At 41.1% G+C, this 246,898-nt stretch overlaps 3 protein-coding genes, 1 long non-coding RNA gene and 2 pseudogenes across 14 annotated transcripts; 5 read left to right on the top strand and 1 right to left on the bottom strand.

Moving 5' to 3' along the window:
• Positions 1 to 31,676: 31,676 nt before the first annotated feature.
• On the top strand, positions 31,677 to 32,033 carry LOC103123264 (beta-2-microglobulin-like). Its single transcript, XM_007533910.1, has one exon. The coding sequence runs from the start codon at positions 31,677 to 31,679 to the stop codon at positions 32,031 to 32,033; it is 357 nt and encodes a 118-aa protein (XP_007533972.1).
• A 26,798-nt stretch (positions 32,034 to 58,831) lies between these two features.
• On the top strand, positions 58,832 to 116,298 carry KDM3A (lysine demethylase 3A). 5 transcript variants are annotated; one of them, XM_060187374.1, is made up of 27 exons: positions 58,832 to 58,912; positions 59,195 to 59,409; positions 59,934 to 60,151; positions 66,009 to 66,164; positions 67,822 to 67,932; positions 71,239 to 71,341; positions 72,558 to 72,682; positions 72,934 to 73,006; positions 73,103 to 73,191; positions 80,004 to 80,167; positions 83,710 to 84,224; positions 84,672 to 84,876; positions 87,097 to 87,311; positions 90,068 to 90,220; positions 90,362 to 90,457; positions 91,317 to 91,444; positions 92,321 to 92,516; positions 96,574 to 96,746; positions 97,096 to 97,332; positions 103,152 to 103,323; positions 106,334 to 106,421; positions 107,047 to 107,177; positions 110,967 to 111,086; positions 111,167 to 111,303; positions 112,933 to 113,109; positions 113,189 to 113,323; positions 115,029 to 116,298. In XM_060187374.1, the coding sequence occupies exons 3-27, from the start codon at positions 59,972 to 59,974 to the stop codon at positions 115,107 to 115,109; spliced, it is 3,960 nt and encodes a 1,319-aa protein (XP_060043357.1). In that variant the 5' UTR covers positions 58,832 to 58,912; positions 59,195 to 59,409; positions 59,934 to 59,971; the 3' UTR covers positions 115,110 to 116,298. The 5 variants fall into 5 exon arrangements, with proteins under 5 accessions (XP_060043357.1, XP_060043356.1, XP_060043359.1 ...); XM_060187373.1 differs by having other exon boundaries at positions 58,833 to 58,912; positions 111,164 to 111,303; XM_060187376.1 differs by lacking the exon at positions 58,832 to 58,912 and having other exon boundaries at positions 83,710 to 83,867; positions 111,164 to 111,303.
• A 1,939-nt stretch (positions 116,299 to 118,237) lies between these two features.
• LOC103123250 (charged multivesicular body protein 3) lies at positions 118,238 to 192,708 on the bottom strand. Of its 7 annotated transcripts, none has more exons than XM_060187382.1 (7): positions 192,229 to 192,708; positions 188,189 to 188,328; positions 133,506 to 133,566; positions 131,371 to 131,550; positions 125,173 to 125,294; positions 121,712 to 121,826; positions 118,238 to 118,785 (listed from the first exon to the last, which is right to left on the bottom strand). In XM_060187382.1, exons 1-7 carry the CDS (start codon positions 192,452 to 192,454, stop codon positions 118,643 to 118,645), a joined length of 987 nt encoding a protein of 328 aa, XP_060043365.1. In that variant the 5' UTR covers positions 192,455 to 192,708; the 3' UTR covers positions 118,238 to 118,642. The 7 variants fall into 7 exon arrangements, with proteins under 7 accessions (XP_060043365.1, XP_060043362.1, XP_007533963.1 ...); XM_060187379.1 differs by lacking the exons at positions 188,189 to 188,328; positions 192,229 to 192,708 and adding exons at positions 137,779 to 137,987; positions 141,863 to 142,000; XM_007533901.3 differs by lacking the exons at positions 188,189 to 188,328; positions 192,229 to 192,708 and adding an exon at positions 141,863 to 142,016.
• On the top strand, positions 142,015 to 144,752 carry LOC132537498 (uncharacterized). The gene is made up of 3 exons (XR_009548954.1): positions 142,015 to 142,243; positions 142,788 to 142,919; positions 144,531 to 144,752. It is a non-coding gene; the product is annotated as an uncharacterized LOC132537498 (long non-coding RNA).
• A 29,960-nt stretch (positions 192,709 to 222,668) lies between the features above and the next one.
• Positions 222,669 to 223,063, top strand: LOC107523116 (cytochrome c oxidase subunit 6C-like; annotated as a pseudogene).
• Positions 223,064 to 229,583: 6,520 nt separating this feature from the next.
• LOC103123248 (large ribosomal subunit protein P2-like) lies at positions 229,584 to 229,990 on the top strand (annotated as a pseudogene).
• Positions 229,991 to 246,898: the final 16,908 nt, after the last annotated feature.

The raw sequence follows: 246,898 nt of genomic DNA, 5'->3' as shown, positions 1-246,898 counted from the left end.
TATGTGGAGGGGGGAGTGCCGGGAAGGGTGAAAAAATAAAAGTAATTTACTTTGAGCAATGTTTGACATAGACTTAATGGTCTGTTTTGTTATTACTATGGTTATTGCTATTACTGTTATTACTACTTAGCAGTGGACTTAAAAGGAAGCCAAAGAGCAAGAGAGGGAAGGAGACCTGAAGAGCAAGGCAGTCTGGACTTGAAAATAAATATCTGTAGAGGAAAATGGTAGCTGTAGAACAAGGGGTAGTTCTTCATTAGACATGTGCTATTTTTTTTCCCTTGGAAAGCATACATCTGTCTCCCAAAATGAGTACCGCATTGTGTGCCTTCGTGATGGCATTAGTAGCAATGGCTAGACACAAAAATTACCAAGTGAGTGACAGATATCAACCTTAAAAAGAAAAGACTTCAGCATCAACAAATTCAGGAGCATTGAAATCATCCCAGACATCTTCTCAGAACACAGTCGAATTAAGCTAACACTTAACAACAAACAAAAATTAGTAAAAGTCCCAAAGTATGGAAACTCAACGGTATGATACTTAACAACTACTAGGTCAAAAAGGAAGTCAAAGAAGAATTTAAAATGTTCTAGAACCCAATAAAAACAAAGACGTGAACTATCAAAATATTTGGGACACAGCTAAAGCAGTACTAAAAAGGTAATTCATTGCCATACCAGCACACATTAGGAAATAAGAGAAAGAAAAGAGTTAATCAAGCCTGAAGGCTATTTAGAGGATATAAGTACAGTGTGAATGTTGCTCCAAAAATTTAAAGCAGACAGAAATTAAAAGAGCTGTAACTATTGCTAAAAGATAAAAGTGGTCTGAGTTTCTCTTTGGATTTTTATAAAGTTTACAACTTTGCGTGTTAGTTGGATGACTGAACAAAGTGGAAGACTTTCATTTCAATTTGTTTTATGTGAAAATGCATTTGTGAAGCTATTTGATCAAGGCAATTTTATGGTTATAATCTTCATCTCTAGTAAGTAGAGTGATTTTATCTTTTATTTTATTATGTTTACCCTAATAAACATGAAATACTTTGTCTTAAATATGTTAGAAGCATATGTTGGCTGTGTGGTTTAGAAATTTACGTGTATCAAAATGCATAAATAAACCATTGTCCTAGAGTCTGCTTTTGAAGTATCTTTTGACTTTTTTTCACTTTAATGCTTTAATCCATCTTTGCAACAGACTCCCACCTATTTTATAAGACAAAGGTCGTTCAAAACAAACTCCAATGATTGCAATGTGCAGGGGGAGAACCTTTGTCAGTTGCCAGGACCCTGAGAATCAGGGTTCAGAGAAATTCGCTTCAGTTATGCACCCATGATCTGAAGAGATCTGGAGGGACACACACAAGGTGCCCCAAGCTGGGGCAGTGACCAGTGTGAGCCACTGTCCCCAGCTTCTCCCAGAATATTTATTGATAAATTTATGCATTACAACACAAAAGAACAAGAAAGATCAAAGATTTTTTCATCTTTATTTATTATTTGACACAGAGAGAAATTGAGAAGGAAGGGGGAAATAGAGAGGGGAAAGGAGCAGAGACACCTGCAGACCTGCTTCACCAATTGTGAAGCTTTCCTCTTGCAGGTGGGAAGTAGGGGCTTGAATCCAGGTCCTTGCACACTGTAATATATGCACTTAATCAGGTGCTCCACCACCTGGTCCCCAAAGATGATTTTAAGTAGAACATACATCAGGAGTAAATTGCAAGGCACAAATAATAGGATGTTAAATATCAGTATCAAAAAATCAGAACATATTTCCATGGTGGTAGAAACATCAGAAATGTAGGTTAGGTGTTTATAAACCACCATTGTCTGAATGTCATTACATCAAGCACATTCCTCTGATACCATAATATAGTAATTATATTCCAGTTATCCTGCACATAATGCCCAAACTCTTAGGGCAGAAGCCAGACATCAGAGAGCTATGGGTAACTGCAATGCATGCATTACTGCTATACTGTCTGTGGGTTAGTCAAGTCTCTGACATACCCAGAGTAGATGCCCTAGAGTAAGGTTATGTAATTTCTTCTAGCGTTTGCCCTTCTTCCGTAGCCAGTCAACAGCGTCAGGTTGAGCCTGATGTAAAGTTTCAAGACCTCCTTTGAATCTGGAGAGGTGGCAGTCGTTGACTATGTGGGTCATAGTCTGTCTGTAGCCGCAGGGGCAGTTCGGGTCGTCTCTGGCTCCCCAGCGATGGAACATAGCGGCGCACAGGCCATGGCCTGTTCGATAGCGATTGAGGAGGACCCAATCATAACGTTCTAGGTCAAAGCCGGGTTGACGCTTACAGGGGTCTGTGGTGAGGTGTTTGTTCTTTACCTCAGCTGACTGCCAACTCTGTTTCCAAGAGTCTGCAACAGAGAAGTTCGGTGTAGGCGTAGGGGACCAGATTGGATGACGAGACGTCAAGCGTTGGACAGGGTGGGCGAAGATATCCGAGTATATTGGCAGGTCCGGTCGAGCATAGACGTGGGAAATGAACTTAGATGATGCCACATCCCGACGAATATCTGGTGGGGCGATGTTGCTAAGAACTGGCAGCCATGGAACCGGGGTGGAACGGATGGCTCCAGAAATTATCCTCATGGAGGAATATAACTTGGAATCGACCAAGTGGACATGGGGGCTACGGAACCATACTGGGGCACAGTATTCTGCAGTGGAATAGCATAATGCCAGAGATGATGATCGTAGTGTGGAAGCGCTCACGCCCCATGAGGAGCTGGCCAGTCTTGCAATGATGTTATTCATTGCAAGGTTATGTAATGAGGGAGATAGCCTGAAAAACAGGCCTACCAGTATTTTTAGTCAAAAGGAATGTATCTGACAGACAAATATATACTAGCAAGCATAGAGGCAAAGGTGAAAATCAGAAGGATGTTTAATATCAAGTATCAGGAAGTCTGGGATCAGAACACTTCTTCAACACCTCCTTTGTGTGTATGTATATTTTTTGTGTAAAGTTACTTTGCAGCTACCTTCTTCATTTTACCAAAAGCAAGCAGGGTAGAGGTAGATAACATAACGGTTATTGCAAAGAGACCCTCATGCCTGAGGCTCCAAAGTCCTAGATTTAATCCTCCACACCACCATAAACCTGAGCAGAGCAGTGCTCTAGTAAATAAATAATAAATAAATAAATAAAATTTTAATAAAAGCAAACAACTTCTTTTTCTCATAAGACCACTCAATGGGGAGTTGGGCGGTAGCGCAGCAGATTAAGCACAGGTTAAGGACCAGCATAAGGATCCCAGTTTGAGCCCCTGGCTCCCCACTTGTAGGGGAGTCACTTCACAGGCGGTGAAGCAGGTCTGCAGGTGTCTATCTTTCTCTCCCCCTCTGTCTTCCCCTCCTCTCTTTCTCTCTGTCCTATCCAACAACAATGATGACATCAACAACAACAATAATAACTACAACAACAATAAAAAAACAACAAGGGCAACAAAGAGGAATTAATTAATTAATTGATTGATTGATTTATAAAAGACCACTCAATGTTGGGGGGGAGGCATGCAGTGTGTGTACATTAACAGGTTCAAAGACCCAGGTTCAAGCCTCAAGTTCCCACCAATAGGAGAAGTTTCACAAGCAGAAGAACAATGTCACAGGTATCTGTCTTTCTCTCTCCCTATATCCCTCTTCTCTCTCAATTTCTGTTTGTCTCTATCAAAACTTTAAAAAGTAAAAAATAATAATGACTGCTAGGAGCTTGCAACCGTGAGTAGGTTCATTGCACAGGCACGAAGTCACAGTGATAACCCTGGTGACAATTATTAAACAAAAAAAAAATTGACTCCCTGCATAAAACCAACATACTGGGGGACCAGGTGGTGGCAAATGGATTAAGCATACATAGAATGAAGTGCAAGGATACTAGATTGAGCCCCTGGCTCCCCACCTGCAGGGAGGTCACTTCATGAGTGGTGAAACAGGTCTGCAGGTGTCTGCTGGGATATTGGGCAGATGTGGTTGAACATTGGCAGGGCCCACAAACCACTGTATTTCCATGCAAGTATTATTTACAGATCCCCACCATGTTATCCCCTCAGGGTATTGCTAATTCAGTTAAAACCATTGCAACAGTTGCTAAGGATGTTTCCACCTTCCCAGCATGCCTTTTGCCTCTCTCCACTCCCTTTCCTAGTCAATCCCATCCCGACTTGCTACTTCCAGAATTCTCCTATAAAAGTCACTCCTGTTTCCGCTTTTGCTCTCTTCCTCTCTCTCTCTCTCTCTCTTCTCTCTCTTTCTTTTCCATGTTCTTACCTGGACAAGGCCTGGAGAAAGGCTGGTGTGCATAAGCAAGAGGCGGCCATTTTGCCAGCTCCACGTGGCCTAAACCCACTGTGCTCACACCCAACTCTGGGGCTCCCGCATCAATAAAGAATTGTATTACCAGGCCACCACAAGTTCCTGGTCTCTTCTCTCTCCCGTGATGCACCCTGACAGGTGTCTATCTTTCTCTCCCCCCTCTATCTTTCCCTCCTCTCTTAATTTCTGTATACTCTATACAATGAGAAACACACACACACAGATATATAGTGTGACTCTCTTTCTCATTCTTCCCCATCCTGCCACCTGCCCTACATTTTCTCTCTCTCTAGCCTATCAAATATTATATATATATATATATATATATATATATATATATATATATATATATATATCCACCAGGAGCAGTGGATTTGTAGTGCAGGCACAGAGCCCCAGAGGTAACCCTGGAGGGGGAAAAAAAAAGCATACTGAACATATGTCACTAAAGTACAGGGACTAACCCAGGTCACAACTAGCATGTGCCAAGGCTGGGACAAAGAAGTGTAGAATTTGATCTCCTTGGAATTTCTTGTTAGATGCTGAGATATTGTGATTTATAAGAAATACATGGGCAGTGGTGCACCAGCTTAAGTGCACATATTACCATGCACGAGAACTCGAGTTTAAGCCCTGCTCCCTACTGCAGGGGAAAGCAGTGGTGAAGTAGGTCTTCAGGTGCCTCTCTTTCTCACTCTTCCTCTATCCTGCCACTTGTCCTACATTTTCTCCCTATCCTATCAAATATAATAAAAAGAAAGGAAGTAAGGAAGGTAGGAGGGAAGGAAGGAAGGAAGGAAGGAGAAGAAAAAATGACTGCCAAGAGTGGTGTATTTGCAGTGTTGGCACCAAGCCCCAGTGATAACCCTTATGAGAGAGAGAGAGAAAGAAAGGGAGGTAGGCAAGTAGAAAGGAAGAAAGAAAGAGAAAGGGAGAAGAAAATGTCTATGGACCAGCAGAATAGCTGATTTAGATAGTTTCACCATGTAAGAGACACAGGTTCAAGCCTAGCTTCTGCTGCATTGAAGTATGTTTTGGTGCTGTGTTTCTCTCCCTCTCTCTCCCTTAAAAAAAAAAAAGGAGGAAGAGGAGGAGGAGAAGAAAAGAAGAAATAGTAGAAGAAGAATGGTAAATTAAAAAAGAAATATGCAATTGGTCATACATAATTCATTATTCAAGCAACTAACATGGGTTCACACAGTAGAGTGTAAGTTTTACCAAGTACAATGGTCTATCACTGGGCCTACTGCATGGGAGCACCATGGATGGCACCAGGGAAGCCCATAGGCAGTGTTCCAGTGTTGTGATGTTTCTCCTACCCTTCTCTCCATCTCTAACCCAAAATAAAGAGAGAGAGAGAGAGAAAGAGCAGCAAATTGGAGCCATTCCCGGGGTTCTTGACTGACTGCTACATGGCAGAATCATTCAAGAACCAGTCATGTTTCAGGGAGATGAACATTTATTGGGAGAAAAGTAAGGACAGAACAGGAGAACAAAGTACAAGCCATGTAGGCATATAGACACCACCCGGACCTGGCCTCACTCCCCACACCCCTAAGAAATAGAGACTTGAAGGACCTGGGGTTCCCAGTCTTCCCAGCTTTATAGTCCCTTCACAGGAAGGGCAGGGCCCTCAGGGGATGTGCTTCAGCCTTTGTCTTCAGATACATCTGCATCCATCCACATTTTATGGTATTTGCAGCCAGGTATGGAGGAAGTGCTACAGACACACTGGTGCTTCTGGCCCCGCCTCTGTTCCCTTCTCCAGGCTTCTTGTGGGGTGTAGGGGAAGAGGTTCTGCTTTGCCTAAACTGCCCTCCAACAATTAGGTAAAAAGACACTCTTGCCGTGGGAGAGGCGACATCACAGATGCTGTCAGACAAAGTCCAAGCAAACCAGGACTGAACTGAAACTATCCATCCTTTTTGTATTATGGTGGAGGTGATGGCATGTCTATTGCCAGACAAAATCCGAACAGACTGGAACCTACTGAATAGCAGAAAGTTCAAGACTAAACTGAAGCTATTTGTTTTTAATTACATTGATAATTTGAGGACTTATTGGCTATATTGCAAATACACAAATATTACCTGGGGACAATAGAAAAAGATCTCCAGGGGAAGTACATAGTGACAACAATTATGGCAGTGAGTGTGACAAGACTAAAAATGGCCTAGGAGCAGACTCTGCTGTACCCACTGAAAAGCTTTCAGAAAAAGAGCTATTTGTCACCACTACAGCTTCTCAGTTGACTGGACTCAGACCGAAAGCCAGAATTGAAGGGGGCATATAGTATGACAGACTGTGGACTTCACCTAATTATAAAGAGGCCTTATTGCTTACCCTCCACAAACCCCCTGCTTCAGTTACAGGCATCTATGTTGAATATAAAGGTTGTTTAGTTAGGGCAGGGGTAGACAGCATAATCGTTATGCAAACAGACTCTCATGCCTGAGGCTCCAAAGTCCCAGGTTCAATCCCCTATACCACCATAAGCCAGAGCTGAGCAGTGCTCTGGTTAAAAAAATAATAATAATAATTTTAAAAAAGAAGTTGTTTAGTTAAATAGCTAATGTAAGGGTTAATGGGTAGAAATTAGTAAATGTTCATGTAGGCAAAAGTTATGCCCAGATATTTTATCCCAATTCCCGCAGAGAGGAGGCTAGAGCCACATGCAAAAACAAAGAGCCTGATTCAACTTCCAGAGGTGGAGCTACGAGCAGCAGATCGCTTTCTCTCCTCACCTCTTCTCTCCCGGATCAACTAGGAATACCAAAGGAGACCACCCAGGACCGAAACAAGACAGGACTAGAATGACTACAAGAACCCAGTAAATCACCGGTGAATACAAACACATGTGGCTGGTGACAGAGAGGAGAGAGGGGCCTAAGGAGAGATTAAGTGACTGCTAACAGTTCAGCAGTTTATGAGTTGAGACACCACCTCCAGTCTGCTCCACCAACAAGGGGACAGCTTAAGGGAGGAGACGACTCCCCAGAGACTCACCAAGTGCAACTCTGAGTCTCCATTGCTACTACCCTCAGAATCTGGAGCAGCAACAGGAAGGGACATCAGGGGACAGAGATCTAACCAGGAAACTCAGAAGACCTATACCTCAGTGGCATAGCTGAGGGGCTGTGAAAGTCTCTTTGCATAGTCACTGGATTATCTCTGCCACACCCTGCTTAATCTCTTGGTCAGGAGTCAGTGATTAAGCTAAGAAGCCTATTGATAGTTTAAAAGCCCTCAGGATCCCATAACCTACAGGGAAGGAAAAAAAAAAAAAAAAAGAAAGGGGCTTTTAAACCACTGAGCTCCAACTCAGGGATTGAAATATCTGTTAACTTCCACCACTGTGAACCCTTTAATTAACTTACTTTGACACAAGTCAATCCAGGCAATAGTGATCAATTTGAAAAGTACTGATAAAGGGAACTCATAACATAATATATAAAATGGTTAAAACAACAAAAAAATATATTGTAGAATCGAACCAGGACAAGAGTCCAACTAAAAGTCCTCCAGAGAGTGAAGCACAAAATAACGAGTTCAACATCCAAACATTAGCTAAGGAAATAATAACAGGAGTGAGTAAAGAATTTGAAAAAATTGTAATCAGAAATGCAGGAACAACAAACGAGAATATGGAAGAAAATATTAATTATCTCATGGTTATTAGAGAGCTGAAAGCTGAAATCACTGAGCTAAGAATGCAACTAGCTGAACAAGCTAAAACAGTATCAGAGCAGGGCAACAAAATAGATGAACTCCAGAAAACAGTAGAGGGCAGAGATAATAGAATCTATGAGGCTGAAGACAGAATTAGCAAGATTGAGGATGAATTAGAGACAACTAAAAAAGAAGTAAGAGATCTCAAAAAGAGATTAAGAGATGCTGAAAACAACAACAGAGTCCTATGGGATGACTTCAAAAGAAGCAATATGCGCATTATTGGCATACCAGAGGAAGAAAGAGAAGGAGAGGAAGAAAGCATTTTCCAGGCCATAGTAGCTGAAAACTTCTCTAGTCTAGACAACATCAAAGACATAAAAATTCAAGAAGCCCAGAGGGTCCCAAACAGAATTAACCCAGACCTAAAGACACCAAGCCATATCATACTTAGAATGGAAAGAAATAAGGATAAAGAAAGGATCCTCAAGGCTGCAAGAGAAAAACAAAGAGTCACCTACAAAGGAAAACCCATAAGATTAGCAGCAGACTTCTCCATACAAACACTACAGGCCAGAAGAGAATGGCAAGATATCTATCAAGTGCTCAATGAGAAAGGCTTTCAGCCAAGAATACTATATCCTGCTAGACTGTCATTCAGACTAGATGGAGGCATCAAAACCTTCTCAGACAAGCAACAGTTGAAGGAAGCAACCATCACCAAGCCTGCCCTGAAAGAAGTTCTGAAAGGTCTCCTATAAACAACCAGACCACCACAAATAGGACATATATCAAAACACTCTAAAACTCTACAGGAATGGCGTTAAAATATCTTCAATCTTTGATATCAATAAATGTCAATGGCCTGAATTCACCTATTAAAAGACACAGAGTAGGATTAAGCGCAGGTGGCACAAAGCACAAAGATCGGCATAAGGATCCCGGTTGGAGCCCCTGGCTCCCCACCAGCAGGGGAGTTGCTTCACAGGTGGTGAAGCAGGTCTGCAGGTGTCTATCTTTCTCTCCCCCCTCTCTGTCTTCCCCTCCTCTCTCCATTTCTCTCTGTCCTATCCAACAACAATGACAGCAATAACAACAACAATGATAAACAACAAGGGCAACAAAAGGGAAAAATAAAATAAATAAATGTAAAAAAAATTTTTTTTTAATTTTTTTTTAAAAAAGACACGGAGTAGGAAGATGGATCAGAAAGCACAACCCAACAATATGCTGTCTACAGGAAACCCACCTGACTCAACAAGACAAACACAGACTTAAAGTGAAAGGATAGAAAACTATCATATAAGCCAATGGCCCACAAAAAAGAGCAGGAGCAGCTATTGTCATATCTAACATGATATACTTTAAAATAGATAAGATTTAAAAAGATAGGAATGGACACTACTTAATGCTCAGAGGATCAGTCAATCAAGAGGACTTAACTATTTTTAACATCTATGCACCCAATGAGAAGCCATCTAAATATATGAAACTTCTACTGAAAGAGCTACAGCAATATATTAACAGTAACACAATCATAGTAGGGGACTTCAACACCCCACTCTCTCAACTTTACAGATCATCCAGGCAGAAAATCAATAGACACATAAGGGAGCTAAATGAGGAGATAGATAAACTAGAACTATTGGACATTTTCAGAATCATTCATCCCAAGAAACTGGAATACACATTTTAATCAAATCCACATGGATCATTCTCAAGGATAGACCATATGTTAGGCCACAAAGACAGCATCAGCCAATTCAAGAGCATTGAAATCATCCCAAGCATCTTCTCAGATCACAGTGGAATTAAACTAACACTTAACAATCAACAAAAGATTAGTAACAGTCCCAAAATGTGGAATCTCAACAGTACACTTCTTAACAACCTCTGGGTCAAAGAGGAAATCAAGGAAGAAATCAAAATGTTTCGAGAGTTCAATGAAAATGAAGACACAAGCTATCAAAATATTTGGGACACAGCTAAAGAAGTCCTAAGAGGGAAGTTCATAGCTATACAAGCACACATTAGGAAACAAGAAAAAGCACAAATAAACAGCCTGATTGCACATCTTAAAGACCTAGAAGAAGAACAACAAAGGAACCCTAAAGCAACGAGAAGGACAGAAATCACTAAAGTTAGGGCAGAAATCAATAACATTGAGAATAGGAAAACCATACAAAAGATCAACGAAAGTAAATGTTGGTTCTTTGAAAGAGTAAACAAAATCGACAAACCTTTAGCCAGACTCACAAAACAAAAAAGGGAGAAGACCCAAATAAATCGGATAGTAAATGAAAGAGGAGATATCACAACAGACATTGCAGAAATTCAACATATCATGCGAGGCTTCTATGAACAACTATATGCCACCAAGTTAGAGAACCTGAAGAAATGAATGATTTCCTAGATACCTACCAACTTCCAAAACTAAGTAAAGAGGAAGTGGATAACATGAACAGGCCCATCACAGCTAATGAAATTGAAACAGTTATCAAAAATCTTCCCAAAAATAAAAGTCCTGGACCAGATGGTTTTACAAATGAATTCTACAAAACTTTCAAAGAAGAACTAATACCTCTACTTGTAAAAGTCTTCCAGAAGATTGAAGACACTGGAATACTCCCTGCCAGCTTCTATGAAGCCAACATCACCCTGATACCAAAAGCAGACAGGGACACAACCAAAAAAGAAAACTACAGACCAATATCTCTGATGAACATAGATGCGAAAATATTGAACAAAATTCTAGACAACCGGATACAGCAGTATATCAAAAAGATTGTCCATCATGACCAAGTGGGGTTTATCCCAGGCATGCAAGGTTGGTTTAATATACGTAAATCAATCAATGTGATCCACCACATCAACAAAAGCAAGACCAAAAACCGCATGGTCATATCAATAGATGCAGAGAAAGCCTTTGACAAAATACAACATCCCTTTATGATCAAAACACTACAAAAAATAGGAATAGATGGAAAATTCCTGAAGATAGTGGAGTCTATATATAGCAAACCTACAGCCAACATCATACTCAATGGTGAAAAACTGGAAGCATTTCCCCTCAGATCAGGTACTAGACAGGGCTGCCCACTATCACCATCACTATTCAACATAGTGTTGGAAGTTCTTGCCATAGCAATCAGGCAGGAGCAAGGAATTCAAGGGATACAGATTGGAAGAGAAGAAGTCAAACTCTCTTTATTTGCAGATGACATGAAAGTATACATGGAAAAACCTAAGGAATCCAGCAAGAAGCTTTTGGAAATCATCAGGCAATACAGTAATGTGTCAGGCTACAAAATTAACATTCAAAAGCCAGTGGCATTCCTCTATGCAAACACTAAGTTAGAAGAAATTGAAATCCAGAAATCAGTTCTATTTTCTATAGCAACAAAAACAATAAAATATCTAGGAGTAAACCTAACCAAAGAAGTGAAAGACTTGTATACTGAAAATTATGAGTCACTACTCAAAGAAATTGAAAAAGACACAAAGAACTGGAAAGATATTCCATGTTCATGGGTAGGAAGAATTAACATCATCAAAATGAATATATTACCCAGAGCCATCTACAAATTTAATGCTATCCCCATCAAGATCCCAAGCACATTTTTTAGGAGAATAGAAAAAATGCTACAAATGTTTATCTGGAACCAGAAAAGACCTAAAATTGCCAAAACAATCTTGAGAAAAAAGAACAGAACCGGAGGCATCACACTCCCAGATCTCAAACTGTATTATAGGCCCATTGTCATCAAAACTGCTTGGTACTGGAACATGAACAGACACACTGACCAGTGGAATAGAATTGAGAGCCCAGAAATGAGGCCCCACACCTATGGACATCTAATCTTTGACAAAGGGGCCCAGACTATTACATGGGGAAAGCAGAGTCTCTTCAACAAATGGTGTTGGAAACAATGGGTTGAAACATGCAGAAGAATGAAACTGAATCACTGTATTTCACCGAATACAAAAGTAAATTCCAAGTGGATCAAGGACTTGGATGTTAGACCACAAACTATCAAATACTTAGAGGAAAATATTGGCAGAACTCTTTTCCGCATAAATTTTAAAGACATTTTCAATGAAACGAATCCAATTACAAGGAAGACTAAGGCAAGTATAAACCTATGGGACTACATCAAATTAAAAAACTTCTTCACAGCAAAAGAAACCACTACCCAAACCAAGAGACCCTCACAGAATGGGAGAAGATCTACCCAAACCAAGAGACCCCTCACAGAATGGGAGAAGATCTTCACATGCCATACATCAGATAAGAGTTTAATAACCAATATATATAAAGAGCTTGCCAGACTCAACAAGACAACAAATAACCCCATCCAAAAATGGGGCGAGGACTTGGGCAGAATATTCACCACAGAAGAGATCCAAAAGGCCGAGAAACACATGAAAAAATGGTCCAAGTCTCTGATTGTCAGAGAAATGCAAATCAAGACAACAATGAGATATCCCTTCACTCCTGTGAGAATGTCATACATCAGAAAAGGTAACAGCAACAAATGCTGGAGAGGGTGTGGGGTCAAAGGAACCCTCCTGCACTGCTGGTAGGAATGTCAATTGGTCCAACCTCTGTGGAGAACAGTCTGGAGAACTCTCAGAAGGCTAGAAATGGACCTACCCTATGACCCTGCAATTCCCCTCCTGGGGATATATCCTAAGGAACCCAACACATCCATCCAAAAAGATCTGTGTACACATATGTTCTTGGCAGCACAATTTGTAATAGCCAAAACCTGGAAGCAACCCAGGTGTCCAACAACAGATGAGTGGCTGAGCAAGTTGTGGTCTATATACATAATGGAATACTACTCAGCTGTAAAAAATGGTGACTTCACCGTTTTTAGCCGATCTTGGATGGACCTTGAAAAAAATCATGTTGAGTGAAATAAGTCAGAAACAGAAGGATGAATATGGGATGATCTCACTCTCAAAAAACAAGATTAGAAAAGAAAACACAAGTCGAACTTGAAATGGAATTGGAGTATTACACCAAAGTAAAAGACTCTGGGGTGGGTGGGTGGGTGGGGAGAATACAGGTCCATGAAAGATGATGAATGACATAGTGGGGGTTGTATTGTTAAATGGGAAACTGGGGAATGTTATGCATGTACAAACTATTGTATTTACTGTTGAATGTAAAACATTAATTCCCCAATAAAGAAATAAATTATTAAAAAAAAAGAAATGGACAATAAGATGTGGTATTGGGGGTCAGTCAGTAGCTACGCACAAGGAAAAAAAATAAATAATAAATGAGCAGGAATAGATACCATAATGGTTATGCAAAGAGACTCTCATGCCTGAGACTCCAAAGTCCCAGGTTCAATCCCCTACACCACCATAAAGCCATAGATGGGCAGTGCTCTGGTAAAAAAAAAAAAAATGCAATAATACAAAATTCTCCTAAGGGCTAATCTTCAAAATAAGGACTATGAGGAGCAGTCCAATTCTTGGTCTTCTCCACTTACCTATTTCATCCTCTGTAAGTAAACCTTTCTAAAATTGATACTGGCTTACACTTCATATATATATGGTACCAAGGGGCCTTGTACATATGTGATTTTACCACTCCCAGATTGACTTTTTTTTTGCCTCCAGGGTTATTGCTGGGGCTCAGTGCCTGCACCATGAATCCACTGCTCCTGGAGGCAATTTTTCCTCCTTTTGTTGCCCTTGTTGTTGTAGCCTTATTGTGGTTATTATTGTTATTGTAGATGTCATTCATTGTTGGATAGGACAGAGAGAAATGGAGAGAGAAGGGGAAGACAGAGAGGAGGAGAGAAAGATAGACACCTGCAGACATGCTTCACCACCTGTGAAGCGACTCCCCTGCAAGTGGGGAGCTGGAACCGGGATCCTTAAGCCTATCCTTGCGCTTTACGCTATGTGTGCTTAAAACGCTGCACTACTGCCCGACCCCCAAGGTTGACTTTTTCTATCTTCTTATTTCAAATAAAGAAGCAGAATGTTGTTTTCAACGGGTTATGTTGTTTTCGCCGGGCTGGCTTCACAGGCGGGTAACAGACGACCAGGGACTCATGGTTGAGCTGTAGGCAGTATCTCTTTATTCATGCAGGATGCAGCACAATTTAAGCCGAGCTAAGCTAAACTAAAGGTACTGTAAAACTCACAATGCTTTCATTATATATACTTGCCAAGTAGGGTGGAAACAGGACGTGACATAGAGAGGGTGGAGACAAAAGTGACTGGTGACAATCAGAGTGTGACAAGGAGAGGATCAGGGTGTGACAAGGAGAGGGGGTGGAGCAAAAACATATCATGAAACAGTGGGGATTGAACCAATGCCCTGGAGGGAGGGTGGTGCTTGTTAACAGCGGTTATGTAAATAGAATGAAGTGGTTATGTAAATAGAATAGTGTTAAGCAGGGGGGATTTAAACCAAATTAAACAGAAGGGGTCTCATGCGTACCAACAGCAGAAGAAAGAAGAAGACACTAACTACAATACCTGAACTTCCCCGGTTGCAATGGTTCTTCCATGTGGCACCAGATTGGAACCTGAGTCACTCAAATGGCAAGAGGCAGGCTCTGGCAGATGACCATCACCTGACCCCACCCTCCAATTTTCAAACTATACATAAAAATATAAGTCTCCTCACCTTTTACAGATAAAAGATAGTGTTTGAAGGGTCAGCAAATGGCTCACCTGGGGAGGGGAGTGCCTGCTTTGTCCTACACATGATTCAGGTTCAAGCCCTACCCTCACTTCATAGCCTCACTGGGAGAACTTCCAGTGCCATGTCATATATCCCTTTCTCCCTCTGTCTCTTTCTTTCTTTCTTTCTTTCTTTCTTTTATTTATTTATTTATTGCCTCCAGGGTTATTGCTGGGATTCAGTGCCTGCACTACGAATCCACTGCTCCTGGAAGCCATTTTTCCCATTTTGTTGTCCTTGTTGTTACCCTAGTTGTTGTCATTATTATTGTTGTTGTTGTCATTGATGCTCTTCTTGTTGGATAGGACAGAGAGAAATCGAGAGGGGACAGAGACACATAGAGAGAGATAGACACTTGCAGACCTGCTTTACTGCTAGTGAAGCGACCTCCCTACAGGTGGAAAGCCGGGGTCTCCAACCAGATTCCTTCCGGGGGTCCAATCACTTCTTGCCATGAGCGCTTACCCCCTGCTATTATTATTATTATTATTATTATTATCTTTATTTATTGGATAGTGATAGCCATAAATCAAGAAGAAGGGGATGGTAAAGTGGGAGAGATAGAAAGACACCTACAGCCCCGCTTCACCACTTATAAAGTTTTCCCCTTGCAGGTGGGGACAGGGGCTTGAACCCTGGTCCTTGTGCATTGTAACATGTGCACTCAACCAGGTATACCACCACTTGGCCCCCTTTTGTCTCTTTCTAGCTAAAAAAAAAGTTAGCCCAGCAGTCCTAACTCTACTTAAGTTCTTTGGAAGTGACTAAATTCACTTTTAGAAACACCTTTCTAAGTAACTTTAGAATCACCTTCAGGTCAACATCAGAATCTCTACAACTATAGAAGGGCAAATTGACCTGTCAACACCCATGTCCAGTGGGGAAGCAATTACAGAAGCCAGACCTTCCACCTTCTGCACTCCACAATGACCCTGGGTCCATACTCCCAAAGGGGTAAAGAATAGGGAAATTGGCAAGGAAGGGGATTGGATATGGAGCTCTGGTGGTGAGAATTGTGTGGAATTACACCCCTCTTATCCTATGGTCTTGTCAATATTTCAATTTTATAAATAACATATATATTTATTATATATATATATATATATATATATATGAAGGAAAAATTGTCACATATCTATTCATGATGATCCAGTGAAAGTCAACAACTAATGAATACAATTAAAATGGCATGATAGGCTTGGTCTTTTCCTTACATCCTACCAATATCTCTCCCCAGTGCCAGAGGTCCTCTGCCTTTATTCTTTCTCCCTTTCTCCCTTTCTTCCTTTCTTTCTTTCTTAACCAGAGCACTGCTCAGCTTTTGCTTATGGTGGTACTGGGGATCGAAGCTGGAATTTCAAAGCCTCAGACATGAATGTCTTCTGCATAAGCATTATGCACTGCCTCCCACCCTGCCTTTCTTCTTTTCACTATTTCTTCTCCCCACCCCCTCACCAACCATACTGGAGTATTCTTGCATCTGGCTCCCTAAGTCTAGAAATAGACCTGAACAGAAATATATATATATATCCCATCCTCTTGGAATTCTAGGCAGATCCATGACCAGTGAGTCTCATTCCTAGCTAGAAATTTCTAATTAATTCCCTATTTTCACCTCCCACCCTCAAGATAGGGAACTTTCATCACAAAGTGAACTGTATTTTTTTTTAATCCTCTGTTTATGGACAGAACTAGCCCTAGAGCTTTGGTGCTCAGACAAATCAACTGTAAGAAACTTTTCATGGGGAGGAGGATGTCCAGGTTTAACCAAGACACTTTCAAAACAAAGCATTTTCTCACCCGTGTGGTCTCAGACTCTTCTAAAGACCTCAGTAACTGAGTTTAGTTGTTCTAGCAAAGTAAGGGGGGAGGACAGGAGGGAGTGTTCTTAATTCTACATCATAATCTGAGGTTTTTATCATAATAAATAAGTAGAAAAAAATTGATGTTGTTAAGACTTCACGTTTGTTTTCCTCTGTGTATCAATAAATTCATGTTTCATTCAAGTGTTGTTGGATAGACATTTTTCTTTTTCAGAATTAAAAAACTAACTCAAAGCAAAACCTGACTGAGTTTGGAGTGTGACACCAAAGTACACCAAAGGGTGAGGGTAGATGTTCAGCTTCGTAGGGGGTGGGGAGGGGGGGAAAGATACACAGTTTGATGGTGGGAATGGTGTTAATAAAAATGAAAACAAAAAAAAAAACTAAGTCAGAAGAAAGTTTATATTTTAAAGGTTATAGTTTTGTGGGTTAGCATTACTAGACAAAAAAAAAAAAAAAGAAAGAAAAACACTGCTGCAATATTGAGTTGGTTGCTAATATTTTTACAGGAAATTCCTGTAAAAGAAACAAGTTTTCTCGTTATTTCAACAAAATGTTACCACAGACCTCATCTAGTCAAGAAAGATGGTCAGAGAAGACTTTCAGATGCTTCATCAACAGGGAATTTCCTTCTGCTGAGAGAAGCAGTTACTGAAATTTTCCTCCATGTGGTCATGGATTTGATAGCATCAGTGGTCATGTCAAAACACTAAGGGCTTTCTTTTCTCCAGGTGTATTTATTATTTTCAAACTTGTGTAAGTTAAATATCTATTGGTCTTTTCCAGATATCTCTAGCTAGGAAGGGATAAAGTAGACCTCTTTGAGAATGAATTTTCTTTTTTTTTTAATAATTTTTTTAATTCTTTATTTTATTTATTTATTCCCTTTTGTTGCCCTTGTTGTTGTTTTTTAATTGTTGTAGTTATTATTGTTGTTGTTATTGATGTCAGTGTTGTTGGATAGGACAAAGAGAAATGGAGAGAGGAGGGGAAGACAGAGAGGGGGAGAGAAAAACAGACACCTGCAGACCTGCTTCACCGCCTGTGAAGCGACCCCCCTGCAGGTGGGGAGCGGGGGGCTCCAACGGAGATCCTTGTGCAGTCCTCGCACTTTGTGCTAAGTGCGCTTAACCCGCTGCGCTACCACCTGACTCCTGAGAATGAATTTTCTTATGTGTCCTTTTCCAGGTATAAATGCTATTTAGTCACTGAATTAAGAACTCAAAGTACCTTCCTCTTTTTGTATAAGTACCGTGTGCTAACCGATTGCACCACTGGAGCTCCTCTTCCTCTTTTTGTATGCCTAAAAAAGAATAAATGAAGGTAAGAAAGCAGTACATTTTTTCACTAGATATCCCCCCCCAAAAAAAAAAAAACAGCTTAAGTAAATTTCCAAGTGAATTGTGAGCAAAATTCTTTTTTGTTTTTTCTTTTTTCTAGGTTAGAAACCTAAGATAAGGCACTAGGGCCCCATATCAAATTATACAGGGTTTCCACATGATATTTTGGAATCAGTTTTATTTTATTTTATTTTATTTTATTTTATTTTATTTTATTTATGTCAGCACTAGAACTTCACTACTACCTGTCAACTTTTTCAAGTAAAGAGAAGGAGAAGGCACCACAGCACTGAAGCTTCCTTCCCCGACTACCATATGGACCTGGGTCACCCATATGGCAAAGCAGGCACTCTTCCTAGTGAGATATCTCACTGGCCCTGGAATCAATTTTTTATCACAGAGATGGTTGGAAGCTGGTGATGGTTTTGCTTAGGAACTTGATAAAACACTCAAGCTTTCAACTTGGATCAACAATGGTAAAGAATGTTCCATCCTCCAAAGGGAAGATGGACAATATATGCTATGCTACACCTGAGGAAGATGGTCCTGAGATTGGGGTAGCTTGGAATGTTCCTACTCATAACCACAGAATGTGAGCTCAGATCTAGAGGGATGCAGAGGTCACATAGGCTCCTAAGCTGAATATGGGCCCCAGGTCAGATCAAATCAAATCAATGGGGTTTACAGTCAATAATATTTATACACCTTTCCCATATTAGGGAGCTACTTTCTTCCCTGATCCAGTTTTCTGTCCCTTTTCCCACCATGACATCATCTCCCCAGACAATAATTAGGATCCAACTGCATATCAGATTCCAGGCTCAGGGGAAAAAAAAAAAAAAAGCACTAGTATAGCCACAGGCCCTTTGGAATATAACTAAAATATGCCTACTAGCTATCTACAAAATGGAGAACCCTCCCCCCAACTCTTCATCTGCACTATTCCAGCCTTTAGGTCCATGATTGTTCAACAATTTATTTGGCTTTGTACGTTAACTCTCTTTTCAGCCACCAGGTTCCAAATACTAGCAGGTTCCAAATACTGTGGACAGATGACCCCACCAATGTGTCCTGGAGGTCCACTTCCCCAGAGTCCCACCCTTCTAGGGAAAGAGAGAGGCAGTCTGGGAGTATGGATCGACCAGTCAACGCCCATGTTCAGCGGGGAAGTAATTACAGAAGCCAGACCTTCCACCTTCTGCATCCCACAATGACCTTGGGTCCATACTCCCAGAGGGTTAAAGAATGGGAAAGCTATCAGGGCAGGGGATGGGATATGGATATCTGGTGGTGGGAATTGTGTGGAGTTGTACCCCTCTTATTTTATGGTTTTGTCAATGTTTCCTTTTTATAAATATAAATAAATAAATACACTCAAGCTTGCTTTCTCAGAAGATGATTCTAGCAGCTAGAGAGGGGAACACTGTTCTTTCAGGGGCTTTGTGGGTAATGAGAAGAAAGTGAGAGAGGGAGAGAGCATTTTGGAAGGCAGTTGCTTATACTGTCTCATTCCATGGCCACAGTTCTTTTTTTTTTTATTATTTTGGAGGCATATTTATAAGATAAATGGATTATACTGTGATTTCTTTTCTTTTTTTAATATTTATTTATTTATTTATTTCCTTTTGTTGCCCTTGTTGTGATTTGTTTTCTTTTTTAAAGATTATTTTAAATATTTATTTACTTCCTTTTGTTGCCCTTGTTGTTTTATTGTTGTAGTTATTATTGTTGTCGTCGTTGTTGAATAGGACAGAGAGAAATGGAAAGAGGAGGGGCAGACAGAGAGGGGGAGAAAGACACCTGCCGACATGCTTCACCGCCTGTGAAGCGACTCCCCTGCAGGTGGGGAGCCAGGGGTTTGAACCGAGATCCTTCCTCTGGTCCTTGCGCTTTGCGCCACCTGTGCTTAACCCGCTGTGCTACAGCCCGACTCCCGATTTGTTTTCTTTTTAATATTTTTATTTATTCCCTTTTGTTGCCCACATTGTTTTATTGCTGTATTTATTATTAATGTCGTCGTTGTTGGATAGGACAGAGAGAAATGGAGAGGAGAGGAAGACAGAGGGCAAGAGAAAGATAGAGACCTGCAGACCTGCTTCACAACTTGTGAAGCTACTCCCCTGTAGATGGGGAGCCAGGGCTGGAACCGGGATCCTTACTCTGGTCCTTGCGCTTTGCACCATGTGCGCTTAACCGGCTGCGCTACCGCCTGACTCCTGGCCACAGTTCTTGTAGCCAGATCTGCCGTCTATCACCAGTGGAGACACATAATGAATGCAGTGACTCTGATCCTGGCCCTCACCCTTATCAAAGCCCCCTGTCACCTCCCTAAGCCAAGTGGGCAAACTTCTCAGGAGAGACCTCCCCAACTCCTGCGCACCTCCTGCTTTAGATTAACCTCTTCAGGGCCAGGTAGTGGTGCACCTGACTGAGTGCACAAGTTAAAATGCGGAAGGATCTAGGTTCGAGGTCCCAGTCAACCACCTGCAGGGGGGAAGCTTTGCGTGAAGCAGTGCTGCAAGTGTCTCTCTATCTTTATCTCCCCCTTCCCTCTTGATTTCTGGCTGTCTTTATCCAATAAATAAAGATAGTAAAAAAAAAAATTAAAAAGGAAAAAAGATTAAGCTCTTCATGGTTTTTGAGGTTCCATCTCTTCCTGCCTCCCAGAAGAAATTGGTTCATGCACTCTCGCCTAATACTGATGATTCATTTTCCTGGCAGTGGAAGAGAACTGTCACTCATGACTCAGGAACCAACACTGCCACTGTCTGGAAGGTGTAGGAAGGTGTGCTTTCCACATTCTAGCTCCTCCTCCTCCAGGAGTAGTCTCAACTCCTGGCAACTGTGAATCCCACCAGTTAAGGGCCATACTGGCAGCCAACAAAGGGACACTTTTCAGTCCTTTCCTTGCCAGACTACTCTAGCTTCTGATACTGGTATCTACTATTTATACTTTTTCTACATTGAGTGGCAAGATGGTCTCCATGTTCAGTTTCTTTTCTTCCCTTTGGGTTAACTCTGTTTTCCCAAGGCCCTGGCTCTCCCTTGGAAGCTGCGGTTCCTGAAGAAGCCAGTCATGTACTTCTGCAGCTGGCAGACTCCCCACTCTTACCCCACCCCCACTTATCTCACCTGGGAATGTTCCAGCTGGATCCCCAAGTCCTCTCAAATTAGGTGCTTTTTGTTAGAGAAACATTCATTAGTAATAACTAATTACAAATATTAAAATTATTCCCTCCTCTAGCAGTTGAAGTTGTTGGACTCTCTCACTCTCAGGTAATGGTTAAAAATAAAGATTGCTAAAAGCTGAAGAAAGGCTAGTATTTTTATATAATTTTTGTTTGTTTATTTATTTTGATAGAGACAAAGAAAGAGCGAAGAGGGGGGAGGCTGGGGACATAGCATAATGGTTATACAAACGACTTTCATACCTGAGGTTCTGAAGTGCCAAGTTCAATCCTCAGCCATAGACCAAAGTGTTCTCTCTCTCTCTCTCTCGCTATATATATATATATATATATATATATATATCTGTCTCTCTCCCTCTCCCTCTCTCCCTACCTATCTTCCCCTTTGTAGCTCCCATTAGAATAAATAACATTTTTTTCTTTTTTTAATTTTTTATTGGGGGATTAATGTTTTACAATAACATTTTTTTAAAACAGAGAAAGAGAGACAGAGAGACACCTTCAACACTGCTTTACCACTCATTATGCTTTTCCCCTGCATGTGGGGACCAGGGGCTTGAATCCATGTCCTTGCACATTGTAATAGGTATACTCATACAGGTGTGCTACCACTTGGCCCTGACTTTTTTTTTAACAGGACAAAAAGAAATTGAGAAGGGAGGAAGAGCAAAAAAGAGACACCTGAAGACCTGCTTCACAACTCATGATGATTTCCCCCTGCAGGTAGGGCACAGGGGCTCAAACCTGGATTCTTGTGCATGGCAAGGTGTTCAGTATACCACCCTCCACCCCAGCTATTTCTTTATGATAAAAAGATGGAGAGAAGTGGAAAGAAAGTTCCTGGGAAAGTTGAGGGTGGAGGTAGAGGGAGTGGTTGCCTAGATAATCAGTAAGATCAGGGAGGAATGAGTAGAAAAACTTGCATGACTGGTTAAACATTGTTTATCACAGAGAGAAAGGTTACTTTTGTCAATTTTCACAACAGAAAAAAAAAATGATATTGTGAGAAGACGAGTTTTATTATTGTATTTATTTGTTTACTTTTACAGAGCTATGGTCTCATACATGCATGATTCCACTGTTCAAGGGCACGTCTTCATTCTGATAGAGAGATGGAGAGAGGGACAGACACCATCCACTAGAGCTTCCTCTCCATGCTATAGTACCTTCTCTGTAGTGTCAGGATTCAAACCTGGGCTGCATGCACCACAAGGCATGCACTACCTGGTGAGCTATCTTTCCAGCCTGGGAGAAGAATTTTGAATGGAACTGTCAGGTTGTGCATCCAACATTACTGCAAGTTGTCTCTCACCCTTCTGCTGCGGGAAAGTGCAGGACACGGGGGTCCTGGAGAGCATGGACACTTAGTTTTCCCTGGGTTTGCACACATGGAACTTGGATGCACACCAGCACATTTTTGTTTTCACTGGGTTTGCATATGTGGAACCGAAATGCACTTGGTGAAGGGTTCTTTTTCACTGCATGAAGGGAGAGGAGTTTGTCTCATCCAACCAATGAAAAGTGACTTAAGAAGGGTATAAAGAGAAGGGGGCCTTGCAGGGTCTTGATCTTTTGCCATTTTGGACTAAGTCCAAGGACCCTTGGAAATCTGTCCCCCAAGCTTTTATTCTAACCTTACTTTTGCACGTAACTCATCTTAGACAGTAATAAAGGACAAATTTAGAAACAACATATCTGTCATGCAGTTTCTCTTGAAATTCTTTTCTAGTGAAGCCATGTTAAACCCCAGAAGGGAAATCTTCCTCTTTGTCCTTCTTTACTCCCTTTCTTTTCTCCTTTTTCCTTTCTTCCCATCTCTCTCCTTTCTACGCCCTCTTCTCCCTTTCATTTTAAATTTTATTTCCCATTATCATTGTACTTGCTTGTTGCACCTCCTGGTAACTGTGTATCAAATATTAATTCCGTCTCTCTGAGCCCTATCCTGACTAGGCCTCAGCCTTGGCAGCAGTCTCCGACCAGTCAGCTTGCTCTCTCTTTCTCTCTCTCATTGCTCTTACCATTTAACCAAGTTCCACTTCTTCAGCCCTTGATCTGTAAATCTTTGACCTTCTTTAGCAAGGATATTGTTAGGTCAGTTTAATAAGAAATCCCCTGTCCTGGATGGGAGTAGATGGCATAATGGTTATGCATAGAGACTCATGCCTGAGGCTCCAAAGCCCCAAATTGAATCTCATTCCACCACCATCATCACCACAAGTCAGAGTTGCACAGTGCTCTAAAAGGAAAAAAAAAAAAAATCCCCTGTCCTTAGAAGTTGTTTCCTGAAGTTAAGAAAGAAGAACAGAAAGGGAAACTAAAAGCAGGATTTGACTAAATCTGGAGTAGGGCACTAAAGTAAAAACCCTGGGGTGAGGCTTCCCGGGGTGACGGTGAGGTGGGGGTGGGTGGGTGGGATGGGACACAGTCTTTTGGTGGTGGGAATGGTGTTTATGTACACTCCTATTAAAGTGTAGTCATATAAATCACTACTTAATTAATATAAGAAGGGAAAGAATTATTGTATGTCTCAAACTTTTTAAAGCACAGACTGAGTCTTTTTAATACATAGGCTGAGTCTTTGATATGTTGACTCTCTCAAAAGCCTAAACCAGGGAGAACAGAAGCAACCAGTAGCACAGCTATATACAAGATGTTGGGTACTATACAGCAAATCCTAACAAAGGGACTTTTCAAAGTTAACCCAATTACCAAATAATGTGATGATAACAATAACTATCTATTGTTTTCTTGAACCCTAAGATAGCAGGAACCTCACATTTCCACTCTACAGCCTATATTTTCCCCAGTCCTGGAACCTTAGGGTGGGGAGCAGTTTCCTGCATGCTTCTCTCAATTCACACCAAATAATATTGCATCCACCGATCCCAACCTAATCAGTGCAATGAGTGCAATGAGGTGTCAGCATGCTTCACTTCAGACTGTGTCCAGAGACTCCAGGTGTGGAACAACAACCCTTCAGCTTCATCACTCGGGTGAGACCTTTCCTTTCATAGTATTCTCTAATTCCATTCCAGGCAGTTCACTTCCTAACAAAGTCCCAAAACCTAGATATAGACCAGGTCCCATGAAAGAGAACATATGTTCACATGTATCCATAAACTAGGGCAAAATATATACCTGAAAGCAAAAGTACACAATAGTCTGCAGTGAATCCCCCACAGCACTTCATCTGCACTATTCCAGCCTTTAGTGAAGAGGTAAATAAGAACAGCCTTTGACCCGAAACCAACTGTTCCTCGTTCTGCATAAATATTTCCACCTGTACCCACCCTGTGGTAACTATAAAAAGGTGGGATGAAAAATGATCAGGGTCGCAGACTCTCCCCTTGCGTGGAAGGGTGTCAGCGGCTCAAGCTTAACCTTGCTAATAAAGGCTGTTTCTATTGCATGTGGTTCTGGTCTTCTTTGCATGAGATCGGGACTCGAACCTCTGGGCATAACATTTAGGTCCATAATTGTTCAACCATTTGTTTGGCTTTGTATGTTAACTCTCTTTTCAGCCACCAGGTTCCGGATGCCAGCATGATGCCAACCAGACTTCCCTGGACAAAAGACCCCACCAGTGTGTCTTGGAGCTCTGCTTCCCCAGAGACCCACCCTACTAGGGAAAGAGAGAGGCAGGCTGGGAGTATGGATCAACCAGTCAACGCCCATGTTCAGCAGGGAAGCAATTACAGAAGCCAGACCTTCCACCTTCTGCAACCCACAACGACCCTGGGTCTATACTCCCAGAGGGATAGAGAATGGGAAAGCTATCAGGGGAGGGGATGGGATATGGATATCTGGTGGGGGGAATTGTGTGGAGTTGTACCCCTCCTATCCTATGGTTTTGTTAATGTCTCATTTTTTAAATAAATAATTTTTTTTAAAAAAATTTTGTTTCCTTTAAATGATTCTCCACCCCCTCAACAGCTCCCCCTGCTCAGAGGCTGTTGTAAATCCTCACTCCTTGCTGGACTTCAGATCAGCACGTCCTTACTCCAACACTGCCAGACAAGTCTTTTTTTACTGTCTTAACAAGTGTCAAAGGGGGCTAGGGGGTGGTGCGTTGGGTAAAGCACACATAGTACCAAACGCAAGGATCCCAACTCCCCACCTGCAGAGGGTTCACCACAGAAGCAGTGAAGCAGGTCTGCAGGTGTCTCTCTTCCTCTCTATTTCCCCTCCTCTCTCAATTTCTCTCTGTCCTATCCAAAAAAACAAAAATTGAAAAATGGCCACAGTAGCAGTGGACTCATACTGCAGGCAAAGAGCCCCAGCAATAACGCTGGAGGCAAAAAAAAAAAAAAAAAAGTCAGAATGATTATTTATTGAACATTGACCTCCATATACTGTTAAAGGTCTGTGAGGCCAGGGCCCCAGTCCCATCTTCAAGAGCCAAAGATAGTGTAGGAGTGTGTAAGGGATAAGTCTAGATAAAGTTCACAGATCAAATGACTTTATCCCTACAATCCCAAAGAGTAATATGCAAGTTTCTTAAAAGAGAAAAGATGAAGTTTAATAGCATAGATATAGAAAATGTGTATGGCCATAAATTCTAAAATAAATGAGGCATATGGAGATTTGATCCCATGTTAAGGACTTGGGACATAATGGGGGTAAGTGTCACATAATAAGGAGGAAATGATTTCAAAAACCATACCTTTAAAACAAACAACACCAGGGGCTGGGTGGTGGTGCACATGTTACATTGCACAAGGACCCGGATTCTAGTACCCACTCCCCACCTGCAGGCGGAAAGCTTTGCAAGTGGTGAAACAAGGCTGCAGGTATCTCTCTGTCTCTTTCCCTATCTACCTCCCTCTCCCCTCTCTACTTCTGACAGTCTCTATCCAATAAGTAAATAAAGATAATACAAAAAAATTAATAATAATAATAAATTAAATAAGCAACACCCAAAACCCTTACCTTGAGATATTTACCCTACTTTGAGATAGGTTTCATCAATAAAAAAAATATTATTTCTGGAGATATCTGTAAATCTAGGTGATCTACCTAGATTTTTTTTATTAATGATTTAATAATAGGTGACAAGATTGTGGGATAAGAGGGGTACAATTCCACACAATTCCCATCACCAGAGTTCTAGATATACAGATTTTTGCTTGGTTGGTTGGTTGGTTGGATGCATTGGCAGGGGGAGAGAGGGTATTTAGTGATATCATTTCTAAAATTCAGGGTTCTTTTTTATTTTATTTATTTATTTATTTATTTATTATTGGATAGAAACAGGCAGAAATTGAGAACTGAGGGGGAAACAGAGAGAGAAAGAGACAGAGAGACACCTACAGCCCTGCTTCACCACTCATGAAGCTTTCCCCCTGCAGATGGGGACCAGGGCCTGAACCTGGGTCCTTGTGTACATTAATGTGTGTGCTTAACCAGGTGTGCCACTGCCTGGCCCCTAAAATTCAGGATTCTTGAAGAGTCTTGAGCACAACTCTTCTACAGCAAAATTATTTTTAGTTTCTGCTTAAAACAAAATTAAATAGTACATATTCCTATGGTCTGAATGCTGTATCACCTCCAGATTTCACATGCTGAAATCATACTCCTAAAAGCTGATACTGTTAATGGTGTGATTAGAAGGCAGAGCCTTTGAAAGGCATAAGTATGGAGTCTTCTTTTTTTTTTCTTTTTTAAAAAAGATATTTTATTTAATCATTTTTAATTTTTTTTAATTTTTTTTATAATTTATTTCTTTATTGGGGAATTAATGTTTTACATTCAACAGTAAATACAATAGTCTGTACATGCATAACATTCCCCAGATTCCCATTTAACAATACAACCCCCACTATGTCCTTCATCATCTTTCATGGACCTGTATTCTCCCCACCCACCCACCCACCCCCGAGTCTTTTACTTTGGTGCAATACGCCAATTCCATTTCAGGTGCGACTTGTGTTTTCTTTTCTAATCTTGTTTTTCAACTTCGGCCTGAGAGTGAGATCATCCCATATTCATCCTTCTGTTTCTGACTTATTTCACTCAACATGATTTTTTCAAGGTTCATCCAAGATCGGCTGAAAACGGTGAAGTCACCATTTTTTTACAGCTGAGTAGTATTCCATTGTGTATATATACCACAACTTGCTCAACCACTCATCTATTGTTGGACACCTGGGCTGCTTCCAGGTTTTGACTATTACAAATTGTGCTGCCAAGAACATATGTGTACACAGATCTTTTTGGATGGATGTGTTGGGTTCCTTAGGATATATCCCCAGGAGAGGAATTGCAGGGTCATAGGGTAGGTCCATTTCTAGCCTTCTGAGAGATCTCCAGACTGTTCTCCACAGAGGTTGGACCAATTGACATTCCCACCAGCAGTGAAGCAGGGTTCCTTTGACCCCACACCCTCTCCAGCATTTGCTGCTGTTACCTTTTCTGATGTATGACATTCTCACAGGAGTGAAGTGATATCTCATTGTTGTCTTGATTTGCACTTCTCTGACAATCAGTGACTTGGAGCATTTTTTCATGTGTTTCTCAGCCTTTTGGATCTCTTCTGTGGTGAATATTCTGCCCAAGTCCTCCCCCCATTTTTGGATGGGGTTATTTGTTGTCTTGTTGTTGAGTCTGGCAAGCTCTTTATATATGTTGGTTATTAAACTCTTATCTGATGTATGGCATGTAAAGATCTTCTCCCATTCTGTGAGGGGTCTCTTGGTTTGGGTAGTGGTTTCTTTTGCTGTGAAGAAGCTTTTTAATTTGATGTAGTCCCATAGGTTTATACTTGCCTTAGTCTTCTTTGTAATTGGATTCGTTTCGTTGAAAATGTCTTTAAAATTTATGCAGAAAAGAGTTCTGCCAATATTTTCCTCTAAGTATTTGATAGTTTGTGGTCTAACATGCAAGTCCTTAATCCACTTGGAATTTACTTTTGTATTCGGTGGAATACAGTGATTCAGTTTCATTCTTCTGCATGTTTCAACCCATTGTTTCCAACACCATTTGTTGAAGAGACTCTGCTTTCCCCATGTAATAGTCTGGGCCCCTTTGTCAAAGATTAGATGTCCATAGGTGTGGGACCTCATTTCTGGGCTCTCAATTCTATTCCACTGGTCAGTGTGTCTGTTCATGTTCCAGTACCAAGCAGTTTTGATGACAATGGCCCTATAATACAGTTTGAGATCTGGCAGTGTGATGCCTCCGGTTCTGTTCTTTTTTCTCAAGATTGTTTTGGCAATTTTAGGTCTTTTCTGGTTCCAGATAAACATTTGTAGCATTTGTTCTGTTCTCCTAAAAAATGTGCTTGGGATCTTGATGGGGATAGCATTAAATTTGTAGATGGCTCTGGGTAATATATTCATTTTGATGATGTTAATTCTTCCAACCCATGAACATGGAATATCTTTCCACTTCTTTGTGTCTTTTTCAATTTCTTTGAGTAGTGACTCATAATTTTCAGTATACAAGTCTTTCACTTCTTTGGTTAGGTTTACTCCTAGATATTTTATTGTTTTTGTTGCTATAGTAAAAGGAATTGATTTCTGGATTTCAATTTCTTCTAACTTAGTGTTTGCATAGAGGAATGCCACTGACTTTTGAATGTTAATTTTATAGCCTGACATCTTACTGTATTGCCTGATGATTTCCAAAAGCTTCTTGCTGGATTAGTATGGAGTCTTCTTGAGTGGAAATAGGATTCTTTTTTTTTTGGAAATAGAATTCTTATAAAACAGACTCTACAGAGATATCTACCATGTAAGGGCACAGCAGGGGCAGAAGCTTTGTGCTAGAAAAAAGGCCTTCGCCACAATGCAGCCATAGTGGCCCCTGATCTTAAAATTTCTAGCCTCCAGAAAGAACTATGAAAAGTAAATCTCACTGGTGCATAAACCATTCAGTCTTTGATATTCTACTATGGTTACTCTAACTGATGAGGACACCCACCGGATACCTTTCCAGTTTCTTGCAAATTGATCCAAAGTTTCAACAACCATTCTGTGAGTGAATAATAGTAACAAAACACCAAGAAGCAATTACAGAAGCCAGACCTTCTACCTTCTGCAACCCTCAACGACCCTGGGTCCCTGCTCCCAGAGGGATAGAGAATGGGAAAGCTACCATGGGAGGGGGTGGGTTATGGGGATTGGGTGGTGGGAATTGTGTGGAGTTGTACCCCTCCTACCTTATGCTTTTGTTCACTAATCCTTTCTTAAATAAAAAATTAAAAAAAAAAAAAAAAAAAAAAACACCAAGAAGCGCAACTCGGGCTCTCATTCTCCCTCTCTATGTGAGTGGATCGCCATCTAGTGGTGATTTACATATACACCCTGTGATTCCAGACACTGCCTTTATTCAGGAGCACAGTCAAGCATCCTTTATAACAAGTATTACAAACCAGCAGCATGCAGACATTCACACATTTTATTCATGTGAATTTTAAGCACTACTTTCCCTGTCGGAGAAAAAAATTTTGTGCTTTCACTCAACTTGGAACATCTTTTCAGAAAACACTTTTACTTAACACCTTCCAAAATGCCTGTGAATATATGATTTCCGGGTAAAAAAAAATGAGAGAGAGAGAGGGTGAGAGAGGGAAATAGAAAGAGAGGGAGATGGGGAGGGAGAGGGAGAGGGAGGGGAGGGGGAGTGAGAGGGAGAGGGAGGAGGAGGGAGAGGGAGAGGGGAGGGGGAGAGGGGAAGGGGAGAGGGAGAGGGGAGGGGGAGAGGGGAAGGGGAGAGGGAGAGGGAGGGGAGAGGGAGAGGGAGAGGGAGAGGGAGAGGGAGAGGGAGAGGGAGAGGGAGAGGGAGAGGGAGAGGGGAGAGGGAGAGCAGATCGCTTTCTCTCCGCTTCTCTCCTCTCCCGAATCAACTAGGAATACCAAAGGAGACCACCCGGACCGAAACAAGACAGGACTAGAATGACCACAGAAACCCAGTAAATCACCCGTGAGTACAAACACACGTGGCTGGTGACAGAGAGGAGAGAGGGGCCTAAGGAGAGATTAAGTGACTGCTAACAGTTCGACAGTTTGTCAGTGGAGACACCACCTCCAGTCTGCTCCACCAACAAGGGGACAGCTGAAGGGAGGAAAGGACTCCCCAGAGACTCACCAAGTACAACTCTGAGTCTCCATTGCTACTACCCTCAGAATCTGGAGCAGCAACAGGGAGGGACACCAGGGCACAGAGATCTAACCAGGAGAAGACCTATACCTCGGTGGCATAGCTGAAGGGCTGTGAAAGTCTCTTTGCATAACCACTGGATTATCTCTGCCACACCCTGCTTTATCTCTTGGTCAGGAGTCATTGATTAAGCCAAGAAGCCTATTGATAGTTTAAAAGCCCTCAGGCTACCATAGCCTACAGGGGGAAAAAAAAAGGCTTTTACACCACTGAACTCCAACTCAGGGATTGAAAAACCTCTTAACTTATATAAAATGGTTAAAACAACAAGAAAAAATAATGGAGACTCGAACCAGGACAAGAGTCCAGCTAAAAGTCCTCCAGAGGGCAAAGCACAAAACAACGAGTTCAACATCCAAACATTAGCTAAGGAAATAATAACAGGAGTGAGTAAAGAATTTGAAAAAATTGTAATCAGAACTGCAGGAACAACAAATGAGAATATGGAAGAAAATTCTAATTATCTCATGGTTATTAGAGAGCTGAAAGCTGAAATTGCTGAGCTAAGAAGGCAACTAGCTGAACAAGCTAAAACAGTATCAGAGCAGGGCAACAAAATAGATGAACTCCAGAAAACAGTAGAGGGCAGAGGGAAGGGGAGAGGGAGAGGGAGAGGGAGAGGGGAAGGGGAGAGGGAGAGGGAGAGGGAGAGGGAGAGGGAGAGGGAGAGGGGAAGGGGAGAGGGAGAGGGAGAGGGAGAGGGAGAGGGAGAGGGAGAGGGAGAGGGAGAGGGAGAGGGAGAGGGAGAGGGGAGGAGGAGAGGGGAAGGGGAGAGGGAGAGAGAAATCCCATAAGGAAATGATGTCAAAAAAATGAAAAATACCAGGCCGGGTGGTTGTGCAGCGGGTTAAGCACACATGGCGCAAAGCACAAGGATAGGTCTAAGGATCCCGGTTCCAGCCCCCAGCTCCCCATCTGCAGGGGAGTCGCTTCACAGGTGGTGAAACATGTCTGCAGGTGTCTATCTTTCTCTCCCCCTCTCTGTCTTCCCCTCCTCTCTCCATTTCTCTCTGTCCTATCCAGCAACAATGACAACAATAATATTAACAACAACAAAGATAGACAAGGACAACAAAAAGGAAAAAATGGCCTCCAGGAGCAGTGGATTCGTAGTGCAGGCACCGAGCCCCAGCAATAACCCTGGAGGCAAAATAAATAAATAAATGAAAAAATGCAATGTATGGGGCAAAAGAGATAGTATAATGGTTATGCAAAAAAAAAAAACTCTCATACCTGAGGCTCTGTGGTCCCAAGTTCAATCTCCCCACACAACCATAAGCAAGAACTGTGAAGTACTCTGGTAATTTAATAATAATAATAACACCATTGGCTATAGAGACGCAAGTGGTGCTATGAGCTTAAAGTGTTGTGTCGCTTCTTTAGATGTTAGAGATGGCTCACAAAGAAACACTAGTTTCCATTGCAGGGGCTGACTTGACCAGGAGTCATGGGTCATCTGAGAACTGTGGCGCTGGACCTGCTGCTTTCCCTGGCCATCTTGGAGGCTGTCCAATGTTCTCCAAGGGTTCAGGTTTATTTACGTCACCCAGTAGAGAATGGTAAACTGAATTACCTCAACTGCTATGTGTCTGGGTTCCATCCACCCCAGATTGAAATTGAACTTCTAAAGAATGGGGAGAAAATGACCTCGGAGCAGTCAGACTTGTCTTTTAGCAAGGATTGGCCTTTCTATCTTCTGGTTCATTCTAGCTTCACTCCTAATGGAAAAGATAAATACGCTTGCCATGTGACTCATGAAACTCTCTCAACCCCCCTGACCATTGAATGGGATCCTGACAACTAATCAGAATCATGGAGATTGGAAGATTTTAATAATACCAACTGCAGAAAAATGTATTTCTAATGCTTCTCTGTTATAATGCTTTATGCCTACCAGTTAGCAAATAATGCTGAAGTTAACACAAATATCTTTATAATTCCACGTTAGCCTCTATCTCTGTATTTGATCCAAGCAATTAGCCTGTAAGGGGTGCTGACAGCTTCAATTAAAGAAGACAGAATTCTCATGTTCAATGCCAACGTTTTAGACAAATCTGAACCCTTCAGCCTCTTCTGCATATAAAATTCAATACTAAAATAGTTCTGCATGTTAGAATTGGCCTTCATTTTATAAGCTTGGCTTAGAAATTTTGGGAAATGCTCTGAAAGACAACTGCCAAAATTATTGAAATTTGTTTTAATAGATAAAACAATTTGTTGTATCAAATTTATATTTAACAAACTATTAAAGAAGACCATGGTTCTCAAAAAAAAAAAAAAGAAAGAAAGAAAGGAAGGAAGAAAGAAAGAAAGAAAGAAAGAAAGAAAGAAAGAAAGAAAGAAAGAAAGAAAAAGAAACACTAGTGATCACTGAAAACATCTCATAAGTGTGGTGTGGAAAAGCACTCTTGGGTCAGACCTGCCTTTTCAATGCTTCCTGTGTGACTAACCTTGTGAGCACTAATTCTGACTTTTCCATTTCTGTTTTTCTCACTTACAGGAATAAAGAGAACTCTGAATCACAACATACTCCACTTTGACAGCAGAACCAACTCACTGAATTCAAGTCAGGACCAGAGAAAATCGTACTTTATTTGAGCTGGATAATTCTTTGGCTCCTGAGGGGAGAGAAAGAATTTAACCTTTTAGGTAGAGGTTTTCACTTTTCATGTCAATGCTATAAGGCTGTGGTCAAAATTTTAACATGACAATCTGCTGTACTTCTTGTGAAAAAGCCTCTTCTCGGGCACAGACTCCTGGCGTACCCGCTCTGTTGCTCACCAGATGTGGGGGCCTAAAAGAATGTCACCCAAGGCAGCAGGGGCAGAGCCTACTAGACTCACTCAGTGTCTGGTGCTAGTGACACGACAAGAGATGACCCGGGGACTTGTCTGATGGACATTCCATTTATTGGACAGCAAAGCAAGGTTTATAAGGGGTTGTAGGAGGAAGTAAGCTGTCTATTCCATATGTGGTTTGGGAGAAAAGGGGTAAAGAGAGGTAAGGGGTTGGGAAAAGGTCAGAGCATTCCTAGCAAATGTTGAGCAAGGGGTTTAATTGATCAAAGGAACAAGGAAAATAGGGTTATCAATAACCAGCAGACAGAGGGGAGTCTTAAGGGCAGAGAGAAAATAGATCATGTAAGATTAAAGGACTGGAGGGGGTGGAGGAGTAAGGAGAATGTTCCTAGTTATTGTTTGGCAGAGCAGAACAATGATATATGGGTCATATGTGATCAAAGAAGATGAACTTCTATTAACCTCTGAGTAAACAAACCATCTGGTTTGGGAACAAGGAAGCAAGCTATGTGTCAGGGGTGCTGGGTCTTGTGAGGCTGAGAGACTGACAGGTGAACTGAAACCTGAAGGCCACTTTCTCCCATGCTCAGTCTCTGGTAGAGAGACTAATAGGGTGACCATGCACCTCACGCACCCATCTTTCAACGGGAGGTCCCACCACGTTCAACCATATCTTCACAATTTCCCCCACAACAATCTGATAAATCAGCAGCACATTATATTAAACCAGAGCATTTCCTTCCTCCTGACAAGATGAGAGTAGGAGAAAGTATTGAGGTGAAGAACTTTCAGTGAATACAAGGCTTTGATGAAGCACTCAGTGGAGGTGGCTAAAGGTAAAGAGGAATGGTATATTGGATAGAAGATTGCAGAAAGGAGAGGTACAGAGTGAAAAAGCATACAGCATCAATATTTTCTTCAGTGAAGTTTGGGATGGGCTCAAGCTTGAGTTGTGCCCATGGCAAAACAGCACACTCTCCAAATGAACTACTTTACCAGCCCCGAACATGAACTTCCTTGCTCTAGAAAGTGAGAACAGGCTGGGTGGTGGTGCACCAGCTTGAGTGCACATGTTACTATGCACAAGGACTCAGGTTCAAGCCCCCAATCCCCACCTGCAAGGGGAAAGTTGTATGATCAGTGAAGGAGAGCTGCAGCTCTCTATCTATCTATCTATCTATCTATCTCTATCTTTCTCTCTCCCTTCCATCTCAATTTCTCTGTCTCTATCCAATAAATAATAAATACAAGTAAAAAATAAAATGAGAACAGTGAAAAGGAAGACACATAAGAGCACTTAAGCCCTTGTTAATCCAGATACTTTTTAAAGTAGAATTCATCTTCTACTGCATTTCTGTGATGCTTTGTTTACTATGGTTTTCAGATTACTCTACAAACAGTATTATTTGGACATTTTCTGCAAGGATAGGGGACACTGGTGAGGACACTGGTGACTTGCTGAGTCTCTTTGCATAACTATTATGCTATCTTACCCCTGCCCTGCTCCTAAGTTCTATTTCGGGTGGCACACCTCCTAACAAAATTATAGAACCTTGATATAGACCAGGGCCCATGAGATAGGGTGCATGTGCTCATGTATCCATAAATTAGGGGAAAATATATATCTTAAAGTAAATGTGTACAATAGTCTACAGTGAGTCAATAAGTGCAGCAAGCAAGTAAAATGACTTTAAAAGGACACCATAAAGCATTTAATCAAATATTTTCTACTTAGACCTAGATACCCTCCTCACCTTCTTCCTATTTCACTCCCCTCAATCACTCTAAGTCTGATCTTGTCAAAGAAAATAAGGACTACAGAATGTTCCTAGCTATGGCCATGGAATGTGAGCTCAGACTGACAGGGATGTAGAGGTTTCACAAGCTCCTTTGCTAAATACAAATAGACATATGCTCTGGGTCAGATCTATGGGGCTTACAGTTAAAGGTTTTTATATACTTTTCCCATATTCGGGAGCTACTCTCTGCCCTGATACAGCTTTCCAGTTCTAGTCCCAACTCTGACACAATCCTCCCAGACAACACTTTTAGCCAACCTGCACGTTAGCTGTCCAGACCAGGCAAAAATCAGTAAAGTCATGTAAAATAGACTTCTGAGTTTCTTCAAACATGAAGACCCCAAATTTCACCTACTATATACTCTTACCTATAGATTCCTGATTATTAACATTTGTTTTGCTTTATATCTTAATACTTTTCAGCCACCAAGTTGCAGATGCTACCATGACAACAACGTGATGTCCCTTGGCAAATGACCTCACCAGTGTCATTTCTTACTCCATGATTTTTAAAACTGCAATGGGGTCAGAGGAGAGAGCATGCCTGAGGCCCCAAAGCCGAAGATTCAATCCCCAGACTACCTACCATAAGCCAGTGATCTGATAGGGGGGAAAAAATCTTCAACGATAGTAATAAATTATTTATTTTACTTGTTTTGTATTTTAAAGTGACACTGAAAACATGTTGACCTCAAAGTTAAAATTTAAGAGATGGCGCAATAGATAAAGTACTGAACTCTCAAGCATGAGGTCCTGAGTTCAACCCCCGGCAGCACATGTACCAGTGTGATGTCTGATTCTTTCTCTCTCTCCTCCCATCATTCTCATTAATAAATAAACAAAATGGTAAAAAAAAAAAAAAATTTAAGAGATGTGCTGACTTCATAGCATGCAAACTTGGAGGCTGGTAAAGGTTCTGTTCATTATTTTTAGTTTCTTCTCAAAAACAAAACTTCTGTGGTTCAAAAGTATCTGTAACTGAGCTGAGTGGTGATGCACTTAGTTGAACACACATGTTATAGTGCACAAGGACCTGGGTCCAAGCCCACACTCTTCATCTGTAGGGGGAAGCTTCATAAGTGGTGAAGCAGGTCTGTATCTTTCTTTCTCAATCTCTCTGTCTCCCCCCCGTTCACCTCAGTTTCTCTCTGTCTCTATCCAGTAAGTGAATAAATAAAATAGAATATTTTTTATATAATTTATTTCTTTATTGGGGAATTAATGTTTTACTTTCAACAGTAAATACAATAGTTTGTACATGCATAACATTCCCCAGATTCCCATTTAACAATACAACCCCCACTATGTTCTTCATCATCTTTCATGGACCTGTATTCTCCCCACCCACCCACCCACCCCCGAGTCTTTTACTTTGGTGCAATACGCCAATTCCATTTCAGGTGCGACTTGTGTTTTCTTTTCTAATCTTGTTTTTCAACTTCGGCCTGAGAGTGAGATCATCCCATATTCATCCTTCTGTTTCTGACTTATTTCACTCAACATGATTTTTTCAAGGTTCATCCAAGATCGGCTGAAAACGGTGAAGTCACCATTTTTTACAGCTGAGTAGTATTCCATTATGTATATAGACCACAACCTGCTCAGCCACTCATCTGTTGTTGGACACCTGGGTTGCTTCCAGGTTTTGGCTATTACAAATTGTGCTGCCAAGAACATATGTGTACACAGATCTTTTTGGATCGATGTGTTGGGTTCCTTAGGATATATCCCCAGGAGAGGAATTGCAGGGTCATAGGGTAGGTCCATTTCTAGCCTTCTGAGAGATCTCCAGACTGTTCTCCACAGAGGTTGGACCAATTGACATTCCCACCAGCAGTGAAGCAGGGTTACTTTGACCCCACACCCTCTCCAGCATTTGCTGCTGTTACCTTTTCTGATGTATGACATTCTCACAGGAGTGAAGTGATATCTCATTGTTGTCTTGATTTGCATTTCTCTGACAATCAGTGACTTGGAGCATTTTTTCATGTGTTTCTCAGCCTTTTGGATCTCTTCTGTGGTGAATATTCTGCCCAAGTCCTCCCCCCATTTTTAGATGGGGTTATTTGTTGTCTTGTTGTTGAGTCTGGCAAGCTCTTTATATATGTTGGTTATTAAACTCTTATCTGATGTATGGCATGTAAAGATCTTCTCCCATTCTGTGAGGGGTCTCTTGGTTTGGGTAGTAGTTTCTTTTGCTGTGAAGAAACTTTTTAATTTGATGTAGTCCCATAGGTTTATACTTGCCTTAGTCTTCTTTGTAATTGGATTCGTTTCATTGAAAATGTCTTTAAAATTTATGCAGAAAAGAGTTCTGCCAATATTTTCCTCTAAGTATTTGATAGTTTGTGGTCTAACATCCAAGTCCTTGATCCACTTGGAATTTACTTTTGTATTCGGTGAAATACAGTGATTCAGTTTCATTCTTCTGCATGTTTCAACCCATTGTTTCCAACACCACTTGTTGAAGAGACTCTGCTTTCCCCATGTAATAGTCTGGGCCCCTTTGTCAAAGATTAGATGTCCATAGGTGTGGGGCCTCATTTCTGGGCTCTCAATTCTATTCCACTGGTCAGTGTGTCTGTTCATGTTCCAGTACCAAGCAGTTTTGATGACAATGGCCCTATAATACAGTTTGATATCTGGCAGTGTGATGCCTCCGGTTCTGTTCTTTTTTCTCAAGATTGTTTTGGCAATTCTAGGTCTTTTCTGGTTCCAGATAAACATTTGTAGCATTTTTTCTATTCTCCTAAAAAATGTGCTTGGGATCTTGATGGGGATAGCATTAAATTTGTAGATGGCTCTGGGTAATATTAAAATAGAATAATTTTAATGTATTTTTATTTATGTATTTATTATTGAATAGATACAGAAAGAGGTTGAGAAGGGAAAGGAATATAGAGAGGGAGAGAGGCAGAGAGACACCTACAGACCTGCTTCACCACCAGTGAAGGTTTCCCCTTACACACTGTAATGTGTGTGCTCAACCAGGTGCACCACTGCTTGGCCTACAGAATAATATTTTTCAAAGTATTTGTAATCTAAAATGGTAGATGTCTTGTGACATCCAGGTAGATTTTTTTCGATTTTTATTTATTTATTATTGGATAGAGACAGAAATTGAGAGGGGAACAGGAGATAGAGAGGGAGAGAGACAGAGAGAGACCTGGAGCCTTTTCCACCATTCATGAAGCTTTCCCCCTGCAGGTGGAGACCAGGGACTTGAACCCGGGGTCCTTGCACACTATAATGTATGCACTTAACCGGGTGCACCAGCACCTGGCCCCCAGATAGACCCTTTGTAGGCTCAGAAAGTAGGCTTGTGTCCAGTTACTTCAAGAGAAAATGGGATGTGAGGGCGATCTGGCTGCGACATCTGTCACCCCATTGATCGCCAGGGTTGATTCAGATGATCTGGCTGGCTAGGCGGGTGTCCCCTTCCTCCCTCACTGCTCCATGTGTGTCCCTCCCGAAGGCACTCAGTCAAAGAGGATGGCCTTCCCTGAATAGAATTGGTCTTCAGTCGAGGGTATACGAGTAGCTACACTCCCCTGCTAGAACCTAAAAACAAGCTCTCTAGAGAAAATGGATTTGCATTTCTGTGGTCTGAAAACCTGAAATGGAAGTTATTTTAAGGTATTTATCAGTTAGCACAAGCGACATAGTAGTTGACAATTCTTTGCATAAAGTGCTTTTGGGAATCACATCACAAAGCATATATGGGGCATTCACAAGGAGGAGATTTATTTCATTTTTCAAGGGTTTTTTTGTTTGTTTGTTTGCTTGCTTGCTTGCTTATTTGTTTGCTTGTTTGTTTGTTGTTGTTTTACCAGAGCACTGCTCCCCTCTGGCTTAAGGTGATGCAGAGGATTGAACCTGGGACTTTGGAGCCTCTGGCCTAAGAGTCTCTTTGCATAACCATTATGCTATTTACCCCTGCCCAATTTCTATCTTTTTTTTTTTTTATTTCATTTTTATGAACCTTGACCACAAGTCAAGATGTATTAGTGCTGACTAGGAGCCTGTGTTAAATGTCAGCAAACAGTGGGAATTATCAAAATTTAATTTTCTGGCACAATCATTGCATTGGGTTTAAGATAGATCCATTAGGTGTCTGATTTACTCCAAGTTATCAGGTGTGTCTTTGTCACAAGAATTATGATCAGGGACAAGGAGTTGAGTGCTAGAGTGCATGCCTTGCATGCTTATAGGCTAGGGTTTGTTCTCTCTCACTGCAAATTGATGCTCTGGCCTATCTACCTGTATTCTACCTGTCTGTCTCAAAAACAAAAATATAGATTGTGACCAGACTGGTCCTATTTTTGCTGATAGAGTAGAATTTTGCCTCATGTTCATGATTTTTCATATATTCATTCTGAATCTTTTTTTTTTTTTTAACTAGAGCACTGCTCAGCTCTGGCTTATGGTGGTATGGGGGATTGAACCTGGGACTTTGGAGTCTCAGGCATAAGAGTTTCTTTGTGTGGTCTGGGAGGTGGCGCAGTGGATAAAACGTTGGACTCTCAAGCATGAGGTCCTGAGTTCAGTCCCCAGCAGCACATCTACCTGAGTGATGTCTGGTTCTTTCTCTCTCTCCTATCACTCTCATTAATAAATAAATAAAATATTTTTAAAGTCTCTTTGCATAACCATTATGCTATCTACCTCCGCCCTCTTTCTAAATCCTAATGTGTTAACATAAATCTATATGTCAAGATATAGGAAACTGATTTTGAAATCCAACATATTAGCTATTGCTCCCATGTTTATGAGTCTTCATGGAGGAGATACACAAATATCATGTCTTCACTCCAGCACTAATGGCAGAGTTCTCAGATACTAACTCTAGACTGTTCTTTGGTTCACTCATCCACAACTCAGAGGTATATTTTGCTCACTTAAATTGAAACCGCGCCCAAACGTTGACTCATTGTGCCCACATGTACCATTTCTAACAACTTAGTAGGCTGAAGAAACTGTGAACAACTATATATTCCCCCTGAGTCTATAGGCTAGTTATTCTGTTGAAAAGAAATTAGAAGAATGGCTTAATTTTTGTTAGTGAATGGAAAGTGGCTTATATTAATCACCTTTCCATTTTTTCAAGGGTTATAAGCCAACTGCCTAATAATTTATTCCAGGCCTTGGCTAGAGATTGACATTTAGTTCACACGTATGTAATTTCCATAATGTGCCCTTTTCCTATTAAGAAGTAACTAGTAGAACAAAATCTGCATTGCCAGTTGATGATTGGGGCAAGAGGCTGTAGCAACATTTCACTGTAAAACATAACATGGGCAACAGAAAGAGAAACATGAAGACTGACGACTGTATTCTGTGAGTGGGGAACAACTCAACATGGAAACTTGAGAAGTGAAGTGGAATAACGGCTGGAAATAAAGGCTATCTGATGGCTATATGGTGTGATTACTGGGTCCCTGTTGGCGTGACTGAACCTAACAAGTGGGAACCCCAATCCAGGGGACTAGTATTGAGAGTGAAAACAAAATGGCAGGGGCCAGGCTGTGGTGCACCTGGTTAAGCGCACACATTACAGTATGCAAGGATCAAGGTTCAAGCCCCTGGTCCCCACCTGCAGGGGGAAAGCTTCACCAGTGCTGAAGCAGGTTTTCAGGTGTCTCTCCATCTCTTTCCCTCTCTATCTGCTCCTCCCCTCTCAATTTGGCTATTATAAATTGTGCTACTATGAGCATGGGTATACACAGATCTTTCTGGATGAGTATGTTTGGTTCCTTAAGATATATCCTCAGGAGAGGAATTGCAGGGTCATTGGGTAGGTCCATTTCTAGCCTTCTGAGAGTTCTCCAGGCTGCTCTCCAGAGGCTGGACCAATTTGCATCCCCATCAGCAGTGCAGGAGGGTTCCTTTGATCCCACAACCTCTCCAGTATTTGTTGCTGCTACCTTTTCTTTTCATTTTTTTATTTATAAAATGGAAAAATTAACAAGACCATAGGATAAGAGGGGTACAATTCTCACTACCAGAACTCCATATCCTATCCCCTCCCTTGATAACTTTCCTATTCTTCATCCCTCTGGGAGTATGGACCCAGGATCATTATGGGGTGTAGAAAGTGGAAGGTCTGGCTTCTGTAATTGCTTCTCTGCCAAACATGGGCATTGGCAAATATATCCATACTCTCAGCCTGTCTCTTTACCTAGTGGGGCACAGCTCTGGGGAGGCAGGGCTCCAGGATATATTGGTGGGTTTGTCTGCCCAGGGAAGTCAGGTTGGCATCATGATAGCATCTGGAACCTGGTGGCTGAAAAAAGGTTAAGATATAAAGCAGAACAAATTGTTGACTAATCATGAACCTAAAGCAAGAATATTGCAGATGAAGATTTGGGGGTCTCCATTTTGGAAAAAGCTAGTAGGTCTATTTTAGGCATAAAATAGACCAAGGGGAGCATGACCCAACTAGTTTTTGCCTGAGCCTGGCATCTGATATGCAGGTGGACCCAAGTTATTGTCTGGGGAGATGGTGTCATAGTTGGGAAAAGGATCAGATAGCTCCATCAGGGAAAAGAGTAGCTCCCTGATATGGGAAAAGTATATAAATATTGTTAACTGTAAACCCCATTGATTTCATCTGGGGCCCATAGTCAGCACAGGAGCCTATGTAACCTCTGCATCCCTGTAGGTCTGAGCTCCCATTCTGTGGTCACAGCTAGGAACATTCCAGGCTGCACTAATTTCAGGATCCATCTTCCTTGGGTGGTAGGTAGAGCATGTTAGCCAACCTCCCTTTGGAGAATGGAACATTTCCTACCTTTGTTGATCCATATTGAGAGCAAAGTCTTATAGGAGACAACAAAGGGGTCCATTATGTTGCTCCTGATGGAGATGACCAGTGGCAGTGGAGAGAGGAATCTGTTAGAGGTCTAGGCCCATCATGTCTGTGTGGGAATCCCAGGACTCCCTGACTAGGGCCCCAGGTGACGGGGTGGCCTGGTAGTGACTAAAGAGTCCCCATTAAAGTATGCCAGTCTCTTGCCCTTATTCAGCTTTTGTAGTCCTTACTTTGTCTGACAAGGTTAGCTTTGGAGTGATTAAGGGACATGTAATAGGAAATAAGAAATAGAAAATAGATGAGGAGGGTGTCTCGGTCTAAATAGAAACTATTTGATTAGGTATTTTATGGTATTTTTTAGGTCTCTACTTGCTTGCTACATTTATTGACTCACTGAAAGCTGCTGTGCACTTTTGCTTTAAGGTATTGAAGGAGCATATATAACCAAAAAGTTTGAGACATTCGATCCATTTTTCCCCTCTCAGATTAATTAAATAGTGATCGTGAGACTATAAGATAATATATAGTAACACTATTCCTACCACAAAGGTCTATGTCCCTCCCCCATCCCCACCCCTTGAAGCTGAACATCTACCCTCACTGGAGACCCAGCTGCTACCTTTTCTGATGTGTGACATTCTCACAGGAGTTATTCTGGGTTTTTTGTTGTTGTTGTAGTTTTGTTTTTACCAGAGCACTGCTCAGTTCTGGCTTATAGTGGGTCCGGGGATTAACCTGGGAGCTCAGAGTCCCATATAATCATTATGCTGTCTCTCCAGCCTGCTTTCCACAAAGCTTTAAATAAGTCTTACCTCACATACTATTATAGAGGCAAAACCATAATACATTTTCTCTTCCTTATTTAATATTTAATGTGGTTTAGTAATGAACAGTGGCTTACAGGATTTTAACTTCTGTGACTACCACCCCGTGATAATCACCTTAGTTCTCTCAGGGTCTTAGAGATAGTTTGATGACTGTGTGTGTGTGCGCGCGTGCGTGTGCGTGTGCGCGTGCACAAATTAACACGCTTCAATTCTCTGTGTTCCACATAGAAGTGAAATCATCTGGCAATTGTCTTTCACTTTCTTACCTCACTAAACTTGGTCACCTTCAGCAGAGGATTTATACCTGAGAGTAGCTTGATGAGTTGGGGATACAGCAACAAAAGTCATGCAATATGTTTCATATCTAAAGATGTCAATTCCCAGGTTGAATCCACAGCACCACTATAAATCAGAGCTGTAAAAAAAAAAAAATGTGGGGATGAGATGGGGTCATGAATTGGGTGGATTGTTTATAGGGACAGAAAGCCACTGTCTACTCACTTCACCTAGTTTCGGGGTAGGGTTCATAAATTAAACATTAAAAAGCTGACCCTTGGGGGTCGCGCGGTGGCGCAGTGGGTTAAGCGCATGTGGCGCAAAGCGCAAGGACCTGCGTAAGGATCCCGGTTCCAGCCCCCAGCTCCTCACCTGCAGGGGAGTCGCTTCACAGGTGTTGAAGCAGGTCTGCAGGTGTCTATCTTTCTCTCCCCCTCTGTCTTCCCCTCCTCTCTCCATTTCACTCTGTCCTATCCAACAACGAACAACATCAACAATGGCAATAATAATAACAACAACGAGGCTACAACAACAAGGGCAACAAAGGGGGGGGGGGAAATGGCCTCCAGGAGCGGTGGATTCATGGTGCAGGCACCGAGCCCAGCAATAACCCTGGAGGAAAAAAAAAAAAAAAAGCTGACCCTTTCCTGAAGGACAAGACACAGAAGAATCAGTCCTGGGGTGCATTCTACGGAATGTCCACAAGGGAGCGACATAACAACAATTCAAGTTGATTGCAAGTTTTCCAGCTGGATTAATTAGCGTCCACTGCTGCTCCGCCCCTTATACATTTTTTTTTAATGCTGCATGGAATCAACGGACTTAAACGTTTTCTAAAGCTGTCCTTTATCTCAGAAGGTAGAGAAGAATGGGGCGAAAAGATTTCAACAGAGTTCAGGCCTTGCATGCGGGAGGCTCAGTTGCATCCCCTCTGGCACTGTTGTCCTAGCTTCTCTCTAGGAGTCTCCTGTGTGCATCCCTCAGTTTATCCTCTTCTTCTGATTGGAGGAGGGGAATCTCCTAAATAGTAAGAGAACGAGGAGGGCTAGATAGCATAATGGTTATGCAAAGAGACTCTCTTTCCTGAGGCTCCAAAGTCTCTATTTCGACCCAGCCCCCACCCACTTTGTTTAGCATTACCTACTATATCTAGTAAGAGAACAGATACCACACCCTGCTTGTGAGGTGCTGGGTTTAAAATTTTAAAAAAGGGGGGGGTGGGAGTCGGGCGGTAGTGCAGCGGGTTAAACGCAGGTGGTGCAAAGCAAGGACCTGCATAAGGATACTGGTTCGAGCCTCCGGCTGCCCACCTGCAGGGGAGCCATTTCACAGGCAGTGAAGCAGATCTGCAGGTGTCTCTCTTTCTCTCCCCCTCTGTCTTCCCTTCCTCTCTCTATTTCTCTCTGTCCTACCCAACAACGACAACATCAATAATAACTACAACAATAAAACAACAAGGGCAACAAAAGGGAATAAATAAATAAATAAAAAGGGGGGAAGATTTCCAAATTAAGAGCTCATTACTGGGCCATCAACCACACACACTGCTTCAAAGTGGCAAAGATTAGGACACAGCCTGGGGGCAGGAGGGAGGGTTCACTACTTGGTAGCCTGACCTACCCCCACCCCCACCCTCCAGGCTCTGTAACATTAGCTACAAGCTGTTAAACTAGCAATTCTGAAAGGTCAACCTTGTTCAATAAAAACAAAACGGTACTTGCCAGTGGTACAGTAGACAGTGCACTGGACTCTCAAGCCAGTAGTCCCGAGTTCAACCCAACCAAGGTATAGCTGTGGCTGGCTCTCTCTCTCTCTCTCTCTCTCTCTCTCTCTGTGTTATTGGATACAGAAAGAAATTGAGAGAGAAGGGGGAGATAGAGAGGAAGAGAGACACCTGCAGACCTGCTTCACCGCCAGTGAAGCGACTCTCCTGCAGGTGGGGAGCCGGGGGCTTGAACCGAGATCCTAACAGGTCCTTGTACTTTGCGTCTCTCTCTCTTTCTCAACTTCTACTTCCACCCTTATAGATTAATAAATAAAATGTTTATAATATTACATAATACATATTTTTTTGTTTAAAAGAGAGAGCCAAAAAGAAAGAAATTGCTCAGAGCTAGGGAGATAGCTTAATGGTTATGCAAACAATTTTTTTTTTTGTCACCAGGGTTATTGCTGGTGTTCAGTGCCTGCACTACGAATTCACTGCCCCTGGTAGCCATTTTTCTCTCTCTTTTTTTTTTCTATTTTTATTTTACAGGACAGAGAAAAATTGAGGGAGGAGGGGAGATAGAGAGCATAAGAGAAAGATAGAGAACAGAGAATAAAAAAGAATTTAAAAGAGAGAGAGAGAGAGCTGCAGACCTGCTTCACTGTTCATGAAATGTTCCCCCTGGAGGTGGGTAGTCAGGGCTTAAACCCAGATCTTAGAGTTTGCTGATATGTTTATTGAACTGGGTGCACCACCACCCTGCACCCCAAACAGCTTTCTTGATGACATTCCAAGGTTCCAGGTTCAGTCCCTAGCCAGAGCTGAGTGTCATCTTTGAGGATTTCCCAAACCCCGAGCTCTGGGAAATACAAATGTTACTTACAGTGAAGAGAAACAGCAGGCCAGGAGTGGGACGGTAGCGGGTTAAGCACAGGTGGTGCAGCAAGGATCGGTGTAAGAATCCCTGCTACAGCCCCCGGCTCCCCACCTGCAGGGGATTCACCTCACAAGCAGTGAAGCAGGTCTGCAGGTGTCTTTCTCTCCCCTCTCTGTCTTCCCTTTCTCTCCATTTCTTTCTGTCCTGTCCAACAACAACAATAATAACTACAACAATAAAACAAGGGCAACAAAAGGAAATAAATAAATATTTTTTAAAAGAAAGAAAGAGCAGGCCATTTCAAAACCATCCCAGTGGCTTGTTTCTTTTCTTTTTTTTTTTTCACCAGATTACCAGAGCACTGATCAGCTCTGGTTTATGGTCGTGCAAGGGACTGAACCTGGGACTTAAAAGCCTCAGGCATGACAGTCTGTTTGCATAACCATTATGCTACCTAACCCTGCCAGCTTGTTTCATCATGACAGTCCTGTTGCTTTATAACAACTCTTAGGTTTGTGGTCCAGGAAGTAGAGCAGCAGATAAAACATTGGGCTCTCAAACATGAGGTCCCGAGTTCAATTCCCGGCAGAACATGTACCAGGGTCTGGTCCTTTCGCTCTCTCCTCCTACCTTCTTCATGAATAAATAAATAAAATCTTAAAAAAAAAAAAAAAAAAAAAAGGACTTAGGTTCCAGGTGTATGGGCTTTGCAGCCTAGTACAAGATTGTTCCCTGTCTATATCCATACCACCCTGAACAAGCCCCATCTCATCTCATCTCAGAAGACCGTCTCCCAGAGAACAGAAAAACAGCCTGAGAGGTGAGAACCCCTGCTCTCTGCTCTTCCTACCTCCCTGCCCCATCCCAGAATCTAGAGCCCATGGCAAAGTGAGGTGCGCCATGTTCTCTCTGGCTACATTTCTCGCTAGTCTCCAGTTTCCATGCTGGGCGTATATCCATTCTCTTTCAAATAGCGCTTAAATCGTTGGTCCAAGAGGGAAATAACAGCAGCAGGGAGGAAGTGGAGGAGTTGAGAGCTACCCTGGGACCTCACACAAGGAAATCTTGCTGTCCCCCACTGAGCGGCCTCCAGGCTACTCTATTTCTTTACAATGAATTTATGTGTCTATTTAACATCGAAAGAATACTTTTGAGGGTGGAAGTAGAGAGCATAGTGGTTATGCAAAGAGACACTTATGGCTGAGGCTCCAAAGTCCCAGCTTCAATCTCCACCACCATAAACCGAGCTGAGCAGTGCTCTGGTTAAAAAAAAATAAAAACAATACTTTTGGATTTGGCCTACTCTCCTAGGGTGCATTCTACCCTGTGTCCACTAGATGGGTACTTGGCACCACTATATGTATTGCTTGCAAGCCTCCCTGCTTCTGAATGTCAACTGTTTCTTGTTCATTGATTCATTTTCCTGTGATGTATTGATCCAATTGACTTGAATATCCTTTAGCGCTTTCCTTCATTTGAAGAACTAGAGAATGACAAAGCACTCAAACTGAGGCCCTGGGTTTTAGCCCTGGCACCACATAAGAACAAAACAGATGGTGGGATTACACGAGGTACCACGCTAGCTCTATGACCACTTTCTTCTCGCTTTCTCTCCCCCTGTCTTCCCCTCCTCTCTCCATTTCTCTCTGTCCTATGTAACAACGACAACATCAATAACAACAACAATAATAACCACAATAAAACAATAAGGGCAACAAAAGGGAAAAATAAATTATATATACATATTAGAAATTGGACTTAGGGTGTTCGGGAGGTAGCGCAGCGGGTTACGCGCACATGGCGCGAAGCACAAGGATCGACCCAAGTACCTGGTTCAAGCCCCTGACTCCCCACCTGCGGGGGGGGGGGGGTGTCTTCACAAGCAGTGAAGCAGGCCTTCAAGTGTCTAACTTTCTCTCCCCCTCTCTGTCTTCCCCCTCCTCTCTCAATTTCTCTCTTTGCTAGCCAACAACAACATTAATGGCAACAATAACAATAATGACAACAACAAGGGCAACAAAATGGAAAAAAATGGCCTCCAGGAGGAGTGGATTCGTAGTGCAGGCACTGAGCCCCAGCTATGACCCTGGAGGCAAAAAAGAGAAGAAAAAAAATGGACTCAGGGGGACCCCACAGTGGTGGCTCACTTGGTTAAGTACACAAATCACTGCACACAAGGACCCAGGTTCGAGCCTCTGCTCCTCACCTACAGGTCTGCAAGTGTTTCTCTTTCTCTCTCTCTCTCTCTCTCTCTCTCCTGCTCTCTCAATTTATCTCTGTCCGGTCAAATAATAAAAAAAAATTAAAAAGGTTACAAATGGCAGCCAGGAGCTGTGGATTCGTCCTGCAGGCACCGAGCCCTAGAGATAACACTGGTAGCAAGAAAGAAAAAAAAAAATACTTAGGAGGTCACTCAGTGGTATTGCACATGTAGGAGGTCCTGACTTCACTCGCAGGGACCTCATTTTAAAATATATATATATAGAAGAACTTAAAATTAAGTAAAATGTAAAAAAAAAAATTAAAGCACCAAATGATGTTTAAGAAAAAATAAATCCTGAGGAATACCAAAGGAGATCACCTGGGACCGCATAAAGGCAGGACTAGAACGACTTCAGGAACCCACCAAATCACCGCCACCAGGTTCCAGATGTTACCATGACACCAACCAGACTTCCCTGGCTGATGACTCCACTAATGTGTCCTGGAACCCCACTTCCCCAGAGCCTCACCCCTCCCTGGAAAGAAAGACAGGCTGGGAGTATGGATCTACCTGCCAATGTCCATGTTCAGCGGGGAAGCGATTACAGAAGCCAGACCTTCCACCTTCTGTATCCCATAATGGCCCTGGGTCCATACTCCCAGAGGGATAAAGAATAGGAAAGCTGTCAGGGGGAGAGGATGGGATATGGAGTTCTGGTGGTGGGAATTGTGTGGAGTTGTACCCTTCTTATACTGTGTTTTTTGGTCAGTGTTTCCTTTCTATAAATAAAAATTTAAAACAAGAAAAAGTAAATCCTAAAACTAAATGCAACAAAAACCTAACTAATAGAAGTTACGAAATAAATAAAAGTCAGAAGCAAATCAATTTAAAGTAAAGATTTTTTTTCTATAGAGAGGCCGAGAAGCAGAGAAAGTGAAGAACACCATAGCACTGAAGCTTCCTTCAATGTGCTGGGTTGGGGCCTGGCTTAGACCTGGCTGAGTACAATGCAAAGCAACATATCACCCAAGTGACCTATTTTGCTGGCCTAAGAATTTTTTTTTTTAACTGGGAGAACTAATGGTTTACAGTAAACAGTAAATACAATTGTTGGTACATGTGTAAAATTTCTGTTTTTTGCAAAACATTCTAACCCGGGGGTCAGGCGGTAGCACAGCAGGTTAACCGCACGTGGTGCAAAGGGCAAGGACCTGCGTAAGGACCCTGGTTTGAGCCCGGCTCCCCACCTGCAGGGGAGTCGCTTCACAGGCCGTGAAGCAGGTCTGCAGGTGTCTATCTTTCTCTCCCCATCTCTATCTTCCCCTCCTCTCTCCATTTCTCTCTGTCCTATCCAACAACGAATGACATCAACAATGACAGTAATAACCACAACAAGGGCAACAAAAAGGGGGAAAAAAGGCCTTCAGGAGCAGTGGATTCATGTTGCAGGCACTGAGCCCCAGCAATAACCCTGGAGGCAAAAAAAATTCTAACCCCCACCTGGGTCCTCCTCCACCATCATGCACCAGGACCTGAAAGCAACCCCCCATCCAGATCCCCAGTCTTTTACTTTCATGCAAAACAACAACCCCATTCCAAGTTCTGCTTTGTATTTTCCCTTCTGCTCTTATTTCCTCAACTTCTTTTCTTTTTGTTTATTTATTAATTTTTTATTTCTCAATTTCTGTCCATGAGTGAGATCGTCCCATATTCTTCCTTCTTTTTCTGGCTGATCTCACTTAACATGATTCTTTCAAGCTCCATTCAAGAGGAGGTGAAGAAGGTGAATTCATCATTTTTAGTAGCTGAGTAGTATTCCATTGTGACCACAATTTTGTCAGACACTCATCTGTTGTTGGACACCTGGGTTGTTTCCAGATTCTGGCTATTACAAATGGTGCTGCTATGAGCGTAGGTATACACACCCGTAGCACCAAAAAAGCAAATGACCCCATCCAAAAATGGGCAGAGGATATGAACAAAATATTCACTTCAGAGGAGATCCAAAAGGCTAGCAAACATATGAGAAACTGCTCTAGGTAGCTGATTGTCAGAGAAATGCAAATAAAGACAACATTGAGATACCACCTCACTCCTGTAAGAATGGCATACATCAAAAAGGACAGCAGCAACAAATGCTGGAGAGGCTGTGGGGACAGAGGAACCCTTCTGCACTGCTGGTGGGAATGTAAATTGGTCCAGCCTCTGTGGAGAGCAGTCTGGAGAACTCTCACAAGGCTAGACATGGACCTTCCATATGACCCAGTAATTCCTCTTCTGGGGATATACCCCAAGGATTCCATAATGCCCAAGCAAAAAGATATGTGTACATCTATGTTCATAGCAGCACAGTTCATAATAGCTAAAACCTGAAAGGAACCCAGGTCCCCAACAACAGATAAGTGGCTGAGAAAGCTGTGGTATAAATACACAATGGAATACTACGCAGCTATTAAGAACAATGAACCTACCTTTTCTGACACATCTTGAATGGAGCTAGAGGGAATTATGTTAAGTGAGCTAAGTCAGAAAGATAAAGATTAGTATGGGATGATCCCATTCATCAACAGAACTTGAGAAAGAACAGAAAGGGAAACTAAAAGCAGGATTTGATTAAATCTAGAGTAGGGCACCAAAGTAAAAACCCTGGGGTGAGGGTGAGGGTGAGGGTGAGGGTGAGGGTGGACATTCGGCTTCCTGGGGCGGCGGTGGGTGGGATGGGACACAGTCTTTTGGTGGTGGGAATGGTGTTTATGTACACTCCTATTAAAGTGTAGTCATATAAATCACTACTTAATTAATATAAGAAGGGAAAAATTGATTGTATGTCTCAAACTTTTTAAAGCACAGACTGAGTCTTTTTAATACATAGGCTGAGTCTTTGATATGTTGACTCTCTCAAAAGCCTAAACCAGGGAGAACAGAAGCAACCAGTGACACAGCTATATACAAGATGTTGGATATTATACAGCAAATCCTAACAAAGGGACTTTTCAAAGTTAACCCAATTACCAAATAATGTGATGATAACAATAACTATCTATTGTCTTCGTAAACCCTAAGATAGCAGGAACCTCACATTTCCACTCTACAGCCTATATTTTCCCCAGTCCTGGAACCTTAGGGTGGGGAGCAGTTTCCTGCATGCTTCTCTCAATTCACACCAAATAATATTACATCCACCGATACCAACCTAATCAATGCAATGAGTGCCACTTTAGCATGCTTCACTTCAGACTGTGTCCAGAGACTTCAGGTGTGGAACAACCCTTCAGCTTCATTACTCAGGTGAGACCTTTCCTTTCATAGTATTCTCTAATTCCATTCCAGGCAGTTCACTTCCTAACAAAGTCCCAAAACCTAGATATAGACCAGGTCCCATGAAAGAGAACATATGTTCACATGTATCCATAAACTAGGGCAAATTATATACCTGAAAGCAAAAGTACACAATAGTCTGCAGTGAGTACCCTCCAACACTTCATCTGCACTATTCCAGCCTTTAGTGAAGAGGTAAATAAGAACAGCCTTTGACCCGAAACCAACTGTTCCTTGTTCTGCATAAATATTTCCACCTGTTACCCACCCTGTGGTAACTATAAAAAGGTGGGATGAAAAATGATCAGGGTCGCAGACTCTCCCCTTGCGTGGAAGGGTGTCAGCGGCTCAAGCTTAACCTTGCTAATAAAGGCTGTTTCTATTGCATGTGGTTCTGGTCTTCTTTGCATGAGATCGGGACTCGAACCTCTGGGCATAACATTTAGGTCCATAATTGTTCAACCATTTGTTTGGCTTTGTATGTTAACTCTCTTTTCAGCCACCAGGTTCCAGATGCCAACATGATGCCGACCAGACTTCCCTGGACAGAAGACCCCACCAATGTGTCCTGGAGCTCTGCTTCCCCAGAGACCCACCCTACTAGGGAAAGAGAGAGGCAGGCTGGGAGTATGGACCGACCAGTCAACGCCCATGTTCAGCGGGGAAGCAATTACAGAAGCCAGACCTTCCACTTTCTGCAACCCACAACGACCCTGGGTCCATGCTCCCAGAGGGATAGAGACTGGGAAAGCTATCAGGGGAGGGGATGGGATATGGAGATCTGGTGGTGGGAATTGTGTGGAATTGTACCCCTCCTACCCTATGGTTTTGTTAATGTCTCCTTTTCTAAATAAATAAATAAATAAATAAGAAATTGCAATGGGGGTGCCAGATGGCAGCACAATGGTTGAATGCACACATTATCATGTGCAAGCTGGGTTTGAGTCCCCACTCCCCACCTGCAGGGGGGAAGCTTCACAAACAGTAAAGCAAGTCTATAGATCTCTCCACATCTCTCTCCCTCTCCATCTCCCCTTCCTCCTCACAATTTCAAAAGGAAGGAAGGGAGGGAGGAAGGGAAATTGAAACAGGAACCAGGTGGTGGCCTACCTAGTTGAACACACATGTTATAATACACAAGAACCCTGGGCTCAAGCAGGGACGAAGCTCCACAGGTGAAGAAGCAGGTCCTTGCACTTAGTACTACATGAACTTATCCTGGTGCACCAGTATCCGGCCCCCATTAAATTTCATAAAAAATTTTGCAGTGTCTTCTGCCCTTTTAATTCTAGTTCATTTCCCTGAACAAGTGTGGTTACAATAGCAAATGGAAGTAATAAATGTCATTTTAGACTAAAACCTTAACAACGTGAAACATGCTTGTAAAAAACAGTTTAGGGGTGAATATTTAAGGAGTAATTCCACTTAGAAATAGTCCAATAGGGAGAGGAAAAGTGGTAACAGAGAAGGAAATAGGACCTCTTCCCCTAGTCCCTGTGGGACCTCCCCCTTGAAGCCAACTCCCAGCAATGGTGGACAGCTGGCAGCCAAATCTGTCAAACCAGCTGGGCTGCAGGAGTCCCCTTCAGCCGGCTACACACATGCTCCAAGTGCAGCTGCAGTGTCTAGTCTGGCTGGGTCAAGCACATTTTGACACTGAGGGGCCTTCACAGGACAGGACAGAACAGGCGCAAACGGACACTCTGGCTTTGAAACAGACTCACCTGCCCTTCCTAGAGATGTGCTCTCAGACGATTTTCCTCACCTTGCTAACTTCATGAAAAAGCCTCAAATTCCTTATAAGACAGTGGGAGAGATAGCATAATGGTTATGCAGACAGACTCACAAACTTGAGACTCCAAGATCGCAGGTTCAATCCTCAGTACCACCATAAGCTCAGAGCTGAGCAGTGCTCTGGAAAAAGAAGAAAAAAAAAAAAAATCCTCACAAGAAAAGTGGGAATAATGTACTTGCCTTTTTTATGACTATTCTGAATATAACACAATATAAAGTGTATAAGCTATGTGAGAAGCAGTCAGCAAAGAATAGATTTTATTTATTTATTAATCTTTTTTATATTTTATTTTATTTATTTATTCCCTTTTGTTGCCCTTGTTGTTTTATTGTTGTAGTTATTATTGTAGTTGTCGTTGTTGGATAGGACAGAGAGAAATGGAGAGAGGAGGGGAAGACAGAGAGGAGGAGAGAAAGATAGACACCTGCAGACCTGCTTCACCTGCAGGTGGGGAGCCGGGGTTCGAACCGGGATCCTTACGCCGGTCCTTGTGCTTTGCGCCACCTGCACTTAACCCGCTGTGCTACAGCCCACTCCCTTTTTTTTTTTTTTTTTTTTTTTTTACTGGAACACTGCTCAACTCTGGTTTATGGTAGTGCAGAGGATTGAACTTGGGACTTGGGAGACTCAATTATGACAGTCTTTGGCATAACCATTATGCAATCTCCTCAGCCCAGATTTTATCTGGGGGGGGTGGGGTGGAGAAAGGCCACTTCATTGTAGCTACACAAAGAAAAAAAAAATACTTAGGGACAGGGGTAGATAGCATAATGGTTATGCAAAGAGACTTTCATGCCTGGGGCTCCGAAGTCCCAAGTTCCATCCCCCCTCCCCCACCACCACAATAAGCCAGAGCTGTGTAGTGCTCTGGTGTTTCTCTTTGTGTCTTTCTCTCTCTGCATCTCTCTCAAAAATAAAATACTTTAAAAAAAAAAAAAAAAAGGAAAGGAAAGGAAAAAATATTTAGAAGTGTTTGAACTTTCTTGAAAGAGAATCAGAAAAGTTTCAAGTTATACTTTTTTTCCTTTTGTCTTAATACAAATGTATTATTTTGTAATTTGGAGCTCAATAGGTTTTTTTTTTTTTAATTTATAAAAAGGAAACATTGCCCCAGCTCCCCACCTGCAGGGGAGTCACTTCACAGGTGGTGAAGCAGGTCTGCAGGTGTCTTTCTCTCCCCCTCTCTGTCTTCCCCTCCTCTCTCCATTTCTCTCTGTCCTAACAACTACATAAATAACAACAAGAATAATAACTACAACAACAATAAAAAACAACAAGGCCAACAAAAAGGAAAATAAATAAACATTAAAAAATTAAAAAAAAAAAAAAAAAGGAAACACTGACAAAACGATAGGATAAGAGGGGTACAACTCCACACAGTTCCCACCACCAGAACTCCATATCCCATCCCTTCCCTTGATAGCTTTCCTATTCTTTAACCCTCTGGGAGTATGGACCCAAGGTCATTGTGGGATGCAGAAGGTGGAAGGTCTGGCTAGAGCTCAATAGTTATGAAAAGAGTCTCTAATGCCATTAGTCTCCTAAACCAGAGCTATAGAAGATGCTTCTGTGAATGAAAAACAAAACAAAATAACAATGTTGGGGGTGAGAGGGGACATAGCATAATAGTTTTGCAAAAAAGTCTCATGCCAGAGGCTCTGAAGTCCTAGGTTCAATCCCCCTTAGCCCACATGCCAGGAGCTGTGCAGTGCTTTGGAAAACAAAAAACAAAAACAAAGAAAAAATAAAACCTGAAACTATAAAAGCAAGGTGTACTTTGAACTGAATTCCTTCTGGTAGCTCTAGAGAAGAATCTGTTTCCTTGCATTTTCTAGCTTCTAGAGTAGCTAAGTATGTGTTTGACCCCATGGACACTTTTTCCTTCATCTTCAGAACAGACTCTTCAAATCTTCCTGTCTCTTTTTCAATTTCTCATCACATTTCCTTCTATGAGCCCTCTCTTTTCTCTCATAAAGATTCATATCAGAGGACAGGGGTAGATAGCATAATGACTATGCAAAGAGACTCTCAGACCTGAGACTCCAAAGTTCCAGGTTCAATCCTCCACACCACCATAAGCCAGAGCTGAGCAGTATTCTGGTAAAAAATAAAATAAAATAAAATTCATATCAAAAAAATTCACACAACCCAGGATAGTCTCATCTTAAGAACCTCAGTTAGTGATATCTGCCAACTCATTGTCATGTCAAGTATGTGTTTACAAATTCCAGGGGGTTAGGTGGTCCGGGAGGTGGAGCAGTGATAAGGCTTTGGACTCTCAAGCATGAGGTCCTGAGTTCGATCCCTGGCAGCACATGTGCCAGAGTGATGTCTGGTTCTTTCTCCTTCTATCTTTTTCATTAATAAATAAATAAAATTTATTTCTTGGGGCTGGAGAGATAGCATAGTGGTTATGCAAAAGAATTTCATGCCTGAGGCTCTGAAGTCCCAGGTTCAATCCCCAGCACCACCATAAAACACAATGAGCAGTGTTCTGGTAAAAATAAACAGATAATAGTGGTCTGGGAGGTGCCACAGTGGCTAAAGCATTGGACTCTCATGCATGAGGTCTTGAGTTCGATCCTTGGCAGCACATATGCCAGAGAGATGTCTGGTTCTTTCTCTCCCTCCTTCTTTCTCATAAATAATAATTTAAAAAAATCTTTAAAAAAATAAAGACAAACTATCTTTGGGGGGGCATTCTTTTGTCTACCATGTCTTCTATAAGGTTTAGCCTAATATCCACCCTAAGAAGCCCACTTGTTACTCAAAGTATCCAGATCTGAAATGCAAGATCTGACACAGTAGGTAAAACAATGGACTAAATTTAATCCCTGTGTGGTCCGGAGGTGATGCAGTGCATAAAGCATAATGGTTATGCAAACAGACTCTCATGCTTAAAGCTTCAAAATCCCAGGTTCAATCCCCTGAACCATCATAAATCAGAGCTGAGCAGTGCTCTGGTAAAAATAAAAATAATAATCAACAATGTGTTTGGTTTTTCTTTTTTCAGCCACCAGGTTCCAGATATTAACATGATGCCAACCAGAGCTCCCTGGGCAGACAATCCCACTAATATGTCCTGGAGCCCCGCTTCCTCAGAGCCCCATCTCACTAGGGAAAAAGAGACAGGCTGGGAGTATGGATCGATCTGTCAATGCCCATGTTCAGTGGGGAAGCAATTACAGAAACCAGACCTTCCACCTTCTACACCCTGGGTCCATACTCCCAGAGGGATAAAGAATAAGAAAGTTGGGCAGAGGGTAGATAGCATAATGGTTATACAAACCACCTCATGCCTGAGGCTCCAAAGTCCCAAGTTCAATCCTCTACATCACCATAAGCCAGAGCTGAGCAGTGCTCTAGTTAAAATAAAATAAATAAATAAATAAATAAATAAATAAATAGGAAAGCTATCAGGGGAGGGGATAGGATATGGAGTTCTGGTGTTGGGATTTGTGTGGAGTTGTACCCTTCTTATCCCCAAAGCCTGTGTTTTTGTCAGTGTTTCCTTTTTATAAATAAAAATTAAAAAAATAAAATAATTAGAAAATTAAAAAAAAAAAAAGAGGATGGAAGAATGGTGAAAACCAAGAGGATGTTGTGCTCTGAACATGTTACAGTTCCACATCTCCAACAAGTCACAAGCAAAGTAAAGTGGGAAGATGATTCCTTTGGGAAGAGGAAGAAAATTCAACCAGCTTCCTACCCCTTGTCAGCTAGCTCCACTGATTGTTTTGTATAGACCTGAATGTGTTAAAATTGACATAATATACAACTCACCACTTCAATCACCTGAAGGTGTATAACTCAGTGACATTTGTACATTTTCCATGCTGTTCAGCCATTACCACAATAGAATTCCTGAACACTGTCATCATCACAAAAGAAAAGTCCATACATACTCAGCAGTCACTCTCCATTTCCCTCCTCCCTGACTGTAGACAATTACCAGCCTACTTTCTGCCTCTATAGAATGTGTCTTATTCTAGATATTCCATGTAAAAAGAATAGCAACAAGAGGACAAATCTAGTGTGGTCCGGGAGGTGGCGCAGTGGTAAAGCTTTGGGCTCTCAAGCATGAGGTCCCGAGTTTGATCCCTGGTAGCACATGTGCCAGAGTGGTTTCTGGTTCCTTCTCTCTCATCTTTTTCATAAATAAATAAATAACATCTTAAAAAAAAAAAAAAGAGGACAAATCTAGAGAAATAGATAGAAAATAACTAGCATAACCTTGTCATACAAGCATAACCTTGATTACAAAAGCTGGATAAGGGCAAGAGACTGGCATACTTTAAGAATGGCTCTTTTGGTCACTACCAGGCTACCCCATCATCCAGGGCCCTAGTCAGGGAATCCTGGGATTCCTACAAAGACATGATGGACCTAGACCTCTAACAAATCCCTCTCTGCACTGTCAGTCACTGGTCATCTCCATCAGGAACAACATAGTGAACCTTCTTGTGGATCTCTGCAGGACCTTGCCCTTGATGTGGGCCAACATTGGTAGGGACTGCCCCATTCTCAGAAGGGAGGTTGGGTCAACATACTCTGCCACTCAAGTCAGATGGTCCTACAGAGTGCAGCTTAGAATGTTCCTAGTTGGATGTGAGGGTGATCTGGCTGCTACCTCTGTCACCCCAACCCCATTGATTACCAGGGTTGATTTGGCTGATCTGGCTGGCTAGGCGGGTGTCCCCTTCCTCTCTCACCACTCCAAGTGCGAAGTGTGTTCCTCTCAAACCTGCACCCTTGGACAAAGAGGACCCTGAACAGAGACTGGCTGGTCTTTAGTCCGGGTAGCTGCTCTCCCCTGCTAGAACCTCCAAACAAGCTCTCAAGGAATACACCTAAAATAGACCTACTAGCCTTTTCCAAAATGAAGACCCTAAATCTCATCTACTATATTCTTACCTTTAGATTCCTCATTTATTAAACAGTTTGTTCTGCTTTATAACTTAGTCCCTTAATAAATAAATAATAATAAATAATCCAATTATCTATTTTATGGATAGTTTTATTTATACTGTGTATTCTGATAACAAATTGTCAGTTTTTTCTTTTTAATACTATTGTTATTTTCCTTTTGATTACCATTTGGTTGATAATTTTTTTTTTAAATAAATCTTCTAATAAAATGTTTTCTAGTTCATGTTGTATTGCTGAAGTTTGTTGGTGGTCATTTCCAGTTGGATTTTAATACATTATTTTTAACTTACAAGTAAATTTAACCCATTTACATTTATTGTGAATAATTATGTTTGGACTCCCCTTTTTCTTTCTGTTCAGTTTACTTATGTCCTTGGTTTTCTTTCTTTCTTTCTTTCTTTCTTTCTTTCTTTCTTTCTTCTTCTTTTTCCTCTTCCCCCTCCTCCTCCTCTTCTTCTCCTTCACTTTTGTTGTATTGAGTTTTTCCAGTTTCCTTTCCTACTTTTACTGGTCTGCAAATTATAAATTTAATTCTTCAGAGTTTATGATTAATAAAAAAAGTTTGCTGTCACCTATTCAGTATATGCTAAATAGTATAACAACCCACATTTGTCTTTTAACTCACGTTTATAACTTCTATATTCCTCTATTTTTGTTTTGATGCATGCAGGATTGGAAGTTTACATTCGTCATTCATTATAATTAGGACTGTGATGCCTTATCAGGAGCAGCTTTTTATAAATATGAGGGCTTCAATTTCTTCATTCCATTTCTTCCTTAACGAAACTTGATGACCAAACCACACAATCATTTTTTATCTTCTTTGTCCACCAAAATCATCTCCTATATCTCTTGCATCATTCTAGTCTTCATCTTGTCTTTCCAATTTCTTTGGTCTCAGAATATGTTCTCATCCTTCCTTTACACAAATAAACCCATTCTTCATTTTACTGAGCGGCCTCTTTTGTTGTAGACTTAGCCCACGTCATTTCCCAGACACACTGTACCTTTCTTCATTTTTCCTTCAAAATGGCGGACTTCAGACGGTCCACGAGCTTCACCACGTGCTCCTGCGCCTGCGCCTCCCGCGGCCATTTCACCCAGCAGTCCAAGCTGCAGCGGCTGCGCCTCAAGGCGCATGCGCATCGGCCTCCCTCTGGTGTCGCTCCTCCCCCTAGCTGAGTACGCCTGAAACCGCACGTTCCAGTCTCTTCCCTCCCCCTCCGACTCTGCCCCGCCTTCACCCCTTTCCTGTGAGATTCTTCCGCCAAGTAAAATAGCTGTCTTCGTTCGACAGCCTATACACTTGAAGAGCCATCCTATAGGCACTTACAACCCTGGGGTTCGCTATTCAGTCTTAACTGTGCACCAGTGCAATTTTCCTTTGGGTTCTAAACTTGATAACCGTTTTGCGGGACTTTTTTTGCATACTGAGCGGCAACAAATGGAAAGAATGGCTTGTGGCGGAGCAATCTGCCGCTTATGCTCTGTGTACTTTAACCTAATGGGGGTCGTCCGGGAGTCGGAAGGGGGAGGGAGAAAGGGAGGAGGCAGTCAAGGATTGTTTTTTTCTCTCGCCCCGCCCCCAGCAGGCTGGCCAATAACCTTTCGCCTTTTCCCTCAGAGCCCCGCCCAGACCCTTGGATCCAGCCAATGAGTGGCGGAAGCGGTTCCGGGGAGGCGGGCCCTAATGCTGTGCGTGTCTTGTGAGAGCTCTTCAACCAAGTGGGAGCTAGAGTCGGCAGGGCGGCTGAAACGGCGGCCGCCGCGGGTGACTCAGGAAGGCGTCAGGCGGGGAACAGCGCTGCGGCCTCGGCTGCGGGGAGAAGAGGAAGAAAGGTGAAGACGCCGAGCCCCCCCTCCCGTCGCCTTCGCGGCGCAGGCCGGGACGAGGGGCTCGAGGGGGACGGGTAATGGGTGGTGATGGTCTCCATCGGGGAGTCTGGGCGGGGCGGCGGGACAAGTGCGGAGCGGGCGGGTCGCCCCTCCCGCGGGGCTGCCGGGACGGGCTCTCGGCGGCGGCCCGCGGGGCCTTTTCTTCCCCGGGCTGCGGGCAGAGCACTTTGAAATCCGCTTCGGCCGCGGATCGTCCTTCCCCTCGCTCCCCCTGCGTGTGGGATTGGGCTTCTGGAAAATCGAAACTTGGGAAAGAGCGAGGGTCATGCGGCGCCGGGGGCCGTGTTTGCGGTGGGGGAGGGACCGAGGGGGCGGGCAGGACGCGGGGTGGGGAGGGTCCCCCGAGCGGGTGCGGCCCCCGCCCCGGCCGCGCTGCTCCCGGGGGGCGGGGGAGGAGAGGGCGCTCGCGGGGGGCGGGTGGGGGTACCCGGCCGCCCCCAATGCGTTTTGTTTGTGTGGTTTTGCAGGGAGGAGCTCTTCCCGCGGGCAGGCGGGCGGGGAAGCCATGGTGCTCACGCTCGGAGAAAGTTGGCCGGTGTTGGTGGGGAAGCGATTCCTCAGCCTGTCGGCCCCCGACGGCGGCGGCCACGACAGCTGGGACCCCGGGCGCGTCGCCGAGTGGCCCTGGCTCTCCGGGACCATCCGGGCCGTGTCCCACACCGACGTGACCAAGAAAGATCTGAAGGTAAAGCCGGCGGCCCGGACCCATTGTGCGCCCTTTCTGGGCACTTGAGACAGACTGACAGACAGACAGGCGGCACCCTCCTCCCCTTGGGCTGTACTGGGGCCACCGGGAAAGTTGGTCTCTGGTCCGAAGGTGCCGCACCACCTCAGAGTACTGGGTCTCGGTTGCCCGCTCCACTTCAAGCAAGGTGCTTAGTGTGCTGGACCCTGTGCTCCCTTCTGCCCAGGTGGGGAGGGTTGTGGGGGGCTGTGAATGCTCTGCTGGGGTGACTGGGTTGTTTGCCTTCTTCAAGAATTGAGGGCTTGATTGACAGCTCTTTCCTTCAAGTCGTCTCGGTTCGGTGTATCTTCATTTCTTCCCCCCAACTTCCTTTAAACTTTTAGCCCTGCTTGAAATGGAGTTAAGAGGAGGACGGCGTTTATCTCTGTCCTGCAAGGAGGTTGGGGGCTTGTCCATATGTGGTGGGTCAGGGCCAGAGCAGGTTCCTGGTTGTGAGTGATGAGACTGCAGGTGGGAGTAGGACGTGACCATGTATGGGGAGAGCGGGGTGGAGCTGCCCCTTATATGGTTGGTGGAGGAATGGCTTGGAGGTGGTCCACTGGGGGGATCGGAATGAGTGCGGCCAGTGGTGTGTTTGTGTGTGTGTTAATCAGAATGACAGAACTTTCTTCCACTTAGATCATTTCCAAAAGATAAATTGTTACTGTTCTTCCGTAAGAAAAGTGTTGATGGAAAAAGATTTGTCTGGGAACAGCCAAACCAGTTAGGAAGCCATTGTACCAACAAAGGCTTCTTTGTGCAAAAAAATTACTGAAACCAGTCCCTAACAAACACTCCAACGTGGTGATAGCTTGAAGGAAGCTTATGAGTGGGAATGTTTGAGTACTTCCACTTGATCGTTAGACATCGTTGCTTTCTCTTGAGAACTATGCTCTAATAAGGAAAACGAGCTGTAGTATTAACAGTTGAATAATGAATGTTGATTTTTTTTAAAGTGTTTGTTTGAATATTTTCATGGTGACAGTAAACCAGTATTAGTCTTCATAAGGTTTTGTTTTTTTTCGTGGGGAGTCTTTAGTTTTGTATTTTTAAAGCTTCCATGTGTGTCTTGTCTTCATGCTGAAAAGAAGTAACCATTGAGAGTTGAGGGGAAAGCATAATGGTTCTGCAAAAAGACTTTTATTCCTGAAGTTCCAAAGGTCCCCACTTCACCATAAGCCAGAGCTGAGCAGTGCTCTGGTAAAGAAAGAAAGAGAGAGAGAAAGGAAGGAAGGAAGGAAGGAGAAGTAACCACTGAGCACTAGGCCACATACCAGTCAGGAACTGAGCATGTGACAGGTAGGATCTTATTTAAGCCTTACAGCAGTTCTTTAGAGGGTAGGAAGTAATATTGCCCCATTATGCAGGCTGGGGAAAAAATGAAAATGAAAAAAGGTGAAATGTCTTGGACAAGGGTGGTGTGTATGTGGGAATTGGCAGAGCTTGTGTTCTGCCCAGGAAATTTGAACCCAATGGTCTGCCTCTTAACCTGCATACTTCCTAATCTAGAGCTGACTCCTGACAGAGACTGCAGTTTGGTTTTTCTCCTCTATTTCATTCTTTCTAGTAAACTTGGTTATAGAAAGTCTTAGCAAACTTATAGAAAGATGTGTGGTAAAAGTGAGACCAACCTGTTTTCCTCAAACTATTCTGCATGATGGATCTTGTGTAGTAGATTTCAATCATTGTGTGGTTTGTTTCATCTGCTGAGTAAAATTTTGTCTTGAGAATTGATTTGATGTTAGACTTATGGTTTTTAGTCTTTGGCAAGTGACAAGAAATTACTAGGTGTTCCTTTCCTGATCTTATTAAAGATGTGTTGGATTTAAGCATGGTATTTAAGAGGTTGGCTCTTTCTGCTGTCTTTTTAGGCTTTTCTACTTGCTGCATTTATTGACTCACTGATAACTATTGTGCACTTTTGCTTTAAGGTGTATGTTTTCCCCTAACTTATGGATACATGTGAACATCTGCCCTATCTCATGGGCCCTGGTCTATGTCTAGGTTTTGAGGTTTTGTTAAGGAGTGCACCACCCCAAATGGAATTAAGGAGTCCTATGAGCTAGGAAAGGTCTCACCAGAGTAATGAAGCTGAAGGGTTGACATTCAACACCTGACGTCTCTGGACACAATCCGAAGTGAAACATGTCCGAGGTGGTGCTGGTTGCATTGATTAGCTTGGGATCAGCAGATGCAGTATCAGTTGGAGTAAATTGAGAGAAGCATGCAGGAAATTGAGCCCCACCCTATAGGTTCCAGGACCTGGGAGAAATATGGACTTTATAGAGAAAGGAGAACTTTCCTGCTGTCTTAGGGTTTAAGAAGGCAATAATAGTTATTGCTATAACCAAATTATTTGGCAATTGGGTTAAGTTTGAAAATCCCATTAGGATTTGCTGTATCATACATGACCTCACCATAATTTATGTCCTTTAATGCTATTTACATATACCTGTCTCTTATAAAGTAACGCCACCAGTTACTTCTGGTCTACGCTTTTAGGAGATTTAATATTTCTTTTTTCTTTTTTTTTTTAAATTTATTTCTTTATTGGGGAATTAATGTTTTACATTCAACAGTAAATACAATAGTTTGTACATGCATAACATTCCCCAGATTCCCATTTAACAATACAACCCCCACTATGTCATTCATCATCTTTCATGGACCTGTATTCTCCCAGGAGATTTAATATTTCAAAGAACAAGTCATTATTAGAGATGTATTAACAATTTGAGTCCACTGTTAAAATTCTGTCAGTTTACCGATTTGAAGTTTTAAGTGCTTAGATTGAAGGAACATATACTTAGAGCTACGGTCTATGCATCAAAAAGTTTGAGACATTCAATCAATTTTTTCCCCTCTCATATTAATTAAATAGTGATTTGTGACTATAAGTTAATAGGAGTATATATTAACATTCCCACCATCAAAGGTCTGTGTGTCATCCCCCCCCCCCCATTGAAGCTGAACATCTACTCTCACCCTCCACCCAGAGATTTGTACTTTGGTGTCATACTCCAAACTCAGTCAGATTCTGCTTTGAGTTTCCCATTCTGTTCATCTTTCTCAACTTCTGTTGATGAGTGGGATCATCCCATACTCAGCTGGCAAACGCTAGAAGAAGAAGATCCCATACTCAGCTTTGTCTTTCTGACTTAGCTCACTTAACATAATTCCTTCTAGCTCCCTCCAAGATGGGTCAGAGAAGGTAGGTTCATTGTTCTTTTTTTTTTTTTTTTTTAAGATTTTATTTATTTATTAATGAGAAAGATAGGAGAGAGAGAAAGAACCAGACATAACTCTGGTACATGCCAGGGATTGAGCTCAGGACTTCATGCTTGAAAGTCTAGTGTTTTAGCCACTGCGTCACCTCCTGGACCACGGTTCATTGTTCTTAATAGATGCATCATAGGTACTCAATTTCTTAGGGGTGGAGTACTACTGGGGACTGGGACGAATGTGAATGCATAAAATTCAAGTTTATTCAACTGTCTTAGTACTAAGGGAAACAAGTCTGTCTCCACTGGTTTGCTTAGTTGATATTAATGAAGTTAAAACTTTGTTTCACCTACAAAGAGACTTTGTAACAAGTTACAAACTTAAATGCACTATTTCAAGTAGTTGACTGTTATTAAGAACTTAGGGGTTTGGTTAGTTGAGCACAGATGTTATAATGCACAAGTGCTGGGTCCCCACCTACGGGAAGAAACTTTGCAAGTGGTGAAGCAGGGCTTCAGGTGTCTCCCTCCCTATCACTCCTTCCCTCCCCATTTCTGTCTCTATCCAATAAATAAAGATAATAATTAAAAAATTAATAAAGATAAAAAAATTAGTTAAGACATAACAACTGCAGCATAATAACAAATGCTTACTTTATGGAAAATAATTTAGTCCTCACAGAAATATCCTAGATGGTAAATCATTCTTTTTTATAAAAGTGTTTTAAGTTGATATTTAAAGAAGTTAAATAATATGCCCAAATTTGTCTTCAGACAGTAAACAGTAAGCTCTATGATTCAGGCAGAGTGATAATAGTTGTTCATTTTGCTGACATCTATGGCTCCAGCACCTGCACTGCTTCACATATATTGTTTGCTAAAATACTTGAATAAATTAATGTGAATCAAAGTTTTCTCTTCATGGAAATGTAGTTAAAAATAATATACTGAGGGAGTCGGGCGGTAGTGCAGCTTAACACACATGGCACAAAGGACTGGGACTGGCGCAGCGATCCTGGTTCGAGCCCCCCACACACACACACCTGCACCAGGGGAGTCGCTTCACAGGTGGTAAAGCAGGTCTGCAGGTGTCTATCTTTCTCTTCCCCTCCTCTCTCCATTTCTCTCTGTCCTATCTAACGATGACATCAACAACAACAATATAATAACTACAACAACAAGGGCAACAAAAGGGGAAATAAATATAAAAATAAATAATACACTGAAACACTGGCATTTTTTTTTCTTGAATAGCAACACATCATAGGTAGGTATGGTTATAAGAACTTTAGCCTTATTTTTCCCCATTTTTTATTTGTAATAGTGGGTTACTAGATTGTAAGATTACAGTGTATAGTTCATCCCATACCCACCACCAAAGTTCTGTGTTCCTACCCTCTCACCTCCCAAAGATAGCCACCAAAGTTCTCAAAAGTCTTAGAAACAGGTTTTTTTTTGCTTCTGTTTTTTTGTTTGTTTTTTACAAGGTTGTATGTATCAGTTCTAGACTTTACATATGAGTGAAAGTATCTCTTAGTTGTCTTTCATCTCTTTGCATATTTTGTTAAGTATAATCACCTCTAGTTCCATTCATTTTGTCCCAAAGAACACAATACCACCTTTTACTGCAGAGGTAGTATTCATTGAATATATATCCTATAACTTATTTAGCCAGTCATCTTGTATGGTATTAGGTGGTGGTAGATGTTCACTTTTCTACATGTGGCTGTCCAATTTTCCCAGCACCATTTGAAGAGACATTCTTTTTAAAATTTTTTTTTAATATTTTATTTATTTTCCCTTTTGTTGCCACTGTTTTTTATTGTTGTTGTAGTTATTGTTATTGATGTCATCATTGTTTGATAGGACAGAGAGAGATGGAGAGAGGAGGGGAAGATAGAGAGGGGGAGAGAAAGACACCTGCAGACCTGCTTCACAGCCTGTGAAGCGACTCCCCTGCAGGTGGGGAGCCGGGGGTTCGAACCTTGCGCTTTGCGCCAAGTGCACTTAACCCGCTGTGCTACCAATCAACTCCCTGAAGAGACATTCTTTACCCCACTGAATGGTTTTGGCCCTTTTGTCATATATTCGGTGGCTTCTTATGTGGGCTCATTTGTGGCCTTTCTCTTCTGCTTCATTGATCGAAGCAGGTTTGCAGATGTCTCTCTCTCTTTTTTTTTTTTTTGTAAGATTTTATTTATTTATTAATGAGAAAGATAGGAGGAGAGAGAAGGAGCCAGACATCACTCTCGTATATGTGCTGCCAGGGATTGAACTCCGGACCTCACACTTGAGAGTCCAATGCTTTATTTGCTGCGCCACCTCCTGGACCACAGATGTCTTTATCTCACTCTCCCCTCTCAATTTCTCTCTGTCCTATCCAATTAAAAAATAGGACAAAAAAAAAAAAAAAAGAAAGATGGCTGCTGGGAGTGGTGGATTTGTAGTGGCAGCACTGAGCCCCAGTGAAAACCCAAGAGGGAGACAAAAAAGATACTGCTTAAACATTTCTAATAGAATAATAAGGGAAGAATTCAACTTGGCATTTTGTTTTTATTGGATTTTCTCTTTTACTGTTTATAATTCTATTTGTCTAGGTGTGTGTAGAGTTTGATGGAGAATCTTGGAGGAAGAGAAGATGGATAGACGTCTATGGTCATCTTCGGAGAGCATTTTTAGTAGAACATAACTTGGTTTTGGCTGAACGAAAGTCTCCTGAAATTTCTGAACGGACTGTGCAGTGGCCTGCAATAGTGAGTAAAACCTGAGTGTTGTTGATTGCATGAAAAGAGCAGTGTGTTTTGAGTGAAACATGGAAAATGTGCCTAACTTCGGGCAAGCTCAGTTCTGTAGACTAAATTCAAGGGTTTACTTTGAATTGATTTTGTCTGTTCCCTTGCTTTGTTTCTTGAGATCCCACTTAGAAGTGAGGCCATTCAGATTTGGTTTTCTCTGTATGACTTGATTTGATTATGTATATTTTTTTGGGGGGGTAGATAGGATAGAAAGACACCCAGCATTTTCTGAACCCTTGGCTTTCTCAGGATTTGCTTTTTTCACTTGAAGTGAGGATAGAAGTAGTGTGGAAGATGTCTAGGTCAGAGGTTTAAACTCAGCAGACAGGGGCCAGTGAAATAGCTCACTTGGCTGATGAAGCAGCTTTGTCATATGCGTGACCCAGGTTTGGTCCTCACTCCATTAAAGGAAGATTTGTTGTTGTGATCTCTTAAACTCTGTCTACTTCTCTACCTCTGTATTTTTTTTTTTTTTTAATAAAAGCAGACAGAAGTAAACATATCTGTTTGATTTGACTTACAGTATCTTTTAAAAGTTTGGATTAGTTATTTATGTTTAAAAAGTGTGCAAAGCACCCCCTGAAGACCTAGACTTTCAGTCTTTCCTAGAGAGAAGAAAAAGCAAGATATGACCACTGGGACCTTGTGGCACTTGTATATTACAGTAATATGCTGGCACTCAGTGGTAGTAACTGTCTCCTGACCTTTTTAAGGGTTTTCCGGTCTTGATCTTATTATTTATTATCTCTTCAGGTTCCTTTGGTTCATAATCTTCTTTGGCTCTAAAGATAGTGACAGTCAAAATAGGATTGTGCCTTCTCTACATTGTATCTAGGAAAACCAGTTCAGGTTTTATGACACATGAACTGGGGCTACAGATTTGGGTAGTTTTTTTTTTTTTAATTCTTTTTAATATTTATTTATTCCTTTTTGTTGCCCTTGTTTTATTATTGTAGTTATTATTGATGTTGTTGTTATTGGATAGGACAGAGAGAAATGGAGAGAAAGATAGACACCTGTAGACCTGCTTCACCACCTGTGATGCAACTCCCCTCTGCAGGTGGGGTGCCGGGGCCTCAAACCAGGATCCTTAAGCCAGTCCTTGCTTTGTGCCACATGCGCTACCACCTGACCCCCAAATTTGGGTAGTTTTAAAGACTAGAGTGAAGCCCAAAAGGCTGACCAGATAATGAAGGGCTGGGCCTCAAGTGCTGTGCTAGTAAAGTTAAGATCTTGCCCATGGGGGAGAAGAGATGCTGGAGGTTAGGAGTGATTGAATCATTTTGGTCAAAGTTTATTTTGTTCTTTGTGTTTTCTGCTACAAGTATCAAGAACTTCCAAAAGGCTTACTCAAACAGATTTTTTGGTATGAGTTTAGAGAAAGTCATGCATTTGTGATTTCAGATATACAATGATGACTCCCAATTGTATATATCTGGTTTAAATTGTTGTTTACAATTTAAGAAATAGGGTAGAATTTGTGTGACTTTGTTGTAGTTATATAAATGAATGTTATTGAAATGCTGGCAGGTTAAAAAAAATCATTTATGTCTTTGCAGAGTTTCTGGTCTTCATTTTCAGATTTATGCTAACAACACGTTTTCTTTTGTTTTAGATGTACAAATCTCTATTGGACAAAGCTGGTTTGGGATCCATAACTTCTATTCGCTTTCTAGGAGATCAAGAAAGACTGTTTCTTTCTAGAGACCTCTTGAAGCCTATACAGGTAAATTAGACTTAAATCCTAAAAATAGAAATAACTAAATTCTTTTAAGTTATTTTTTTAGATATTTATTTATTTACTTATTTTATTTATTTATTTTCCCTTTTGTTGCCCTTGTTTTATTATTGTAGCTATTATTGTGGTTGTTACTGATGTCATCATTGTTGGATTGGACAGAGAAATGGAGAGGAGGGAAAGACAGAGGAGGAGAGAAAGACAGATACCTGCAGACCTGCTTCACCGCCTGTGAAGCGATTCCCCTGCTGGTAGGAAGCCAGTGCTCAAACCAGGGTCCATAAGCTGGTCCTTGCACTTTGTGCCACGTGCGCTTAACCCGCTGTGCTACCGCCCGACTCCCTTTGAAGTTATTTTTAATGAGAGATATATACAGAGAGAGAGACCAAAACACTATTCAGCTCTGTCTTTTTGGTAGTGCTGGGGACTCACCCAGGGCATGAAAGTCTTTTACATAACCATTATGCTGTCTCCCTGGCCCCTAACTAAATTCTGTTAACATAAGAAATTAAAGTATTGATTGCTCTGATTTCGATATGTAGCACAAAAAGTACCCATCACCCTGTCAGAAGTTGGTTGTTGAGCATCATCCCTGTGTATTAGCTCTTGTACTGGTGCTGCATTTGGGGTTAGTGACACTAACGTTAAATAGTTTTTCTAATAACCCACTACCTTCGGACCAGCTTCATTTGGGGTTAGAAGGACAAAGCCCCCCTTCTTTCTCTCTCTGTGTATCTGTTTGTATGTGTAACCCTTAGGTAACTACACAAAAATAATTTTATTTTTTACCAGAGCAGTGCTCAGCTCTGGCTCATGGTGCAAGGTATTGAACTTGGGGCCTCAGAGCCTCAGGCATGAAAATCTTTGTTTACCAGAGCACTATTGAGCTTTGGTTTGTTGTTGTGCAGAGGCTTGAATGTGGGACTTTGGAGCCTCAGTCACGAGAGTCTCTTTGCATAAACGTTATGCAAAGTCTTTTATCCAAAGTCTTTTTTTTGCATAACCATTATGCTGTCTTTCCCTGCCTAACACAAAAATAAATTTATTTTCCCTTTTGTTGCCCTTGTTTTTCATTGTTGTTGTAGTTATTATTGTTGTTATTGATGTTGTTAGGACAGAGAGACATGGAGAGAGAAGGGGAGGATAGAGAGGAGAAATAGACAGACACTTGCAGACCTGCCTCACCACTTGTAAATTGACTTCCCTGCAGGTGGGAAGCTGGGGACTCAAACTGAGATTCTTGAACTTTGCGCCACCTGCGCTTAACCCGCTGTACTACCACCCAACTCCCACAAAAATAATTTTTAAGGCTCACTATTTTTTGTATGTACACGTGTGTATCCCATCATTATTCATGGATTCTATATTTGTAAAATCACTTACATGCTAAAGTGTGTTTGTAATCCCCAAATCAGTACTTTGTGACTTTCACTACTAATCACAGAAAAGGATGTGTAGAGGGACCCCCCCAAAAAAAAAAGTTCTGCACTGGCAAAGTAGCTCTCTTCAGCAGTGCTGGCAGGTTTGAGCATAGCCTCCACCTCATCGAGGGAAGGTTTAGTGTTGTGTTCTCTTTCTCTCTGTCCCCCTCTCCCCCTTTGTTGCTTTTGCCTTTCTGCCTCTCTGTCTTTAAAAAAAAAAGACCTTGAGTTGCTGATGAATATTTTCAACTGAGATACAGTCAGTAGGGTGGCATTCTCCCTTGTGTTTCATCTCTCATAGAGTAAACAAATGTTCTTTTCGAAGTCTATTTAGCATACCAAATTTTTTTTAAATTTATTTCTTTATTGGGGAATTAATGTTTTACATTCAATAGTAAATACAATAGTTTGTACATGCATAACATTCCCCAGTTTCCCATTTAACAATACAACCCCCACTATGTCATTTTTTTTAATTTATTTATTGGGGAATTAATGTTTTTATTTATTTATTTAATGTTTTACATTCAACCGTAAATACAATAGTTTGTACATGCATAACATTCCCCAGTTTCCCATATAACAATACAACCCCCACTATGTCATTTATCATCCTTCATGGACCTGTATTCTCCCCACCGACCCACCCCAGAGTCTTTTACTTTGGTGCAATACGCCAGCATACCAAATTTTTATGCTCCATGTTAGTAATGTCACTTTAAAAATGACCCGTGACGTTATTAATACTGAAGAGACACTGTGATGTCTTTTAGAACTTGGTGAGTGTGTGTGTTCTTTCCAATTGACTTGCAGAACTTTCACCACTTTGAACTTCCATTTGAACTTCTGTATGTGTATGTGTGATCACTTTCTTTATCGTGAAATTTTAACGAGAGGGGAAGAATACACAGATCACTCCTTGCATCGTACAATAATGATCATCTTTCAGTTTTCATTTAGGTAGTTTAAATAATCTTCTTTACCCACTTCTGTTTTGTGATATAACTTGCTTCTCTTGCCTGTAGAACAATTAAGCCAGTTTATTTTCTAGAAGACAGCTTAGGTTAGTGGGTATTTTCACTATTGAACCTGTATTGGGAAATTCAACGCACTCACTTGCTCTCTATTCAAAATATCCTGGAATTTAGTGAAAACATAATTTACACTCTTATTTTATAAAGTTTAAGGAAATTGAAACAGAAGAAGATGCTTTTGTTTAGTAGATTATAGTTACCCACATGTGTCAGGTAGGTATGTTGATGTTTTTTTGTGCCTAACTTGATTTTAAGGGTCAAGGAACAACATCTAGGAGGTGCTATTAACAACTTATTTCATGAGCTACATAGTACTTTTTACTTCTTAGCATTGTTTTCTGGAAAGTGCTATTTTATATTATTTCCTGTTGTTGCTCTTGTTTTTTATTGTTGTTGTAGTTGTTGTTGTTATTGATGTTGTTGCTGTTGGATAGGACAGAGAGAAACGGAGAGAGGGAGGGGAAGACAGAGGGGGAGAGAAAGATAGACACCTGCAGACCTGCTTCACCGCCTGTGAAGCGACTTCCCTGCAGGTGGGGAGCCGGGGGCTCGAACCGGGATTCTTACTCTGGTCCAGGCGCTTTGTGCCGCTGAGCTACTGCCCAACTCCCTAAAATTCATTTTTAAGTCATTTATTATGTTCTTAGTTTTCAGTGACATCTGTCTTCCATACACTCGTGATACTTAGATGATTTCCTATTCTCTGACCTGCTCAGTTCATTGGAGTGGCAATGACTTGGTATCATCAAATGGTTATTTGACGCTATTTTAACTGGCTGGAAAATCCATTGACACTTAAGAAGTACATATTTTTACCTTAACAATCTTCCTTTTTTCAGGATGTAAACAACCTTCGACTTTCTCTTATGGATAACCAGAATGTCAGTAAAGAATTTCAAGCTTTGATTATGAAACATTTGGATGAAAGCCATCTTTTACAAGGTATATAGATTTTTTTCTCAGTTCATTAGTTGTCCACGTTTAGCTTATGAGAAACTGCACTCTGGCTATTCTCACTCATTCTTTCATTGAAATTTCTAAGTTTTTAGAAATTCCTCTGCTGTTTTCCTTGTGTAACTAGGTAATTGAAGGGCTGCATGCATTTTGTTGATATAATTTATCCTAAAGCTTCTGAAATTTGGAAAACTCTGGACTTAAACGTGAAAACTATAGAAGTAGAACAGATTTTTTTAAAAATCTCAATTATATTTTGACATAGAATGTGTACTATGTTTAGAATTCATCTCACAAAACTGATTAAAAAATTAATTTACTCATTGTGATCTTGTCATTGATTGCTGTTGAGTTTCTTGGTCAATGCCACAGTATGCAATCAGTATTAGCAGTTTTGTTGATTCTCCTGAAGTTCGATTCTCTAAAATTATGTGGGAAAGCATGTTAGGTTTAGAGAATTGCTTAATACTACTTGGTCTTATACAAATGGTAGAATAAGTACATTGCCACTCTGTGATAAGCCGGAATTTGAAAACTTAACATTTTTTTTTCCTCCTAGCTTTGCTGAGATGTCTTTTTATATTTATAGCAGTATCTTTTAATGTCTTAAGTGTTTTTTAAAAAGATATAGGAAAAGGCAGTTGGTACTATTAGCAGAGAATGCAAATCACTGGAATATTTATTTATTTATCTATTTATTTATTTGCCTCCAGGTCAGCACTATGAATCTACTGCTCCTGGGGGCTATTTTTCCCATTTTGTTGACCTTATTGTGGTTGCTATTGTTGTTGTTATTATAGCTGTTGTTGTTGAATAGGACAGAGAGAAATTGAGAGAGGAGGGGAAAACAGAGAGGAGGAGAAAAAGACACCTGCAAACCTGCTTTACGACCACCACCACCCCCCCCGCAGGTGGGGAGCTGGGAGCTCAAACCAGGATCCTTATGCTGGTCCTTGCGCTTTGCGTCATATGCACTTAACCTACTGCGCTACCGCCCAGCCCCCTGAATTTTTTTAAATATAAATTTTATTTATTTATTAATGAAAAACATAGGAGGAGAGAGAAAAAGAATCAGGCATCACCCTGGTACATGTGCTGCCAATTGAACTCAGGGCCTCATGCTTGAGAGTCCGATGCTTTATCCACTGTGCCACCTCCCAGACTAGTGGAATTACTTTTAATTCTTTCATTTTTTTCTTTTAAGGTGATAAAAACTTAGTTGGATCAGAAGTAAAAATCTACAGCTTGGACCCATCTACTCAGTGGTTTTCTGCAACCATTGTAAATGGCAACCCAGCATCAAAAACTCTTCAAGTCAACTGTGAGGAGGTAAAGATGATGCTAACTACATGATGATAATTACAGTAACTTGACAAGAGAAGAGAATCATGAAATTTGTGATCTTCTAGGAGTTAAATGTATTTATTATTTGTATTAAAATTAAAATGCTAGAATAAAGATTTATAGCTATTTTAACAGTTATTTAAAAGAAGGCCATATTGTTATTGAATAGAAACTAACTTTTGGTAAATTTCTGAGATTTTTTTAATTTTCCAGTATCTGTATTCATTTCTTTAAAGATTCCTGCACTGAAAATTGTTGATCCAGCACTGATTCATGTTGAAGTTGTACATGATAACTTTGTGACATGTGGTAAGATATCTTGTTTGAATAAATCTTCTTGCTGCCTGTTGCCTCATGTTCAAGAAAAAAAAGGAAAGCTAAGTTACCTATTTTTAAATATTTTAGGTAATTCTACAAGAATGGGAGCTACAAAACGCAAGTCATCTGAGAATAATGGGAGCACAGTTTCCAAACAAGCAAAATCTTGCTCTGAGGTAATCTTGTTTTATTCCTGTCACTTGAGTAAATCTTTCCTTAACTCTTTATCAGTGCACAGCCACTGTGTTAATTATAAAGTTGTATTTTCTGTTGTTCTCTGCTTTCTTGTCTTTTCTTGCTTATTCCGGATCATGGCCATAATTTCTACAGTCAAGCAGATGGAGATAATATAAGTTTCTGGTTCACTATTTTTTCACAACTTAGGTCTCTAAATGTACTTTAATTAACTGAATACTTTCCTGTCTTACAGTTATCAAAAATATCTCACTCTACTCTGTTCCGGGCAAGAGTTTAACATATTGAAATTGCCAAGTCAATATTGTTAAGTTCTTTGGGAACATTATGGTGGGAACATTGACGTGGGTACTCAATGCAAAGCAAAATAAATGGCCTCATAGTAGACCAGGACAAGTATTTTGGGTCAAGGCAGACCAAGGTTCAGCTTTAACTTGAAGCAAAGCAAGTACTGCGTATTATAAATACTTAAAAATAAAAATTTTTAAAAAACCTGCATTATATAGGAAAAAAAAAAGAATCTGGGCAGTTAAGATTAGAAAATTTCCCCTTATCTTAAACTTTTATATAAACAACAGGAACTTTGACACTTAACCAAAACTTTTGTAATCTAAGGTATCTGATACCTCTGTTTTTCTTCCAAGTGTGTAAGCCTGATCTTGGGGTTGTTCAGGAAAGAAGGAAGAGATAATTGTGGAAATTAGTATTTCCATTCTTGCCTTAAAAGTTTACAATGGGAAAGTAATTACTAAAGACTACAAGGTGAAAGTATCAAGCAAGTGATCATTGCACTTTGGAGCTATGTCAAGTAACATAACTGAAGATATTGTCAATGCTAGAAGGTAAAAAGGAAACAATAGTGATTCTGTCAAGTTTTGACATTGCATAAATTATCAGCACCCTGTTGTCTACGGGAAGAAAGTATCAGTATAAATGGTGTGAAGATAGCATATTGAGGAGAGGGCCAGACAAGAAGAAATGATACGCTAATGGAATCAACCTGGGGTTCAGGCAAAGCTCCTGTAGTTCTGGGAAGGTGTTTGTTCCTCAAGTGTAAAGTCTGTCAGTAATGGGACAAGTAGTTGAGCAAGAAAACCTGCAGGGAGATGCTTGTGAAAGAATGTCTACACGTGCAAATGATTCTCTCCCTATCATACTTAACACAAAAGAAGTATGCCTTTTTGATTTGTCAGCATTTTGTTCAATTCAGAAGGCTTATGCGCTCCTGAACTTGTTGTGCACAATGACAGTTTTGTTTTGTTTAAGCCTGAACTTTGGCCAGGAGGTAAATCTCTTTAACCTATCAGAGGCGTCCACATTTGAAATGAGAATATACATTTGATGTTTTAGGAATCTATGTTTCAGCAGTTAAACCCTTCAATAGTCATTTTATTCTAAAGGAATTTGGAGATGATAGATGTTCACCAGAGCAAAATTTGAGACATTTCAGAAATTTTAATGGTAAAAGTTATTTTGTTGATAAACTCAGAAAGAAATTGTGAAGAAAATAAACATTGATTGTATTGTACTTTTCAGACTCCTTACTATTCACATTTTGTCTGGCTCCCCCCACCCCCATATATTTCACGAAGGTCTTCATTTATTTTATAACCAGTTCCCTCTTCTCACATTCTATTGTAGCATGTTGGGAATTTTTTTATATCAGTACTTTGTTTTGGTATTCTGGATGATATTTTGTGTGAACACTGGCCTGGTCAAGATTTCAAGATAGCTGGAGAGGTGTAGAGTTAGAAAGGGGAAGGGGAAAGAGAGCATACTTAAATATATAAGTGCAAGGTGAGTACAGTAACATACTTGGCATACATCCTACTGTGTTCACACTTTCAGATGTGTTTGACTTTCTGGGTGGTGATTGGATGATGGAGTTTAGGATTAGGTAGATGAGATTCTTGAGTGCAGTAATGCATATTTTTAGATAAGAAAATCCTTTTTTGCCAGTAACATGGCATCTTGAAGGTCTTCTCTGCCTTAGCAGACTATTGCTAAGAGTTAGTGTGTTGCTTGGATAATTGGAAGAGTCTAGTGAGGAGTGTGAGCCAGCAGTGTCCTTTTTAGAATACTATATACACTCAATTATATTATCTCCGTCTGCTGGCAGGGAGGAACTATTGCCATGACTGGTATAGAAGACCTTCAGGGAAAACTCTTCAGGTAAGAAGAAATTTTGACCCTTGTCAAGTCAGGAACCAGTGCAGTTGTGTGCACTGAAAGATGGGTTTTGGAATTGGAGCCGTATCCTTCTTGAACTGACCTTATAGGAACATTGCAGTGATATATTTTCACTTTCTTTTACTTCTGTTATTTTTTCTTTTTTTAATACTTATTTATTTATTACCTTTTGTTGCTCTTGTTGTTTTATTGTTGTTGTTATTTATGTTGTTGTTGGATAGGACAGAGAAATGGAGAGAGGAGGAGAAGACAGAGAGAGGAAGAGAAAGATAGACACCTGCAGACCTGCTTCACCTATTGTGAAGCAACTCCCCTGCAGGTGGGGAGCCAGGGGCTCGAACCGAGATCCTTAAGCTGGTCCTTGTGCTGTGCGCCACGTGTGCTTAACCGCCAGATTCCCCTACTTCTGTTATTTTAATCAGAGACAGCGGGGCTTTGCTTACCTCTGGCTTATGGTGGTACCAGAGATTAAACCTGGGTCTTCTGAACCTCAGACATAAAGGTCTGTGCTCAACTAATACTCTCCTTCCCTCATTGATTTACTTTAATCTCCTACTGAAAAAGATTCTACATTGTACTAGGTTCTAACATGGTGATTGAGGTGAAGGTTTTTATTCTTTGTTTTGAAGTAGCTAACTGGTGGTCCAGGCAGTGTGATGAAGCACAACCCAGTAAAGTATACTTTTTCTCACTTTACAAATGAAGATACTGAAGTTTAGGTCAATTAACAGGCAGGGTAGTGTCAGCTTGAATTCAAGCTAAGTTCTAACTCCAAAACTCAACCTTAAACACCATGCTGCTGTTGCTGCTTCTCTCCCAATCTTTTCTTTGGTATTATGAGTCACCATCATAAAATAGATTGTTCTTTCCTTTCTTCCTACTGTTCTTCCATCTCTCCTTCCAGTAGATATTTGTTAGATAATGAAGAGTGTTATTACTTGGCTCTTGAGGTAATATTCATAGCTCTTTTGAAATTTCAAGTCTTAAGAGCATTTATTCATTAATCTTAATGTACCTGCTGTTTTTCTAGCTTTACAAGATATCATCCATTCCGCCAGTCTTATTTGTTGGGCATTTGCTTTGTGTCTGACCGTATAAGGTTAAACAGTGGACATAAGAGCTGGGTCTGTACCCATAGGCATGTGTTTCACTGTGAGGATCTTGACAATAAGTAAATTATAGTGCAATGAAAGATAAAAATATGGCATTATGATAGAAAGTAGGTGACTTGGAAACATGCCTTTGGAAAGTGATCAGAGATGGAGTGGGGGGATGGAGGGGGGCATGACAGTTGAAGAAATTTGAGAGCAAAGAAAAGGAACCAACTAGCCATATGAAAATTTGTCCACATAGAGGGACTGGCATGTACAAAGGTACAGGCAAAAAAGGAAGATGCTATATTTGGAACACAGAACAAAATGAAGAAGGGTGGGGAGAATTGACATATAATTCCTGGCAGTTAAATAATAGGAGCTGTGGTGGAGTACTAGGATTAAAAATATGAAGTCCTGAGGTTGATACCAAGCACTGCATGTTCCAGAGTCATGCTCTGACCTTCCTCTTGCTCATGAAAAAATAAATAAGAAAGAAAATCTGACACCTATGTTAGGGAGATGTGAAGCTATACTTCTGTGACAAGTGGTCATGCAAATTAATAAAGAGATTAACGAAGAAAAAAATAAAAACTTGCTGTGATGTGCAATGATTGTCCTGCGGTAGAATAAATAGAAGGCAGAAGGTTCAGGCAGAAGTGGAAGTTAGAGTAGCTGGGAAGCACTTAGTCATGAAGTTAGATTGTGATAGTGGTGGCATGGAAAACAATGAAGACTCCAAATATTGGGTTGTTGAAAAAGTCAGAACATATTTGTTCATAGAAAAGAATACATCATGACTTTCTGACAACCCAGTATTTTGGAAATAGAAATAGGATTTACTTGTTCACTAATTGGACATGGGAAGTAGAATAGAGGGATCTTTTTTCTTGGTGGATAAAATTTTATACTTGTGTTTACAATCTAGTTGAGTAATTTAAGGAAATGTATTGGTTTATCAACACTAAATATTCAGAATAAAGATTGTGAAGTGAGAGATGATGTTCAAGGGCGAGGTGGTGGTGCACATGCTTGAGTGCGTATGTTACAGTGCACAAGAACCCAGTCCAAGCCCACAGTCTCCTCCTGCAGGGGGAAAACTTCAAAAGTGGTGAAGCAGTGCTGCAGGTGTCCCTCTCTGTCTCTCTATCTCTCTGTCTTCTCCATCTCTCTTGATTTCACTGTCTTTATTAAATTAAAAAGTTTTTTAAAAATGAACATTTTGGGCAGGAGGAGTGAATAACATAATGGTTATGCAAAGAGACTCTCATGCCCGAGGCTCCAAAGAGCCAGGTTTAATCCCCTTCACCACTGTAAGCCAGAGCTGAACAGTGCTCTGGTTAAAAACAAAATGAACTTTGAATAATTATTTTTTAAAATATTTATTTATTTATTCCCTTTTGTTGCCCTTTTTTTTTTTTTTTTTAATTGTTGTAGTTATTATAGTTGTCCTCGTTAGATAGGACAGAGAGAAATGGATAGAGGAGGGGAAGACAGAGGGGGAGAGAAAGATAGACACCTGCAGCCCTGCTTCACCGCCTGTGAAGCGATTCCCCTACAGGTGGGGAGCCGGGGGCTCAAACTGGGATCCTTGTGCCAGTTCTTGTGCTTTGTGCCACATGCACTTAACCCGCTGTGCTACTGCCCGACTCCCTGAATAATTGTTTTAAAATGGCTTGGAAATTAAATTTTGAGAGATGAGTCTCTTAATAGGTAACTACCAGACAATTATAAAACAGAATAAAAAAGAAAGAAAGGAGGTATGAATTTACTAGTTTCTTTATTTTAAGAATTATGAAATTGAGATACCCAGAAAGGTAAAAATTGACTCTCTCTAGAATGTATTCTTAAAATAACCAACCACCCACCCAACCCCCCAAAAAATGTTGGAAAGCACTAAACTAAGTTAACCAACTATAGCTGATTTGACTATACTCTGTGATCAGACAATCTAGTACTTAAAAAGAATTTGAAGCTATTCCTGAACTTTAGTATTGTGTAAATTACAGTTTTTCAGATTTCTTTTTTTTTTAAAGATTTTATTTATTTATTAATGAGAGACATAGGAGGAGAGAGAAAGAACCAGGCATCACCCTGGTACATGTTATGCCAGGGATTGAACTTAGGACCTCAGGCTTGAGAGTCCAATGCTTTATCCACTGTGCCACCTCCTGTACCACAGTTTTTCAGATTTCTAGTGAGCAGGTGGCAGCAGTCTTTTTTTTTTCCCCCTTTTGTTGCCCTTGTTTTTTTTATTGTTGTTGTAGTTATTGATATTGTTGTTGTTAGATATAGGACAGAGAGAGACACAGAGAGGAAGGGAAGACAGAGAGGAGGAGAGAAAGATAAGACACTTGCAGACCTGCTTCACTACCTGTGTAGTGACTCCCTTGCAGGTGGGGAGCCGGAGGTTCGAACTGGGATCCTTGAGCTGGTCCTTGTGCTTTGAGCCATGTGCGCTTAACCTGCTGTGCTTCCACCCGACTCCCAAGGCAGCAACAGTCTTTTTAAGGCTACCAGAATAAATGTCTGAGAAGAAGATCCAAGATTATGCTAGGTATGAACATATTCAAAATTGTGATGTCTTAACTTACTAAGAAGAGTTTTACATTGAACTTTAGATGTTAGTTGCTAGAAGATTTGAAAACAAACTGAAGATTCAAGTTTAATAAAGTTGGGTAAATATAAAAGGTAACTGTGTAAGACGGATATGAGAGAGATGTGATTTAAAGTTTAAGGATAAATGAAGAGGCTGGTGAAGATGGTAACTAGACTACTTGAGTAGCTATAGGTGTTTAGTTGACTAGAGATTAATCATATCTTCTCTCTTCATTGAATAAGGTGAGAGGGGGGTATTTTTGTGGATTAGTACACACCGGTCAGAAGTGGAACCATTACTTATATTTTCATAAAGATAAAACTATTAAAAGGGGAGAGACAGATGTCCCAGTTTCATCCTGCAGGCCTGTTATGGCTTGATATTTTTTTGAGACTCTCCCTATGAGCCACTGAAGTGCAAGAACTATGCTTTCTGTCTTTATTGCACTGTAAAGGCTTATCTTGGTATCCAGTAGGCACCACTGCCTGTAAGTCTTAAGCGGTCTGTTCTGCCAGTTCTGCCAGTCTACTCAGTAAGAGCATGGTGGTCACTCAATAATGTTAGACTGTGAAACTGCCACTATTTGAAGGCTATGATAGGCTCATTTGTTTATATTGCATTATTAAAGTAATTACCGCATGACTGCATTTTCCTGATATCATAATTCATAGGTATGTAAATGATCACTTTATTAAATTTTGTATAAGGACTTGTGTTTGGTGGAGATTGGAATGATAGCATTTAACTGCCTCCAGATGAATTTATCACTAATTTTCATGTTCTTTTAGTTTAGTAATGACATTGCACTTACCTACTATTAAGTCAAGCAAATAAACTTGAATCTTGTTAGGACTTCATAGTTCTCCATGTAAGGACTGTCGTTTTTAATATCTGTTGGTTTGCTATCTTTTAGGCCTCTGCCAGTACCTGTCCTGTGCAGTCTGTTCCCACAACAGTTTTTAAGGAGATACTACTCGGCTGTACTGCAGCAACTCCTCCTAGCAAGGATCCAAGACAGGAGAGTACTCCCCAAGCTGCTAACTCCCCACCTAACCTTGGAGCAAAAATTCCTCAAGGGTGAGTAGTACTATTTGTTAAAAATGTTTACTTACAAAGTCATTTTGGCCACTTGAGCTCACGTTGCTTAGATGGCAAACCTTAACCTGCATGCTGTGTTTCAGAAGGTATTAATTAATATGGTGAAAAATTGACCTATTTATTGTATCTCAAATCTCAAACTCTTCAGGATAGTTTTTCATTAGCGTCTCCACATAGGTCAGGTGACTTTGATGGTGAAGAGTGTAGTAAGTCGGAACATAGAGAACATCATAGAGTGTGTGGGTGGTGGCACATCTGGATGAGCACACATCAGCCTGCACAAAGACACAGATTCAAGCCCTTGGTCCCCATTGTTGAGGGAAAAACTCACGAGTGGTGATGAGGTGCTGCAGGTCTTCCTCTCTTCCCTTTTTCTCTCCCTCTCCCTCCTCTCTTAGCCCCTCTTTCTTTCCCTTCCCCTCTCAATGTCTCTTTGCCCTGTACCACCAAGAGTGGTGGATTCATTGTGCAGGCATCAAAACCCAGTAATAGCCCTAGTGGCAATAAGGTAAATCATAGATATGAGCATGTAAAAGGTATGAGGAAAGAGTAGTTTTTTAACTTGTTATAGAGTAGTCAAGTTAAATATTGTGAACAGGTCTGTTTTTTTAAGAAAAGGGAACAGATTGGTTGAATGTAGAAAATTGAAGTCAGTGAGAGTGTAGAGAAGAATGGGGTGTGATTATAGGAAACGGTTTTGGGGACCGGTAGTGGTACATCTGGTTGAGCTACATGTTACAATGTGCAGGGACCTGGGTTTAAGCCCCCAGTCCCCACCTGCGGGAGGAAAGCTTCACAAGTAGTGAAGCAGGGCTGCAGGTGTCTCTGTCTCTCTCCCTATCTCCCTCTTCCTCTCAATTTGTGGCTATCTCTACCTAATAAATAAGATAATTTTTAAAAGAATAAAGTATACTCATCAGCCCAAACCTCAAATGTAAGTAAGAAATGTGACACTGGAGAAGATATTAATAGCAATATGAATGAGGAAGCTATAGCCAGGGGAGGGAGGTATAGTGATTTATTTATTTACTTCTTCCTTTTTTCCTTCCACTAGAAGCCAGCTCAACTCTTACTTATGGTGGTGCTGGGATTGAACCTGGTATCTTTGGTACCTCAGGTGTGAAAGTCTTTTTTTTTGCATAACCATTATGCTATCTCCCCTGCCCTAGTAATTTCTTACTAAAGAAAATGAACAAGAGGGGCTGGGTGGTGGAGCACCTGGTTGAGTGCGCATGTTATAATGCACAAAGACCCAGGTTCAAGCCCCCGGATCCCAACCTGCAGGGGGAAAGCTTTGCAAATGGAGAGGTTGTGCTGCAAGTCTCTCCCTCTCTACTACCCCCTTCCCTCTCAACTTCTGGCTGTCTCTATCCAATAAATAAATAAAGATGATTTGAAATTCAGTGTGTAAGTAGAGATTGGAAGTGGGTACAAAATGGACAGAAAAGACTTCTGAAGAAAGGATCCAACTTAGAAGTGGTGATCTATGCAGGCAATTGATTTAAACTAGGTATGTACAACAGAGAGGCTGGTGTAAAAAGTAGGTTTAGGGGCTGATGCAGTGGCGCACCTGGTTGCACGTTCACATTAGTGTGCACAAGGACCCAGGTTTGAGCCCCTGGTCCTCACATGCAAAGGGAAAGTTTCACAAGTGGTGACGCAGTGTTGAGGTCTCTCCCTTTCTGTCTCCCCTAGCATCTCAATTTCTGACTATCCAATAAATAAAGTTAATTTAAAAAAAAATTTTTTTAAAGTAGGTTTAAAAGTTCATTGTGTTGTGGTCCAGGAGGTGGCACAGTGGCTAAGGAACTAGACTCTCAAGCATGAGGTCCTGAGTTCAATCCCCGGCAGCACATGTACCAGAGTGATGTCTGGTTCTTTCTCTCTCTTCTATCTTTCTCATTAGTAAATAAAATCTTTTAAAAAAATGTCATCCAGGTTGTAGTAGCACAGTGGATAAAGCATCAGAGTCTCAAGCATGAGATCCTGAGTTCAATCTCCAGTAGCACATGTACCAGATGATGTCTGGCGTTTTCCCTCTCCTCCTGTGTTTCTCATTAGTAAATAAATAGAATATTAAAAAAAAAAAAAAGTCACTGTGGTGATAAAGGAAGTACATCAACCAGTAGAGCACCAGACCTGAATGCCTGAGGTTCCCAGCTCAATCACATCATATGCACCTGGATGATGTTCTGGCTTGTCACTTGTTTCATGAGAAACACACTCTCTCAGATGTAGCAATTCTTTTTAAAAAAATGTAAAGTGTGGGAGAATGAGCACTGGTTCAGTGGGAGAAAAGTATATTGACTGAGACAAAGCTTGAAATGTGGCCGGAGAGATAGCATAATGATTATAATGATGATGCAAAAGACTTCATACATATCAGAGTCTCTGAAGTCCCAGGCTCAATCCCTGGCACTATGAGCAGTATTCTGTTGTCTTTCTCTCATTTTTTTTAAAAATGGCCACAAAAAGCATTTAAATAGTGAGAGGAGGAACAACAGTCTTCGGGATTGAAAAAAAGGGAGGCAGTAAGAAGTTCAGAAGCTGTGGGTTGAGTGGTGATCCACCTGTTTGAGTACACCTTGTACAGTACACAAGGACCTGTGTTCAAGACACAACCCCACCTTCAGGGCAAAACTCTATAAACAGTGAAGCCGCACTGCAAGTGTCTCTGTCTTTCTCCCTTTCTATCTCTCCACTTCCCTCAATCTCTGTCTCTAGCCAATAAATATATAGAACACAATAAAAATTAAGTAGGTATCTAAGCAGATTTTTAATCTTAGTGTTTAAAACAAGACATTCTCAAAGATGAAATCCATTGTTAGAAGTAGGAAGAATAACAGGAAAAAGACCTTTGTGTCTCTGATGGACAAAGACCTTTTAAGAGATGACTGTCAGGAGAACAGGAGTTAAGACTATCCCTATTAAAAATTGGGGTGGAGGGAAGGATGTGAGATTGTTCTGTGAACAAGGAATTAGTAGTCCTCTTTGGGTCCTAATCACAGATCAAATAAGAATGAAATTATTTGAAGTTCAGGCTGACTACATATTTATGTCAAGACAGTTTGTACTGCTGTGGTTTATTTTCTCTGTGATGCTCATTTTTTTGAGGGAAAGCTAGGTTTATTAATGCTATAAGAAGTCTAAATTTGAAATAGTTAAAGCCTTATGAGTACATGTAGATGGGAATTTAGGTTGTATTTTTTCTGATTGATTAAGGTACTTTTACAGTGCTTCTGAGTGATTTATTTTAAACTCCAGCTCACAGTTCTCTAATAATAGCAGTTTTGGGGGTAGGGGAGACAGCATAATGGTTATGCAAACAGACTCTCATGCCTGAGGCTCCTAAGTCCCAGGTTCAATCCCCCACCATAAGCCTGAGCTGAGCAGTGCTCTGGTGTTTGTGTGTGTGTGTGTGTCTGCATCTCTCTCAAAAAATAAAATTAATAAAAAAATTTTATTTAAAAAGTGGAAAGAGACCAGAGAGGTCTAGATGTTTTATATTTTCTCTTTTTCAGATGTCAGAAACAGAGTTTACCAGGAGAACTTCCTTCCTGTCTAAATACAACACCCGAAATACTGAAAACAAAGCCAGATGTCTGCAAAATAGGGTTGCTTTCTTCAAAGTTCGCTCAGAGTGGAAATGGAGACTTGCAGACTATGAAGGAGACAAAAGGTAACTTTACTCAACTGAAGACAAACACAGGTCAGGAAAATAGATTGGAATCTGTTCCTCAACCATCACTTTGCCTGCCTTTGGAGTCCATACCTACAGAGTCTTCTATGGGAGAACTAGAACTTGGCAGTACTCCTCAACTTCAGAAGCACCTAGAACATGCACCTCCCATACCTGATGTCCTTCCAAAGAAGTCAGACAAGGAAGCACGTGTTCACACTGATAACTCTAATAGTCATGTGGGGAAAGAGGCAGAACCTTCAACTTTAGGATGCCGGTCACAGAACATGAAGGGGTCATCACTAAAAGTAGTTCATGAAAGCTGTAGTACAAGAAGCAGTAATAAAGTCCAGAATGGTGAGTCTTTACAAATCTTTACTAGAAGAACATAAGATGGTATTGGATGTGCAGAACAGATGGATACATAGATAAGATAGATTAAATAAAATCTACTTATTGTATGAAACAATATGAAAATGATGGTAGAAATTGTTCCTGCAATCAGAGAAGTTCAAAGAGGTAAAAACCTAAAGTCTCAAAGACTGAATATTTTTGGACCTAGTTCTACATATGTATAGAGATATACAGGTTAAAAAAAAAACAATGACACCAGTAACAACACCAATGATAATAACCACAACAATGTTAAACAACAAGGGCAACAGGGGGGGGGGTAAAGCCTCCAGGAGCAGTGGATTCATGGTACTGAGCCCCAGCAATAACCCTAGAGGCAAAAAAACCAAATTCTACTTGACTTTTTTTTTTTTTTTTTTTTAAATAAAACTTCAGGTTCCATTTCCCTAGCTCCATCTCGGAAGTCAGTTTTGACCGAACCAGCTAGACTGAAGAAGCTTCAGCAGAGTGGTGAGCCCTTTGTACAGGATGACTCCTGTGTGAACATTGTTGCACAGCTGCCCAAGTGCCGCGAGTGTCGATTGGACAGCCTCCGCAAGGATAAGGAGCAACAGAAAGATTCACCTGTGTTTTGTCGCTTCTTTCACTTTAGGAGGTACGGCATTTTCAGAGAAAGCTCAAGTAATTTATTATTTTATACTAGTAATAAATATAAATCTTGAACTAAAAAGAGGCTATGTTTTTCAGCTCAGTGTTTGGGAATGTGGTTATCATAGTATATAGTTTCCTTTTCCCTTTCAAAAATTGGTTTAAAGTGAAAAAGCTTTTAAAAAAATTCTATTTTGAAAAGTAACAATAGGAAACCTCGAAGATTCTGAAAAACCACAAATAAGCATGTATTCTAGGAATATATTATATTTGGGTGCTTGTCATGCATGTCCTTCCTGCCTCCTTTTCTTTCTTTTCATTTTGAAAATTTTAGATTGGGGCGGAGGGAGAGAGACACCATTACATGTGGACATTCCCCCAGTGCCGTATTTGTCCCTTGTGTTGCCAGAACTCGGAGCTGGGGTCCCACACATCGTAAGGCCTTGAAAGACCTACTTCCTCATCCCTATTCTATTGGGTTGTAGGAGAAGTGATGATATAGTTCTCTATGCTTTTCTATGCAAAATGTATGATGACTTTTCTGACAGCATAATATTTCATATAATATCATATTACCTTTTAGTAACTATGTAAATATTCATAGTAGTACTGTTTGATAATTCACTTAACCAATTCCCTTACTGTTGTTAAGATTATTTTGAATCTTTGTCACTAAAAATAGCAATTGAAAGATGATCATCTCCTTATTTTTATCTCTGATTATTTATTCATCACTGGTAGTAATTCTTCCCATTACTGGATTTAGAAGTATATGCGGGAGTTGGGCGGTAATGCAGCAGGTTAAGCGTACGTGGCGCAAAGCACAAGGTCTGGTGTAAGGATCCTGGTTCGAGCTCCCTGCTCCCCACCTGCAGGGGAGTCGCTTCACTGATGGTGAAGCAGGTATGTAGGTGTTTCTCTTTCTCTCCCCCTCTCTGTCTTCCCCGCCTCTCTCCATTTGTCTCTGTCCTATCCAGCAATGATGACATCAGTAACTACAACGACAATGAAAAACAACAAGGGCAACAAAAAAGGGAAAATAAATATTAAAAAAAGCATATGCATTTTTATTTATTTATTTATATCTCTTTTTATTAGATAGTTCAGAGAAATTGAAAGGGATGGGGAGTATAGAGAGGAAGAAAGAAAGACACCTTCAGACCTACTTCAACTGTGAAGCTTCTCCCCTCCTGGGTGGGGAGGGAGTTCAAACTGAGGTCCTTGCACATAGTAAAGTATGAGCTCAACTGGGTACACCACCACTGAACCCCCAGAAATGTATGTATCTTAACACCTTGATATCTTTGCTCTGCCAAATTGTCCTGAAGAAAGATTGAAACTGCATTAGTGTCCATTGGGTAGGGTTTGAGCATTCCTGCCTATACTAGTTACAACAAGAAGTAGACTCTCTGTCCCAATTTCACAGAAAAGTTCTCCATGATTAGATTTTTTTTTTTTCCTCCAGGGTTATTGCTGGGGCTCGGTGCTTGCACTAGGAATCCACTGCTCCTGGAGGCCATTTTTTTCTGCTTTTGTTGCCCTTGTTACTCTTGTTGTCATTATTGTTGTCATTGCTGTTGTTATTGTTGTTAGATAGGACAAAAAGAAATTGGGAGAGGAGAGGAGACAGAGAGGAGGAGAGAAAGATAGACACCTGCAGACCTGCTTCACCGCCAGTGAAGCGACCTCCCTGCAGGTAGGGAGCTGGGGGCTCGAACCAGGTCCTTCCACCGGTCCTTGTTCTTTGCGCCACATGCACTTAACCCGCTGCGCTACCACCGGACTCCCCCTTGTTTGTTTTTATACAGTGCCCGGGAAGCAACCTAGATGATAGTGTTTGGAGCCCTATCACTGAGCTCTACCTCCTTTCTCTCTCCACCTTGTCTTTTGGGGCTAGGGGTAGACTTAAAAGGGTTTTTGTTAGTCTCCTGATGATTCCTATTGCCAACTTAGGATAATTAGTCATGGAAATTAGAATTGGGAAGACGTTTATTTACTTAAATAGTAGCTCTGATAAAAAAATAATTCTGGTGGTCCGGGAGATGATGCAGTGGATAAAGCATCAGACTCTCAAGCATGAGGTCCTGATTTCAGTCCCCGGCAGCACATGTACCAGAGTGATGTCTGGCTCTTTCTCCTATGTTTCTCATTAATAAACAAACAAATAATCTTTTTAAAAAAATGATTCTGTGAGTCTTAACTACCCCAACCCTTCTATTTCCTCTAGGTTACAATTCAATAAACATGGTGTGTTGCGGGTAGAAGGCTTCTTAACACCAAACAAGTATGACACTGAAGCCATTGGCCTGTGGTTGCCTTTAACCAAGAATGTTGTGGGGACAGATTTGGACACAGCAAAATATATTCTGGCCAACATTGGAGACCACTTCTGTCAAATGGTGATTTCTGAAAAGGAAGCTATGTCAACTATTGAGCCACACAGTAAGAGCATCTCCTAGGGGGTAGGATTTTTTTTTTTTAAGTCCAACTTGGTTTTGTTCCGAAATGCCAATTAAGTCCTACTTTCGTGGGCTTCATTTTTACCCAGAAACTTAGATGACTTTGGTATATAATGAGGTTCCATTTTTCCTGTTATAGATTCTATCTCTTTTCATCAGTTAGTCACTTATCTATGAGGTTATTTTGCAGGCAATTACTAAAGAACTAGACTTATTATTTTGTTAAGATAAAGGTGGTATAGTGGTAGACTCTGTATAGCTTTACTAACAGTAAGCTCACAAAAAAGTAGGTGGGGCCACAGATCAGTTTATTTAAAGACAGGTTCTTAATTAGGAATATATTTAAAAGAACAGAAGAATTGGTAGGCTCTACTCTAGACTTTCTGAGTAAGTGTCTGCAGGAGGGCTAAGTCACAATTTAATGGACCAAGAGAAGATGAAAAGGATTGTGCTCAAGCTAGGGTTTTTGGTTTGTTTTCTGATCAGATTTTTTTTTTTCTCTTATACTATGAAGCTTTGTATTACCTGATTTGTCTTTCCTCCCATTCTGAGAAGCAAGTGTTAACCCTGTTCTGTCCAGTTCTAGAAAGCACCTGCCTTTAGTTACTGTATTTTAGCTTTTGGAGCTGAAAATGCTATATTGTGAACCCTCAGTTTGTTGGCTGATTTGCAGATATGAGTATTGGTGCCTACATCACTCTGTGCTCCAAGAAAGTCAAGTTTCTGACACAACTATTATATCCCCACCAAATTAATGTGCCCCTTCCACTAGGTGCCTAAAGCACCTTGAGAGATTTTTGTGGGCAGCCTGAGTAGTTTCAAAGTATCTGGATAATCTGACAGTTTATGATGAATATTTAACTTATATATCATTTATAGAACTTTTGGAGAAAGCATGGTCAAAAGGAGCCAAAAGTTGGGGGAAGGGGGCATTGCTGAGTGTTACCTATACCTGAGTACCAACTTGTATAACATAACCACTGCCACTTCTTAAAAAATATTTATTTCCTTTTTGTTGCCCTTGTTTTTATTGTTGTAGTTGTTGTTGATGTCATCGTTGTTGGATAGGACAGAGAAATAGAGAGAGGAGGGGAAGACAGAGGGGGAGAGAAAGAGAGACCCTACAGACCTGCTTCACCACCTATGAAGTGACTCCCCTGAAGGTGGGGAGCCTGGGCCTCGAACTGGGATCCTGGTGCTTTGCTCCATGTGCGCTTAACCCACTGCACTACCGCCCAACTCCCTTGCCACTGCCACTTTTTAAAATTGCTTTTAAGAAATATTTATCAGAGAGTCTTCCCCTCCTCTCTCCATTTCTCTCTGTCCTATCCAACAACAACAACATCAATAACAACAATAATAACTACAACAATAAAACAACAAGGGCAACAAAAGGGAATAAATAAATAAAGTTAAATATATATATATATATATATATATATTTATCTGGGAGTTGAGTGGTAGTGCAGTGAGTTAAGCACAGTTGACGCAAAGTGCAAGGACCCAAGTAAGGATCCCGGTTCGAGCTCCCAGCCTTCCACCTGCAGGGGAGTCGCTTCACAAGTGATGAAGCAGGTATGCAGGTCTCTTTCTCCCCCCTCTCTGTCTTCCTCTACTCTCTCCTTTCTCTCTGTCCTATTCAACAATGACAACATCAATAACTATAACAAACAAGGACAACAAAAGGGAATAAATAAATAAGTAAATTTTTTTTAAAAAGAAATATTTATGAGAGAAAGGGAAACCAAACCATAGGCCCTCTCGCCCATGTAATGCTGAGGATCAAATTCAAAACTTCATACCTGGCATTCCAGTACCATAACCACTTTGCCACCTCCCAGACCACAAATACGGCTACCTTCCCTATTGATTTACTAGGCAGTACTTCTGTACACTAACAAGTGTCCAAACCAAATTTGGTGAGAAGGATGGGAGTTGTGAGGTTAGGAAGCAGAGCTCAGACAACCAGAGCTTTTCTTCTTGTATGGTGTTTAGTTTCCTAGAGCTAGGTAAGGCTGCACGTGTTCATATTCTGTGTAAGGAGACTTCAGACTGAAGTACAATTACTAGTTGATTGGAGTGCTAACAGAGTACAGGAGAAATTGATTCTTGATTGTAAGAGGTAGGGGTCAGGGATAATTTATGATGGGTTCTAAAGACTACACAGTATTTTTTTCCATTTGCAATTAATTCTATTAGTGATTCAATACTGATTTACAAAGTTATAGGATAACGGGTATAATTCCACACCATCCCCATCAAATGTTTATTGGTACCTACTATATGCCAGGATCCTACTATTCCAATAGTCAAGGTCATTCCATGTGCTCTAGAGCTAGGCAGGAAGTGAGAATGAGAGGGAATTACAGGGGAGCCCAGACTAGGCTGGGCTTGGTGTTTCTGCAGACTTCAGTGTGCCCCAGGCTCCCTGCTTCTAGCAGGTATCCTTTCCTATTCTGTTGCCAGGATTGTAGTAAACATGTTTGGGGATATGGATCCCCAGCTTTGGCTCCTGTGTTCTCTTTAAAACAATAAAAGTTTTAAGTGAATAATGCAAAGGTTACGGAGAAGACTACATCTCTATATATAGTATTCTTAATGAACTTTAGGCAGAGGAAGGAATGACGTTACCTTCCTCCTTCATGTTTTGTTTCAGAAGTTACACACACACACACACACACACACACACACACACACACACACCCCAAGACTAATAAATTACTTGTTTGTTTTTTGTAGAGCAGGTTGCCTGGAAGCGAGCTGTCAAAGGAGTTCGAGAAATGTGTGATGTGTGTGACACCACCATCTTCAATCTGCACTGGGTGTGTCCTCGGTGTGGATTTGGAGTATGTGTGGATTGTTTTCGGATGAAAAAGAAAAATTGCCAACAGGGTGAGAACTGGCTTCATTCTTCCCTAGGCCACATAGGCACTTAAATTAAGTATTTTTCAATGGTTTGTGGTTGATGAGTGTCTGAAGCATTTGGGATCAGACAGAGTCCGTGAACAGTTACTAAGCATCACTTATTTGCAGGTTCTGCCTACAAGACTTTTTCTTGGCTAAGATGTGTGAAAAGCCAGATACATGAACCAGAGAACCTGATGCCTACACAGATCATTCCTGGAAAAGGTATTTCATGTGGTACAACAATTTCCTTTCCCCCTTGTTTTAGTTTGCTCATAGAGGCTGGCAGTTTGATTTTTACTTTTATGCTCTAATTACTTGGTAACTTTATAATGTACCATGAGTTGTCTAGAAGTATATTAAATAATGACCCCCGGAAGTCGGGTGGTAGCGCAGCGGGTTAAGTGCAGGTGGCAAGAAGCACAAGGACCGTCGGAAGGATCCCAGTTAAAACCCTTAGCTCCCCACCTGCAGGGGCATCGCTTCACAAGCGGTGAAGCAGGTCTGCAGGTGTCTTATCTTTCTCTCCCCCTCTCTGTCTTCCCCTCCTCTCTCCATTTCTCTATCCTATCCAACAACAATGACATCAGTAACAACAATAATAACTACAGCAATGAAAAAACAAGGGCAACAAAAGGAAATATTATTAAAAAATAATAACAATGATCCCCCCAACTTTTTTTAATGAAGCTCTTGTAAAAGAAAAGGATGTTGAGGGGCATATTTTGAATGAAAAGGAAGAGAATGTGAGCACCGTGCTGCTAGTTAAAAGCAACCCTGTTGGAAATAACAGCTACTCCTTTGTGATGTTGTTATTATATATAACATGAATTGAGAGGGGAGGGGAAGACAGAGAAAGGGAGAGAAAGACACCTGCAGACCTGCTTCACCACTTGTGAAGTCACCCCCCTGCAGATGGGGAGCTGGGGACTCAAACCAGGATCCTGTTGCATAGGTCCTTGCACCTCATACTATGTGCACTTAACCTGGTGCACTACCCCGCCCAGCCCCCCTCCTTTGTGCTTATAGTACCTAACGTTTAAATGTTTGCATCTGCTTCTTTTCTCCCCCACTTTCCTTTTAGCCCTCTATGATGTTGGAGACATCGTTCATTCAGTAAGAGCAAAATGGGGAATAAAGGCAAATTGTCCCTGTTCAAACAGACAATTCAGGTTCTTTTCAAAGCCAGTCTCAAAGGAAGACATAAAGCAGGTATTACTATTAATGATAGATTCGCCATCCTTGTGATTGTTGTCTGTTTTCAAGTGACCAACAATTTCTGTAGTGGATTTGGAAGGAAGTTGGGGACAGCTATCAGTAGAAACAGATAATTCACATTTCATGTGATACTGCAAAGATCTTGTCTCACTTTTCACATGGACTTTGAGGACTTCATCTGTAGCTTCTTACAGTAGTTCCTTAAAAAAACAGCAGCCTATTGTAGTCTGCCTATTATGGATTAAAGCGCTTATATGTATCTCCTGTGTTCATGATAAAGAAATACGGGGGGGTGTTTTGCTGTATTTAAAAAAGTTAATTTATCGGGAGTCGGGCTGTAGCGCAGCGGGTTAAGCGCAGGTGGCGCAAAGCACAAGGACCAGCATAAGGATCCCGTTTCGAACCCCAGCTCCCCACCTGCAGGGGAGTCGCTTCACAGGCGGTGAAGCAGGTCTGCAGGTGTCTGTCTTTCTCTCCTCCTCTCTGTCTTCCCCTCCTCTCTCCATTTCTCTGTCCTATCCAACAACGACAACAACAATAACTACAACAATAAAAAAACAAGGGCAACAAAAGGGAATAAATAAATAAAATTAAAAAAAATTTTTTTTTAAAAATAAAAAAATAACAAAAATAAAAAGTTAATTTATCTCACTAGCTAGTAAAATTTAGAAACCACCCCTCCATGAAAGCCTTCCTATTTTAATGTTCTGTTGTATTACTGTGCAGTCACCACACTATGCTGATGTCTAGGCTGTAAGGTGGTTTTATTTGGGGTATTTATCTCATTGGTGAATGCATAGGGAGGAACATGAGAAAAGGGAAATAAAAATTTTCAGCTCATGTAACATTCTCCATTTATACTCAACACAGACTTTCTTAGCTGGAGAGAAACCTACTCCTGGTGCTGGCCTCCAGCAGAACCCCTCTGTGTTAGAACCAGTGACTGTGGGTGGAGAAGCTGCCACAAAGCCAGCCAGCAGCTTGAAGCCAGCCTGTCCGGCCAGCACATCTCCTCTGAATTGGCTGGCAGACCTCACCGGTGGGAATGTCAACAAAGAAAACAAGGGTGAGTTTCCTGCTTTCCTCTTAAGAACTTGAGTCCGTATGCAGAGGCACTTGACAGCCCCTGTTGCTGTAAGAACAGAGTAGTGAGACACTGCATGGAATGAACAGTAGTTCCCTGTATTTACCTGAGATCTGACACAATTTCAAGTGTTTCTACACTGCAGCACTAGAGCCTGCAGGGGAAATAATTTCACTGGTAGAGTACAGGGCTTTGTACTGAGCTGCATGTACCAGAGTGATTCTCTTATGTGAAGCTCTATTACATATAGAATGAACATTCTAAAATATTTTAAATAAATGAAAATACAGCACAAATGAGAACTTTTTTTTTTTGGTTTTTTATTTTATTATTTTTTTTTTACTATATTTGTTTATTTATTGGATAGAGACAGCCAGAAATCTACACCATGAGATAAAGAGACACCTGCACTTCACCACTTGTGAAGTTTCCTGCCTGCAGGTAGGGACCAGGGGCTTGAACCTGGGACCTTGCACACTGTGATGTGTGTACTTAACCAGGTGTGCCACCACCTGGCCCCACAACATTTGTTTATGATAGAACTCTTAGATAAGATTGAGATTGTGGTTGGCAATAATGAAGGCAGACTGATACTTCTTTATTTTTTTAAATTTTACAATCATTTACTAGATAGCAAGAGGGAAAGGAGGGATAGAAAGAGAGTCAGGGGAGTCGGGCTGTAGTACAGCGGGCTAAGCGCAGGTGGCGCAAAGCACAAAGACCGGCATAAGGATCCCGGTTTGAACCCCGGCTCCCCACCTGCAGGGGAGTCGCTTCACAGGCGGTGAAGCAGGTCTGCAGGTGTCTATCTTTCTCTCCTCCTCTCTGTCTTCCCCTCCCTCTCTCCATTTCTCTCTGTCCTATCCAACAACAACAACAACAATAATAACTATAACAATAAAACAACAAGGGCAACAAAAGGAAAGAAATAAAATAAATATAAAAAAATTTTAAAAAAAAGAAAGAGAGCCAGAAAGACACCTGCAGACCTCCTTCATCACTCATGAAGCTTTCCACTGCAGGTAGGGGCTGGTGGCTTGAACCCGGGTCCTTGCACATTGTAATATGTGCACTCAACCAAGTGCACTACCACTCGGCCCCTTTCTTTAGTTTTTAAATTAAATACACACTAATTTACTTTTTAAAAGAGGCAGAGACAGACAAACACACCAAGACCATAGCACCGAAGCTTCCTTCAATTTTGTGGAGTCTAGGCTCAAACCTGGTGCACATAGTGAAGCATTGCATTATTTAAGTGAACTATTACACTGATCCAGTTAATTTACAAAAGAAAACCAGATCATCCCACTTAATACATGCTATGCTGGGTGTCAAACTCAGGACCTTGTCTTTGCAAGCGCAGCCCTCTTATCTACAACATCACCTCCAGGGCACACTTGTTTAAGTGATTTTTATCTTTCTCTCCTTGCCCTATGTATAGTTCCTAGTTCAATTAAATGTTCTGACTTCAATTTTAATTTCATTTATGCTATTATCTTGGATACTTGTTGGCAATATAAAATGCATGAAATCAGTTTAGAATTTTGGGGTGATGCAGGAGGCCACTGGACTCAGGCATGAAGCCCTGAGTTCAATCCCCAGCACCTGCATGTGCCAGAGTAATACTGAGTCCCCCTTTTAATTATTTTTATTAGTAATTTCATATTGACTTACACATTTACAAGATAACAGGTACAACTCCACACTGTTCTCACCACCAGAGTTATGAATCCCCAATCCCTCCATTGGCAGCTACAGCAGTTCTCTTAAGGTTGCACATATGCATTAACTATTATTTCTGTAGCTGTCTTGTCTATTTTTATATATAATTGCCCTTCTCCCCTCCCCCCCACGGTCCCGTCTTCTCCTTTTTTCTAAGTTGCACATACACTTATTACTACATCCAGCTTATTCTCTCATACATAGATCTTTTTTTTTAAAAAAAAAAAAAAAAACCTGATTCTGCTTCCTGATTATAAGAAAGTGGGATAAAAGGGAAATAACAATTTTGTTCACATGAAGATATTAAATAGAATTTCAAAGAGTAGAAATCAAACTAATGAAAAAAGCATGACCAAGAAAGGCTTCTGAAATGTAAGTGTAGCTTACTAACATTCAAAAAGTAGGAGAGAGGGCCAGGCAGTAGCACGGTGGCTCCCCGGCTCCCCACCTGCAGGGGAGTCACTTCACAGGTGGTGAAGCAAGTCTGCAGGTGTATAATTTTCTCTCCCCCTCTCTGTCTTCCCCTCCTCTCTCTATCTCTCTCTGTCCTATCTAACAACAATGACATCAAGAACAACAATTATAATACCTACAACAACAATAAAACAAGGGCAACAAAAGGGAAAACAAAAAAAAAATTTTTTTTTAAAAGCAGGAGAAAAATCATCTCATGAGACACAGAAAAAGGAAGAAACTCAAATATCTATCATGGCTTTAAAAAACACTTTTGATAAGCAACAGAATCTATCTTTGATGAGTTCATACATTATAACCGACAAACATTAAGTGATGAACTTTTTAAGAAATTGACTACTTTTCAAATTTCCATAACTGCAGCCTGGGAGATGCACAGTGTCTAATTGTTGGGCCCTTAACCACAAGACGCTGAGTTTGCTTCCTGGCAATACATGTGCTATAGCAAAACTCTGACTCTTTCCATTTCTCTTGTTTTCATTAATAAACACTTTTTCTTTTTTTTATTTTTTAATCACTACAAGGGTTATTACTGGGGTTCGCTGCCAACCCTGTGAATCCACTGTTCCCAGTGACCATTTTGTTTGTTTATTTTTGCTTTCCTTCCTCCTTTACTTATTCACTCCCTCCCTCGTTTCCTTCCTTCCTTTGTATTTTTATTACATTGGACAGATAGAAATTGAGAGGGAGAGAGACCTGCTTCACCACTCACTTGTGAAATGTCCCTCCAGCAGGGGAGTTGGGGGTCTAACTGGGATCCTTGCACATGGCAGTGTGTGCACTTTTAAGCAGGTGTGTCACCGCCCTGGCCCCATAAACACAGTTTAAAAATAAATAAATAAATAAAATTTTCTTTTTGTGTTCAAGAATCAGACAGTGATGTCTACTTTTGCTGTTTGATTATTTTGATGCGCCAGGGCTTTGCACCTGCATGATTCCATCACTCTCCTGTACTTTTTTTTTTTTTAACTTAGGATAGAATGAAGGGGGAGGAGAGAAAGAAAAAAGGAGAGATACCACAGCACTAATATTCCTATGTGGTGCCAGGGCTAGAATCCAAGTCCTCATGCTTGGGAAAGTGTGAACTATCTCACCTGCTGTCAGTATTTCATTTAAGTTTACCTACAGGGTTATGGTATTACAATGTTAATTTATAAAAGTTATTTGAACTGGTCCAGGAAATGGCACACTGGATAGGGCATTGGACTCTCAAGCATAAGGTCCTGAGTTCAATCCCTGACAGCACATGTACCAGAGTGGTGTCTGGTTCTCTCTCTCTCCTATCATTTCTTTCTTTTTCTTTTTTCATTTTTTAATATTTATTTGTTTTCCCTTTTGTTGCCCTTTTTTTACTTTATTGTTGTAGTTATTGATGTTGTCATTGTTAGATAGGACAGAGAGAAATGGAGGGGGAGAGAGAGATAGGCACCTGTAGATCTGCTTCACCGCCTGTGAAGTGACTCCCCTACAGGTGGGGAGCCAGGGGCTTGGACCAGGATCCTTACGCTGGTCCTTGTGCTTTGCACCACGTGCACTTAACCCACTGCTACCACCCGACTCCCTCTCCCACCATATCTTACAAATAAATAAATAAAATCTTAAAAAATAAATAAAAATTATTGAATTTTGTATAAGAAGAAACAAACAAATGCCTCTTGCTGTAGTATCACACTGGATACTGGGTGATTTTACATTTGACCAAATAATGTCATTAGTGTTTAGCCTCCTAAATTTTTTGGTTATAATGAAAATTAAGTTTCAAAGAAATCCTGTTAATAGAAGACTAACAAGGATTTGCCTTTCAGAATGTGTTTCCATCTGGATGTTCTGTTTTTGTTTTTAGAAAAACAACCTACGATGCCAATTTTAAAGAATGAAATGAAATGCCTACCACCCCTCCCGCCATTGAGCAAATCCAGCACTGTCCTCCACACATTTAATAGTACAATTTTGACACCTGTGAGCAATAACAACTCTGGTTTCCTCCGAAATCTCTTGAATTCATCCACAGGAAAGGTATATATTTGTTTTATTGTTTGTACTTCACCTTGTAAAGATGAATCAGAACTGGAAAAGACACTGATACAAAGTAGAAAGGATGTGAATCTGTCTTTTGTGGGCCCAGTAGGCCCTGTTGTTGGAAAGTACACCTCAGAGTTATAGGACTGTATGCTTTTCTCAATACCTATTTCTAGGAGTTGTGATGTTGGAGGAAGAAGGCTTGCCTCTCTGCCTGAGGTCATGAGTTGAAACTCTGGATATGTAATATGTGCTCATCCAGCCAGTATAGGAGTATAGGGAGTTTTGGTGGTTTTTAATGTGTAAAGCTTGTATATTAAAGGCTTTTGTTCTTTATCAAATTCAGACAGAAAATGGACTCAAGAACACACCAAAAATTCTTGATGACATCTTTGCCTCTCTGGTGCAAAATAAGACTTCCTCTGATTTAGTTAAGAAGCCACAAGGACTGACGATCAAGCCTAGCATTCTGGGCTTTGACACTCCTCATTACTGGCTGTGTGATAATCGATTGCTATGCCTTCAAGACCCCAATAACAAGAGCAACTGGAATGTCTTTAGGGAATGCTGGAAACAAGGACAGGTAATGGGCAATCTGGCCTCAAACCCAATTCAGATCCTTCCTCTTGGTTCCTTTGTCAGACTTCAGATTACCTCACCCCTATCATTTGAATTTTTTGCCTTTGTTTTGTTTTGTTGATAGAGAAAAAAAAAAAATGGAGTGAAAGGGAGAAAAAGAGATATCTGCAGCACCATCCTACCCACCATTGGGCAGATGGGGACAGTGGTTTGAACCTGGTTCTCATGTATGATAACATATGCACGCTACCAAACACAACACTGCCTGGCCCTTCCTTCATCGTATGGGTTTTGATGAGGTCATTCTAGGCTCAGTGATTCTGCATGCTAAACCTCAGGCATAGTGGGAGTATGGATGGGCCTTTGGGGATCAGACAGAATAGGATAAAAACTGTCTTTCTTCCATGAATTAAACCTTGTGTCAGCGGCATTTTTAAGTGGGCCAGAGCGGTGCACTGCTGTGTCGTCTCCTAAGGGAGCGGCTTTAAGGGACAGTGGTATTTGATCGTGACCTGTAGTTGACAGCTTTGGAGAGCCATGCTGCGCCTGCTTTCTTCCTTGTTTCCTGAAAGTTTGGCTTCTCCTCTGGGCTAAGTGGAACAGTGTGCTTTGGATAAAGCTAAGAGTAACTCTTGAGGAATTAATCAAGGAGAAAAACTATATATGTAACCAGAGCTGTGTTTAGTCCTATGTAGTAAATAAAAGGGGGTTGGGGGGGAACCGGGCAGTAGCACATCGGGTTAAGTGCATGTGGCACGGAGTGCAGGGACTGGTTTAAGGACCCCAGTTCAATCCCCCGCTCCCCACCCACAGGGGAGTCCCTTCACAGGCAGTGAAGCAGGTCTGCAGGTGTATACCTTTCTCTCCTTCTCTCTGTCTTCCCCTCCTCTCTCCATTTCTGTCTGTCCTATCCAACAACAAAGACAACAAGAATGCTACAACAATAAAAAAAACAAGGGCAACAAAAGGGAATAAATAATTTTTTTTTTAAAGAAGGACTTGTTCATTTAATCATTATGCACTGTGACAGCTGAATAATTGACTGGCATATTAGGTTAAATTCCATATTTTTTTAAATGAATTCTTTGCCAATATTTTAGTCATGGTGTTATGCAAAAAAGCAAGCATTTCAGACATGTCTTAGATAACTAAACGGCTAGGCAATCTCTGGTCCATATATCTGCCTAGCAATACCAGGCTGCCCACATTGGATCAGACATAGCTGCCGACTTTTGTCTTTCCTTCACATCACCTTTGCTATTATGCAAGTAGTGGGATCTGATTTGAAAGGGTGACCCTTGCTCTGGGAAGTTTACTCTGAGAATAAGGAGGATGGAGCTTAAATGGCAAGTAAAGAAAAAAGAAGTGGAAATTCAGGAAACTACATGCCTTAAAAATATGAGATTGGGAATCGGGCGGTAGCACTGCAGGTAAAGCGCATGTGGCGCAAAGCGCAAGGACTGGTGTAAGGATCCCGGTGGGAGCCCCTGGCTCCCCACCTGCAGGGAAGTCCCTTCACAGGCGATGAAGCAGGTCAGCAGGTGTCTAGCTTTCTCTCCCCCTCTCTGTCTTCCCCTTCTCTTTCCATTTCTCTCTACCCTATCCAACAATGATGACATCAATAACAACAATAAAAACAGCAATAAAAAAGTGCAACAAAAGGGAAAAATAAATATTAAAAAAAATTTTAAAAGATCTGAGATTAAGGGCCAAACACAAAGAGGATATTTCTATCAGCTTTTTTTTTTTTTTTAATTTTTTTGGATATAAAAGGGATTTTAATTGGCTTGAAAAACAGTTTGAGTTGGGAAATTTGACAAGCTTCTTTTTTTTCAATTGGGGAATTAATGTTTTACATTCAACAGTAAGTACAAGAGTTTGTACATGCATAAAATTCCCCAGATTCGCATATAACAATACAACCCCTACTAGGTCCTCTGAATCCTTCTTGGACCTGTATTCTCCCCACCCACCCCAGAGTGCAATACACTCTTTGGTGCAATACACCAATTACAGTTCAGGTTCTACTTGTGTTTTCTTTTCTGACCTTGTTTTTCAACTTCTGCCTGAGACTGAGATCATCCCATATTCAGCCTTCTGTTTCTTTTTTTTTTTTTCTTCCTGTCTTACGTCAGTGCCTTGCCAACTCAAGTTTCCCTCTCTGTCCTAAAATAAACCATAGGAATATCCTTACAGTTTTGACATCTCATAACATTGCAGGTCCATTTAACGGAAGACATTATGCTAACTGGACCTTGGCAGTAGAGATGTACAAGCACCCTCAAGATGTGTCTGAGGATAAGATAAATTCAGGGACTAGGGCAGGGTAGAGAGCATAAAGGTTATGCAAATAGACTCTCATGGCTGAGGTTTCAAAGTCTCAGGTCCAGTCCCCTGCAACACCATAAACTAGACCTTGAGCAGTGCTCTGGCTATAGAAAAAAAAAAGGAAAGAAAGAAAAAAGAGTTCAGGAAGTGGCCTGGGAAGTAGCTCAACTGGGTTAGTGTTGGACTTGCATATTTGAGGTTCTAGTTTTGACCCCTGATGTGCATAGTCTCAGCACAGTGTTCCCTCTCTCTCTCTCTCTCTCTCTCTCTGTCTGTCTCATGTGGAACTTTCTCTTAGATTCCAATGAATGAATAAATCTTAGAAAAAAGTAGCCTTCTGTTTCTGACTTATTTCACTCAACATGATTTTTTCAAGGTCCATCCAAGATCAGCTAAAAACGGTGAAGTCACCATTTTTTACAGCTCAGTAGTATTCCATTGTGTATATAGACCACAACTTGCTCAGCCACTCATCTGTTGTTGGATACCTGGGTTGCTTCCAGGTTTTGGCTATTACAAATTGTGCTGCCAAGAACATATGTGTACACAGATCTTTTTGGATGGATGTGTTGGGTTCCTTAGGATATATCCCCAGGAGAGGAATTGCAGGATCATAGGGTAGGTCCATTTCTAGCCTTCTGAGAGTTCTCCAGACTGTTCTCCACAGAGGTTGGACCAATTTACATTCCCACCAGCAGTGTAGGAGGGTTCCTTTGACCCCACACCCTCTCCAGCATTTGTTGCTGTTACCTTTTCTGATGTATGACATTTGTTGTCTTGTTGGCAAGCTCTTTATATATGTTGATTATTAAACTCTTGTCTGATGTATGGCATGTAAAGATCTCCCATTCTGTGAGGGGTCTCTTGGTTTGGGTAGTGGTTTCTTTTGCTGTTAAGAAGCTTTTTAATTTGATGTAGTCCCATAGGTTTATACTTGCCTTAGTCTTCTTTGTAATTAGATTTGTTTCATTGAAGATGTCTGTAAAATTTATGCGGAAAAGAGTTCTGCCAATATTTTCCTCTAAGTATCTGATAATTTGTGGTCTAACATCCAAGTCCTTGATCCACTTGGAATTTACTTTTGTATTTGGTGAAATACAGTGATTCAGTTTCATTCTTCTGCATGTTTCAACCCATTGTTTCCAACACCATTCGTTGAAGAGACTCTGCTTTCCCAATTTAATAGTCTGAGCCCCTTTGTCAAAGATTAGATGTTCATAGGTGTGGGGGCTCACTTCTGGGCTCTCAATTCTGTTCCACTGGTCATTGTGTCTATTCATGTTCCAGTACCAAGCAGTTTTGATGACAATGGCCCTATAATACAGTTTGAGATCTGGCAGTGTGATGCCTCTGGCTCTGTTCTTTTCTCTCAAGATTGTTTTGGCAATTCTAGGTCTTTTTTGGTTCCAGATAAACATTTGTAGCATTTGTTCTATTCTCCTAAAAAATGTGCCTGGGATCTTGATGGGGATATCATTAAATTTGTAGATGGCTCTGGGTAGTATATTCATTTTGATGATGTTAATTCTACCAACCCATGAACATGGAATATCTTTCCACTTCTTTGTGTCTTTTTCAATTTCCTTGAGTAGTGACTCATAATTTTCAGTATACAAGTCTTTCACTTCTTTGGTTAGGTTTACTCCTAGATATTTTATTGTTTTTGTTGCTATAGTAAAAGGAATTGATTTCTGGATTTTAATTTCTTCTAGCTTAGTGTTTGCAAAGAGGAATGCCACTGACTTTTGAATGTTAATTTTGTAGCCTGACACCTTACTGTATTGCCTGATGATTTCCAAAAGCTTCTTGCTGGATTCCCTAGGTTTTTCTGTGTATACTATCATGTCATCTGCAAATAGGGATAGTTTGACTTCCTCTCTTCCAATCTGTATCCCTTTAATTCCTTGGTCCTGCCTGATTGCTATGGCAAGAACTTCCAACACTATGTTGACTAGTAATGGTGATAGTGGGCAGCCCTGTCTAGTACCTGATCTGAGGGGAAATGCTTCCAGTTTTTCACCATTGAGTATGATGTTGGCTGTAGGTTTGCTATATATAGACTCCACTATCTTCAGGAATTTTCCATCTATTCCCATTTTTTTAGTGTTTTGATCATAAAGGGATGTTGTATTTTGTCAAAGGCTTTCTCTGCATCTATTGATATAACCATGTGGTTTTTGGTCTTGCTTTTGTTGATGTGGTGGATCACATTGATTGATTTACGTATATTAAACCAACCTTGCATGCCTGGGATAAACCCTACTTGGTCATGATGAACAATCTTTTTGATATACTGCTGTATCCGGTTGGCTAGAATTTTGTTCAATATTTTCGCATCTGTGTTCATCAGAGATATTGGTCTGTAGTTTTCTTTTTTGGTTGTGTCCCTGTCTGCTTTTGGTATCAGGGTGATGTTGGCTTCATAGAAGCTGGCAGGGAGTATTCCAGTGTCTTCGATCTTCTGGAAGACTTTTAAAAGTAGAGGTATTAGTTCTTCTTTGAAAGTTTTGTAGAATTCATTTGTAAAACCATCTGGTCCAGGACTTTTATTTTTGGGAAGATTTTTGATAACTGTTTCCATTTCATTAGCTGTGATGGGCCTGTTCGTGTTATCCACTTCCTCTTTACTTAGTTTTGGAAGTTGGTAGTATCTAGGAAATCATCCATTTCCTCCAGGTTCTGTAGCTTGGTGGCATATGATTGTTCATAGAAACCTCGCATGATATGTTGAATTTCTGCGGTGTCTGTTGTGATATCTCCTCTTTCATTTAGTATCCGATTTATTTGAGTCTTCTCCCTTTTTTGTTTTGTGAGTCTGGCTAAAGGTTTGTTGATTTTGTTTATTCTTTCGAAGAACCAACACTTACTTTCCTTGATCTTTTGTATGGTTTTCCTATTCTCAATGTTATTTATTTCTGCCCTAACTTTAGTGATTTCTGTCCTTCTGGTTGCTTTAGGGTTCCTTTGTTCTTCTTCTAGGTCTTTAAGATGTGCAATCAGGCTGTTTATTTGTGCTTTTTCTTGTTTCCTAATGTGTGCTTGTATAGCTATGAACTTCCCTCTCAGTACTGCCTTTGCTGTGTCCCAAGTATTTTGGTAGTTTGTGTCTTCATTTTCATTGAAGTCTCCAAACATTTTGATTTCTTCCTTGATTTCCTCTTTGACCCAGAGGTTGTTAAGAAGTGTACTGTTGAGCTTCCACATTTTGGGACTATTACTAATCTTTTGTTGATTGTTAAGTGTTAGTTTAATTCCACTGTGGTCTGAGAAGATGCTTGGGATGATTTCAGTGCTCTTGAATTTGCTGATGTTGTGTTTGTGGCCTAACATATGGTCTATCCTTGAGAATGACCCATGTGGATTTGAGTAAAATGTGTATTCCAGTTTCTTGGGATGAATGACTCTGAAAATTTCCAATAGTTCTAGTTTCCATCAACTATTTGAGGAGGGGCTGGAGTACTGGGAGTTGAAACTAAAGTCTTCATTCTCTTTTAGCCAGTGATGGTGTCAGGAGTGCATCATAAACTCAACACTGAACTTTGGAAACCCGAATCCTTCAGGAAAGAATTTGGAAACCAAGAAGTTGACCTAGTTAACTGTAGAACCAATGAAATTATCACAGGAGCCACCGTAGGAGACTTCTGGGATGGATTTGAAGATGTCCCAAGTATGTATGAAAGTCACGAGGGTTGAAAATGTCAGAAGAGGGGCCACAGAAATAACAGGAATATGATGGGCCAGGTGGTTGACATACCTGATTGAGCACACATGTAAGAGGTCTGAGCTCAGTACCCCACCTGCAAGAAAGCTTCACAAGTGGTAAAGCAGTGTGTAGGTGTCTCATCTCTTTTCCTCTCTATCTCCTCCTTCCCTCTCGATTTATGACTATCTCTGTCCAATAAATAGATAATACAAATTAAAAAGAAAAAAGAACAGGAATCTGAGACCCTGCAGTGGCAACAGCCACATTATCCATTTTTGAGTTTATGATTAGTGTCATATCCCCATTTCTTTCTCACAAAAGTTTTTCTAAAATGTTTATTTATATATTTACTTACCTGAAAGAGAAAGAATAGTTGGGGGCTAGGCAATGGTACAACTGGTTAAGCACACATATTACAGTGCACAAGGACCTGGGTTTGAACCCCCTCTCCTCACCTGCAGAGGGATGCTTCATAAGTATTGAAGCAGCACTGCAGCTGTCTCTTCCTCCCTGTTTCCTCTCTCAATTTTTGTCTTACCTTATAAAATAGAAGAAAAATAAATGGCCACCGGGAGCAATGGATTTGTAGTGCCAGCACTGAATGCCAATGATAACCCTAGTGGCAATAAGAGAGAGAGAGATGGAGATACATAGTTCCACTCTAGCATACTGTACCAGGGATCAGTCGTGGGTTTCATATACTGAAGTCCTCAACTTTTTCTCCTGAGCTACTTCCTTGGTTACTGAAGTTTTTGCTTTTGAACTGAGAACTGAGGTGAATTCACATAGTTGGTCACAGAGGTGAGGATTTGGTCATGCTCTTCAAGTGACTCCATCTCCATCCTGTGACAAAAAATGCTGTGTCCAGGGCGACAGGCACAAAACCTGGACTTGGTCCCTACCTGCAGGGGAAAAGCAAGATAAGTTTAAAAAAATAAAAATAGGGGAGTCAGGTGGTAGCAAAGCGCAAGGATCGGAGTAAGAATCCTGGTTTGAGCCCTGGCTCCCCACCTGCAGGGGAGTCATTTCACAAGCGGTGAAGCAGGTCTACAGGTGTCTGTCTTTCTCTCTCCCTCTGTCTTCCCCCATCTCGCTCCATTTCTCTCTGTCCTATCCAACAATGATGATAACAACAATAAAAACAACAATTTTAAAAAAAAAGGGCAACAAAAGGGAATAAATAAGTAAATTTCTTTTAAAAAATGGGAGTTGGGAAGTAGCACAGCGGGTTAAGTGCACATGGTGCAAAGTGCAAGGAATGGTATAAGGATCCCCAAGTGATGAAGCAAGTCTGCAGGTGTCTTTCCCCTTCTCTGTGTTCCCCTCTTCTCTCCATTTCTCTCTGTTCTGTCCAACAACATCAGTAACAACAACAATAATAACCACAACAAGGATAAAATAAATAACAAAGGCAACAAAAGGAAAAGGGTAGCCTCCAGGAGCAGTGGATTCGTGGTGCAGGCACTGAGCCCCAGCTATAACCCTGGAAGCTAAATAAATAAATAAATAAAGCAAGCAAGCAAGCAAGCAGGTCTTGTGGCACAAGGCTGGCAATTTCATGTGTATTGCCTTCATATATCCTTGCTTTTCTTCTTAAAATTGATTATTTTGGGGGGCCAGGTGGTAGCGCACCTAGTTGAGCGCACATATTACAATGTGCAAGGACCCAGGTTCCATCCCCTGGTTCCCACCTCCAGGGGGAAAGCTTCACAACTGGTGAAGGAGGGCTGCAGGTATCTCTCTGTCTCTCTCCCTCCCTATCATCCCCTTCCCTCTCAATTTCTACCTGTCTTTATCCAATAAATAAAGATAATTTTTTAAAAAAATTAAAAATTGATTATTTTTTAATATTTCTCACTTAAAAAATTCTTTTTATTTACATATTTATGTATTTTTTAAGTTTTTTTTTTTTAATTTATTTTCCCTTTTGTTGCCCTTCCTTGTCGTTGTTAGATAGGACAAAGAGAAATGGAGAGAGGCGGGGAAGACGAGGAGAGAAAGACAGACACCTGCAGACCGTCTTCACTGCTTGTGAAGTGACTCCCCTGCAGGTGTGGAGCCGGGGGCTTGAACCGGGATCCTTTTGCCAGTCCTTGTGCTTCACACCATGTGCGCTTATCCCACTGTACTACCACCTGACTCCCCCAATTTATTTATTTTTACAGGAGCACTACTCAGTTCTGGCTTATGGTGGTGCATGGGATTGAATCTGGGACTTCAGAGCCTCCAACATGACAGTCTGTTTGCATAACCATTGTGCTATCTACGTCTACCCTCTCACTTTTTTTTTATTAGTAATTTAATACTGGTATACGCTATAACAGGAACATAATTCTACACCATTCGCATCACTAGAGTTCTGTGTCCCCATTCCCTCCACTGGAAACTGCAGTGGTTCTCCCAAGGTCACAGATAAGAATTAACTGTTATTTCTATAACTATCTGTCTATATTTTTGCCTATTTTTCTTATTTTCCTGCTTTCTCTTCCTTTCTAAAGTCACACCTACACCTATTACTACTTCCAAATGTCCTTCCCTTTTTCCCTGTTTTTCTCTCTGGGTCCTGATGGAATTGGGCTTTAGAGCCCTCTAAGTGATCTTCCCCTTTTTCACTTTTTCATATCTTTATTTACTTATTTATTGGATAGAGACAGAAATCAAGAGGGAAGAGAGAGTGAGACCTAAGCACTGCTTTGCCACTTGTGATGCTTTCTCCTGTAGGTGGGGATTGAGGGTTTGAACTTGGGTCCTTGTGCATTATAATATGTGCCCTCAACCAGGTATGACACCACTTGGATCCTCTTTTCTTTTCCTTCCTTTTCTTTCTTTCTCTCTTTATTTTTTTTGACTGCTGTGAATAATGATGCTGTGTACAAGGTGGTACATATATTCTTTTGAATTCATTGTTTCATACTCTTCACAAAAATGACTAGGATTGTAACTTTTTTTTTTTGGTCTTCCTGTTATCTTTTAGACCGCTTAAAAAGTGAAAAAGAACCAATGGTGTTGAAACTTAAGGACTGGCCACCAGGAGAAGATTTTAGAGATATGATGCCCTCCAGGTATGGTTATAGAGCAACAGAGTGGTGGTTTTATCCTTGATTTGACAGAAAGAATTTTTTTTTTTTTGAGGCAGCAAGAAAAATGGTCTCCAGGGCACTAGGAAAGTTTGCATAGTTTTTACTGGTGCTGTTTTTTCATTCTTAGTCTACTATCTTATAGACATATTTAAAAATGAGATGAGGCATTATTGAGTTTAACTTTAAAAGACTAATGCAAATTCTGTACATTTCCTCCTTGATCCTCTTTAGAAAGGGGGCCAACTTAGACGTACGTGCACTGATTAGGAGGCAGCGAAATCAGACATGTCAAGGATTGGTGTGATGCAGTCTGTCACTATGCTAGACAATACAGCCTGAGTTGTTAGGTCTGTTTTTTGTATTTCAGTTTGAACCTTAAAAAAGGTCTTCAGTACTAATGTCACTGTCACTTTTTTATCATCAGGAGTTTGTTTCTCACATTGAAATATTACTGACCCTTGTATGTCTGTGTGTTACAGGAGGACATCCTTGTTCATAATTATAATAATACTGTTAAGTACTGTAATGTAGAAAGAACAACCCAAATCCCTAATGATGAATTTGAAGGGCGGGTTTATATTGTAAATTTCTCATTCTCTTATCTTAGGTTTGATGATCTGATGGCCAACATTCCACTGCCTGAGTACACGAGGCGAGATGGAAAATTGAACTTAGCCTCTAGACTGCCAAACTACTTTGTAAGGCCCGACCTGGGTCCCAAGATGTACAATGCTTATGGTAAGGAAGAAACAACTAACTTGACAAATGAGTAACAGGGGCCAGGTGGTGCTGGCACACCTGGTTGAGCACATGTATTACAATGCCCAAGGACCCAGGTTCAAACTCCCAGTCCCCACCTGCAGGGGGAAAGCTTTGTGAGTGGCGAAGCAGTACTGCAGGTGTCTCTCTGTCTCTCTCTCTCTCTCTCTCTCTATCTATCTATCTACTTCCCCCTTCCATTCAGTTTCTGGCTGTCTCTATCCAATAAATAAATAAAGATAATAAAAAATAACCAAAAAAAAGAAAGAAAAATGAGTAACAAAAATAAAGCAAGTTAGAATGTGTGAGAAGTTGGGAGAGATGGAGAAAGAACATCCATAAATCTAGCAGGTAACATAGCAGTAGGCTTCATTTTTGACATATTTGCTTCCATTTCTTAGCTTTGTGTATGTCCATTTCCTTTTCATAGTTGCAGCTATAATGTGGGTTTTTTGTTTTGTTTTTTCTCTTTCTGACGAGAGCACCACTCAGCTTTGGCTCTTGGTGATGGCAGGAAATGGCAGGAATCATTCCTGGGACCCCACACAATCAGTGCCTGTGGACTGTTGCTGCATTCTCTCTCTAGCCCTGTTTCTCTCTTTTCTGCACTTAATATTGTAAAGTCTTCAGATGTCATTTAAGTCTTTTAATTTTTTACTGTTGGGACATGATTTGGTAAACTGTCCAACAGGGAATACTTAGGATATAGATCGGTTTACTTTTTAGTTTTGGGGGCTTTTTTTATATTTATTTATTCCCTTTTGTCACCCTTGTTGTTTTATTGTAGTTATTGTTGTTGTTATTGATGTTGTTTCTGGATAGGATAGAGAGAAATGGAGAGAGGAGGGGAAGACAGAGAGGAGGAGAGAAAGATAGACACCTGCAGACCTGCTTCACCGCCTGTGAATCGACTCTCCTGCATGTGGGGAGCCGGGGGCTCGAACCAGGATCCTTACGCTGGTCCTTACACTTAGATCGGTTTACTTTTACCAGCAGTCTTTTATGGTAGTACTCAGCTGCCACATTGTGTAGGATCTTTATTTAGGTCTTGATTTAAGTAGACCATTTTTTTTAAAAAAATTAGTTACTAGTCTATTATGCAATGAATTTTTGTTATTAATTTTTTTTTTAACTAGAGCACTGCTCAGGTCTGGCTTAGATAAGGGTTCTGGAGCTTACATTGGATTATCGTGGACATCTTCAGGCATGCATGTCTTTTTTGCATAACATCCAACCTACTTAATGAAGTTTTTTTCTGTCGTTCAGTGGATTTATTAATTTAGCCTTTTATTTTATTTTCTTGCAGTTTTGTACCCCATTTGAAAATTACTTGATTATATTCATTCCTCCCCTTCTTACTTCCTGCTCCCGTCCCTTAGACATGAGGGTGGCAGCTCTCCAGAGGGGTGCTGTCTCTTATTGAATGCCTGATTCTCCAGAGACTATTGGAGGAGGAAGAAAAAAGGGCTTGGCCTCCCATTGCTCAGTTCTGTTATAGGGCTGTCAGCCCAGGGAATCAGTAAGGGAAGATGTTAAGGAATACTTTTAAGAGGAAAGTTTTTGTTGGGAAACTCCCACAATCTTCTTGGTCAATAAAATTTTACCTGAACTGAATGAGAAGTGGTAGGAGATAGGAAACAGCAGGCAAAAGTCCTTTTTCTATTCTCTGTAATTCTTAGATCTCAGTTGAGAGAACCCTACATATGATGTGGTGAATTTAGAGTGTGTTCCCTTCACTGTAAACTTCTAAAGCAGCTGAATGGTTGTGACCTCACAGTATACTGTTGCTTACAGTGGGTGTTTACAGTGAGTTTAGATAGATGGAGGTCTTGTTCCCATAATATAAATGGTAGCATGCCACATAGTGATTATCTGTCCTACAAATAAGTCATATATTTGTGGGTAGAGTGGTTATCTGAGAAGTTTTTTTAAATGTCTACCTGCCTGGTCTAAATATCTTGATGGTAGCTCTTTTCCCCCATGACACACTTACCACAAAGCAGTACTACTATTTAAAAGCTGCGGGAGTTGGGCGATGGCGCAGCGAGCTAAGCACAGGTGGCGCAAAGCTCAAGGACCAGCAGAAGGATCCCGGTTTGAGCCCCCGGCTCCCCACCTGTAAGGGAGTCGCTTCACAGATGGTGAAGCAGGTCTGCAGGTGTCTGTCTTTCTTCCTCTCTGTTTTCCCCTCCTCTCTCCATTTCTCTCTGTCCTATCCAACAACGACGACATCAATAGCAACAATAAAATAAGGGCAACAAAAGGGAAAATTGATTAATTAATTAATTAATTTTTTAAAAGCTGCACCTATGTCAGAATTGTTTTCATCCAGAGCATACAGTTAGGAGTTGAAACTGTCCATTTTTCAGAGGGTGGGTAATTAGTATGTAGCTTTTCAGACAAAGTGAAATAAAAATACTCTTTGGAGAGATTACCCAGTCAGCTTCTCAGCTCCAGTACCACTGCCATTCTCACAAAAGGGGGAGCCGAAATTAACCCACCCATACAGGAACAAAGGCGTCAAGACCATACAGTGGAATAAAGAAAGCCTCTGTCAACAAAAGTTACTGTGAAACTGGACAGCCACATATCTCTCTCACTCTCACTCTCGCTCTCTCTCTCTCACACACACACACACACACACACATCATTCACAAAACCAACTCAGAATGGCTTAAAGAATTATATGAGACCAGAATTCATAAAATACATATTTAACATAGGTGATATACTAAAGAATCTTTTTTCTATTGTTTGGTCTTAACTCCTTTGTCATAGATTGTCCCTCTTATGTGTGGGTTTTTTTCAGGTCTTTTCTGTTGGTCTATGTACCTGTTTTTGTTGCATGTACCATCATGTGTTTTGTTAGTTTGCTTTTGTTTTATTATCAGAGAACTGATTAGCTGCGGCTTGTGTTGGTGCTGTGGATTGAACTTGGAACCTTTGGTACCTCAGTCATGAAAGTCTTTTTACACAGCCATTATGCTTTCTCTTCAACTTCCATCTTTTTTTTTTTTTTTTTTTAGATAGATAAATGCTAGACCATAGCACTGACATTTCTTCAGTGCAGTGGGCCCAGGTTTGAGCTTTGGTTGCACACATGGGAAAGCAGCACATAAGTGGCATATTTCACCATTCCTACTGTAATGCTTGTGATTATTGCTGTGTGGTATCATTTGAACTCAGAGAACATGGTGCTTCAGTTTTCATATTTTTCTGTCAGAATTACTCTACAAATTAAAAGTTTTAGAATTGCTCTGTTTCCTTAAGTGACATTCTTGGCATTGAACAAGTTTCTTTTATTTCAAAGTTGGAAGGATAAAATTATTTAGATATTAAGTACCCCCCCCCCGTCTTATTGATTAAAGAGTCAGCTTTCCATTTCCTGACCAATTATTTCCCAGGAAGTGGGAAAGACTATAGCACCCTGGAAGTCAGGCGGTAGCGCAGTGGGTTAAGCACACGTGGCACGAAGCACAAGGACCGGCTTAAGAATCTTGGTTTGAGCCCCCGGCTCCCTACCTGCAGGGGAGTCGCTTCACTGGCAGTGAAGCAGGTGTCTATCTTTCTCTCACCCTCTCTATCCTCCTTTCCTCTCTCCATTTCTCTCTGTCCTATCTAACAATGATAACATCAATATCAACAAAAATAATAGCTACAACAACAAAAGACAAGGGCAACAAAAGGGAAAATAAATATTAAAAAAAAAAAAAAAAGCTATAGCACCCTTTGTCACTTCCAACATCTAAATTTAAGAACTTTTTGCAGGATTAATCACACCAGAAGATCGGAAATATGGAACAACAAACCTTCACTTAGATGTGTCTGATGCAGCTAATGTCATGGTGTATGTGGGAATCCCTAAGGGACAGTGTGATCAAGAAGAAGGTAGGGGTTGAGCTTGAAAGTGGAGCTTACGCTCTGAGCAAGGGATTGCATCTGATTTCTTCTTTTCCTTCCTCTAGAAGTTCTTAAAACCATCCAAGATGGAGATTCAGATGAACTCACAATAAAGCGATTTATTGAAGGAAAAGAGAAGCCAGGGGCCCTCTGGCACATATATGCTGCTAAGGATACTGAGAAGATACGAGAATTCCTTAAAAAGGTGTGTGTTTGCCTCAGCCATGGGAAAAGAGAGATGCAGCTTAGCAGTATTATAAATGACTGTGTGGTAACCCAGTGACAACCTCAAAAGTTAAGTCTCGGGAGTCAGGCAGTAGCGCAGCGGGTTAAGCGCACATGGCGTAAAGCACAAGGACCAGCATACGGATCCTGGTTGGAGCCCCCAGCTCCCCACCTTCAGAGGAGTCCCTTCACAGGCAGTGAAGCAGGTGTGCAGGTGTCTTTTTCTCCCCTTCTCTGTCTTCCCCTTCTCTCCTAATTTCTCTGTCCTATCTAACAATAACTACAATTAAAAAAAACCAAAGAACAAAGGCAACAAAAAGGGAAAATGAAAATAAATAAAATATAAAAACAAACAAAAGTTTATCAGAATGCTTATCAGAATGCCATGCAAAAAGACTTTCATCCCTGGGGCTCCAAGTAAGGAGTAAGAATGGGGTCGGTTTTAAGGTACAGTTCATGTTATGGGTGTTGCTGTGGATTATCATTGGGGACTGATTTACTATTAGGGCTAAACAGTGGAGCAGTGCTGGCAGTATCTCTCACTCTACCGGCAAGATAAAAAAAGTTTGTCTCGGATCAGTGGAGGCATGCATGCAGGCCTGAGTGCTGAGCAGAGGTTGTCTCCTGAGTGAATTCTAAAGTCCTTGTTGGTTTTGTCCACTTTCACTTAGGTCAGGAACTTCTCAGACACCTGTACCCAATAGCTTATGGGTTATTAACGTGAAATGCAGATTCCACGTGCCCAGGTTGCTCAACAAGGGCTTTGTGTGGAAGTTACAGGCAACTGGAAGATGATGGGCACAGTCAGTTTTTACCATTTCCCACTGAGGCTACAAGTTGCAGCCAAGTATCTATAGTGGCCGCGTTACAGTTGTGCATAAGGAGTAGTCCTAGCCCATTGTCTGGTCTCAAGCAGTTTCCTAGCTGACATCTGAGAGTCAAAATGTTTCTACCAAAAAAAAAAAGATATAGTCATTTCCTATCTGTGATCTTGGGGGAAATATTGCAGTTTCCACTGAAGGGGGTTGGGGACACAGAACTCTGGTGGTGGAAACAGTGTGGGATTATACCCCTATTATAATTTGTAAATCACTAATGATAATTTAAAGATGTTTCTGCCTAAGTATTATTTGGATCTTCCGGAGAGCCTGCTGGTCACCATATTGATTTTTTTGATAGTGTTGCTCTGAGTTTGGGCTGACAGGTACTGTATTTGGAATAAACAGGCTTACTCTACAGCTATCTTTCTGTTTCATGACAAATAAATACAGGTTTTCAATGAATGTTATACAGCAATTCTACTTCTAAGGCTCTTGAGCCTACTTGTATTCAAAAGTAGGTCAAAACATTTCCAAAAGCACGAGTTAAGAGAAATATGTAGGCTGCCAGCCACTGTTTATATGACAGAAGGAAAGTTATATTTTCCTTCAGTCTTGTCTTGGTTTACTCAGTCTTTGAACATTGCTTGTTTCTTCACTAGGGGCTCTTGAGTTGAACACTTGACATTTACTGACTTAACTTTAGCTTGCACTATTGGGGGACGGGCAGAGTCCTTGCTGTGCCCCCAAAATAGTCTTCAGTGTCATAGTATTCTTAATCTTAATTCTAGGTATCAGAAGAGCAAGGTCAAGAAAACCCAGCAGACCATGATCCCATTCACGATCAGAGCTGGTATTTAGATCGATCACTAAGAAAGCGTCTTCATCAAGAATATGGAGTTCAAGGCTGGGCTATTGTACAGTTTCTTGGGGATGTGGTGTTCATCCCAGCAGGAGCTCCACACCAGGCAAGAATTGCTTTAGTTTTTATTCTCCTTATGCTACAAAGTTGGGTATGTATTACTTACCTGATTTGATGTTTTCCAGGTTCACAATTTATACAGCTGTATCAAAGTAGCTGAAGATTTTGTTTCTCCAGAGCATGTTAAACACTGCTTTTGGCTGACTCAAGAATTCCGTTATTTGTCGCAAACTCATACCAACCATGAAGATAAATTACAGGTAAAAATAGCACTGACTCTGGCTTCATGGACTATTTACTGACCTTATAAAGAGTGTGACTCAAAGGGCTGGGGAAACAGCATAATGGTTCTGCAGAAGACTCTTAATACCTGAGGTTCTGAAGTCCCAGGTTCAATCCCCAGTACCACCATAAGCCAGAGCTGAGCAGTACTCTGGTCTTTCTCTCTGTATCTCTTTCTCCCCCTCTCATTAAAATAAAATTAATTTAAAAAGAGTGTGACTCAGTTATGTCATACTCTGTACAGTGAGCTGATGAACTGGCCTTATGAATAGCTCCACTGTGTACTTAGGCAGTAGAGGAATACACACCGAGGAATCTGTTTAGAACTCTACCTGAGGATAAAGGTTTTAGTATTGAACCTAGATCTGGTTTCTCATCTTGGCTCAGCTGCCAGATAGGGATCTTGAACAAAGACCTTTAGTGTTACACTGTACTCAGCCTTAGGTAGAATAGAACAAAATCTTTGGGATCCAAAGGCCTGAGGGTGAATTTTTTAGAGATTCTCAGTAGCGAATTATATGACATGTAATTTCTTTTGGGGGAAACTAGGAGAATATAGAAACTCTGAAATCTAAATCTACCCTCTATCCTCTGCCTGCATTCACTGGGGTTACTAGTCAAGCAACATCAAAGCCTATGGAAGGGAGACCATGAGCTTCTAAGTTCTTCCCAGGTGATAACTATTGTAATACACAGATAAGAAACTGTTTCAAAGCTGTTCAGTACATTCAGATATAGCATACTGCATCATCATGCTTCATGTTCTCTGTACTAGCAAAAGTATCACAATATGCCAATCAATGACTGATGATAATTAGTGGGATCATGTGTCAGATCCAAGCACCACCAAAAAAACTTTTTTTTTATTAAAGTAGGGCTGAGCAGTGACCTACCCAATAGAATGCATAGACAAGGACCCAGGTCCAAGCCTTCTCCCCACATATAGGGGAAAAGCTTCATGAGCAGTGATGCAGTGTTGCAAGTATCTTCCTGTTTTTTTATTTCTTCTCTTTTCTATGTATATCATAAAAGAAAAAAATCAAATGCAGTTAAGTCATGTGCAGGCACCAAGCCACAGTGATAATCCTGGTGGCAAAAATTAGTGGGTTTTTTTTTTTTAAATACATAATGCTATCTCAAATTATAGTATGGTATAACTAAAAGTGTCCTGTGCGTTGGCAAGCAAAGCAATGCTTGTGCCTTTTCTTACTGATTATATTGACATTATCTTAGTGGCCTGGAACCAAGCCTACAGTCTCTGAAGTGTGCCTGTACTAATAATCATACTGAATATTATTTTAAATTTCAATAATAAAATCAGAAAAGTTATTAGTGACAAATATTATTTTTGCCTCCAGGGTTATTGTTGGGACTTAGTGCCTGCACTACGAATCCACTGCTCCTGTGGCCTTTTTTTTTTTTTCCCCGATTTTTTTTTTTTGATAGGACAGAAATTGAGAAGGGAAGGAAAGACAGAGAGGGAGAGAGAAAAGATAAGACACCTACAGACCTGCTTCACCACTTATGAAGCAACCCCCCTGCAGGTGGGGAGCCAGAGGCTCGAACCAGGGTCCTTATGATTCATACTATGTGCACTTAACCCAGTGCGCCACCACCCGGCCCCCAATGACAAGTCATTGTAGATTTGACAGTAAACTAACCATATGTTCTCTCGTCATTTAGGTGAAGAATGTTATCTACCATGCAGTGAAAGATGCTGTTGCTATGCTGAAAGCCAGTGAGTCCAGTTTCAGCAGACCATGAAGGTCCCAGACGCCTTAACTACCCCTGCTCCTTAGAAGTGAATTACTGGCAGCTGTTCAAACTCTTCAGGCGGGATTCCTGTGGACTTTGAGATTCATGTTACCTCATCTTTTGTAATCTGTACCCAGCTGGTGAGGGTACTCTGTCTAATGTATATTTCTAGTGTTTACAGACACTAAATGTGTATATGTAGTAACTATTTACAGGACATGCATCCTTAAAATGTGACTTCTCACCTAGTGCAGAACGTCTACCAATCTATAAAAACCTCTTACCAGCTCTGACACAAGACCTTGCAGTTATTTCCTAGATGTTTGAGTGAACGGCTTCCATCAAAATGGGATTCTAACTCCTAGGATTCACTGCGCAGTTTATTTGGGTTGTATTTTATTTTGTGTCTTGAGTATCCCCCTCCCTCAGTCCCGTAGGGTCCAGAAGAGCAGTGGAGGAAATGAGAGCTGGTGATGCAGCTCCTACGGTGTTGCATTAGGACTGCGTTATATAGCATTAATCAACTACTGTATAATTCTTGGGGTTAACCATCTTTTTTAGTTAAATGGAGTTTAATTTAAATGAAGCTTTGCTAATTTTAAGTGTTAAGCATTTTGCACTAAAGTATTCATATAATATTTTGACTTTATCCTTTGGTTGTAAATTCAACACATATTTTGTAAAATGTTACAGTTTTGAGATTGTTCCAGAAACCCTTCTAAAGCAAAAGAATTAGGCATGATGTTGATTTCTCAGTGGTTATTACAGTGCTACCATAGAGGTAAGTTTCTCTCTGCTCACACTTTGCAAAGAAACACTGTGAGCTAAATTTAGAGGATGGAATTACCCACAAAACCAGTGACTGGCTAAATAGTTCTTAAAAAGGCCAAAGACTAAAATACATGCTCTCTTCTGATCCCTTGCAATGTAAGTTTACAAAGGTAAATGAAGTTGGAAGTTTTTAGAACAGTAGCACTGGGAATATGTGTCTTCAGACCAAAAAATATTGACAGAGGGGGTCATTTTTTATTAACTCAGTGGTTCTGCACAGCTACAATCCAAAAAGGATTTAAGTTGAAACCATGTCATACAAGAAGGGATTAGTTTGAATTTGTACCAATGGGTTGAAAATAGGAGGCTAAAGATCCCTGCCTAATTAGCCAGTATCCTTAATATTTTATGAATAAAAACAAAACTTCTTAAAAGGAATAAAAGCACCTGCCTATCTCAATGGTAAAAGATTTTTCCTTGGAACTGATAAAAAGCTCCTTTTGGCAGGTTTGGATTTAGAACTGGCAGTGTTGTTAAGAAATCTCCCCATGCCAAAATTATAGGAAACCCCATGCCAAAATAATAGGAAACTTTGGGCCCTCTAAAGGAAACTACCTTTAGACTCGAGTCTCCTGAATATTTGCAGGGAGTATTATTCAGTTATACACTATAATTATACAAAAATATAATCCACTGTCAGCAGGAATCAACAAGGAACTGTAGTTGTGTGTGCATGCTTAAACTGGTCCACCACTGCCTGGCCCCTAGGAACATTAATTGTCATACTAAACCTACAAGGTTTGCAGATTCTGGATTAGTGAATATTTGTATTTACTTCTGGGTTTTCTTTTTTATAGACAGAAGGCAGAAATAATGAAGGAACCACAGCACTACAACTTCCGCCAATGCAGTGGGGGCAAGGGTCAAACCTGGTTGTTGAGCACCTGTATCAGCAGTACTGTTTACTGAGAGGGGATGTTAATTCTGGCAGTCGCAGAAAACTAAAATGGATATGGAGAAAGCATTGAAAGTTAAAAGTTATAAAGAAGCCTGTTTCATCATAGATACATTGTCCGTCCATATGGATAAAGTCTAGTTATCTCTGTTAAGAACAAAGATGCAGAACAGTCCTTACTTGTAATATTCTATGAACACACTAGATAATGCATTCATCAAACTATATCCTATTCTTCCCAACTTGATTTACAGATTTAAAATGATCATAATCAAAATTCCAGCATTTGTGGATACTGACAAATGGATTCTGAAGTGAGTATGATACATAATTACCATCACACTATTAGAGAAGAACAAAGTTGCAGAACTGAACTTCAGGACTTAAATGATTAAGACAGTGTAGTATTGGTTTAAGAACAGACAAATACACTAATAAAAATAAATAGCCAGAGAGACTAGAAAGAGACCATCATTACTACCACCACCACCCCAAAATAAAAAAAAAATTTAAACCAGCTTTATCTTTGACAAAGGAATATAGGGGTAATACAGAGGAACAAAGAGATTTTTCAACCAGTGGTGCAAGAACAACTAGACATTTACATGTACAAGAAGTAAATATATGCACTAATTACATTATAGGAATTGAGTACTGGGTAGATATAGGATAATGACTAAACAAAAAGACTTTCATGCACATGGCTCCAAAGTCCCAGGTTCAATCCTGGACACCAACCATAAGCCAGAGCTAAGCAAGAGGCCTAAACATAATGTGAAAAACTTACTGTTAAACTCCTAAAAGATAACAGGAGAAAAATCTAAGTGACCTTGGTAAAAACTTTGAAGGCAATCATAAAAGGCATGGTCATGAAGTAATTCTAAGTTAGACTTTCTGAAACCTCAGCAAACCAGTCTGGGAGGAAATACCTACAGAAAATCTTATCTAAAATAGGATTGTTAATGCAAAGTATTTAAAGAACTCAAAGCTCAATAGATCAACTAAATGGGAGAAAGATCTTAAGAAATAACTTATTAAGGAGGAACTAGCTAATAAATGGAATAAAAGCATATAAGACACTACCATTTAGGGAAAATTACAAATTAAAATTCTACATACCTACTCAATCAAAATTTTAAAATACAACATCAAATGCTGATACGGGTTTGTAACAATAGGAACTGTTGTCAGTGCTGGTGGAAATACAAAATGGTACAACCACTTTGGAAGTTGGTAATTTCTTATAAACATATATACTATTACTGTGTGACTCAGCAAGTGTACTTCTTGCTATTTATCCCTTGCTATTTATCTCTTGCTAAAGCACCTCCTCTCATCCAAGGTCAAATATAAAATATTTTTGCAATAGCAAACACCTTGAGAGTTCACGGCACATAACACTCTACAGAGACCAAGTATTACAGCAGAAATTTATTAAAATTCATTTACATAGTGTTTTGCAGACAAAAAAAAAAAGTCCTCAAGTCCTCAACATTCAGGCAATCAGTTCTCAGAAGTGTTTTAAAAGACAAGATTTCTTTACTTTCCCAGCAAACAGATACTTCTCTTTATGCTCCTAAAAATGCATTTTATTACTCCATGTCTTAAGAACAATCCTAGAGTGATTCCCACTGTAACCTCTAACCTCTGTGGAGAGTGAAGAGATACTAGCCAAGAACCTTCTCCAGAATGCAGTGCCTCACCCTAGAGGTATAGTGCAAGAGATACAGAAAATGGCGGCTGCTTCATAGGAGTGTGCGCACAACACCTGGTAGCTGGACCATGCGAAGAGCCTGAGAGCCCAGCTGAATAGCTCCTAGCTGCGGAGTGTGGCCAGTCGGGACTGCATGGCCTCCAGAGCCTCTTCCTCTTCCTCATCTTCTGAGGCAGCCATAGCTCCTGGAGGTTCGGGTTCTGGGAGGGCGTCGGTGACTTTACTAGGTGCTTTGCCCAAGGCCCCTGAAATGCAATCAAAAGGATTTAACAAATTAGTTTTAAAAAGTGTTCCCTTATCTTTCCCAGTTTTTGATACCTGACCTAGTCTATAAGAAACAGAAACGGTGCAATAAAACAAGTTGCTTTGGTGAAGCTCAGTATAACAAATGAGCAAGCAGCAATTTACAATGATACTGAAGCAAATTTGGTTCTGAAACTTATTATGTTGTCAGAAAAGTCTTTTTTCCTATGTGAAAATGTGTCATGATTTTCCGACAACCCAATAGACAGGACAGAGAAAATTCAAAGGGGGACAGGAAGATAGAGACACCTGTAAACCTGCTTCATGGATTGTGAAGCTTGCCCCTATAGGTGGGGAACAGGGGCTTGAACCCCAGGTCCTTGTGCGTGGTAACATGCATTCTACCAGGTACACCATCACCCAGCCCCTTGGCTCTGAAAGTCTTGATCTAAATATCTGAACACTGCTGAATAATTTTCAAAAGCCATGATGATACAAGTCTTAAATAAAACTAAACAGTTTATAATTAACTATAAGGTCTTCTCCTGGGTCAAATAGTCCCAATACTTTAAAACAAAAAAAAAATTTTTTTTAATTTCATAGAGAATTCAGAAAATTCATAAGTAAAAATAAAATTTAAAACTCATTAGGTCACCCTGGGGGGGTGGCACAGCAGGTAAAAGTGTCTGACCAGTGAACATGCGGTCCCAAGTTCAATACCTGGGATCGCACATGCCAGAGTAGTGCTCACTCTCTCGCTCGTGCACGCGCACTCTCTCTAATAATTTTTAAAAAACTAATTAGGATGGGGAGGTAGAATAATGGCTATACAGTCTGGGAAGCATTATAAGCCAGAGCTAAGCTTTCAAAAACAAACTCACAAGGGCTGGGCGGTGGTGCACCCAGTTAAATGCACATAGTACTAAGCACAAGGGCCAGTGCAAGGATTCGTGTTTGAGCACCTGCAGGGGAGATGCTTGCTTCATAAGCAGCAAAGCAGGTCTGCAAGTGATACCCTTCTCTCCCCATATCTTCCCTTCCTCTCTCAATTTCTCTGTCCTATCCCATAAAATGGGGGGGGGGGAAATGGCATCCAAGAGCAGTCGATTCATAGTGTTGGCACCAAGCCCCAACGATAACCCTGGAGGCAAAAAAGAAAAACCTCACAAGTCATCATTCAAAAGTAACCTTTCTGCACAAGGCTTTTCACTTGGGCTGTGCACTGCACAATTATTTTTTCTTTTTTTCTTTATTGGGGGATTAATGGGTCACAGTCAACAATAAAATACAACAGTTTGTATGTGTGTAACATTTCTCAGTTTTCCACTTTTCCATCCAACCCCCACTAAGTTCTCTGCCAAGTTCCAGGATCTGAACCCTCCCCCCAGCACCACCACCCTACAGTCTTTTACTTTGGGTATTACACAGTTCTAGCCACACCAAGTAGATTTTTTCTTGTTACTATAAAAAGACAAGAGAAACAGAATGAGAGATAGCGCAGTACTGCTCCACTACTCATGAAGCTTCCCCTTTGCATGGTGCTCCTATGTGGTGGCCAGTGGGCTTGAATCTGGATCCTCTCCTATATCAGCGTGTGCACTCTAGCAGGTGAGCTAGCTCCCAAACCCATTATTTTTAGTATCTTCCGGATTTTTTAAGGATATGTTTTTTGCAAGTACGTGTATTTTAGTAATGAAACTTTTTCCACATAATATTTGTAAACATATATAACAGTATGGGGGCCAGGTGGTGGTGTACCTGGTTGAGCACATGCTACAATGTGTAAGGACCCGGGATCAAACCCCCAATCCCTACCTGCACGGGGAAAGCTTCACAAGTGGTGAAGCCGGACTGCACTGCTTCACCAATCACAAAGCTTTCCTCCTATAATGGGGACCAGGGGCTCGAACCTGGATCCTTGTACATTATAATGTGTGCTCAACTGGGTGCATAACCACCCTGCTGCCCCTCAACAAATAATCCATTAACCATTCACTTAATCCATAATCCATTAACTTCAAAATTACAAAGAATGCTACTGTTGAGCACACCTTAGTCATGAAGGACTAAGAATATTCCCAGTGTCAACTAAGTTCAAGAACTTTTGACAGCTATTGCCAAACTGCTTTCAAGGAAGTAAAATTTTGAGGGTTAGGCAGTGGCACACCTAGATAAGCACTTACGTTACAACAAGGTGCAAGGACCCAAGTTCAAGCCTCCAGTCTTCACCCACAAGGGGAAAGTTCTGTGAGCAGTGAAGCAGTACTACAGGTGCTTCTATCTCCCCTTCCCCTCTCAGTTTCTCGGTCTCTATTAAGTAAGAGGTCAATAAAATTACTTTAAAAAAAGAAAAAGCAATGTTGGGCTGGGGATGTCTCCATAATATTTATGCAAAAAGACTTTTTTTACCTAAGGCACTAAAGGTCCTAGGTGTGTGGTAATATGTTCAATCCCCAGCACCAATATAAGCCAGAGCTGAGCAGTGTTCTGATTTAAAAAAAAAAAAAAAATTTGAGCTCCCAATAGCAGTATGAAAGCAGTATTTCCCTTTACCATTTTTAAAAATGCTGAAAAAAAAATTATTTACTTTATTTGATAGGACAGAGAGTAATTGAGAAGGAAAGGGGATATATATGAAGAGATATATATGCTTCCCCTTTGCAGGTAGGGGGTGGAGATTTGAACCCATGCACTTAACCAGGTATGCCACTACCATTCTTTAAATTCTAGTATCTTGAGCAATTCTTTATCTTTGTGTAACTATAAAAATAGTTACTAGTAGACTAGGATTACTTTTCCACAACTAACAGTAATAGACACTGACAGTGTAGAAGTAATAGCTGTAGCCTAAAGAATCAAGATTATGCAGTAAGCACAGGAGGAATGCCCCTTCCCCCCCAAAAAAAGAGGAGGATGCCAGGATCATACCTGCTGTAATTTCAAACAGAATTTTGTCAATTTCCATCTCTGCTGCTTCTTCCATTTCTTCCTGATCGTCCATGCTTTCAAACGTGTCCTCTAACATCTCTTCTATGATCCCAGCCTAAAGACAGAACAAACCATGTCACTTCCCTCAACTGTTAAAGCTGCTCCTGACAGACACCACAGGTGCTGCACCGACTAAGCTTTAACCATCTCCAGCTTGAGCCTGTCCTTTCAAGGGTCAACACTGGTTGCCCTTTGTAGCAAGGCAAAAGGGATTTGTTCACCAGATTTAGCACCCAAGGTTAAAGGGGCTATTGACAGAACTTCACAAAGTAATCTAGATCATGATGGCAGCACTTCAGTAACTGACTGTTGACCACCCAGCTTATATCTGAACCGTCTTAGAAAGCATTCTCTGGAAAGTTGCAAAATCTGTGAGTGCAGGAACTGAAATACAATGTGAAAATTGGTCAGTCATACTAGACACTGTGATACAAATGTTAAGAGCAGGGTGGGGCTCACCGAACCAGCAAAAGTACTGAAGAGTATTACAACGTATCCAAGTATGGCTGCTGCATGGTCAATTCAGTGGATCTGACAAGGACCACGTCACCAAAGCCTGGTCAGCCATTCCAGAAAGAATTGATGAGACAGTGTTTCTGAAACCAACAATGTAGTAACACCCAGGCATTACTTAAGTCCTGGATTTGGCAGCCTGAAGTCAGCCGGTGAGCTTCCTCCACTCTCAGAATAGCAGAGTAACACTGAAAGGCATAAGAAAACTGCCACCTAACACTTGCTTGATACAAAGAGACCCCGAACTCTTCTTTGATGTTGTATGTTTTTGTTTTAGACTTACTTGTTAGTGGGATGAGGTGGGGTGGGGAATGACCAGCACATCACTCTGGCATATTTGCTGTTGGGGGCTGAACTCAGGACCTCATGCTCAAGAGTCCAATGCTTTCGGTTCAAGCCCCCAGCTCCCCACCTGCAGGGGAGTTGCTTCACAGGAGGTGAAACAGGTCTGCAGGTGTCTTTCTCTCCCCGTCTTCCCCTCTCTCCATTTCTCTCTGTCCTATCCAACAATGACGACATCAACAACAATAACTATAATAACAAAAACAGTAAGGCCAACAAAAGGGAAAATAAATAATAAAAAATTTTTTTTTAAAAGTCCAATGCTTTATCCACTGCACTACCTCCCAGGCACTGCAAAGTTCTCCTTGTTCAAATCCCAAACTGATTCTTTCCTTTTGAGATAAAAGCTAGGTGGTGGGAGTCAGATGGTAGCACAGTGGGTTAAAGTGCAGGTGGCGCAAAGTGCAAGGACCGGAGAAAGGATCCTGGTTTGAACCCCCGTTTCCCCACCTGCAGGGGAGTCACTTCACAAGTGGTAAAGCAGGTCTGCAGGTATCTTTCTCTCCTCCTCTTGTCCCCCCCTTCCCTCTCCATTTATCTCTGTCCTATCCAACAACGATGACAACAATAACTATAATAATAAAACAAGAGCAACAAAAGAGAATAAGTAAATAATGATTTTTTAAAAAAATCTAGGTGGTCCAGGAAGTGGCACAGTGGTTAAAGAACAGAACTCTCAAGCATGAGGTCCTGAGTTCAGTCCCCGGCAGCACAGATACCAGAGTGATATCTGATTCTTTCTCTCTTTTCCTATCTTCAAGAAAAAAATAAAAAAATTTAAAATATCTTGAAAGACAGAGAGAGAGAGATGCTCAGAACTGCATCCTTCAATGTCAGAAAGAGCTTTGAACAACTGTGGGCCATAAGGGTAGGAAGAGGCTGAGAAATTGTAATGGACAGCAGAGGGAAAAGGTGAGTTCTGGCTCCTGGGAATTTTGCAAAAAAAATCCTGACTGCTTGGCAACCTGTAAGACTGAGTCCCTTACTTTGTATAAGGGGCAGAAGGTCATGAATGGAAACTCCAGTCACTGGGCCCCTGAACTCACCTCTCACTGACAATGCTGATGGGATGAGATTTAAAGCAAGCCCGCTCTCCTGCCTGCCTTTCTGCTTCCAGGTCACTCAAGTGCTGTCAATGACAAATCTAGCTCGGACCATAAACTCTATCCAACCACTCTTGGTCTTTCCCTCCCAACCAAAATGAACAAATAGCTTCACTCTCAAGGTGGTGTAGAAGGAGCTTCCTGGTCTGGATAAATGGATGTTATCTTAGTGCTGGCTGTCACTGTCAACAAGATCAATAAACATTTGCTAACATGTAGAGTTCAAGAAGCCTACCAGAATCTTTATGTAGTAAGTTCTCCGCATCATGAGGCAGAGACTGTCTTTTCGTTAATTCATTCAGTATAACATGCCGCTAGCTGTCAGCCCTGACTCAGTAACTGTGCCCTCCTGTCCCTGTCTGATGGCAGGGACAAACAAAGGCCTTGGCAGATTCTACCCTAGGTGTGGCAAGGTGTTCATAGAAGTGTTTTCTATTTGGATCTCAGTCTCCCCTTTTCCTAGTCTACAATAGGGTCAGCAAACAATATGTAGGCCAAATCCAGTCCAAATGTCTGCTTTCTGTAAATAAAGGTTTACTACAATGCAATCATGCTCATTTGTCTATGTATTATCTAAGGCCACTTTTGTGCTACACACAAGAGCTGACTAATCATACGACTGCTGTTTAGCCCACCAAGAACAAAATACATTTATCATCAAATCTTCCACAAAGAAAAAGTTTGCCAATTCCTGGTCCAGCATAACCTCCATTGCTAGCTTCAGTAATACATCCCTAGAGCAGAGAGGAGCCAGGTGCTTTGGTTTTATGTTTTTGATTTTTTGTTTGTTTTGTTTGTTTTTGCCTCCAGGCTGGGGCTCAGTGCCAGCACTAAGAATCCACTGCTCCTGGAGGCTATTTTTCCCATTTTGTTGCCCTTGTTGTGGTTATTATTGTTGTTATACCTGTTGTTGTTGGATAGGATAGAGAGAAATCAAGAGAGGAGGGGAAGACAGAGAGGAGGAAAGAAAGATAGACACCTGCAGACCTGCTTCACCACTTGTGAAGCGACTCCCCTGCAGGTGGGGAGCTGGGGGCTCGAACCGGGACCCCTATGCTGGTCCTTATGCTTTGTACCATGTACGCTAAACCTGCTGCGCTACTGCCCAGCCTCCCTTACTTTTGTTTTCTATCCCCTTAATCCTGTTGGAACTCAAAATTCCTAACTCCCTCAATCCTAAAATATGTTCCTTGCTCTCACCCCCACACCCACCCCCCACAGCTTCTAGTATCAGCTATTTCACTTCTCAGAAGCACTCTAGGAATCAGAACCAGCTTCTGTGTGCAGCACAAGCTGGTTTCAACCAGAGTTAACAGCTGTTCCTCTGGCCATAAAACCACTTGCCTGGCAACAGTGATCTGTCATCCCCCACCCAGCCTTAGTCCCCTGGCACTTGCTGAATGACTCTGGTTTGGGAGGGATGCACACTCAGCCCCAGGTCACCTTCATCATTTCTTTGGACAGCTCCCGCATGGTGGCCTGAATTTCTGGAATCTTCACAAGACTCTGCATGGCCTTCATTACTTCTGTGCTCTTTTGCAGGGAACCAGCCACTCGTAAAACAGCTGAAAGGAAAAGGGGGTAATCAGGATTTTTTTTTTAAACAAAATGTGACAAAAACTGGAATATAAAATTAAGGTTAGTGATGAGCCATTTCAAGAAAAGGCAGCAGTAGTAGGTGGACTCTCAAAGTTACTTATGTACCTTTAGAATACATTACTGTGCGGGAGTGGGGCGGTAGTGCAGTGGGGGTTAAGCACACGTGGCGCAAAGCACAAGGACCGGCGTTAAGGATCCCCGTTCGAGTCCCCAGCTCCCCACCTGCAGGGGAGTCGCTTCACAAGCGGTAAAGCAGGTCTACAGGTGTCTTTCTCTTCCCCTCTCTGTCTTCCCCTCCTCTCTCATTTTTCTCTGTCCTATCCAACAGCGATGACAACAATAATAATTACAATAAACAACAAGGGCAAAAGGGAATAAATAAATTTTAAAAAAAAAAGAATACATTACTTTGCTAGTTGACCAAGAGACTGCTTTTATAAAGTACGCTACTCTGCTGACTCTGGTACACATTCTCAGCTGACCAGTCTGAAGAGAGTCCTAACGGCCGGAAGCTGACCTTTATTGAAAGAAGCCAGCTAGGGAGGACTGTGACACCCAGGACCAGGTTCACATGTCTTGCCAATGCCACAATGGAGAACAGAAGGCATCTGGCTACCCAAATATTGCTTCTCACACACCAATGGACTGTGGCACCTTCGTGAAGGACCTATCACAGAGAGAAAAAAGGAAAAAAATAGCAGAGGAGGGGGGAACTGAGTAATGGTTATGGCAAAAGACTTTCATGTCTGAGGCTTCAAAGTCCCAGGTTCAATGCCCAGTATCAACTTAAGTCAGAGCTAAGCAGTACTCTAGTAGAGAAAGGGGTGGAGGGGAAGGAGAGAGGGAAGAGTGATGACACCCCCAACTAAATTTTAGAAATGGGAGTCCAAAACCTTAAATTGGTAAAAGAGAATCTCTTCAACAAATGGTGTTGGAAAAACTGGATTGAAATGTACAGATAAGTGAAACTAGACTACTACATATCATCAAAAGTCATCTCTAAGCAGATCAAAAACATGGACATTACACTAGAAACCATCAAATACATAAGAAGAAAACATTGGCAGAACACTTCCAAGACCTATGCTTCAGAAATGTCTTCAAAGATTCAAGTCTAACAGGGTACTCAACACTTAAAAACTAGGGAAGTTTTCCTATTCTTTAACCCTCTGGGAATATGGACCCAAGGTCATTGTGGGATGCAGAAAGTGGGGGCACACCTGGCTGAGTGCACATATTACAGTGCACAAGGACTTGTGTTCAAGCCCCTGGTCCCCACTTTCAGGGGGAAAGCATCACAAGTGGTGAAGTAGGGCTGCAGGTGTCTCTCTCCTTCCCTCTCTCAATTTCTGGCTGCCTCTCTATCCAATAAATAATTAAAAATTTTAAAAAGACCTATTTAAAAAAAAAAAAGACAACATGTGTTGCAGAGAGGTATCGTGCAGTTTTAAACCAATGCCAATATCCTGGTTATCATATTGTATTATAATTTGATAAGACGCACCACAAGGTAATGGGGGGGGAACTGAAAAAATATGTACTTTGACTCAACCAGTTCATTTAAATTTCACAAACATTCTATTTCATCTTTAGGGTGGGTATTTTGCAAACTCACTTTCAAATGCTCCAATTCAAGCATGAAAGCAAAACAAAGCCAAAGGAAATCTGCCATGTTACTGTCTTTCTGGTCCCTTCCAACACGGATTATCCCACCACCAAGGGGTTACAGTCCTCATTCAGCCTGTTATCAGGATTCCACAATTATCTGGCATCCAAGCCCACCTTGCCTAATTTTTTTTTTTTAACCAGAGCACTGTTCAGCTATGGTTTATGGTAGTGCAGGGGACTGATCCTGGGACTTCAGGGCCTCAGGCATGAAAGTCTCTTTGCAGAGCCATTATGCTATCTACTCCTGATCGGATTGCCTTGCCTATTTTTACACTGTGGTAAAATAGTCCTATGGTGAAAGTTATACTTTAAATCATTTTTCTAAATTATTTATTTATTTTCCCTTTTGTTGCCCTTGTTTTTCATTGTTGTTGTAGTTCTTGCTGTTACTGATGTCATCATTGTTAGATAGGACAGAGAGAAATGGAGAGAGGAGGGGAAGACAGAGAGGGGAAGAGAAAGATAGACACCTGCAGACCTCTTCACCGCCTATGAAGCGACTCCCCTGCAGGTGGGGAACCGGGGGCTCAAACTGGGATCCTTACACGGGTCCTTGCGCTTTGTGCCACATACGCTTAACCTGCTGCGCTACCACCCGACTACCCTTTAAATCATTTTTAAGTGATATGAAGTATATTTAAATTGTTATGCAACCATACCATCAGTCACATCCAGAACTCTTTTCATCTTCCCAGACTGAAATTCTTTTCTTTTAAAGTTCTATTTCTATAATATTTATTTATTCCCTTTTTGTTGCCAGTGTTGTTTTATTGTTGTAGTTACTATTGATGCAGTCATTGTTGGGTAGGACAGAGAGAAATGGAGAGAGAAGAGGAAGACAGAGGGGGAGAGAAAGATAAATACCTGCAGACCTGCTTCACTGCCTGTGAAGCGACTCCCCTGCAGGTGGGGAGCCCGGGGCTTGAACTGGGATCTTTTAGCCAGTCCTTGCGCTTTGCGCCATGTGCGCTAAACCTGTTGTGCTACTGCCCAACTCCACAGAAATTCTTTAATTTTTATTTGTAAAATGGAAATACTGACAAGACTACAAGATAAGAAAGAGGGGTAGATTTCCACACAATGCCCACACCCAGAGCTCCATGTCCAATCCCCTGCCTTGATAGCTTCCCTATTCTTTATCCCTCTGGGAGTATGGACCCAGGATCATTAATGGGTGCAGACAGTGGAAGGTCTGGCTACAGAAGCCAGACTAAAATTCATTAAAATTTTAACTTTCAGGGGCCAGGAGGTGGAGCACCCAGTTAAGCACACATAGTACCAAGCTTAAGGACTGGCAGAAGGATCCCAGTTCGAGCCCCCAGTTCCCCACCTGCAGGGGAGTCACTTCACAAGCAGTGAAACAGGTCTGCAGGTGTCTTTCTCTCCCCATCTTCCCCTCCCTCTTCAATTTCTCTCTATCCTATCCAACAACAACAATAACAGCAACAACAGCAACAATGGAAAAAAGAGGGCTTCTAGGAGCAGTGGATTCGTAGCACAGGCACCGAGCCCCAACAATAACCCCTAGAGGCAAAATAAAATAAAATAAATCTTAACTTTCCATAACCCCACCAGTTCCTGAAAACCACTATTCTATGTTCTGTCTCACTAAATCTGACAATGTTAATTGTATCTCACATAGGATTATACCATAATTGCCCTTTTGTGATGTTACTGCACTTAATCCTCATCCATGTAGCATGATTTCATTTTATTTTGTGTTTGTATTTTTATATACTACTTTTTATCAATTCCTCCTTTAATGGACTCTTAGGTTGCCTTTACTTATTCCTTTCATGACTAATGCTTTTATGAACATGAATTTGCTAATATCACTTTCAGTCCCTACATTCTTGAATTTATTTACTAATATGAGAGAAGGAAGAACCAGAGCATCATTCTGGGCATGCAATGCTGGGAACTGAATTTAAGAGCTCATGTTTGCAAGTCGGGTGTTCTAGTCACCTAACCTCCAGCCCACTCAGTCCTTCTTGTTTTTTGTTTGTTTGTTGGACCATATGATAATTCTACTTCCTGTCCTGCCTTCAAACCTCTCCCAAACAGTCTCCCCCAATCACAAGTCATTATCTGCCTTATTCTGCAAGAAGTTATTGCCAGGAAGCTGTCATTTTTAAAAAACTCCAAATTAGGGCTGGGTGGTGGCGCTGTTGGTTGAGTGCAAGCATTGCAGTGCGCAAGGACCCACGTTCAAGTCCCTGGTCCCCACCTGCAGGGGGAAATCTTTGCAAGTAGTGAAATAGGTGTCTCTCTGCCTCTCTCCTTCTCTATCACTCCCTTCTCTCTTGATTTCTGGCGTTTTCTATCAAACAAAATAAAGATAATAAAAAAATTTCTTAAGATAAAAAAAAATTTTTTTTAAAACCTCCAAATTATGATAATGTATTATTAACTGATAAGACTTAACAGTCCCTTCTCCAAGGAGCATATGCATTTTAATATGGGGGGCATCTTAAGAAAAAGAAATAACTGTATCAAAGGCTGGCTCTTCAAAGGAGTCTTCAAGAGGCCAGGGGTGAGATGGGAGACATACAAGATTTAAACAAAGATCTCTCAGGAACTCTAGTGGCTGTTTTTAGTTTTGTTTTTGTTTTCTTTTTTCTTCTCACTCACAAATAAGCTCTTCCTCCTTGCCCCTCCCAGATTGTATCTTCACTGCTACATTTAATTTGCCAGCAAACATCCTAGTATAAAGCTTCTCAGGCAGGGGAGACAGTGCCAGTGATAACCTGACAGCCTTGCATGCCTGAGGCAGTCTTTCAGGTTTAAAGACTTGGAGGCTCTCGGGCTTGTTTTTACAGGATATTTATCATGCATCCAAAACAGTTTTTTTCTAGTGTCCTCCCACTCTAGCACACTGCATTAATCTATTCAGGCCCTACCTTTTACCTCTCAGCTACCACTGCCTCCATCTTCAGTCCCTCCCTGCACCTGCAGTCTATTTACAGTGCACTAGGAATCCCCACTGCCTATGAATGAAACTGTATCATTGCTATCTTAAATCTCAGAAAAAATTCCAAAATTACCCTTCCAGTGTTCCTCCCACTGCCTCACCCTTTAATGCATACTTTTTTACGTTTTGTTTTGTTTTTCCTCCAGGGTTATCGCTGGGGCTCAGTCTGGCACTATTAGTTCACTGCTCCTGCTGTTCATTTTTTCCATTTTACTGGATAGGACAGAGAGAAATTGAGGAGGGAGAGATAGAGAAGGGGACAGAAAGAGAGACACTTGCAGACCTATTTCACCACTTGTGGAGCGACTCCCCTGCAGGTGGATACTTGGGGATGGGGACCGGAACCTGGATCCTTGTGCTGGTCCTTGCACTTTGTACTATGTGCGCTTAAGCAGGTGCTCCAAGACCCACCCCCCTCTTTAATGCATTCTTGTCAAGCTGCATCAAGTGCTGCTTGTAGAACACAGCCTATATTCCACCTGCACCTTTGTGCACCCCAGCCCTGCTCTACTCACTTGCCAATTCTTCCCCCAAAGCTTTCCTTGAACTCCTACTGCACTTTATCTGCACCCCAATTCAATCAATAAAACTTATCTCGAAGAACCCTAATAGCTGCTGTTTTATTTTTATTTATTGGATAGAGACTGTCGGGGAGATAGGAAGAGAGACAGAGAGACACCAGCAGCACTGCTTCACCACTCGCAAAGCTTTCCCTCTGCAGGCAGGGCACAGAAGGCTCAAACCTGGATCCTTGTGCATTATAACATGTGTGCTCAACTAGGTATACCACCACCCAGCCCCGTTAATAGCTGTTAAAAAAAAACAAAAAACTATCTTGTCACCTCTCTGTTCAACCTCTCTGGCCACTTTTCCCCATCAATCTGAGGTACCCCAACCTCCCAGACCTTCCAGTGTTTCAGGGCCTTCATACCTATGAGCACTCTGGGTAGACCACCCACCTAGAACACTCACTCAAAGCCTTCAGGGACCATCTGTGACCAGCAGGAGTCACCCTTGACTACATTCCCCTGACAAAGCTTATCAAACACTGTGATTATAAGCATGCATATATTTACTGACGGTAATTTCTGATTACGTATTTTTGTCCAATGGGTCTGCTTCTTTACTTTTTACACTGAGCAAGCAGGGGTGGCAGCAGTAATGTTCATTATTTATCATTCATGCCTAGAAACATATCTGGTTCCTAATAACAGGGACTAACAGGTTACTTATCGAACAACCTTTTGCTTTTTGTAGTTCAATCTCTTGAGAAGACTGGAGAGGGGTTCATAAAGCCCCCAAACCTCCATTCCTTACTTCCCTCTTTCCCTCTTCTCTGTCAAGAAAGAACAAAGAGAATCACCAGCCTAGATGAGGTGGCTGGAAGGCAAGTGCCATCCTACCTAGCTGATTCTTCATCCCCATGAGCACAGAGTTCATGTGCGCTTTGGAGGCATAAAGCTTGCCCACGGCCTTCCTTGACCTAATCATCTCCTTGGCCAGAACCACACAGACGTCCTTTTGACCCTTCTTGGCAGCATCTTTCACAGATCGTTTCACTTTTTCTTCTTCTCTTTGGATATCTAAATTAGGACATAAGGCAAAACAGTAAGACTTAAGGGTAGATGAGGTAATTTACTGACATGGAAATTTTAATGATACACTGAAAACAGATTAAGAAAATATGAATGAAATCAAAATAGTTCGTATGGTGAGTATTCGTTACTGCAGAAACAACATTAGTGTAATTGAAGAGTACATGCTGTAACACTAGACAAAGTCTAAACATAGCCATTTATAAGTGCATTCAACATTTACTGGTACCAAATAGGAAATTTCATAAATACTGTAAAGGAATTCTCAAGTTTCCTCTAATAATTTGTAGTAGTCCCACAATTTTGAGTTTAATCTATATACAGTTGTTAATGACACAAAAACCTACAACTTAAAGAAAGCATCCTTGCAACATCAACCAGCAGTAAAACCTGTCTGTATTACATGATTTATGATCAGTAGAGATTTTTAATTGTGACAAGATACACAAACATACATACAATTAGAGCTGTTGGTTACTACTGGTAGCAATGTGGAACTGTGCTGGGCTCATGACAGAGCAGCACACTACCCAATGAGCCTAACCTGTTTCTTAACCCTAAGTGTCAGTTTATTTCCCTTCATTTCAGTTCTTTCATCTCTAAAAGATAACATTTTGTTTTTTTCTATTTCATTCATTATAATCTTTTTTTCCTTTAAATCCCAAAATATTTAAATAGCTGCTTAAAAATACTTTTCTATCATCACTTCAGTCTTTGTTAGCACTACAAATTGTTGTGCTTACAGCTTTCTGGTAGTTGGTCTGTCCTCAGTATTCTTTTTTTTATATTTATTTTTAATTTTTTAATTATCTTTATTTATTTATTGGTTAGAGGCAGGTAGAAATCGAGGGGGAAGGGAGTTTCTTCTTCTTCTAGCATTTGCCCTTCTTCCGTAGCCAGTCAACAGGTCAGGTTGAAAGCTGTCAGGAGCTGCTTGTTGCTGGCTTTGAAAGTGACTGGGATCCATGTGGATTCAGTCGGCTAGGAAGGATCGTCAGTTTCCCCAATGAATGGGTACTCACGGGATGCACCATGAGAAGGTCGATCCAGTGCATCCCAGGGGGAAGGGAGTGAAAGGGAAGGAGAGAGACAGAGACCTGTAGCCTTGCTTCACCACTTGTGAAACTTTCCCCCCTGCAGGAGGGAACCAGGAGATCGAACCTGGGTCCTTGCACATTGTAACATGTGCGCTCAACCAGGTGCGCCAACACCTAGCCCCATATTTATTTACTTATTCCCTTTTTGTCGCCCTTGTTTTTCTTTTTTTATTGTTGTTGTTGTTACTGATGATGTCACTGTTGGATAGGACAGAGAGAAATGGAGAAAGGAGGGGGAAGACAAAGTTCTTTTAAAATGTGAACCTTCTGAGCAGGGAGAGATCATAATGGCTCTGCAAATAACTGTCATGCCTGAGGCTCCAAGGCCCTAGGTTCAATCAATCCCTAGCACCATCATAAACCAGAGCTGAGCAGTGCTCTGGTTACAAAAATAGTAATAATTATACATTTTCTTTCAGTTCATTATATCATGCTTTTCTTTTTAATAGTCATAAATCAAAATAATTAGAACACCCATAAATAGTGTAAGAATAAATCCTTGTAATATGTAGGTATAGCACATGTTAATGAATTAATGTAAGACACACCAAGAGGTAAGGAGTAAGATCTATAAAATGAGAGGCCAGGTGGTGGCCCGACTAGAACACATACATCATCACCTGTGAGGACGGGGTAAAACACCCCATCCTCACCTACAGGGAGAAAGCTTCAGGAGTGGTGGAGCAGTATTCTAAGTACCTTCCTTCTCTCTTTCTGTCTCACCTGCTATCAAAAAGGAAAAAGGGGAAAGAAAGGGCCACTGGAAGAAGTGAAGTCTTTGTGTAAGCACAGAGCCCCAACAATAACCCTACGGGCAAACAAAAGATATGTAACATGATAATTTACCTCTTATTTGTCTGTCAATAACTCTCATTTCCTTTCTTATCTTCAGTGACCATTCATTGACCTGAAAAATATATATATAAAGAGAATTTTTAATTAAGAAGTCAATGTCCGTATTTCAATTAATAACATCTCTATATTAATTTTACACTTCACACAAAAATCTAAACACAGCGAAAAGCCATTTTAAAGAAAGAACATTACACTGGGCTCTTAAGCAAGGGATCCTGAGTCCTGTCCCTGGAGCTATGTTTGCCGAAGTGATGCTCTAGTTCTCGTTCATTCTCTCCTATCTGCTCTTTCTGGTCCTCTCTAAATAAATGAATTTACATTTTTAATGAAAAATACGAACACTTTATGGTGAGATTCCATTTTTCCTCTGTATCCTTTTATTCAGAGTGCATGAAAATCCCAAGCAATTCAAAGGTTCTTTTTTTTTTTTTAATATTTATTCCCTTTTGTTGTCCTTGTTGTTTTACTGTTGTAGTTACTATTGTTGTCATTATTTTAGATAGAACAGAGAAAAATGGAGAGAGGAGGGGAAGACAGAGAGGAGGAGAGAAAGATAGACACCTGCAGGCCTGCTTCACTGCTTGTGAGGCAACTCCCCTGCAGGTGGGATGCCGGGGGCTTGAACTGGGATCCTTATGCCGGCCCTTGCACTTTGCACCATGTGCATTTAACCTGCTGTGCTACCCCCGACTCCCAATTCAAAGATTCTTATGTGGAGACAGGTAAGAGGATGACCTCAAAGAGTACAGTACCATGCAGGTACATAAGAATTTTTTTTAAAAGAAACTTTATTTTTTTATTTTTTCCCTTTTGTTGCCCTTGTTGTTTATCATTGTTATTATTGATGTCATTGTAGTTGGATAGGACAGAGAGAGATGGAGAGAGCAGAGGAAGACAGACACCTGCAGACCTGCTTCACCTCCTGTGAAGCGACTCCCCTGCAGGTGGGGAGCCGGGGGCTCAAACCAGGATCTTTATGCTGGTCCTTGCGCTTTGAGCCACGGCGATTAACCTGCTGCGCTACCGCCCGACTCCCCAAAAGGATTTTTTAAGAGGTACATGATAACAGGTAGATTTTAAAAGCATAAGATTTTCAACTTCTGCACATACTGTTTTAAAATTGTCCTGCCTGAGCTATAAGAATATCCTCCCTTTAACAATGCTTTCTCATTTTACAGAAGAAAAATATTCTTCTAACATTAAGTCTCTTACTACCATGATATATTTCCCCCCCCAAAGCATCAAATATATATTGCTGCAGGGACTGATAAAGTAGAAAAAAGTACTTCTAATTATCAACTACTTATAAGTAAAGGCTTCCCAATTTATCAGCTTCAAGAAAAACTGAATAGAATTTTGTCAGTTGATAAATCATTAAAACTAAACTTTAAATTGCATCACTCTAGTTTTTCGTTCATTAAGCATATGCCACAGAAGTTAAACTTATGTCACAATACTCCCTTACCACCTAACTGCTTAATATTGAACATAATGGAATAGGAAGACAGCACAATGGCTATACAAAAAGACTCATTCCTGAGGCCCCAGAGATCCCAGATTCAATCCTCAACACCTCCATAAGCCAGTGCTGAGCAGTGCTCATAGCAAAAGGGGGGAAAAAAAAGGTTTTAAACTGAACATGCTTAGTCATGCCCTCCAAGGGCCCTTGTCAGTTAGTGCAGGTGAAAGATGAAATTAAGACGTTGACAGCTGCAGCACAATAATACACAGTGGCTTCGTTAGATGAATGGGCAGCCCTGGTATAGCATGCAGCACAGATATGAATATTGAGTAAGAAATGAACATTAGAACAAGGTTAAGTAAAGTTTAAAGACAGGTAGCCCTGAAATGAGGAGAGTTCCAAGGGATGTTCCAGGGGACATTCACCTTAGCGGTGACTCAAGTTCTACCTTGAGGTGTCCAAGTGAAGACTACTAGATAAGGCCTGCTGAAGGTGGAGGAGAACTGTCACATTTAGAAGCCTGTGACTACCATGGAATGGGAAGGATGAAGACAGGAGAGTCTCCTGGAAGGCATTATCTTGAACTAAAATTAAGGGGAAAAATGTTTTTGCTTAGTTCCCTTTCTACCAAGTAAGAACACACCAAAGTGATGTGAACCGGAAACTGGAACATCAGACACTAAATCTGTGGGAGACTAAATCCGAACTTCCCAACTTTCAGAGTTCAAATACTCTGAAGTACCCAGCACGTGGCATTTTATTCTAATAGTTTAAACAAAGCTATATAGTGAAAAGTAAATTCCTCTCCCACTTTTAACTGTGTTACCTAACTCCTCTTACCTTAAGGCAGTATTTTTTTAATTTTACTTATTATTGAATAGAGACAGAGAGAAATTTAGAGGGAAGGGGAGATAGAGAGGGAGAGAGAGAAAGCCACCTGCAGCCCTACTTCACCCACTCGTGAAGCTTTCCTACTGCAGGTGGGGGCCAGGGGCTTGAACCCAGGTCCCTAATGTGTGTGCTTAACCAGATGAGCCACTGCCTGGCCCCTAAGGCAATTTCTTTAAACAAGGATTGTATGCATATCTCAAGATTTAAAACATACATAAAACTAGAAATTAGCCAAAAAACAACAAACATTATGTAGAACTGGATGGCTGGTAGGTAGGCAGGCATATAGAAGATTATCACGTATGCTCTACTTCAAATGTGTTAGCATCTCCTCTCACCCATCTCCATTTCTACTCACCAAGCACATGTAGCTTATTCTTTTTATTAAATTGTTTTTGTATTTATTTATTTTCCCTTTTTGCTGCCCTTTATTATCATCGTTGTTGTTGTTATTGCTGCCGTTGTTGTTGGATAGGACAGAGAAATGTGCCACGCCCCACTCAACTCCAGAATGATGGGTCTGACAGGGTCAGCACCCAGGAAAACTCTCTTCAAGGAAGAAGAATTCTGGAAGTGGGTCTTGGCATCCTGAGCAGATCTAAACTGGAAACTCTGATTATTGTTTTCATTATGTACATGGTAATGATGCTGTGTAATAGGGGATGAACAGCTCCTGTTCCCAGATTAGATACAGATGAACAAGAAATGAGGTGGACAAAGTTATGGGTCATCAAATACATAAAGTTTTAGGAAAAATTCTTAATAATACTTACTCACCTCCTCTTATGAAATATGTTAAAACTCCACGTAAACTACTATCTGATAAGCCTGTTACTCAGAAATACATCACCCCATGAAGTATGACATTTCTGTAAAACCCCAAGGCCATTACTTTCTGTATTCAGATATTGTTTATGTAAGGCTGAAGGATATATAAGCTCTCACTTGCTAAATAAAACTTGAGTTCAGATTCACCCTCCAACAGAGTGTGTTGTATTCTGTTCTCCTCCTGACCCACCCTGGTGGTCACTTTTGGAGTTCCCTGATCCTTCCTGCTGATCCTCCGCCTGAGCAGTCCGTCGCAGAAATGGAGAGAGGCGGGGAAGACAGAGGGGGAGAGACAGATAAGACACCTGCAGACCTGCTTCACCGCTTGTGAAGTGACTCCCTACAGGTGGAGAGCGGGGGCTCAAACCAGGATCCTTGCACCAATCCTTGCGATTCACGCCATGTGCACATAACCCACTGCACTACCGCCCAACTCCGCGGTTGTCTTATTCTTAATGGAATTCAACACCAGTTTGACCCAGTAGAACACACATACACACACACTCTCTCTCACAGACATGTACATACACCATAACGCTTGCTCCTAAGAAAGTTAAAATTTTGCTGCAGGGAACTGAAAAAGAAAAGAATATCTTCCCCAAATAGCCCTAGATTTTTACAGCCTTGATCATGAGTCTTTTTGCATAGCATTACACTGTCTCCTCTCCACCCTCCCCAATCTTCTCCTTATCTTTTCTGATCTCCTGAATTCTTTTTAAAATTGAGATCTATGATTTCTTCCCTTCCACATCACTATTCCATCTAACCTACTCTTTTCCTTGAATTCTCTCAATTTCAGTTCAAGACAACTCAGGGGGGTGATAAAGGTGTGAGGGGGGCCATCCAGTAGATCAGCAAATTCTGACTACATTGCCTAAGTATTTCTAAAACTCAGCTTTTGTATTCCCATTTCTGCTTGTAGCTCATACCTGCATCCTGTCATCTGGAGGCTTCAGATATATGCTAAGACTTTTCAGGTTTTATTTCAAATCACTATTCTGAATCCTCTCCTTCCTTAACAGGCATGACACACAATGCCTTCCTACTCCACCCTCTTTTTATTGCAATAACCCTACATCTTACCACAGCCATCACTCGCCAGCACTCCACTCAGAAGTAACAGTTTCTTATCTCCATCCACTCTAAAATTTTTTTCCTAAGATTTTTTTTTTCCTCCAGGGTTATCGCTGGGGCTTGGAAAGAGGTGAAGGGAGAGGGTGGAGAAGGCATTGGAGTCCTGGTGAATAATAGTAGAAAGGGATCTAGGTTGAGGACGATTGTTCTGCAGACACCTGTCACAGGGGGGTGAAAAATTGTATCCATGAGTCAACAACCATACTGTAAACCACTAACCCTCCAATAAAGTGACCCTGGAGGCCATTTTGTTCAATTTTGTTGCCCTTGTTGTTATTGTTGTTGAATAGGTCAGAGAAAAACAGAGAGAGGAGAGGAAGACAGAGACAGGGAAAGGAAGATAAGATACCTGCAGACCTGCTTCACCATTTGTGCAGCGACCCCTTTGCAGGTGGAGAACCAGGGCTCACGCCATGTGCACTTAATATATTATATATATTTTTAAATAGTGTAGGTCAATTCATTTATACTTATCTCAGTCTGAGGTTGAAACCTCTGAACTCCTAGGAGGTAGCCAAGTAGATTTGTACTTGAAATGCTCATCTTGTAAAAATGTGAGGTTACCTTGCTGTTTGCTTCATCTTTAGGTTACCCTTCTGACAGGAATATTTTTAAAACCACTCTTATGTATCATTTGTGCAATTTTCTGGTGTCATTTACTTTCTCAGGAAGGTTGCGCTACTACAACTGTATACTGGTCTGCTATTCCTAAAGTCATCTAACAGGTAGTCTGGGAAACAGCTCAACTTGCATGCCTGAGACTCACAGTTTGATTTCTAGTGCTGCATGTACCAGGGTGGTACTCTGTCTTGTCTCTGTGTCTCATGTGAATCGCTCTCTCTCCCTCATATAATAAATAAAATACTTTTTTGTTAAATTTTTTTTTAAGTATATGTAGAAATCTGTTTAAACAGTAAGAAGGTAATTTTTCCAGAATCTTAGCTCATTTTATGAATGGCAATGCTAAGGCCAAACACTAGTCATAAATATCATTTCCTGGGAGTCAGGCGGTAGCACAGCAGGTTAAGCGCAGGTGGCGCAAAGCACAAGGACCAGCATAAGGATCCCAGTTCAAGAAGCCCCTGTCTCCCCACCTGTAGGGGAGTCACTTCACAAGCGGTAAAGCAGATCTGCAGGTGTCTATCTTTCTCTCCCCCTCTGTCTTCCTCTCCTCTCTCCATTTCTCTCTGTCCTATCCAACAACAACAACAATAAAACAAGGGCAACAAAAGGGAATAAATAAATAAAATAAAATAAAAATCTTTTCCTAACAACAACAATAAAACAACAAGGGCAACGAAAGGGAATAAATAAATATTTAAAAAAAGAAGAAAACTAAAAAATATTTTCCTAACATCAGAAATTAAATCTGAGACTTTGGAGCCTCAGAAGTGAAAGTCTTTTTTTTTTTTTTTTTTTTTTTTTTGCTATTGGATAGAAACAGAGAGAAACTGAGAGGGGGATATATATAAAGGTAGAGAGACAGAGAGACACCTGCAACTCATGAAGCTTCCCCTCTGCAGGTGGGGACCAGGGGCTTGATCCTGGGTCCTTGCACACTGTAATGTGAGTGTTTAACCACCTGCCCTGCCACGTGGTCCCTGAAAGTCTTTTGCATAACCACTACTCTATCTCCCCAGCCCACTCTTTATTCAAGTGCTACTATTTTTTATTTTTTAATTTCACTGGGAGTAATACTGAGTAAGTTCCCCCGAGTGGACTAATGTTTACTTAATACCTATTGTTCTAGAGCCTATGATTAACTGAAATAATATCAACACATGCTGTGTGTAAAGAACTGCATAAAGTATGGGGTTGTTTGTTTTATATGCCTGCAAGAACTGAGCAGGTGAGAGATCACTTATTTACTTATTATCATTTAAATATATACTGGAGAGAGACAGAAACTGAGAGGGAAGGGGAGACAGAAAGGGAGAGAGAGAGAGAGAGACACACACCAGCAGCCCTGCTTCACCATTGCTTCACCCTGCAGATGGGGGCCAGGGGTTTGAACCTTGGTCCTTCCCCATGATAACATGTGCACTCAAACAGGTTTGCCACCATCCAGCCCTTAGAACTGCTCCGTTTTTGGCTTGTGGTGGAACTGGGGATTGAACCTGGGACCTCTGAGCCTCAGGCATTAAAGTTTTGTTGTGGGAATTGCCGAGTCTCTTCTCCACCCAACATATTTTTTTAATTTTTTTATTAATTTATTTTCCCTTTTGTTGCCCTTGTTGTTTTTATTGTTGTTGTTGTTATTGATGTTGTCGCTGTTGGATAGGGCAGAGAGAAATGGAGAGAGAAAGGGAAGACAGGGGGAGAGAAAGACAGACACCTGCAGACCTGCTTCACCGCCTGTGAAGCGACCCCCCTGCAGGTGGGGAGCCGGGGGCTCAAAGCAGGATCCTTACGCCGGTCGTTGTGCTTTGCACCATGTGTGCTTAACCGCTGCACTACCGCCCGACTCCCCCAACATATCATCTATTAACTAAATGATTTTAGAGTATTCTCCCCCTTTATTAATAGATCTGTACTGTATTCTGTAGATCAATGCTTCTCAAACTTGAGTGTTCTGGGATGGGATCTTGTCTGAATTCAAATCCTGCTCTGTGGATGTCGGGGTTGAGCCTGAGATGCCAAACCCACTGGGCTCCCGGTTACTGTGGATGCTGCCGGTCTGCACTCGGGGAACAAAAGCTGAAGGATCTATAATCTTAAATTCCCCTTAACTAGAGGCGGGTGATGGCGCACCTGGTTCAATGAGGACCTGGGTTCAAGCCCCAGGCCCTTCCCCCCCACCTGCAGGGGTAAAGCTTTGCAAGTGGTGACGCAGGGCTACAGGTATCTCTCTCCCTATCTCCCGCTCCTCTCAATTACTGGCTCTCTATCTAATATGTAAAGATAATTTTTTTAAATTTCTCATTTTAAAGTGATTCTCCTGTCATTCCTACTTCTTGACAAAACTGAACTGCTGAGAGAGTTGGGCGGTAGCACAGCGGGTTAAGCGCACGTGGCACAAAGCACAAGGACCGGCCTAAGGATCCCGGTTCGAGCCACCGGCTCCCCACCTGCAGGGGAGCCGCTTCACAGGTGGTGAAGCAGGTCTGCAGGTGTCTGTCTTTCTCTCCCCCTCTCTGTCTTCCTCTCCTCTCTCCATTTCTCTCTGTCCTATCCAACAATGACTACAACAGTAAAACAACAAGGGCAACAAAAGCGAACCAATTAATAAACATTACAAGAATTTTTTTTTTAAGTTGAAGCGCCGAGAAATCAACTTTCCTGCACCAAAGGGGGAAGTCGGGGGGGTTGATAGCATAATGGTTCTGCAATGAGACTCATGCTTGGGGCTCCACAGTCCCAGGCTCAATCCCCTGCACCACCCTAAGCCTCAGCTCTGGTTTTTAAAAAAAGAGATGTGGAAGCCTTATTCAAAGCCAGGCCCTCCTGCCTGCGCTCTGCTATCCCCGTGCACAGATCCAGCATGTCAAGCCGGGTCCAGCGGCCTCTCTCCAGCAGCCTCCTCCAGACCTGGGGAGGTGGGGTTGTCCCTGCAGCGATAGAGGTGCGGGGGGGGTCAAGGTGTGCGGGAGAGTAGAACGTGCACCGGGTCCCCGCACGGGTCACGGGTCAGAGGGCGCGACCCTGCGGTGACGCAGAGCCCCCACCCCCAGCGAGGCAGCCGAGGGGCGGGGCCTGCGCGCGCTTCCCGCGGGCTGTACCAACACGCGGGGGGGTGACGCGGCTGGCAGAGACCAAACCCGTGGGCCGCCTCCGTGCCGGCGGCCAGTCCGAGCAGTGCTGAGTTCAGCCCCTTCACCTCTCTGTGACGTGCCGAGAAACCCTCGCGCCCTCTTTCCCCACCGCTGTGTCCTCCAACGCTCTCGGTCGGCCCCTCGGTCTAGTGGGAGACCCCGGAAATGAGGGCCGGGCGGTACCTGGTCAGCTGAGGGGGAGACTATCCGGTCGCTCAGCAGCTCTACTTCGTCCCACGCAAGCCCACCCGCTCGTCTGCCGCCGCCGCCGGAGCCCTTACCAGTTCTTTGGGCGGCTTTTCCTGGGTCTTCCCAAACAGGCCCATGGCGAACTGAACTGGCCTTGCCCCTTCCGGCTTTCCGTTCCCTGCGCCCAGGCGGGTCATAGGCAGCCGCCGGGGCGGGGCCGCCGAGGAGCGTAGACGCCCGGAGAAGGGAGCGGCCGCGGGGACGGCCTTGCGCATGCGCTTAGCCGCAGCGGGCGGGACGAGGCCTGGAATGTTGACGCCCGTGCACTTGCTGGGAGGGGCACTGACGTAACCTTATAAATGAGTGTTTTCTCCTCAAGTGTAGTGTTTACAAGGAGATATAGGAGCTTATAGACGGCACTGGCTGATGACAACTGATCCTGTTTCTCCACTGTGTCGCCGCCCCGGAAGAGTGTATCTCTGCCAATACGGACTGTATTTACAGCCTGCGGCTTCGTTTTGTTTCCCGTGGGCACCTCACAAGGAGCAATAACCTTTTCTTCCCCAAAGACCTACTTGTCCACTGTGTTGTCACCACCATAACGTAGTCACTACAACCTGGGCATCACTTTTTCTCCCCCTCTTATCAAGTCCCATAATTGGAGCTTTTCAAGTCCTGCCTTTTTTTTTTTTTTTCTTTAATGCAAGATAGAGGAAGAGACAGAAAGATGAAAGATCAGAGCCCTGCTCAGCTCTGGCTTATGGCAGTGCTGGGGATTGAACCTGGGAGCTCTGAGCCTCAGGCATGAGAGTCTTTTTGCAGAACCATTATGCTGTGTCTCCAGCCCCTGCCCTCTCCTTTCTTTCCCAAGTGTCCGGGCTATTGTCATGTCTAGCATAGATGATTCTCCTCCAGCACACGTGTGTGTGTGTGTGTGTGTGTGTGTGTGTGTGTGTGTCTGTCTGTCTGTCTGTCTCGACACACCACCTGAACTGTTACCTTAACCAGATTCTCAAGAACTGACTGCAGAGGACTGGACTGAAGCACTGTCTGCCTACCTGGTGAGCTCCATGGCTGCTGTCATTACCTCATCTCTTGCTGGTGATGAAACCACTCAGTGGCCCAACCCATTACTCTCTTTTCTCATGGGTATATAAAAATGGTACAACTATGGGGGGGACAGCATGATAGTTATGCAAACAGACTCTAATGCCTGAGGCTCCAAGGCCCCATGTTCAATCCCTTGCACCACCATAAGCCAGGGCTGAACAGTGCTTTGGTAAGAAAAAGAATATATATATATATATATATATATATATATATATATATATATATATATATATATACATATATATATGTTAGAAGCAGTAACTTTAGAATTGCTTTAAGTAAAATTTTAAGCATGAGTTGTAAGTATAGTTGCTTTTCTGCCTGCAGTGGAAAATTCCTGTAAAAAGGGGGGCTAGACAAAACCCACACACCAAGATATAAGCCACCTGTTGTTTGTCTTAAAGAGAATAGCTCGCCTAACCAAGTCCTTGAAACCCAACCACTTGCTCAAGGTCGAGGGAGCTGATAGCCCGGTGGTCTTAGCTGACAAGGAGAAAGTGTGGTGACCCTATTTTGCATAAAGGCTTGAAATTAGACAATTCTTATAGGCTGCTTAGGGTATTGCAATGTCTGAAATGATTGGATCCTGCGTTTTCTGTAAAATGCTATTGAGTGTGTGATAGAATTCTAGTTTTGCATATTCCCCACCCAAGATGTACTCTAGAATCCTATAACCTATGTGGTTTGAGCCTTGTTCAGGGTCGAGCTTGGTAGACTAACATCAGTCACCACTCGGCTCTGATTGCAATTCGTAAATAAACATCATTTGCTTCCTTGCAGTGGATGGAGATTTGATTTTTGCTCTGTAACTATATATATATATATATATATATATATATATATATATATATATAATACCTATATGAGTGGAGGTAGTAAAATGATTCCGCAAAGAACTCTCATGCCTGAGACTCTGAAGTCTCAGTTTAAATTCCACACACCACCACCACTAGCCAGAGCTAAGCAGTTCTCTGGTAAAATAAAATAAAATAAAATGGTACAATCTGAGAAAACTTTGGCAATGCCTTAAGTAGTTAAGTGTACACTTATGTCCCAGACATTCTCAACTATTTACCAAGAGGAGTGAAAGCATGTCCTTTAAAAAGATTGTATATGTGGGGTTGTGTAAGAGCACTTCTGACCCGGACCCACACAAACTGACACAACTCCAGTATATAAGTGAAATAAGAGGAATTTATTTAAGTGTTAAAGAGTGAGAATTAAGGTTAGCACTCAGACTTAACACAGAGACAACACCAAAGACAAAACAAGACAAACCCCAGCTGAGGTATCCCAGGCCGGAACCCAGTCTGGTACTGTTGCTCTGAGATAACCAGGCTTGAAATTCACCCCCCCCCCCATTTAAAGGGAAAAGTGAAGGGGGGGGGGGTCTACATGTCCTTGTTAATTTATCTTTGGAGTAAAAGTTTCAAGGAGAACATTCCATTCTTGTCTTCTAGGGAGGAAGCAAGCAGTGTTTACAGAAGCCAAATGGACAGGTTAACATATAGCTGAGGTAGCAGGGGTTACAAGGTAGCAGTTTCAAGATAAACATTTGTGCATTAGTGTATTTCGTCTCATCTAGTTTCGAAGACACTTTCTCTACTTTAATGGACCAGTCTAAATTTGGGGGATTTCATTTTCTCACAGTTGGAGAGGGGCCCTGAATATTGAGAGCAGCTGTTGACCCGAAGCCAATTGTTCCTTGTTCCATGTGGATATTTCCACCTGTGCCCACCCTCTGATAACTATAAAAAGGTGGGACGAGAAGTGATTGGGGTCGCAGAGTCTCCCCTTGCTTGGAAGGGTGTCGGCGGCCTTCAGCGGCCTAAGCTTAAGCGTCCTAATAAAGGCTCTTGCTATTGCATGTGATTCTGGTCTTCTTTGCGTGAGATCGGGACTCAAACTTCTGGGCATAACAGTACAGTGGTCCGGGAGGTGGCGCAGTGGGTAAAGCTTTGGACTCTCAAGCATGAGGTCCTGAGTTCAATCCCTGGCAGCACATGAGTGACGTCTGGTTCTTTCTCTCTCTCCTATCTTTCTCATTAATAAATAAATTAAATTAAATTTAAAAAAAGATTTGTACAGTGTGGTCCAGGAGATGGCGCAGTGGTAAAGCTTTGGACTCTTAAGCATGAGGTCCCGAGTTCCATCCCTGGCAGCACATGTGCCAAAGCGATGTCTGGTTCTTTCTCTCTCCTCCTATCTTTCTCACAAATAAATAAAATCTCTAAAAAAAAAAAAAAAATTGTACAGGAATGTTAGTAGAATCTTTATGTAATAGACTCAGCTAGAAATAATCCAAATATGTAGTCACAGTTGTGGTAGATCCAGACAATGGAATAATAACTGAACAGTAAAAATTGAACAAATGATTGGTGTATGTGATGGTTTACATTCAAAATAACTATACTGAGTGAAATAAGCAAGGAAGAATAGTACATATTGTATGATTTTCATCTATATAACATTATAGAAAGTGAGGGAGTCAGGCGGTAGCGCAGTGGGTTAAGCACACGTGGTGCAAAGCGCAAGGACCAGCTGCACAGGCGGTGAAGCAGGTCTGCAGGTATCTATCTTTCTCTCCTCCTCTCTGTCTTCCCCTCCTCTCTCCGTTTCTCTCTGTTCTATCCAACAACAATAAAAAACAAGGGCAACAAAAGGGAATAAATATTTTTTAAAAAACATAGAAAGTGTTAATTCTACTGTCCACAAGTAGATCGGTTTTTGCTTTGTGAGCAGCAGTGGGATTATAAAGGCAAAACTAAAGGATTAAAAGGAGACACAAGCAGGAAAATGGAACAGTGGGTAAACCATTGAACTTTCAAGCATGAGGTCCCAAGTTTGATTCCCAGCATCACATGTGCCAAAGTGAGGCTCTGGCTCTCTCTTTCATTAATAAGCTTTTAAAAAGAGAAAGAGACAAGCAGCTGGGAGGTGGCACAGTGGGTAAGCATTGGACTCTCAAGCATGAGGTCCTAAGTTTAGCCCCCAGCAATGTATGGCAAACCGGGCCTTCCCAGATGAGTTATTTCACCATCTCTCCCCTCCTGCTTTTAGTGATAATGAATTATAAATCAATAATTTTCCAGGTAAGAGGATATTAGACTTCCAGTCAGTCAACCATATTTACTAGATATCTGCTATGTCAAGCATTCCTTACACTTCAGAGAATCTACAGAAAACAAAAAAGAACTTCAGACAGTCTCAACTAAATTCATTCAGCCTAAATAATGGTGATAAATAAAAACTGAATGAATGGTTGCAAATGGGCAGAATCCTAACTACAAGAAGAACATGGTAAATATATAGTCAAACCATAACTGTGACCTCAAGAGAACTAGTGCAGTTTCCTCTGGAGGGGGATGGGGGACACAGAATTCTGGTGGGGTGAACAGTATGGAATTACACCATTATTTTAAAATTTTGTAAATCATTATTAAATTACTAATAAAAAAGTTTTTAAATAAAGATACAAACCACATGCCTTGGGGCCAGGTGGTGGTTAAGCACACACATTACACTGTGAAAGGGCCTAGGTTCAAATCTCAGTTCCCACCTGCAGAGGGGAAAACTTCATGAGTGGTTAAGTGGTGCTGCAGGTGCCTCTTCATTTCTGTCCCTCTCTATCTTCCCCCTTCCCTCAGGATTTCTCTCTGTCTCTATCCACTAAATAAATAAATTTATATATATATATTTTTTAAAAATGCCTGTACCACCATAAGCCAGAGCTGAACAGTGCTCTGGTAAAAAAAGAAAAAAAAAAGATATATATGAAAGAACTTCAAAAAAAGGAGCAAAGGGAGCATGGTAATCAGTGAGTCTTTTTTTAAATATTTATTTATTTATTAGTTAGTTAGAGACAGGCAGAAATCAAGAGGGAAGGGGATGATAGAGAGGGAGAGAGATAGACACCTGCGGCCCTGCTTCACCACTCACAAAGCCTTCCCCCTGAAGGTGGGGACCAGAGGCTTGAACCTGCGTCCTTGATCAGTGAATCTTTTTTTTTTTTTTAATATTTATTTATTTTCACATTTGCTGCCCTTGTTTTTTTAAAACTTTTTAAATTACCTTTATTTATTTATTGCATAATGACAGGTAGAAATCAAGAGGGAAGGGGATGATAGGGAGTTAGAGAGACAGAGAAACACCTGCAGCCCTGCTTCACCACTTGTGAAGCTTTCCCCCTGCAGGTGGGAACCAGGGGATCCAACCTGGGTCTTTGCGCATTGTAACATGTGCACTCAACTAGGTGCGCCACTACCTGGCCCCAGTTGCCCTTGTTTTATTGTTGTGGTTACTATTGATGTCGTCACTGTTGGATAGGACAGAGAGAAATGGAGAGAAGAGGGGAAAACATGGGGAGAGAAAGACAGACACCTTCAGACCTGCATCACCACTTGTGAAGCTACTCCCCTGTAGGTGGGGAGCCCGAGGCTCGAACCAGGATCCTTAGGCCGGTTCTTGCGCTTTGCGCCACGTGCGCTTAACCTGCTGGGCTACCACCCGACCCCCGTCAGTAAATCTGAGCACGGGGCATGCATATACTGAGACCTGAATGATGAGCTCTCCAGAACAAAAGCAACGGCATATATCAAAGAATCTTCAGTTTCTAGGTAGGGATATTGGACCACAATCATTTTAGTTCCTGAAGCCACATTTGTGCCCTGATAGAACAGAGAGTGTGTGGGAAAATGTTTGAGTTGGCAAGTGGCATCTCAGTGCATATAGCTATTGATAAGAGTCCTATAAACACTCGAATGCAGTGGCTACTTGGTTAATTGGGAGGGCGCTGTACATCTTCCAACATTTTTCTGGCCCTCGCCCTCAGAGGAACATACATTCCCTTGTCATGTACTGGTAATTGCCTTGGCATTTGGACAAAATCATAGCTGGAGTTTCTACATGGACCTCAGGAGGCACGCATTAGATCCTCCCACCTACTAAGTCTCACATCTGTGGGGGTGGGAAGAACTAAGTGAGCAGGCATTTGAATTGGCTCTTTGTTCCTGCCGAACACAGTAAGTGTTTAACAGGATTATACACCCATATGTTCACATAGATGTCTATTCACAATTTCAAAGTCTTTATGTGCATTCTCTTAATCCCTGAAAAATGATATCAATAGATGCATAACCTTGACTTGAGAGTTACTGCAATGCCTCGTACTTAACATCTTTCCCTGCATTTGAAATGGAAAGAGAGACCATTTATTCTCCACCACCACCACCACCCATTTTTTTCTTGCTCATTTCAATAGGATTTCTCATTTTTAGGAAATTTCCTGACTTACAACAGTTTCTTTCTTTATAATAATAATTATTATTTCTTTATTATTTCTTTATAGTAATAATTATCTTCACTTATTGGCTAGAGATAGTCAGAAATTGAGATGGTAGGGGGAGAGAGATGGAGAGACAGACACCTGCAGCACTGCTTCACTACTTGCAAAGCTTTTCTTCTACATGTGGGGACTGGGGGCTCGAAGCCTGGTCCTTGAGCACTGTAACCTGTGCTCAACCAGGTGCACCACCACCTGGACATTCACCACGTAGATTGTTAAATTAAATGCTGAGAAAAATCATAGCTCAATTCCTGGCATGAACTTTTGCCTAATATAACTAAGACATAATTGATTTAGTACAATAAATGGGCTATGAAAGTGTTATATGGGAGTCGGGCGTAGCCCGGCGGGTTAAGCACATGCGGCGCAAAGCGCAAGGACCGGCTTAAGGATCCTGGTTCCAGCCCCGGCTCCCCACCTGCAGGGAAGTCGCTTCACAAGCGGTGAAGCAGGTCTGAAGATGTCTATCTTTCTCTCTTCCTCTCTGTCTTCTCCTCCTCTCTCCATTTCTCTCTGTCCTATCCAATAACGATGACAATAATAACTACAACAGTAAAACAACAAGGGCAATAAAAGGGAATAAATAAATAAATAAGAAAGTGTTATATGTAACATATGACCTTTGGGGAACTAAATTTGCTCCCATGCCTTATGTAATAAGTTGGGGGGGGGGGCGTTTTATATTACTTTCTGGTTAATGTTCAGGTTTCAGAAGCTCCTAACCATATTTTGTCACCTGAGATATGTATAAGACAGACCTTGAGTCATCTGTCCATTTCCAGCCTTCTTTCACCAACCTTACAATGACCCTTACATTGGTGTCCTATAGCTCTATACAACAGACTCGGCAGGGTGGTTCATTTGTTTATTGTTTGCTGTTCTTTTTTTTTTAATATTTATTTTATTTATTTATTCCCTTTTGTTGCCCTTGTTTAATTGTTGTAGTTATTATTGTTGTTGTCGTTGTTGGATAGGACAGAGAGAAATGGAGAGAGGAGGAGAGAAAGATAGACACCTGCAGACCCGCTTCACCGCCTGTGAAGCGACTCCCCTGCAGGTGGGGACCCGGGGTTCGAACCAGGATCCTCATACCGGTCCTTGCGCCCTGCGCCACCTGCACCCAACCTGCTGCGCTACACCCCGACTCCCTTGTTTGCTGTTCTTTTCATAAGAGGCTGGAGTGTCACTCTGGCATTTTGTCCATTGCCTGGCATTGAGTCTAGGGCTTCTGCATGCAAGTCCAGTATGGTCCCTGCTGAGCCTATCTCCCTGGTCCCAGCAATACAAATTTCTTCTTTCATGGTTCTGGAAGCTAAAAATTCAAAACCAAGGTGTCATCAGAGACTCTGAATAGAATCTTTCCCTTCTTTCTCCCCTCTGGTTTCTGGTGATGACCATTAAACACTGGCATCTCCTGGCTTGCATTACTCTGGTGCCTCCCTGCATGGTTACATAATGTTTGTAACTGCATCAATTGCCGCAACACAATGCCAAAAGACTGAGTGACTCAAACAAGAGAAATGTATTTTCGCATAGTTCTAGAGGCTAGAAGTCTGAAGTTCTAGAGGCTAGAGTGCCAGCATGCTCTGGTGCAAACCTCTTCCGGGATTAGCATTTTCTTTTATTATTTATTTATTTAAATATTTATTTATTTATTTATTCCCTTTTGTTGCCCTTGTTAGCATTTTCACATGATGGAAAGAGGAAGTTCTGGTGTCTCTTCCGCTTATTATGCCACTTATCTCTTGCTCTTGCCACTTATCTCTTACTCTTACCTGAGTCAGTTTAGCTCCCAAAGATCCCATTTCCAAATACCCCGTGAGGACTGGGGTTTCAACGTAAGTTTTGGGAGAACACAGTTTCAGTCTATAGAGACGTCTTCCTTTTGTATTTCTTCTCCTGTTATAGGATACCAATCCTGAGATAGGACCTATTCTAAATTCAGTATGATGTTATAGCTAATTATATCTGCAGTACAACTGTGAATGTGACTGTTTCCAAAGACTCACATTCAGAAACACTGGTCTTCAGAACATTTTTTGAGGAGGTATAATCCAATCCATAAGGAGATGTAGTGTGTATGTGCCATGGAATACTACTATATAGAAAAAAAACACGATGAAACTTTGCCATTTGTGACAACATAAATCCTGGAGGGAATTAAGCTAAGTGAAATTGGTAAGAAGGATATAGACAATAGTAGTGGAAAAGTTGGTCTGGAAAGACAGTTCAGTGGTGTTACACAGGCACAAGACCTTGAATTTATTCCTAGCATGACTGGGGGGGGGGGAGAAAAAATATGTAACTATATCCCAGTGACAATATCATTCCTATAAATAAACATTCCCCCCAATAAAGTGATATTAAAGTAAAATTTTGAAAAGAAAGGGAAAAACAGACAAAATTAAACTCAAATCCTTGTATTCTGATTGCAGAACTGAGGATACAAGGGAGGGATGGGAATGGGAGCAGAGGGTGAAGGCTGAAGGGAGTGCAGAGGACTTTGATAAAGAATTATTGGGGTCCCACGTGGTGGGACATTTGGTTAAACACACACATCACAGTGCTCAGGGGCCCAGGTTCAAGCCACCTGCGGGGGGTGGAGAGGGAAGCTTCACAAGTGGTAAAACAAGGCTGCAGGTATCTGTCTCTTTCCCTCCCTATGTCTCCCCTCAATTTCTCTCTGTCTCTATTCAATAATAAATAATTAAAATTAATTTATAAGAAAGAATTATTGTACTTTGGTGATGTTGGTGGAATATTATTTTTACAGAGAGGTGAACCTGTACTCCAAAACAGTATCATAAAGCCACATTGCCTCAAAAAAAATTTTTTTTTATTGTAAAGGATCCTTTCTCTAACTTCTCTAAAACCATTTATTTTGCCCTTTATGCTGTAAACTGTTTTTGCTTCACTGATACTACCCCTCACCCTTTTCATCGTCATGGAAATACAGTAAAGCCTATGTAAATCTGCCTTCCATGAGAAGTATCAAAGAATATGCTTCGCTGGAAGCAGAAATCTTTCCTGACTCCTATTCCCTGTTTTGGAGATGTTCAGGGTAATGGAATGAATCTGGTACTAATCTCATTGGCATGACCTTTATTATCTTACAGTTCACAGACTTCTAAATAAAATTCAGGTTAAATATGTCCCATTTTGATGAGTAAATGTAGACAACATATTTCAGAACAAGTAAAACATATTAGGACTTTCTCTATCCCTTATCTCCTGATTCAGTATCCTTTCCCAAAGCTGGTGATATTGGAAGTGTCTAACAAAATAGTGTCCAAATCTGGGGTTTCAGCACTTGCTGTTGCTATGCCACCAGCTAGCAACATGCATTTCTGTAGAACCTGGCAGGTGATCTGTTTGTAGATTTTTGCAAATGTACCATGCCTTCTGTTAGATGAAGAGTGTGCCAATTTCTAACAGGGACATCAAGCATCTAAATTAAGGCAGATTAGACAAAACAGCCTTCACATTTGCTTGCCACACTCAGATTCTGTTATTTTGAATAGGAAACCTAAGAACTACATCTTTTTGTATTCTCATCAAATACGTTGAGATGCTTTCAGCAAAGCAAAATGCATCAAGATTAGTCCTAGTCCACCATGTACAACACTAATAAGTAATCTGAGCAGTACCATTTCAAAAGCCTGAGGTATTTCTGTTGGACATTCTAAAAATGTTTTTATTTTGTATAGATACAAAAATTGAGAGCTAAGGGAGAGATAGAGAGGAGGGAGAGAGAGCTACAGCACTGTTTCACCATTTGTAAACCCCCCCCCCCCATAGATGGGGACCAGGGACTTGAACTGAGCACTGTAATGTGTGTGCTGAACCAGGTGCAACAACACCCAGATCTTTTTAAAAAAAATTTTTTACATCTTTTTTTAATTGTCTTTATTTATTTATTGGATAGAGGCAGCCAGAAATTGAGGGGGAAGGGGGTGATAGAGAAGGTGAGAGACATCTGCAGCCTTGCTTCACCGCTTGCAAAGCTTTCCCCCTGCTGGGAAACCTGATGAGGACTGTGGGCTTGAACTCGGGTCCTTGTGCATTGTAATATGTGCTCAATCAGGTGTGTTACCACCCAGTCCCAGAACCCAGCTCTTATATTTGACATTTTAAGACATGACTCCTGTGCATCGGGTGGTAGTGCAGTGGGTTAAGCGCATGTGGTGCAAAAAGCAAGGACCGGCTTAAGGATCCCGGTTCAAGCCCCAGCTCCACACTTGCAGAGATGAAGCAGGTCTGTAGGTATCTCTCTTTCTCTCCCCCTCTCTGCCTTCCCTCCTCTTTCCATTTCTCTCTGTCCTATCTAACAATGACAATAACAACAACAATTATAACTACAATGATAAAACAAGCAACAAAACGGAAAATTTAAAAAATTAAAAAAGAAAAAAGAGGTGACTCCCACCCAAGTCTCTAGCAATAAAATCAGGAGTCGTACAATCCATTTTTGCTCCAGAAACCTATTGTTTGAGTCATTTGGCTCAGGAATTAAGGGAAATTAAGTGGAGAGTATTTAACCAATAGAAATAAGAGTTGCTGTGGTCTGGGAGGTGGAGAAGTGATAAAGCTTTGGACTCTCAAACATGAGGTCTCGTGTTTGATCCCCAGCAGCCCATGTGCCAGAGTGATGTCTGGTTCTTTCTCTCTCCTCCTATCTTTCTCATAAATAAATTAAATAAAAAAAAAATAAAAGAAGAGTTGCTCCTGGAACAGGACGGCAGAGGACCTAGTGAGGGTTGTATTGTTATGTGGAAAACTGAGAAATGTTATGCATGTATAAACTATTGTATTTACTGTCAACTGTAAAACATTAATCCCCCAATAAAGAAATTAAAAAATAATTAAATAAAAAGAAATGAGTTGCCCTGAAATTATCAACTTCTTCTTGATTTCTTTCTGTCTCTATCCAATAAATATTTTGGAAAACAACAAAAGAAGAGAAATACTAATTACACAACATGATAGAGATGTTAAATGTTGCCATGGTTGTGACTGTACATATAGCTTGAATCTATACAATGTATATATCAGTAAAACTGAAAACATTAATAAAATGTGTCTGGACTGTGAAATAATTTTGGGTGCCTCTATTTTCATTTATTTATTTTTTAACCAGAGCACTGATCAGCTCTGGTTCATGGTGGTGCGAGGGATTGAACCTGGGACTTTGGAGCATCAGGTATGAGACTCACTTTGCATAACTATTATGTTATCTACCCCCGCCTTTATATATAATATATATATATGTATATATATATATATACACATATATATACATATTTATGAGAATGATAGGAGAGAAAGAACCAGACATCACTTTGGTACATGTGCTGCCAGGGATTAAACTCAGGACCTCATGCTTGAAAGTCCAATGCTTTATCCACTGTGCCATCTCCTGAACCACAAGGGTGTCTCTATTTTTCAAACATACTTTCTGTTCCTTACTAGGTAAATGTACTATAAATGCAGTTAGGTATCATCTATGCCAATATTAAGAGTGTACTTGAAAACAGACGGTAACTAAGAATGTTCAAGTACCACCTGCTTAACATGTAAGAACCAATCAACCCACTGTGCACATAATGCTGAGGGAATGTGACAGTAACAAGTGTGTGATTCAGCACTAGCAAGGAAGGGCAAAAGGTAGTTTGCTATAGTTATCTTTTCCACAAACATACTTATCTCTGAGGAAAAAAAAAATACGGCAGAAAGAACCCTAAACATGAAAGATCTTATGAAGATTTTATGCAGAGGTTACAAAGAGACTCACAATCAGTTTGACTGACATAATCTTTACCAAAAAAAGATGTGTATACTTTAGTTGGACCGTACACACTGTTGATCCCACTACTGCCTACTCACTCTTTCCCTGGGTCTGAGGACCTTCAAAGCTATCCATCTCATTAGTCCTGAACTCTTGATCTACTTAGTGGGAATTATTTTTTTAAACATTTATTTATTTATTCCTTTTTGTTGCCCTTGTTTTTAAATTATTGTTGTAGCTGTTATTGTTGCTGTTATTGATGTCGTCGTTGCTGGATAGGACAGAAATGGAGAGAGGAGGGGAAGACAGAGAGGGGGAAAGATAGACACCTGCAGACCTACTTCACCGCCTGTGAAGTGACTCCCCTGCAGGTGGGAAGCCGGGGGCTCAAACCCGGATCCTTACTCCGGTCCTTACACTTTGCACCATGTGTGCTTAACCCGCTGCACTACCGCCTGACCCCCCATTTCTCTCTGTCCAACAACAATAACTATAATAACGGGCAACAACAATGGGAAAAAAAAAAGGCCTCCAGGAGCAGTGGATTTGTAGTGCAGGCACCAAGCCCCAGCGATAACCCTGGAGTTAAAAAAAAGGCTGCTTCTAGGAGTGGTAGACACACGCAGGTGTTGAGCCCCACTTGATAACCATGGCAGCAGTAAATAAATAGTTCTCAAATATTAATACTGGGTTATCAGAAAAGTTACAATGGATTTTCGTTTTTCTATGCAAAAATGTTCCATGACTTTCCCGACAACCAGATACAAAATAAATGTACTAGTCTTCAGCATGTACACTGGTGAGAATAGGGGCCTAGTGTATTCTAAGTGGAAGTTTAAATAACCCATAGCAGCATGTCAGAGACAGTTTTATCCTCTTATTGTTTGGAGAGGGAGACAGTTAATACAGTACTTTAAAAGTGTGCCATGAAAATTGAACCCTTTGAAGAAATGGTTAATTACATTAAAAAAAAAAAAAAGAAATGGTTAATTACAGAGCTTAGTCAGGGAAAGTGAGTCTGGTAGAGGGCTAGTTGGTGGTGCAGTGGGCTAAGCACACGTAGTGCTATATGCAAGGACTGGTGCAGGGAGCTTGGTTCGAGCTCCTGCAGCAGGGGAGCTTCACGAGCAGTGAAGCATGTCTGTGATGTCTTCCACTCCCTCTCTGCCTACTCCTCTCCCCCTCGGTTCCTCTGTCCTATGGGATGGAACAGAAAAGAATGGGTGTGGGGCTGGGTGGTGGCACACCTGGTTGAGTGCATGTATTACAATGCGCAAGGACCTAGGTTTGAGCCCCCAGTCCCCACCTGCCGGGGGAAAGCTTTGTGAGTGGTGAAGCAGTGCTGCAGGTTGTCTCTCTCCCTATCATCTCTATCTATTTCTGGCGATCTATCCAATAAATAAAGATTAAAAAAAAAAAGAAAGAAAGAATGGGTGCTAGGAGTGGTGGATTCACGGTGCTGGCAGTAAGCCCCCTTGACAACCCTGGAGGCAAAACCAAAACCAAAGTGAGCCTGGTATATCTTGTGTCAAAAAGCAAGGTAGACTGAAAAGAAATATGACAACAGCAAAACTTTACTAATCACATTTGGGAGCATCTGAGCATCAAAAAGTGGTAAAGTGTAGGACTTGATGTGCAAGGTCCCAAGTCTGATCTCTGCCAAGTGCATATGTCAGAGTGATGTTCTGGTTTTCTCTCACACACAGAGATAATTCTTTTTTTATTATTTAAAAAAAATTTTTAAATTATCTTTATTTATTGGACAGGAACAGCCAGAAATCGAGAGGGTAGGGGAGATAGGGAGAAAGAGAGACACCTGCAGCACTGCTTCACTACTTATAAAGCTTTCCCCCAGAAGGTGGGGACTGGGGGCTTGAACCCTGGGTCTTTGAGCACTGTAACACGTGTGCTCAACCAGGTGTGCCACCACCCGGCCCCACAGAAATAATTCTTTTTTTAAAAAAAAATATTTTATTCCCTTTTGTTGCCCTTGTTGTTTTATTGTTGTAGTTATTATTGATGTCGTTGTTGTTGGATAGGACAGAGAGAAATGGAGAGGAGGGGAAGACAGAGAGGGGGAGAGAAAGATAAGACACCTGCAGACTTGCTTCACCACTTGTGAGGCGACTCCCCTGCATGTGGGGAGTCAGGGGCTCGAACCGGGATCCTTATGCCGGTCCTTGCTCTTTGCGCCACGCGCACTTAACTCTCTGCACTACTGCCTGACTCCCGAGATAATTCTTAAATGATCTTAACATGTTGAATGAAGTTTATGTGTCCATAGTGATACTCAAATGTGAGTAAAAGAAGAATGTAAACATTTCTACACACACGCACACACTAATCAATGTCGAAAAAAGGTAACATCTTCTGGGGGCTGGTGGTGGTACACCTGGTTGAGCACATATTACAATGCACAAGAACCCAGGTTTGAGCCCCTGATCCCCACCTGCAGGGAGAAAGCTTCACAAGTGAAACAGGTTTGCAGGTGTCTCTCTCTCTTTTCTACCTGCCCCTACCCTCTTGATCTCTGCTCTCTGTTCAATAGATAAAAATAAATTTAAAAAAGGAGCTGGGTGGTGGCACATCTATCTGGTTGAGTGAACATGATATAATACACAAGGACCCAGGTTCGAGCCCCCCATCCCCAACTGCAGGGGGAAAGCTTTGCGAGTGCTTAAGTATTGCTTCATGTGTCTCTGTCTCCCTATCACCCCCTACCCTCTCAATTTCAGGCTCTATCTAATTAACAAAAATAATTTTAAAAAAGCTAACATCTTCATGTAAATACTTCTAGTTTCTAACTGTTTCAGGCTAATCGCCAATGTATATTAAATCAAATGGGCTAAAAGTTGTTGAAGACAAAGTTCTTCTTTTTCTCCAGGTTTATCACTGGGGCTCAGTGCCTGTGCTACAAATCCACTGCTCCTAGAAGCCATTTTTCCCATTTTGTTGCTATTGTTGTTATAGCTGTTGTTGTTGGATAGGACAGCGAGAAATGGAGAGAGGAAGCAAAGACAGAAAGGGGGAAAGACCCCAGCAGACCTGCTTCAGGAATGGGGGGCTCAAACTAGGATCCTTATGCTGGTCCTTGTGCTTTGTGCCATGTGCGCTTAACCTGCTGCCCAGCCCCCTAGAGTTACCTTCTTAAAGTGGAATGTATTTTACAATGAAAAGACATCCCTTTAAACAAATTTAGCATCATCAACAATAAGGATAGACTGACACCACACAACTCTTGATATAACACAAGTGGGAAGTATATTATCTATGCAATGTTCTTTAATTCTAGTTACGTCAAATTTAGGGCTAGGCAGTGGGGCACTCGGATGAGCGCATGTCCCAAAGTGCAAGAACCCAGGTTCAAACGTGTTCCCCACATGCAGGAAGTTAAGTTTCACAAGTGATGAAGCATTGCTGAGTTGTCTTTCCCTCTCCCTTTTCTCTCTCAATTTCTCTGTCTCTATCCAATTAAAAATGTATGTGGTGGACCGGGTGGTAGCACAGTGGGTTAAGTGCACATAGCTCCAAGTGTAAGGACCTGCGTAAGGATCCTGGCTCCCCACCTGCAGGGGAGTTGCTTCATAAGCGGTGAAGCAGGTCTGCAGGTGTCTATCTTTCTCTCCCCCCATCTCTCTTGATTTCTGTCCTATTTGACAGCAATGACAACAATAATAACAACAACAAGGGCAACAAAAGGGAAAAAACAGCCTCCAGGAACAGTGGACTCAGAGTGCGGGCACTGAACTCTAGCAATAAGCCTGGAGGCAAAAAAAAAAGTATGTGTATAAACATTTTTATAAGCCACATAGCATATGCTACTCAAAAATGTTAATAGCAGGCAATACTTTAAAAATATTTTGGTATCCCAGGAGGTGGCACAATGGATAAAGAACTCGCAAGCATGAGATCCTGAGTCTGATACCTGGCATTATGTGTGTCCAGAGTGATGCTCTGGTTCACTCTTTCCTAAAATAAATTAATAAGCATACTTGGAAGAAGTATGAAACTACATTTAGTCTTGGGTAGGAAAGACTGAATAATGATTATGAAAACACTCTCATGCCTGAGGCTCTGAGGTTCAGGTTCAATCCCCTACACCACCATAAACCAAAGCTGAGCAGTGCTCTAGTAAAATAAAATACTAACATGCTAGTTGATTAATTTAGATGAATGTGTCATATACTCATAAGTGACTGAATAGTTTTTAAAAGGTTTACCATGAAATTCCTTCTCTAATAAAAACTAAAATATGGATTATAAAAGCCTCTAACAAGTGTTAACATTCTATTTTTCCTTGCATGTTAAGATTAAGGTCTGATTTACCTGTGAAATTAACCAGCAAAACACTTGTAGCTATTTAGTTGTTTATCAAAATAATTTAACATTGGAACAGCTGTAAACTTATGGTTTTAAAATAATTTATTTCATAGGTTTGTTTCAATTTCATGTCTCCGAGCATACATTATTTAATCAAGAGGTGCTGGACAGAGATTGTAAAAAGGGAAGGAACAATTAGGATAAGAAACCACCTCAATTTCATTAGAATTTGATCCTACCTTGTAAAGTCTCACTAGGATAAATTTCTATCATACTCCTTTGTGCTTACAAAAAACATTAACTTCTGAATTACCAATGTTGTAAATAAAATTTTTATAATTAAGTATGCATTCAACTGACACACAAGGCAACCAAATAATTGTCATTAACATCAGCATAATGTGTAGTTCCTGTCACTGCATTAACATTAAACTTCAAACCACAAAAACATTGTGACTAACATTAAGAAGGCAAGCTGTAAGATACTCAAAGCTTATAAAGGACAAATTGCACATGGTTAGGAGGGGACATCATTCGTCAAGGGCTGGTGTTGGGCATATGGCTGCTTTTTCTTATAAGAAGGCCACCGGCAAACTGGGCAACAGTGTCGGCCCCCAGCCAACCACATTGCAATGCAATTCTGATGAAACACATGACCACAAGGCAATCCCATTAGCAAACATCCATTTTCAAAATTCTCTAAGCAAACAACACATTCTGTACAATGCAGCATATCAGTAGGCCAAGTTAACCAGTCAGGTTCCATATCTTCATTAGTGTTATATGATCCATATGACCTCCCTTTCCTTTCATATGGGCTGGTCTGACAATATTTATTGGCACATGAGCAAGCCTCAGCATCACAGTGGCTTGTTCTTTCTGGAGATTCATCAACTATGCTTTGTTTATCAAGTACTTCCTTCTCACTGCTAAAAGTGTCTGTGCTCTCGATGTCTGAGTCATTTTCAGTATCTTGAGAACCCTCTGACATTTCCTCTTCTGACTGGACTCCAACACATTTAAATCGCCACATTGGTAAGTTTTTTATGTAATCAGTTGGTATCAGAGGGTGAAGCCAAAGATCAGGAAAAGCCAACCGCTCCAATAACAAGTCAGGGTCTTCATCCCAATCAGATTCTACAGGAAAGTTCTGAAAAGAAGCAATAGGGTGGAAGAGGTAGCTGGTGTACCAGTCCCACAGACTTGATAACCATTCTAAGTTATTGGCATTGACTTCATCATTGTTGTTGCGTCGTCTCTTCTTCTCAAAATAATCAATTAGTAAACCATGTCCAAGGTATGTGCTGAGAAACAGGGCTGGGTGTGATGAATAAAACATCCAGTCTGCCCTCACCCATGAAGCCAGTGTGGTTGTATTGGAATATCTCAATAATTTTAAGCTATATTCATAAAAGCTATCTAAGTAAGGGAGCTGTAAAAAGCCCAGTACAGGTAGCCAGGAAATAATTAATAGAGAATTATATGTCCCTAAAGTGCTTATGAGAACCACAAATCGCTTTATGGTAGCTCCTTGCGTGATAAATAAGTCCATCCAAGCCATAAGGTTAACTAGAACCAAGCTCAACACAAACAGGTCATTTACTTCAGGTTGTAAGGAGCGCAAAAACGAATCCATGGCCTGAAGAGATATAAACTCCCCTGTGTGGTTTCCGTATCTATAAATTCCTTCAGGAGTTCTAAGTATGTATGACGGCATGTTATATACACCAATATCCATCATATAACTCTTGTTGTCCCAATTTTCCACATTAACAAAAATAAACTCAACTCTCCCAGTAAACTTTATACTTAGTGCAGAGAAGAAAGCTGGAGGTTGGTCAAGGTTTGCAAACAGGTATATCTTTACCCAGTATTGGTCACTTTTATTCCACTCTTGTTTCAAATGTTCAGAATTATAAATGGTTTTGATCCGAGATGCAGCATGAGCAGTTATCCACTTAAAAATGTGCTCTACTTCAATCTTGCGTCCACTGTATTCTTTAAGCATGACTTTCCCTTTAGAAGTACTTGTTTGTGGAACAGACATGATGAGTGTGGATCGTACCCAGCCTCTTCTCCTACAATATCTGTAAGAGAGTAAAATGTAAATAAACATCTATGCTGCTGGATAAGCTAGTCTGCTCATCTTCAGTGTTGTACAAACAACTTTTTTCCTGCTTAATAGATTTATTTAGACCTTGAAACAAAGATACACTTCCCCTAAAACCAAACAGCCTCCAATTTATCAAAAAGTGCTAATAATTCTTAACAATGTGACAAGCAGGCTCATCTTCAATCCTTTATGTTTACCTCTTAACTTTTTCCCCCTCCTTCCCTCCACCCCTCCCACCTTGCCCACCCACTTTCTTTCTGCCAAAGTACTGCTCAGTTCTGGCTTATGGTGGTGCTGGGAATTGAACCTAGAAATGCAGAACCTCTGGGATGAAGGTCTTCTGTACAATCATTATGCTGTCCCCTCAGCCCTTATTTCTTTTTAAAGAAAAATGTATCTTGCTTAAGAGGTATGTGTGGGTGTGTGTGGGGAAATAGCAAAATGGTTGTGCAAAGAGACTCTCATGCCAGAAGTTCCCAAGTCCAAGGTTCAATCCTCTGAACCACCATAAGCCAAAGCTGAACAGTGCTCTGGTAAAAAAAAAAAAAAAAGAGTCAGGCAGTAGCACAGCAGGTTAAGCACATGTGGCCTGAAGATCAAGGACCAATGTAAGGATTCCGGTTCGAGCCACCGGCTCCCCACCTGCAGGGGAGTCACTTTACAAGTGGTGAAGCAGGTCTGCAGGTGTCTATCTTTCTCTCCTCCTCTCTGTCTTCCCCTCCTCTCTCCATTTCTCTTTCTGTCCTACGCAACCACGATAAAATCAATAACAACAATAAAAACTACAATAAAACAAGGGCAACAAAAGGGAGTAAATATTAAAAAAAAATCAATAAATAAAAATAAGTAATAATAATTAAGAAAATAAAATAGGAAATATTTCATCATCTTTATGTACTTGCTGCACTACTATAAGGATAATCTTGTTCATTATATATTTGTAAAAGATAGTAAAAATGCTAAGTTTACTTAATATATGTATATATGTATGTATGTATGTGTGTGTGTGTATATATATATATGTATTTCTCCCCCCACCAGAGCACTGCTCAGCTCTGGCTTATGGCTGTATGAGGGATTTAACCTGGGATATTGCAGCCTCAAACATGAGTCTTTTTGCATAACCATTATGCTAACTTCCCCACCCAATGTTATTATTAATCTTTTAATTAATATTTTATTAAATAAGCATATCACACATATGATCATAGTAAGAGGATGTATGTGGCACATAGTTTTATGATAATGACATGAATAATCTCAAGAATTTCATGCTATAGTTTAAGACAAGCAAAGGTAATGTGATATAAAGACAAAGTCTGTTATAACTGAAAAACTATATGTGTGACTCAGAATTACAGTCAATGCCCTTTAGCTTTTTGAGCTGATTCACTTTTTTAACTAGATAACTTACATTAATATCAACACTACTTTAACTATAATATGAGGATCATATCTTCCTATAAAATAAAATTTCTCATGTTCTACAACAAAAAGTAATAATCATTGAAATGAATTCTATTTTTATTCTCCCCCCAAAAGCAATTAAGTCAAACAACCACCACCTTAGTTATTTGTTAAATGTTTTTTCTCTTGTTTTTTTATTGGGGAATGTTTTACATTCAACAGTATATTTCTTAAATATTTTAAAGTAGCTTTCATTTTTAAATTGTGTATTATCTTTCCTCCTTTCTTTCTTTCTCTCTCTCTCTCTCTATCTCTCTTTCTCTCTCTGTCTCTCTTCCTCTTTCTTCCTTCCTTCCTTCCTTTCTTTCTTTCTTTCTTTCTTTCTTTCTTTCTTTCTTTCTTTCTTTCTTTCTTTCTCCCCTTACCAGAGCACTGTTCAGCTCTGGCATATGGTGGTCCAGGGGATTGAACCTGGGACTTTGGAGCCTCAGGCTTGAGAGTCTGTTTGCATAACCATTATGCTATCTACTCTCCGTCCATATTTATATATTTCTTTATGTCTGGAAAACATGTATTTTGTGCTTTCTTTTTCAGTTAATTGATAGTTTAAAGTTTACCATTCCAGGCAGACCTTAAGAGTACAGAGAGACTGAAGATTCCATATGTCATCTTGTGAAATCCAGGTTTTTCAGAGCTGAAAAGCTCTAATTATTACAAAACACCAAGCTACTAATACATATTTATCTAAACATCAATTTAAAGAAGTCTAACACAAAGCCTATCATTAATTTTAAAATCCCATCACTCAACCGAAATGAAGATGAATGTATATATTTTTAAGTATAATATTACCTGATACATACAAGAAATTTCATTGCCAATTAAAAAATTTTAAGGCTTGAATAAATTCAGTGATGGGGCCGGGTGGTGGTGCACCTGTTTGAGTACACGTAACACAATGCAGAAGGACCCAGGTTTAAGTCCCCAGCCCCCACCCCCCACCTGCAGGGAGAAAGCTTTGCAAGTGGTAAAACAGTGCTGTAGGTGTCCCTCCTCCTCTCTATCACACCCTTCCCTCTAGATTCCTGATTGTCTCTAATAAATAAAGATGATTTTTAAAGTTTCCTTAAAAAAATTCAATACAATCCCATGAAAATATCTAGCTCTTATGCTGATGCTTTTGAGAACACTTAAAGAATTTATTATGATGATTTATGAAAGACACTGGCTGCCATATGTAATACTAAAGGTCAGCCCACAGGCAAGGCTCAATGATGCAGCCACCTTTCTGGCTCCTTACGAATGAATTTTAAGACTAAAGATGATTAAAACATGGCTGGTGAGATTTGGTCCAGTTTCTTTTTTAATGCAGTGTCTGTAAGTGAATGAACTAAGGGTCTTGTTATGTCCCATATTGCTGAGCAATCACTGTGGGTGAACACACAGTACTATGTGCAAGGACCCAGGTTCAAACCCCCAATCCTGACCTGCAGGGGGAAAGCTTTGCATGTGGTGAAGCAGGGCTGCAGATGTCTCCCTTCCCTCTTGATTTCTAGCTGTATTTATCCAATAAATAAAGATAATAAAAAGGGGCCAGGTGAGGGCACACCTTGTTAAGCACTCACATTATAGTGCTCAAGGACCCAGGTTTAAGCTCCTAGTCTCTAGCTGTAGGGAGAAAGCTTCATGCGTGGTGAAGCAGAGCTGTAGGTGTTTCTCTCCCTCTCTACCTCCCCCTTTCAATTTCTATCTCTATCCAATAATAAAAAAATAATAAAGGGAATCGGACGGTAGCACAGTGGGTTAAGCACACATGGCGCAAAGCGCAGACTGGCATAAGGATCCTGGTTCAAGCCCCAGCTCCCCACCTGCAGGGGAGTCGCTTTGCAGGCAGTGAAGCAGGTCTGCAGGTGTCTATCTTTCTCTCCCCCTCTGTCTTCCCCTCCTCTCTCCATTTCTCTCTGTCCTATCCAACAACAGCAACAACAATAACTACAACAATAAAAAACAAGGGCAAGAAGAGAATAAATAAAATTTAAAAAAAATTAAAAATAAATAAATAAAAGATTAAAAAAATGAAAAAACTGAAAAAATAACACTTAAAAAAGAAAATGTTGATGACTGAAGGAGGTGGGGTGTCTCAGCAGTTAAGCATAAGATTTGCAGGCCTGAGGTCCAGATTCCCAGAACAGCAAGTGTCAGAGTGATATTCCAGTTCTATATTTCACTCATTAATAAAAACAGGAAAAAAGAAAATCCTGGTGAGCACTAAGGTTCTAAGAATTGCTTAATCAGGGGCCACGTGGTGGTGTATCTGGATGAGCACACGTTACAATGAGCAAGGACCCTGGTTCCAGCCCCTGGTCCCTACCTGCTGGCGGAAAACTTTGTGAGTGGTGAAGCAGTGTTGCAGGTGTCGCTCTGTCTCTCTCCCTCTCTATCACCCCTTTCCCTCTTGATTTCTGACTGTCTCTATCCAGTAAATAAAGATAAAAAAAGAACTGCCTAATCAACTTACCTGGGGTCACTGGAACAGTTAAAAGTGCCTGTACGTATTCCAAATCGTGACACTTTTTTCACCATTTTCTCCCAATGGATTTTACCCACCAAAGGACTTCTGTCATTTGCTATAACCTACCCCCCAGAAAAAAAAGGAAACAGTTAATTACCTAAAACAGAATCAAAGCAACTACCTGTAACTGCAGCTTTATTTATTTAGAAAAGACAGTCTGTTCCTATCATATTATTGTTGTAATTCTTACAGAAGAACAACTATGCAACCAATAAACATTTAAAATATTAAACATGCAACACTGTGTTCCCTCATCTTTAGAGAGTCAAGTCCTTATTAAAAAGCTGGCCACATTGTCCAGAATTTTGACTATACTCTAGAATTAAGTTACAATGGAAGAAAATGTGATTTGGAGTCATTTCTTGGCTCTGAAATAAACATTTAAAACAACGATCCAAAGCCAATTAAAAATTAACACATTGGAGACAGCAAGTTCAAATTTCACTTTTTAAAGCATAATTATAGAGACGAGTTAAATACACATTTTCTAATTATCTATGCTTTAAATCAGTTTTATTTCTATACTTAAAGATCACAAAAGGTATTAATATGCATAATGAATGATATATTAATTTTATTATTTTAAATTTTTATTTATTTTTTAATGAGAGAAACAGAGAGAAAGTTACCTAGAGATCAGAGCACTGCTCAGTTCTGGTTTATGGTGGTGCTGGGTTGAACCTGGGACCTTTGGTGCCTCAGGCATAAAAGTCTCTTTGTATAGCAGTATGCTGTCTCCCCAGCCTGACCACATTAATGTCATATTCTTGAACTTCTACTTCAAATTTGCAAATAGCTTTTATTTTTTTATATTTTCTATTTATTTTATTTTTTATATTTTTCTATTTATTTTCACTTTTGTTGCCCTTGTTTTTATTGTTGTTGTAGTTATTACTGTTGTTGCTATTGATGTCATCGTTGTTAAGATAGGACAGAGAGAAATGGAGAGAGGTGGGGAAGGCAGAGAGGGGTAGAAAAAGAGAGACACCTGCAGACCTGCTTCACTGCTTGTGAAGTGACTCCCCTGCAGGTGGGGAGCCAGGGACTCGAACCAGGATCTTTACGCTGGTCTTTGCACTTTGAGCCACGTGCGCTTAACCCACTGCACTGTCGCCTGACTCCCTGCAAATAGCTTTTAAATACAAGAGTGGAAGAAGAAAAAGATTTTTAAAAATATTTATTTATTCATTCCCTTTTGTTGCTCTTATTGTTTTATTGTTGTAGCTATTATTGGTGTTGTCGTTGCTGAGAGACGAGAAATGGAAAGGGGGGGAAGACAGAGGGGGAGAGAAAGATAGACACCTGCAGACCTGCTTCACCGCCTGTGAAGCGACTCCCCTGCAGGTGGGGAGTCGCAGGCTTGAACCGGGATGCTTATGCTGGTCCTTGTGCTTTGCACCACCTGTGCTTAACCCGCTGCACTATTGCCCGACTCCCCTAAGAAAAAGATTTTTTAAAAGACATTATTTATTAATGAGAAAGGTAAGAGGAGAGAGAAAGAACCAGACATTATTCTGAAACATGTGATGCCAGGGACTGAACTCAGGATGCATGCTTGAGAGTCTAATGCTTTATCCACTACACCATCTCCTAGACCACACAAGAAAAAGATCTTTAAAAAAAAAAAATCTTTTCAGGGAGTCTGGTGTTATCGCAGCAGGTTAAGCGCATGTGGCACAAAGCACAAGGACCAGCGTAAGGATCCCAGTTTGAGCCCCCGGCTCCCCACCTTCAGGGTAGTCACTTCACAGGCAGTAAAGCAGGTCTGCAGGTGTCTCTCTTTCTCTCCCCATCTTCCCTTCCTCTCTCTATTTCTCTCTGTCCTATCTAACAACGATGACATCAATAACAATAAAGACAACAAGGGTAACAAAAGGGAAAATAAATAAAATTAAAAAAAAAATCTTTTCAAAATATGGAATGACTTCTTTTTTAGCCATTCTACTCTTAACACCCCCCCCCCAACCTGACTCCCCTACCCAACAGGGCTGTAAGTTGGGGCTCAGTACCTTCACCATTCTATAGCACCTAGTAGCCATTTTTGTCTTTTTCCTTGTTTTAACAGAGGCTGAGAGACACAGAGAAAAGGGACACCTACAGCACTGTTCTACTGGTCAGGAAGCTCCGCCCCCTGCAGGTGGGGACCAGGGGTTTGAACCAAGTCATACATAGTGATATGTGTGCTCTACCAAGTACACCACTACCCAGCCTCTTAACCTTCTGAACTTTGAATGACAAGAGTTTTAAGAAAATACAGTAAAAGTTTATATATATATATATATATATATATATATATGCCTCACACTGATAAAAAAATAACTGAGAATTTAAAGTAAAAAAAAAAAGCCTAAAGCCTTTATGTGAGCCATCTGTTTGATTTATATTAAGCCCATGGTACACACATACCAAGGTCATTTGGCTATATTACTGACATAAAATTACAACACAATATACTGGGGTGGGGAGAGGGTGCTCTAATCTTTCTGAAGGAAGGGACATTTTCATGTTGACCGAGCCTTCCAGGAAGTGAAAGTCCAGAAATGTAGGTGAAATAAGCACCACCAATCAACTCTCTGGAAGAGGCAAAAAAAGTGATAGAGTTACTTAACCTGTGGCCTGTCTGATGGCTATCTAAGAAATTTCTGAGGATTTTGCTGGGTGGTGGCGCACCTGGTTGAGTGCACATGTTACAATGCACAAGGACCCAGGTTCGAGTCCCCAGTCCCTACCTGCAGGGGGAAAGCTTCACGAGTGGTGAAGCAGTGCTGCAGGTGTCTCTCTGTTTCTTGTCCTCTCTATCCCCCCTTCTCTCTTGATTTCTGGCTGTCTCTATCCAATAAATAAAGATATTAAAAAAGAAATTTCTGAGGATAACTGGAGAAGAGAATACATGGTGGTGACAAATGATTTGAAGTTCACTTAATGTGACAACAGATGTCTGTCCATACACCACGTATACTGTCATCCTCACACTGACACATACATACATTTCATATGTGTATGTGTAAAATTATTTTGATATTTAATAAACACAATTTAGGACATCAAGCAAATGTTTTTCTAAGTTTTTTTTTTTTTTTTTAATGAAAATAAACCAGAGATACAAATTACTCAAGTTCTCAAATGACTGTAACCAGGAAAAGGGCAATTTAAGAACATGATTTGGTCTTCAGTAGGCAAATGCTTTTTCTAGAGTTTCAATAGTCTTCTCCATAAGTAATCAAATTTTATTTTTGGAATTAGTTAGAAGTATTATAAAGATTTTGTATAATTATATAACAATACTTCATGTTCTTTGCTCTTTAAAAGAAAGCTCCCTTTTCACTTTCTCATTTCCTTTTTTTTTTTTTTTTAACAAGAGCACTGTTCAGTTCTGGCTTATGGTGATACAGGGGCTTGAACAAAGAACTTTCGAGCCTCAGACATGAGAGTCTGTTTTCATAACCATTATGTTATCTACCCCCTCTGCCCTCATTTCCTTTTTTTTTTTTTTTTAAGATTTTTTAAATTATTTATTTATTTGCTAGGACACAGAAACTGAGAGGGGAAGGAGGGATATGGGGCAAAGAGAGAGACCTGTAGCACTGCTTCAGTCTGAGTGAAGTTTCTTATTTATTTATTCCCTTTTGTTGTCCTTGTTTTTTAATTATTGTTGTAGTTATTGATTTCATTGTTGTTGGATAGGACAGAGAGAAATGGAGGGGGTGGGGGAGACAGACAGGGAGAGAAAGACAGACACCTGCAGACCTGCTTCACCACCTGTGAAGCTACCCCCCTGCAAGTAGGGAGCCAGGGGCTCGAACCAGGATCCTTACAGGGATCTTTGCTCTTGGTGCCACCTGCACTTAACCCACTGTACTACCTACCACCCAACTCCCAAGATTTATTTATTTATTTTTTTATTTATGAATGAAGAAGACAGGAGAGAAAGAACCAGACATCACTCTAGTACATGTGCTGCTGGGGATTGAAATCAGGACTTCACACTTCAGAGTCCAATGGTTTATCCACTGCACCACCTCCTGGACCACACACTTGTTCATTTCCTATTAAGGCTACAAATAATCCATACATTTCAGGCCGTGTCTATATAATGACACTGAGTCAGGGAGTAATCAAGAGGTTGCCTAGGGCTGGCAAGATATTGCACCTACTGTGCCATGCATGCAACCCTTTCTATCTGAAAAAGTTGGCCTGGAGTGCTGAAGTCCCAGTGACTACAAAGAAAGAAGGGGGGAGGGAGAGGGAAAAGGAGAGGGAGGAAGAGAGAGAGACTGCTTTAACTAATGTATGATATGGTCCTATGTCTCCAGGCATCTTTTAGTGAGGATGCTGATCACTATCAGGTATATTTTAGAGAGCGCCAATGTTTGGAAAGGAAGGAGAAATATGAAAGTATTGTTCCCAGGAACCCCTTGTTATAACATAGAAAAGTGTGTAAAAAGAGGTAGGAATATTTCTGAAGCAAGTGCTTAACCTTTAACTCCAGGCCTTATTTATTCAGCAAACTGTTCTAACACCTGGTTTTGAAGAGTTTAAAAGATCTTTGAGTCATACAGAAGTGAAAATTTCCTTGTAGATTTTATAAAAACAGTCTGCTTCTAAATTACATTTATGTAATTTGAGATTACTCTGTTTAATGTGCCCTACTGCAATGCCATTTAACTGTTAAGTTTTTTTTTTTTTTTGATAGAGACAGAAATAGAGAGAAAAAGGGGAGAACTGAGGGAGACAGAGAGACACCTGCAACACTGCTTCACCATTCACAAAGCTTTTCCCCTGCACATGGGGACTGGGGGCCTAAACCTGGGTTCACTGTAACGTGTATACTCAACCAGGTGTACCACTGCCCAGGCCCTCAACTCAAGTTTTTCTTGTTGTTATTGTTTGTTTTGCCAGAACACTGCTCAGTTCTGGCTTATGGTGGTGTGGGGAATTGAACCTAGGACCTGGGAGCCTCAGGCATGAGAGTTTCTTTGCATAATTATTTTACTATTTCCCCACCTTCAACTGAAGATTCTCCTCGCCCCCTCAAAGTTATAGGTGGGGCTCAGTCCTACACTATGAATTTACTGCTCCTAGTGACCTTTTTTTTTCTTTCATTTTACTGGATAGGAGAAAAATTGAGAGGAGGGGGAGATAGGGAGAAAGACAAACACCTACAGACCTGCTTCACCACTTGTGAAGTGGACCCCCTATAGGTGTGTGTGTGGGGAAGACTCAACCCAGGTCTTTGTGTAGGTCTGTGTGCTTAACCAGGTGCACCTCCCATCCACCCCCCTGAAGATTCTTTATAAATCTGGTAAAAGTTAATTTAGTGACAATTAAAACTGTTAACATTTTCAGAATTTTTATTTATTTATTTATTTTTTTACCAGAGCACTGGCTCAGCTCTGGCTTATGGTGGTGTCGGGGACTGAACCTGAGGACCTTCGAGCCTAGGTATGGGAGTCTGTTTGCATAACCATTATGCTATCTCCCCTGCCCCAGAAAATAATTCATCTGATTCACATGGTGTGACAAAATACTCAAAGTCTATTACTAATGCATGACATCAGTTAAATTCCCAACTTATACTGTGCTTAAAGATCTTGCTAGTGTTATTAAAAGTGAAGACATAGTAGGGATAGGGAGATAGTTTAGTGGTTATGCAAAATTATTATTATTGTTTCACCACCAGGTTTATCACTGGGGTGCCTTAGAGGAAGAATTGCATGACTCCACTATTCCTGGTGGCCACTTTTTAAATTTTTTTTCATTTGTTTAAATTATTATATTGAAGTATTGCAACAAAGTAAAAGACTCTAGGGGTGGGGGCGGGAAGGTTCAGACCCTAGAACATGTTGGCAGAGGAGGACCTACAGGGGGTTGAATTATTATGTGGAAAACTGAGAAATGTTACACATGTACAAACTACTGTATTTTACTGTCAATTGTAAACCATAAGTCCCAATAAAATAAGACAATAATATATATATGAGAGAAAGAGAAAAGGAGAAGGAGCAAAGAGCAACAGAGAGAGGAGAGATACCTATAGCACTGGCATACCACTTGAACCCAGGTCCTCCTCACACATGGTGATATGTGCACTTTAAGGTGAGCCCCATCCAATCCCTAAAAGGCTTTCAAGCCTGAGGGCTCCAAATTCTCAGGTTCAATCCCTAGCACCACCACAAACCAGAGATAAGCAGTGCTCTAGTTAAAAAAAAAAGGGGGGGGGCGGCTATTCCTTAGTAGTTTAAGAAAGAGGTTATGTTCCCTGTGGAGAATATTTCAGAGACTAGAGAAACACTGGCTGAAAACACAGCCTCTGGAGTCAGGTAGTACTGCAGCCGGTAAAGTGCATGTAACTCGAAGCGCAAGGACTGGCATAAGGACTGGTAAGGATCCCGGTTCCAGCCCCCGGCTCCCCACTTGCAAGGGAGTCGCTTCACAGGTGGTGAAGCAGGTCTGCAGGTGTCTGTCTCTCCCTCTCTCTGTCTTCCCCTCCTCTCTCCATTTCTCTCTGTCCTAACAATGACGACATCAATAACAATAATAACTACAACAACACTAAAAAACAAGGGCAACAAAAGGGAAAATAAATTAAAAAAAAAAAAAGAAAAAGAAAATACAGCTTCAATTCCGTCCAAATTTGATCAGTTTTGGCAATGCAGATGAGTGAAGCAGTCCTTCTACTCCCCTTCCCAGGGTGTCTGCTCCTTTCACCCGGCAGCCCTATTCTTGCTCCCCACTGAGCTGCCTGCAGTTAGCCCAGTAGCTCATTTGGGTGCTCACTATAGGGAACTCAACTATTTCAGCTATTGAGAGTTTAGTAACTCTTCTGCTTCTCATTACATAGGTTCTCTAGAGACTTCAAAGTTTGTTCGTTTGCTAGTTTATTATTTCTCATACAGTAAGAATGGTTTTCGTAGCAAATTGTTTTCTGGGCAAACATTAGCATAAATAGTACCATGCTACACAATCGCACACTTAAATGTTCTTAGTGTTCTTGACTCAAACCAGAACACACACACAAAAAAAATGTAATTTAGATGTAGGGTGAAGAAATGGGGTTTTCAATTCAGAGAACTTTAAAAAATAGATCTTTTCCAAAAAAAAAAAAAAACCTGCAATTTTCATATGTTCTACTTCTTTAATTGTCTTAAGATTCTCTAAAAATGATAGCACCATCTGACTCAGCAGGAGGGAAAATCAAACTCTAAGGGTTTTACTGTTTCACACATTTTAGGAAATCCAACTATAAATTGCTTTATAGCACAGACTTATTCATCTTTTGCTTTCAATACTTATCACTAAGTTCAGCTGGCACACACTAGATTATTCAGCAAAGTATCTGTTAGATAATGGGACCAATGGATGCAGCCTGGGAAATGTTTAACAACTAGCTCTCTGAAACAAAAAGGAAATCATTAGGAAACTGAGAAATGTTACATATGTACTAGCTACTGTATTTTACTGTCAACTGTAAACCATCAATCCCCCAACTGAGAAATGATACACAATAATAAGAAAAAAATCATAATTTTAATTGTGTAATGATTTCCCTGGTATAACTACTCTAACATGATTCACTTCAAACTATCAGCATGGCAGTTCTATACATGGACTTGGGAAGAGAAAGCAATCACCCTCATGAAGCAATCTGAGACAGCTCTAGCACAGCACTGACAGAACTGAGTGATCTGGGAGATAATGCGCTGGATGCAGACCTTTCATTATGAGGTCTTGAGTTTGATCCAAGGCAATAAGTATGCCTTGGATCAATAATTATGGTGATGCTTTTGTGTTCTCTCTCTCATTAATAAATAAACACATTTAACCCCGGCTCCCCACCTGCAGGGGAGTCGCTTCACAGGCGGTGAAGCAGGTCTGCAGGTGTCTGTCTTTCTCTCCTCCTCTCTGTCTTCCCCATCTCTCTCCATTTCTCTCTGTCCTATCCAACAACGACAACAACAATAATAACTACAACAATAAAACAACAAGGGCAACAAAAGGGAATAAATAAATAAAATAAAAATATTTTTAAAAAGTCTAAAAAAAATAAACAAACACATTTTTAAAAGAACTGAGTTGGATAGCATCTGATAGTAAGTACTATGTTTTCTTTTTCTTTTTTATTATTTTTTTATTTAAGAAAGGATTAATTAACAAAACCATAGGGTAGGAGGGGTACAATTTCACACAATTCCCACCACCCAATCTCCATTTCCCACCCCCTCCCCTGATAGCTTTCCCATTCTCTATCCCTCTGGGAGCAGGGTCATTGTGGGTTGCAGAAGGTAGAAGGTCTGGCTTCTGTAATTGCTTAGTACTATGTTTTCTAATGTCAATTTTATGTAATCCACTTAAACTTATAAAAATTGTAATCCCTTTATTTAAAAAATAATTAATAAACAAATAAAATCTATCCTTTGCTGACTATTTATTTATTATTGGACAGATTCAAAGAGAAATTGAGAGGGAAGGGGGAGACAGAGAGGAGAGAGACTGAGAGACTTCTGTAGCCCTGCTTTACTACTCATGAAGTTTTCCCCCAGCAGGTGGAGAACAAGGGCTTGAACCCGGATCCTTTGCATTATAATGTGTGCACTTAATTAGGTGCGCCACTACCTGGCCTCTAATCCACTTGAACTTTAAGAAGAAAAACTAAACGTCAGGTACATTGTCTGGCTCTTGCCATTTATATCATCACAAATGCTATAATGAAATAATAAGAAAAAAACACTTTGATCTATTTTTTAGTGGCGTGATTTATTACTAGACAGAACACTAGGCATATCCCTTTTAATATTATTAGTAATTATATAACCACATGCAAATTAATGTAAATAACAAATCAGTGCGATGCTATGACAGTCTGCATCTCTCTCTCTCTCTTTAAAGATTTCTTATTTATTACTGAGAAAGATAGGAGGAAAGAGAGAGAGAACCAGACATCACTCTGGCACATGTGCTGCCAGGGATTAAACTCAGGACCTCATACTTGAGAGTACAATGCTTTATCCACTGTGCCACTTCCCAGACCACAAATAACCATTCAATACCTATTTCTTTTATTTCAACTTGCCAACTAAATAGATATGTGTGATTAAATGAATCAATAAAAGTAAGGATGAGGGATTTATAAAAACAAAATTCAATAGCATTTTATTTCCTGCTATTCCCACTGGAGTTATGAATAAGCCTAAGAATCAAATACAAATTAAAGGATAAAGTGACTTGCCATATATTGTGCTTTGAGAATAATGTGGAAAAAGAAAAAATATATAGAATTTCCCCTGAACAATACTATCTTAATGCTTATTTATTTTTATGTTTAATTTGATAGGATGGAGAAATTGAGAGAGGAGGGGAAAGAGAAAGACAACTGCGGCACTACTCCCCCACCACTCCTCAAGCTTATCCCCTGCAGGTGGGAATCAAGGGCTTCAACAGGTCCATGAAAATGGTAATACGTGTGCTCAACCAGGTGTTCCACTGCCTGGCCCCACAACACCGTTCTCTAAAAGATAAGCAAAATTTTAAAACTATTAACAAGGCTGGGTAGTGGCACACCCAATAGAGCACACACATTACCAATCCCTGACCCCCTCTTGCAGAAGGGAAAGCTTCCTAAGTGATGGACCAGTACAGGAGTTTCTCTTTTTTTTTTTTTTTTGCCTCCAGGGTTATTGCTGGAACTTAGTGCCAGTACTACGAATCCACTGCTCCTGGAGGCCCTTGCTTCCATCTATTGAATAGGATAGAGAGAAATTGAGAGAGGTGTGGGGAGAGGGAAAGAGAAAAACACTTACAGACCTGCTTTGCCGCTTGTGATGAGACTCTTCCCTGAAGGTGGGGAGCCAGGGTTTGAACCTGGATGCTTGCACTTAGCAATATGTTCGCTTAACTGGGTAACTACTGCCCACCTGTTCTCTTTCTCTCCCTCTCCCTGTTTCTCTCTGTCTGTATCAGGGGGAAGAAGAAAGGAAAAAAAAAAATAACTGTCATGGTTCGGGAGGTGGTGAAGTGGAGAAAGCATTAGACTCTTAAGCATGAGGTCCTGAGTTTGATCCCTGGCAGCACATGTACCAGAGTGGTGTCTGGTTCTTTCTCTCCTCCTATCTTTATCATAAATAAAATCTTTAAAAAGTATATATATATATTGGGAGTAGTGCAGCGGGTTAAGTGCGCAAAGACCAGCGTTAAGCATCCCGGTTCGAGCCCCGGCTCCCCACCTGCAGGGGAGTCCCTTCACAAGCAGTAAAGCAGGTCTGCAAGTGTCTTTCCTTCTCTCTGTCTTCCCCTCCTCTCTCCATTTCACTCTGTCCTATCCAACGACTACAACAATAATAACTACAATAATAAAACAACAAGAGCAACAAAAGGAAATATATATATGTATATATATACATATGTATGTATATATATATAAACTGTCTTCAGTGAATCAAGAGACATGTTCACGAAATACTTCAGTAAACACTGCCTCCAGGATTTACTTTAAATCAAGTTTTTCATTGTTACCTCAATCCCAGTAACATTAAATTCCTTATACTATGACAAAGCAGAGAACAAATATTAAAATCCTTTATTAAGATAAGGTGTCTTTTTATCATTCATCTATTTATTCTGGAAAGAGATAGAAATTGAGAGGGGGAGGAGATAGAGTGTGAGAGAGAAACAGAGATTTGCAGCACTGCTTTACCACTAATGAGACTCTCCCGCTTCTGATGGGGACTGGGGGCTTGAAACTGAGTCCTTATGCACTGTAATGTGTCCACTCAACCAGTTGTGCCATCACCCATCCCTCAAAGTCCTTTTTTAATTGATAAGCACCAACACAGAAAGATAAAACAGGTTAAGAATAAATCCACAGCAGCTTGGGAGGTGTGCCGTGCCTCAAACACTTGACTTACAGTGTTCAGGATGTATTACTAGTAAAAAGGGTTCTAAAATGTGTTCCTTCCACCTCATACTGCAGAAAATGAAGGAGATATGAAAAACCTTAATATGAGAAGGACTATGCTAATACTCTGCTTTAACACAATGATAAATTCATGAGAACTAATACATCGTGATATGACTAAGGAAAAACCTTTCATTTGCCTTATTCAGAAAATAAACTCATTATGATCTGCAGAAGACAGCAGCTAAGTCATATGTCCATTTTACTAAAGTCACATTTCTCTAAACAAGTAAATTCAGACATCCTTCAGTGATGTGATAGTGGCAAATGGTAATTATTAGACACATGTCATCTAGCTACATTTTTTTTCAATAAATATAAAAGAAAACTGCAATTCTTTTAAGGAGATGGTACAGAAAACTGTGAGGAAAAGAACTTGATGTCCTTACTTCTTTGACAGACCAAACACACACACATATACACAGTTATTTTTTTTTTTTAACCAGAGTACTGCTCAGCTCTGGCTTTTGGTGAAGTTGGTAATTAAACCTAGGACCTATGGTACCTCAGGTATGAAACCTACTGTATAACCACTGTTACCTCCTCAGTTCATCCTTAAATGTCTCCTTCTATTAATTTAACTATATTAATGCTTTAATTAAAAAGATTTTATTTCTGTACCTATTGGATAGATACAGACATTGAGATGGAAGGGGGAGATAAGACAGGAAGAGAGAGACACCTCTAGCACTGCCTCACTGCTCATGAAGCTTCCTCTCTGCAGGTAGAGACTGGAGACTTGAACCTCAGTCCTGGCAAACTATAATATGTGCACTCTACTGGGTGTGCCACTGCCCTGACCCTTAAATGTTTCTTTTTTAAAATTTTTTAAAAATTATTTATTTTTGCTTTTGTTGCCCTTTTTTATTGTTGTTGTAGTTACTGATGTCGTCGTTGCTGGATAGAATAGAGAGAAATGGAGAGAGGAGGGGAAGACAAGAGAGGGGAGAGAGAAAGATAGACACCTGCAGACCTGCCTCACTGCCTGTGAAGCAACTCCCCTGCAGGTGGGGAACCTGGGGCTTAAACCGGGATCCTTACACCGGTCCTTGCGCTTAACCGTGTTTAACCAACTGTGCTACTGCCCGACTCACACATGTTTCTTATAGTCTACCTACAACAAAGTCAATTTAAAGAGGGTTGAATTGACTAAGGATCTGTACATCCTCATGGAGTTGGGGGGAACGGGACATAAAAATAACAGAGCACTCAAACTTTCTAAAGCACATGGGCGGAGTCTTTAAAATGTTGACTCTCTAAAAAGCTTAGACCGGGGAGAACAGAAGCAACCCGTGGCATTACTCTATAAGACACAGGTATATACAAATAATGTCAAACGACATAAATTATGGTGATGTTGTGTATGATACTGTAAATCCTAACAATGGAATTTTCAAAGGTAGCCCAATTGCCAAATAATTTGATTACAGCAATAACTATCTATTGCCTTTTTAAACCCTAAGACAGCAGGAACCTCTCACTGCCTCTACAGAGCCTGTATTTCCCCCAGTCCTGGAACCTCTAGGAACCTCTAGGGTGGGGCTCACTTTCCAGCATGCTTTCTCAATTCATACCAAATGATATTGCAACCTAATCAGCACAACGAGTGCCACCTCAGCATGCTTCACTTCAGACTGTGTCCAGAGACATCAGGTATGGAACTTTACATCAGGCTCAACCTGATGCTGTTAACTGGCTACGGAAGAAGGGCAAACGCTAGAAGAAGAAGGTATGGAATGTCAACCCTTCAGACTCATTACTCAGGTGAGACCTTTCCTTTCAAGGGTTCTCTAATACCATTCCAGGTAGTTCACTTCTTCTTCTTCTTTTTTTTTTTTTTTTAAGATTTTATTTATTTATGAGAAAAATAGGAGGAGAGAGAAAGAACCAGACATCACTCTGGCACATGTGCTGCCGGGGATCAAACTCCGGACCTCATGCTTGAGAGTCCAAAGCTTTAACCACTGTGCCACCTCCCGGACCACGGTAGTTCACTTCTTAACAAAGTCCCAAAACCTAGATATAGACCAGGTCCTATGAGATAGGGCATATGTTCACATGTATCCATAAATTAGGGCAAAATATATACCTGAAAGAAAAGTGCACAATAGTCTGCAGTGAGTCAGTATATGCAGCAAGTAAGTAGAAAGACCTAAAAAGACACCATAAAGTTCCTAATGAAATAGTGTCTATTAGTTTATCAAAATAAGGACTGCAAAAGCTGAGTAAGGGCAAGAGACTGGCATACTTTAATGATGATTCTTTAGTCACCATCAGGCCACCCCGTCAGCTGGGGCCCTAGTTGGGGAGTCCTGAGATTCCCAAGCAGACAAGATTGGCCTAGACCTCGAATAAATCCCTCTCTCCATTGTTATCGGTCATTCTTATCAGGAACAACACAACAGACCCCTTTGTGGGCCCCCATAGGACCTTTCCCTCAACGTGCATCAACAATGGCAGAAAATGTTCATTCTCTGACGAGAGGCTGGGCAACATACTCTATGTTTCACCTGAGAAAGATGGGTCCTCCTGAAATCGAGGCAGCTTGGAAAGTTCTTACTCATGATTATAGAATGTGAGCTCAGATCTACAGGGATGCAGAGGTCACATTGGCTCCTAAGCTGAATATGGACCCCAGATCACATCAAATCGATGGGGTTTACAGTCAACAGTATTTATACACTTTGTCCATATTCCAGAGCTACTCTCTTCCCTGATCCAGCTTTCTGGTTCTTTTTCCAGCCATGACATCATCTCCCCAGATAATAACTTGGGTCCACCTGCATATCAGATGTCAGGATCAGAAAAAAAATAATAATAAAAATAAAACAAGTGTAGTCATGGGCCCTTTGGAATACAACTAAAATAGGCCTACTATCTACAAAATGGAGACCCCCCCCCAACTCATCATCTGAACTATTCCAGCCTTTAGGTTCATGATTAATTAACAATTTGTTTGGCTTTATATGTTAACTCTTTTCTCAGCCACCAGGTTCCAGATGCTAAGATGATGCCAACTGGACTTCCATGGGCAGACAAGCCATGTGTTCTGGAGCCCCGCTTCCCCAGAGCTCCACCCAACTAGGGAAAGAGGGAGAGGCAGGCTAGGAGTATGGATCCACCTGTCAATGCCCATGTTCAGTGGGGAAGCAATTACAGAAGCCAGACCTTCCACCTTCTGTACCCCATAATAAGCCTGGGTCCATACTCCCAGAGGGATGAAGAGTAGGAAAGCTACTTGGGTGAGGTGGGGTGGGGGTGGGGATGAGATGCAGAGTTCTGGTGGTGGGAATCGTGTGAAGTTGTCCCCCTCTTGTCCTGTTTTTTTTTTTTTTTTAATTATTTTATTTTATTTTTGAGAGAGATGAAGAGAGAGAAAGACAGAGAGAAACACCAGAGCACTGCTCAGCTCTGGCTTATGGTGGTGCGGGGGATCGAACCTGGGATTTTGGAGCCCCAGGCATGAGAGTCTTTGCATAACCATTATGCTATCTATCCCTGCCCGTCCTGTTTTTTGCTGGTGTTTCCTTTTTATAAATAAAAATTAAAAAATAAATAAATAGGGAATTGGGGGTGGTGCTGCGGGTTAAGCGCATGTGGTGCAAAGCGCAAGGACCGGCATAACGATCCCGGCTCAAGCCCCCAGCTCCCCACCTGCAGTGGAGTAGCTCCAAAAGCAGTGAAGCAGGTCTGCAGTTGTCTGTCTTTCTCTCCCCCTCTCTGTCTTCCCCATCTCTCTCCATTTCTCTCTGTCCTATCCAACACATCGACATCAATAACCACAACAATGTTAAACAACAAGGGCAACAAAAGGGAAAATAAATGAATAAATATTTTTTTAAAAAAATCTTTAAAAAGGGGGTCGGGCGGTGGCGCAGTGGGTTAAGCGCATGTGGCGCAAAGCGTAGGGACCGGCGTAAGGATCCCAGTTCGAGCCCCCGGCTCCCCACCTGCAGGGGCGTCGCTTCACAGGCGGTGAAGCAGGTCTGCAGGTGTCTATCTTTCTCTCCCCTTCTCTGTCTTCCCCTCCTCTCTCCATTTCTCTCTGTCCTATCCAACAATGAATTGCGTCAACAAGGGCAATAATAATAACCACAACGAAGCTACAACAAGGGCAACAAAAGGGGGGGAAAAAAAATGGCCTCCAGGAGTGGTGGATTCATGGTGCAGGCACCTAGCCCAGCAATAACCCTGGAGGAGGAAAAAAAAAAATCTTAAAAAAAATATATATACATAAATAAAATTAAATTTAAAAAAGTAAAATAAAATAAATTGTCGGGGGGAAGACAGAGCTAGCTGAAATTAGTTCATTTTAAATTTAAATAGAATAACTAAAACTGTCTTAAAAATTAATTATTTTAATATTTTATTTATTTATTTATTCATTTAATGGATACAGACAGACAGCAACCAAGATGGAAGGGGTCCCTATGCAAGGCAATGTATGCTCAAGCAGGTGTGCCACTGCCTGGCCCTCAAATTAAAGTTTTAAAAAATACTTTATTTAGTGGTCTGGGAGGTGGTGCAGTGGGTCAAGCATTGGACTCTCAAGCATGAGGTTCTGGGTTCAATCCCGGCAGCACATATACCAGAGTGATGTCTGGTTCTTTCTCTCCTCCTACCTTTCTCATAAATAATTAAATATTTAAAAAAATAAAATACTTTATTTATTTTACTTTAATGTGAGAGACAGAGAAAAGGACACAGAGAAAAGGACCAGAAAAATTCTCAGGTCTGGCTTATGATGGGAATGAACCTGGGACTTCAGAGCCACAGGCATGAAAGTCTTTTGCAGAACCATAATGCTGACTCCCCAGCTTCCACATTAAAAATTTATTTAGGGCGGACTAACCGGATCTGCCAGGAAGAGCTGTCACAGGAATACCAAAGGAGACCACCGGACCGAAACAAGACAGGACTAGAATGACCACAGGAACCCAGTAAATCACCAGTAAATCACCGGTGAGTACAAACACATGTGGCTGGTGACAGAGAGGAGAGAGGGGCCTAAGGAGAGATTAAGTGACTGCTAACAGTTCAGCAGTTTATCAGTTGAGACACCACCTCCAGTCTGCTCCACCAACAAGGGAACAGCTTAAGGGAGGAGAGGACTCCCCGGAGACTCACCAAGTGCAACTCTGAGTCTCCATTGCTACTACCCTCAGAATCTGGAGCAGCAGCAGGGAGGGACACCAGGGGACAGAGATCTAACCAGGAAACTCAGGAGAAGACCTATACCTCCCTGGCATAGCTGAGGGGCTGTGAAAGTCTCTTTGCATAACCACTGGATTATCTTTGCCACATCCTGCTTTATCTCTTGGTCAGGAGTCAGTGATTAACTTGAAGTCTATTGATAGTTTAAAAGCCCTCAGGCCCCCATAGCCTACAGGGAAGAAAAAAACAAAAAAGAGGCTTTTAAACTACTGAGCTCCAACTCAGAGATTTAAATACTATTGAAACAACTGTTAACTTCCACCACTGTGAACCCTTTAATTATCTTACTTAGACACAAGTCAATCCAGGCAATAGTGATCAATAATCTGAAAAGTACTGATAAAGGGAACTCATAACATAATATATAAAATGGTTAAAACAACAAGAAAAAATATTGGAGAATCGAACCAGGACAAGAGCCCAGATAAAAGCCCTCAAGAGGGTGAAGCACAAAATAACGAGTTCAACATCCAAACATTAGCTAAGGAAATAATAACAGGAGTGAGTAAAGAATTTGAAAAAATTATAATCAGAAATACAGGGAACAACAAATGAAATGGAAGAAAATACTAATTATCTCATGGTTATTAGAGAGCTGAAAGCTGAAATCACTGAGCTAAGAATACAACTAGCTGAACAAGCTAAAACAGTATCAGAGCAGGGCAACAAAATAGATGAACTCCAGAAAACAGTAAAGGGAAGAGAGAATAGAATCTATGAGGCTGAAGACAGAATTAGCAAGATCAAGGATGAATTAGAGACAACTAAAAAAGAAGTAAGAGATCTCAAAAAGAGATTAAGAGATGCTGAAAATAATAAGAGTCCTATGGGATGACTTCAAAAGAAACAATATACACATTATTGGCATACCAGAGGAAGAAAGAGAAGGAGAGGAAGAAAGCATTTTCCAGTCCATAATAGCTGAAAATTTCTCTAGTCTAGACAACACCAAAGACATAAAGATTCAAGAAGCCCAGAGGGTCCCAAACAGAATTAACCCAGATCTAAAGACACCAAGACATATCATACTTAGAATGGAAAGGAATAAGGATAAAGAAAGGATCCTCAAGGCTGCAAGAGAAAAACAAAGTCACCTACAAAGGAAAACCCATAAGATTAGCAGCAGACTTCTCCATACAAACACTACAGGCCAGAAGAGAATGGCAAGATATCTATCGAGTGCTCAATGAGAAAGGCTTTCAGCCAAGAATACTATATCCTGCTAGACTGTCATTCAGACTAGATGAAGGCATCAAAACCTTCTCAGACACGCAACAGTTGAAGGAATCAACTGTCACCACGCCTGCCCTGAAAGAAGTTCTGAAAGGTCTCCTATAAACAACCAGACCACCACAAATAGGACATATATCAAAACACTCTAAAACTCTACAAGAATGGCGTTAAAATATCTTCAATCTTTGATATCAATAAATGTGAATGGCCTGAATTCACCTATTACAAGACACAGAGTAGGAAGATGGATCAGAAAACACAACCCAACAATATGCTGTCTACAGGAAACCCACCTAACTCAACAAGACAAACACAGACTGAAAGTGAAAGGATGGAAAACTATCATACAAGCCAATGGCCCACAAAAAAGGGCAGGAACAGCTATTCTCATATCTGACATGACAGACTTGAAAATAGATAAGATTAAAAAAGATAGGAAGGACACTACTTAATGCTCAGAGGATCAGTAAATCAAGAGGACTTAACAATTATTAACATCTATGCACCCAATAAGAAGCCATCTAAATATATGAAACTTCTACTGAAAGAGCTACAGCAATATATTAACACAATCATAGTAGGGGACTTCAACACCCCACTCTCTCAACTTTACAGATCATCCAGGCAGAAAATCAATAAAGACATAAGGGATCTAAATGAAGAGATAGATAAACTAGAACTACTGGACATTTTCAGAGTCATTCATCCCAAGAAATTGGAATACACATTTTACTCAAATCCACATGGGTCATTCTCAAGGACAGACCATATGTTAGGCCACAAAGACAGCATCAGCCAATTCAAGAGCACTGAAATCATCCCAAGCATCTTCTCAGACCAGAGTGGAATGAAACTAACACTTAACAATCAACAAAAGATTAGTAACAGTGCCAAAATGTGGAAGCTCAACAGTACTCTTCTTAACAACTTCTGGGTCAAAGAGGAAATCAAGGAAGAAATCAAAATGTTTGGAGACTTCAATGAAAATGAAGACACAAACTATCAAAATATTTGGGGCACAGCTAAAGCAGTCCTAAGAGGGAAGTTCATAGCTATACAATCACACATTAGGAAACAAGAAAAAGCACAAATAAACAGCCTGATTGCACATCTTAAAGACCTAGAAAAACAACAACAAAGGAACCCTAAAGCAACGAGAACGTCAGAAATCACTAAAGTTAGGGCAGAAATCAATAACATTGAGAACAGGAAAACCATACAAAAGATCAACGAAAGTAAATGTTGGTTCTTCGAAAGAGTAAACAAAATCGACAAACCTCTAGCCAGACTCACAAAACAAAAAAGGGAGAAGACCCAAATAAATTGGATAGTAAATGAAAGAGGAGATATCACAACAGACACTGCAGAAATTCAACATATCATGCGAGGCTTCTATGAACAACTATATGCCACCAAGCTAGAGAACCTGGAAGAAATAGACGATTTCCTAGATACCTGCCAACTTCCAAAACTAAGTAAAGAGGAAGTGGATAACATGAACAGGCCCATCACAGCTAATGAAATGAAAACAGTTATCAAAAATCTCCCCAAAAATAAAAGTCCTGGACCAGATGGTTTTACAAATGAATTCTACAAAACCTTCAAAGAAGAACTAATACCTCTACTTTTAAAAGTCTTCCAGAAGATTGAAGACACTGGAATTCTTCCTGCAGCTTCTATGAAGCCAACATCACCCTGATACCAAAAGCAGACAGGGACACAACCAAAAAAGAAAACTACAGACCAATATCTCTGATGAACATAGATGCGAAAATATTGAACAAAATTCTAGCTAACCGGATACAGCATTATATCAAAAAGATTGTTCATCATGACCAAGTGGGGTTTATCCCAGGCATGCAAGGTTGGTTTAATATACGTAAATCAATCAATGTGATCCACCACATCAACAAAAGCAAGACCAAAAACCACATGGTCATATCAATGGATGCAGAGAAAGCCTTTGACAAAATACAACATCCCTTTATGATCAAAACACTACAAAAAATGGGAATAGATGGAAAATTCCTGAAGATAGTGGAGTCTATATATAGCAAACCTACAGCCAACATCATACTCAATGGTGAAAAACTGGAAGCATTTCCCCTCAGATCAGGTACTAGACAGGGCTGCCCACTATCACCATCACTATTCAACATAGTGTTGGAAGTTCTTGCCATAGCAATCAGGCAGGAGCAAGGAATTAAAGGCATACAGATTGGAAGAGAAGAAGTCAAACTCTCCTTATTTGCAGATGACATGATAGTATACATAGAAAAACCTAAAGAATCCAGCAAGAAGCTTTTGGAAATCATCAGGCAATACAGTAAGGTGTCAGGCTACAAAATTAACATTCAAAAGCCAGTGGCATTCCTCTATGCAAACACTAAGAAGAAATTGAAATCCAGAAATCAATTCCTTTTACTATAGCAACAAAAGCAATAAAATATCTAGGAGTAAATCTAACCAAGGAAGTGAAAGACTTGTATACTGAAAACTATGAGTCACTACTCAAAGAAATTAAAAAAGACACAAAGAAGTGGAAAGATATTCCATGTTCATGGGTTGGAAGAATTAACATCATCAAAATGAATATATTACCCAGAGCCATCTACAAATTTAATGCTATCCCCATTAAGATCCCAAGCACATTTTATAGAATAGAAAAAATGCTACAAATGTTTATCTGGAACCAGAAAAGACCTAGAATTGCCAAAACAATCTTGAGAAAAAAGAACAGAAACGGAGGCATCACACTCCCAGATCTCAAATTGTATTATAGGGCCGCTGTCATCAAAACTGCTTGGTACTGGAACATGAATAGACACACTGACCAGTGGAATAGAATTGAGAGTCCAGAAATGAGCCCCCACACCTATGGACATCTAATCTTTGACAAAGGGGCCCAGACTATTACATGGGGAAAGCAGAGTCTCTTCAACAAATGGTGTTGGAAACAATGGGTTGAAACATGCAGAAGAATGAAAATGAACCACTGTATTTCACCAAATACAAAAGGAAATTCCAAGTGGATCAAGGACTTGCATGTTAGACCACAAACTATCAAATACTTAGAGGAAAATATTGGCAGAACTCTTTTCCACATAAATTTTAAAGACATTTTCAATGAAACGAATCCAATTACAAAGAAGACCAAGGCAAGTATAAACCTATGGGACTACATCAAATTAAAAAGCTTCTTCACAGCAAAAGAAACCACTACCCAAACCAAGAGACCCCTCACAGAATGGGAGAAGATCTTGACATGCCATACATCAGATAAGAGTTTAATAACCAACATATATAAAGAGCTTGCCAGACTCAACAACAAGACAACAAATAACCCCATCCAAACATGGGGGGAGGACTTGGACAGAATATTCACCACAGAAGAGATCCAAAAGGCTGAGAAACACATGAAAAAATGCTCCAAGTCTCTGATTGTCAGAGAAATGCAAATCAAGACAATAGTGAGATATCACTTCACTCCTGTGAGAATGTCATACATCAGAAAAGGTCACAGCAGCAAATGCTGGAGAGGGTGTGGGGTCAAAGGAACCCTCCTGCACTGCTGGTGGGAATGTCAATTGGTCCAACCTCTGTGGAGAACAATCTGGAGAACTCTCAGAAGGCTAGAAATGGATCTACCCTATGATCCTGCAATTCCTCTCCTGGGGATATATCCTAAGGAACCCAACACATCCATCCAAAAAGATCTGTGTACACATATGTTTTTGGCAGCACAATTTGTAATAGCCAAAACCTGGAAGCAACCCAGGTGTCCAACAACAGATGAGTGGCTGAGCAAGTTGTGGTATATATACACAATGGAATACTACTCAGCTGTAAAAAATGGTGACTTCACCGTTTTCAGCTGATCTTGGATGGACCTTGAAAAAATCATGTTGAGTGAAATAAGTCAAAAACAGAAGGCTGAATATGGGATGATCTCACTCTCAGGCAGAAGTTGAAAAACAAGATCAGAAAAGAAAACACAAGTAGAAGCTGAAATGGAATTGGCGTATTGCACCAAAGTAAAAGACTCTGGGGTGGGTGGGTGGGGAGAATACAGGTCCATGAAGGATGATAAATGACATAGTGGGCATTGTACTGTTAAATGGGAAACTGGGGAATGTTATGCATGTACAAACTATTGTATTTACTGTTGAATGTAAAACATTAATTCCCCAATAAAAAAATAAATTAAAAAAAAATTTATTTAGTGCCAGTCTCTCCTACCTGGAATGTGAACTGTCTCAGGAGCAAGGGCTTAGCCTGACAGGTTCCTGATGGATCTCTAGAGCCTATTCACAACACAAACATATTTGTTGAATGAACTGGGGTTTTTTGGTCACACACAAAGGGGACTTAATCCATAGCTATTTTTAACAACACAACAAAAAATATCAGGGAAGTAGGTGGTGGCACACCTGAGTAAGAGCACACATTACAGTGCAAAAGGAGAAGGGTTCATTTCCCCATTCCCCACCTGCAGGGGATAGGTTCATGAGCAGTGAAGCAGTGCTGTGGGTGTCTCTCTCTCTCCCTCCCCCCTCTCGATTTGTCTCTATGCAATAAATAAATAGCAAAAGATTCTCTTATAAAACACACACACATATCATATCACTGATAAATCACTACTAACAGTGAACTAGAATGTATTTCAAGTCTATTGACAGCATACTAGCTACCAGAATTTCCACTTTTGATATGAATCTGGGTGTTTGGAAGGTGTTCAGCATCTTCACCATTCATCTCTGTGGGATCACTCAATGAGGACTAGGGGGCAAACATTTAAACAGACTGTTGGGCAGTGGGTCTGGTTATTCAATTAAATCTTAATAATAAAATAAAAGTGATCAAAAGCCAAGTCTTCCCTGATCAGACTATCACAAAAATATTATCTAGGAAAAGAACAGAATAATAATTTACTTACAAATTAAAGTGCTTAAAAGGCTACAATTTATTTTTCATTACCAATTAACACAGAAATAAATTAGAATTTGATGATGTACAGACTGCACCCATAATCTCTCAGACTAATCCCTTTGCTGAATTTAAAATTTGCTGAATTAGAATACCTACAGCCTAAAAGGTCAAACATAATAGGAAGATTACAAGTACAAAAGCACAAGACTATAAAAATAAGGCAATGGATACTCAATATAATCACCTGACAATTTTTCAACTCTCAATTTTTATAAAGTCCAGTGGGCTAAAACATTAGCTAGTTATGTATTTATTGAGGTCATGTGCAACAGAAAAAATAATCTATCTAGAATCATACCGCAAATCATCAATAGGAGCAGATCTGTAGTGAAAGGGTCTGAATTCAGCATTTTGTACCGTTTTCCACTCATTGCTCTCAAAAAGGAACATGAGCAGCAGCTATTTTGACTTACACCATCAATCAAATTTTGCCAACCCCAAGTGTGAAATGATAAAAAATTGGGGACCTTTAAGAGTTGATCCTGCTTCAATGTAACAGGACCTTGTGTAAGCTATTTCACCCCTCAGCAAGGGTCAGTTTGGTAAGACTTCCAAACTTGAGTCACTCTCTGATTTACATTAATTTTAGCCAAATTCATACTAATTTACTTGATGTAACTTAAGTGAAGTTACATTAATTTGTTAATTTGACCTTGCCCTAAGCAATATGTGTGAAATTATATGACCATCATAACCCTTTCTTGTTATTGTTATTACTATTATTAATAGCGAAGCAGAGATAGAGAAAAAGAAACCACAGTGCTGAAACTTTCTTTGATACAGTAGTGGCCAGGCTTGAACCTGTCATGCACATAGCAAAGAAGTACACTATCTAAGGGAGCTATTTCACTGGCCCAATAAACTTTTCCAACTTGCATTCAAACACACGTGTGATATGTGCCAACTCATTTACTCGAAGGGGTTCTTCCTTTAGATTAAAATTTTATTTTTTTAATTTGCAGTTAACAAAAAGTGAAAGTGTGCAGTGTTTCTTTTGCATCTGCTGATTTTAAATAAAAATGGTCAACTCTTTTCCCCTGACACTGCCCTTGTCCCACTCTTCAATTTTTGTTCTATTTGGTCTGCAATACCTCTTTAAAAGGACATTGAAGGGGCTGGGGAGATAGCATAATGGTTATGTAAGAGATTTCCATGCCTAGAGCTCTGAGGTCTCTCAGGCTCAATCCCGCATCATAAACCAGAGCTAAGCAGTGTTCTGTTAAATAAAAATTAAATTAACATAAAAGGCACTGGATCTTCCTATAAGTACTTTAAGAAACACAAAGTAAGTACACAGAAATGTCACAACCGGTGAACACTATTTTGGTCAAAAAAAAAAAAAAGAAGAAGAAAATTTTTCTCTATCATTATTTATGATACCTGAACCAGCCAGATGCCATCTTTTGTGTCTTCGACAAGCTCATAAAAGTGCATTTCACCACTGAAATTGGTACTAGAAACTGATTCAGATGCTTCTTCTTCTTTGAGTGCAGAATAGAGTTCACCCTCCATCAAGTCACCTAAAAAAAGGGAGGAAGTAACACTAATAAGATTTTATACCCTATGGTTTTGTTAATTTATCCTTTCTTAAATAAAAAACAAATAAAAAAAGATTTTATAAATACCACATTCTCCACTTGAATGATTGGTTCCACTTAACTCTGATAAAAATGTCATCATACTTTCAACACATTTTATAGAAAAGAGTAGGTTTTGATTAGAACCATTAAAGATTCATTCATTCATTCAGTAAATACTAAGAATCCACTGTGTGTCAGGCAAAAAGTAACAAAATGGACAAATACCAATTTTCTCTTGGAGCTTATATTCTAGTGGAAGCATCACATATTAGGAAATTACTGAATTTGTGCCAGTTCAAAGAGTCATCATATTTTTCAGTTTTGTCTGGGATTCAAATAATTTTTTTTATATTTATTTTATTTATTTATTCCCTTTTGTTGCCCTTGTTTTTTTTTTTTTATTGTTGTAGTTATTATTGTTGTTGTCATTGTTGGATAGGACAGAGAGAAATGGAGAGAGGAGGAGAAGACAGAGAGGAGAGAAAGACAGACACCTGCAGACCTGCTTCACCGCCTGTGAAGCGACTCCCCTGCAGGTGGGGAGCCGGGGTTCGAACCGGGATCCTTATGCCGGTCCTTGTTATGCCGGTCCTTGTTATGCCGGTCCTTGTGCTTTGCGCCACCTGCGCTTAACCCGCTGCACTACAGCCCGACTCCTTCAAATAATTTTTTAAGATTTACTTAAAAAAATTTTTATTATTATCTTTATTTACCAGATAGAGACAGCCAGAAATTGACAGGGTAGGAGTGACAGAGAGTGAGTGATAGAGAGGGAGAGAGAGAGAGAGACACTTGCAGCACTGTTTCACCACTTGCAAAGCTAAAGTGCGCTCAGCCAGGTGTGCCACCACCCAGCCCCGAAGATTCACTTCTTAATGAGAGAAAGAGGACCAGGACATCACTCTGGCATATGCAATGCTGGGGACTAAATTAGAGACATGCTTGCAAATCATACATTCAACCTACTGTGCTAGCTTCTGCATTCCTCAACTAACTTTTGAACTCTATATGTACCTTTGACTCACAACATCATGAATCATCACCTACTTAAAGTAGCAATGGAGCTTACATGACTTGGAGATTAGATACAAAAGTTTACCTATGAAGACAAACTCCATATATATGCAAATATAGGGGCTGGCAAAAAAGCTTCCTTATTTAAACGGCTTTGCCAGGTAAAAAGGCCTGAGTTCCAGCCTAGTCACCACCATATTGAAGGAAGCTTGGCTTCTCTCTCTCTCTCTCAAAAAAAACAAACAGGGAGTCGGGCTGTAGCGCAGCGGGTTAAGCGCAGGTGGCACAAAGCGCAAGGACCGGCATAAGGATCCCGGTTCGAACCCCGGCTCCCCACCTGCAGGGGAGTCGCTTCACAGGTGGTGAAGCAGGTCTGCAGGTGTCTATCTTTCTCTCCTCCTCTCTGTCTTCCCCTCTTCTCTCCATTTCTCTCTGTCCTATCCAACAACGACAACAACAATAATAACTACAACAATAAAAAAAAACAACAAGGGCAACAAAAGGTAATAAATAAATAAAATAAATAAAAAACAAACAAACAAACAAACAAACAAAAACAAACAAAAAACCCCACAAATTTAGAATTTAAAATGCGAGCTTGTATCTTAAAAAAATTAAGTCAACACTGTCAAATTATTTCATTTCTTTCCTTAAATGTTAACAATGAAAACATATTGTATCATGACAGCAGCAAAATCATTCACAACAAATACTTAAAATTTAAAATGTAAGAACAAAGCATATCTACTGTGCTATATAACACAAATCATATTTTTGTGGATTGTATGTATTCTTCATTTTTTTAATTAAAAAATGTTATTATATTTATTTATTAGATACAGCCAGAGACTGAGAGGGAAAGGGGAGATAGAGACAGAGAGAAAGAGAGACACTGGTGAAGCTTTCCCCCTGCAGGTGGGGACTGGGGCTTGAACCTGGGTCCTTGTGTACGTGTGCTCAACCAGGTGCACCACCACCCGGCCCTGTATGTATTCATTAGATGATACGTTGATTCCTGTACAACCAAAGTGACAAGCATTTTTAGGCCTAAAGGAAAGGAATACTAAATAAAATGAAAGCCAAAGAAAAAAAAAGTTATCAAATTATCTTACTGTGAAAACAATGATTTAGCATTATTAAATAAGATGCTTCTTTCTAAACCAGGAGTTTATTAAGCATATTTTATTTAAGTAATCTCGTTTTCCTTCCTCCCTATGATAGAAAAGTCACCATAAGCCAGTCAATAAATAGCGGGCAGGAATAAAGCATAATTGTATCCTTTCTCTAAATAAAAGTGTGTCACTTTTTATTTACAGAGAGTCCCTTTTCTGTCCAGTAGGGAGGTATGAGGTTTAATAACCTACAAATATGTGAGAGTTAAACTCTGGAGTTAGAATTCTTGTCTATCACACTACATGGCTATACAGTACTAGGTAAAGAGAAAAAAATTACCTTGTAAAAAACACAGTTAACAAATATATACTTGAAATAAACAAACAAAAAAGGATAATCATGTTTTAACTGTTTTCCACAGCAATTCTCAAATTCCTTTTCTCAACTTACAGAACATATCCCTCTTCTAAGAATTATAGCTAAACAGATACTTTGTCTAAGAGTAAGAGATGAATAAGAGATTTGAATAAGAAATTAGCCATATTTCTTTTTTTTAATTTCTTTATTGGGGGATTAATGTTTTACATTCGACAGTAAATACAATAGTTTTTACATATATAACATTTCTCAGTTTTCCACATAACAATACAACCCCCACTAGGTCCTCTGTCATCCTTTTTGGACCTGTACTCTCCCCCCACCCAGCCCAGAGTCTTTTACTTTGGTGCAATACACCAAGATTAGCCATATTTCTCTCCCAGCTTACCCCCAAACCAACAACTCATGAAAGTACACTCTAAAATGCTAAATATTCTATAGCACTATTTCAATTTTATTTCTCAACTTATCAGTATTGCTACAACAAAGTCTGTGACCCAGAAGATGAAAAAAGCAGATCGAAGATACACTGTTATTGTTTTAAAATCTGAAAGCACTCTCACAAAACATTATTTATTTGCATTACTTATTTGCAAAACTGAAAAGTCTGAAAAGCTTATGTTGTACAGTGCACACTCCATCTATGAACTCATTATTTCAGTCTTGGGCCTAAAATGCCTCTTTGATATTAAGTCCTCTTAATATTTTTCCCCCTCTCGATCAACTGCCATGACTATTCTGACAAAAACTGCTCTCTACAGACTATGTTTTGGGCTTTTTTTTTTTTCCTTTCCCTTTATACCCTTACGAATCTCAATTGACAGATATTTTTCAGTTTAAGTGGCTGAATTTTAAGAAAAAGGGTTTAGAAACCCAATGTTATGAAGCAGTACTTTTTAGACTGTTATTTGAACGTGACTTTGAAACAGACTTACACCTAGTGTATTGCATCAAAGGAAAAGACTCTGGGGTGGGGGTTCCAGATCCTGGAATATGATGGCAAAAGAGGAAAGACCTAGAGGGGGTTGTATTGTTATGTGGGAAAACTAGGAAATGCTACGCATGTACAAACTATTGTATTTTACTGTCGCCTGTAAACCATCAATGCCCCAATAATGAAATAAAAAAAAAAAAGACACCAACCCAGCTCCCTTCTCAACACTGACACACTCACATATACATGCATACAGATAAGATATAGACACACATAGATATACAACACAGATATAAAGACACACGCTATGTAGATACACACACACACAGCCAGACACACATTATACAGACAGACAAGACTCATGGACACTCATAGACACAGACATCTCCACCGGCACTCACCTGACTTCTCCACCAGCTCGCGGACATCCTTCTTCTCGGGCAGCCCCGAGTAGCCGAGGCCGCGACACTCCAGGATGGTCTTCAGCTTCTTGAAGCTCAGTGCCACCGGGTCCACCAACTGGGTGGCGAAGATGCCCGTCTCATACCACACAATGGCCTCGAAAAACCTGGCCAGGACGAACAGGACCAGAAAATAGAGGAGCAAGAAAAAAAGCTTCAGCCACATCTTCCCTCGCGTCTTCGGTGTGTCCAGAGCCGGGAAACCCGAGGCGCGGAGGGCGCAGGGCAGCGCGAGTGGCGCGATGGCCGCGGGGCCGCCCTCAGCGTCGGGCCATGCCCGGCCGGCCCGGGGGGCAGCAGGACCGGGGGCCGGGGGGCTGGCGCGGGAGGGGGGGAGACGGCCGGGCGGCGGGGGGCAATGGCCTTCCAGTCGAGAGGTGAGGAGGAGGTGAAAAAAATCCTCAAACCTCCAGTCAAGAGGCGCGGAGGGAACCCTCGGGCGGAAAAAAAACAAAAACGAGGAACGTTTCCCAAATTCGGGGCTCTCACGGCGGTGGGGCGGGTCGGCTTGCAGGGAACCCTCCCACCCCCAAAATAAAAATAATGATTCAGATCCAAGGAAGAGGGGCGGCGGACTGCAGGCCGGGGCCCGCGGGGCGGCGCGGCCGGGAGGCGGTTGGGGCGGGCCGGGGAGCAGCCTGGCTCCGGCGGCCGCGGGTCAGGAGGGCTCGGCGCTCGGGCCGTCCAGGCCCGGGGCCCAGTGCGGGGAGGAGCGGCCGCCGCAGCGCCGCACCGAACGCTCAGGCCCCAGGCCCTGCCGGCCTCCCGGGTTCCGCGAGAAGCGCGGCGGGCGCGGCTCAGGCGGCGGCTCCAGGTTCGCTCGGGCCAGAGGGCGGCGCCTTTACGGCGGGCGGGCGCCGCGGTCGGGCCCGGGAAGGGGCGTCGCGGGCTCGGCGGGAGGAAATGAGGGGCGCGGGGAGCGAGTCCCGGAAGAAAAATAAAGAAAATTGGGCCCGAGGCGGCACCCCGGGGTGGTTCTCTGGATGCCCCGAGGCCACGCAGATCCCGCTCAGCTCGCCCGGCTCGCCCGGCTCTGAGGGGCGGCGTGAAGCCCGGCCGCCGGCCTCAATACCCCGCCACAGGACGAGGCCGCCGCCGCTGGAGCCTCGGGAGCAGAAGAGCAGCTGCGGCCGGAGCCGAGACATAACAACTGACGTCGGCGACGGGGCGGGGCTTGGGGCGGAGGGGCGGGGCCACGAGCAGCTCTCCCGCCAGACCTGCGCGGGGGGGGGGGGGGGGGGGTGGAAAGGCACCGAAGTTGCCTCATCGATGACTTCTCTGCCTTTTGCCTTTGCCCTGCAGAGGGTTTAGTAAATGATTTTGTCTGAACCATAGACTTTAGACTGTGTGACTCTTTGTATGTTTTGGTAAAAATAGGACAGTTAATTATCTTCTTAGACTAAGTAAAGAAAAGCATGGGAGATCACGTTTATGCTGAATGCAGGTGAACTGGGAAAACTCTGGCGCAGTGGTGGAAGGTGGAACCCAGAAAACAAATTCCTGTATCTAGATGAGAATGTAGTTTGTGCAATGCGTGGTTAAAGACTGGCTTGGTTACTGGCTTGGTTACTGAGCTTGGACTCAGTTTTTTCTTCAGGAGACAGTCTCCACCCCACCCCCACCCCATCCCCGTGACTCTTCCCAATTTAGGAGGGTTAAAAGCCAGGTCTCGTGGTTGTGAATTACCGGGGCAAAGTTTATTGAATGTTTATATGTCCAAGTGCAAAGATTCGTGTAGTTTCTTTCGTTATCCTAAGTATGGACGCTGGCAGCAAGAGGAACTTAGATGACCAAAGTAACATAGACAAGCATTCAATACCCGGTAGCTCTGCATTTTACCCCCGTGGACCACACTCTTCCCATCTGTCTCTTCATAAAATGAAGCAAGATTGCCGCCTACCACCCCCTTTAATATTTTCTTTCTTTCTTTCTTTCTTTCTTTCTTTCTTTCTTTCTTTCTTTCTTTCTTTCTTTATGATTGAGACAGATAAATTAAAAGGGAAGAGAGAGAAAGAGAGAAAGAGAGAGAGAGAGGAAGAGACACCTGCAGCACTGCTTCACAATTTATGAATTCCCCCCACTCAACACAGGTGTGAGCGGGGGGCTTGAACCTGTGTACTTGAGCATTTTAATATGTGCACTCTACTGGGTTTGTTACCACCCAGATCTCCTTAATGAGAAAGTTAAAACTGCAGGATTACTGGGCAAAGAGCCATTGTGCAAATCTGTCAAATGACCTGGACCAGGGATTGAAATTTTTAGGAAGGTAGAGGATGTGATCCTCAATCTTGGAGCAAAAGAGGAGTGGGAAAAACAAAGAATGGGACCGTGGTAGACTTTAGAATGGTGTCCCTTTAAAATAAAGCAAACAAAGGCATCTTAATATTTGGTTAAGTGGAGGAGGAATTGGAGGTGGAGCTTGGGCTGAGACTGAGAGACAAGGAGAAAGAATCTGAGAAGGAGGTGTAGGAATGTACAATTAGTTCTTAGGTTCTGCTTCAATGTGGTGTTATTTCAGTCACTAGCAAACCTACACGGGAGACTGTACTAAACAATTCATTTTCTTTTCATATTTCATCATCTCGGAGTCTCTGGGGTACAAGCTGACCTTTTCAGATGATACAGAAGGATGGGAGCAGGGTGGAGAGCAGACCATTTAAGACCACAGCACGGAACCTTCCTTCAGTGCTGTGGGGGGCTGGCGTGAACCTGGATGGTGCACATAGTAAAGCAATGGACTATCCAAATGAGCTACTTCGCCTGGTCCCAATTCATTTTATTTATTTTTAAAAAATATTTTTATTTATATATTATTGGATAGAGAAAGAGAGAAATTGCAGGGAGGAGGAGATAGAGAGGCAGAGAGACAGAAAAACAGAGAGACCCCTGCAGCCCTGCTTTACCACTTGTGAAGTTTCCCCTATGCAGGTGGGGACCAGGGACTTGAACCTGGGTCCTTGTGCACTGTTATATGAGCATTTAACCAGATGCGCCACCTCCTGGCCCCCCAGTTCATTTTCTAACAAGCTTGGCTCTGAAATTTCAAAATCTTCGATGTCAAGATGACCCTGTAACTAGATGATATGGTCAAACCTTGACATAAAGTGAAGTTTTTTATCTCAAAGGAATGTATTTACTGGTAAGAAAGTATGAACCAGAACTCAAATATATAAAAAGAAGTATAGCTAGCAGAGTTTGCAATGTGAGTTAAGGATGAAAATGGCCAGGCCAGAGTTTCAAACTGGAAAAGTATTAGAGGGGGACCAGGCAGTGGTGCACCTGGTTAAATGCACATAGTACAAAGCTCAAGGATCCACACAAGGATCCCGGTTGGAGCCCTGGCTCCCCACCTGCAGGGGGGTCGCTTCGCAATCGATGAAGCAGGTCTGTAGGTGTCTATCTTTCACGTGCCCCACCCCACCTTCTCCTCCTCTCTCAATTCACCTCTGTCCTATCCTATTAAAAAAAAATAATAATAAAAATGGCCTCCAGGAGCAGTGGATTTGTGTAGTACAGGTACCAAGCCCCAGCAATAACCCTGGAGACAAAGAAAAAAGGAAGAAAGAGAATAAAAGAAGGAAAGAGAGAGAGACAAAAAAAAATAAGGAAAAGAAAAGTATTAAGGTAGGGGAGTACTTGAAAAATTACAGGATTCTTTTGACATTTCATGTTTGCCTATTACCCAAACAACTCGCTCCTTCAAAGTTTAACCCTTAGGGAAAATAACAACACTGACAAAACGATACACAGGACTAAAAGGATATTATAGGTATAGATACTTATAACTTTTATTTAAAATGTTTTATTATCTTATTTGTTTTTATTGGATAGAGACAGCCAGAAATTAAGGAGGGAGAGATAGAGAAGGGAGAGAAAAAGAGACACCTGCAGCACTGCTTCACCACTCTGAAGCGTTCCCCCTGCAGGTGGGGAGTAGGGGCTTGAACTTGGGTCCTTGCACATTGTAACGTACGCTCAAATATGTGTGACACTACCCAACCCCCTTTTATCCTTTATTAGTAGAAGTGTACACCCTTTCAGAAAGATAATTTACAATGTGAGTTAGAAATGTTAACAAAAGGGACGGAGAGAGCCATATGGCAGCAATGGAGGGACAAGATTAAGATGTAAAATGCTAGTTCAGAAGGCTGGGGAGATAGTATAATGGTTATGCAAAAAGGCTTTCATTTCTGAGGGTCTTTAGTCCCACATTCAATTCCCAGCACCACCACAAATCAGAGCTAAGCAGTGGTCTGGTAATAATAATAATAATAGTAATAATAATATTAATATTAATAATATGTAAAGAAAGATGCTAGTTGATGTAAAAGTCACCTGACAGAGCCCTGACACAAAGGTGCCGACTCAATATCACCCAAGCTGAACTAATGAATCAGAAGTGATTCTTGTATAATTGAAGTGATTCTTTGTATAATTGAATTAACCACTCACAAGAGGAAGGGAGGGGCCAGAGAGGGAAAACCCACCCCCAGAACTGAGCGTCTGGGTACCTCATGGCTTCACCTCTCTGGGCCAACTTTTTCAGATAGAGGGAGGAAGAGGGTGCGGTGAGAGGGAGAATGGAAGTTTCTTCCAATATAGTGGGGGTCAGAGGTTTGAACCCAATCCTACACATGGCAGATAAGGCATCCTCCCAGGTGAGTGATCTATGTTTTGCAATTAATTCCATTACCTCTTTTCTCTCTTGCTTTTTTCCTGGGAAACTTCTGCTTGCTCTTCGGAAAGTTTGCATACAGAGATTAACTTTCGTAGTGCTTAAAATAACTGAGCCAGCTTCTGGGAGTCTGAGTCCCCAGCAACAAAGGGTCCCTGAAATGCTTGGTTTTTGGCACAGTAATCTCACTTCTGGGAATTTATCCTGGGAAAAATAAAAGAACATATGTACGAAGATGTGTGTGTATAGTTCTGAGTGTTACTAGAAAGTTAATAACAAGAAGAAAAAAAAACCAAATACCTGGTAAAGGAGGGTTAGTTAAATACTGTAATCCAAGTGATAAATTAATAGACAACTACATCACACACACATACACACACACACACACACACACACACACACAGTCATGGACCTGAAACCATATTCAAAATATAGTGTTGGGTAAAGAGGAGGTAGAGCAAGTCACTCGGGCAAATATGATCTTTTTTTTTTTTTTATCTATATTAGAAAAAGACAAAGGTATACACTGAAAAAATAAATATATATATTTAAAATTTTTATTTATAAAAAGGAAACATTGACAAAACAATAGGATAAGTGGCGTACAACTTCGCACAATTTCCACCACCAGACCTCCGTATTCCATCCCCTCCCCTTATATCTTTCCTATTCTTTAACCCTCTGGGATTATGGACCCAAGATCATTGTGGGATGCAGAAGGTGGAAGGTCTGGCTTCTGTAATTGCTTCCCTGCTGAACATGGGCATTGGCAGGTTGATCCATACTCCCAGCCTGTCTCTCTCTTTCCTTAGTGGGGAAGGGCTCTGGGAAAGGGCCTGTAGCTATACTAGTGTTTTTTTTTATTTGTTTTTTTGCCTGAGCCTGAAATCTGATATTCAGGTGAATCCTAATTATTGTCTGGGTGGATGATGTCATGGCTGGTAAAAGGACCAGAAAGCTGGATCAAGGAAGAGAGTAGCTCCCTAATATGGCAAAGGGGTATAAGTATTGTTGACTGTGAACCCCATTGATTTGATGTGATCTGGGGCCCATAATTAGCTTAGGAGCCTGTGTGAGCTCTGAATCCCTGTAGATCTGAGCTCACATTCTGTGGTCATGAGTAGGGACATTCCATGCTGCCCCAGTATCAACCCATCTTCCTCAGGTGTAGCATAGAGTATGTTGTCCATCCTCCCTTCGGAGGATGGGACATTCTCTTCCGTTGTTGATTCAAGTTGAGGGCAAGGTCCTATGGGGGCCCACAAAGGGGTCTATTTTGTTGCTCCTGATAGAAATGACCGGTAACAATGCAGAGAGGGATTTTTTCAAATTCTAGGCCCATCGTGTCTGTTTGGGAATCTCAGGACCCCCAGTTTAGGGCCCCAGCCACATTGAAAAATATTACCCATATTACTCTTTAGGTTGATGGGATTTAAATGATCATTAAAAATGATTTTGTGCTTTATCACATTGTTTTTTGTCTGAAATAATCAAGTATCATTTTGGTGACTTAAAAATGTGTTTAAAAAATAAAACTACCAAGGGACCAGAAGGTGGGATATCTGGTAGAGTACAAACTTTACCATGTGCAATCTACCTCCACCCCCATTTTTTTTTCTTTATTGGGGGATTAATGGTTTACAGTCGACAGAAAATTTGGTAGTTTGTACATGTGTAACATTTTTCAGTTTCTACATTTAACCCCCCATGCTATCATGTTCCAGGACCTGAATCCTTGCCTCCTCCCCACCCCCACTCCAGAATCTTTTACTTTGGTGCAATACACAAACTCCAGTTCAAGTTCTGCTTTGTGTTTTCCCTTCTGTTCTTATTTTTCAACTTCTGCCTATAAGTGAGATCATCGTATATTCATCCTTCTCTTTCTGGATTATCTCACTTAACTCAGCTTAATTTCTTCAAGCTCCATCCAAGATGAGTTGAAAGTGAAATCACAATTTTTAATAGCTGGGTAGTATTTCATTGTGTATATAGACCACAACCGTGCTCAGCCACTCATCTGTTGTTGGACACCTGGCCAGTGAACTAGATCATTTAGTGCTCATTGGAGCCTGGCTCCCACTGCACTGAAGGAAGCTTCATGCTATGTTTTCTCTCCTTCTCTCTCTCTCTCTCTGCCTCTCAGTCTTTCTCTAAAAAATTAAAATAGCACTCCTCAGTGATTTCTCTTAGATAAATACTGTTTTGAGAAGAGGCCAGGTAGTGCCTACATACTAGCCTCTGAAACCTACATTTCCCATCCCCACCCCAACTGCCACATTTTGTCTGTAGCTCCTTTCTTCTCTTTCTCAGCCCTTTCCTCCCACACTTTCCATTCCCAAACAAATCTCTTTTCCTGAGAATTTCTCAAACAATTCAAGTTACTTGAAAATTTATATAGTCCATTTTCTTATGATCTGAATTTACATTTTCAAAGCTTACTATTGGGTGGTGTCCAAATGATTTAATTTATACTTTGATTTGAATATTATATTTATATAATAATTTAAAAAAAAGAACTAAGAAAACAAGTCTGGAAACTTCTCAGAACTCAACAAGTAGACCTACCCTCTGACCCGGCAATTCCTCTCCCAGGGATATAGCCAAAGGAAGTAAATACAGCCATCTGGATGGACTTATATACACCTATGTCCAATAGCAGCACAATTGCTTTTCTTTTTTAATGGTTTTATTATCTTTATTTATTTATTGGATAGAGACAGCCAGAAATTGAGAGGGAAGGGTGACAGAGAGAGAGAGAGAGGCAGAGAGACACCAGCAACACTGCTTCACTATTTGTGAAGCTTTCCCCCTACAGGTGAGGACTGGGGGCTTGAACCTGGGTCCTGGAGCATTGTAATGTGTGTGCTTAACTACATGTGCCACTACCCAGCCCCACAGCACAATTTCTAATAGCTCAAACTTGGAACTAACTTTGATGCCCAGCAACATATGAGTGGCTAAGAAAGCTGTGAGGTATATACATCAATTGGAATACCACTCATCTGTTAAAAATTAGGTCAGCTCCTTAGGCTCACCTTGGATGGAACTTGAAGTAATCATGTTAAGTGAGATAAATACAAATGAGAAGGATAAATACCAAATGATCTCATTCATAGGTCAAACTTAAGAAACAAGGACAAAAAAAGAAATACAAAGTAAAATTTGGACTGTGTGTGGTGTACTGCACGAAAGCAAAAGACTCTGGGGAAGGAGAGGAAGGGAGAGGGCTGGAGGCAGGGTGGTCTTTGAGGTGCTGACGCATGGTAGTAGAAAATGACCTAAGTTGGGGGTGATTGTGTTTTTCAGACACTTATCACCAGGAGATGAGAGATTGTACTTTTGTGTCAACAGCTGTATTATAATTCATCAATGCCCTCAATAATAATAATTAAAAAGAATTTATCAGAAAAAAAAAGATGAAATCCAAAGGCAGTCCAGGAGGTGACCCGGTACATAAGACATTATACTTTCAGAGGACCAAGTGGTGGTGCACCTGGTTAAGTGCACATTACAGTGCATAAAGACCCACCTTTAATGGGAGTCGGGCAGTAGCACAGAGGGTTAAGCACACATGGCATGAAGTGCAAGGACTGGCATAAGGATCCCCGTTCGAGCCCCCGGCTCCCCACCTGCAGGGGAGTCACTTCACAGGCGGTGAAGCAGGTCTGCAGGTGTCTATCTTTCTCTCCCCTTCTCTGTCTTCCCCTCCTCTCTCCATTTCTCTCTGTCCTATCCAACAACGACGGCATCAACAGTAACTACAACAATAAAAACAACAAGGGCAACAAAAGGGAATAAATAAATAAATATTTTTTTAAAAAGACCCACCTTTAAGCCCCTAGTCCCTGTTGCATGGAGGAAAGCTTCACAAGTGGTGAAGCAGGGCTGCAGATGTTTCTCTGTCTCTATCCCTATTATTTTTTTTTCACCACAGCACTGCGTAGCTCTGGTTTATCGTGGTGTGGGGCACTGAACGTGGGACTTTGAAGCCTCAGGCATGGGAATCTCTTTGCATAACCATTATGCTATCTACCCCCACTCTCTTTCCTTCTCTATCTCCCTAACCCTTCTCAATTTCTGTCTCTTTTCAGTAATAAAAATAAAATAAAATAAAAATAGTCTAAAAAAAAAAACCTCAAAACATTATACTTTCAGGCATGTCATCCTGAGTTCTACCCCTTGCATGCCACATATTAGAGTGTAGATCTAGTTCTTTTTCCTCCTTTCTCTATCACTGTTAAAGAAATAAATCTTAAGTATAAAAAAGAGTAAGTAAGCCCTTAGGTAACATTGTTTCTGTGAGATCAGACTTGCCCAGGAGTACCTTCTCCAGGAACACAGCCTGCTGTGACGGTGAGAACTGTCTGTCCTGTCCTCTCTTATATGGAGATGATCCTATTAACTGACAGTCTCCACAGCATTGGTACCTAGTTGATTTTCCCAGTGTACTAGGGTCATTATCTGCAGGACTGAGTGATGTCCCACAGCAGTACTGAGAGATCTGTTTGGCTCTCAAGTCTGACTCTTCAATAATAGGTTACTTTTCCCTCCACTCACATGTTTATTATATGTACGTTTTGTGACTTCCTTAGATCATTTTAATTAAAATCTTTGTTTTCCTTTAATAAACATGTAAAGTGGGGGCTGGGTGGTGGCACACTGGTTGTGCATACATGTTGTAATCTGCAGTGACCTGGGTTTGAGTCCACAGTCTCCACTTACAGGGGGAAAGCTTTGTGAGTGGTGAAGCAGTGCAGCAGGTGTCTCTCTGCCTCTCTTCCTCTTTGTCTCCTCCCCCTTCCTTCTCAATTTCTGACTCTCTCTATCCCCCCTCCCCTCTCTATCTATAAATAAATAAAGATAATAAAAATTTAAATAACATAAAATGAAGGAAAATAATTTATTATTCAAAAAGTTAATTTAAATAAAAATATCCATGATATCCCATTTCAGGTGAAAATTACAAAATGTTTTTTAAAAATAAAAATGACTAGCATTAACAAACATGTCATCTGTGTTTGTACAGCAATAGTCAATTGCTACAACAATGTTTAGTGTGCAGTGATAGAATTGTGCATGTTTTGTAGATAGCTAGTAGGCATATTTTAGTTATATTCCAAAGGGCCTGTGGCTATACTAGTTTTTTTTTTTTTTCCCTGAGCCTGAAATCTGAAATGCAAGTGGATCCAAGTTATTGTCTGGGGAGATGATGTCATGGCTGGGAAAAGGACCAGAAAGCTGGATCAGGGAAGAGAGTAGCTTCCTAATATGGGAAAAGTGTTGACTGTAAACCCCATCAATTTGATGTGATCTGGGGCTCATATTCAGCTTAGGAGCCTATGTGACTTCTGCATCCCTGTAGATCTGAGCTCACATTCTGTGGTCATGAGTAGGAACATTCCAAGCTGACCCAATATCAGGACCCATTTTCCTCAGGTATGTAGCATAGAGTATGTTGTCCAGTGACTTTGGGTCCATACTCTCAGAGGGTTAAAGAACAGGAAAGCTATCAGGGGAGGGGATGGGATATGAAGTTCTGGTGGTGGCAATTGTGTGGCGTTATACCCCTCTTATCCTATGGTTTTGTCAGTGTTTCCTTTTTATAAATAAATTTTAAAAAGTCCAGGAGGTAGTGCAGTGGAGAAAAGCATTGGACTCTGCATGTGGTCCTGAGTTCAATCCTCGGCAGCACATGTACCAGAGTGATGTCTGGTTCTTTCTCTCCTCCTATCTTTCTAATAAATAAAATCTTAAATAAATAAATAAATATGAAAAAAAAAGAAAAGCAAGAGGGATGTGGCATGGTTGCTTCACACAAATTGAATGAATCAACTGAAATATCACACACCCACACACACAAAAAAAGGAATTGTGCATGTTTTTGTTTTCTTCTCTTAGAAGTACCTAAGTTAGGGGCAGGCGGTAACTCCCTCTTGAGAATGCCCACTACCATGTGCAAGGACCTTGGTTTTAGCCTCAGGTCCTCACATGTAGTAGAGAAGCTTCATAAGCAATGAAGCAGGTCTGCAGTCATCTATCTTTCTCTTCCTCTCTACCTTCCCCTTCTCTCTCAATTTCTTTCTGTCCTATCAAGTAAAATAGAAAAGGGGGGGCAATTAAAAAAAAGGCCATTTGGGAGTGGTGGATTCATTGTGCTGACACCAAGTCTCATCAATAATGTTGGGACAATAAAAAATATCTTTAAAAATACTTTAAAAAAATCACAGAAGGGGCCAGGTGGTGGTGCACCTGGTTGAGCACACATGTCACAGTGCACAAGATCCCAGGTTTGAGCCCCCAGTCCCCACCTGCAGGAGGAGTGCTTTGCAAGAGGTGAAACAGTGTTGCAGGTGTCTCTGTCTCTCCTCTATCACCCCCTTCCCTCTCAATTTCTGGCTGTTTCTATACAGTAAATAAAATAAAGATAATTTAAAAATTTTTAGATAGATGACATAGTGGGGGTTGTATTGTTAAATGGGAAACTGGGAAATGTTATGCATGTACAAACTATTGTATTTACTGTTGAATATAAAACATTAATTCCCCAATAAAGAAATAAATTAAAAAATAAAAATAAATAACAAAACAAACAAAACATTAATTCCCCAATAAAGAAATAAATTTAGTGGTCCGGGAGGTGGCGCAGTGGATAAAGCATCGGACTCTCAAGCATGAGGTCCTGAGTTCAATCCCCGGCAGCACATGTACCAGAGTGATGTCTGGCTCTTTCTCTCTCCTCCTATGTTTCTTATTAATAAATAAATAAATAAATTTAAAAAAAAATTAAAAGAAAACATAGCAGACAGCATTTCTACATGTTCTTCTGAAGAAAAACCTGCTATGATACTAGAAAAAATATTTAATTTCTTTCTCTCTTTTTTTCTTTTTTTTTTTTTTTGCCTCCAGGGTTATTGCTGGGACTCTGTGCCTGCACTACAAATCTACTGCAAGTAGAAGCTGTTTTTTTCCTTTTTGTTGCTCTTGTTGTTGTTATTGTTGTTGTTATTGCTGTCCTTGTTGTTGGGTAGGACAGAGAGAAACGGAGAGGGGAAGGGCGGGCAGAGCGAGGAGAGAAAGATACACACCTGCAGACCTGCTTCACCGCTTGTGAGGTGACCTCCCTATAGGTGGGGAGCAGGGGGCTGGAACCCGGATCCTTGAGCCGGTCCTTGCGCTTTGTGCCATGTTCACTTAACCTGCTGTGCTACCGCCCGGCCTCGTATTTAATTTCTTCACGTTGATGTGTAAGTTTTTTGTACATTATTAACTTTTCATTGTATTATAGACTTTTTCCTTTATTCTTTCTTTTTAATTTTAAAAAAATTTTTATTTATCCCCTTTTGTTGCCCTTGTTGTTTTATTGTTGTAGTTATTATTGTCATCGTTATTGATGTCACTGTTGTTGGATAGGACAGAGAGAAATGGAGAGAGGAGGGGAAGACAGACACCTGCAGACCTGCTTTACCGCTTGTGAAGAGATTCCCTTGCAGGTGGGGAGCCAGGGGCTCGAACTGGGATCCTTATGCCGGTTCTTGTGCTTTGCACCACGTTTATCCTTTATTATTTCTGTCCTGTTGATCAAAATAACTGATAAGAACAGAATGAAAAACTGAATTTAACTTAATAGTGTGTGGGCTGGACAGTGACACAGTGGCTAGATCAATGGATTTAAAATCTGGAGGTCCCGAGTTTGATTCTCAGTATCCCATGTGCCAGAGTGATGCTCTGAGTCTTGCTTCTCTCTTTTATCTCATGTAAATGAATAAATAATAATAATAAAGAAACTTGTGGTCTGGGAGGTGGTGCAATAGATAAAGCACTGGACTCTTAAGCACAAGGTCCTGAGTTCAATCCTCAGCAGCACATGTGTCAGAGTGATGTCTGGTGATTTCTCTCTCTCCTCCTATCTTTTTCATAAATAAGTAAATAAATAAATAAATAAATAAATAAATAAAATATTTTTTAAAGGTTCTTTTAAAAATTCAGTTTTACATGGGGAAGAATTTCCTGGCCATGCAGAGAATATATGCAGGAAAAGGGATTTATCATTCAGAAAGTCCTAAGCCTCCATCTGTCTTCTATAATTTACATTTAATCAACTAGAAGAGAAGAACTAGACCTAAGAGTTTGTTTCCTCCACCTCTAATTGCATTGCTTTTCTTAGATTCTAAGAAGCACTAATTTTAGAATAAGTTGGAAAAGGTGTAGGTTTCTTAGCCAATTTGATTTAACTCTTGTTCCTCATGATTATATGATAAACAGCCTAATAATCTTCCTAGGACTTTGGAGTAAAGGTTGCCGAGTCTACTGCACTAGGTAGTTCTGCAGAACTATAATACATAATTGTATTATGTAACAATTGGGACAAGTATTCTATTTATTAAAAAAAAAAAGCATATTTACTGCTGAGAATGGTAGTCACTGGGAATGGATGCAGGCATTCAAATATCTCCTTCCAGGCATGTGATGAGTATGTACTTTCCTGTTCTCCTCGAGATTGGTTATATGCCTTTAATTGGCCCAGGTAACATTACCATAAGTGAAGTTTTTACCTCTGGACCCAAGTTGAAAAACATCTTATTGTACAATTTATTGTCAGGCGAACGTGATAACCACTACACTATGGAAACCTGCCGTTGTATAGTTTATTGTATGTCAATTATACCACAACTAAGACATACACTTTATATATAGACTGTCTTATTTATAATATATATATTATATAAAAAGTATATGTATATATATATGTGTATATATACATATTTTTTTAGCTAATTTGTAAACTTAGCTAAAGGATGTATATAAAGTTTATAGGGGCCACCAGGCATTGGTGTACATGGTTCAGCACACACATTATAATGCTCAAGGACCCTGCTCTAAGCCCTGGTCCCCACCTACAGGGGTAAAACCTCACAAGTGATGGTGAAGCAGGGTTGCAGGTGACTTTCAGTCTGTCTTCCTCTCTATCTCCCCCTTTCCTTTGAATTTCTCTCTGTTCTATCAAATTAAATAAATAAAGTTTTTAATGGCAGTTATTAACATTAAAAAAAAGAACAGAAGGAAAAACACAAAGCAGAACTTGGACTGGGTTTGGTATATTGTAATAAAATAAAGGACTCTGGGGGTGGGGGCCTGGCAGTGGTGCACCTGGTTAAGCACTCACATTACAGTGTGGAAAGACCCAGGTTCAAGCTCCTGGTCCCCACCTGCAGGGGGCAAGCTTCACAAGTGGTAAAACAAGGCTGCACGTGTCTTTCTATGTCTCTTCCTCTCTATCTCCCCTACCCCTCTCAATTTCTCTCTGTTTCTATCTATATAATAATAAAGAAATAAACAAAGGGGCTGGGTGGTGGTGCACTTGGTTGAGTGCACATGTTACAAAGCTCAAGGACCCAAGGTCCAACCTCTGGTCCCTTCCTGCAGGGGGAAAACTTCACGAGTGGTGAAACAGTGTTGCAGGTATCTCTCTGTCTTTCCCTTTCTATCTCTTCCTTCCACTCAATTTCTGGTTGTCTCTATCCAATAAATAAGTAAAGATAATTTTAAAAAAAAGACATATATATATATATATATATTTTTTTTTTTTTTTAAAAAAAGGACTCTGGTTGGTGGGGGGGGGGTTTAGGTCCTAGTGGGAGGGAGGGCAGTGCCGCACCCAGTTAAGCACACATATTATGAAGTGCAAGAACCTACGCAAAGATCCAGGTTCAAGTCCCCAGTTCCCCACCTGCAGGGAAAGCTTCAGGGACAGTGAAGAAGGTATGCAGGTGTCTATCTCTCTCCCTTTCTATCTCCCCCTCTTTTCGCAATTTCTCTTTGTCTTATCCAATACAATGGAGAAAAGGAAGGAAGGAAGGAAGGAAGGAAGGAAGGAAGGAAGGAAGGAAGGAAGGAAGGAAGGAAAGAAGTAAGGAGGGAAGAAAGGAAGGATGGAAGGAAGGAAGGAAGGAAGGAAGGAAGGAAGGAAGGATGAAAGAGGAAGCGTAGGTGGCACAAAGTGCAAGGACTGGAGTAAGGATCCTGCAGACCTGCTTAACCACTTGTGAAGCAACTCCCCTTTAGGTGGGGAATTGTGGGCTTGAACTGGGATCCTTTACGCCGAATTTGCGTTTTCTTAATGGCTAATGATTCTAAGCAGTTTGTGCTTATGATTCTAAGCAGTTTGTGCTTACTTGCCATGTGTATATTTTAAATTGTTCAAATCTTTTGTAAATTTTTTGTTTGTTTTCTTATTGATGAATTTTGGGAATAAATATTCTGAGTATATCTTTTATTTAGAAAAAATATTTCCCCCAATCTTATTTTTTTCATTATCTTTATTGTATTTTTAAAGAAAGAGGCAGAGGGGTATGGGAAATAAGAGGGGAGAAACAGAGACAGAGGAGAGACATCATAGCACAACTTTAGCATTCATGGAGTTCTATTATAATTCTATTATGCTCTAATGCTGTGCTTGAACCAGGTGCCTTGTGCATTGTAAGGGGTTTGTTCCACCAATGAGCTATCTCCTGGTTCCCTAAAATCATCTGTCATATTTATCTCTAAGTATTTCATATTGTTATGTTATTGTGTGATAATATTTTTATATTTAGATTTATGGTTTTTGCTAATATGGGGGAATTCAATAGATTTTCTTTTATCAGTGTTATTGCTGGGGCTTGTGCATGCAAGATGAATCTACTATTCTTGGAGGCCATTTTTCTTTTCCTTTTTTTTTCCTGACTTGAGAGAGGAAGCATTTAAAATTCGGTGTTTTTATCCCCCACACCACCATAAGCCAGAGCTGAGCAGTGCTCTGGTGTTTAAAAAAAAGTCTAAAAATGATAATAATAATAATAAAATTTGGTGGTGTTTTTTTTTACCATTAATATAATAGTAGTTATAGATTTCTCTTGATGGAGGTTGAGGAAGTTGCTTTCTACGTTTAGTTCAGGAAATGATGTTGGGTGTTATTAAATATTCATTTTTAAATAAGGAAACTGATTAAAAAATTTTTATTTGATAGGATAGAGAGAAATTGAGATGGGAAGGTGAAATAGAAAGGGAGAGACACACCTGAAGTATTACTTTATAAATCATGAAGCTTCCTCTTCTAAGTGAGGACTGGGGGCTTGAACCTGGGTCCTTGTGTATTGTAATGTATATGCTCAACTGGGTATGGCACTACCTAGACCTATTATTAAAATAGTATTTGTATCTGTTTTATTATTTTTTTTTCACCAGAGCACTGCTCAGCTTTGGCTTATGGTGGTATGGAGGATTGAACCTGGGACCTTGGAATTCCAGGAATGAGAACCTGTTTGCATAGCTGTTATGCTATCTATAACCCCCACCTTATCATATATATATATATATGTGTGTGTGTGTGTGTATTATTTTTTTTAGTGTTTATTAATAGGAGAGAGAGAGAGGAAGAGAATGAGAGCATTACTTTGGCTCTTGTGATACCAGGAACTGAATTTAGAACCTCACTTTTGCAAACTCAATGTCTTATCCACTGTACAACTGGGCTACAGGTAATTTTTTTTTCAACCAGAGCACTGCTCAGCTCTGGCTTATGGTAGTGCTGGGGATTGAATCTGGGACCTTCAGTGCCTCAGGCATGAAAGTCTTTTTTCATAATCATACTATCTCCCAAACACAGGAGTAGTTTTTTCTTTTTTTTTTTTTTTTTTTTAGTTTGCATGTTAAAATACATTGGTTGGGGGGTCGGGTGGTGGCACACCTGGTTGAGCGCACATGCTATAGTGCACAAGAACCCAGGTTTGAAGCCCTGGTCCCCAGCTGCAGGGGGAAGGCTTCACAAGTGGTGAAGCAGGGCTGCAGGTGTCTCTCTCTATCTCTCTCTCTCCCCTTCTGTCATCCCCTTCACTCTCCACTTCTAGCTGTCTCTATCTAATAAATAAATATTTAAAAAGAGAGAGAGAGAGAGATGTAAAAAAAAAAAAAGGACAACTGGAAGCAGTTGTGTTTCAAAGAAGAGAAAAAAAAATACATTGGTTGATTTTCAAATGTTAAACCAACCTTACATTATAGGAATAAACTATTGGGAGTCGGGCGGTAGTGCAGTGGGTTAAGCACACATGGTGCAAAGCACAAGGACCAGCGTGAGGAATAAACTCTTTTTGCCTCCAGATGCTAGGGATCAGTGCTGGCATTAAGAGTCCACCACTCCCAGCAGCCATTTTTTTTCTTTCTTCCTTCTTCCCATTCTTGTTCTTGTTTTTCTTTTTAATTTTATTTGATAGGACAGAGAGAAATTGAGAGAGGAGGGGGAGGTAGAGAGGGAGAGAGAGAAACACATGCAGACCAGTTTCACCACTTATGTAGCATACCCACTGCAGATGGGCAACAGGGGCTTGAACTGAGTGAGTCCTTGTGTGGGTCCTTACACATGTGTGCTTAACCACCTAGTCCCCAAGGATAAGCTTCTCTTGGTTATATGATATGTTAAAATTAATATAGTAACTTGATAATTAAATTTGCTAATGTCTCTCAGAAGGACAATTTTATTTTTTGCATTATCTTAATTTATTGGATAGAGACAGCCAGAAATCAAGAGAGAAGGGGGTGATAGAGAGGGAGAAAGACAGACACCTGCAGCACCGCTTTACCAGTCACAAAACTTTCCCATGGCAGGTGGTGACTGGGGGCTCAAACCCCAGTCCTTGTGCATTGTAATATGTTCACTAAACTAGGTGTGACGGTCAATTACAATTAAATTTGTGCTATTTACTCTAAATACTTAAAGGTCTATTTGGATTTTTATTTCTTGAATGAGCTTTGATCATTTTTGTCATTTAAGGAAAATTTTCACATAAATTGTATTTATTAGCACAAAATTGTTCATAACGACCCATCATTGCCCTCTTAATATGTACAACTTCTGAAGAAATGCCACTTCATGCTTTATATTTATCATTTGTGTGTTCTCTTTTGTCTAATAAAAGCTACTGATTTTTTTTTCAAAGAAGCATTTTTTTCATTGATTTCTCTACTTTTTTTTTCTATTTTATTGACTTATACTTGGATCTTCCCTTTTTTTCTCTTTGTCTAAGTTTGGGTTTAATTTGCTGTACTTTTCCTGTTTTTTTTTTTTTAATTAAAAACTGATGTCTCTGGCCAAACAACCAGCAAGGACCTGAAGCCTATTAACAGCCCTATGGGTGAGATTGTAAGCTGACCCTCCAAGCCCAGCAGAGCCTTGAGTTGATTGTAGACTGAAGAGTAGCTTTATGAGAGACACTAAACAAAATTGAGAGGGGAGGGGAGATTAAGAAGGAGGATAGAAAAATAGACACCTACAGACCTGTTTCACCACCTGTGAAGTGATGCCCCTGCAGCTGGGGAGCCAGGGGCTCAAACTGGGATCCTTGAGTCGGTCCTTACACTTCGTGCCATGTGTGATTAACCTGCTGTGCTACCGTCCGATGCCCCAACATTTTTTTTTTAACCAGAGTTGTTCAGCTCTGGCTTATGGTGGTGCGGGGGATTGAACCTGGGACACTGGAGCCTCAGGCGTGAGAGTCTGTTTGCATAACCATTATGCTATCTACCCTCCGCCCCCAACATTTTTATTTTTGCCACTAGAGTTATTACTAAGCCTCGGTGCCAGCACTACAAATCCACTGCTTTGTTTATTTATTTTTGTAAATTTGTATTAGATAGGACAGATAGAAATCATGAAGCATTCCCTTTGCAGGTGGGAAGCAGGTACACAAACCTGGGTCCTTATACATGTTAATGTATGTGCTTAACCAGGTGTGCCACTGCCTGCCCCACATTTGTTGCTTTAAGTTGCTATGTTTGGGGGTAATTTGTTATGTAGTGATATGAAACTAATGCATATGACTGACTCAGTCTCATCCTTCATGATCAGAGAGAAATTCCCTAACCACCTTGGCTAAAATACTTTTTTTTTCTACACTTCCTCTCCCCTTTATAATACAGTTCCCTGCTATTTTTCTTCCATAACACTTATTACTATTTTTAATGCTTTACTTATGTGTTGTCTGATGTTCTACAACTAATATGTAGGTCTTAAGGGATAAGGCTGTTGCATGACTTGTTCACTGCTCTCTTGCCAGCACTTATAACAATGCCTGATTCAAGGACACACTGAATAAGTGTATGGGAGTAATTGTCCTTTATTATTTGCTTTAGAAGTTTCCTGGTGCTTAGTAGAGTCAAATCATGTGAACTGATCCTAATTTGTGTTTTGATAAGAATTCTGACAGCCAACAATGCCCGTGGCTATTTTCTGACTTTAAAACAATTTTTTCAAAAATTTTATGAACCAGGAAAGTAACTTGCAAGATTCATAAAACTAGCAAATGGTGGAAGCAGAAATTGAATTAAGGTCCCTTTGAACTCAAAAATCAATATTGTTGCTATATACAGATATCAGTAGATATTTAAAAGAAAATAGTAGTAGCAGAAGACTAGCGGTGGTAACTAAAGGGAACAGAAGAAAATGGAATACTTATTATTATATATACATATATTTATTTATTTATTATTGAGTAGAGACAGAGAGAAATTAAGAAGGACGGGGGAGATAAGGAAAAAGACAGACACCTGCATCCCTACTTCACCACTTTTCCCCTGCAAGTGGGGACCAAGGGCTTGAACCTGGGTCCTTATGCACTGTAATGTGTGTGCTTAACCAGGTGTGCCACCACCTGGCCCCCGAAATGGAATACTTTATCTGGAAATCATGTTAGTCTAAGAACAGAAGGAATAGAAAAGCACATGGGATCCTAGACTAATTTAGAAACCTCTAGTGTTTTGAAAGGATCAAGTGGGGAACAACTTAATGGTAAGGACTCTGTGGGAAAGAATCACTCTCATGATAAAACGTCCACCCTAGATGACTCAGCAGGTGCAGGTCCCTTACTTCCTTCTCCCAAGTAGTTTGAGTTCTGAAGATTTGTGCTTCGCTAGTAACCACAGATGTAATATTAAACGAAGACTACAAGTCACCCATTACAGAATTATTAAAACCATAACACTACTGCCCTTTCCTTGTTTATCTACTCCTCAGGGTCTGCAGTGTCTCCACTGCAGCAAAAGTGAAAGTTATAGAATGCCATGCCCTGAAAAGTGCTCCCCTAGGGTTTTCATTTATTTTATTTTTTTTAAAAGTAGTTTTTTAAAATTTATTATTTATTTATTTATTCCCTTTTGTTGCCCTTGTTGTTTGTTGTAGTTATTATTGTTGTTGTTGGATAGGACAGAGAGAAATGGAGAGAGGAGGGGGAAGACAGAGAGAGGGAGAGAAAGATAGACACCTGCAGACCTGCTTCACCGCCTGTGAAGCGACTCCCCTGCAGGTGGGGAGTCGGGGTTTGAACCGGGATCCTTACTCCGGTCCTTGTGCTTTGCGCCACCTGCGCTTAACCCGCTGCGCTACAGCCCGACTCCCAGGGTTTTCATTTATATCCTAGCTCTGGCATGATCTGTTGCACACTTGTGGTGTGAGCTTGACCAGATACTTCTGGGTGTACTTCAGAAGCTCTCAGCCTCACCTTTTCTGGCCGTAGATGAGGCATCCAGTACCCTGCAGGATTAAGTGGTGGAATCAGACAGCATTGAAGTCAGAGACATCTTGATTTTAGCCTCAGTGAGTCGTGTGATATGCCTGCAGGGTTCTGCTTAGTCCTCACTTGTGAGTAGTTTAAGAGTGTATTATTAATGTATTATGGGGGAAGTTTTGACCAATGGGAGTGAAGCCAGGGAAAGCTAATGCATAAATGTATCGTTTTCCTTGGATGGACAGTTCTTCCATATTCTCATTTGTTGTTCCTGCAGTTCTGATTACAATTTTTTCAAATTCTTTACTCACTCCTGTTATTATTTCCTTAGCTAATGTTTGGATGTTGAACTCGTTGTTTTGTGCTTCGCCCTCTGGAGGACTTTTAGCTGGACTCTTGTCCTGGTTCGAGTCTCCATTATTTTTTCTTGTTGTTTTAACCATTTTATATAAGTTAACAGTTTTTTCAATCCCTGAGTTGGAGTTCAGTGGTGTAAAAGCCTTTTTTTTTCCCCCTGTAGGCTATGGTAGCCTGAGGGCTTTTAAACTATCAATAGGCTTCTTGGCTTAATCAATGACTCCTGACCAAGAGATAAAGCAGGGTGTGGCAGAGATAATCCAGTGGTTATGCAAAGAGACTTTCACAGCCCTTCAGCTATGCCACCGAGGTATAGGTCTTCTCCTGAGTTTCCCGGTTAGATCTCTGTGCCCTGGTGTCCCTCCCTGTTGCTGCTCCAGATTCTGAGGGTAGTAGCAATGGAGACTCAGAGTTGTACTTGGTGAGTCTCTGGGGAGTCCTTTCCTCCCTTCAGCTGTCCCCTTGTTGGTGGAGCAGACTGGAGGTGGTGTCTCCACTGACAAACTGTCGAACTGTTAGCAGTCACTTAATCTCTCCTTAGGCCCCTCTCTCCTCTCTGTCACCAGCCACGCGTGTTTGTACTCACGGGTGATTTACTGGGTTTCTGTGGCCATTCTAGTCCTGTCTTGTTTCGGTCTGGGTGGTCTCCTTTGGTATTCCTAGTTGATCTGGGAGAGGAGAGGAGAGGAGAGAAAGCGATCTGCTGCTCGTAGCTCCGCCTCCGCGGATGGACAGTTCTTAGGAGATCAAGCAACAAGTTTTTCTCAGTCCTTGTGCTGGTTGCTTTTCCTTCCTATTTTTTTAATCTTTTAAAAATATCTTACTTGTTATTGGAAAGAGAGATATTGAGAGGAATGGAGGAGATAGAGAGGGAGAGAGACAGAGAGACACTTGCAGCTTTCCCCCTGCAGATGGGGACCAGGAGCTTGAACCTGCATCCTTGAACACTATAATGTGTGTGCTTAACCAGGTGCACCATCACCTGGCCCCCTTTTTTCTTCCTATTTCAGTTCCTCTGTTCCTTGCTTTTACCCCTAACATCTTTTGTCCCAGCTAAACTATTCACTCAGAAGTTTTTGTCTTCATTTTCAGGGTTAATGTCACTGTGTCTTTGCTCTCTCTCCTTCCCTCTTTTTTTTTTAATAGTTATTATTGGGGGCCAAGCGGTGGCACACCTGGTTAAGTGCACACACTGAAGTGCACAAGGACCCAGGTTCAAGCCCCTGGTCCCCATCTGCAGGGGGAAGGCTTCATGACTGGTGAAGCAGGGCTGCAGATGTCTCTCTCTCTCCCTCTCTACATCCCCCTCCCCTCTCAATTTCTGTCTGTCTCTATCAAATAAAAAATTAATTTAAAAAAACTTCCAAAACATAGTTATTATTTTTATTTTTTTATTATTTTCCCTTTTGTTGCCCTTGTTTTTGTTGTTGTAGTTATTATTGTTGTTGTTATTGATGTAGCTGTTGTTAGGACAAAGAGAAATGGAGAGAGGAGGGGAAGACAGAGAGGGGGAGAGAAAGACAGAGACCTGCAGCCCTGCTTCACCGCTTGTGAAGTGACTCTCCTACAGGTAGGGAGACAGGGGCTTGAACTGGGATCTTTACTCTGGTCCTTGCGCTTCACGCCACATGTGCTTAACTTGCTGCGCTACTGCCAAACTCCCACCTCCCTCTTTTAAAATTTTTTATTATCCTTATTTATTTATTGGATAGAGATAGACAGAAATCAAGAGAGAAGGGTTTGATAAAGAGGAGGAGAGAGAGACACCTGTAGCACTGCTTCACCACTTGATAAACTTTCCCCCTCCAGGTGGGGACCAGGGACTCCAACCTGGGTCCTTGAACATTGTAACATGTGCGCTCAATCAGATGTGCCACCACCTGGCCCCATCTCTCTCTCTCTCTTTTAAGATAGAAACAGAGACAGAGAGAGGGAGAGAGAGGGAGAGAGAGAGAGAGAGAGAGAGAGAGAGAAACAGAGAGAGAGAAACAGAGAGAGAGAGACTGAGACCACAATACTAAAGCTTTCTTTAGTGCAGTGGGGCCCAGGTTCAAACCAGAGTATTATACATGGCAAAGCTAAACACTATTTAAGTAAGCTATTTTGCTGGCCTGGTCACCATCAATCAAATAGGTAATTTTGGGAGGGTACATTTTTACAAGAGTTGTGGTTATTAAATAATAATCCATGAAAATTTTGGTAGAAGACTGCTGTTAAATGAGTGCACCTCTGAGTAAAATGCAAGGTATTCAGTAGGTCTGGGGAGGCACTTGATGTTCTCCATTTCTGCAAATTCCCAGGTGCTGCTGGTGCTGGTGTGATGCTCTACAGACCAGAGTTTGATCCACAGAACACTACACCATCACCCTAGATGCACTGTAACCATAGACGTACCTCACTCTCAACTCACAGCCTCACCTGTCTCTCCTACAGTTCAGATGTACTGTCCAACTTTTTACCACACAAAGTTTAAGGACTGTGTGTGTGTGTGTCTTTGTGTGTGTTTTGGATAAGTTCTTTTAGCCCACAACCTAGAAGATAAATAAAAAAAATTAATTTCCTTATCAGCTTATCTGGACAGCTCTCCTTTATAAAGATAATACAGCACAAGGCATAGAAGACGCATGATACCCCACACCTATGGACATCTAATCTTTGACAAAGGGGCCCAGACTATTACATGGGGAAAGCAGAGTCTCTTCAACAAATGGTGTTGGAAACAATGGGTTGAAACATGCAGAAGAATGAAACTGAATCACTGTATTTCACCAAATACAAAAGTAAATTCCAAGTGGATCAAGGACTTGCATGTTAGACCACAAACTATCAAATACTTAGAGGAAACTATTGGCAGAACTCTTTTCCACATAAATCTTTTTTTTTTTTTCCTCCAGGGTTATTGCTGGGCTCAGTGCCTGCAACATGAATCCACCGCTCCTGGAGGCCATTTTTCCACCTTTTTGTTGCCCTAGTTGTTGCAGCCTCGTTGCGGTTATTATTGCCATTGTTGACGTTGCTTTGTTGTTGGATAGGACAGAGAGAAATGGAGAGAGGAGGGGAAGACAGAGAGAGAGGGGGAGAGAAAGACAGACACCTGCAGACCTGCTTCACCGCCTGTGAAGTGACTCCCCTGCAGGTGGGGAGTCGGGGGCTCGAACCGGGATCCTTACGCCGGTCCCTGTGCTTTGCGCCACGTGCACTTAACCCACTGCGCCACCGCCCGACCCCCCCCACATAAATTTTAAAGACATCTTCAATGAAACAAATCCAATTACAAACAAGACTAAGGCAAGTATAAACCTATGGGACTACATCAAATTAAAAAGCTTCTGCACAGCAAAAGAAACCACTACCCAAACCAAGAGACCCCTCACAGAATGGGAGAAGATCTTGACATGCCATACGTCAGATAAGAGTTTAATAACCAACATATATAAAGAGCTTGCCAGACTCAACAACAAGACAACAAATAACCCCATCCAAACATGGGGGGAGGACTTGGACAGAATATTCACCACAGAAGAGATCCAAAAGGCTGAGAAACACATGAAAAAATGGTCCAAGTCTCTGATTGTCAGAGAAATGCAAATCAAGACAACAATGAGATATCACTTCACTCCTGTGAGAATGTCATACATCAGAAAAGGTCACAGCAGCAAATGCTGGAGAGGGTGTGGGGTCAAAGGAACCCTCCTACACTGCTGGTGGGAATGTCAATTGGTCCAACCTCTGTGGAGAACAATCTGGAGAACTCTCAGAAGGCTAGAAATGGACCTACCCTATGATCCTGCAATTCCTCTCCTGGGGATATATCCTAAGGAACCCAACACATCCATCCAAAAAGATCTGTGTACACATATGTTTTTGGCAGCACAATTTGTAATAGCCAAAACCTGGAAACAACCCAGGTGTCCAACAACAGATGAGTGGCTGAGCAAGTTGTGGTCTATATACACAATGGAATACTACTCAGCTGTAAAAAATGGTGACTTCACCGTTTTCAGCCGATCTTGGATGGACCTTGAAAAAATCATGTTGAGTGAAATAAGTCAGAAACAGAAGGCTGAATATGGGATTATCTCACTCTCAGGCAGAAGTTGAAAAACAAGATTAGAAAAGAAAACACAAGTAGAGCCTGAAATGGAATTGGCGTATTGCACCCAAGTAAAAGACTCTGGGGTGGGTGGGTGGGTGGGGAGAATACAGGTCCATGAAGGATGATAAATGACATAGTGGGCATTGTACTGTTAAATGGGAAACTGGGGAATGTTATGCATGTACAAACTATTGTATTTACTGTTGAATGTAAAACATGAATTCCCCAAAAAAGAAAAAAAAAAAAAAGACGCAAGGTAGGGGGCCGGGAGGTAGCGCAGCCGGCTAAGCGCCCATGACTCCCAACCTGCAGGGGCGGGCAGTGAAGCAGGTCTGCAGGTGTCTATCTTTCTCTCCCCCTCTCAGTCTTCCCCTCCTCTAGATCTGTCCCATCCAACAGCAACATCAATGGCAACAATAACAATAACAACAAGGGCAACAAAATGGAAAAAATGGCCTCCAGGAGCAGTGGATTTGTAGTACAGGCACCAAGCCCCAGTGATAACCTGGAGGCAAAGAAGAAGGAGGAGGGGGGGGGGAGGAGAGGGGGAGGAGGAGGAGGAGGAGGAGGAGGAGGAGGAGGAGGAGGAGGAGGAGGAGGAGGAGGAGGAGGAGGAGAAGAAGAAGAAGAAGAAGAAGAAGAAGAAGAAGAAGAAGAAGAAGAAGAAGAAGAAGAAGACGACGACTCATGGTGATATGAGAGACTGCTAGAATCAAGCAAGAGTCACTACAGGTTTGGGCATTTACCAAGTGTTAGGATAGGGGGCTTGGCAAATGGGATGCCTTATAGACAGCACATGCTACTATTGTGTCAGGACCTAGTTCAGGTTCCTGGTCTCCACCTGCAGGTTGGGAAGCTTCAGAAGTGGTGGAACAATGCTGCAGGTGTCTCTTTTTTTCTTTCTCTCACACCCCCCCATTTGACTTTATCAAAAGGAAAATTTTAAAAAAAAAGGAAAAAAGAAGAAGAAAGAAATTATGAAAAGGGGGGCTGGGCAGTGGTGCATCGGGTCAAGTGCACACAGTACAAAACACAAGGACCTGTACAAGGACCTGTGCAAGGATCCTGGTTTGAGCCCAGGCTCCCCATCTGCCGGGGAGGGGTGGGGTGCTTCACAAGCCACGAAACAGGTCTTCAGATGTCTATCTTTCTCTCTACCTCTCTATCTTCCCCTCCCTTCTCAATTTCTCTCTGTCCTAATAAAATAAATAAATAAATAAATAAATAAATAAATAAATAAGTCACAGGAGCAATGGATTCATAGTGTAGGCACTGAGCCCCAGCGATAACCCTGGAGGAAAAAAAAAAAGAATTTAAAAAGGTAAGAGTGGAATTCAGGTGGTGATGCACCTGGTTAAGCATACAAACTACAGTGTGCAAGAATCTAGGTTCAAACCCCTGGTCTCCACCTGCAGGGGGAAAGCTTCATGAGTGGTGAAGTTTAGCAGTAGGTGTCCTTCTCCTCCACCTCAATTTATTTCTGTCTCTATTCAATAATAAATAAAAGAGTTTTTTAAAAAGTGATTTTAAAAAAGAAAAAGAAAATAGTGTATACAAAGGATTATAAAAAGCTACTATGAACAACTACACTGATAACCCAGAGGAAATAGACAACTTTAGAAAAATACAAGCATGAGGCCTTGAGTTCAAAAATACTTTATGAGACTACCATTGCCTTGATATAGAAGTCAAAGATATCACAAAAAAGAAAACTACATACCAATTAATGATCTCTGATGAATAGTAGAGTCAATAATTTTCAACAAAATACTAGCAAAATGAATTCTGCAGAACAGGAATTAAAACTACAAAGCAACAGCAGCTGAAATTGTACAGTAAAGGAATAAAAATAGGGATTTGACTTCCGGAGGCTGAGCTACGAGCAGCAGATCACTTTCTCTCCTCTCCTCTCCTCTCCTCTCCTCTCCTCTCCTCTCCTCTCCTCTCCTCTCCTCTCCTCTCCTCTCCTCTCCTCTCCTCTCCTCTCCTCTCCTCTCCTCTCCTCTCCCGGATCAACTAGGAATACCAAAGGAGACCACCTGGACCGAAACAAGACAGGACTAGAATGACCACAGGAACCCAGTAAATCACCCGTGAGTACAAACACGCGTGGCTGGTGACAGAGAGGAGAGAGGGGCCTAAGGAGAGATTAAGTGACTGCTAACAGTTCAACAGTTTGTCAGTGGAGACACCACCTCCAGTCTGCTCCACCAACAAGGGGACAGCTGAAGGGAGGAAAGGACTCCCCAGAGACTCACCAAGTGCAACTCTGAGTCTCCATTGCTACTACCCTCAGAATCTGGAGCAGCAACAGGGAGGGACACCAGGGTACAGAGATCTAACCGGGAAACTCAGGAGAAGACCTATACCTTGGTGGCATAGCTGAGGGGCTGTGAAAGTCTCTTTGCATAACCACTGGATTATCTCTTCCACACCCTGCTTTATCTCTTGGTCAGGAGTCAGTGATTAAGCTAAGAAGCCTATTGATAGTTTAAAAGCCCTCAGGCTCCCATAGCCTACAGGGGAAAAAAAAAAAAGGCTTTTACACCACTGAACTCCAACTCAGGGATTGAAAAATCTCTTAACTTATATAAAATGGTTAAAACAACAAGAAAAAATATTGGAGACTCGAACCAGGACAAGAGTCCAGCTAAAGTCCTCCAGAGGGTGAAGCACAAAACAACGAGTTCAACATCCAAACATTAGCTAAGGAAATAATAACAGGAGTGAGTAAAGAATTTGAAAAAATTATAATCAGAAATACAGGGAACAACAAATGAAATGGAAGAAAATTCTAATTATCTCATGGTTATTAGAGAGCTGAAAGCTGAAATCGCTGAGCTAAGAAGGCAACTAGCTGAACAAGTTAAAACAGTATCAGAGCAGGGCAACGAAATAGATGAACTCCAGAAAGCAGTAGAGGGCAGAGAGAATAAAATCAATGAGGCTGAAGACAAAATTAGCAAGATTGAGGATGAATTAGAGACAACTAAAAAAGAAGTAAGAGATCTCAAAAAGAGATTAAGAGAGTCTGAAAACAACAACAGAGTCCTATGGGATGACTTCAAAAGAAACAATATACGCATTATTGGCTTACCAGAGGAAGAAAGAGAAGGGGAGGAAGAAAGCGTTCTCCAGGCCATAATAGCTGAAAATTTCTCTAGTCTAGACAACACCAAAGACATAAAGATTCAAGAAGCCCAGAGGGTCCCAAACAGAATTAACCCAGACCTAAAGACACCAAGACATGTCATACTTAGATTGGAAAGGAATAAGGATAAAGAAAGGATCCTCAAGGCTGCAAGAGAAAAATAAAGAGTCACCTACAAAGGAAAACCCATAAGATTAGCAGCAGACTTCTCCATACAAACACTACAGGCCAGAAGAGAATGGCAAGATATCTATCAAGTGCTCAATGAGAAAGGCTTTCAGCCAAGAATACTATATCCTGCTAGATTGTCATTCAGACTAGATGGAAGCATCAAAACCTTCTCAGACAAGCAACAGTTGAAGGAAGTAACCATCACCAAGCCTGCCCTGAAAGAAGTTCTGAAAAGTCTCCTATAAACAATCAGACCACCACAAATAGGACATATATCAAAACACTCTAAAACTCTACCAAGAATGGCGTTAAAATATCTTCAATCTTTGATATCAATAAATGTCAATGGCCTGAATTCACCTATTAAAAGACACAGAGTAGGAAGATGGATCAGAAAACACAACCCAACAATATGTTGTCTACAGGAAACTCACCTAACGCAACAAGACAAACACAGACTTAAAGTGAAAGGATGGAAAACTATCATTCAAGCCAATGGCCCACAAAAAAGGGCAGGAACAGCTATTCTCATATCTGACATGATAGACTTGAAAATAGATAAGATTAAAAAAGATAGGAATGGACACTACTTAATGCTCAGAGGATCAGTCAATCAAGAGGACTCAACAATTATTAATATCTATGCACCCAATGAGAAGCCATCTAAATATATCAAACTTCTATTGAAAGAGCTACAGCAATATATTAACAGTAACACAATCATAGTAGGGGACTTCAACACCCCACTCTCTCAACTTGACAGATCATCCAGGCAGAAAATCAGTAAAGACATAAGGGAGCTAAATGAAGAGATAGACAAACTAGAACTATTGGACATTTTCAGAGTCATTCATCCCAAGAAACTGGAATACACATTTTACTCAAATCCACATGGATCATTCTCAAGGATAGACCATATGTTAGGCCACAAAGACAACATCAGCCTATTCAAGAGCACTGAAATCATCCCAAGCATCTTCTCAGACCACAGTGGAATTAAACTAACACTTAACAATCAACAAAAGATTATTAACAGTCCCAAAATGTGGAAGCTCAACAGTACACTTCTTAACAACTTCTGGGTCAAAGAGGAAATCAAAGAAGAAATCAAAATGTTTCGAGAGTTCAATGAAAATGAAGACACAAGCTATCAAAATATTTGGGACACAGCTAAAGCAGTCCTAATAGGGAAGTTCATAGCTATACAAGCACACATTAGGAAACAAGAAAAGGCACAAATAAACAGCCTGATTGCACATCTTAAAGACCTAGAATAAGAACAACAAAGGAATCCTAAAGCAACCAGAAGGACAGAAATTACTAAAGTTAGGGCAGAAATAAATAACATTGAGAATAGGAAAACCATACAAAAGATCAATGAAAGTAAATGTTGGTTCTTCGAAAGAGTAAACAAAATCGACAAACCTTTAGCCAGACTCACAAAACAAAAAAGGGAGAAGACCCAAATAAATCGGATAGTAAATGAAAGAGGAGAAATCACAACAGACACTGCAGAAATTCAACATATCATGCGAGGCTTCTATGAACAACTATATGCCACCAAGCTAGAGAACCTGGAAGGAATAAAAATAGGCACACAGATTAATAAACTGGAACTGAAAATCCAAGAAGTACATGGACACACTTATTGATATTTGACTTATAACAAGGAATCCAAAACCATACAATGGAGTGTCTCTTCAACAAATGGTGTTGGTAAAACTGGGCAACCAGAAAGAGAGAGTGATACTGGACTACTTTCTAGCTCCCTATGCAAATAAATTAAAAGTGAATTTAAGAATTCTATGTAATACTATAAACCATAAGTACATAGGAGACTTTTTTTTTTGCGCTTGATAGGAGATTTATTTGAAGAAATATTACAACATATAAAAACTACAGAAAGTCAGAGGAGGAGGAGGAACCGCCCACTCTTCCCGCAGCTGAGTTGATAGAATTTGTGACTTAAAAAACCCTTAAAATTGGGATGTCTCAGGGTTCAGGGCGTAGGCTGCTAGTCCCCCAGGGGTGGACGGAGCTTGCAGCATGGTGTCTTCCTGCCCCCACCTCCAGAGGCAGCCCGGCTAACAGGAGGACAAAACAGGCTGGGGAGGGGCCGCAGGGTTCTGTCATCCTGCCCCTGCCCCTGCCCCTGCCCCTGCCGGGGGTTGGGGGGTAGAGGTGGGGTTCGGCCGGCTGTTAGCAATGTCTTTAGTGATTTGACTCCAACAGCAAGACAAATGGAGGCACAGATAAGCAATTGGGATTACCTTACACTGAAAAATTTTTGCATATCAAAAGAAAATAAAAACAGAATGAAAAGGTAGCCTACTAAGTGGGATAAGATAAAATATTTCCACATGAGTAACCCCAATAAAGAGTTAATATTGGGGCCATTTCTCCTTCAGTCTGAAAGGCCATTGATGTCGCGGAGGGTGACTACCATGGCTCCTGGTGCTTTGGTGAAACCTCAGATGCGTGGTCTTCTGGCCAAGCGTCTCCCCGTTATTGTTGGAGCTCTCATTGTATCCCTGAGTGTTGCAGCTTTCTGTTAAGTTTGCTGTGGCAAACTTAAAGAAAGAAAGCATATGCAGATTTCTACAGAAATTATCATCCCATGAATGAGTTTGAAAAGATGAGGAAGGCAGGTATCTTTCAGAGTACAAAATGGTTCCAGAAAGTAAAGATTTTTTCGGTTGACCTCATGGAAATTTGTCATTGATTCTGAACTATGACACAGATACTTGGATAAGAAATACTTTCTCTTGATAAATAAACATTAACAAATACAATGATAAAAAAAAAGAGTTAATATTGAAGTACGGAAGAACACATACAAAAAAAAAACTAGGTAGAAGATTTGAATAAACATTTCTCCAAAGAGGACACAGGTATGCATATGCAAAAATGCTTATCATTACTAGTTATTAGGAAGATGCAAGTTAACACCACAATGAGAAGCTGCCTCACACCCATGAGAACACACACATGCATGACATCAGAAGGAACAAGGACAATTGGTGGGAATGTAGACTGATGGAAGCATTTTGGAGAAAGATATGAGACTGCCTGAGAATCTAGAGAGAGCTGCCATATGAATCATTAATCCCATTTCTGGTGTCTACCCTAAGAATGTGAAAACATTAACATGAAAAGTTACATCACCCTATTTTATTGTTTATAGTTAGAGGGAGAGAGAAAGAAGAGATAAGTTTTACTTCTATAGTCTACTACTATGATATAATAGTTCATTCATATATTAGATTGTATATTTTATTTTTTGATTGTCTTTATTCTAAACACTGATTAAACTGGTGGTACTATGGATTGAACTTGGGAACTGTTGTGTACAAGTCCCATGCTCTATGACTATAATATCTCTCTGACTTTATTTATTTATTACCTCCAGGGTTGTCATTGGGGCTCGGTGCCTGCACTACGAATCCACTACTCCTGTGGCCATTTTTATTTATTTTTTGATAGAACAGAGAGAAGTTGAGAGGGGAGGGGAAGATAGAGAATGAAAGAGAAAGACACCTGCAGACCTGCTTCACTGCTTGTGGAGTAACCCCCTGCAGATGGGGAACAAAGTCCTTGTGTTATTGTGCTATGTGTGCTTTACCCAGTGCGCCACTGCCCGGCCCCCTGGCTCTATTTTATTGCTGATGCTTTATGGTAGTTCTATTTATAATAGCTAAAATATGGAGGAAACTCAAGTGCCCACCGGGTAAAGGTGAGGCTATGTATACAACAGGATACTATTCAGCTATAAAAAGATGAAATTTTACCACTCACAGCAAAAATGAAGGAACTAGAGAGAATTTATACAAAGTAAGTGAGAAATAAAAGGGCAAATATTAGATGATTTGCCCCTGCCCGTGTGTGTACATAAGGATACAAAACTGATGAATAGACGAAACAAGATAAAAAGTAAATAGAACGAAGTTTACAAGAGAGGAAGGAAGTGTGCAGAGGGAATCAAGTAGGAGAGGGCATAAGTAAAAGTATGGGCTTTATTTGTAAATAATAATAATTAAAAATTAATATAGAGCACTGGACTTTCATGCTTGACTTTCCTGGTTAAGTCCCTGGTGCCACATGTTCATTCTCATATATAATAAATAACGTTTTGTTCTGTCAGAGCTTCACTGAGGTTTTGCAATAGTGTGATTCCATCATTCCCACTGAATTAATTTTTTCCAGATACATGAAAGATAGAGAGTGAAGATTGTTTAATGGTAACGCAAAAGGCATTTCATGCCTGAAGCACCAAATCTCCCAGGTGCAAACTCCAACAACACCACAATCCAACAGAACTCTGGTAAACAAAACAAACAAACAAAAGAAGCAGAAAAAGAAGGAAATGAAAAAAGAAAGAGAGACAAAGGAAGAGAGGAGAAATGCCACATCATAGCTCTACCATTCATGAAGCTTCCTCTTCATGCATAGTGCTCCTATGTGGTGGCTGGGAACTTGAACTCACAGCAAAGTATACATTGTACTGGGTAAGCTATCTTCTGGCCTCCATTGAAGTAAATATTTTTAAAAAAACATATTAAGGGGAGTAGACAGTGGTGGACCTATTACTATGAATAAGGACTTGGGTTCAAGTCTTCCGTTTCCACCTGCAGGGGAGAAGCTTTAACAGTGAAACAGTGCTGAAGGTGTCTCTTTTACTCCCTTCCCTCACATTTTCTATATCAAAAAAAAAAAAAAAGAAAAGAAAAGAAAGAAAGAAAGAAAGAAAGAAAGAAAGAAAGAAAGAAAGAAAGAAAGAAAAAAGAAAGAGGGAGTCAGGCGGTAGCACAGCAGGTTAAGCGCACGTGGGGCAAAGCGCAAGGACCGGTGTAAGGATCCGGGTTCCCCACCTGCAGGGGAGTCGCTTCATAGGCGGCGAGGCAGGTTTGCAGGTGTCTTTCTCTCCCCCTCTGTCTTCCCCTTCTCTCTCCATTTCTCTCTGTCCTATCTAACAATGAATGGCATCAACAATAGTAACCACAACAAGGCTACAACAATAAGGGCAACAAAAAGGGGGGAAATGGCCTCCAGGAGCCGTGGATTCATGGTGCAGGCACTGAGGCCCTGCAATAACCCTGGAGGAAAAAAAAAAAGAAGAAGAAGAAGAAGAGAAAATGCGGAGCCGGGTGGTGGTGCACCTGGTTGAACGCACGTATTCAATGCGCAAGGACCCGGGCTCGAGCTCCTGGTCCCTACCTGCAGGGGGAAATCTTCATGAGTGGTGAAGCAGGGCTGCAGGTCTCTCTCTCTCTCTCACCCCCTTCCCTCTTGATTCCTGGCTGTCTCTATCCAATAAATAAAGATAATTAAAAATTAAAAAAAAAAGAGAGAGAAAATGCCTGCAGGAAGTGATGTATTTGCTGTGCAGGTTCTGAGCCACAGAGATAACCCTGGTGGCAAACAAGAAAACAATAATAAAACAAACCAAAACCAAAACCAATCAACCAAACAAAAACATATTAAGGTAGCTCTGCCTTAGGCTGGGCAGATAAAAAAAATTGGCTATGAATAGATTTTCATCCCTGAGGCACCAACTGTTCTGGATTCTACCCTCTGCACCACCATGAACTGGAGCTGAGCAGGTCACCAGTAGAAATTAAATACATAAATAAAATAGACTAGCTCTACCTGTTAGAACCAACTTGATACCTGAGTTCTCAGAGATCTCAGGCTCAATTCCCACACTATGCCAAAACTGAGAATTGCTCGGTTCTCTTTATTTCTCTCTCTCTTCTATCACTTTCTCTATGTCTCTGCCCTTTGTCTGTCTCTTATAAAAACATACATAATTAAAATTTTTTATTATCTTTATTTATTTATTGGATAAAGACAGCCAGAAATCAAGAGGAGAGGGCGTTGTAGAGAGGGAGAGAGACAGAGGGACACCTGCCGCACTGCTTTACCACTCACAAAGCTTTCCCCCTGCAGGTGGGGACCAGGGGCTTGAACCTGGGTCCTTGTGCATAGTAACATGTACACTCAACCAGGTGTGCCACTACCTGGCCCCATACATAAATCTTTATAGAAAAATGTAAAAAATTAAAAAAATGGGGACAAAAATGACAAATATAAAAAAAAAAAACCTAGTTTACTGGACTGAAACAAGAAAAAAAATTTTTAGCTATTTTCCCATCAAAACATACACCTTAATAAAAAAAAAACACCTTGAGCAAACCTGCTGATTTCAGGTTCAGTCACTCTGGCTTGCCTCAAGGCACTGAACTCAGCTCTATAAGTAGAACAACCCTTCCATCTACACCTCCAAATGTCAGAAAGCTGTTGTAGATTCAAACAGAGCTCTATAGCAAAGCAGTCGGTCCTATGGCTTTGGCTTACACCTCAGAAAAATGTGCTTTACAGGTAGAGAGTTAGCAAGTACATGTGCTGGTATACAGTAGTTCCCACTACTCATGGAAGATACAACCCAATGCCTCAAACATTGGCTAGTGCCAAATCCTATCTATATACACTGTTTTTTTTTCTTAATATTTATTGATTCCCTTTTGTTGCCCTTGTTTTATTGTTGTAGTTATTATTGTTGTTGATGCTGTTGGATAGGACAGAGAGAAATGGAGAGAGAAGGGGAAGACAGAGAGGGGGAGAGAAAGACAGACACCTGCAGACCTGCTTCACCACTTGTGAAGCGACTCTAATGCATGTGGGGAGCTGGGGGCTCGAACCTGGATCCTTACGCCCATCCTTGCGCTTTGCACCGTGTGTGCTTAATCCGCTGTGCTACCGCCCAACTCCACACTGTTCGTTCTTACGTGCATGTACCTGCAGTAATGTTTAATAGATAGACCAGGTGAGGTAAGATACTAACAACAAATTAATAATAAACTATGGCAATCATGCCAATTTCCCATAAAAGTTACATGAATGTGGTCTTTGTCAAGATATCTTATACATAAAATATTTTCATACTCTGATTGTGGGTGACTGTAACTGTGGAAAGCAAAAGACTATAGGTAAGGGGAGGACTACTATGTGCTTACTCCGTGTTTCTCTCATGTCACAGGTTACTAGAGAATGGAGAAATATTCTAGAGATGATTGTGCTAACCTTATTGGATAGCCAAGATTAGAAGTTAATTTGAAGCAGTGCTGCAAGTATCATTATTTTCTCTCCCTATTTCCCCCTTCCCTCTCGATTTCTCTGTCTCTATCTAAAAGAAAGAGAAAGGAAGGATGGAAGAAAGAGAGGAAGGAAGGAAGAAGGAAGAAAGGAGGAAAGGAAGGAAAGAAGGAAGGAAGACTGGAAGGAAGGAAGGGAGAGAGAAAGAAAGGAAGCAAGCAGTGGATTTATCGTGCAGGCACCAAGTCCCTGTAATAACGCTGCTGGCAATAAAAATAATAAAATGAAGGAAGTTGATTTGAAAAAACAGGTTAAGCTGTCTATATTCCTTAGCACTATGAATCTAGTTGTAAATGTAAAAAGAAAAACCTCGTTTATCAAAAAGTAAGATGTAAAATTAAATTTTACTTTCAGATCTCTAGGAATATCTTTGCGCTAACATCAAATATACAATGAAATTAATTAAGAACAACTAAAATCTGAGTAGTTTTTAAGCTTTCTCAAAATTCCAGGGCATTAAAAATAACAACTAGGAAAACTCTTGAACATTATTACATATTTATGTGTCAAATTTTATTAATGAGATTCTATATGACTCATAGAAAGAATACAACCTTTTATTTGTGTTCAAACCAATAACAAAAGGAGACTGCAATTACAAATAAGAATAAGAAACAGTCACTGGGACCCAGGTGGTGGCACACCTGGTTTAGCACACACATTACCATGCACAAGGACCTGAGTTCGAGCCCCCGGTCCCCACCTGCGAGGGGAAAGATTTGCAAGTGATGAAGCAGGGCTGCAGGTGTCTCTCTGTCTCTCTCCCTCTCTATCATCCCCTTCCCTTTCGATTTCTGGCTGTCTCTATCCAATAAATAAATAAAGATAACAAAAAAAATTAAAAACAAATGAACAGTCTTAAGAAAAAAAGTCACTGGGGGCGGGGATAGATAGCATAATGGTTATGCAAAGAGACATCCATTCCTGAGTCTCCGAAGTCCCAAGTTCAATTCCCCAAATTCCCTGGCACCACCATAAACCAGAACTGTACTGTGCTCTGGTTAAAAAAGAGAGAGAGAGAGAAATAAAGAAAAAGAAGAAAGTAACAGTCACTGACTGTAATGGGATGAGACTTTGGAGGGCTTTGGGAGACAATGAAGGTATTGTGCCTGTGGAGTAATGTGAGTCACAGGGAGGGACTGAAATACAGACTATATAGGTAGCAGCCTCAGGGGTGGCTCTTAGTGTACTTGCCCACTTTAATTTTTTTTTTTTTGATTGAAATAGAAACAGAGAAATTGAGGGAGTTGGGCGGTAGTGCAGCGGGTTAAGAGCAGGTGGCGCAAAGCTCAAGGACCGGCATAAGGATCCCTGTTTGAGCCCTCCACTCCCCACCTGCAGGGAAATCACTTCACAGGTGGTGAAGCAGGACTGCAGGTGTCTATCTTTCTCTCCCCCTTTCTGTCTTCCCTTTATCTGTCAGTTTCTCTCTGTCCTATCCAACAACAACAATAATAACTACAACAATAAAACAAGAGCAACAGAAGGGAATAAATAAATAAATATTGAAAAAAAAAAAAAAAGAAATAGAGGGGAAGGGGGAGATCAAGAGGGAAAGAGAGAGAGAGATACCTGCAGCACTTTTTCACCACTTGTGAAGCTTCTTCCCCACAGGTGGGAACTGGGGGCTTGAGCCTGGGTCCTTACTCATGGTAACATGTGCACTATACTACTTGCACCACCACCTGGCCCCCATCCCTGCCTACTCTTATTCTTGTTCCTGTGTGATCGTACCTGGAATGTGGGCTGGACCTAGTGAAAAGCTTCCAACAACAAGAATGCAGGAAAGACAAAAGATTCCAGTTCTGAAATATGGTTATAAAAATAGGTCACGCTTGTCTTGCTCACCCTCTCTTTTCCTTGCTCATTTTATAGAAAGCATCTTCTATGTTGCGGACTGCTCTTTGGAAAAGCCTTGTGGTTAGGAACTGAGGCTGGCTTCCAGCCAACAGGTACCAAGGAACTGAGGACCCAGTCCAATAATATAAGAGGAATTTAACACTAACAACCAACAATCATGTGATCTTTCCTTAATTTGATGATAAACCTAGCAAATACCTTAACTGCATTGCAGCCTTACAGGAAACTCTGAACCAGAGGACTCAGCTAAGTGTTCTCAGAATACTAATCCACGGTCCCTGACTCTGAGAGGTGGCAGGCGCCTTCTGCCACGCCGCCGTCTCGGCTGAGATGCGCTACGTTGCCTACCTGCTGGCCGCTCTGGGGGCAACGTGTCCCCCAGCTCCAAGGACTTCAAGAAGATCCTGGACAGCGAGGGCATCAAGGCCGACGACGAGCAGCTCAACAAGGTCATCAGTGAGCTGAACAGGAAAAACATCGAGGACATCATCGCCCAGGGTATCAGCAAGCTGGCCAGTGACCCCGGCTGTGGGGCTGTTACCTTATCTGTCGCCCCGCGATCCGCAGCTCCTGGGACTGGCGCCGCCCCTGCCGAACCCAAGGAGAAGAAGGGAAAGAAGGAAGAGTCTGAAGAGACGACGACATGGGATTCGGCCTGTTCGATTAGAGCCCTGCTCCTCTGCAAATAAACGCCCTTTTTCCTTAAAAAAAAAAAAAAAAAAAAAAAGAAAGAAAGAAAAGAAAAGAAAAAGAATACTAATCCACAAAAAACAAGAGACAATGTTTGTTGCTCTAGTTAAGTTTTGGAGTAATTTATTTTATTTTTTAAATTGTCTTTATTTATTTACTGGATAGAAACAGCCAGAAACCAAGAGGGGAGGGGATGATAGAATGGGAGAGAAACAGAGAGACACCTGCAGCACTGCTTCACCACTCACAAAGCTTTCCCCCTGAAGGTGGGGACTGGGCTCAAACCTGGGTCCTTGTGCATTGCAGCATGTGCACCCAACCAGGTGCACCATCACTCAGCCCCTGAATAATTTGTCATATGGAAAATTTACACAATGCTCAAGCAGTTTATAGTCTAACTGAGTGAAATACACACACACAATTTTTCTTTATAATCTTTAATATTTATTTATATTAATTTTTATTTATAAGAAGGAAACACTGACAAAAACCATAGGATAAGAGGGTTACCACTCCACACAATTCCCACCACCAGATCTCTGTATCCCATCCCTCCCCTGATAGCTTTCCTATTCTTTAACCCTCTGGGAGTATGGACCCAGAGTCATTATGGGGTGCAGAAGGTGGAAGGTCTGTCTTCTGTAATTGCTTCCCCGCTGAACATGGGCGTTGACAGGTTGATCCATACTCCCAGCCTGCCTCTCTTTCCCTAGTAGGGTAGGGCTCTGGGGAAGTGGGGCTCCAGGACACATTGGTGGTGTCGTCTGCCCAGGGAAGCCTGTTTGGCATCATGGTAGCTTCTGGGACCTGGTGGCTGAGAGTAGAGTTCACATATAAAGCCAAACAAATTGTTGACACACACAATTTTTAACTAGAGCACTGTTCAGCACTGGCTTATGGTGCTACAAGAGATTGAACCTAGGACTTTGGAACCTCAGGTATAAAAATCTATTTGTTACAGGACATAAAAGTAAACTTAAATGGATCAAGAACTTGGATGTTAGATCAAAAACTATGAAATACTTAGAGGAAAATATTGGCAGAACTCTTTTCCATTCAATTTTATAGACATCTTCAATGATACAAATCTGATTGCAAGGAAGATTAAAACAAAAGTGAACCAACAGGGCTACACAAAATTGAAAAGCTTCTGTATAGCAAAAGAAACTACCCCCCAAACAGACATCTAATAGAATTGGATAAGACTTAGATGCCACATATATCAGACAAAAGGCTTATAACCAAAAAATATAAAGATCTTACCAAACATAGCAACAACAAAAACAAAATGACCACATTCAAAAATGAGGAGAGAGGGGGTCGGGTGGTGGCACAGTGGGTAAGTGCACTTTGCACAAAGCACAAGGGCCCGTTTAAAGATCCGGGTTTGAGCCCTGGGCTCCCCATCTGCAGGGGAGTTGCTTCACAGGTGGTGAAGCAGGTCTGCAGGTGTCTGTCTTTCTCTCCCCTTCTCTGTCTTTCCCTCTTCACTCCATTTCTCTCTGTCCTATCCAACAATGAACGACATCAACAATAACAATAATAACCACAACAAGACTACAACAACAAGGGCAACAAAAGGGGGAAAGGATGGCCTCCAGGAGCCGTGGATTCATGGTGCAGGCACTGAGCCCCAGCAATAACCCTGAAGGAAAAAAAAATGAGAGGATATGAACAGACTGTTCACCAAAGAAGAGATCCAAAAGGCCAACAAATATATGAGAACCTTCTCCAAGTCATCAATTGTCGGAGAAATGAAAATAAAGACAACAATGAGCTATCTCTTCAACCTCTGGTGAGAATGTCATACACTAGAAATTATAAGAACAACAAATGCACAAGACAACAAATAACCCCATCCAAAAATGGGTGGAGGACTTGGACAGAATATTCACCACAGAAGAGATCCAAAAGGCCGAGAAACACATGAAAAAATGCTCCAAGTCTCTGATTGTCAGAGAAATGCAAATCAAGACAACAATGAGATATCACTTTACTCCTGTGAGAATGTCACACATCAGAAAAGGTAACAGCAGCAAATGCTGGAGAGGGTGTGGGGTCAAAGGAACCCTCCTACACTGCTGGTGGGAATGTCAATTGGTCCAACCTCTGTGGAGAATAGTCTGGAGAACTCTCAGAAGGCTAGAAATGGACCTACCCTATGACCCTGCAATTCCCCTCCTGGGGATATATCCTAAGGAACCCAACACATCGATCCAAAAAGATCTGTGTACACATATGTTCTTGGCAGCACAATTTGTAATAGCCAAAACCTGGAAGCAACCCAGGTGTCCAACAACAGATGAGTGGCTGAGCAAGTTGTGGTATATATACACAATGGAATACTACTCAGCTGTAAAAAATGGTGACTTCACTGTTTTCAGCCGATCTTGGATGGACCTTGAAAAAATCATGTTGAGTGAAATAAGTCAGAAACAGAAGGCTGAATATGGGATGATCTCACTCTCAGCCCGAAGTTGAAAAACAAGATTAGAAAAGAAAACACAAGTCGAACCTGAAATGAAATTGGAGTATTACACCAAAGTAAAAGACTCTGGGGTGGGTGGGTGGGTGGGGAGAATACAGGTCCATGAAAGATGATGAATGACATAGTGGGGGTTGCATTGTTAAATGGGAATCTGGGGAATGTTATGCATGTACAAACTATTGTATTTACTGTTGAATGTAAAACATTAATTCCCCAATAAAGAAATAAATTATTTAAAAAAAAAAAAAGAACAACAAATGCTAGAGCCCTTGTAGGGGCAAAGGAACCCTCCTGCACTGCTGATGGAGATGTTACTTGATCCAACCCCTGTGGAGAGCAGTCTGGAGAACTCTCAGAAGGCTAGAAATGGACCTACCCTATGATCCTGCAATTCCTCTCCTGGGGGTACATCCTAAGAAACCAAACACACCCATCCAAAAAGATGTATGTACATCTTTGTTCATAACAGCACAATTTGTAATAGCCAAAACCTGGAAGCAACCCAGGTGTCCAACAACAGATGAGTGGGTGAGTAAATTGTGGCATTTTTACACAATGGAATACTACTCAGCTATTGAAAATAGTGCATTCGCCTTCTTTACCTCATCTTGGATGGAGCTTGAAGGAATCATGTTAACCAAGATAAGCCAGAAAGAGAAGGATAAATATAGAATGATTTCACTCATAGACAGAAGTTGAGAAATAAGAACAGAAGGGAAAACACAAAGCAGAACTTGGTTTGCACCAAAATAAAGGACCCTAGTGGGGGGTAGGGTGGGGAGGTGTTCAAGTCCTGTGCATGATGGTGGAGGAGGTGGACCTAGCTAGGCAGGGGGTTAAAGGGTTATGCAGAAAACCTGAGAAATTTTACCAACTACAGTATTTACTGTTGACTAAACCATTAATCCCTTCAATAAGCAGACTAACAGACAGACATCCAACACTGGTGACCAAAACAGAAAGAAAAAAAATGTTTTTGCAAAAATCATTATGCTATCTCTCCCATCCTAAGTAAAAAACAGAAATATAGTAGTTAGCAATTACATAGTGCTTATAATGTGCCAGACACTATTTAATTTTAATAGAAAGGTTTTGGCAGAGAAAGGGAAAGACATCACAGCAATGAAGCTTCCTTCAATGAGTTATGGTCAGGCTTGAACTTGGGTTGTATACATGGTAAAGCAACACATTATCCAAGTGAGCTACTTTGCCTGCCTAACAGACACTTTTCAAAGTATTTTACATACGATGGTCATTTAATTTTTTAAAAGATTTTTAAATATTTATTTATTTCCTTTTTGTTGCCCTTTTTTATTGTTGTTGTAGTTATTGTTGTTGATGCCATTGTTGTTGGAAAGGACAGAGAGAAATGGAGAGAGGAGGGAGAGAAAGATAGACACTTGCAGACCTGCTTCACTGCCTGTAAAGTGACTCCCCTGCTGGTAGGGAGCCGGGGGCTCGAACCAGGATCCTCATGCTGGTCCTTGCACTTTGTGCCACGTGCACTTAACCCGCTGCACTGCCGCCTGACTCCCAATCATTTAATTTTTATAACAACTATGAGGGCAGTATTATTATTTTATTTATTTATTCCCTTTTGTTGCCCTTTTGTATTATTGTTGTAGTTATTGATGTCATTGTTGTTGAATAGGACAGAGAGAAATGGAGAGAGGAGGGGAAGACAGAGAGGGGGAAAGAAAGACAGACACCTGCAGACCTGCTTCACCGCTTGTGAAGTGACTCCCTTGTAGTTGGGGAGCCAGGGGCTCGAACTGGGATCCTTACGCTGGTCCTTGTGCTTTTTGCCACCTGCGCTTAACCTGCTATGCTACCATTCGACTCCCGAGGGCAGTATTATTATTATCACCATTTTATAGATGAGTAAATCAAGGCAACAAAACGTTAAGGAACTTGCTCACTGTCACACATTGGAGCTGGGATTCAAACTCAGTTTTGAGCTAGAGTACATGCTTTTAATAACCATATACTGTTTCTTTCCATTTCTTTCTTCTTTTTTTTTTTTCTTTTTTTCTTTTCCTCCAGGGTTATTGCTGGGCTCGGTGCCTGCACCATGAATCCACCGCTCCTGGAGGCCATTTTTTCCCCCTTTTTTGTTGCCCTAGTTGTTGCAGCCTCGTTGCGGTAATTATTGTCATTGTTGACGTTGCTTTGTTGTTGGATAGGACAGAGAAAAATGGAGAGAGGAGGGGAAGACAGAGAGAGAGGGGAGAGAAAGATAGACACCTGCAGACCTGCTTCACCGCCTGTGAAGCGACTCCCCTGCAGTTGGGGAGCCGGGGGCTCAAACCGGAATTCTTACGCCGGTCCCTGTGCTGTGCGCCACGTGCGCTTAACCCACTGCGCCACCGCCCGACTCCCCGCTTCTTTCCATTTCATATACCAGAATAGAAGTGTGCTCAAGTGGTCCGGGAGGTGGCGCAGTGGCTAAGGCACTAGACTTTCAAGCATGAGGCCCTGAGTTCGATCCCTGGCAGCACATGTACCAGAGTGATGGCTGGTTCTTTCTCTCCTCCTATCTTTCTCATGAATAAATAAATAAATTCTTAAAAAAAAAAAAAAAAGAAGTGTGGTCACACTGGAAGTGGTGCAACAGAGAGAATATCTGTAAGATAAATGGGTCAAAAGAATTCACAGATGCCTAGCAGGCAGATGGAAGCACATATGTCAAGGTTGAGGGGGAGCATAAAACAACACTATATTAGACAAGTACATATGTTACTGTTCTTTTTCATTTTTTTCCTTCACATAGAGACAGTATAAAGAGACCATGGCACCAAAGATTCCTTTAAGGCAGTGGGGCTGGATATACTACTAATCTTTATGAATATGCTTTTTTCTCTCTTTTTTGTTAGAGATTCATTATTACTTATGTATGTCTATATATTATATTACTACTAATATTTATATACTATTTACTATTAATTGAGAGAGAGAAATAGAGAGAGGTATGACATGAGACACATAGAGAGAGGAAAAAGGGCCAGGGCACCACTCTGGGACATGTTGTGCTGGGAATCAAACAGGGAACCTCAGGCATGTAAATCTAACACTCTACCAGCTGAGTCTTTTCCCCTACTCCTTTTTAAAGGGTTGGAATCAGTTATGTAGTCTTTATATTCTGACCTTTATTTCTTTTGGTAAGCACTACCCTCTCTGAGTCCTACTAAACCAACACTCTTCAGAATGGGGTAAGCCTGACTCTTAGTCAAGGTCAAAGATAGAAGGTCAGAGGAGTTGGGCTGAAAAATCACCTCCCTCACTTCAACACAAAGTGATCTAGAGGATTAAGTATAGAAGTGTTTGTGGCAACAAAAGCACACTGTTTATACACCTCCCACGTGCTGTCCATTAGAGAGTGATAGCAGCCACAATATTTTCCCTGTGCTTGGTAAAGGAGGAAGATGAATCATCTGGAATTCACAGTAAAGTTTTTATATTAAAAGTCATGTTAGGGGGGCAGGGGAACAGCTCACCCGGTAGAGTGCACTCTGTACCATGCACAAGGACCTGGGCTTGAGTCCCCAGTCACCATATGGGAACAGCTGCAAAGGAAAAACTTTGTGAGTGGTGGAGCAGTGCTGTGGTAACAAAAATAAATAAAATATATGTAACTTTAAATCATCTTGAGACCACCCAAATAAGCCATTAATTATTCGATAGGAAAATTGGAGAGGACAGGTGGCATAGCGGTAGCACACAGTACTGGGTTAAGCAAATATGGTATGAAGCACAAGGACCCTCAGAAGGATACCAGTGGGAGTCGGGCCGTGGTGCAGCGGGTTAAGCTCACGTAGCGCAAAGCACAAGGACCAGCGTAAGGAATCTGGTTGGACATCAATAGACACACTAACCAGTGAAATAGAATTGAGAGCCCGGAAGTAAACCCCCACACCTATGGACATCTAATCTTTGACAAAGGGGCCCAGACTATTAAATGGGGAAAACAGAGTCTCTTCAACAAATGGTGTTGGAAACAATGGGTTGAAACATATAGAAGAATGAAACTGAATCACTGTATTTCACCAAATACAAAAGTAAATTCCAAGTGGATCAAGGACTTGGATGCTAGACCACAAACTATCAGGTACTTAGAAGAAAATATTGGCAGAACTCTTTTCCACATAAATTTTAAAGACATATTCAATGAAATGAATCCAATTACAAAGAAGACTAAGGCAAGTATAAACCTATGGGACTACATCAAATTAAAAAGCTTCTGCACAGTAAAAGAAACCCTTACCCAAACCAAGAGACCCCTACACAGAATGGGAGAAGATCTTTACATGCCATATATCAGACAAAAGGCTAATAACCAGAATAAATAAAGAGCTTGCCAAACTCAACAACAAGAAAACAAATTACCCCATCCAAAAATGGGGGGAGGACATGGACAGAATATTCACCACAGAAGAGATCCAAAAGGCTGAGAAACACAAGAAAAAATGCTCTGAGTCTCTGATTGTCAGAGAAATGCAAATAAAGACAACAATGAGATACCACTTCACTCCTGTGAGAATGTCATACATCAGAAATGGTAACAGCAACAAATGCTGGAGAGGTTGTGGGGTCAAAGGAATCCTCCTGCACTGCTGGTGGGAATGTCAATTGGTCCAACCTCTGTGGAGAACAGTCTGGAGAACTCTCAGAAGGCTAGAAATGGAGCTACCCTATGGTCCTGCAATTCCTCTCCTGGGGATATATCCTAAGGAACCCAACACACCCATCCAAAAAAGATTTGTGTACACATATGCTCTTTGCAGTACAATTTGTAATAGTCAAAACCTGGAAGCAACCCTGGTGTCCAACAACAGATGAGTGGCTGAGCAAATTGTGGTATATATACACAATGGAATACTACTCAGCTATTAAAAATGGTGACTTCACCATTTTCAGCTGATCTTGGATGGAGCTTGAAAAAAATCATGTTAAGGGAGTGGGGCGGTAGCACAGTGGGCTAAGTGCACATGGCACGAAGCTCAAGGCGTAAGATTCAAGTTAGAGCCCCCGGCTCCCTACCTGCAGGGGAGTCGTTTCAGGTGTCTCTCTTTCTCTCCCCCTCTGTATTCCCCTCCCCTCTCCATTTCTCTCTGTCCTATCCAACAAGGATGACATCAACAACAATAGTAACAACAACAACAACAACAACAACAAAACAACAAGGGCAACAAAAAGAAAAATAAATAATAATAATAAATCTTGTGGTCTGGGAGGTGGTGCAGTGGTGAAGGTTTGGACTCTCAAGCATGAGGTCCTGAGTTCGAACCCCGGCAGCACATGTGCCAGAGTGATGTCTGGTTCTTTCTCTCTCCTCCTATCTTTCTCATAAATAAATAAAAATCTTTAAAAAAAAATCTTGAAAAAATCATGTTAAGTGAAATAAATCAGAAACAGAAGGATGAATATGGGATGATCTCACTCTCAGGCAGAAGTTGAAAAACAAGATCAGAAGAGAAAACACAAGTAGAATCTGAACTGGAATTGACGTATTGCACCAAATTATAAGACTCTGGGGTGGGGTAGGGGGAAGAATACAAAAAGTATGACAGAGGACCTATTGGGGGTTGTATTGTTATATGGAAAACTGGGAAATGTTATGTATGTACAAACTATTGTATTTCCTGTTGAATGTAAAACATTAATTCCCCAATAAAGAATTTTTTTTTTTTCTCTTACCAGAACACTGATCAGCTCTGGTTTACAGTGGTACAGGGGATTGAACCTGGGACTTTGAAGCCTCAGGCATGAGAGGAGAAATGTTTTTAAAAAGCCAAGGATAGAAAAAAAAAAAAAAAGGAATCTGGTTCGAGCTTCCGGCTCCTCACCTGCAAGGGAGTCACTTCACAGTCGGTGTAGCAGGTCTGCAGGTGTCTATCTTTCTTTTCCCTTCTCTGTCTTCCCCTCCTCTTTCCATTTCTCTCTGTACTATACAACAACAATGACACCAATAACAACAACAATAATAAATGGAACAATAAAAAAACAAGGGCAACTAAAAGGAATAAATAAATAAATATTAAAAAATAAAGGATACCAGTTTGAGACCCCACTCCCCACCTGCAGGGAGGTCACTTTGCAAGTGGTGAGGCAGGTCTGCAAGTGTCTATTTTTCTCTTATCCTCTCCATCTCCCCACTTCTCTCAGTTTCTCTCTGTCCTATCCTATTTAAAAAAAAAAGGAAAAAAATGGCCTAGGGGTGGCCCAGGAGGTGGCACAGTGGATAAATAAAGCATTGGATTCTCAACCATCAGGTCCTGAGTTCAATCCCTGGCAGCACATGTACCAGAGTGAAAAGTGTCACTCTGGTTTTCTGTTTCTCCCCAAAATCAAGTCCCTGGTCTCCACCTGCAGGGAGGAAGCTTCACAAGTGGTTAAGCAGGGCTGCAGGTGTCTCTCTGTCTCTCTCCATCTCTCTGTCCCCTTCCTTTCTCAATTTCTCTCTAGCTCTATCCAATAACAAGTAAAATAAATAAAAATGATTAAAAACTTTTTTTATATTTATTTATTTTCCCTTTTGTTGCCCTTTTTTTATTGTTCTTGTAGTTATTATTGTTGTTGTTATTGTTGTCATTCTTAGGCAGGGCAGAGAGAAATGGAGAGAGGAGGGGAAGACAGAGAGGGGGAGAGAAAGACACCGCAGATCTGCTTCACCTCCTGTGAAGCGACTCTCCTGCAGGTGGGGAGCCTGGGGTTGGAACCGGGATCCTAATGCCGGTCCTTGTGCTTTGCGCCATGTGCGCTTAACCCACTATGCTACCGCCCGACTCCCTTTTTTTTAAAAAAGGAAATAACATAGAGATTCTGTATAGCACAATATCATCACCAGGAAATTAAAATTGCCCCATCAACACTACAATTGATTAAATTAATTTTCCACCAGTTTAACCTGCTTTTATTAGTGCATTTGTGTATATGTATGTGAGCATGCATATCTCATTATGTGTGCAGAATTTTCTGGTTACCACAATCAAGATGCAGAATAGGTCCATCACGAAATTCCTCATGTTACCCTTTTGTAACCATAGCCATCCTATCTTTCCTACTATCTCTAATCCCTGGCAACCTTCATTCTGTCCTCTGTTTCTATTTGTCATTCAAGAATGCTGTGGGGCAGGGCTAGATAGCAAAGTGGTTATGCAAACAGACTCCCATGCCTGAGGCTCTAAAGTCCCAGGTTCAGTCCCCTGCACCACCATAAACCAGAGTTGAGCAGTGCCTGGTTAAAAAGAGAGAGAGAGAGAGAAAAAGAGAGAGAGAGAGAGATATTAAGGAGAAGCAGCAAAAAAGTAAAACAAAAGTTTTTTTTTAAAAAAAAGAATGTCCGGGAGGTGGCACACTTGATAGGGCATTAGACTCTCAAGCTTGAGATCCCAAGTTCAATCCCCAGCAGCACATGTACCAGAGTGATGTCTACTTCTTTCTCTCTCTCTCCTATCATTTCTCATGAGTAAATAAATAAAATCTTTTAAAAAAATATTAATAAAAGAATGCTGTAGAAATATCGGAGTTTGGCTTTTACCATTCAGTAATAATTCCCTTGGGATTCATTCATGCTTGTTGCTTACTGATAGCTGTTTATGGCTGAGTACTACTCCATGACAAGGATATATCACAGTTGGTTAACCACTGACCTCATGAGAGGTTTTTGGGTTGTTTCCTGTTTAGAACCATCACAAAAATTCCGTGAGTTACAACCTGGGAGGTGGTACAGTGGATGAGACATTGGAACTTCAGGTATGCAGTCCTGAATTTGATCCCAGAGGAATCACATATGCCAAAGTGATGCTCTGGGTCTTTCTCACTCTCTTCTCTCATAAATAAGTAAATAAGTAAACAAACAAATAACCTCACTATCTCCCCATCCTCTCTCAATTTCTCTTTGTCCTATTTAATGCAATGAAATGAAAAAAAATGGCTGCCAGGAGCAGTGGATTCTTAGTGCAGGCATGGAGCCCCAGTGATAACCCTGAAGGCCAAAAAAAATTATTATTGATTTACAAAGTTATTTGATAACAGGGGTTTAACTCCACACAGTTCCCACCACCAGGGTTCTGTCCCCATTCCCTCAATTGGAAACTGTTGTAGTTTTCCCAAGGTCATAGATACGGGTCGACCATCATTTCTATAACTGTGTATCTATATTTATATATGTTTGCCCATTTTTTCTATGGTCCTGCCTTCTCTTCCTTTCTAGGTCACACCTACACCCATCACTCCTTCTGAATATCCTTCCTTTTCCCTCTTCTTATCCTGATGGAATTGGAATTAGAACCCTCTGGTCATCTTCCCTTAATATTTCTACCCCTTTGGGAGTATGGACCAAAAATCTTTATGGGATACTTTTCATGGACATGGACATTGAAAGGCTGATCGATACCCCCACTATGTTTCTATCTTTCCCTAAAATATTTATGTTTTTGATTGCAAATGAAATTTTCAGATAACATAAAGAAGAAAAAGAAGTCAGAACACACTCCAGTACATGAAGTGTACCAGAAACCCCAAGCACTGTGTTCAGTGATCTACCAATTAAGCTATCATGAGCTTGATTTTTAAAAATATTTATTTATTTTCCTTTTTGTTGCTCTTGTTTTATTATTGTTGTAGTAATTGATATCGTCGTTGTTAGATAGGACAGAGAGAAATGGAGAGAGGAGGGGAAGACAGAGAGGGGGAGAGAAAGACACCTGCAGATTTGCTTCACTGCCTGTGAAGCGACTCCCCTGCAGATGGGAAGCCGGAGGCTGGAACCGGGATCTTTATGCCGGTTGTTGCTTCGGGCCACGTGTGCTTAACACTCTGCACCGCCCGACTCCCCCTCCTCCCTTTTTTTAAGGCTTGTGAAAAATACTGAAATCACTCCTTTTTTTTTTTTCCCCTGCAGAACAGACTGTCTTCTCTTTAATGATTTTCCTTTGTACTTTTGTTAAAAATCACGGGAACATTTGTGTGGTCCTAGTTCTGAATTCTTAATTCTATCCCATTGATTTATATCTTCTTTCATTTTTTACCAGCATTTTGAGTTTTTCAGAATGCAGATCTTTTATATGTTTTATCAAATATCTACCTGAATATTTAATTTTCTCTAGAATAAATGTAAATGACAGTTTTGGTTGTTTATTTATTTTGAATAGAGACAAAGAGAAGTTGAGAGGGGAGGGGGAAGTTGAGAGGGAGAGAAATACCTGCATCACTGGTTCAGTGCTTGTGAAGCTTCCTCTTCACCCCCATCTCAGCCAATGGGGAACAGAGCTTGAACCAGATCCCTGAGATTGGTAATATGTGTTCTACTAGATCTGCCACTGCCTGGCCCAATGACAGTGCATTTTAAATGTCCATTTTCACATTTGTTAGTATATAAAAATATAGTTAGGTTTTGTGTGTTGACCTTGTGGCTTTACTAATCTTACTTTTTTAGTTCTAGGGTCATATATATATATATATATATATATATATATATATATATATATATTATTTTCTACTTGAACACTAATATCATTGGGAAATAGGTACAGTATTATTTCATACTTTCCATTTTTCATTATCTTTATTTATTGGATAGAAACTGCCAGAAATCAAGAGGGAAGGGTAAGATAGAAAGGGATAGAGACAGAGACCTGCAGTACTGCTTCACCACCTGCCAAGCGTTCACCCTGCAGGTGGGACTAGGGGCTCGAACCTGGGTCCTTGTGCATTGTAACATGTGCGTTCAACCAGGTGCGCCACCACCCGGTCTTGTATTTCAAACTTTTCAATGTGCTTGTCTTTTATTCCTTTTTCTTGATTTATCAGAGTGGTTACAACTTCCAGTCACTTCACTAAAGTCATGATAGCAAACATCCCAAGACGTATTAGAAAAAAGTATTCAGGGGCTGGATGGTGGCACATCTGATAAGAGTACACACATTACCGGGGCACCACTGCCTGCTCCTCAGTACACATATTACCATGTGGAAGGACCTGTGTTCAAGACCCCCATTCACACCTACAGTGGGGAAGGGAGTTTCATGAGTGGTGAAACAGTGCTGAAGAGTTCTCTCTCTGTCTCTGTCTCTCTCCTTCCTTTCCACTCAATTTTTCTCTAGCTTTATAAAAAGAAAAAAGCTGCCATGAGCAGTGGGTTTGCTGTGCAGGCACCCAGCTCCAGTGATAACTCTTGGTGACAACAAAAATAAAAGAAAAAGTATTAAATCTTTCACCAATATGATGTTAACTGTAATTTTTTCTAATTTTTATTTATTTCCTTCTGTTGCCCTTGTTGTTTTATTGTTGTAGTCATTATTGCTGTTATTGATGTCATCATTGTTGGATAGGACAGAGAGAAATGGAGAGAGGAGGGGAAGACAGAGAAGGGGAGAGAAAGACAGACACCTACAGACCTGCAGACCTGCTTCACAGCTTGTGAAGTGACGCCCCTGCAGGTGGGGAGCTGGGGGCTCGAACTGGGATCCTCATGCCAGTCCTTGTGCTTTGCGCCACCTGTGCTTAACCCACTGCGCTACCGCCTGACTCCCTAGCTGTAATTTGTTTTATCCAAAGGACTGCTCAGCTATGGCTTGTGATGGTGCTAGGGATTGAAACTGGGACCTCAGAACCTCAGGCATGAGTCTTTTGTATAACTACTATACTATCTCCTATGGCCAGACTTTTACATTATTTATTGGATAGAGTCAGAGAGAAATCGAGAAGGAAGGGGAATATAGAGGTGGAGAGAGAAAAACACTGACAGCACTGCTTTACTGCTTTTGAGTCTTCGCCTCTGTAGTTGAGGGGGACCAGGGGCTTGAACATGTGTGCTCAACCAGGTCTGCCACAGCCTGCCCCTTGCCAGGTTTTTGTATTCTTTAACAAGTTTAGAGGGAGTCGGGCTGTAGCGCAGCGGGTTAAGCGCAGGTGGCGCAAAGCACAAGGACCGGCATAAGGATCCCGGTTCGAACCCCGGCTCCCCACCTGCAGGGGAGTCGCTTCACAAGCGGTGAAGCAGGTCTGCAGGTGTCTGTCTTTCTCTCCCCCTCTCTGTCTTCCCCTCCTCTCTCCATTTCTCTCTGTCCTATCCAACAATGACAACAACAATAATAATAACTACAACAATAAAACAACAAGGGCAACAAAAGGGAATGAATAAATAAAATTAAAAAAAAAAACAAGTTTAGAAAGATCATTTCTGGGCAGACAGTAGATAGCATGATGGTTATGCAAAGTGACTCTCATGCTTGAGGCTCCAAAGCCCCAGGTTCAATCCCCTGCACCACCATAAGCCAGAGCTGAACAGTGCTCTGGTTAAAAAAAACAACCAAAAAAACAAAAACCAATAAACAAAGATCATTTCTATTCCAGTTTACTGAGTATTTTTACTGTGACAAACACTGGCTGTTGTCAAAAGCCTTTCTACAGCAATGCAAATGACCATTTTTTGTTAACACAGTAGCCACCAATCGTGTAGTTATTGATTTTGGGAATGTGGTTAGTACAATTTCAGGAACCGCATTTTAAACTTTATTTAAATAGTCACATACAGGTGTTGAACACCACACTGAAGAGTGCAGGCTAATTCTAGAAGTTACCAAGAGTTAAATTCAGGGATGGGTTGTGAGAGAAGTCAGGAATTTTGTTTGAAAGACGTCTCTGAGCTTGTGGAGTAGACACCCTGAGCAAAGCTGTCAAGTTGAAAAAAAAAATATGGCCAAAAGTTGTCGTCTGAAATTAAATGGTGGCAGACATATACAAAGAATACTATGGGCATTTGACCCCTTGATGAATCTTGTGACAGAGGAATGTGTGGTGATGACAGCTAGTGGGCAACAGAACAATTATGGAAAGGTGGTAGTAAGAGTAAATAGTATTAAATGATAGAAACCTTGGAATGAGTATAAACATTGACCATGTTCGGTAAAGAAGTCAGTTGTCACCACAGGCCCCCTCCTCCACTGCATCTTTTTCCTTAGATATAGAGTTCTGTACATTTTCTTACTGAAACTGAAGCAAAGTTATCAAATCTATTTTTCAAATATTTTATTTATTTTGGATAGAGACAGAGAGAAATTGAGAGGGGAGGGAGAGATAAGGAGTGTGAGAGAAGACACCTGAGAATGGCTTCACTGCTTCTGATGCTTCTCTCTGCATGTGGAGACTGGGGCCTTGAACCCTGAACCTAGTCCGTGTTAAGTAACTTTTGTAATAAAAAAAAAAAGTAGGATTAAAACTTTGTTAAATGGAGAAAGGTAAGTTTTTGAAGAGCTGTGAATAAAGAACTGAGAAGAGGCCTGGTGGTAGTGCACCTGGTTAAGTGCAGGTGTTAGGATGCACAAGAACCCGGGTTCAAGCTCCTGGTCCTCACCTACAGGAGGAAAGCTTCAGGAATAGTGAAGCAGTACTGAAAGTGTCTCTCTGTCTCTCCCCTCCTCCACTCCCTTTCCCTCTCAATTTCTCTGTCCTATAAAGTAAAGGTAAAATATTAAAAAAAAAAAAAAAAAGAGAGAGAGAGAGAGAGGAATTGAGAAGGCATGAACAGTGCTTAATTTACAACGAAAGTGTGAAAGAATCTGGATGAAGGTGTGTGAAAGTACTAGGTGCTTGATAGGCAATTGTGACTAACTTGTACACTAGGTAAGTCAGGTAACAGAGCTAGAATTTGAAAATGTAGGTAGTGGGGAAGATACTGATTAGGGTAGCCCAGGGATTAAAAAGTGGCCTTTCTATGGCCTATAATGATTCAGGAGTTTTTATTTTTTACATTTAGCATGCTTGCATTATTTTAAATAACGAAATGGCTGCAGGATAGGACTTAATGCAAGTCTGAGAGAAGAACTGACATTTTACTTAAATTTTCTGTGCCCCTTTTTAAAGTCCCTTCATGGACCTTAGAAATACCTAACATTTAAGACACCACAAAATTGTGTGTGAATTTTGCCCATAAAGACATCTTCCATAGGCATCTTAAGAAATCATTTATACTTGGAGTCTAGTCCTTAGGATTCGATAGTTCTCAAAGAAGTTTGTAGAAGACACAGGAAATACTTCTCTTGTACTGTTGTGTGCTTTGAATTGCTTCTGAAGAATATTTAGGATTACTTCAATAAAAGAAGAAACTTAAAAAAATAATTCAAGAATTATGTTGAGTGCCTTACACAAACTGTCTACTCTTATTATAAAACCCCTCTGAAAGAAATAGAGATTCATGACACTGTAGGGATAAACGATAAATGGTGGTATAAAGGATATAATCAAATCAACATAGTATAGCAATCGATAAGGAAGTGCGGGACAAGGATGAGTCTGCATTAGTCTGGTAAGGCTGAAGAATGTGAGGAGGCCACTGAGAATTTAGGAAATTTAGGGGAAAAGTTGCAAGCCAAGGAAGAGTAAGTGCAACTTGCCTGCTGCTGGTGCATTGGGTGGAGGGTAGATAGCATAATGGTTATGCAAACAGACTTTAATGCCTGAGGCTCCAAAGTCCCAGGTTTAATCCCCCCGTACCACCGTAAGCCAGAGCTGAACAGTGCTCTGGCTTAAAAAAAAAAAAAGTTGGTGCATTGGGAGTCGGGTGGTAGTACAGCGGGTTAAGCGCAGGTGGCACAAAGCACAAGGACCGGTGTAAGGATCCCCGTTCGAGTCCCGGCTCCCCACCTGCAGCTGCAGGGGAGTCCCTTCACAAGCGGTGAAACAGGTCTACAGGTGTCTCTCTCTTCTCCCCTCTCTCCTCTCCATTTCTCTCTCCTATGCAACGACATCAATAACTACAAGAGCAAAAAAAAAAAAAAAAAAAAAAAAAAAAAACCCAAAGGGAATAAATAAATGAATGTCAAAAAAAAAAAGTTGGTGCATTGAGCCAGCGGGTCAAAGTTGGAGGCGCCAAGGCAAGTGGGGCAAAGGATTCATGCAAAAATTAGTAATTCAATCCGATTCATTGGAATAACGAGCCAAGGAGGCCCAGACGAGACTGGAAAGGCTTTCAGGTGGAGATGCCCACGGAGCAATTGCGGCTGCCTTGACCCGTCTGCGCCGCTACCTCGAAGCCGCCGCCTCCTCCTGCTCGAGGTGCCACCCTCCCCGGCCCACCTGGCTCGGTTTCTCATCCGGGCCGACCAGTGCGTCTTTCAAAACTTCGGAATGAGACATCCGCATCCCACTCCCGGGAGAGGCCGGGAACTGAACTGACAGCCCCTACGCAAACAGCCCTCTTAATTCCAGTCTGTTTTTCCCTCCAGGTTTTCCCGAAGTGACGCGCTTCCCTGTAGGCTCTCCAAGTTACCCCCCTCCAACAGCGAGCCTATTGGTTTCGCCCCTAGACCCAGATTGGCTGAGGATTTAAGCCTCGGCTGGGGATTGGAGGACACTTGACTCTTACGTATTCCCAGCGCCCATTGGCTCGCATCCTTTGCTTCTGGGCGGGGTGATGGGGGACGGTTTCCACCCTCTT

This window comes from Erinaceus europaeus, chromosome 3 (assembly GCF_950295315.1).
Source record: "Erinaceus europaeus chromosome 3, mEriEur2.1, whole genome shotgun sequence".
NCBI classification, from domain to species: domain Eukaryota; kingdom Metazoa; phylum Chordata; class Mammalia; order Eulipotyphla; family Erinaceidae; genus Erinaceus; species Erinaceus europaeus.
This window is presented reverse-complemented; position numbering and strand designations above follow the sequence as displayed.

Bases quoted from the DNA above. Each gene is read 5' to 3' on its own strand.
- LOC103123264 (XM_007533910.1), top strand. From the start codon at position 31,677: ATGGGTCATCTGAGAACTGTGGCGCTGGACCTGCTGCTTTCCCTGGCC.
- KDM3A (XM_060187373.1), top strand. From the start codon at position 59,972: ATGGTGCTCACGCTCGGAGAAAGTTGGCCGGTGTTGGTGGGGAAGCGA. The intron at 66,165-67,821 runs GTGAGTAAAACC...CTTTTGTTTTAG, and splicing joins CTGTGCAGTGGCCTGCAATA to ATGTACAAATCTCTATTGGA. The intron at 72,683-72,933 runs GTAAAGATGATG...ATTTCTTTAAAG, and splicing joins TTCAAGTCAACTGTGAGGAG to ATTCCTGCACTGAAAATTGT.
- LOC103123250 (XM_007533900.3), bottom strand. From the start codon at position 192,454: ATGTGGCTGAAGCTTTTTTTCTTGCTCCTCTATTTTCTGGTCCTGTTC. The intron at 188,329-192,228 runs GTGAGTGCCGGT...CCCTTTTTTTAG, and splicing joins CGAGCTGGTGGAGAAGTCAG to GTGACTTGATGGAGGGTGAA. The intron at 164,484-188,188 runs GTATCATAAATA...TCTGGGGGGTAG, and splicing joins ATGGCATCTGGCTGGTTCAG to GTTATAGCAAATGACAGAAG.